At 39.5% G+C, this 288358-nt stretch overlaps 3 protein-coding genes across 10 annotated transcripts; 2 read left to right on the forward strand and 1 right to left on the reverse strand.

The window, feature by feature from the left end:
• The first annotated feature begins 1123 nt into the window (after positions 1-1123).
• Positions 1124-146582, forward strand: LRP2 (LDL receptor related protein 2). Of its 2 annotated transcripts, none has more exons than XM_039365425.1 (79): positions 1124-1381; positions 25825-25938; positions 26652-26774; positions 35389-35505; positions 42525-42635; positions 42737-42850; positions 43058-43174; positions 45347-45490; positions 46313-46432; positions 48935-49063; positions 51686-51855; positions 53371-53594; positions 54938-55144; positions 56233-56435; positions 57669-57809; positions 58661-58864; positions 59795-59987; positions 62318-62443; positions 63065-63195; positions 64097-64234; positions 65789-66070; positions 67435-67674; positions 67944-68063; positions 68733-68849; positions 70415-70792; positions 74261-74509; positions 75337-75548; positions 75960-76144; positions 76988-77216; positions 78122-78299; positions 80259-80387; positions 82599-82765; positions 83143-83286; positions 83432-83541; positions 84934-85111; positions 85962-86175; positions 87989-88228; positions 89499-89687; positions 90266-91186; positions 92015-92180; positions 95329-95487; positions 96095-96384; positions 97492-97695; positions 98725-98967; positions 100634-100759; positions 103617-103736; positions 104634-104765; positions 105217-105418; positions 106411-106706; positions 107145-107661; positions 109467-109619; positions 110024-110194; positions 111012-111235; positions 112158-112335; positions 113023-113219; positions 114928-115173; positions 116532-116660; positions 118945-119064; positions 119352-119468; positions 119631-119747; positions 121404-121541; positions 122667-122789; positions 122965-123093; positions 125093-125224; positions 125672-125803; positions 126883-127026; positions 128396-128561; positions 129602-129730; positions 129939-130159; positions 131054-131230; positions 133096-133215; positions 135479-135569; positions 139017-139084; positions 139240-139360; positions 140397-140526; positions 141992-142102; positions 142249-142356; positions 143350-143421; positions 145425-146582. In XM_039365425.1, exons 1-79 carry the CDS (start codon positions 1288-1290, stop codon positions 145584-145586), a joined length of 13983 nt encoding a protein of 4660 aa, XP_039221359.1. In that variant the 5' UTR covers positions 1124-1287; the 3' UTR covers positions 145587-146582. The 2 variants fall into 2 exon arrangements, with proteins under 2 accessions (XP_039221359.1, XP_039221361.1); XM_039365427.1 differs by having other exon boundaries at positions 139243-139360.
• A 14974-nt stretch (positions 146583-161556) lies between these two features.
• Positions 161557-174363, reverse strand: DHRS9 (dehydrogenase/reductase 9). Of its 4 annotated transcripts, XM_039365466.1 has the most exons (8): positions 174257-174363; positions 173049-173207; positions 170588-170754; positions 168458-168675; positions 166556-166901; positions 164547-164805; positions 163303-163466; positions 161557-161938 (listed from the first exon to the last, which is right to left on the reverse strand). In XM_039365466.1, the coding sequence occupies exons 4-8, from the start codon at positions 168464-168466 to the stop codon at positions 161712-161714; spliced, it is 1005 nt and encodes a 334-aa protein (XP_039221400.1). In that variant the 5' UTR covers positions 168467-168675; positions 170588-170754; positions 173049-173207; positions 174257-174363; the 3' UTR covers positions 161557-161711. The 4 variants fall into 4 exon arrangements, with proteins under 4 accessions (XP_039221400.1, XP_039221401.1, XP_039221402.1 ...); XM_039365467.1 differs by lacking the exon at positions 170588-170754; XM_039365468.1 differs by lacking the exons at positions 170588-170754; positions 173049-173207 and having other exon boundaries at positions 174257-174337.
• Positions 174364-188706: 14343 nt separating this feature from the next.
• ABCB11 (ATP binding cassette subfamily B member 11) lies at positions 188707-272882 on the forward strand. 4 transcript variants are annotated; one of them, XM_039365449.1, is made up of 30 exons: positions 188741-188889; positions 190963-191044; positions 195360-195454; positions 197019-197040; positions 197936-197989; positions 202124-202172; positions 202936-203177; positions 219540-219627; positions 221163-221296; positions 222963-223134; positions 224491-224615; positions 225792-225966; positions 227665-227778; positions 229326-229436; positions 229551-229676; positions 231700-231903; positions 234572-234742; positions 237584-237785; positions 240751-240814; positions 242353-242488; positions 247645-247812; positions 250291-250395; positions 250530-250691; positions 253680-253883; positions 258009-258250; positions 258613-258769; positions 263662-263859; positions 265253-265459; positions 266709-266855; positions 268470-272882. In XM_039365449.1, exons 3-30 carry the CDS (start codon positions 195379-195381, stop codon positions 268668-268670), a joined length of 4056 nt encoding a protein of 1351 aa, XP_039221383.1. In that variant the 5' UTR covers positions 188741-188889; positions 190963-191044; positions 195360-195378; the 3' UTR covers positions 268671-272882. The 4 variants fall into 4 exon arrangements, with proteins under 4 accessions (XP_039221384.1, XP_039221382.1, XP_039221385.1 ...); XM_039365450.1 differs by lacking the exons at positions 188741-188889; positions 190963-191044 and adding an exon at positions 188707-188731; XM_039365448.1 differs by lacking the exon at positions 190963-191044 and having other exon boundaries at positions 188739-188889.
• Positions 272883-288358: the final 15476 nt, after the last annotated feature.

Raw genomic sequence — 288358 nt, forward strand, 5'->3', positions numbered from 1 at the left:
CTAAGAATGGAGAGCTTCCCACAACGCTAGTTGTGATCCAAAGGCAATGGGATGCAAGCAGCCAAATAATTTGGCTGTTCAGGACTGCCCTGAAGTTGTAGTTATATTTCCTTCTTTGCCTGGCAACAGCATCTTCCTTACAGATGACACCAACCACCCTCCACAGCACTTTTCTACAAAACTACATGAGATAGGAGAAAAAAGCAGATAGATGGGATTTTCAAATGTTCATCAGGATTTAAATGTATGTCCATTAAATTACTACTATTGTTGTATAATTGGGAATTATTCTGAAAATCACCTAAAATGACCATTAAATCCAATTCCTTTTGTCCACCACAGACCTAAGCACAAGAGAGTAACTATTCTGCACAGAGTATTATAAAACTTTAATTACTGTATGCTATTTCATTCTTTGTTTAGTTACTCTCCCCTGAGGTGTTTTGTACTAATAATTTCCAGTTTGCCCAGGAAAGAACCAAGATTTTATCGTTTGAAAGGGCAGGGGAGAAGAGGTATAAATATTATGTTGCAGGGGGGCAGACATGAATAATAGATCTAGAATTGTGTAAGCCAGCTTGTGAGAATAAATTTTTTAACTGCGAGAACAAGCTAAATGGGAAAACATGCATTTGTATTCACATGCTAGATTCCCATATGCTATTGGATTTAAGAGTGTTCAAATATTTCAAGCACATAACTTTGGACAAAGTATTTTCCACAACAGTCCCATTTTTTTTAAAAAAAAATCTCTACAGGTTAACGCTGAAAAAGGAGGCCTTTCTTTAGTTTTCCTAAAATCTCTTCTAAAAGAGTGGGAAGCACTTGCCTTGAAATAACACATATATCAATTCAAAACATCCCCATTTGATTCTAACTTTTTACAGTAATTGTTTATTTTAAATCAAACCTCCTTGCATTCAGACTTAAGCTTGTTCAGCTCCTCTCCAAGGCAGCGGTGCGGCATGAAGTGGTTTAAGTTTTGTTTGCAAGTATCCTCCCCCCCGTCCCCCTCCCCGCTCCTTGCAAAGTGTAGAAGGAGTGGCAACTCTTGCCCCATCTACAAGGGTTTGGAACAATGCTTCATGCTAGTTCCGGGGCCGCCGGGTATAAAGAGCTTTATGCAATATCTGGAGGGTGGGAGAGTAGGGAAGACGCGATGTTTCAGCTGACGAGCACTCCTTACTTCTGCAACTAGCGGGACCTGGAAGGAGGGAAAAAAAGAGAAGCGCGCTTTCCTCAGCAAGGTCAGCCCAGCAAAAGTGCTGGGAGATCGGAGCATCTCAGATGGCAGCGCAGCAGCGCATGGACGGAGGACGAGCAGCTGCTTGCAAACTGCTCATCGTACTCGTTGCCTGCCTATTAAAAGCTAGCTGCCAAGGTAAGCCCCCAAACTCAGCTCCTGCTCCGGAACCCAGAAGAGAGGAACTGGGCTTTGTCCTGATTCAGAGCAAGCCTGAACGTCTTCCAGACGCTCTGGACTACAGCTCCCATGACTCCTAGTCCACAGGGCCCGTGCTGCCTGGGCTATGGGAATTGTATGGGGGCTCTAAGTTGGAAAAAGGCTGAGGGAGGAATGGGGGAAATCCAACGGAGCGAAGAACGGTAATACCCCAGACTTCTGCAGGTCTGCTGGGTAACTTCCACTGAATCCAACGAAGTTGAAATTTACAGGGTTACATCCTGAGAAAAGACTTTATTCCCAGACCGGACATGGAAAGGCTCAGAGGGAAAAAGGGCTCCGCTCTGCTATCTGCTTTAGGATACTGTCTGCTGTAGGATTTAAAAAGTGGTCCTTCGTTCAGATCAGTGCAGAGGGAGAGGAGGATTCAAGAGAAAGCGGCGGTGCAAAGGAAAGCCTTCCACTTTCCCATCCGACTCTCGACCGGCCCCTTTACCCGTTTTTAGAGCGGGCTGCTGAGTTTCTCCCAGTTCTTTTGACAGCCCGCCGCAACTTCCGAGGCTCGAGGAGCTTGCAAGCAGGCCGGCGGGATCGAGCTGGAGGCGCATCTTTAGTAGCCATTCATTGCCTTTGCTGTTCTCGCCCCACCCCGCCGTTTCCCGTTGGCTATTTAGGAATAGCCTCTGGTGCGCCTGACGGGTGGGGAAGATGTGTGTGTGTGTGTGTGTGTGTGTGTGTGTGTGCGCGTGTGTGGGGGGATGTTCATTTGCCGCAAGGTCCCCTAGCGAGGCTTCCTCAGGATAGCAGCCCGATGTGGACACGCACGTTTGGCTTGAAAGAGATGCTTCCCTATGGGCATAAGGCTAATGGGCGGCCCTGAGGGCTTTCAGAAGAACTCCTTTCGGATGACTCCCCGAGTTTGACCTCCTGCCCGGCCCTCTCCCCTAGATCAGGCTGAGGCAGATTCGAAGTGGAAGGCGAAAACTTTTTTCTCTTAGCTTTGCTGTTGCTAGGCAACGCGGGCACCATGTGACTGGCAGAGCAGGGTTCCGCTTGGTTTCTCCTCGTCGTCCGCCCGCCTTGGCACTAGTAATAGCCCTTACACTTGTATACCGCTTCATGGTGCTTTACAGCCCTCTGTAAGCGGTTTACAGAGTCAGCCATATTGCCCCCAACAATCTGAGGCCACAATCCTAGTTGTGGAGGATGGAGAAGCTGCGCCACTTATTTCCACCTTGTAATTCCTGCCCCCCCCCCCGCCGCCGCTCTTTCCCTTCTTGTCAAACCCAAACACAACAATAATTACCCACAGCGAATGAAAGCCCTATTGTTGGACCAGATTAGGAGAAAGCAAATTTCCTGGGGCATACATATAGGCCTGGGATGGGGGTAGTGCTGGTGTGTGTGGATGCATTCAAAAGGTTAATCTGCTTTCTTTGCTTCCAGTCTTGGCATAATCTCTTTAGGATTCTAGTAATTATATTGCAAGCCCCCCCTTTTCTGACCACAGAACTGAGTTAAGCAGGTACTGAAAGCTGAAATATATTAAGAGACCCTTCAAAATCTGGCTGAAAAGTTAGAAAACATTTTTTTTTTGCAGTTCCTGATTGTGTGCACATGCCCTGCTGTCAGTATGACTATTTTGTTTTGCCTTCATGTGCTGTGAGAATCCAATGAATCATAGCTTATTCAACTTGTGGTTCATAATCACAATAGTGTGTAAGGAATGGATGTGGATGTTATTTTCACTAGTGTATGAAATCAGGATTCAGATTCTTTTCACAATTGTTATTTACGGGAGATTGCCAGTTTTGGAATTCTTGGGGATCCTTGAAACAAGTTCCTAAAGGTGGTCATGTTAATAATTTGCAGCACATGCAAAACTTTGTGGCACTTGAAAAATTTAGGCTTTTCATGGATGTCTTTAGGATGGGGGAAGTGAGAGCCTATATACCATGGTACCATCATACAACTGATGCAGTATACTGTACATCAGGGGTGTCAAATTGCCGGCCCTCGGGCCGGATGCATCATAATGAAACCGTGCCCATCCCATTGCTGGCAATGGCAAAAAAAGTCACGATATGTCATGACACATCACGTGACGTTGCGAGTTTGACACCCCTGTATATACTTGTATCAGAAATCACTGTTCTGTAGTGAGTCATATATATAATAGTGATAATGTGCTTCCTTTTTATAGGTAGTCCTCGATTTATGACCAAAATTGAACCCAAACTCTGTTGCTAAGTGAGACATTTGTTAAGTGAGTTTTGCCCCCTTTTATGACCTTTCTTGCCACATTTGTTAAGTGAATCACTGCAGTTAAATTAGTAACATGGTTGTTAAATGAATCTGGCTTTCCCATTGACTTTGCTTGTTGGAAAGTCACAAAAGGTGATCATGTGATCCCAGGAAACTGCAACCGTCATAAATATGAGTCAGTTGCCAAGCATTTTGGCAATTTTGATCATATGATATGACCATGGGAGTGTTGCAATGGTTGTAAGTGTGAAAAATGATCATAAGTCACTTTTTTTAGTGCCATTGTAACTTCGAACGGTCACTAAATGAATTGTAATTTGAGGACTACCTGTAGTCATTTTTAAAAGTTGTTTCTCCACCAATACATTGCATGTCATTTACGGAAGAAGACAATCTTGCAAATGAGTCACACTGGGGAAGCAAGAGATGAAAGAACAGTGCTTTAAATTTTAAATTGAATTAGATGGTTTTCCGTATTGGTTCATCATCACTTCTCTATGGGCTTTTTTCTGAAAAGTTTGGATGCTGCCAGAGATGTTCAAATAGGAAAAGCAAGAGATATGGCCAAGAAGCAATGGATGAAAACTAATTAAGGAGAGAAGCAACTTAGAACTAAGGAGAAACTTCCTGACAGTTAGAACAATTAACCAATGGAACAACCTGCCTCCAGAAGCGGTGAATGCTCCAACACTGGAAGTTTTTAAGAAGAGACTGGACAGCCATCTGTCTGAAATGGTGTAGGATTTCCTGCCTGCCTGAGCAGGGGGTTGGACTCGATGACCTCCAAGGTCCCTTCCAACTTTATTATTATATTATATTATTGCTGTAGGCCTATCATAGATGGGCTGCAGAAATGCAGACTATCACTCTTTGGCAACAAAAAATATTTAAAAAATTGAGTATTGCTGCCATTCAGTATTTGTAAGGGTTTTTGTAGCACAGCTGATGTACTCCTAGTTCATCCTTTAATAAGAAATAAATTTAGTTATGCAGGGGCCCAACAGACCTTAGTAAAGAGTAGCATAGCAAGAAGGAGGGAGGAAGGAATACTACAGTTATGCCATCTCTTCAACCAGCAGATACTTTTCCATTATAACCTATTATTAAATCTTACATTAAATTGCTTTGGATAGTTATCTTTGTACCTTAGATTTGACTAGACCAGGGTTAGGCTATGCTGGCTCAGGAATTCTGGGAATTGAAGTCCATGAGTCATAAAAGAGCCAAGGTTGCCTACCCCTGGACTAGACTATTGCCATGTTCCAACAGGAATTTGACTAAGTTGCAGACTATGGTAATAGCCAGTGCCTTAATCTTAAGTAGCTTCATTTTTCCAAATTAATAGATATTTATGTGGAATAGTACCATTATCAGTTTATTTATCTGTTAAATTTATTTGCCACTTACCACACTGTGGGGCTATTCTAGGTGGCTTAGAACAATAAAAAGAAACAAATGAAAGAGTGAACAGAACAAAAGTAACAAAAGTAAGATAATAGAACAATAAAATAAACAATGAAAAAGAACATAATGAGAAATACAACTATATGATTCCAAAAAAAAATGTATAGAGAGCACAGAACGATGTGTGTGTGTGTGTGTGTGTGTGTGTGTGTGTGTGTGTAAGTGGAGTCTGTTTATAATGGTAAAAGGAATGGTATTATTAAAACTTTAGTCCATTCTTCCTGGAAAGAGCTTTCCTGCACTTTATACTCCCTAATAGATTGTAAAATAAATTAGATTGAGAAAAATTGTAATAAATAAGATGTTTGGATTGTATAAGCGGAATGAATGTGGATTGAATTTCAAAGCAAATATACAATAATTCAGAGGAAAGAGAAGACTGTGAAATTTGTATGGAGTTGATGAGATTTTCAAAACAAGCAAGAAATGTAAAGAACAGAGAGAGTATGGATTGGTTGATGAACCTGGTGGAAGCAAATGTGTTTATATGTATAGCTGAGTTCCCCAATTTTTCCGCATTTGCGGACCATTGGGGAGAAGGGATGGTTCCTTGCAAACGATGAACAAGCACACGTGTGTGCATCTCCATTTGTGCAAGTGATGGGCACATGCTCATCTGCTGAATTGTACATGCAGTTGCACACATGCTCGCCCGCCATATCCATGGCCCGGTTCCAAATGCCTCAAGGTCCTGGGGATCCCTGATGTTTAGAAAGATAGGAAGAAACATAGTGAATGGTGTGGATATAAACTGATCTTTTCTTTTGACTGTTTTTAATCTCTTACTTTTAATTTCTTCACTTTACTGTTTCTTATTCCTTTTCCGCACTCTGCATAACATCAATTACCTTAATATGGAGCATTGTTCAAAAGATCAGTATGGTGTGCATAGTTGAAGAAGATACAGTAGAACATTTTGAAGGTCTAATGAACTTTCTTCTTGAGAGTCCTGATGATTAATGCTGTTATATATTTCAGATAAAAACAAAGCCATGGAAGATAGAAGTTGAGGAAGCAAAAAATACTGAACATTTTGTGCACCCTGTGTGTACTCATCCTTACTCAGAATAATTTGTGAATGAAAACTAAGCAGAATGTTACACCCAGAGGTGCTCAGATGTTATCAGAGTCTAGTATTCTTGACTTATAGTCCCCATTATTGAAATTGTGTTCTCTGTAATGTAGTACAATAGACATCAGGAAATCAATAAGAGTTGTAAATAGAAACTACAATTACAGTCAGGTTCTATATTCCAATGCTTATTTGCATAGCAAGAAATTATCTCCCTCTATATTCAAGGAAATCAATATATTTTCTTGAATTTGGCTTTTCTACTTGTCATGGAAACACATTTATAACATATAGTAGTAAAAAGACAAGACCCAGTTTGGTGTAGCGTTTGAGGCATCAGGCTAGAAAGTGGGAGACCCTGACTTGTAGTCCTGCCTTGGACACAAAACCACCTGACTGATCTTGGGCCAGTCACTTTTTCTCAATCCTGGGAAGAAAGCAATGGCAAATCATTTCTGAAACCCTTGCCAAGAAAACTGACCAGGCATTCTCCTAGAATCAGACATGATTGAATGAAACAAAAAAATAAAATAAAAGGACACTGTTTCACATAGTGTTTGTAGGTTGTACCCTTTTTTCTTGGGAAAATTATATTTCAGTAACAGTGATTTTATTATAAGGTTTTAATAGGAAGGGTTTTAATCTTACATTTAAAGGGAAAACTATTAAACTTATCCTTTATTTTTACCACTAAAGGTATTTTTACCATTTTGTTTTTACTGTGATTGAAATTTTGCAGTTTCTTTATTCCAGTTTATATCAGTTTATAGCAATGTGTTCAATGATTTATATTAACGCTATAAATACTTTTGTTAGTAAATCTTTAATGTTTTAATTTGTATTTTTAGAATATTAATAGATCTTAATAACAGGCACAGATCCTTCTGGAACTAAGTAAAGGAAAGGGTTTTCATTATCTTCATTTTATTTTTGCAAGATTGAAGAAGCAAGTTAGACGTTTATAAGTGAACAATGAATTAAGTTTTAGTTAACAATACTTTTTTTTTTTTAAAAAAAAGATAAAACAGCACTTGATTTTTGTACCTTCCTTAATCTTCCTTTAATAATTTACCCCTTTTTATGTCCCAGGCAGTGAAGTATATTAGGAATTTGCTAAATAATCACCTAAAGTGGAGAATAGGACAAGAAGACAGTATTTCAGTTAATTGTTGAAAGCAGAAACTAGATGACACTAGATTAGACTTAAATTCCTCTTTACCAATGGTTACAGTGGCAGTGAATTATTAAACTAAAGACAAGCAGATTTGGGATATTTGTGGAGTGTTTGCAGCCCTTGACTTACTTACTTTGATACCTCATTGAACTCAATTGTGCATCTTTCTGAAAGGATTGCAGTGTTAATCTAGGGTAGATATGTGATCTAGTTAGAGCTTCAACTGCATTAATGAAAAAGGGTCGTGTTGTTTTATATTGAGCTACCTAGAAATCTGAGATACAAAATTTCACTTTAATCCAAATTTATCTTTCATGGTTTCTACATGAAATTGGAAAACAGTTATTTAAATGGAGAGGGTAAATGAAGAATGCTGGTTAAATTTTTATTTTTTCCTCCTTGCCCCCTGCCCTCTTCTGGCTTCTTAGGTTAATATTCTGTTGTTCTGAGAGACTTGTTACTGCAGTATCTTTTTCTTTTGTGTAACATAGGTCTAAACCTGCTAGTCTTTATCTTAGTTTAAAAACACACACACACACACACACACACACACACACACACACACACACACGTAGTGCTGACCCTTGCAGAATTCTCTCAGATGCAGTAGACTGAGGAAGAGTTTTCAGAATTTGACCCTTACTGATTTGGTTACCTCAGCTGACAGCTTCATGTAAGATTAACCAAAAGAGAATTTTAGAATTTTGAGTTTTTAAAATCAAGTTTAAAACTTTACATACAAATCTCATTCTTAGAACATAGTCTGAGGGCACAAAAGCTAAAGCAGATATTGCAGTGGTCCAACTTTGAGTTTTGTGAAGAAATGAAAGGCAAATATACAAGTTCCAGGATAATGTTGCAGGATCCAATCTGGGTCGGTCACTAGGATCAAAGGTTTAGTCTTCTGAGCTTTTTGGACTCATGCTAGAGCCCATCCTCAGGGAACTTCTCTCTCACCAGAATTGAGAGAGAGTTGAGATAGAACTTCTCAAAATTTGTGAAGCAAGTCTGCTATCTGTTTCATAATCATATGAAGGTGGACGAATGGAGAAAAATACTCAGCAACATTTTTTCTGCCATTAGAGTAATGAATTTATCAATTTCAGGTTTCAATATGATTAAAAGCTGATGATGGCCCAAGTTATTCCAGTTAACTCTCGGATGTTTTTTCTGAATAATATTAGAAAATTCACAGTAAATAATGTATAGGTTGTCCCTTTAATGAAAACCAGTTTATATCAGACATTTTAGTTACATTAAATCATACTCAGCCTGGTAATTCAGTGGTAAAAGACATATAATGCTTCAGAAGGTCTTTGACATATTGTACAGGTCAGCCTCTTTAATCAGACTTTTTCAAGGACTACCATGCAGGTGTGAATTTCTTAAATATGTGTGATATCCCATTGAATTAATTGACAAAGCAAATTCAGTACTATATTGGAAATAACAAATAGGTCATGAATAAATTAGGGCACCCATAATAACTACAAGGAGAGAGAGAGAGATTAACTTAAATACTAATTTAAAACCTTCATCAACTGAGAAATTTTAACGACTGGCTGAAAACATCACCATGTGATTAGACTACCAAGATGGGCTCTGAAAGCTGCAATCAGCTTCAACTTATTTCTCTGAATAAGTTGCCCATCTATGTGAATATCCAAGGAAGGATTGCTGAGGGTCCCTGGATCAGATTCTATAACTTGGCAATATGATCTTTGTCAGTATAATGTATTAAAATGTACAATTTAGCCCTAGAATTAAGCTCAATAGTATTCATTGGTGCTTATTTCCAGATTAGCATATAACATGAATTAGTTATAAAATAAACTAACATAAACTATGTTAAACCATGTGCACTTTGGAACATAATTTAAATACAAATGGTGGTTTTCTACTTCTAAATAGAAAAATAGAAGTTTTAAATACTATTTTTCTATTTTGAAATCTTAATAGCACTTTTTTGTTTCTTTACTTTTACTATATTTTCCCTAAGGATAAATAATTAAGCCTATATGTATTGGGAGAAAATAATGTTAAAATCTTTTCAGTTTTTAAATATTTTAAAAGAATATTTTTCATCCAAATACTTTTTATAACCTAAGCATTCTTTTTTCTATTCCAGTGATGTCAAAAATTGATACTTTACATACCAAAGCAAGCAGGATGCCTGCCTACTTGCTTTCCACTTTACTTACCTACTGGTGTTTTCTACTATTTCACTGAAAAATGAATCCAAGTATCATATTAAATGATTATATTTAATATAATCAGTATTATATTAATAAGAAATGTACAATTATATGCAACATGAATAGTACATCATCCAAATGGAAACATGATAATACTACCGTAACTGTGCTCACATATTTCTGAGGTAATTCAGAATCACTCTTTTGGTTTTGCTGTCCTTAAAATGGATTAGAGACTGAAAGATCAGTGCTATTCTGTATTCTTAAAAGTGATAAGAATTAGGGCAAGTCTTTTACAATGCTATCGAAGTGTTCAGAAAGCCATTTTTAATTAATTAAGGTATATCTTTTGTACAAGCACAGACAAGTTCAACTGTAAAGTCATTTTACTTAAATGAAAGTAACTTTCATAAATATATGTTGAAAGTCCTAGGGATAAATAGATATCACACTAAGAGAGCAATCATATCTGTTGTAGAAAACTCTAATGCTTGGAGGCCAGGCAAATCTGAAGACCTGACGTCTCAAACAATGCAGAATGGAAATAAGGAAAGAAGAGTAATTGTAATTGCTGCTTCTTTCTGGATTTACATTTGTGTGTTGTTGTTTTTTAAAAATAAATAATTTCCCTTTTAACTGTTTCAGTGGAATAGTGTTGCCCTACATGTGCTCCAGCACCACCTAGTTGTAGGGCATGCCTAAAATCAGAAGATGAACATTTCCATCACTTCAATAAATTCATAGGCAATATTTATCAACAACAGCTTTTTCTCTGGAGGGACCAACTTGAAAAGAATGCTTAATATCTGTAATCTCTTAATTATAAGAGATACAATAACGTACAGTCTTAATTAGTTTGCTGGTTAAGCAAACCAGTGGAAACAATGATGAAAGACGGTTATCTCTTTGTAAAAAAATGTGAGTTGAAATGTTTACTTCAATTCATGCAGTTGTTTACAATTAAATGTATTTGTTATTCTACTATGATATTAAACTAATTTAGTGACTTAGCAGACTATTTTTAAATGTGGGTGCATATTTTCACTAGCATTATGCATTAATCTGTGTGAGCCAATTCTTCAAACATCTTTTTTACAACCTGGTGGAACACAATTGCTTTTTAAACTATTGCATTCATTAGTGAAAAATAACTGTGTAGTTGTCTGAACATTACTGGCAGGACTTCCAGTATCATAGATATTGGTGCATTTCCCGTAAGCTATTCAGATATTGTGTTTGACTTTGCTTTCCACTTTCAGGTTAGCAACAAGGTGCTTTTTTATTATATCTGTTTCCGTAGTGAGATTGATAGATTGATCCTAACTACGGTATGTACAAAAGCATCAGTAACATTCTTTTCATTACTTTTTTTCTTTTGCTCTGAGGTGATTGATCAGAGTTGAGACGAATATGGATTGAACCCAGTCATATGTGCTTTAGAACTGAAAGCTCTTATTCCGGTTTCTCTTAAGGCAATTTTTACAGAAAACAAAAGTATTGACAATATACCATACTCAAATGCACTGTTCCTTCTATAAAAATCAGTTGAACCAGAATAAAGTCCATCCTGCTTGGATCTTAAAAGATAATCAAAATGGATAGATTCATTTTCACATACCATTAACAATTTACCAAGATTGCATTTTAGGAAATAGTCTGGATTTGCTTGAGAAAGACAAGATTATATTTCAGAATAGTCATTTTGCAATAAAATGGTGAATAGATAAGCTTTGGGCAAATACTCCTGCTGCCAATTGTACTTTGTATCTGTGGCTGATGCCTTGGGTTTTGAAGAGTATTCCAAGGAGGCAGTGAAGATTATTATCCTTTTCATTGCCAGCTAGTAAAACAAGCCATTTCCAGATGTCTACGGAGATTCTCATTCATCCAGGTCATGGTTGTCCCAGAGGTGCTTTCCCCACCATTCAGTCAGAGCTGAAGAAGCTTCTTGGATGAGAAGCAAAACATCTTCAAAGAAAAACAAGAAAGTCGAGTTGCCTCTGGAAAAGGCACCTTTGAAAGCCATTCCCAGTTTACCCTGTTGTTGTAATATACTTTACTTCGAATTGAGGACAGAAGATCTGTAAGCACGCAAAGAAGGATGGTAATATGAGAGTGTGATATTCATTCATTCATTACATTTATATGCCGCCCATCTCACTATCAAGTGACTTTGGATGACTTAGAGCAGTGGTTCTCAACCTGTGGGTCGGGACCCCATTTGGGGTTGAATGACCGTTTCATGGGGGTCGCCAAACAACGCAGTCCGCCATTTTTTTCCCCTTTTCCCTAGCTGTCCTACTCCCTCTTATTGGTGGTCACACCCACTTGGGGGTCACCACAACATGGGGAACTATATTATGGGGACATGGCATTAGAAGGGTTGAGAACCACTGACTTAGAGTAACAGGTTTGCTAATAGGATTGCTAAAGTACAAGCACTGGACATTGTAGCTACTCCTGCACTGGCTGAATAGGAGTTTAAGCTGGTAACTTCTTTGGAGGTTTTTGCTATCTGGATCCCTACCCTTTCTGTAGGTGACTGAGGAAGATGACTTTGATAGAAATACAAGTAGTCCTTGACTTATGACCACAATTGAGCCCAAGATTTCCATTGCTAAGCGAGACAGTTGTTAAGTGAATTTTGCCCCATTTTATGACTTTTCTTGCGACAGTTGTTAAGTGAATCACTGTGGTTGTTAAATTAGTGACACAGTGGTTAAGTGAATCTGGTTTCCCCATTGATTTTGTTTGTCAAAAGGTCGCAAAAGGTGATCACATGACCCTAGGGACGCTGCAACCGTCATAGATAGGAGTTAATTGCCAAGCGTCTGAATTTTGATCACGTGATCATGGGAATACTGCAGTGGTTGTAAGTGTGATAAATAGTCATAATTCACTTTTTTCAGTGCTGCTGTTACTTCAAACAGTCACCAAGTGAACTATTGTAAATCGAGGACTGCATGTGTGCAAGAGCTGTTATCTAGGCAAAGGGGGCTGAAACATTCTTCAAATCTTGGGAAGCAAAAAAAGGTTTGAAAGTACCTCCCTAATTCACTGGAGACAATCCGACAGAGACCTCCCTGATTCCCTGGAGTATAAGAAGGGTGGGAGACCTGCAGCATAATCAGATTTGCACAGTTCTGTAATTATAGCTAATCTCAATAAAGGTGTAGTTCTGGTCTTCCAGTGGAGTTGATTTCCTGGTCTGGTGTATCTAATGGGGCTGACTGTGTCAGGCTTGCAATAAGTGTTGATTGACAGAAAATGCTATCTGCCTTTAGGGGTAAAAGGTACAGAAGAGGTAGGGACTGTGATTGTGCTATTTCCGGAAGAAACAAATTAATTTGGTATAAAACATATAATCTGTAGTTTGCAGAAACAAGTCCAGTTCATGCCTAATGATTTTTATTTTTTAACCAAATACATTGTAGTGAAGATTAGTAACTGCACTGATAAACTAGCAAAATAATATGTGCATGTAATAAAAAAATCCTTGACTAATTTACGAATTCTTCCTCCTGGTCTTACAAGAAGAGGACAAAGAGGGTACAGGAGTATGGAGGGAGTCTAGGTTTCTGTCTCCTGTGATGAATCATGCTTTACCACACTTGACCACAGTTAGTAAATGTCCTTTGCAGTTTCTTTATCATTGATTTATTACCATCAGTGAACCAGGTGGATTCATAGAATTAGAGGGTAAGTAAAGCAGCTAAGTGAACTTAGTTGTCACCCTAATTTATGGCTGGTTTACAAGCTAGCAAAACGGTAATTAAAGAAAACAATTGTGGCTTGCCTGGTCAGTTGTTGGTTCATCTTCATCTTTGCTTTTAGTTACTTGTGCCGTGTATTGCTGTAGATTGGTCAGAGTAGAACTGCACATATGAAAGTTTTAGAACCGCCTTGAATTCCTTGACTGCAGCCCTTAGAGACCACCAAGTAGAACGACTATATTCTAATATTTAGTGTGACTAAAAATCACACACGATATAGTAATAAAAATATAATTAAAATGAAATTAATTACAGTTTGTTCTATCTATATTTTCTCCCCGTGCCCAGCTCTGGATATTTAATCATGATAGAGAAATTTATGAGCTGTAATTGACAGACTGATTTCAGCAATGTTCTTATTACAGTATATCATGGATTCTATTTCTGTCAGTCTTGGTAAACTATAGCCTTGCAATCTTTATATTGTTTGGGTATGTAGCATTTATTTTTATTACAGAATATAGCCAGCAAAATAATAGATGCATCAGTTTGCATGCCATGTACTATACAAGAATTTAAGTTGGGGCTTAGAAATATTTTGAATGAGTATAGAGAATGAAAACTTGATTATGAAGTATGACACAAATTTTGCCAAACATGTTTTTTCTACCTGTTTTCACAATTGTAGAAAATTCAGTTTTGAATTAGAATAGTAAACATTTGAGGACGGGAAAAGAAAGGAGAATTAGTTCTCAGAAAATAGCGTGTAAGTTTTTATTCTTTTTGTCCCTCTTGTTGCAAAAGCTCAGTCAAATACAACATGAGTAAATCAGTGTGTAGAATGAGAAAAGTGTGGTATCTATATTTGTAAATTTTCTTTACGGAATCTTGGAGCACATCACAGTAAATGAATACAATGAATAAATTTTACTTATTGAATGCTGATCCTCAAATATGGTACCAAGGTAACTTTAAATGATTGTTTGCCATCCTTTAAAAACAACCTCCAAACTCTATTATTATAGAAGTAGTTCTATTGGAACTTTGCTTTAAGGAGATACCTTTCTATTTTGGCATAATTGGTTATCTCAAATCTCCTCTGCAGCTGCACAGAAAAAGACAATGAAGGTCTGCAGATCCTTTTTCAGAAGGCTGCTTTGCAATTAAGGTGGAGAGTGGGAGGAAAAACATCTGAAGAACTATTAAAAAGATAAGGGAAGATCTTGTCACTTAACTTATCTTCTAGGGGAGATGTATATGGCACCAGTAAGTGATTGATAAAGTCAGTATGAGAGTAGGTTTAGTCTTAATGGTTGACCTGTTTGATGAAAAAGGTATGGGCCTTTAAAAAAAAGTCCTGCTATCGTTGTCATTCAGTGAAGGTGTGATTAGATAGAGTACAATCAAGATTCAGAATGACTTTTGCAAATACAGAGTTTGAAGATTTTGGGTCTGTGATGTTAGATTGTAATATTGTACACATACTTTTTATTTACAATTTAAAGCATATTTACCTTGAAGCAGGTAGAGTTCTGATTCTCAGTTTAGGCTACCGTAGTAGTATTAATCTTCAAAACAAAACACGGGGAGCTTTCAAACTGCTTGAAAAGGAGTTTTTTCAAATTGCCATAATACTAAAAGAATGCAAGAATTTGTTATTATCTGCTGGGCTTTTGCACTGTTGTCCTGCAGCTGGACCCTTTTATCAAAATGTCTCAAGAAATGTCTTCAATAGTGATGCAAGGTTAAACAATTCTGAAGATCCATAAAAAGAGCTGTAGTTCCTGATGCTCTTGACCTTGGATTCCTGATTAATGAGCCCGAACTATACTTGCTGAAGACCAAGACCAGCAGCTCCATTGCTTTAGTCAGTTGTAGGGGGAAGAAATAACGGTGTTGCACCACAGTGCAACCAGTCAAGTAAAAGGTAATATCCTTGGTGATTTAATTGAATCCATTTTTCTAGTCAAAAATGCAAAGCTGTATCTTCACCTCACTATTATTTAATTTATACATTAACAATATTGTTGAGATGTTTGAAAAGGCAGAATTCCATCCGTCATTTCTTGCTCACCTCCCTTTCTCTAATCTCTTTTATGCTAATGATGCAGCCATGCTGTGTATAACCCAAGTAGGTCTCTAAAGATGCCTTCAAACTCCATCTCTTTACTGCTTCAGAGAACTCCTTGAACCCTCTCCTTGCTTGCCTAGTGCAATCCATTCCTTAAAATAGAAACAAAATGGTTGCTAGGCAAACATATAACTGAGAGACTCTGCAAAGATCACTGATTGTGACAGTCTCATTTAGATAAATTTCTCTCTATAGTGTTCGGTACCTAGCTTATTCCCCCCCCCCATTTTTGCCCCTTCATAGGGCTGAGAGAATGCTTAAACAAACTATCTCTTCCTTAGCTGCTTTTCTCTACAGCACTTCCCTAAAAAGTGTTAATGGCAAGTTAACAACTTAAGCTCTGTGACCCTAGATGATTAGAATTCTCTGGCCAGCTTGTCCTGCTGCCTGAAACTGACCAGATCTTTATCAGTTTCATACTGAAAGCTTTTATTGTTAAGCACAAGAAATTTGGTTGTAAATATGCATGTTGATCAGAAAACGAAGGTTTTTTTAAAAAAATATTACTGTCATAATAGTCACTAAATAAGGATTGGTTGTACTCCAAAACAAAAGTACTGGGACTCCCTAGAAACAATTTAAGCCTCCAACTAGGGATCTCCAACCTATGGGCTGCAGCCCACTACCAGGCCACGGCCTCTTGGCCAGTGGGCCATGAAAATTGCTGGCCAGTGAGCGTATGCGTGCACTCCCCCCTCACGCTAGCGCTCGTGACCCTGTTTGCGCATGCACAGGGGCGCAAATGGGGCTGCTAGCGCTGGGCGGGTATGCACAGCCTGTTTGCTCATGCACAAATGGTGGTTAGCTGCCACAGGGGGTGCACAGCTCTTTGCGCATTTACACAGTGCCAGCACATGCCACTAGTGCCACACCGGTTCAAGCGGCCCCATTTACATCCGTGCGTGTACCAATTTGGAAGCTGCTCTCCTTCCCTCCAGGCCATGAGCCCAAAAAGGTTGGAGACCTCTGAACTAGATGGATGATCAATGGCAAATCACTGAACAGATAAAATCTTTTAAATACCGGTATCTAGGTCTTCTATATTCTGGTCTACTCAAATAAGAGAATTTCTAGTAAAAGACCCCCAAAACACCCCTTGTAATTGTTAAATTTGCAAGTCACATAGATAACAATTACGTCCCAGCAGCAATTAACTATTTAAAGCCAGAGTTTTTGGTTTGATGCTATATGGTGATCAGTTATGAATTGATAAGAAGGCTCCTGTCAGATGCAAGAAGTCAGGAGCCAGGACAAAGTTCAAAAGTACAAGTTTATTTCATACAACCTATACAGAAGAATCTGAACTACTAACGGTCAAGGCAAATTGGCGCCAGATAAGAGCTAACGGACTTCAAGGGGGTTGGACTTAGGTCTCTTATGGGAGTGTAGAGACCCCAAACTGATGATGTATTTGACCCCGGCCTCGGGCTCAGATTGGTCATCTCCTACATCTCCTAGAAGAAATGTAATCAAAATGCTTGAAAATCTTACTATGGGTTCCTTATTCAACTTCCAATGCTCTAATATGGTGACTAGAATTAAGCTGTATTTCCTTTGAGGCCTGCTTCAAACTTTATCATCTTGGAACTGACTTGAGACCAAGTCTATTGTGGCACTTCCTTAGTTCGTGTCACCTAGCTGGATAGGTTGTCTTCCAATCTAAGAAGACAAATTAATAGTGATTTGGCATATTGTGGTCTTGCCCCTCAACAGTACTTGGTTTGGGGCTTGATAAAATTGGCTGAACCAAAGCAGAGGATTTGGGATCTTGGTATTCAAAATGATAGTCTCTCATCCTTTTTATAAGGATGTGAGGAGTGACCATCATTTTATCCTAAGTCTAAATCACAACCAACATAGTTTCTAAAAGCAGTAATACTTAACTGAAAAAGACTTATTTGAACTTATAGTCATTGGGCAATTTAAATTATTTAGGATATTTAAGCTAAGGGAATTTAAGAGCTTTGTCTTAGCTTGTGGGGATGCATATTCAGTATATGTAGTATAACTAGAACAAAAATCCTTGGAGTGAGTGATAGTTGGTGCTGGGCCCCAGCAGATTGGAGGACCAAATAGATGGCTATAGTTCTTTGAAAAATAATGGAGGAGAGAGTTCAATTGCAGAGAGTTTAAACCTCGTAATCTCTGTAGATTATGGTGCAATAGCCAGGGCATCCATAGAAATGGCCATTGGCTTCAAAATGCAGTAAGCTGGGAGAGCAAAGCCCATCCCCTTTTTATTACGTAACACAAATGTGATTCTGTCTCAAGACAAAAGAAGCAACGCTTTGATTGCCCAATTGTCCTTGCCTTTTTGAAGGCAGTAACCATTGCTATGGCTTCCTGTAGGTATAAAAAATAAACAGACTTTTGAAAAATATGATGTGAGTGAGGCAGACTCATAAAAATATAAAAGAGCTTCATTTGGACCCTTTTAGGTTCCATTGTTTGTTGAAAACATCTGGAAAAATGCTCTTTTATTTAACATTATTTTTAGAATGTTGTAATTACCTTTCTACATATTCTACACTTCTTCACATTATAGAAGAGGTCTCCAACCTTCCGGGCTCACGGCCTGGAGGGAAGGAGAGCAGTTTCCAAATTGGTGCGCTCACACACAAATGGGGCCGCACGCATCTGCACGGCACTAGCGGCCCCATTTGTGCATGCGGCATGCGCTGGTGCCATGTGCATGCACAAACAGTTGCACACCCCCTGCAGCAACTAGTGGCCCCATTCATGCATGGGCAATTGGGCCGTGCACACCTGCCCCGGTGCTAGCTGCCCCGTTTGTGCCTACGTGCATACGCAAACGGGGCCGCGGGCACTAGTGCGAGGGGGGGCTAGTAGTAGTGGGCCATGGCTCATAGGTTGGGGACCCTTGCATTATAGAATGTACAGTACTTTGGAGAACAACAGAACCAGGCCTAGAATACAGTTCTATCTAGCTGTATGCTTGAATACACAAGGCTTGAAATGTGTATAAAGGACTGAGCCACAAATGCTGTAACTACTGCTTGTATTCAAGTATTCTGCCCTGAGTCCTCCCCATCCTTTTCATGACATCTGAGGAAAGGCTATTCTCATTCTCACTTTAACTTGATTACAGCTTATCTCATGATTCAAAAACATAATGAGGCAGAGTCATGGATTTTATAAAGTGAGTTGATTGGATATGTGACAGTGATGGAATAGAAGGAAAATGGGGAACAGGTCTTTATAGTATATGATTGCAAGTGCTCCAACACTCAGGCAAACATCTGAACACAGCTTATATATTTTTCAAATATTGAAGCACAAAAACTGGAAAGATATCTCTTTGCTCCTATCTAGTGGCTATCTGGTTTTTTGCAACCAAATATGATAGCTCTGAAAAGGAAGCCTTCCATCTTTTTGACAAAAAGCCCTGAATTCTCCTCTCCAGTACAACATTGGCTATTTTTAAACCCATCTAAGTAAAAGTATATCACCTTTAATAGTGCTGTATTGTTTATTTAAAACTTACCAGTAGTTTCCTCCAGGAACCCTGCTCACACAATTGTTTGCATGAAGGAACCACTGGGATTTATCAGTACCTGTCAAAATAAATCAGAATTTTCAGCAAAAATAGTGTGCCATTAGCATGTCATTTCTTGGCTCTCTTCAGCCGATTGTAGGACTTCCTTGCCATCTTTAAAAAAGGGCTGACTAAAAACGAAACGTTTCTTGTAAAACAACGTGAGCAGTAATCAGTCTTCCACTGAGCCCAGTTTTCTTTTGAGTGCGAACGTTGTTCATTGGCTCTGGCAAGCCAGCAATTCGTCCTGCTGTTCTTTGAAAGGCTCCTAGAATTATGTGAGTTTTAAAAGCCTGAACAATGCCTTGGATTGCTACTTAAATGTAGCTAAAACAAAAAGGTAATACTTAATACTTCCTTCAGCATGAGGTCAAGAAGATCAAAGGGAAGAAAAGGCAGCAGGCCCTGGAGGACCCATGCCACATTAATTAAAATCCCAGTGGAATGATCCTAGCAAGCAAAAACATTGTGAAAAATCCCCCCTCGCCCCCAGACTCCTACAAATGGCTCTGATAATCAACAGGGGTGGGGAAGGAGGTTCACATACCAAGTGGATTTGGCTAAGTTGGCATTCCATTTCACAGCTTAGATGAGAACAAATATTAGACCAATGTCTTGGATTGGATAGATCTATTTGCTTAGTTTTGTAGACTGCCCCATTCCAAAGGCTGAAGACAGAGAATAAACTAGAAAAAAAAGTCCAATGAAAATTGTTTTCTGAAAAGAGAGAGATAAATAATTACAATATAAAATCTTGGAGTGAAGTTGAGAATACCTTTTAAACAATAAACACTTGGCTCCATTCTACTACATCCCACTAGAGAACAAAATAGAACTGAAAAAAAAAAAACATTTTCTACAACTTCAAGGTTGCTAGATGCTGTGATGGTGGGAAATATAGGTCTATGATGTAATTTTGTGAATGGAGCCTCAGTTGTTCAGCTAATAATTTCTATTACAATCTAATAAAAAATGTCCATTTCTTCTTTAGCACGCTTTATGACCCATGTAGCTCAGTAAAAAACATAGTATGCAATGTTTCTTTTGGGGGACTGCTTTGGGGGATCTTTGCAATCTTTTACCAACTTCTTCTTCAAACTGCAAATACAGCATTTTTATTTGGCTACTTAAGCAGCTGCACTCTAAAAATATGAAAAAAAATCATATTGTATCAGTTAACAAACTGCAATGGACTTTTTAGCAATTTTGAGAAATACTATTCCTTGACTTCTGTTATTATGTTACGTATAGTCTCCTCTTGTTATGCTTATTCTTAAGACTTCTTCTAAGGATCAGGAAGTTACAATATACTCTCAGAAATGCAGGTGAGCTGGCTGACTTAGAAAGGTTGACTGTATATGTATAAACCATCTTTGCGACTCTATAATATTTGTTAGCCTACCTGCTTGCTTTTTGATATGAACTCTATATTATATATCTTGTAATTATGAGGAAATAGTTTGTTTTCTATTCCTCCCCTGAGATTTAGGTAAATAGTCAGATCTCTTGCATTTTGGCAAAGTCTGATTTGAAAAATATCCCTTTGTAAAGTTTGTTTTTGAATGTATTATACAGTACATGTACAATATACAATATAGGTCTGCGTATGTTCAGTTTTGTATCATTACAGCAATCCTAGGGAATGTCTGTATATTATACAGCTGGATGCTCTTGTTTATAGTTGAAATATAAATGGACTTAGGGCTCATTGTGACCTTTCAGAGGTTGCTTCCAGCAATTCCTGTACTCCTGGTCAGTGATGAAGGACATTGGAGAAATGCACAACTTCCCCACTTTTAATCCCTTTTACAACAATATCCTTGAATCTGTTGAGCAATACCTTGTGTTGCACAAGCACTGGAGGACTTTCCAACTCTTGGGCTCCCCTAAATCACTTTAGGGTCGGGAGTTCTCTAAATTCTCTGGAACAGGTTTTGAATATCCAAATAACTGAAAAGGCAGGACAATTCCCATGTTCCACTGATAGCTTTTCCAGGGGAGGTGTTAGTTGGTCTTTGTTTAGCATTCCAAAAGATCTTTTCCAGCTTTATTTTTTTTCCTTTGTGAATGGAAAGTATTGGGTTATTTTTTCTTTTGTATAAAATAATTTGAGAGTATGACCGATGCACAATTCAATCAATTATAATGGATTTTCTGAAGTATAGTAGGCATTGATACAGGACTCAGGATCTGACTTATAGAAAGATGGATCATTTTTAGTGTTAAAATGAAGATAAGTTCTGGCCTGTTAAGACTGGTGTACATACGCTACTTTTTCACTATATCTATATCAAACCGTAGGAATATACTTTAATAGAACTGTATAGCACATGTATATCCAAGTGCACCAGTTATTCCCATGCATGCTTAAAGAATTGCCATTAAGGTAATAAATGAACATAACGCTCACAGAGCTATTGCTTCTTAAATAACCAAAGAATTCGGTTTTCAAATATAAAACAGAATTCAGTCAAAGGAGTGCAAATTCCAGCTTGTGTTTGTTCATTCCTTCCGGGCATGTTTCAAGGGAGGTTATTGTGCTTTTAAAGGTGCTTGATAAGAGGGCTGCCTCACCAGTCCCAGATCTGCCCCACCAACCATCCTCACGCATTAGTTTCTAAGGTATTTAGTTGAACATGCTCCTGTACCACTCTGTACCACCATTTACCCAACTGAACTATCGGACCATTTGCAGGATACATTATAAATCAGGGTGTCACTACCAGACAATCAGGTTTGAACATCTCTTGCATAAAGCAGTTTGGCTACAGAATATCCCAAGGGAGGATATCACTGAATTGTGTTTGTGAGTTGCTGCTTTTCTACTCAGGCTCAGCTAACCTGTTGTTTCTGCCCATCTTTTTGTGTGATTGAGGAGTTAGTAACAGTCTTTTGCCTCTTATCATGTTGCTCGTTTTAGTTACGATAGGTAAAATGCAATAGGTAATTAATTTCTAACATTGGAATTGTAAGATATTAATTTGATAAACACAGAAGCTTTACCCTCTTTTGAGTGTGTGCTTTCAATCTTTGTAGTTTCTGAGGCTACGTGAAAAATAATTTGGTTGAATATATTTAATATTTATCCCATTACCCAAATTTTATCTGAAGGTCTTGGCATACGCTAAGAGTTATTCACATGAAGATGCATGCCCCTACAGTTCTTGGGGTTGGGAAAAAGTTAATGCATCAATCACAGACACCTATTAAGTCTCTTTATTAATTTGCTTTGTTGTTTTATTAAATTTTCCACCTATATTATTTTCTGTGTTTCTATGGATGGAATTTTAATTTATTTATTTATTTATATGTATTTATTAAATGTATATATTGCCCATCTCATCTGAACATGATCTTGGGTGGTTTACATACGTTAAAACCAGCTAACATTAAAAAAGATAAAACAATAATAATAGTCATAGTGATAATGCTACCTATAATACCACCAAACCTCTGCCTACTTCAGGTCCTTGGAAAGGACTTGATAGGACTTGATCTGTCTGGCATGACAGATCATGCCAGACAAATCTTATTGCATTCTTTGACCAAGTGACAAAATTAGTGGATCAGAGGAATGCTGTGGATATAATTTACTTGGACTTCAGTAAGGCATTTGATAAAGTAGGTCACAACCTACTACCCGATAAGATAGAAAAATGTGGGTTAGACAGCATCACCACCAGATGGATTCATAGCTGGCTGACTGGCCGTACTCAGCGTGTGGTCCTCAATGGAACTGCATCTACATGGAGGGAAGTATGTAGTGGGGTGCCCCAGGGCTGTTCTAGGCCCAGTGCTCTTCAACATCTTCATCAACAATTTGGACGAGGGGATAGATGGGGAACTCATCAAATTTGCAGATGACACCAAGCTGGCAGGAATAGCCAACCCTCCAGAAGACAGGCTTAGGATACAGGAGGATCTGGACAGACTTGAACACTGGGCACTAACTAACAAAATGAAATTCAATGGTGAAAAAAGTAAGGTTCTACATTTAGGCAAGAAAAACCAAATGTATAGGTATAGTATAGGGGGTACCTTGCTCAATAGTAGTAACTGTGAGAGGGATCTCGGAGTCCTAGTAGACAATCACTTAAATATAAGCCAGCAGTGTGCTGCAGCTGCCAAAAAAGCCAACACAGTGCTGGGCTGCATTAACAGAGGGATAGAATCAAGATCACGTGAAGTATTGATACCACTTTACAATGCCTTGGTAAGGCCACTCTTGGAATACTGCATCCAGTTTTGGTCATCACGATGTAAAAAAGATGCTGAGACTCTAGAAAGTGTACAGAGAAGAGCAACAAAGATGATTAGGGGACTGGAGGCTAAAACATAAGGAACGGTTGCTGGAATTGGGTATGTCTAGTTTAACGAAGAGAAGGACGAGGGGGGACATGATAGCAGTGTTCCAATATCTCAGGGGCTGCCACAAAGAAGAGGAAGTCAAGCTATTCTCCAAGATGCCTGAAGGCAGGACGAGAAGCAACGGATGGAAACTGATCAAGGAGAGAAGCAACTTAGAATTAAGGAGAAACTTCTGACAATTAGAACAATTAACCAGTGGAACAACCTGCCTCCAGAAGCGGTGAATGCTCCGACACTGGAAGTTTTTAAGAAGAGACTGGACAGCCATTTGTCTGAAATGGTGTAGGGTTCCTGCCTGAGCAGGGGGTTGGACTCGATGACCTCCAAGGTCTCTTCCAACTTTATTATTATTATTATTATAGGTAGACAAAAATGACAAATCCAGTCTGAACATCTGGCTGAAATTGTGACAAATCATAATGATAATTTTCATGTCAAATGAATCAAACATTTTAAAACATGCTATTAGATTACTTCAATTCTACTTGCATGAATGATATGAAGTTATTAATTAATAATCAACAAAAGGACAGATTCTTATAATTCTCCTGTAAAACAAATAATGGAGAGATTTGCATAGTAAAAGCAGTCCCCCAACATGACTCCTCCCTCTAAAGCAAATGACTAAGCCAGTGGTGGCGAACCTATGGCACGGGTGCCAGAGGCAGCACTCAGAGCCCTCTCTGTGGGCATGTGCGCCGTCGCCCCAGTCCTAGGCCTTCAGCTGGGTTTTATAAAATCTTTTTGCTTTAGGCCTCCACAGCCATGTACAAAAAAAAAAGGTTCAATCAATCAGTCAATTTCAACTTTTCGCGGAAAAAAAAAGATCTTGCAAATTTGGAATTGATTGATTAAACTTTTTAGTTCTACCCAGTCTGCCGTTACCACCGCAGCCACGCCCAGCCAATGGGCCACACCCAGCCAATGGGCCACACCCACCCGGCACCCGACAATGCATAAGTAGGTTTTGGGTTGCAGTTTAGGCACTCGGTCTCTAAAAGGTTCGCCATCAGTGGACTAAGCAAATGAGAGAGGATGTCTCTCATGTCATTTGTAACTGAGGTCCTGAATTGCTGGAGTCTTAAAAAAGTTAATGAGCTGGATTTTTTTCTTTTGTTTTAAATCTTGGCTTTAATTTAACAATTCTAGATTTTTGCTGTAATTTAATTCTTAATTCAGGCTCAACTCTTGATGACTTTATTGACACATCCATATGATTTTCTTAACAATACAGAAATAGCTTGCCATTGTCTTCTAGGATTTGGTTATGCTTTGCTTTTACTTCCCATTCCAATCTATCCTCTCGAGCTTCCTAATGGTTATTGTCCAAATACTATCTCAGTGTAATCCTACTTATCTTTTTCAGGTCAGTCAGGTTTGAAAAGGAGTTGGGGCACTGGGTTTGGACAATACATTAATCAACCCATTTCCTAATTTGTTTATTTGTCAATAAGACAAGCCAGTTAGGAATATATAGGTTGAGTGAACCAAAATTTGTATGCCTATTACTAATTATTATATGTCTTGGACAGGGGAATTCTGAAGTTATAGAGTGATTTAACCATTGCTTTTTTTCTTAAAAAAAAAAAAAAAAAGGTGCCGGAACTCACACACGTCATACAACCCATCTTGTCTACCCTACAAGGTTCTATCCAAAAGTGCTGGAAATCCGTTCTGGGCGTTCTATGAGAAAAAAAGCCCTGGATTTAACCAATACCTTTTGACCATACTAACAACATAAAAAGATGATTCCTATAAAGGAGTGAAGTATTCATTGTTTTTACCATCTCTTCACTTTTTAAAGTTGCTCTTATTTGATCTCTATGTGTGAGATATACCAACCCAGATCAGAACAAACCATAAAACCACAAATAACATGCCATTGGTTGCATGTCACATTAAATTATAGCTGCAATCGGTATACCAGTAGCAAACAAAGTTTCAAATTGATCACTTCTGTGAAGCTAAAATTGTTAATTCACTAACACAATTTACAAATCGCTTTAAGGCCAAAACAACCAAATCATATTCAACACTAAACAGAGTCCCATGCAATTTCTGTAAATGTTTACAGAAGTTTCTAGAAACAGAAAGCTTTCTGTTTTATCCTTAGGTTAATTAAAGACCTGTTTATTATGTATTGACAAGGGCATCAGAATGCAGAACACAGATATGTATACTATAAATTCATAAATTGTTTTTGTGAATAGGTCAAACAGTAGAGTGTTTGCTTTATCATGATGTTTTCTTTTCTCTTTAACACTCTGAGTCACATTTCAGAGTTCTGAATAGGTAGATAGTATTTTGTGTAGAGGTTTATGTGTCATGTACTGATTTAAATGTGACTTAACAATTATATTTTCTTCAGTTGCATTGACTTGCTGAGATAGTAATTTGCTGATCGGAAAACAATGTAGAATGTTGGTCCCAATATTAATCATTTCATAATAAAATAAAATAACAGCATGCTATTTTATGGCTTAGTTTCAGGATGTGAGCGAGGGCAATTTCGTTGTGGAAATGGGCGCTGCATTCCTGAGGACTGGAGATGTGATGGAGCAAGAGACTGTTCAGATGACACGGATGAAGCTGGCTGTCGTAAGTGGAATTAAGCTTATTTAATGCATTTGGTCTTTTCCAAACGTCAACATTAAGTATAATTTTCCTCATCCATTGCCAGTATGGGCAAGAAATGTCATAGAAATGAGACGTTTTGGACACTAAGTTAGGGAAAGGTGACCAAAACATAGCTGGGTTTTAGGAAGGTTGAGATGCCTTCATGATAAACAGATCTTTTAATGGCTATGAAGCATACTGATTAAACAACAACTAAGATACTGAGGACTGTGATATGGGAATGTTTGTGTTTATGTCTGTGTGGTGGTGTTGGAGAGGTGGATAGACAAGTAAAGTATTTGGTTAGAAACTGCACATGAACTTTTAGACTTTAGGTCTAGTCCAGCAAGACTGTTCTTTATCTGGTAGAGACATATGTTACTGGCTGGGATCACATACTGTTCATTTGCTGAATTAGTCACAATAGCTAGGTTTAAACATAGCACTAAGGCAAAAAAACAAACCAATTATGGCTCTGTAAGACCTTTGAACCCAACTGTCTGACATTCCTAACTTGTTGGTTTCTTAATCATGTGGCAAGGTGCCTAGTATTACATTTGTAGAGGTATGATTAGAATTTATTAGATTAGAGTTTTAATGCTTCAAGAACCATTTTGTATGACTACAAGTCGAGTACTTTATTCATACAGCATCTCAACCAGAACATTCAAATATGATTTGCTTGTCCATTTTAGCACATCCAAGCTGTGAAGGAAGTCAGTTTCAGTGTCACAGTGATGGAGAATGCATTCCTCAGGTATGGGTTTGTGATGATGAAGAAGACTGTGATGATGGCTCTGATGAACATCAGCAATGTCGTAAGTTATGACTTAGTAACGAGCTTCATAGATACTGGAATGGCACATGTTTTGCTTGGAGTTAGTCTACTCTAATTCAATCCCTGACATTTCCGGAACAGAATTGGAGAAGTTTCTTGTCTAAAATGAGAGAAAGCTGTTTTCATTTAGAATAGTTGTTCTGAAATTCATGGACCAATGGAGTGAGTTGATATAAAGTTACTTCTAATGCAGTGGTTCTCAACCTGTGGGTCGGAACCCCATTTGGGGTCGAACGACCATTTCACGGGGGTCGCCAAGCAATGCAGTCTGCCATTTTTTCCCCTTTTCCTTAGCTGTGCTACTCCCTTTTATTCTATTGGCTTTTGAAAGCCAATAGAATAGACTCTCTTGAATAGAATTAGAGTCTAATTCTATTGGCTTTCAAAAGCCAATAGGAATTGTCCAGGCTGTCTCTGCCCTGCTGAGCCCGCCAAAAGTCCCATTCTGCAAACGGTGCTGCACCAGTTGAGTAGTCCTCGACTTACGACCGGTTGAGTAGTCCTTGACTTACGACCGGTTGGGGGTCGTGGCATTAAAAAGGTTGAGAACCACTGTTCTAATGGGTCCTCCTTAAGTGCATCCTTTGTTTTCTCCAGTACAGGAGATGGAGAATCCACCAATGGGTTTTCTCTGTCTGCCTGCTCTTGAGACCAAGTAGCCAAACTTGACGTGCCCCCTCTTTCTAGGACACGGGTCGGCAACCCGCGGCTCCGGAGCCGCATGCGGCTCTTTGAGCCATCTCCTGCGGCTCCGGAGCCTCCTCCTCTCCCCCTCCTCCCCCCTTCTTCCTCCTGCTGCCCCCCCAGGCTTCAGTCCTGGCTGGGGCGGCAGGAACATCACTTCCTGGGCCGTTGAGCTGGCCACATGTCTGCCCGTGCCAGGCGGAAGTCCCGGCTGGAGCGGTGGCGGCGTCATCTCTCCCTGGGCTGTCCCCTGGCCACTGAGCTGGCTATGCGTCTTTCCAGGCCGGGCCGGGCAGCAGTCCAGGCTAGGGCGGTGGCAGGAGGGCATTGCTTCCTGGGCCGTCCCTGGGCAGCTGAGCTGGCCATGCATCTCCTTGGTCCGGGCTGAGCAGCAGTCCCGGCTGGGGGAGCGGCGGCGGGGGCATCGCTCCCTGGGCCGTCCCCAGGTCGCCGAGCCGACCACGTGTCTGCCCGGGCCAGGTGGCAGTCCTGGCTGGGGCGGCGGCAGAGGCATTGCTTTCTGGGCCATCTCCGCAGGGTGAGGACCAACCGGACTTCAATCTTTCAGAGGAGGAGGAACTCCCTCCTGAACCCTCTCTATCTGGAGGTCTATTCAATCCGGCCCTGTTTCTTCTCTTGCTTCGCAAGGCCACCTCAACAGCAAATATTGGGTTGGATCAGTTCCCTCAACCGCAGGCCACATTGGATTCCAGTCCAAATCCGATATTCTTTGAAATGGTGGCAGCCCAGTACCACGTTCCCTGTCCTTTTATATTTCTCAAGGGGATCAAAAAGCAATGGGTCTCCCCTTCCTCATTTCCTTCCGCAAGCGGGCCGGATAAGAAGATCTTTAGTACCTCTACAGACTTAAGTGAGGCCCTTGAGGTTCCCAAGGTAGATGAGGCCTGGACCACACTGGTATCCCAGACTGCAGGCACTGGGGATATGTCTGAGGCGCTTAAAGCGGACAACAAGAAGTGGGAACAGGCTTTCCATAAGACCCATCAACCAGCAGCATGGGCAATCAAAATGGCCACCTGTGCATCCTTTTTTGTCAGGACCACCCTCTTATGGCTGCGTCAACTACAGTCCAGAGTCCCTTCTGAGGACATTCAGACTCACCAGGACCTAAGTAAAATGGTGGCTGCAACTGAGTATGCCGCAGATGCAACTCTTCAGTCGGCCAACTTTGCTTCCAGGTCCCTAGCCTCCAACATCACAGCCAGAAGGATGCTATGGCTGAAACACTGGCAGGCCAATGCCAAAGCCAAATGGTGTCTCGCCACTGCCCCATATCTGGGCAACAATCTCTTTGGGGAGGCACTGAATTCGTACCTTGTCGAAAACAAGGATAAATGGAAGGTCATGGCACACCTTAATAAACGGTCCGACAAATGTGCCACTCCCTATTTCTTCAGGCAGTCCTTTCGGACAGCAGCAGGTTCAGCAGCCACCCAGCCCTCCCGTTCATACACACCCCGGCAGGACAGGCCATATGACCGTCCGTACGATAGACCGGGCTTTCGCCCCAGGCAGCAGAACCAATCTAAAAGGCCATTTCGAGGGGCAGGATGTCCCTTCAGGAAGTCCAAATGACTCTCACACCACACTCCCCATAGGGGGAAGACTTGCCCATTTCTTCCATCAGTGGGAACTCACATCCACGGATGCCTGGGTCTTACAACAATCCAGTTTGGCCTGTCCCTGGAATTTCTGGCCAGTCCCCCAGGTCGCTTCATCCCTTGTTCCACCTCTTGGGATCCGATAAAAAAGGGACTTATGCAGGAGGCCATTCAACATCTCCTAGAGATTCAGGCCATAGAACCAGTCCCGCCGGACCACATAGGCAGGGGATTCTACTCCATCCTCTTTGTGGTTCTGAAGATCTCGGGGGGATGGAGGGCAATTCTAGACCTCAAGGGTCTGAACTATTACATTGCATACAAAAAGTTCAAAATGCAATCCCTCCAATCCATTCTGGGAGGCATCAGACAAGGAGACTTCCTGGCGTCAATAGACCTCACCGAAGCCTATCTCCACATCCCCATCCATCCAGAACCCTGGTGGTTCCTCAGGTTCTGTTACAGGGGCTGCCACTTCTAGTACAAGGCCTTTCCGTTCGGCCTCTCCTCGGCACCCAGGGTGTTCACCAAGATTCTGGCTGTTCTGGCCACCCACTTGCGGAAGGTACTGGTACGCATCCAATGTTATCTGGACGACATTCTGATCCAAGCGTCCTCTTTCCGAGTGGCCCAGTCGGACCTGGAACTAACTATTCGGATCCTCTAGCAGCACAGGTTCTCGGTGAACTTCCAAAAGAGCCAGACGGTTCTCTCATCCAGGCTCCTGCACCTGGGAGCCATCATAGACACCACAAACTGCATAGTCTATCTCTGCCAGGAGCGGCTGGTCAGTATCAGGGATCTGGCTTGCCGAGATTACAAGGACCGCACCGCTCCACTGGTCTTACTCTCCCAGCTTCTGGGAAAGATTGTCTCCTGCATAGCCATTGTTCCCTGGGCCAGATTCCACCTGCGGGAGCTCCAATGTTTCCTTCTTCCATTCCAGTGGTTGAATGTCAGTGCATCCAACTGGCAGGTGAGGCTCCTGGTCCATACCCTCAGGTCTCTGCGCTGGTGGTTCTCACAAGCGGTAGCTGAGGGGTCTCCTTTCAAGGAGCCGGACTGCCTCATCATCACGACGGATACCAGCCTCTTTGGTTGGGGAGCCCACCTTCAGTCTCAGTTTGCGCAGGGCCGTTGGTCCCGCACAGACTTGAGACACAACATCAGTTGGCTGGAACTCAGGGCCATTCACTTGGCTCTCTGTCAATTCCGACACTGGATCAGGGGACGTCACATATTAATCCTCACGGACAATGTGGTATCCAAGGCCCACGTGAATCGGCAGGGGGGCACCAGGTCCAAGTCCTTTATGTCCGAGGCCCAGTTACTAGGATCCTGGGCAGAGTCCAACCTGGCCTCTCTCAAGGCCGAACACATCTCGGAGGTCAAGAACCAGTAGGCGGACTTTCTGAGTCACTCCACGATAGACCCCTCGAAATGGGGACTACATCCGGATCTTTTTTCCAAAATATCCCAGCAGGTTCGGCCATCCGGTCATCGACTTGTTTGCATCGTCGAGCAATGCCCCACTCCCCAGGTACTTCTCCCGTTATTATCTTCCGGGGGCAGAGGGGACGGATGCCCTGCGGACTCCGTGGCCACAGGGTCTTCTTTATGCCTTCCCTCCCCTTACACTCATTTCGGCGACCATCCGCAAACTGCTTCAGGAGCAGGCAGAAGTGATCCTCATGGCCCCATACTGGCCGCAGAGGCCCTGGTTTGCCGATCTAATGAATCTCTCCCGCTTTCCTCCGTGGAGGATTCCCCCACATCGCATATCCTTACACCAGGGGGTCCTCCAACATCTGGACCCTCAGTGGTTACAGTTAGCTACCTGGCGCTTGAGTGCAACATCATGACACAAGAGTTATTCTCTCCATGGGCAATAACCATAATTCAGGCCTCTCGTAGACTGGTGACCAATTGCATTTATGATTCCACATGGAACAATTTTTTGCCATTGGTGCAGAAGGCGGCAACTGGATGTACAATTTAACTATTCCCCAGATCGTAGACTATCTTCTTGACAGTCTGGACAGAGGCCTGGCCGCTGCGACCCTTCGTAGGCAGGTAGCGGCCCTATCGACATTGCTCACTTGTGCGGACTCAGTTCCTCTAGCTCATCATCCCAGGATATGCGCTTTCATCAAGGTTTGCGACACTAGACCTCCTGTGGTACACAGGTACCCTTCTTGGGAGCTGCCTTGTGTGCTTCACGCACTAACAAAACCGCCCTTTGAGCCCATAGCTACTATACCACTGTGGGCCTTATCTCTTAAAGTTACATTCTTGATCGCCATCACGTCAGCCAGCCGTATCTCAGAACTGGCTGCTCTCTCGATCAGGAATGATCTTTGCACCTTCCACCGAGACTGGGTGGTCCTTCAGTTGGATCCCCCCTTCGTGCCCAAGGTCAATTCACTTTTCCATAGGGCACAGGAAGTCATCTTGCCTGACTTTTGTCCTGATCCTTCCCATGACTTGGAGTGACAGTGGCACATGTTGGACGTCCGCAGGGCCCTGCGGTGTTACATTAAGCGCACAGAATCCTTTCGCAGATCTGAGGCCCTTTTTGTTTCCTTCCGTCCGGCTTCCCTGGGACAGAAGGTATCCGCTGGGACTATCGGCAGGTGGATCAGGTCCTGTATCGCGGAGGCGTACCAATCTTACTCCTTACCGACTCCAAGTCATATCACGACCCATTCCACTCACAGCACTGCGACATCTGCAGCATGGGCCACTCAGGCATCCATCAAAGAGATTTGCAGGGCTGCGACATGGTCATCGCCCTCCCCTTTTATACGTCATTATAGGATTGACTGCTTTGCTTCAGCGGACGCCTCCTTTGGTTGGAGGATCCTCCAGCAAGTGGTCTCTGAGGATGTAGATTCGGCCTTATCTGTTTCCCACCCATCGGACAGTGAGGTTTTGGCATGTCCCATTGGTGGATTCTCCATCTCCTGTACTGGAGAAGGGGCGTTGTCTTATCTGAACGCCTTTTCTCAGTACGGAGATGGAGAATCCACGCCCACCTATGGTCAGTTAGGCCGTTATTAGGGAATTGAGAGCCAGCACCTCGTCCTTGCATCAGCCACTTTCACCCTCATCAAGACTGGATCTCCTAGCAAGAGGGGGCGTGTCAAGTTTGACTACTTGGTCTCAAGAGCAGGCAGACAGAGAAAACCCATTGGTGGATTCTCCATCTCTGTACTGAGAAAAGGCGTTCAGGTAAGACAACGCCCCTTCTGATTTGAATTCCTTTATCTTTAGATTTACTGCAAAACTGCCATCTTTAACAATGTGTCTTTGAATGCTGTACTAAACAGCATTCCCCAGTAGTTCAGCTGAATATTGTGAATTCTGATTGTTCGGGTAAATAAAGTTGTGGTTCACTTGTTTTGCATTAGAATAGATCAGTCTGTTTCCAAACATTTTTTTACATTTTTTTTTTAAAAAAACTTTTTTTACCTTTTTTTTACTTTTACATTTTTCTATCCCACTTCTTTTTCAACTAAAACTGCCGTTTTAAAATCTGTAAGAAAGAATGTGCTTAAGGGGATTTAAATTTAAGCATATTTATTTACCACATGTTTTATTCCAGCTACATGTTTCTAAACATATTTTATCCTAAAATACACATTTGTACTTTGATATTTTTCTGCTGTGAATTCTACTGGAGAAGTACAAAATCTAAACGATAACTATATTGTGACCCAACGGATGTTGTCTAGTATAGTTCTTATTGAAATTTTCAAATATTGAATTCTTCAAGCATCCTAATTTTTTTTAATGTAAAATAGTTTTCAGTATATTCCGGCATATTTCCAAACTCCATATGCATTCATTACTGGAATTGGGACTTCCCAGAGGTCTAGGTCATATGAGTTTTGTATACACTACTTTGTAAACAATAGACTTCCTCACCTTTCGGATTTGTTTCAGGCAGAGGGAACATTCCAGATTGGATATGGAGTTCTTCTTAGTTTTAGAGTTTGAGTATGCTATAAATAGAATACTTTGGTTATGATAAAGTTCACCTTTTCCCCTTGCTCTGCAGTATTTTCTAGTCTTGCTAATCTGGGCTATATTTTGTTCACTTTCTGGGAAGTGGTTTCCCCGGTTGTTGTATAGATAGTTTTTTGAACTATTGACCCAAGATAATGCAAAGATTTTATTATAGTTCCAGCCCAAAGAGAGGCACAATTTCATCTTGTTTTTTGTCCTCTTTACCTTTTCAATAGAAGTTATAAATGCTAGCAGTTACATATTATCTATTGGGGAGGCAGTAAAGGGCAAAATCCAGTGATATTTGAAATCCAAATTTCAACTGACTTCTGACCTTTGTGCATATTAACAAAATTCCATTGTAAAATGGATTTATTGCAAAGCCTTTCACCTGTTTGGAATAAAGTTTAGGAAATCACATGATTTATTACCTTGGGATATTTGAATATATTCTTCAAATATTACTTTTTGTTCAGTTAAAAATGACTACATGTATACTGTTGCCTCTCTTCACCTACCGTATTTGTTGTGCATCTGTAAACCTTAGTGTATCCACCAAGATTTACAAATACAAAAAACCTTTATTTGTCTTCTGGTCACTAACCAAAAAAAAAAAAAAAAAAAAAAATCCAATGTCTTGTGTGTGTATTTAATTAGAAGGACGATCTACTTACCTCATTATTGGCCATACTGTGGTTTATTAGCATCTAGAAGGCAAGGATTTCCTATCTGATATAATGCAGCAGTTCAAAAAGATAATACAAGCAAAGTAGAAGAGTAATCCAGTGTATTAATGAATATATATCAAACAGAATATCTTGATTCCACAGGTAGTCTGGAGTCCTTCCTGCATATAGATTTCTCACAGACCAACATTTGGTTGCCTTGAGTCTTGCACAAATGTAATAAAAGCTTCAAAGAATTTATAATCTAAACACAAACACTTAACATACAGCTGAGGGGCACAAACAAACCAGGCTAGAAAGGGCAGTTAAAGATAGCTAAATTGCTGTAAGATTACATCTTCATTGGAGAATTCCTTCTTCTCATCAGCGAGTGCAACATTCCACTGAGATTTTTCCACTGATGGATGGTAAATTATGGCCATAGTGAGTTGCATATTATCTGGAATTAGTTCATGAAAAATAAATGATAATATATGGGGCACTCTAAAATTCTGAAACAGTAAACGTAACCTACCTACAGTTGGGTATATTCATTTGATCCTAAGTACTGGTTCAATCGCTTTTCAAAAGGCTAAATAAGTCAGTTAAGTAGTGGATTGGACCTGGTTTGGGTTATCTTCACTTAATGACTGCCCCGTTTAATGATAGTTCAAAATTATGACGATGTACTGAAAAAGTAACTTTATGACCAATCTTCATACTTAATACTGTTTCACTATCCCTGCGGTCATATGGTCAAGATTTCAAGTGCTTCACAACTGGTGGGCATATATGATTGTCACAACTGGTGGGCGTATATGATTGTCACAACTGGTGGGCGTATATGATTTGCATGTTTTGGTATCTGGCTTCTGACAAGCTGAGTTAATGAAGAAGCCAGCAGTAAAATGACAAGTCATGGTCATGTGATGTCTCACTTAAGGACCATATGTGAATTGCTAAACAACTGTGATCAAAATGAGTTTGTAAGCCTGTTGCAGTTATGTGAGGTTTCACTCAATGACTATATGGCACTTAGCAACAGAGTTGCTAAGAGATCCCAGCAGTGATAAGTGAAGATTATCTGCACTCATCAATTTTTACAGAAAGCTATAGTGGGTTTAGCCAACAAGTACTGAAATTGGCCTTATTTTGCATGATGTATCTGCTTTTTTCTACGCCTTTCCTTTCTTAGGTAAGCTTTACAGGAGTTATATTAATATATCTACATAGTTCATAAATAACATCAGGACATGAAAGCTTGATTTAGGAATGTGTAAAGGTTTACATTTGCATTTATCCATTTTGGCTTTTTTGTTTCTATTATCTTTGAAAACAGTTCTTTAGGGTGAATATCGTCATGGTTTCATGCTAATACTACAGTAATTATATTGATAGTATCGTTACATAGTTTAGATGAATTTTAATTTATTGTCCTGCATTCTGCAATGTGCTGTAAGCCACTTACAGTGAAACGATTGAAGTGGCGGAGAAGCATAGAACGCTTACTGTTCATTTGAAAAGTATACATTTTATAGGCATATCTTCAGAAACAGAGAAGGAGATGCATATGTGTGTGTAAATAAAGAATTTGTAAGCATAATGTTTCTTGCAGCTGGGCGAACGTGCTCCAGTCAGCAGTTTACCTGTTCCAATGGACAGTGCATCCCAAGTGGGTACAGGTGTGACCATGTCAGCGACTGCACAGACGGAACAGATGAAAGAAACTGCCGTGAGTGCTTTTAAATCTTTCGCAGTAGATTTGGTTTCAGCCCTTCTCTCGTTAGCTTGTTAATCAATTTGTAAGATTAAGAATTTGTTGATGGACAGAAATGAACACAATATTCTTCTTGTTATCAACATTTCAGCGCACAGATTCTTTCATGGATTACTGAGGATGTGCTCATAACGGTGACATTGTTCTGAGATTTAATAAACTATACAGTTGCTCTGTAATGGGCTAAAGCTAGGGAGAAACTCTCTCTTTTTCCTGATGTTAAAACAAATCAGAGTCCCAAATTACATAAGCAGTCTTGGGGGTGAGGGTTAGGAAATTAAAATATACTGGTTGGGCTTTGGGAGCTGGAGATGATGATGATGATGATCATGTTTCTATAACAGATATTGCAAGCAAGTGCATCCCTCCCCCAGATTTACTGTATGCATATATGCCTGGCAGAAATTAAAATTAAACACAATGATATTCTGTTTAGACTCTCTTTAGTCACCTTGGGTTGGAATGAGATGTCAAAAAACAAAACTTTTGATTTCTGATCCAGTACAGAAATTGACAGGGAGAAACCATTTGTCAAAGAATCAAAAAGAAGTAGGTTTAGGAAATGGCAAGCTAAGGCTTAGGAAGCTACACATCAGAGGGCCTTTGTACAGCAGCTGTGTTTGAGCTGCAGGAGAGATGGATGAAGGAGACAGAGATGTCTTAACTGATGGAAAGTAAGGGAATACAAGGCCCTCTTGTCTTCATCACGAATACCGAAGATGTCCAGATGGGGCACAGTGTTCAGACTTTTAATCACAAATTGAAAATGGGATAATCACCTTGGTTGTCTAGACATCCTTGAATATTAGTTTGTCTAGAAACAGCTCAAAAGAAACCTATAGTTCAGATAGTTCAGAATCAGACAAATATAATTAGACTTGGGGTAATAGAGACTTAATAACACCTGGGGAAATTAAGCTCTTTGAATGCATTGGAAAACAGAATTTGGATAGAATAAAAAAGCTTGAAACTATCTATTTCTTGGGCTTTTTCCAAAGAAAATAAGACAGATTGAGAAGGACAGGAGAATTAGAGAATGCAGGCAAGGAAAGCCAAAAGTGAGAGAATGCAGGTGTTTGTACTTGAGCTGAGACCCTGAAAATCCTGAGCACAAAGATTGAGCTTTTTCACCATAAAACAAGTAAATAAGCCATTAAACTAGGGGTCAGCAGTATTTCATTTTAAAATTCTTCTACAATATATTTTACAGAGTTTGACAATAAATTGATGATACCAGCCTCAGTGTGTAGGTTGAAATATTATTGTACAGTAAGCACAAAGTTAATAAGAAAAAAGAGCTATGAGCAAACATACTCTTTCATGTCAACCAGTTCATAGTAATTGAAGGTTTCCAGTTTTAATTATTAGCAGCTAACAGGCATAAGTAGGTTAGGATAGAAATGTTAAACAGAGAAGCATAAACATTATAGCAAGTCAGTTTCTGCCTCCCATTCCTGCGAACTGTGATATGACTAATATTCATGCATGTTGATGGCTCATTTCCAGCAAAGATAAGTAAGGATTGCTTGTCAGAAATGAAAGTTGGCTTATGAGCCATAATGTGGTCTTCACTCAGGAAGTGAAACCATCTGAATCCATTAATCAACTGATTCATAAATTAGTTGGGTAAGACATGGTTCCAGGCAAAGAGAGCAAGAGAAGAGCACGAGTTCTAAAGTTGGGAAGAGAAAACTTTAAAGAACATGCTAAGAGGAGTTAAAAAAAACTGAGCTTGGCCATCAAGTAGATGAACTATCCAGCAGATAGTTTGCTCATATTGAGCCCAAGAGCTAGTGACTCATTGCCCTAATTAATTGGGGAGTTATTGTTCCTAACATGAATGTTAAAAAGTGCCATTATTCTAAGTTGTACCCAAGATAGAGTAGCAGTTTCTTGGCTATATGACTGAATTAAAGCTACATGTTTAAGCCTTGCCAAATTATGATTGTGAAAGACATCCAGGTAAGAGGTATATGGAACAGAATACATTACAAAAGCTTCCTGTCAATAACTTGGCTGATCTGTTTTGGAATGAGATCACATTAGAACTGAAATGTGTTTCTAGTAAAAAATAAGTGTAGATTGAGTCAATTTAATGATAAATGTCATATGTTGCCTGGCATGGTCGGTGTGGCTTGGAAATCAGGAAGGCATTTTGTCCAAAGTCCCCAAATTTGGTTTAGCATAGTAGGACAAATGTTTTGTTAAGCGGTTGTAAATGCAGTGGAATCTCAACGCTACATTTATGGTTCTTTCATTTCCCGCAGCCTTTAGCCTTGGAGTTTTGCAGCCCTTTCCCCAACAAATATTTTCACAAAAGTACAAAAAAAAAAAAAAAAAAAGCCACAGGGATATGAGACACAAACTATATGAAGCCATTGTGGCAAAGCTTTGTTCAAATTGAAACCTACTTCCAATCAAGTCATCTAAGTGGCCTTTAAGATGATAAATGTTTTGCACATTACTTGGTAAACCGAGGGTTAATTCTTGGTTTTTGTTTAGTAATCTAGGACTCAATAAATCTTGGGATTATTACAGAATGACATATTCCGTTTTGGACAAAAAAATGCTATATATCTTTCAACAGCCATTAATTAGAGTATTGGTGTTGACAACCATCTTCAACAGAGGGATGCCTTTGACTGTAGGACATAAAACTAGGGTTATTGCACTGATTAAGGCTGCATATTAGAAATATGCTGGTGTAACAGAGGACCTATAATCTGAATAAATTTATCTAATGCTACTGTGGTTTGGACATCACCAGACGGTCAACATAGAAATCAGATTGACTATGTGCTCTGTAGCCAAAGATGGAGAAGCTCTATACAGTCAGTAAAAACAAGACCAGGAGCTGACTGTGGCTCAGATCATGAGCTTCTCGTTGCAAAATTTAGGCTTAAATTGAAAAAAGTAGGAAAAGCACTAGGCCACTCAGGTATGAACTAAATCATATTCCTGATGAATATACAGTAGAGGTGACAAATAGATTTAAGGAACTGGATCTGATAGACAGAGTGCCTGAATAACTATGGATGGAAGTTCGCAACATTGTACAAGAGGTAGCAACTAAAACCATCCCAAAGAAAAAGAAATGCAAGAAAGCAAAAGGGCTGTCTGAGGAAGCTTTGCAAATAGCTGAGGAAAGAAGGGAAGCGAAAGGCAAAGGAGAAAGAGAAAGATACACCCAACTGAATACAGAATTCCAGAGAATAGCTAGAAGAGATAAGAATACCTTCTTAAATGACAGTGCAAAGAAATAGAAGAAAACAACAGAATAGGGAGGACCAGAGATCTCTTCAAGAAAATTGGAGATATGAAGGGAACGTTTCATGCAAAAATGGGCATGATAAAGGACCAAAATTGCAGAGACCTAACAGAGGCAGAAGAGATTAAGAAGAGATGGCAAAACTACACAGAAGAACTATACAAGAATGAGCTTAACATCCCAGATAACCACAATGATATGGTCATTGACCTCGAACCAGACATCCTAGAATGTGAAGTGAAATGGGCCTTAGAAAATCTGAGCAACAACAAAGCTAGTGTAGGTGACAGTATTCCAGCTGAGCTATTCAAAATCTTAAAAGACGATGCAGTAAAAGTGCTACACTCAATTTGCCAGCAAATTTGGAAAACTCAACAGTGGCCACAGGATTGGAAAAGGTCAGTTTACATTCCAATTCCAAAGAAAGGCAATTCCAAAGAATGTTCAAACTATCGCACCATTGCACTCATTTCACATGCTAGTAAAGTTATGCTTAAAATCCTACAAGCTAGACTCCAGCAGTATGTTGATCGAGAACTACCAGAAGTACAGGCAGGATTTCGAAGAGGCAGAGGAACTAGAGATCAAATTGCCAACATACGCTGGATCATGGAGAAAGCTAGGGAGTTCCAGAAAAACATCTACTTCTGCTTCATTGACTATGCAAAAGCCTTTGATTGTGTGGATCACAATTGTGGCAAGTTCTTAAAGAGATGGGAGTACCAGACCATCTCATCTGTCTCTTGAGAAACCTATATGCAGGTCAAGAAGCAACAGTGAGAACCGAACACGGAACCACTGATTGGTTCAAAATTGGAAAAGGAGTCCGGCAAGGCTGTATACTATCACCCTGCCTATTTAACTTATATGCAGAGCACATCATGAGAAAGGCAGGGCTAGATGAATCAAAAGTTGGAATTAAGATTGCCGGGAGAAATATCAACAACCGAAGATATGCAGATGATACCACTCTAATGGCAGAAAGTGAAGAGGAACTAAAGAGCCTCTTGATGCGGGTGAAGAAGGAGAGTGCAAAAGTTGGCTTGAAACTCAACATTAAGAAAAACAAAATCATGGCATCCGGCCCTCTCAATTCCTGGCAAATAGATGGGGAAGAAATGGAGGTAGTGACAGATTTTATTTTCCTGGGCTCCAAGATCACCTCAGATGGGGACTGCAACCAAGAAATTAAAAGACGCTTGCGCCTGGGGAGGAAAGCTATGGCAAATCTAGACAGCATACTAAAAAGCAGAGACCTCACCCTGCCAACAAAAGTGCGTATAGTCCAGGCCATGGTTTTCCCAGTTGCAATGTATGGCTGTGAAAGTTGGACCATAAGAAAGGCTGAGCGCAAAAGAATTGAGGCCTTTGAACTATGGTGCTGGAGAAGACTCCTGCGAGTCACTTGGACTGCAAGGCGTTCAAACCGGTCAGTCCTAGAAGAGATCAACCCCAACTGCTCTTTAGAAGGCCAGATCCTGAAGTTGAAACTCAAGTACTTTGGCCACCTAATGAGAAGGAAGGATTCACTGGAGAAGAGCCTAATGCTGGGAAAGATTGAGGGCAATAGAAGAAGGGGACGACAGAGAATGAGATTGCTGGATGGAGTCACTGAAGCAGTAGGTGTGAATTTAAATGGACTCCAGAAGATGGTAGAGGACAGGAAGACCTGGAGGAACATTGTCCATGGGGTCGTGACGGGTCGGACACGACTTCGCAATTAACAACAACAACAACACTGTGGTTTTGACGTTATCACTTTTATACAGAGGATTTTTTTCATATGGCAATATTTTTGATGGTGGAAAGATTTGACAGTCCATATATTTATTGATATATTAATTTAACATAGCTCCTTTTTGCCATTGACTGGTGAAATGGCTCAGTTGAGAAAGCTGGTTTTACATGGAATTTTGCAATATATGTTCTTCTTAGAAGTCACCAGAAATGTGACTAGTTTGGTTCAGTTTATGTTATAATTACCATTGTGAAAGCCAAAGAGCTATTTCCAGCTGTAATAATCAGTACACATTTGAAGAAAGACTGAAGGAGCCATGAACCAAAATATGGTATTTTATTTATTTATTCATGAAAATTTGTATGGCCGCCTACTCATTCTCAGTAACTTTGGGTGGTTTGCAAAAACAAAAACCAATACAGAAGCAGTAAAAAACAATAACCCCCCTCCACCACTATTATGATGAGTATAATTTTTAGTACATTGTTAAGGTATCCTGCTGTTAAACCTGCTTTGAAAAGAAAGGCATATATAACATACAGTAATAAAGGAGAATATTTGTAGCTTAGGGTTGAAATGAGGACCACCAAGGACCCTTTAAAAACATAAATAATTTGGCAAATGGAAATTATGTTTGGTGGTTAAACAAGATCCAGAAAATTTTAAAAGAAAAAAAATAAAATTTATAATGTAAATTACAAAATTTACAACATTGTTAGCCCTTTCTGAGATGGGACTGATCTCCATACCTTGAAACAACTTGCAATCTTGGCCCTACTCTCATGACCTCAAGGTTGAATTGTTGCAACCTGGTCTATGTGGGACTGCTTTGAAGAACTTTACCAGAACTTTATCTGGTATAGCAGATTGCTTGCTTGCTGCACTTGAAAGACGTTTCAGTCATGCAACTTGTTTTATGGTACAGTACTGCATTTGTTTGCCGGTAGTTTCCCAAAGTGTTGGGATTAACATGGAAATAGCTTTGTATGGCTTTGGCTCCTGGATATTTTCTGGGCCATCTTCTCCAAACAGACTCTGCTCATCTTGTGTTTTCAAATTAAAAAGAGGTGTTTCAGAAGTAAGGGGTGACAGGAGCCCAAAATAAGGCCTTCCTAGTAACTATCCTGTAGAATGCTTGCCACCAAAGATCTGAACATTATTTTTGAGAAAGAAGGCGAAAATGCTTTTGTTCTAATAGACGTTTGGCATCTAAACTGTACTTTGTTGGGGGAGCTTACTGTTCTTGGTACATTTTAATGTTTAACCTATTTTTAATTAGAATCTTATTGGAATTTTAAAGTTGTTGGAGGTTTTCATGTTTAGAATTTATTGAAGTTAAGGCTGGTTATTTTTATATAAAATGCAAACTGTCCAAAGACTTATGAATGTGGGTGAGATATAAATTTCGCAGTAAATAAATACGCCTTAGGAGATTTAAATGGCCTATTTCTTCCTACCCTTTGTTGTCAATGAAAATATTTGACTCTTTCAGCAAGCATTTCTATCACACTGTTTTTGATTGCGAGAATTTTTGGTTTTGATGACGTGTTTGATGGTTTTTTTTTAACGATCCTTACCTATTCTGTTTAATAGTCAACATAATTTTAGTATAATAAACATATTAATAATATGTTGCTGCTGATAAATGTGCATTATTTTGCAGTTTCTGTGCTCTATGAAGCAAAGCAATATAATGCATTATTTATTTCTCCTCTGAAGGGAACAATTTTAAAATGGAAAATAATGGCAAAATGATTACAATGATTTCATTTACTCAGTGAAAATTAGATTTCCTGTGCTGCTATCTACCCAACACACAAAATATCTGGAAGAGTAGTCTTTCTCCAAGAAATTGAAAAAAGTCGCCTTTGGTACTGTAGGAGACAAGTCTGAATTCCATAGGAGACAAAGACTCCTATAGTTTGATTCCTTCTAAGACATTAAAATCAGACCTATTTCCCTTTGCAGAATACCCAACCTGCGATCAGCTGACTTGTTCTAATGGAGCCTGTTTTAATTCAAGTCAACACTGCGATGGCAAAGTGGATTGCAGGGATGCTTCTGATGAAACTAACTGTAGTAAGTATTCAGGGACACTCGAAGTACCTGGTTATAGTAAGCTTAATGCTACCTGGAATTTTCTAAGCCCTGTTCATCCTTTCTTCTTTTTTTTTTTCCAGCCCGTGGATGCCCCAATACTCAGTTTCAGTGTAGCAATGGGGATTGTATACCCCGAGCCTTTATTTGTGACCATGATGATGACTGTGGAGACAGCAGCGATGAAAACTCTTGCAGTATGTTGGTTTTCCCTATAGCTCCTTTCTCTCCAATTAGTATTTGTCCTTCGGAGTTGTAAGAGCTTTTACCTCAATATTGGGACTTGTCTGGATTTGGGGTTTTATGGTCTCAGTTATATTTTCATTGCATGTGTTTACGTTTAGTGCCAAGGGTGTTGTTTAAAACTACTTTGAGTCATTGTTCTTTGATGTTCTCTTCCTCAGCATATGCAACTTGCAAAGGGAATTTCTACACCTGCCCAAGTGGTCGCTGTATTCATCAGAGTTGGGTTTGTGATGGTGATGATGACTGCGAAGATAATGCGGATGAAGCTGGATGTGGTAAATGAGAATGTAACATAGCATTAGTGGTCCCATGTGAAAAAATGTTTTCTCTTACTCTTCTTACCGATGCATACAGGAGATCAGTGGCCAAAAGCCTTGCATTTCTTTTAAAATATGCTATTATTTTCTTAAAAAAACTTCAATAATCTGGCGATTTTTTGTATCTATTTTAGGATATAAATCAGTTTATTAGGACAGATTAGAATACAGATAGTCTTTGACTTATGACCACAATTGAGCCCAAGGTTTCTGTTGCTAAGTGAGACATTTGTTAAGTGAGTTTTGCCCCATTTTATGACTTTTCTTGCTACAGTTGTTAAGTGAATCACTGCAGTTAACAACAACAACAACAACAACAACAATAATAAGAAGAAGAAGTTGGAAGGGACCTTGGAGGTCATCTAGTCCAACCCCCTGCTCAGGCAGGAAACTCTATACCATTTCAGACAAATGGCTGTCCAATCTCTTCTTAAAAACTTCCAGTGTTGGAACATTCACCACTTCTGGAGGCAGGTTGTTCCACTGGTTAATTGTTCTAACTGTCAGGAAGTTTCTCCTTAGTTCTAGGTTGCTTTTCTCTTTGGTTCGTTTCCACCCGTTGCTTCTTGTCCTGCCTTCAGGCGCTTTGGAAAATAGCTTGACTCCCTCTTCTTTGTGGCAGCCCCTGAGATATTGGAACGCTGCTATCATGTCCCCCCTTGTCCTTCTCTTCATTAAACTAGACATACCCAATTCCAACAACCATTCCTTATATGTTTTAGCTTCCAGTCCCCTAATCTTCTTTGTTGCTCTTCTCTGTACTCTTTCTAGAGTTAATAAGTGAATCTAGCTTCCCCATTCACTTTGCTTGTGAAAAGGTTGCAAAAGGGGACCACATGATCCCAGGACACTGCAACCTGTCATAAATATGAATCAGTTGCCAAATGTCTCAGATTTGATCACATGACCACTGGGATGCTGCAATGGTCATAAGTACGAAAAATGGTCATCAGTCCCTTTTTTCAGTGCTGTTGTAACTTTGAACAGTCACTAAAAGAAATGTTGTAAGGTGTGGACTACTTGTATTAGGCTGCTGTTTGGTATTAAGAATTAAGTTAGCAAGACAGTAACCAAAGGTTCCCATGTTCAAGAGGAGTATTATGTCATACAGTTGCCTCCCATGACCTTGAAGAGTGACAAAATATTAATTGACTTGGAAAGGTGGAAGCATGGAGCTTGGGTTTTAAACTCTGGCATGCGAACTAATGAATACTTGATAACTGGAATTGCAAAAAGCAAATCTGTCAAATCTTCATTTGAGTCTGCAATACTCAATGTATTTGAGGTGAGTCTGTAAGTCAGTTCCTGAATAAGAACTCAGGGTCTGGAGGGCTGAGACTTCCAGCTATGCCTGACTTTCAGCAATCCTGAGCTGCATAATTTGCTTTTGCGACATAAACCATCATGTGTAATAGTAGACTAATACACATTAATATTAGACTTACAACATTTGGGACAAAATCCTCCACCTTAATAATGCTTAATATGTTACAGTAAAAATATTTTTTTGTATGGAAATCAAGAAAATGGTTTCCATGATTTTGATATATTTCTTCTTCAGGAGTCTCCAAAGTTGACAACTTTAAGACTTGTGGACTTCCAGAACTCTCCAGCCAACCATGGGAACTGGTGAATTCTGGGAGTTGAAGTCCATAAGTCTTAAAGATGCTACGGTAAGTTTGGAAACTTCTTTTCTACTTCATTGGGCCATTGGTCTTAACGAAGGACATAATGCTTAATTCTTAATTCCAAATTTCCATTGGCAAATAGTAGAAATACAAAAATTACTGAATGTTGAACATACCATATTTAAATCTGTTTGAATTCACACATTAATAATAATATTTGAATTCAGCCTGTATTCTTATGCTTATGTAGATTGAAGAAATTTACTTAGGATATGATACGCAAATACATTAATGCCCAAATATTACATCATACAGAGGTGCCCACTGGGGGCGACTGGAAATAATAAAAAAAGCTCCTTTGTTTTCTTATATAGTTTGAGAAAAATAGAAGACTGTCTTGTAGTATCTATCTTGCTTATGCGCTAGCTAGAAAAAGTCCTTGAAAATTGCTAAAATTCTGCAAGCAGAGAATGTACTGGTTTTTTTTTCTTTTGTGCTCTAGAGAGTGGCCACCGAGATTGTTATCCAGGTGAATGGGCCTGCCCTGATACTGGGCAGTGCATTCCCATTGACAAAGTTTGTGATGGAACTCCAGATTGCTCTGCCTGGGAAGATGAGACAAATGTAACAGCTGGCAGACATTGCAGTGAGTAATGGACATAAACATGTTCATAGGGGCAACTCTGACGTATCTCCAGTGCTTTTTTTCTTTAAAAAAAAAAGGTGCCGGAACTCACACACATCATACAACCCGCCTTGCCTACTCTACAAGGTTCCATCCCAAAAAGGTGCCGGAACTCCATTCTACGAGAAAAAAAGCCCTGCGTATCTCTGACACCTTAGCATTAAAAATAGGAAAGGTGTTTTAAAATAAATCATGTTGCGATTGTTGCAGCAGCAATTGCAATGTTATATTTGACTAACATCCATCGTTTCAACAATGGCTGAGATATTGTTCTGATTTTTTGTTGGTTCAAAGTGTTTCATGTTTGGGCAAACTCCAAATAGTGTAACATGACCTTGAGGTGAGCACTTCTGTGAAGTTATATATGTCATGCTCCCAAATAGTGCACCTTACTATTGATGTCTTTGACAATAGCTGTGACTACAATTGCTGGTTAAGTTGCATTGGAATTCCCATAGTAAAAATGGCTTGATTTTCCAAATGACATTTTGGATTTGGATATGCCAACTTTCCACAACCCAGTCATCCGTGGATGTGTTGGAATTGCAACCCTTAGAATTCAAAAGAGCAATATCGATGGGAAATTTTGGAAATTACAATCCCCAAATTTCTAGAAAGCTATATTTAGTGACATTGTATATGCAGTGATCTTCCTCGTTTTCTAGATTCATTTTAGTCATATATTTAAGCTTTTTTTCAACAATGCATCATTGTGATTCTATTTCTCAACTGAAGCAACTAATCATTTAATGCTATTTGTTAATTGGCTTTTGTTTTTGATAGATATATCTCAGTGTGCAACTTTAAGTTGCCAATATCGTTGTCACTCATCCCCCACTGGTGGAACATGCTATTGTCCTGCAGGATATGTTATCAGCAACAATGACAGTCGCACTTGCATAGGTAAGTGATGAAGGTAGAGATCCATGCATAGTCAGTCATTTCCCTTTCAAGGTGTCGAGAACTCTCAAGGGAAGAGTCAGTGTGACAGAATTGTTTGGCTGTAGAATTGACAAGAACTAAATTCAGATTTCTACTTCATTGGTGAAGCTCAGCAGGTGATTAGGGCCAACATAATGTCTTGACTTTTTTGTTGTTGTTGTTAATTGCGAAGTCGTATCCGACCCATCGCGACCCCATAGACAACGTTCCTCCAGGTCTTCCTGTCCTCTACCATCTTCTGGAGTCCATTTAAGTTCACACCTACTGCTTCAGTGACTCCATCCAGCCATCTCATTCTCTGTCGTCCCCTTCTTCTATTGCCCTCAATCTTTCCCAGCATTAGGCCCTTCTCCAGTGAGTCCTTCCTTCTCATTAGGTGGCCAAAGTATTTGAGTTTCAACTTCAGGATCTGGCCTTCTAAAGAGCAGTCAGGGTTGATCTCTTCTAGGACTGACCGGTTTGAACGCCTTGCAGTCCAAGGGACTCGCAGGAGTCTTCTCCAGCACTATAGTTCAACGGCCTCAATTCTTTGGCGCTCAGCCTTTCTTATGGTCCAACTTTCACAGCCATACATTGCAACTGAGAAAACCATGGCCTGGACTATACACACTTTTGTTGGCAGGGTGATGTCTCTGCTTTTTAGTATGCTGTCTAGATTTGCCATAGCTTTCCTTCCCAGGAGCAGGCGTCTTTTAATTTCTACCTCATAGAGTTGGTGAAGGCATAGATTTGAAAAGAGAGTACTAAAGACTGACGCCTGTCTTCAGCTTTTTGGGGAAAGATGGAATTCAAATGCAACTGATCAAAAAAAAACCTTCAAGGATTTTGAACCCTGCAGCATGAGGTGGATCAGTATGACTATTTGGTATGCTATATTCAGTTTGACAGATAGCATTTTATGCACAAATCAGCTGGTTGGGTTTGCCTTATTTGTATGAACTGTTGATGAGCAAACAAACAATAATCTCCACCCATTCAGGGTTTTGGGACTGGAGTTACGTTGCCTTTAGGAGCAGAGATTCAAGGAACCTTGTGATCCAAATTGAGGGAAAATTGAGGGAAATTGAGGGGAAAATGTGTATTGGCCCTTTCAGCCAGAGATTCATTTATGAAGACTGCTTAAGCTTGCTCCTCAAAGTGTGACAGTGTCAGTGATTTTCTTGCTTCCTTTTGTGTTTAGACCAAATTTTAGATGTGTGGGCCTGCTGTGAATAATGCACAAATGTATCAACTGAATACTGTAGCCCCGGGCCCTTTTTAAAGTTAAAAACTAGCACAGTAAAGACATATACTCCTTTCCTTTTATTAGGTCACTTCTTGACCTAATTTTCATTGAGGTAGTAAATATTTGTATCTTCTGATCTGCAGGTGCATGAATTCTCTGGCCTGCAAGGCATTTTCTTTACATAGAACACCAGATTGTAAAGACAAAGGCTGTCATTTTGTCTTATGCCTGAAATATTGATTTACTTGATAACTGTGTACGTATGTAGAGGAGTATTTAATACCTTCTGAAGGGCTCCGGGCCTAGTCTTGCTGGGAATTAGACCTTTATTATTGGCCCATTTTTTTGTGCTGCCTTATCAGACAATATCTGGGAAGCCATATACCTTAAAGTAATCCAGTTTCAGTTTTTACTTTTTTTTAAAGCAGAGAAGATTAAGCTTCTAATCCTAAAAGTGAGCAAAATTAGTGCTACTAATCTGATGCCTATTTATGGTTATAAATCTCATAGCATAATGAGAGAATAAAGCTGTCTGAGTTCATTCAGATAATCTGATCTATTCTGTTGATAAATTATTCTACTGATTGTTAGAAAAACGTGTATAATTAAAAAAATATTAGATGGGTCCCTTCAGATAAGTTAAATTTTAATGTCTGTTGGCTTAATTTTCTTTAAGATTTTGATAAAGCTACTCTTTACAGATTTTCTACTTAATTTTCTGATTTAACGTAAAGAAGCTGAATCAAATAGCAAACAGATTTGATGCTCCCACTCCAATTTATTAATTCTCTTCTAAGGAAATGAATATATTTGTGAAAATAAACACATTAAGAATTAATGTTTAGATGTTAGATGATTTTTAGATATCGAAATTAATAATACATGGAAAATTTTCTAACCCACGTTTGTTGTCGTTGACTTAAAAACATGAGAGATAGTGATTTAATGAGATCTCAGAATTGATCAGGGTTTTCAGTCAGGAAAATAATATGAGCATAAAAGATTAAACACGGATCACAGTCAGTTTTCCATATCGGCTATTAATTTCTACAAAACAAAGAGGAGACCACTGATTGCAAACTTACTGTCACTTTGACTGTAAGAATATACTTTTGAAGGAACAGCAGATTTGACATTTTCATTTTAGAAAAAGGGAAACCTACTGTATATTTGTTGTGGATAGCATTTTGCAAATAGAAGGAAAAACATGCCCATCCTGAATGTTAATTCTGTTACAGACTTTGATGACTGCAAAATGTGGGGCATTTGTGATCAGGAGTGTGAAGATCGTATTGGTCACCATCAGTGTCGGTGTGCTGAAGGGTATGTTCTGGAGCACCACCGTCATTGCCGAGCCAATACCTCATGTGAGTCAATACCTCTAAAAGCTGATATCCCCTCCTCTCTTGTACAGCTAATATTACCTTACTTTCTCACAGGTAAGAAAATCCAATTATAGGCCTGTCCTTGAGAATAATGCTGGCATGCTTTAAATATCATAGTCCCTTCCAACACAACATTGCCGCTATCTCTCCCATCTATTTACTGTTAGTGACTTGCTGATGAAAGACCAGGCAGTACATTTCTCTTACTTTCTTCATTGGGAGAGGAGAAGGTGGTAGTTCAGATGACATTTGAAAGCCTATTCTGGTTTTATCGATGGATGGATGGATGGATGGATGGATGGGATGCTTTGCAAAGTTATTAGCATGAAGGAAGCACTTCTCTTTGAAGGGATAAAGTAACTGCATCTTTGGGGAGGCTTATTCAGTTGTGTTCTGTTCCATAAAGCAACTGAGTGAGCTTTCCTGGGGATTCATCTATTTAATATGCTTTGAGAAGGTAAGGGGGGGGCAAGATTTGGTCACTCCACAGTTTTTTTGAGAAACTTTCCTTTCACACATTCTGTACAGTAATTATTCTTGTAACTATTCTCTATAGTCACAACGTTCTAGTAAAGAAAGATAATATATATGAAATTTAAACAAGGTTGTATTATGTATTGTAAAGTTGTATGTATTATAATTACAATATTTACACATAGACATGTCTGTATCTACATGTTAATATGCTTTCTTTAAAAGAGTAATTAACAATATCTCCTTGTTATTTTGAATATTCATGGACTGTTTCTCTTCTGCCAGGGATTGAGATCCAATTTATATCATGGATATAAGATATAAGATATATCCATATATCATGGAATAGGGCAGGAGTCTCAAACTGATGGCCCCTCCAGGTTATTCAGTTCTGCCTTTTCCTTACACCTATTGCAGAAGGGCAATAGTTTGAAGGAGTTGGGAACTTGCCAATCTCAGCCAGGTGCTATAGATTTTCTCTTAGAGAAGAAAAAAGCGAATCCATAGAAACCAAAGGGCAGCAACATGGAAGTGTCACAAAACTATCACAGTTTTCGATATGCTTGGACCAGAACCCATCTGCTACTGCTTTAGGGTGAAAAGCACAGAGCTGATGTGGCAGGCTGAGAAATGGATGCAGGCCTTAGGCTACGTTGAACTGCCATCGCTGCCTAGAATGAATAAAACCTACCAAGATCAGCAAGCTGTTTTTCTGCTTTGGGCAATCATTCTCTTGCTTTGTGTATGTGGCCCCAAATTTGGCAGCGTTCTCCTCTTCCATCCTTTCTTGTCTCGCTCAGTCACTCAAATTGTAACTCTAGATCTCTAAAGACACTCTTCGTTTTTCTTATCAACAAATCGTTTGGTTTTGGGGTTTTTTTTGGCAGATCAAAAGGACACCCTTATCTCTTCTCTCATTTTGCCAAATAGCAAAGACACCGAAACAATTTGTTGGCAAGAAATCATTGTAATCTCCACCCCAATATGAGAGAGTGCATTATTAGAGGTCTGAACTGTGATAAGTGGATTTGAAAGGAAAAAAATACTGGGTTAATTTGGAACCAAAATCTTAAGTTTAGGCTCCAATCTTAAACTTGATTTAGAACCCCAGAATTGCCATGTTTTTCCATTAATTGTAATTGGAAAACACAATTTTTCTATTTTCTATTAAGTTTACCTGAACGTGAGCTACTTTTGCAATAATATGAGAAGGTGACATTTGCTATATTGAAAGCAAAACATTATCTTCCCTTTTAAAAAGAATTGCCAATTTCATTTGTATTTCTTGTCAAAATTGGAAATAATTTTCAGAGATGTTGCTTCTTTTTCTGTTGTCATTTTGGTTAATCAGATGCACCAACAGATAATTGTTGAAAGGGAAATAGTGAAAAAGATGGCTCAATCTCATAGTAAAGTTTTTTTTAAAAAAATATTCTTCCTTTGCTTCCTTTTGTTTTGTCTCAAACTTTTCCAACTTCACCAATTGTCATGAGTGTGAAATTGTTGTTTTGGCCAGATCTTGTTTCTGAGTATTTTAGAAAGATGTTAAACTTGAAAAAGGTGTTTAGGAACAGAAATATATTCAGAAATACCCCATTTCAAGCACCAACACTTCCAAAATTGATACTACAACATGCATATATGTTTAAAACAATTAATACAGCTATAATAAATTGAATTAACCAGTTACCTAATCTTCCATACATATCTATTACACTGATACCTTGTTTTAAAAATGCTGTTCTCTTCTTTGTTACATGTAATGTTTTAAAGATCTTATATTGTATTCAATATTGAGCTGCTTTGGGGGCCACTTCAGTGGCACAGTTCCAACGTACCTTCTTTGCTATTCAATGCTAAGTTTATTACAAAATAAGGTGGGTAATATTTTGGTGGCTAGGAGCTATATTGGATGGCTGGGGACAACAGGTTTAAAAATAGACACTAAAGGGATGGGATTGCATTTTTCTTCTTAATTTTTTTCAAAAGACTCTTAAAAATGTTGCTTAGATTTATATTGCAACTTTCATGGGCCTCCCGTCTTGAAGGAGGCCCATATCTTCTATTTAAGTTGTGAACGTATATCCTTTCGAAAAATAATTGTTACAGCAATGTCTTCCATGTTTTCAGCTGGAGTTGCCTCTATCATTTTTTCCAACGGCCGTGATTTATTAATTGGAGACATTCATGGAAGAAGTTTTAGAACTCTGATACAATCCCGGAATCGTGGAGTGGCTGTTGGTGTAGATTTTCATTTTCATCTGCGTAGGATATTTTGGACTGATACGGTGCAAGATAAGGTAGTTTGTAATGTACAAATAGCTTTCTTGGAAGCAAAAGCATCCAAGAATAGTATGTGTTGATAACTTTTCATTTCTGTGAACAGATGCAGAGCCTTTCTTTGTTTTTTAACAAAAATGAACTTTTGAGATGGTTCTGTTGATAATTAACAACATTTCTTAGCTAAGCTTTTTACATGTAATATATCGAACAAAGCGTGCATTATGCTATGGCATCATCTTGAGCAGCTTGTAATATTATTGGAAAGAGAGTCCAAAAACCTAATTAAGAGAAATAGTACATTCTTTCAAAACTGGGTTTATTCTCTGTTGCAATTTCTTGAAACCTGATCATTTAAAGTGTAGAAGTGCTGTGTTTTCTGGGAAGATAGACATAAGATATTTCTCAAGGTTATTAGTATAATTGTGCTTTGGGCCACAAATATTGACAATTTATCATGCTGCAGGCCAATATTTTTACTCATTGCTTTTTTCATGACTTTGCTTTTTACTGGAGTGGTAACAAATAGTATAAAATATAAGTATGGTTTAATTATGTTTGGTAGTTTTAAAGCATCAGCGATGTGGATATAGAATAAAGAATTGGAAGGCTTTTCTTTTCTTTCTTTTTCAAGTGCATTGAAAGGCATGTTATCCTCAGATTCTTAAAAAAGCACAGTAAGGGGAGGTGAGAGGAATATTCTCCTAACATAAGTTTTTTTTCCTGCAGTTTTCTTTGTTTCCTTGAATTATATCAGGGTTCAATGACTTAATCTTTATCCTTCTGCTTACTATGGCATGTAATGGATTTGGATTTAGATCAGTGGTTCACAACCTTTTCTATACCCTGTACCCCTAGAACACTTCTGATATATTCTCGCACCCCTTACAAAAGTTCGAAATAACGGCAACAAATTATGATATACACTATAATTTTGAAAACCCAAGTTTTCGCACCCCCTGGAATATCATCTCGCACCCCTGGTTGGGAACCTCTGATTTAGATAAACATTTACTTCAGTTAAGCCATAAGGTAGTTTGCTTGTCATTGCTAATTATACAGGAACCAGGGCATATATACTATAACTAGATTTGTCCTTCATACCAAACTTTAGTGGATTTAGCTTTGCTTTGTGTATTTTTCTTTACTTTTAGTTTGCAGTTCAATATATGATGTAAATGCAGCTCATTGGATAAGCCTATGTGCATGAATTATACAATTCAGATTACTAGCTAGAGAGGGAAAATCCGCCCTCTTCAAAATCAAGCTGTTTGCAAACATTGGTTAAGAATGGAGATTATGATTATTGCCCATGCAGATGTAACAAGTTAAAAGAGGTGAGGTCACATCGAAGAGATTGAAACAAAAGGTTAAGAAATTGGGGACTTAATGCTGCATAGGATCAACATTTTCACAATTCCTTTTAAAATAAATGCATGCAAGATTTATTTTGTTTGGAAATTGTGCTAAATATGAAAGTGGCCCTGAAAACATACAGGATCCTAAGTCCTAAAGCACCATTACTTTCTTTTCAGGTTTTTTCTGTCAACCTTGATGGCTCAGATATCTTTGAAGTTTTAAATATTTCAGTTGACACACCAGAAAACCTAGCCGTAGACTGGATTAACAACAAGCTGTATATAGTGGAGACCAGTGTCAACAGAATTGATTTGGTAAATTTGGATGGAACCAACCGTGTAACTTTGATTGCAGAAAGTTTGGGGAATCCTAGAGGAATAGCTGTTGATCCTACTGTTGGGTAAGTGGTAACATTGATTAAAGGATATTTCCCTCCTTTGAAGAATTGTAGACTTGCTATTTTTTAAATGCATCAATTGCTCAATAAAATATTACTAGGAGTTGATGGAGGAATAGAGATTTGGTGCTCTTTACTACTTACGATTTCCCCGGGAACTCTTTTCCAGTCCTTACGTCCTATTTCCTTTGTTGATCTGGACATTATGCAGAAAAGAGCAAAGAAAGAGCTGCAATTCAGTTGTGTGTCATTGATGACAATGGTAGAGAAGTGCTGAACAGTTACAAGCACAGCATCTGGTAAAGAGGTTGCTGCACATAGACATATCTTTTTTTTTTTTTAATTCAAAAGGACTTTTCACAAAAGTCAAAGCTAAACTGTGTTTTACAAACAGTGAGTCATAAATTATGATTTATAGGTCACAATGACACCTACTTAGCTAAAAAATAGTTTGTATATAGTATCCATTAATCAGAAAAGAAATCTATTTAATTGTGTGTGTTAGGGGAATGGATACCTGATTCAATAATTGTCTGTTTTCTGCAAACTAAAATAGGAAATTGGATTTATTGTCAGTCATATTTCATATTCCTTAAACTGGACATAAAGATAATTAGTTTCATATAAAACATGATCTGGAATATAGTTTGAAATCTCTGTAATTTCTTTTTTGAGATCTCTTCAGAGTTTCCTCTTTGTAACAGACCACTGCTATCTTGTTATTTGCTTGGAGCATTATATCTTTCATCTATCTTCTTCAGTACTGATATTTGAATTTGGGATATTTATTTCTAAACCTGGGAATTTTAAGAACTGTTTTTAGTGCCTTCTTTTTGCTTCTGTTAATATTATCTAATTTTCTATTTACTATGATTTTTTGATTTACATGTCTCATAGAGAACTTTTAATATAATATATGTAGAATTTAGTTCAGTGAAATGTAAAGTGATCTGAAGATGTGGCTATCTCAGCATAAAACTTTGCATGATAATGGCTACAATTCTATAGGTCAGCTAGTAAGAATTCACTAAGTGTGTCTGCCAATAGGATGGTACTTTCTGCACCTACTGTAATGGATTTTTATGCATGAAAATGTAATGCCACAATAAGTGTTTCAGTCTATAAAGTGGCACCAAATTCTTCAGCTAGGTTCCCACTTGATGCTAAATAGTGATTTGTTTCAGCATAGCAAATTGTATAAACCACAGCTGTCTGGATTCACACTAAGCCTAATCCAGACAAACTATATTTCTGCTTACTGTTTTGTGTAAGCCAGGTCTTTGTATCATCTCTAAGGCTTGAAGGGATACTAAAATAGTTTTTTTTCTTTTCTCTTTCTTTTATAGATATTTGTTTTTCTCAGATTGGGATAATCTTTCAGGTGATCCTAAAGTAGAAAGAGCCTTTATGGATGGAACAAATCGTCTGGACTTGGTTAAAACAAAATTGGGATGGCCAGCTGGGATAACTTTAGATATTGTATCAAAGAGACTCTACTGGGTAGACAGCCGATATGATTATATTGAAACTGTGACTTATGATGGACTACAGAGGTAGGAGAAGACGCAAAGTGGGTCATTTACATTTACATTGTTTACATTTTTTAAATTAAATCAACTGCATCAGACTAAAAAGTACTCTTGTCATGAATTGCCTTTAAATATGCCTCCTTTAAACACTGTTAAGACTTGAAATTGAGATATCAATTTCTATCCTTCAGTTTCTGAATTTGGTCAGAAATAAGATAATTAGTGGGAAGGTGGGAAAGACACCCTGTTGCATGCACTGATCTCTGAGTCCAAATAAAGGAGAAGAGGGATGACTTTTCTATGTTGATCCTAAACGGATAGCCGCAGAAAAGAACATTATCATATTGTGTACAAAGATTTGCATACTGTTGATAAGGAAGGAGAAGAATTCCTGGACCTTAATACTCTCCCTACCCCAGTGTTTCTCAACCTTGACAATTTTAAGGCATGTGGACTTCAACTCCCAGAATTCCACAGCCAGCAATGCTGGCTGTGGAATTCTGGGAGTTGAAGTCCACATGCCTTAAAATTGTCAAGGTTGAGAAACACTGCTACCCTAATAGGCAGGCACAGAGAAGGACTCCCTATTGTAGACATTGTTTCTTCCATTGCACCATACCCTACACATTTTTTTTTGTTTGTAGCAGAAAACTGTTAAACCTTTTATTGCTATCTTTGTTTCCCTTTTTAATCTGCACTTTCCAAGGCCATTGCTGGCCTATAAGAAAAAGAATGCAAGTAGAATTGCCTTTCCTTAAGAGAAAATAACTTACATTGCATTTAGGCACAACGGTGTCTTTCCTTCCAGAAAACCAAAATAAGGTTCCTTTTGCTGATTTTTTTTTTTTTTTTAGTTTTCCATCTTTTTAAAAACAAAGCTGAGTGTTAAACCACCACATTTCCCCTCTGAACCTTTGTTTCTTACATCTTTGGTTACCATGATTCAAATATTTTTATTCATTATTTATTTTTCTTCTTGGTCGGATGTATCCTTTATTTATAATTTCTTAGGTCACTGCTATGACATTTGCGTAGGAGTAAAGCATGATGAAACAGTTGTATCCTGTAACGTACTACTTTCAGTATTTCTAAAAAGAATATACCTTTAACAGGAAAACTGTTGCTCATGGAGGGTCATTGATTCCACATCCCTATGGAATAAGTCTTTTTGAGCATTCTGTGTATTTTACGGATTGGACAAGAATGGCAGTGATGAAAGCCAATAGATTTACAGATTCTAACCCACAAGTGATTTTTCAATCTTCCTTGCGTCCCTATGGAGTGACAATTTATCATGCTTTCCGACAGCCACTTGGTAAGTCAGATGATATAGGATTGCCAAAAGAGATTTTACACTATTCTTATTATGACTTAACTGTTAGAAAGCATAGCAAAGATAACTGTGCTTCCAATCCATTAGTGAGGCTAGAAGGAAAAATATCAGGTGTTTTTCTGCTTTTTTCTTCTCTGTTGTGTTTTCTCCCTTCTCTTCCTCTCTCCTTGATACATGACCAGCAGATAGCTCTAACTATTGGTCTAACTGGATCCCTGCCTAGGGTTTTTGAAATTAGCCCAAGGTCAGAGATATCTCTAGGCTGCAGATAGTCCATCCCTGCCCAGTGTAAATTCATTTACTTCTATTGATTTATTCTCATTGAAAACAATGAGATTTCAATTACAGAATAGGCTAATTTGCAGTTAGGCTTCAGCCAACAGTGTACTCATGTGAAGCACAATTATTCTGATGAAACTACATTCCAAATAGAAAATAGTTCATTGGGAAAAATTGCAATTTTCTTCCACAAATGTCAACATATATTTCAAGGATCGACTGATATTTACAAAAAACTACTCTGATGCTGAGCACAAAGATTTCTTGAAACGATTGTCAGGGCTATCAATTTGAAAAAGAGAGACAGAATTGCTTAGAATTGGATTCCTAAGTAATCAAAGCAGTGAATAAGCAACAGCTGATTGTGGAGCAATTCCAGGACAGTATGGTCAAAATCCCAGATTGAGAAAATCTATTTAAGCAAATAGGCTGTATTTACAGTGGAGTGAGTATATATAACTATGCTTGGACTGATATGTATGGTTTTAATGGGAATTGCAGATATGAAATACATTTTAGCAGACCTTCAAAGATGGCTTAAAACATTCTTTTTCTATTCACCCATTCCTCATTTAGCAACCAAGTTCAGTTCCAGTGATAAGATCATTAAGGGGAATAATTGCTAAATGCACACATAACTGAGAGACAGATATCTTGTGAAAATCACTGGTTGCTGCCATTTTATTCAGATAAAATTCTATTGGTATGCCAATGTTACTGCCACTCCAGCATGCATTGTCAGGCACGCAAAATTTGGTTGTAAATGTACACATTGGTCAGAAAATGATTTTTTAAAATGACCATTTGTCACCATTGTATTTGCAAATGGCCACTGACTGAAGTAGTTGCTAATTAAGAAGTGGGTGTATACAAAATGTAAAATTTCACATAAATCTGATGCCATATGTTAAATGTATTAAATATATTGTTTTCCAGTAAGAAATCCTTGCGGTGTTAATAATGGTGGATGTGAACAGATTTGCGTTCTCAGTCACAGAACTGACAATGATGGTCTAGGCTACCGCTGCAAATGCACGTTGGGCTTTGACTTGCATGCTGATGGTCGACGCTGCATTGGTTAGTACAGCCATGGACACATGTTGCATAGAATCTCCATGGATAATCATATCAACTGCATTCTAGTGACAGATGGTGGTGAACTTGTCTAAACCTTTAGAGCAGTGATTCTCAACCTTTCTAATGCCGTGACCCCATAATACAGTTCCCCATGTTGTGGTGACCCCCAAGTGGGTGTGGCCACCAATAAGAGGGAGTAGGACAGCTAGGGAAAAGGGAAAAAAATGGCGGACAGCATGGTTTGGCGACCCCCGTGAAATGGTCATTCGACCCCAAATGGGGTCCCGACCCACAGGTTGAGAACCACTGCTTTAGAGTCTTCAAACTAGTGCCACGTGAATACTCACATGCTTTCTCAAATACCATTTTGCTTTCGAATTTGAAGGATGTATACATCTAATACTTGCCTCATTCATATCTTAATATCTCAGAAAAGCTAAAAGGAGATAATAAAGTCTTTAGGCATATTTTTCCTGGGATTTAATCTAATAAAGTTAGTTGATTGATTTCAGAGGTACTCCAGTGAGTATATGAGTCAGTGTGTAGTAACTAAGGTTTCATAACTGAATGTATCTTTTATTTTTTTTAATCACATGTATTTACCACCTTTCTTCCATTATGGAAGTTATAGTAAAGGTTATATAAAGAACCTTTATGTACTTAGTTACAATTGTCCTCTTCTTTCATTTTTAACTGATTTTTTTTCTTTCAGCATTATTCTTTCACACTAATAGTTGCTTTTTGTATTTTTATAATTTCCATGTAATTAAGTTTTTAAGGTTTCTTTTTTTAAAAAAAAATCTGTTTTAAGTTTGCTGTGATCTTAAAATAAAGACTCTTTTCTCTCACAGCTGTGCAGCAGTTCCTGCTCTTCTCCTCCCAGTTAGCCGTGCGTGGAATCCCATTCAATCTTTCCACTCAGGAAGATGTAATAATTCCTGTAACAGGAAGTTCTTCATACTTTGTTGGAATTGACTTCTGTGCCCAAGATGACACTATATTTTATTCAGATACTACTAAAGATATAATCTATAAACAAAAAATTGATGGCACAGGTAATATTTACTTCTCTTGGACAGAAACAATTAATAACAATGTCATTATACTTCACAATAGTTGAAAGTCCATTTCTATATTAAATCCATGGTTTAGCAGATCTTCTTGTTCTAAGAAGGGTTTTGCAGCGCTGATTACATTATATTTGCACATCACACTATGTCATGTTCTGGTCATCCTTATTTGGGTCCACACATGTCACTAATATGTAAGCCAGGAGTTACAATTTATAATGGCTGATTTTATACTTTATGCTAAGCTAGAGGAAGCAGAGTGTTTGTGGCTGGCATATTCTATGAATTAGTGCATGCAAAAGTTCCATGAAGGAATAACATTGAGTATAGGGTTGGAATTGAGTTGGAAAATAAGAAGTATTATGTATGTTCACCACCTTGAGTTATTTATAAAGTAAGAAATGCAGGATAAAAATCAATCAAACAAATAAATAAATAAATAAATACACCAGGAAATCCTTCCTGTTCTGGAAGTTTTATTTTCTAAAACCACTGGATCAACCTTGTAATGGCTACATAGGCATGGAAGAATACATGGAAAAGTTTCAGCATTCCAGAGACTGTTCCACTCTCTGAACTGTAAGTTAAAACCATTGAGATGAGTCAACATTGAACAAGATTGGCAAAAAAGGGGAAGGGGGAATTCAGTGATTTATCAAGGCAATTTTGAAAAGTGTTTCTTGATAGATTTGCTGTTTATAATTGGAATCAGCCTTATAGGGAACTCAATTATTGACCTGTCCAGTCCGTTTAATCTGTAGGTTGCAATTCTCTAGGATTTAATGCATGCAGATCCAGAGCTTTGCTCATTGAGATACAGTGCTTATAATTTATCCTATTAAATTTGACTTTAAAAATGAAAGCGGGGAAGCAGCTCCTTCCGGTTTTGATGCATTGCTCTTTCTTAAATATCAGGTAGGGAAATCCTTGCAGCCAACAGAGTGGACGGAGTTGAAGATTTGGCTTTTGACTGGATCTCAAAGAATATCTATTGGACAGACTCTCGGTATCGGAGTATTAGTGTTATGAGGCTGGCTGATAAATCAAGACGAGCTATTCTTCAAAATTTGAATAATCCTCGATCAATCGTAGTTCATCCAGTTATTGGGTAAGTCTCAAAACTGAATATACTGTTCAAAAATACAACACAATACAGTCTTTCTGTTATATTATCTCTTCTGAATGAAGGTGGTATAACATCTATCTGAAACTTCCCATTCAAAATCTCACTCTCTGAGTAATGCTTTTACTTAATGCATTAGTTTTTTTAAATGCAGTCTGTCCGAAAAAAAAGTGAATATTTGAACAAATTATTTTCTTCCCTGCATTCTGTAGTACAGAAAAGTGCAGCTTGTCATGGGGCCAAGAACAAGCAAAAGCAGAGTTAGTCAGGATCAAAGCTACATTGGATTTAATATGGAATTAAAATGCAGTTAATGTGACTATTTCCCATTTGTTTAGTAATACTCCTTTCTGTTACTTTCATTTATACACTTTGGAAGCAACATATGGCATGCTGTGAGAACCACAGTCAATGGTTTTGTCAAAACCATTATGTGGTGTATAGATGGTGCATTAGGACCCTTGAAGGTTCTCATGACTCATTTTCCAGCAGAATCTGTCAGATAATTAGAATAGAATAGAATAGAATAGAATAGAATAGAATAGAATAGAAGCTGGAAGGGACCTTGGAGGTCTTCTAGTCCAGCCCCCTGTTTGAGAGACATATACCATCTCAGACAAGTGACTGTCTAGCCTCTTCTTAAAAATCTCCAGTGATGGAGCGCTCACGATTTCTGGAGGCAAGCTGTCCCACTGGTTAATTGTCCTCATTGTCAGGAAGTTTCTCCTTAATTCCAGGTTGCTTCTCTCTTTGATCAGTTTCCAACCATTGTTTCTTGTCCTGCCCTCTGGTGCTTTGGAGAATAGTTTGACCCCCCCCTTCTTTGTGGCAGCCCCTCAAATACTGGAATACTGCTATCATGTCACCCCTATTTCTACTTTTCTTTAGACTAGTCAAACCCAAGTCCTGCAGCCATTTTTTGTATGTTTTAATCTCCAGGCCTTGGATCATCTTAGTTGCTCTTCTCTGAATTTTTTCCAAACTCTCAACATCTTTTTTGTAGTATGGTGACCAAAATTGGTTGCAGTATTCCAGGTGTGGATGATGTTGGTATTATAGATGATATTTTAGAATCTGTCAGCTGGCTTCTGCTTGTTGCCATGTGTTTTCTTGAAAACGTATTCCGTGTTTTCTGGATCTTCCTTAACATTCAAATTCAAGAGCCTCTCTTCTCCCTTTTTAAAAACCTCCTTCTGTTTATGCTCCTCTGTATCCCTCATCACCTGTTCTTCTGGCACCGATTCCATAATCCAGAGCAAAACACTAAGTGGTACAAAATCAGCACAAAGGGGGCTATTCAGCAGCTTTATCTGTAAAAACCAAGACATGTTTGTTCTGTGGTTTTATTCCTGGGTTGCAAAATAGCTTATTGCTTCAGAAGAGTTGCTGTTATCGCTGCCTTGTTATCAGCATAAATAGTTCCTACAGAAGAATATGAGTGTGCATTTCACTTACCTAAGCTCGGAGGCACAGTTTTGAGAGTGATTTCAGAAAGCAAAATCTCAGATTGGTTGGACAGGCAGACTTCATGAGAGACTTATTGTCTCCTAATATTAGTTACACGGCTCAGGGAAATTTTTTCTCATTCTGGGTTAGAAGACAGATGATTTTTTTTTAAATTGAAAGGGATTTTCTTTCTCCCTTTTTTCTGCTCTTTCTCATAAAGGAATGTAAATCGCTCCAACTGAAGACCAACTGTTTATTCTTGCTAATTGATGGGGCAGAGACACTCAAGCTTGCAGCAATAAACAGTGAAATTTACTTAATCAATAGCAAAAATATTAGAAGTAACTCTGAAGCGATGTTTCATGATTTTTTTTTAAATGTATCCATTCTGAATATAGTTGGTGTGTTCAGTAAGATGGTGATTGTTTCAGTTACATTTTAATAATTTTAACTATAGACATAAGAACGAAATAATTTCTTGCATGGGAACTTAAATACAAAACATACAAGCTAATTAAAAACATACGTTAAGTGGCTAAACTGTGTCTTGTTAAAAAAGTCTGACGGTAAAGAAGCTGTGCAAGCAAAACTAAAATGCAAATAGTGCTAGAGCCCGGGTGTCAAACTCGCTAAGTCACGTGACGTGTCACAACATATCATGACTTTTTTTGCATTGCCAGAGCTGAGGTGGGCACAGCCCCGTAGGATGCAACCAGCCTGTGGGCCGACAGTTTGACACCCCTGTGCTAGAGGATAGCTTTTGTTTTAGGGAACTGGGCAAATACACTGAAAATATTTTTTTTTCAGAAAGGATACCAATATTTGCAGTATTATGTGCAGCTCTAAATGCATTTCCTTTTCACTTTCAGATACATATTTTGGACAGATTGGTTCCGCCCTGCTAAGATCATGAGAGCCTGGAGCGATGGATCCCATGCCTCACCAATTGTAAACACGACACTAGGATGGCCTAATGGCTTAGCTATTGATTGGAGGTTCGGAAAAAAAAAATCAAATAAGCCTTTTTTGAGGAAATGTTCAATACTTGGACACTACAATAACAAATACAACTAGATTGTTATAGTTCTATTTGAAGGCAGCCAATTATTTTTGCGTACAATTGAAAATCTTAAAATGAGCAGGGAAGAATTTCAAAAATCCAATACTGCAAAATCAGATTATACTTTAGTTTAGCCCAGATTAAAAAAGAAGGGACATTTTAAATCAAGCTTTCGCTGATTGCAAAAAGCACGGTGTTGATCCAAAAAATGTAACCTTGGGGCATCATTGTCTATTCCAATTTTCTTGGCCTTACAGGAATCATGCTAATCTGCTCCCTGTGTGGGTGTGCTTCTCAGAAAAAAAAAATCCTTTAAACAAACAAAACAAAAACCCAGACCTCTCCAAATCAGCTAACTTGGCTACCAGACAGCAAGCTTTTGGAGAATAGAAAACAATGGTTTATGAAGAACATTTAATGCAACTTTGTTTCTGACTTTTTAAATATCTTCTTTAAGATTAACAAAGATTGGCTGGGAATGATTTTGGTGCATTAATCCTAAACCAGTTTGGCGAGACGTGGATGACATTTCAATAAATATTATCTTTTCTTCCAGTTCCTTAAGGCTTTATTGGGTGGATGCCTTCTTTGATAAAATTGAGCACAGTACTTTTGATGGGTTAAATAGAAGGTCACTTGAACGTATTAGTCAGATGACACATCCATTTGGTCTTACTATCTTTGGAGGTGAGTACGACATGAAAACAGGAAAACTTCTTATTTTTTTCACTGTGCAACAGTTTTCATGAGACTATAAATTGTAATACTTTAAAATGCAGATTCATTAATATCCATACAAGGAGCGGTTTGATTTGATTTGGAAGATATGCATGCAAATATTTGTTATATCCATTTTTTTTCTAGTTAAAAGAAACTGTATATATACAGAATTATTTTACATATAACCCTCTGTAATGTATGTATTTTTATGTATGTTAATATACATGATTGTTCACTGATACAAGCATATTTAATGCAGCAGTCCATAGGTAGGTAGGTAGGTAGGTAGGTAGGTAGGTAGACAGGCAGATTCTTAAATGTATATTCTTTAAAATGCAATTTCCTAAAAAGCATGCAGTTTGGGACAGATATTAGGAAAGTTCATACATTTATTTGTCTGTTTTGAGCCACTGTTTGGTTTTGATGCATCCTGTCCTTTCACTGAAAAAAGATCTGTCACCAAATTTCTTTTACGTCTCTAGCATAATGTAAAGAATACTTTCAAGTTTTCATTTCCTTGTGAAACTAATGGGAAGCCAAGTAAAGCCTTTCCTCTTCTCAGGTGCCAAAGGAGGATAATAACACTGGGTACAAAAAAAATCCCACTTCTAGGTGGATAAAATATTCCTATTTTTCCACCGCAGCCCAGGTGGCTGAAAAAAACAGTCTAAAGAAAAATCACCCTGGACATGCAGAAGTTGGCTATTCCTAGTTTTCCTTCCTTAAATAAATTGGTAATTCTGTCCTTCTAGCACATGGCTGGCTCAGGAATTCTGGGAGTTGAAGTCCATGAGTCATAAAAGAGCCAAGGTTACCTTCCCCTGTTCTAGCAGAATAGTAATAAGTTTTGTTTTGTTCTGGGTTGCAGGCTATGCCTACTTTACAGATTGGAGGCTTGGTGGAATAGTTCGAGTTCGAAAGTCTGATGGAGGAGAAATGGTGGTTATCAGGAGAGGAATCAATAATATCATGCATGTGAAAGCTTACAATGCTCACTCTCAAATAGGTAGGCTCATTTATTCACACAAAATAAATAAGTGTACATGTATACATCTGTCAGTATTAAAGTACAGGTAGTCCTCGACTTAGGACCACAATTGAGTCCAAAATCTATTTTGTTAAGTGAGACATTTGTTAAGTGAGCTTTGTCCCCTTTTACAGCTTTTCTTGCCACAGTTGTTAAGTGAATCATTGCAATTAACTCGGTTGTTAAGTGAATCTGGCTTCCTTATTGACTTTGCTTATCAGAAGGTCACAAAAGGGGATCGTATGACCTGGGAACATAGCAGTGGTCGTAAGTATGAATCAATTGCCAAGCATCTGAATTTTGATCACATGATCATGAGGATATTGCAAAGGCTGTAACTGTGAAAAATGGTCATAAGTCACTTTTTCCAGTGCCATTGTAATTTTGAATGGTCACTAAACAAACTCTTGTAAATTGAGGACGACCTGTATCCTTTTTGATAACATGATTGCATATTAAAGTTCATCTGTTTGCAAAATTAGGTTTGGGAGTATATAAGTTTTAGCTAAGTGTTCTTAATTCTGAGACAGTGAACCTTGCTACATTTTAACCTTGGTAAGACTTGGTATTTATTGCCATGGACAGTTGTTAATATTAATTTGTAAACAGTGAGCTCACCAGTAGAGCTATTAATAAAACAAAAAATCATATTCAATGATGACTATCCAATTTAGTACAGATGCTACTACTCAAAAATAGAACCAAACAAAGGCTAATAATATAGAGGAATGAAACATTAAAGCCAGATCTTGGGTTTTTTTTTTTAATTGTTGGAGAAATGATATGAATTTTGAGGGCCAATAGAGTTACTTCTTCTTGCTTCTAGGTCTAGAACCTAGAAGCAGAAAAGCAAAAAAAGCTTGATTTTATTTTAGCCATTACATTTATATCTTTAAGCATAAATAAATTATTGATTCCACAAAAAGGCTAATAATGAGTTTCTGTTTTAGTTTTTAACATGAGACCAGTAATTTCAATGGCAGAGAGTAAAACAATCTAACAGCCCATTAGAAAGTCTGACTATGTGTGGTGAAACTTTCTCTCCAATTAATGTACATAATAATACCGTACATAAGCGTGTGTAGCATAGCCTCCTTAAGAACGTATATCAACCTCTCTTTGAAATCAGTGAACCTCAAAGGCCTTTACTTTTGATTGGTTTGTACTTTCATTTTTTCCCATACACTGCTTACTTTATTCTCCAGTAAGAAATGTATGTATGCATGTGTGTATGTATGTATGTGTATGCAGGGCTTTTTTTCTCATAGAATGCCCAGAACGGAGTTCCGGCACCTTTTTTGGATGGAACCTTGTAGGATAAGCAAGGCAGGTTGTATGACATGAGTGAGTTCCGGCACCTTTTTTTTTTTTTTTTTTTTTAGAAAAAAAGCACTGTGTATGTGTGGGTTGGGTAGGGGGTATGTGTGTGTGTAGCTGAAAAAATAATTCATAATTTACCCATAGTCCATAACAAATAAATTGTTTCTCTGATCTTTCATATTTGGATATTTATTTTTCATGGTATTTTTGCAGGCTCCAACTACTGCAATAGAACAACAAACCCTAACGGGGACTGCAGCCACTTCTGTTTCCCAGTCCCCAATTTTCAGAGGGTTTGTGGCTGCCCTTATGGGATGAAGCTGAGTTCCAATCAGATCACCTGCGTGGAAGATCCATCCAACGAACCCCCCACTTTGCAATGTGGGTCTTACTCCTTTTCTTGTGGCAATGGACGATGTGTACCCAGGTTCTATCGGTGTGATGGTGTGGATGACTGCCATGACAATACTGATGAACAAAACTGTGGATCCTTAAGTAAGTGTCACTTATAGATCCAAAAATGATATTGTTCAAAAAATGTGATAAGGATCCATGTCTGAAAGCATTGATATTGTTGAGTATATAAACAAATGATGAAAACAATTGTTTATCAAATGCCCACTTCTAACATAGATGATGATGATGAGAATTATAAGGGTGCAAAGGTGAAAAATTGTGACAGATCTAACTCATGAATATATGCCATTTAACTACTTTGTCTCTAAGATTATTCTCTATTGTCTTCTGGATGGGCTGGACTTCAGCTGACATTATTTCCTGCTGAAACGGCATTTGGTCACACAGTAAGAAATTATGGAAGCTGCAATCCAACACATCTGGTCAGCCCAAGACTGGAGGAATATATTGTATGAAACATTCTAATGTGGATTCATAAAGTTACATTATATCAGAACTGATTTTCAGTTTCTTGGTTTTAATCTTCCTTTGAAAGTAAATATTTTGGTTACATAAAACTTAAAGTACAGAGAACTAGACACATGCAAAAATATTTGTAAATTGTTTTTAAGATTAAACTTTTCAGTTTAATGTGCTTGAATAGGATTTTACAGTCCTTTTAGTTCAGCTTTTGATGATGTTTGTTCTTAGAATTACAAAAATGCAGCTTTAAGAAAGTTTCAGAGCAAAGGTTCTGATAAGTAAGAATAATGAGAGGAGCTTGAACATGATGATAAATTTTGGGACTTATGTTTATAACCAGAGATTAATGTCTTATAGACATTTCTCAGTGATTTCACATTTGAAAACTATTGTATTTTATTGAATTAAATTTTAGCTTGATGTTACTTATAGTAAACATTTCTATCCTGCATTTCCTCATGTTTGTGCTATAAATTCTCAGTATTAGTCCACAAGCTTTAAAAGGGCATAATTGTTTGAAATACTTCTGAAATTCAAGTTTCTTCCAGTATAGACTCCTGGCTATTATATGTTCAGCAAAAATTTATGGATTCCAGATTCTTTTATCTCATAACATTACCAGATAATAATAATAATAATAACAACAACAACAACAACAACAATACCAGTTTTACACAGTTTAATGCATATGTTGAAACCCTTTGCATGCCAGGGATGTGTTTCATCACAAAAGTTGTAGTTTACAAAATGACACACACATAGATAATCCTGGTAATTTTGGGCAACACCATGACACATAGATATCTATAATCTTTACGTAGAAATTTGTGGTGGGCTTATGAAGTGGTCTTCATATAATCCAAGGAGATTTGATGGATTGTTTTCTTCTTTAATAATGGTGGAAATAATCATTAGCAGTTCTGTGTGGAAGTCAGAGCATATTGTAGAAAGCTCTCCATATTTTCTTTTTTTTTATTCAGATAATTCTTGTGCTACATCTGCCTTCACCTGTAGAAATGGCCAGTGCATTCCCATTCGGTGGCGATGTGATAAGCATAATGACTGCCTGGACAGGAGTGATGAACTTCAGTGCCCTACACAGGGCCCAACGTCATGTCCCACAACCTTGTTCACTTGTGATAACAGCAAATGCATTCCCAAAATCTGGCTTTGTGATACCGATAATGATTGTGGCGATGGGTCAGATGAAAAGAACTGCAGTAAGTATAAGAAAGAGGTGGACTCCATAAGCTGTAGCCTTGTGGATGTGTTTGCATTGTAAGTGTTAGAATTCTTAGCTATACTGTATGGCCTATGGCCAATGCTTTAAGGACTTAAACAAGTGGAGGACACAGTTTTCCTAATTTTTCTCTAGAACATTTGGGAAAAAACTGATAATTGGGTATATACTTGTGGGTGTCTGTGAGTGCATGCATGAAAGACATTGTATTAAATTGGACCTCTTTTTTTTTTTTAAATGTGTTTATAGCCTTCACAGATGCATGTGAATTTGGTCAGTTTCAGTGTCCTGATCACAGGTGCATTGATGCATCTTATGTTTGTGATGGAGATCAGGATTGTGTGGATGGAGCAGATGAACATGATTGCAGTTAAGTATCAGATCGGTTATACTTTATTATTTTTCAAGTTATGCTGATTCAGCATTATTGGTGTGAACAATAGACTTATAAGAAGCTAGCAGACAAAACTAAATGTTAAATAAGAAGAAATACTTGTTTAGACACTGGGACTTCTCCATGCTGTCCTCCCTTGACCCTGCAGTGTTTAGATATATTAAGTCTGCAATCTTAAAGGATATGCCAGCAACCATGGTTTTTATTGTTGCTGCAATGCTTTACTCTCCAAAGTCAGAAAATTTATTGTGTCCTTTTTTGATGTCATAAAGATTGAAAAGCGGTGCTCAGAGTTTTCCTAAGTTTTCCAATATATCTGAAACTGGATATAGTTCATTTCCCTCCAGTCTGGTTAAAAGATTTTGGGATCATTACATGCTTTGAAGATAAAGTTTGTACATTGTATGGTTAGATTGCTTTGACACTGTAATTATCCACAGAGTTTCTCAATATGTGTGAGTGCTCTTTAGAAACTCTTGAACTTCAGAGGCAGTGATCCAACTATGTAGCTTCTTCCTTCAGATACAAAGAAAGAGAGAGAGAGAGAGATTTCGTTGTGCTATTTCCTATTGTGTACTCACTCTGTAGTATGACTAATAACAACTTGCTTAAAATTCTTATGGCCCTTTTCTATTTTACTGTAGTCTACAACTGTAGTTCTACTGAGTTTAAGTGTACAAGTGGAAACCAATGTATTAGGAACTATTACCGGTGCGATGGTGTTTTTGACTGCAATGATCATTCTGATGAGGCTGGTTGTCGTAAGTATAAACAAATCCATTTCCATATTATTAATGAAGTGAACTTTAAGAAAAAGGGTTGTAAACACCTGCTCCAGCTAAGACGAAATATCGGCAATACCTGATATTTATGCACCCTAATGTAATCTTCTTAGTGACGGCATGACAAGGGATTAGTAGTTATGCATCTTCTGGGAAATATATTTATAGTTTTAGAAACGAGTATAATTCAGATATAATGCCTTGCTTATGTGAATTTCCCCCATCAATTTAAATGGCACACACATTAGATTCTAGGTCTAAAAATAAAGATTAACTCTATTGACAATAATGCCAATAGTAGAGAAATATAGTTGAGTAAAAATAATAAACTATTACAAAGCATAATCATTATCTCAATTTAGTAAAGAACCCTATTCTGCCCATGCGCATTTTAATATATGCAGGCATTACTTTTTTAAAACTGTAGTAAAAATATTAGGTTACATTTTCCCCAAAAGTATGTTATCTCTTGCTGCACATTGAACCCATATAAACTTCCTCAAGTAGAAATATCTTGTCTCTGAAGACTTGCCCTTCTGCACATGCATTTTCTTTAAAAAAAAAATCAGTAATTCATAAAAGAAATAATTAATGATCAAGTGCCATTCAAAGGAAACTCCTTGTTTATCTGCCCAGTAATTCTTTTAAGTCTTTTGGATATTGATTTCAGACACATACACATACACATGTGCAGATACACATACACACACAGCAAGAGAGTGAGAATGAGAGTAAGAGAGAGAGTGTGAGAGAGAGAGTGAGAGAAACCTACAAGCAACCAACACACACACACACACACACAGAGAGAGAGAGAGAGAGAGAGAGAGAGAGAGAGAGAGAGAGAGATCTACAAGCATAAAAACAATAAACTATATTTTGTCTTTTTCTCTAAAACCTCTTTGTATGGTCTCCACACCTGTTCAAAAGGGTTGAAAGATCCTTTCTTATCCAGTTGAATGCAGTTGAATGACTCTACAATTCAGTAAATTATTGGATAAGTTATATATTTAAAAACAGACTTAAGTTCTTTGGAGAGTTCTAGTTATACAAAGATTTTCTAAATGCTACTTGTTGAAATTAACCCCCCCCACACACACATATACATAATATTTTCTTCACAACATGTGCAAATGAGCCTTGCTGTTACTACTTCCAGGTAAACCACATTATTTGTTATTTGCTTTTTGCCTTGACGGGATCAATAGGCAGATCACTTTGTCAGCAGTATCGCTTTAGTGATTCTTAAAGATCAAGAATTATATTTATTCTTCTTCTTATTATTTATTATTTTATTTATGAGACTTATATACCGCTTTAAGTGCAAGCACTCTCTAAGCGGTGTACACCAGTAAGCAATGTATATATATATTTACATTGCCCCCAACAATCTGGGTCCTCATTTTACCTACCTCGAAAGGATGGAAGGCTGAGTCAATTCTTGATTGTCTGGTTACCTTTGACTTGTTTGCTGAGGATGAAGAGTGGTTGACTAATACTGTACAACAAGGAAAAAAAAATCTCTGCATCTTTAATGTGACTTCCAGCTACAAGACCTCCTGGAATGTGCCACCAGACTGAATTCCAGTGTCAATCAGATGGCAACTGTATCCCAGCTAATTGGGAATGTGATGGTCACCCAGATTGTGTGGATGGCTCTGATGAACACCACAGATGTGCGCCTAGGACCTGTCCTCCTTCTCTTTTCCGCTGTGATATTGGAAACTGCATCTTTCAAGCTTGGATCTGTGATGGTGACAATGATTGCCGGGATAGGAGTGATGAGAGGGATTGTCCAACCCCGCCTTTCCGGTGCCCCAGCTGGCAGTGGCAATGCCCAGGTCACAGTATATGTGTAAATCTCAGTAAAGTATGCGACAATCTTGCTGATTGCCCTAATGGAGCTGATGAATCACCCCTGTGCAGTAAGTATATTTTTACAGTTCAAAGAAAGCCTTCAAAAACCTATCTGACAAAGTCACTTAAATATCATTGCTTCATCTCATAGACTTATGGTAAAAATGCAAAAAACAAAACCAAACCCTATATCATATGCAGTTCTGACTTCTCAGAAGAGGACTGGGTTTATAATGATAAAAATGTTGAGGTCGTTCCTCATTTTTATTCTCACACTAAATGCATGAGGCAGGGGAAACTGAGAGAAAGGGACTGACCCAAAGACCTGCTGAATTGTATAGTTTAGTGGGGACTTGAATCCAGATTTCCCTGTTTTCAGCTCAACAGTCTTCATGACTACATCATGTTGAAATAAAAAATATTGCATATAGTTTTCTGATTGCTGGAAATAGCATTATTAGTGGCTATTTTGGGCTATCTATTAAGTTGCTAATTTGCTACAAATGAAAACATCCATGTTTGAGTTTTTATGAATGTGGTTTTTATTTAGGTGATTTTAAACTTTAATATGTTTCACTTCAGGCTTTACTATTCATTTCTTTAAAAATGCTATGTTTATAATTTAAGATTGGGACTTAATCAGTAGTTTCTTTTAATTTAAACTAAATTTAAACCAATCTTTAATATTTCCCTTAATATTTCTAACTTTTATCTGATTTTAATCTCGAAATTTGCAAGGGGCAGAAGTAGCATTGGTGCTGATTACTGACAATGTTGATTTAAACTTAATTCTAACTTCTTTCTTTCTTTCCTTCCTTCCTTTTTCTAACCAATCAATGCACAATCTCAGATGAGCCTCAGCCAGGTATGATACTAAATCATATTAGATTCACAGCTTGATAGATTCGGATTACATGTGTTACATGAAAAATTGTTTACAAAAACAGGAACATTTGCTATGATTGAGATTGTTTTTTCAGAATTGATATTTAAAGTGTAAGAACTCTACTAGATCAGAGCAACAGCTCCCCAAAGCGAGCTTTTTGTTTCTTCCTTGACCTATTAGATGCCCTTAAGAAAACCTCAAGCAAGACAGGAGCATAATAAAAGGGTTTACTTGTGTTCCCCACTCTCTATTATTTATTAGGTGGTTATTGCAGTGGGAAAGGACCCACTTCTTGTTCAGCCATAATATTCCTTATTAACCCAGCCAATCACCTTTTCAAGTAAAAGTCAACTCATCCTCCTTGTATGTCACCTTCTTTGGCATCTCCTTTCTTAAAGCACAGTTATTTATTAAGAAGAATGGGATGGCTTTCTAAGAATTCCAGCAACTGAATCATTTCCCATCTGCAATCAATATATTCCAAAGTACATTAGGATGGAATTTTCCTTATTTCCTCTGAGTGCCATTCTGTGAGCCAGTAAATTTGTGTGTCTTGCTGCTCTTGAAGAAGGAGCTTGCATATGGTCATTTATTAAACCACATATTGAAATTATCAGTCTGGGAGCCAAACATGCCTATGATCCAGAGATGCCTCTACAAATTTTAATCTATTTCTATTATTTATGTATAGGAAACCAGTTGTTTCATTCCAAATGTAGCTTGTTCTCATATGCCAAGCACCCCAATATTTGGAGGAAGTGGGAGGGGAGAGCATACGATCTTCTTTTCATTTAGGAGGCATCCCAGTATTAATGAATAGGGCTGTGGTTTTGAAGGTCTGTAAACAATATGGTCCCCGATTGTAAAAATGTTGCCTTTTCCTGAAAGAAAGAGTAGTCAGTCAACACTGCATGTCTGATAAGGACAGCTTCAATCAAATCTATCACTTAGAAGTCTCAAACCAGTTTTCTATCCCCAAACTGCAAAACTCGGCTATGAAGCTAGACTACCTTCTGCATTGGAAGGAGAAGCTTCCTCCATTTTCAAGCCCAAAGACTGAACTTCTCAGGTCATTTTATCTGAATGGCCTTAATCCATGGGTGCCCAGATATATCCCATGGCTTCTGTCAAGCTCTGTATGCCACTTTATATTTCTTGATTAAATTTAAATTCTTCTAAGTAAATGAGAAAACAGAGTGCTATTGAAGGTTGATGTCTGTGGAGGTTCTCAGTCATCCAGGTTATGGTTTTCCCAAAGGTGCTTTCAAAAAGGCAACTAGACTTCCTTGATTTTTCTTGAAGATGTTAATGACAGGCTGACTGCAAACAGTATAAATCCTTTCTATTCCTCACCAATTAGTTAGAGCTGAAGAAGTTTCTTGGGTGAGAAGTGAAAGGTTTCAAGAAAAATAAGGTCCAGTCGCCTTTTTGAAAGCACCTTTGGGGCTGTTGAAGGTCCCACTTTAAATAACATCTTCACTTGTGAGGCTTCATTATATCCCAAAGAGATTCTAAGAATATTACAAAGAGATATTATAAAGGGATTCTAGGAAATTACAGTTATAGGTAGTCCATGCTTTGTTGGGAAGGCTGTCTTTCGATCTCTCCTTCTTCTCCAACATGACCCCTGCCCAAAAAATAGGAAGCAAAAGTAAAGTACTCTGAAGAAATAGAAACTATTGCTAAAGGGAGTAGGAGACACAAGATACCAGTTTGCCTTATGCTCAATGCTCATTTTTGTGACTAATCCATAACGTGTCTTAAACATTCAAAAGATGCCCACTACTAAACAAGTCTGGGGACCCCACTTTCATGTAAAGTAGAGAATGCTGCAGCCCGCCCTTCCTATTCTAGCCATGGTCACATAAGCTAAGGGGAGGCAAAAGGGAGCTAAAATTATCCAAGGTTTCTTGGTATTCACTTCTGTTGTAGAATGACTTCTTGACTTTTGCTTTTAAAAACCCCAACCTTAAATGCTGTTTTCTTCTGGCGTATGTGGTTGTGTAATTAGGCCTAGAATTGGTGTAACCGCTAATTTTGTGATTAACTCATCTCCTTTTTGTATTAGAATGTGAGGGGAGAGTAACTTGCCTTCTCTGCTTAGAATGGTTTAAAAACTGTTTTGTTTTGCTGTTATTAAGGCCAAAGGGCATTAAATAGAGCTGAGCATCTTCTGACTATTCGTTGGGGAAAACACCAGCTATCAGTCACCTTGACTGTTTTTCCTTTGCCACATTGCGTTTTTGCAGTGAGGAAAAGAAAAAGAAAGCAAACAAAACAGAAAAAGACAGTCACTGTGCAGGGAAGTGGCAAAACAGCACCTTGGGTCGGTGGGATAAAGATATGGGTCATGGCAAGATACTGTATTACCTTGGCTATAGAGGGAAGAGAGGTTCCTACAAGGCAGGATAAAGTGGGAGCTCCCATCTAGCTCCAGCTCTAGAGAAAGGCTGCACAATTACCATTATAGAATGTTCTATTTACTAAAGGCTCACCCCTGTTTCATGATCACATGGGACGCAGTGTCAGTCTTAAATGTGTGCATCAGTAACATGTGGTGGGGGCCGTAGGATGGTGGTTTGAAAGACTCATCTCATGAATTACAGGTAGGTGACCTATCTTGATAGCGCTCTCTCCAATTGATTTACAGACCAGGAGACCTGCTTGGATAATAATGCAGGCTGCACACATGGATGCATTCAAGGCCCTTTTGGTGCTCAGTGTTCTTGCCCTTTTGGCTACCAGCTTGCCAACGATTCGAAAACCTGTGAAGACATTAATGAATGCGACTCTCCCGGATTTTGTAGCCAACACTGCCACAATGAAAGGGGATCATTTAGGTGTTACTGTGATGAAGGTTACATCTTAGAATCCAATGGGAAGACATGCAAAGTAACAGGTGAGAGATAACCTAATTATAAGGTGATAGGAACAGACACAAATGCATAATCATATCCTGGCTATTCTCTCACTAGATGAGAGGCTTAAATATTGTCCACTCTTTTGAATATTAGCTATTAGCATTAGCATATTCATGGCAGATTATAATTGCAGTTACCTTTACAAATCTGCTTACATCAGAAGTTATTACATGTTGAGTGCATGGATAATTATTTAAAGATATGTTTGAGATGTTGAGTCAGGGAATCATACGTACAATGGGACCTGAAGCCTTTTTGGCTCAGGTGGTATAGAACAATTGTTTAACTCAGGGGTCTTCAAACCTGGCCCTTTTATGACTTGTGGACTTCAACTCCCAGAATTCCTCAACTAGGCACGCTGGCTGAGGAATTCTGGGAGTTGAAGTCCACAAGTCATAAAAGGGCCAAGTTTGAAGACCCCTGGCTTAACTAAAGGAATGTCTGCACAATATAACCTCAATTTCTGTCATGAGCAAAACATTTACATAGTCTATTGTAGAACACAAGAGACTGACTAGACTCAGTTGGCCTATTAATCCATCTAGCTCAATCCAGTGATTGGCAGCTCTTTAGATTTCACAGCTCAGCTTGGAAGTGCCAGGATTAAACCTGAGAATATTGGCACGGAGACTGTGTATTTAGCCCTCCCTATACCATCATGAAATTATGCCTTTTCTAATACTGTGTATTAAATACTGTGTATTTAGTGCATATACTGTGTATTAAATGTGTATGTCTTTTTGAAATGGAATGCCCTCTAAATGTTGATAGTTAAAGGTTTGTTTTTAATTGCCTGTCTTTGCAGAATCTGGGAACCTTCTCTTGATGGTGGCAAGCCGTAACCAAATTGTCGTTAATAACATAACTTCCCAGTCTCAGCGCATTTTTTCCTTGATTCGAGATGGAAGGAACATTGTAGCTCTTGATTTTGATTCAGTCACTGAAAGAATCTTTTGGTCTGATGTCAGCCAGGACAAAATTTGGAGTGCTTACCAGAATGGAACAGACAGAAAAGTAGTAAGTCTCTTGCTGAATTAAGACAGTGATTGTATGTCCAAATTTTATGGAGCTCTATGTGCATCCAGGTTCTGATGCATATTCCTTTGTAAATAAATACATATAGGAGGATTAGAGCCAGTGAAGCACACACTTCAGAGGAGATAGGATTAGTAAGGGAACCCTGTTTCCTGAAATATGTTGATTTTGTTCATAAATGTTTATTTTAGAGTAAGAATTAATATTTTCTCCCCAGTGAATTGATAATTTTTAGAGAGATTAGAGAATTTCACATTAGTTAGTCTTCCTGTGGAGGAGGAGATAAATAATACATGTTCTCTTCTTTTATAAAATGTAAACTAACTTTAGTCCTTTTCAATAATAAAAGATTACAAGGATGCCAATAAAATGGTTTTCCATGGCTTTGTACAGGTATTTGACAGTGGTGTCACAGTTACAGAAAGCATCGCAGTGGATTGGATAGGCCGCAATCTTTACTGGACAGACTATGCCTTGGAAACAATTGAAGTCTCCAGACTTGATGGAAGCCATAGGACTGTTCTGATCAGTGAAAATGTGACAAACCCAAGAGGGCTAGTCTTAGATCCCAGAACTGAGTAAGTTTAAAAAAAAAAGTTGACTGTAATGTAAAGTTTTTTAAACATTGGCTTTAAGCATACATTATCTTCTAATTGTTGTCATATATTTTGTAGTGATGTGCAATAAGAAAGACTTTTTGGAGTCGGCATTATAGCAAATAATTATGAAACAAAAAAACTTAAGAATTAATATTATATTATTGTAGGCATTCATGTTGCCAAATCACTTGGTTGCATATCATAATTTCATGAAACATCTGAGTGCATTCGTATGCCACCAGTTGACTTTTGACTTGTAGCAAAACATAGCTCAATTAATGATAGCAAATTACAAAATCATATCTAATTTGAGAACTAGAAAGTCCATTTATACCACATGGCCACCTTAAATCTACTCCATTGTAAAGCAGTGTGTTATACAAAAAGAGAATGTTTCCCTGATTGTCAAGTTCTGTAGTCCAATCTGTTGCAGCAGCATTATTATTTCCATATTGCAGATAAAGTTTGGTCCAGTGGTTAAGACACCAAGTTAGAAAGCTGGAGACGCTGAGTTCTAGTCCCACCTTAGTCATGAAAGCCAGTTGGGTGACCTTGGGCCAGACCTTCTGATCCCAATTCACTTCACGGGGTCGTTGTGGTGGGAAAAATAGGTAGAGCAAGGGGTATTAGATCTTCAGTTGTTTGTAAAAATAATAAAGACAGGATATAAATAAAAAAAAAAGAAAACTAAAAAAAATCTGAGAAATAATGGCTTGCCTTATGCTGTGAACTGGCAGAGGTGAGATGTGAACCAGGAGCATCCAGATTTATAGTGCTAAGCATGTGAAGCTCTTTATACCATTAACCTGTTGTTTTCTGCAGTGGTCATGTGATGTTTTGGACAGACTGGGGTCAGAATCCCCGAATTGAAAGAGCAAGCATGGACGGCACATTACGAACTGCCATTGTCAGCAGTAAGATCTATTGGCCTAACGGACTCTCCATTGACTATCCCAACAAACTGTTATATTTTGCGGATGCCTATCTTGACTACATTGATTTCTGTGATTATAATGGAAACAACAGGCGGCAGGTGGTGGCAAGTGACTTGGTATGAAAAAAAATCAAATAAAAAAATAGGGAAATGGATGACCAGATTGTCCAAATGTTTATTATCTAATATCTGATTTTGTATATTCTATTGGCTGAAGCAGAAAATTTTCATGATTGAAAAGAACCGGAATCTTTGTCTTTCTGGGATAAATCCAGCAAGTTATCAAGTTTATTACTGCAGACTTTTGAGTGCTAGCATATAATCAGCATCTAAATTATATTATATGATTTAGGACCATGTATAGAAAAAGATCGCAGCTTGTTGGCTAAATATAATGATGCTGCAAAGCTGTTGTATATGTTGCAAGCCATCTGTTGTGCCATAAACTTTCCTTGAGCTTTATTTCAGCAAGGCTAGGAAGATGTCTAGAAACCTTTATTTTCATATTTATTTATAAAATTTATTGTCCGCCCATTTTACTATAGGGTAATTCTGGGTGGCTTACAGGCATAAAAATATGTCTATACATATACAATTAAAACATAAATCAAACATTAAAACCTAAGGACACATGGAGAGGGTGGGGGTGGAATGGGGAGAGATGGGATCTGTTCTAAGTCAATCAACCACTTCCATTGTGCTGTTCCCCCACTGGACCCCAAGCTGACTGGCAGAGCCATGTCTTTAGGCCCTTCTGAAAGGATAAGACAGTTAGGGCCAACCTCACATTGGGGACAAGAGGGTAGGAGCAACAACAGAGAAGGCCCTCCAGCCAGAATAACTGGGGCCAGCAGAATGCCTCCTTTGCCAGCAAGAATTGGACGGGCTAATCCCAGTGGGGTGAGATGGTCCCTCAAGTAACCTGGCCCCATCCCATATAATATGTTACTTCAGGATAACAATATCGAGGACATTGGATGGTAATGGAAACTTTTGCCCCCCCTTTTTTTAAAAAAAAATAGATATTGCGGCATCCTCATGCTCTCACTGTATTTGAGGATTTCATATATTGGACTGATCGATACACCCATCGAGTCATCCGAGCAAACAAATGGCATGGGAGAAATCAAACAGTAATGATCTATAATGTTCATCAGCCTCTAGGGATTGCAGCAGTTCATCGCATGAAACAGCCTCCTGGTAAGATTGGTCAGCAAAAACAGTAAACAGCTCAGTCTTAAAAAGCATTTTTTTAAAAAAACAAAAACAAAACATACTGCAATAACAAGCTCTGTGCTGCTTTATAACATGTTTTTTTCCCTTTTAAATATTAACAAGACTTGGATTTCTTCCAGTCTGTAATGTCTGCCAATAAGTTGAAGCTGCTGATTGATGAAAATTGCCTTCTGGGACAATAATAAATCCCTATACAGTATGTGAAAAGTTTTGTATCTGTGATGGTGGCAACAGCAGGTTGTTGAGTGTGTGGATTTGTGTAATAGATTGGTCCAAAACACTGGAAAGGAATGTTTCTCTGTAGATTTTGTGTGCGCGTATGTGTGTACGCACAGTTGACAACACTTTATTGTGTATTGAAAGTGAGCCATCTGCACCTGCACACAGAGCTGGAGAAAACCTTCTGAGAAACTGCTTGAGTCTTCCAAAGGACCTTGCTGCTTAATGCTTCAAAGGCAAGGAGTTAATTTGCACAATCCACCGTGAAGGCAATCCCTTTCCAATGGTTTGCTTTTCCTGATGTTTTTGTGTAACATCATTTGAATGAGGTGTTTTTTTCCTAAGAATTTCAATAACTGACAGTGTAGAACAGTGTTTCCCAAACTTGACAATTTTAAGGCATGAGGACTTCAACTCCCAGAATTCCACAGCCAGCGTTGCTGGCTGTGGAATTCTGGGAGTTGAAGTCCTCATGCCTTAAAATTGTCAAGTTTGGGAAACACTGGTGTAGAAGAACACTGTGACTCCTGTTAAATGACATAATTCTCCCTCCAAAACCTCCTAAAAGAATATGTACAGAAAACAGCAAAGAAACAGCAAGAAGTGTTGAATTAGTTAAACAGATAAAAGGACAAGGGAAAAAGGGAAGCAGTTGTTTTCAATTGCCCTGTTGACACATCAAAATCTCTATTTTTTTACATCTATCTATGTAAGAAAAAAGGCAGCTTGGAGAAGTGGTTAAGGCTCAGGCTGGAAACTGGGAGACCGTGAGTTCTAGTCCCATTTTAGGCACAAAGCCAGTTGGGTAACCTTGGATCAGTCACTTTCTCTAAGCCCTAGGAAGAAGGCAAGGCTAGATAACTGCTGACAAACTTTGCCAAGAAAATCACAGGGATTTGTCCAGTCAGTTTCTAGAAATTGGATATGATTGAATGGAAGGAGAAGAAAAAAATCTTAAGGAAAACCTTTCCTGAACTCCTGTGCTAAATCTCTATTACGTGCAAGAGGACATCCTCAATAGTTTAGAGCAGTGATGGTGAACCTTTTAGAGACCGAGTGCCCAAAAACTGGCCCCGCTCCTACCCCGCCCCACTCCACTCCCTGTCCCGCCCCTGCTCCGCCCCACCCTGCCTGTCAGCAGGGTCACGTACTGCCTCCAGGGCCTGCTGCAGATCGCCCGGGCAGCCCAGCAGTGCCATGGCAGCCACGCCCTCTGCCCGCGCCCCGCAGCATCAACTGTGCATGTTGGGGTATGAGGGCAGAGTCTTGTCTACACTGCCTGGCTGCCATGTCCTTGGCTGCACTGCTCCGTGTGGTCCATGCTCGGGGGTGACTCTCCTCCAGGGGGGCTGCTGGTGAGGAGGGGGTCATGGGCAGAGGCAAGGCTGGGGCAACGGCACGTGTGCCCACAGAGAGGGCTCCGAGTGCCGCCTCTGGCACCCGTGCCATAGGTTCACCATCACTGGTTTAGAGAAATAGTTAGATCCAAAGGGGAAAGAGATCTTAAATCTTGCTCATCTGAGCAGTTTTCTCCTAAAGAATCCACTCTTATCTCAAGAGAGCCATCCCTGATGCTCTAGACATGGTACAAAACATCAAGCTCAATACAGTGTGCAAAACTAAATGCCACCTCAGTAACCTTGTCAAACTCTCCATTTTTTACTTACGATTTGGGGTTCACAAGTGCTTTCATTTTTCTCCCAGGTATCAATTTCTGTGACCGATCTTCCTGTAGTCACCTCTGCTTGCTTTCTTCATCGGGTCCCCGGTTTTATTCCTGCGCCTGCCCTTCTGGATGGACTCTGTCCCCTGATAATGTGAACTGCATGAGAGGTGGGACCATAAGAGAGCTCTGTTTGGGAATAAAGGAAGAGAAATAATAATTTAAAAAAAATTGTGCTGGAGTGGGTTTCTCAAACTGCAGGATGTAGGGAGGGAAAACCACTTGCAGTTTGATCATAGATTTTGTACTTTATTTATTTATTTTTGCACTTGAGTCAGAAGCACTGAGGCGCTTGACAGGATTAGCTGGTGACATTATCGTTGCCCTGGACATGCCCAGTTGGGGGCTCCTTTCATGTCCCGGGCAGGAGCTGGAGTGAAGGACGAGAGTTCAACCCTCTCCACAGCCACTCTTGGGTCTCAAACACAGGCTTGCTAAGCTCCTGCCCAGTGTTCCAGCCACTTGAGCCACCGTGCTCCATCTTGTATGATGATGAAGGGGAATATCCCAAAGGTGCACTTTGTCCGTCTGGGATAAAGGCAACTGGACTTTCTTGTTTTCGCTTCTCATCCAAGAAGCTTCTTCAGCTCTGATTGGATGGTAGAGGAATGGAAAGAGTTATACTCCTGCAGACAGCTGTTCATTTGCATTCTTTTAGCAAGTCGAGTCGTTAAACTACCTGGAGACTTATCTGAGTAATGCAAATGGGTGTGGAGCCTTCTTGGAACTGTTGATAGTTGATAGTTATCTTTGGGATAATAGTGATCTGGATGACTGAGAATCTTCATAGACATGAAGAGGAAGAGAATTTTGCTGTTTTATGGAAGGAATGACATGAGCCAAACTTTTAAAAAGAAAGAATTAGAAAGAAAAATAAAGGGGGAAAAGAGGACATGGGATACTAATACACAATATGCGCTCTCAAAGAAAAATGCATTAAACAGCCACAACCAGTACTTCTACCTGGAAGAATGTTGTTTACATTTTACTACATAGTTGCTACTAAACAGTGATGGGATTGGAATACATTTACTCTACATTTAGAGCAGTTTTCAAAGCTTGTTGTTGTTGCAGTAATTCTGGAGCTAAGGAAAGATGTGTTTTAGTCAGTAAATAGGAAAGTCTACAACTAATTAAGCTGCCAAGCAAAACCAGTGGGTCTGTGACAGATATTTTATGCTGTAGCTCTTGGGCTTTTTTGGAATGATGTGGAAACTAAGGATGCAGTAGTTCCTCTTTTCAGTGAGTGCAGTTATCTAACCATGGACAGCTCCATCTGAATTTTACATAGATTATAATTTAAAGCAAGAGCTTGTTCTGTGATGGGAGGAACCATAGAAGAAGCCAGCACACTGTTCCTTTACTAGGATAGGATTTTTCATAAATTCTGGCTAGTCCTGTCATTCAGACTTGGTCTTACGTTCTCTGAAAATGTGCTGTGATAAAACCATATTATGATTCATAGCATGTGCTCAAACTCATCTAAATTCCTATGTGATGCCCTCACAAATTTGTGGGATTTCAGTGGGAATGAAACTTAAGCATCTTAACTGGAAAGAAGGATATTAATAGTTCCCTTCCTCTGACAGAAAGACTTACTTTGTTGGTTTCAACCCAATGGGATTTATTTGCAAGCAAACATTCAAGGACTGCTTGGCAAAAAATAGAGAAGAAATTATAAATAATATACTGTGATGCTGATGCTTTATGAAATACTATAGTTACCATTAATGATGTGGAAGGAAGGGGGACTTACCTTCTGGGATTGTTTATGACTCTTACATTATTTCACTTTCCTATTTTCTCTGCATTAACCTGGATTTATAATTGAGATTATGGGCCCTGTGGAACGAAAGAAATGTGTTTTTGGAACTTTCAGCATACTATATAAATATGCAGTTGTGATGCTTGTGTGTCAAGAATATACTGCTGAACCATGTGCAGAGTGATAGAAGATGTTTGTGTGCCTCCTGGAATGTTGATGTTCAGGAAGACTGACTGATTTTAAAGACATCGATACATTATGGAGAGAAGGAGAGGAAGGAATTATAATTCAAAGACAGAGCACAGGTTTTGCCTGTGGAGACTTCAGATTCTGTTTTTGCTAGACAAACTCAAAAGATCTCTATTTAGAGAGCCGCATCTAGTTACTGGTACAAGTTACCTTTCAATATTTAAGTGTGTTTGGGAAAACATCATGAAAACATGCGGTTCTTTGGATCTAATACATCTGGATTTTGGGAAACCACAGGATTTTGTTTTGTTACCTGCAGGAAATATGTAAGAATAACACTCGGCTTTTTTGTGCTGTTCCTTTACAGTGGAAAAGCCATTCCTTATAGCCGTAAGAGATAACATCATTTATGGTTTGTCTCTGAACCCTGAGGAGAAATCCAATGATGCCATGGTCCCAATAGCAGGAGTTCAGAATGGATACGATGTTGACTTTGATGATTCAGAACAGATGATCTACTGGGTTGAAAATCCAGTAAGTGTATTTGATTGTTTAGAACAGCAATTCATTGGAAAAACTCTGCCCTGATATTTTTGTTTGCTGTCCCATCTCTGTTTTGGATTAAGAACTAAAGAATAAAATCACACTGTACCTATGAATTCTTACCTTGAGAATAAGCGAATGGATGTTATGTCTGTATAGACTAAACCTACTTAAGATTGCATTGTATCTTCTTTATGAGTTTCATTAGATACTTTGGATTATTATAGTTCAAGTAACAAAAGCAAATACTCTTCTTTAGAACTCATGATAGTCAGTGATATTATCATGCTAGGGAAAGAAGGGCAATGATGTTTCACCCTAGCCTATTCTACATCATTGTGTTATATTCTCACTTTTTTTATCCCAAGGGTGAAATTCATAGGGTGAAGTCAGATGGCACAAACAGGACAATCTTTGCCCCTGCTGCTGTTATTGGTACTCCAATGGGCCTGGCTTTAGATTGGATATCTGGAAACCTGTATTATACTAACCCTTCGACACAATCCATTGAGGTAAGCCTTCCACTTCCAGAGAGGCATGCATTTATATTTAATCCCACAACATTCCCCCAGGCACCAAACAGCACAAGAATCATATAGCATAATTTTCCCTGCCTTCATTTCTGCTCCATGTAACCAGATCTCATGATTTCTAAAGGTATTGACGCTCCACAGAGAAACCATCTACCGAAAAACTTTGATTACCAATGATGGTACTCCTAAAGGATCTGGAAAACCACTTGGTTTAACTGTTGATCCTGCTCGTGGGTGAGTTTAATGCAGTTTCTGGAGCTGTTTAAAATGTATTTAAGTTATTATTCTTTAGCTTCTTGGCCCTACAGACCTTTTGTAAAATTAGATTCTGTGGTTCTGGGAAGATAAATAACAAATCTTCCAGTGGGAGGGGATAAACAATAAGTAGAGATACTCCTTTACTGGTGAGAAAGTCTGCTAATTGTGCTAGATTATTTCCTCTGCTGAGATGACTGATATATTTACAGACAGCTTCACAAGTGTCATAACCCTGCTATTGGTAGAATTTCTGTCACTACAACACATTGGCCCTGAGTCCCTCAAAAGGAGCCAGGATCAAGCTGTCTCTTTACTCCAGTTTCAAAGTGGCAGAACTTTCTTTCCTTTCAGTGGAACAATAAAAGGGAGGAGGGGTTTTGAAGCTTAAGCTGCTCCCGTGGCTGTATTTGTTTTATAGTGTTTAGAGTTGCCTCTAAAACTTGGGTTATTTCTATGTTTATGTTTACATTTATTTAAAAGGCCTAATGTTTATCTCTAGCGTAAAATTTATAATATCTTGCCTTATATTAGGACCATCAAGTTCTCAGAATTTAGTAATGTTTTCTTTCTGTAGTTTTCTATTAGACTAATAATAAATGACTGATATATTTTGATTTGATGAATGTTGGGTTGTTGTTTTTTTTCCATCATATGCTAACCGAACTTATGGATTGGTTCTACCAAATGTATGTTGCCTTTGCTTCTCTTGTAACAGTGGTGAGTGGAAGTTGCTTCTTCCATATTCTTTTGGTCAGACATCTCCTGGCGTTTGTGGTGATTTCAACTTAGCTGGCTTTCTTCACTCTTTGCTTTTCACAGTGATGAGTAGTCAGCAGAGCTTTTTTGTTCACCCAAACTAAAAAAGGAGAGTGAGCAGAGCCTTTGTGCCCTGGTTCTTTTCCAAGGACTTTGAGGAGAAAGAAGACTATTAAATCTTGGAAGATTGAATAAGGATTTCATGGCCTATAACTAGAATGTGATCCAGAGGTTCTCCACAAATATACCTAAACAATGGCTTATTGTTAATATCCACAGCAGCTACAATTCTGTTTTAGCTGTATGCCTATTTCTGGGTGATAAAATTAAGCAGCAATTGTGGTTTATATAAACTTGACTAAGGGAATCCTATTTCTTAGAGTGCAAATGTATGACCGCTTCCTCAGCGTAGGCTTGTCCATACAACCATTTGTATATTTACACTGATCCAAAAATAAGCCCTAGTGACTTCAGTAAATTTTACTGCTAAGTATGTAACAGCAGTCTTTGAATTAATTTTCCAATGCCTATGCATTTTGATTAATGAGAGGATTTTATATATATACACCATACCTTACCTGTTTTTTGATTGCTGAAATAAATGTGTTGCAGAAAATTGTATTGGACAGACCAAGGAACAGATAGTGGGATCCCAGCAAAGGTTGCCAGTGCAAACATGGATGGCTCTGATATCAGAACTCTCTTCACGGGTAATCTAGACCACATCGAGTTTATTACCATTGATATCAAGGAACAAAAGCTTTATTGGCCAGTCACAAGCAGTGGAGTGGTATGTATTCAGAAGTGTCCCTACACATCTTTGCCTGCCAGCAATCTGCAGCTTAAATATAGAGAGGCTACATGCCTTAAAACAGAAATGGTCAGAAGATGGATGTTAGGGAAAAGAATGGATCTGCTTACACACATTCAGAATGTACTCAGTGGAGTAGCCAGAATTTGAAACAACTTTAGGCAAGTTACTCTCAGCAGGTTGCCTAAACGTTTTTTGAGTTTCTTCTGGTACTAAATATTTCTGGTCATTACATTTTAAAACACATAAATCCAAAATCTACTTCAGATTTCCTGTTTCTTTGTACAAATAAATAGCGTCTATTTTCACTTCCCATAACATTAAAAAAGTAGGGAAAATAGCTTCATCAAGAAGAAATACAGATACGCATAAACAAGGATGTAAAAAAACCCCCTGACGTTTATTCAGCATGGCTGATAGGACGATGCAAATCCTTTGAAAATGGTATGTCAGAATATGCAGGATCCTATATCCAGGACCCTTCCCCCCCCCCAAATGGTTAAAGCAGTCATATATTTTTCCAGGCTCATGCATCTACTTCAGAAGGGGCTATACTTTCCGACTGACCTTTCAAAGGAATTGCATCACCTTAGTGCTAACTTGATCTGAAATGTTGCTTCCATTTATGCTTACTAATTCTTTAAGGAATGTGATGACGTGTGAGTGGTTTGGGGGGGGGGGGAAATGCTTAGTTTCTCAAGACAGGCAAGGGAAAAGATAAATAACTGTCAGACCTCAGGTCCGTCTTTAAGATATGAGTTTACGATTTACACTCATAAAGCGCCAGTTTTGCTTTCATTTGTAGTATTCAATTTTGATAATCTTCTAGATTGAACGAGGGAATGTGGATGGTACGAATCGGATGTCTTTGGTTGTTCACCTCTCTCACCCATGGGGACTGGCTGTCTATGGTTCTTTTCTCTACTACACTGACCGGGATTATGAAGTCATTGAGCGGGTTGACAAGTCAACTGGAGCAAACAAAGTGGTGTTGAGAGACAACATTTCAGGATTGAAATGTCTCCGAGTGTATTACCGAGATGGTAAGTATATAATAGGCCTTTGAAAGCTCTTTCACATGCTCAGTATTTTGAGCTGATTGTTTTGATCGTACATGTTACCTTTAAAAAAAAAGTATTTAAAAAAATCAAGAGGGAGTAATTTCACTTCATATTTTAGGAATCAAGTAGTAACATCTCTGCATTCAGGCTAGAGTAGCCACAATTTCATGTTTGCTTTTTTATTTCTTAAAAAAAAAACACCTTTATCCTCACAGATCAGCTTAGCTCATGGTACTTTACAATTTAAGGGGGGGGGGAAGCACACTTATAAAATGCAGTGTACATAATGCAGGTAGTCCTCAATTTATGATCACGATTGAGCCCTAAATTTATGTTGCTAAGTGAGAAATTTGCTGAGTTTTGCCCCATTTTACGACTTTGCTTGCCACATTTATTAAGTGAATCACTGCAGTTGTCAAGTTAATAACCCGGTTGTTAAGTGAATCTAGCTTCCCCATTGACTTTGCTTGTCAGAAGGTCACAAAAAATGATCACATGACCCAGGAAACTGCAACTATCATAGATATGAATCAGTTGTCAAGCATCCAAATGTAAATCCCATGACAATGGGGATGCTGCAATGGTCATAAGTATGAAAAATAGTCATAAGTCACTTTTTTCAGTGTTGTTATAACTTCAAACGGCTTTGTAAGTCAAGGATTATATGTAATATATTTACAATAAAAATTTAACTGAAGATATAGTCACATTAAACCACATTCTGTCAACCCACTGACCCTGGCAGTTTGAACTATGAAAAATGGGGAGGGAACATTTCAGGTGGATCTGCCTGGGAGGAAAAAAACATCTATAAGGACATCCCTAGAATATATTTTGAGAAATTGCTCCTGGATCTCTTTATAGGTCAGTGGTTCTCAACCTGTGGGTCGGGACCCCATTTGGGGTCGAACGACCATTTCACGGGGGTCGCCAAACAACGCAGTCCGCCATTTTTTCCCCCTTTTCCTTAGCTGTGCTACTCCCTTTTATTCTATTGGCTTTTGAAAGCCAATAGAATAGACTCTCTTGAATAGAGTCTAATTCTATTGGCTTTCAAAAGCCAATAGGAATTGTCCAGGCTGTCTCTGCCCTGCTGAGCCCACCAAGTCCCATTCTGCAAACGGTGCTGCACCAGTTGAGTAGTCCTCGACTTACGACCGGTTGGGGGTCGCGGCATTAAAAAGGTTGAGAACCACTGTTATAGGTAGTGGGAATGGAACTAAGTCATGAGGTTGTAAGGTGTGTGACATCATTGACAATGCTGACCTAGGATGGTAATTCCGGCAGTCCCAGTTGCTGTTGTTGGGTGAATCCTACATAGTCACAGCATCTTGCAGTCACATGATCAACCTTTGTGACTTCGTGCTGGCTTCCCCATTGATTTTGCTTGTAGGAAGCTGGCAGGGAAGGTTGCAAGTGATAACCATGTCAATTGCAAGCTGGTTGCTAAGTGCCCAAGTGACGGTGACATGACTGTGGGGACGCTGCAATTGCTCCAGCTGCAAGGATCCGTCGTCAATCTTCCTCATTTAGCACTTGTGGTAACTGTTATGATTGCTGAACAAGTGGCTGTTAAGTGAGGACTATCTGCATTGTGAATGATGTGATTCAAACATGTTAATTGGTAATGTGCATCTTCATATCGATTTTTCTAGCTACCAGTAGTTTGTGTCAGTATTTTCATTTATTTTACCAGGTGAGGATTTTCTTCTTTATAGAAATGCCTTTTTCATTTCCCCCCATCAAGAGTCTTCTGCTAAGACTCAACCGGCACTTTCGTCTCTCCCTGCTTTAGATTCTGGGGGTTCCTCCAATGGCTGCAGCAACCACGCTGGGACTTGTCAGCATTTCTGTCTGCCTGTGCCCGGGGGTCTCTTTTCTTGTGCCTGCGCTACTGGCTTTCAGCTCAATTCTGATAATAGGACCTGCTCTCCATACAGCTCCTTTGTCGTTGTTTCCATGCTGTCTGCAATTAAAGGATTTAGCTTAGAGACATCTGACCACTCTGAAGCAATGGTCTCCTTGGCAGGAAGAGGTGGGTAAACTTTTGAGGGGAGAGCTGCAACCTCTTAACTTTCTGACATAACCTCCCACTTACAGGTGGCTCATTTAGGGCACAGAGCTTGTAAAATGTGTCTCTGTGTGTGTATTTTTCACTGTGGCTGGAATTCTAGTAGCTCAAGACAACAAAGCAGAACGATGTAAATCTAGGCCAAAACCATTTCAACTAAGAATGTTAGTTAGGAGTAGGACTTAGTGACCAAAAGGCAAACATCGGCTTTTCATGAGGCGTTGAGGTTGGTGTTAAATGGCTTTAAGTATATTTTATTAAATTTCTACAAAAGATAAAATATAAAAAACAAACAAGGAATTAAGGGGAAAAAACAGGCAAGGGGGAAGGTACAGAAAGAAGAAAAGAAATGAAAAAGGGCAACTTCCAGCTTTCTTCAGTATAGTTACACATATAAGATATATTAACATTTTGACCTAAAATTCAATATTACACAGTATTTATATAATCATAAACAATTTGAATGGTCAAATCCCAAAATTAATATAACATTTCTTTAAACGTCTTTTTTGAACATTTGGACACTTTAAGAAAGAGAAACAATGAATTAGCGGAACTGCTTTTTTTTTTTCTTCAAATAGATCATCCAGTTTCAACTAGTGATTTTTTAAAAAAAATAGTGCAATCCTTTATGTGTCTACTTTAGAAGTAAAGTATTGGATTGTAGAGCAGGGGTCCTCAACCTGGCTGAGGAATTCTGGGAGTTGAAGTCCACAAGTCTTAAAGTTGCCAAGGTTGAGGACCTCTGTTGTAGAGTAAAGGAATTTCACTTTCCAGTCCAAGTTGAAAAATGGTTCCTAATCATAAAAATATCCTGTTGGGTTATTTTAGACACCAATATAAAGCTAATAGTGAGGGGATTACTTTTACCCAGTATTGTAAAGTCTGACTCAACAATATTTTTGCAACTACTGGTTGATATTTGTGGAGGTGGGCAGTTGAGAGACATAGAACTGTAACAGTGAATGGAGGTGGATCCAATTGGTCAATTTTTAATGTTGGGATGTGTGTATGTGATTTTTTTCACCATTAGTGTATATAGGACATTAATTATCACATTTTCAGTTCTCATCCCAAATCAAGGGACTGATGATTTCATGTTAAATTTTAGGAATGTTTTGGAGGATTTTAAGGGATGCTGAGCAAAGGGAATGTTTCATGGAAGTCCTACTACCACATATGTCTATTAGAATGCTGAAATAAACAACATGCTTCCTTAATCTTAATCTTGCAGGGAGAAATGCATTGCATGTAGATGTTCACATGCCTTCAGGTTTCATTTTTTGGTGTGACTTCAGCAGACAAATTCCATCCCTGAATGGAATTCGTAAAATCAAGCCAGATGGCTCCAATTTTATGGATGTTGTCGCAAACGGGATAGGATACAATGGTATCCGTGGCATTGCCATTGATTGGGTAGCAGGTCAGTACTATTCCCGCATTAAAAAAAATGGTTGGTGGAATTTGCCTTAAAATTGAACTTCATGAGATATTAAGACCATCTGTATTTACTATGAGTGAAATTTCACTGAAATCAATAGGATTTTTCTCCCAAATATTAAACTGAGGTTATGGATAGTACCCTGGTCCTAATTTTCAATGAGTTATCCAAATTATATGTAAAACCATGATGATGTGGAATAGCTTCTATCAGTTCTGTTGATCTTCTAGAATATCCTTATTTTTCCAGCTAGGGTAAGGCAGTGGGGAATTTATTTAATCATGGTCGAGAAAATATGTAAAGTTTAGCCATGTAAATCAAGCTTAGCAAGGCCACTTCAAACCATGTTAATTGTTTAGGCCTTTAGATATTATATTTGTTATTAAGTCAATTTAAAATATATTTATGTCTGCATAGAAGCTAAATTGCAGGATTTTTCTTAAAGTTTCTATCTTACAGATGATATGTGTTATTTTGTATAAAACTGTACTAAGTTCTGAAGCATGTATTATATATAACAACAGAATTTGGTGTTTTTCATTTTATTTTTCTGTATGCAGGAAACCTCTATTTTACCAATGCGTTCTTGATTGAAACATTTATTGAAGTTCTGCGTTTAAATACCTCTTATCGACGAGTGCTACTTAAAACCACAGTGGATATGCCAAGACATATAGTAGTCGATCCCAAGAACAGATACCTCTTTTGGGCAGACTATGGGCAAGATCGCAAAATAGAACGTGCGTTTCTTGACTGCAGCAACAGAACTGTGTTAGTGTCTGAAGGAATTGTTACGCCACGCGGTTTAGCAGTCGATCATAGCACTGGCTATATTTATTGGGTGGATGACTCCTTAGACATGATTGCAAGAATTTCTCATGATGGTGGTGAGCCTGAAATTATCCGCTATGGCAGCCGTTACCCAACACCATATGGCCTCACTATTTTTGAAAACTCTATAATTTGGGTGGATAGGAACTTGAAAAAAATCTTTCAAGCCAGTAAAGAGCCAGGAAATACCGAGCAGCCAATTGTGATAAGAGACAACATTGACTGGTTGAGAGATGTGACTATTTACAATAGCCATTACCAGTCACAGGCACCTGCTGATGTCAACTACAATCCATGCCTAGAGAATAACGGAGGCTGTGACCATTTGTGCTTTGCACTTCCTGATCTGCAAACACCAAAGTGTGGGTGTGCATTTGGATTGCTGGGAAGTGATGGGAAGAGGTGTTTTATCTCAACAGATAATTACTTGATCTTTGCTTTGGAGAATGCCCTTAGAAGTGTGCACCTGGATCCTGAAAATCATAGCCCTCCATTCCATACAATGACCGTATCAAGGACTGCAATAGCTCTGGACTATGACAGTGTGAACGGTTTAATATATTTTACTCAAAGTTCTCCACCTGGCCCAGGAAGAATCAGCTTTATCAGTATCTTTTCTGGAAGTAGTAATCCCACAGAAGTAGCATCAGGTAAATACAAGAATTCAGAACTTAGCTAAGATAACTTTTATGTGAATTTCTCACATAGCATATGCATTTTCTAAGGAAATAGAACTAAATGTTTACTCGGAAGAACACCCAAAGTGTATATTGGATTGTAACCTGCTTCTTGGAAGGTATTTTGCAGAAGTTATTGAAAGTATGACTACAAGGAAGGAAAATTCACTAAGTGTAATAATATTCAGTTAGTGGTGAACCTAAGCATGTTCATCTGAGTAAATGCCATTGAAACTCAAATTTATTTCATATATCTGGGCCCTACTGATTCATTTTCTGACAAACCAACAATTTATATTGCCTTTTGTTAAAACTTTAAACCTTTCCTCAGCCAGGACCTTACTCCAAAATGAGTTAAGAATTATGTAAAAACATCACAAACCTGTACTAACTTGGCATGGAATTAGGTCATTGCAGTTTCAGGCAAATGAGCCTTCTGCTAGACACAATGCTTTGAACTGCATTGCTTATTTGAGTATTGGCATTGGTAATATGTAGCCGCTATTCTTCAGTTTACTTGTGATGCTTTTTTAAAAAATGAAGTTTGCAAGGGCAATATACCCTTCAAAATACCAGAAGTGTGGAAGCTCTTAAGAAGACTGCTTCATCTTAATCCAGTGACACAGCTTCTTCTTTTTTTACTATGGGATTAAAAACCTTCCCATTTGATTCAGTGCAAATCCCCCCTGATAATAGTTGGAACTAGAACAGAAGAGGTATTTTGAAAAGTTTTCATTATTAGGATGATTTTCATACTCACATCTCTCTTGTTCTATATTGTCCTGTTTGATATGTCTAAAGATTTAGGAGCTCCAGATGGCATTGCCTTTGACTGGACCAACAACAGACTTTATTATAGTGACTATCGCAATCAGACCATCAGTTCAATGGCTGTGGATGGATCTAATCGTTCAGTGGTGGCTCGTGTCCCACGGCCAAGGGCCATTGTCTTGGATCCTTGCCAAGGGTAAGTTGCCTATTCTGCATTATGAAACTTCCCAACCATAATAGCTCAATTAATAATGAATGAATAATAAATGTTGCAATTAGTGATGAGAAATACTCTATTACAGAGGTCCCCAACCTTTTTGGGCACCGGAGACCGGTTCCATGGAGAGAGGTTTTCCCATGGATTGGAGAGTGCATGGTTTTGTGTGCTGCCTGCATCCTGCAGATGGGGCTTTGCTTGTTTGTGCAGACCGGTTGCTGGCATGCCACGCCCCAGTACTGGTCCACAGACTGGCGGTTGGGTACCCCTGCCCTATTATACCTTGTGTGCATGTACAGATTCTTTTTTGAGAATGCATTCTTAGGCAGAACATTCTTAGAGCCTTGAGTGGCTGGAAGGCAATCCTTCCTTTCCCCAGGGAACTAACTAGGTCTGTTGTCTGTCCTTCAGAGAAAAAAGCAGAACATAACTGCCATAGCAAAACAGCTTGCATTGTGTGTAGGAGCTGGGCAGTAGAATGAAGCTTATTCTCCCCATTGCCCAATGCTTCCTTTTAATGAAGGATTTTCCTCTGATCAGGAAGTATGGTCATAGACATAATTTGTACCGCTGTATTGTTTTCACAGTTTGTTAGTCCTACAGTGTCGACCAAACTTAAGAAACCAATGCCATATACTGTAGATAAAGACTACTTTTGTTGGAACAATAGTAATGGAATCTTGCAAGTCTGAGTGTACTTTCGTCCTCCCTCATTTTATCTTTGTATGAACTAAGGAAGGGTCTGTCTGAAACATTTGCTCAAATTCGTTTCATGGAACGGACACAATTCCTGCTTATCTGACCAATGGCTTGGTAGTGGCTCTTTCTCCTGTCCTTTAAGGCCACCTCTACACAATGGCAAAGGTGAAGGTCTCCATGAAGGCCTCTTTTTCAACTGACTACATCTTAAGAAGAATCAGAGGGAAATAAACAGAGCAGGACGTAGCAGGAAAATGAGATAAACAGAACAGTAGCTGGGCAACATAGATGATTTGACTCGGGGCCAGAATGCCAATTCATCATTATTTTCCAAATAAACAATACTGGGTTTTTCTGGTCACTGCACCTTCTAGTTTGTCATTCAGTTAGGACAAGGGTGTCAAACTGTCGGCCCGCGGACCAGATGCGTCGTGATTGAAACCGTACCCACCCCATTGCCGGCAATGGGGAAAAGCTCCGATATGTCACGCGACATCATGTGACGTCGCAAGTTTGATATGTCTGAGTTAGGAGAACTAAAATGCAGGGAATTTCAGACATTACCCTGTGTTAGTTTCAGACAATCTTTAAGAGGCTTTGCATAAAGCACATTGTGAATTTTTTCAATGTTGTAAAACAGTCATTTCTTTGTAGCTTGACTGTAATTTAATTTAGGGCAAAGGTGTCAATGTTTGTGATTGCTGGTATTAGTGGGTAGCCTGTTGTGAAGCCCTATTCTAGATTTACTTCCTGTTTGTAATATGGTTTAGGATCAGGTTGGGTATCTCCTGAGTTCTTCCAGTGAAGACATTGGAGAAACCAGTGAAGCCTCTTTGTCAGACATGTCAAACACAAGGCCCGGAGGCCGGATGCGGCCCGTGAAGTGGTTTCATGTGGCCCGCGAAGCCATCCTGGAAACAGTGAGGGAACGGCCCCCGCTGCCTTGGCCCTGGCCCAGGCCGGCCTGTAGCCAGTGTACAATTTTGTGGTGGTGCTGAAATGCATTCAGTCTTAGCTCCACAAGGCTGTCTGGAAACAGAGAGGAACCAGCCCCTACCATGTTGGCCCCACCCCCTGGGTGCATGCTGGGGAGGTGTCACCCTTTGTGAGGAATGAAGTAATGCACCATCGCTTGGAAGTGGCCAGCAAATAGCCCTCACCTACTTCACATAGCCAGCTTGATGGGCTCTGGGGGAGGGGTTTCAGCAGGCAGAGGGAGCTCTCCTCACAACTCCAAGAGCTGATCCGGATGGCGCAAATCTGATGAGAAGTGCAATGCTGCCTAGCCCCCAGCCTTCCCAGTTTCAGCAGGCAGCAAGGTACAAAGCTGACGAGCATTGCACCGCCTGGCTCAACCACTCGGCACTGTGAGGAGAGCTCCCGCTGCCTGTGGAAACTGGGCAGGCTGGGGGCTGGGCAGCATTGCACAGGTAATGTTGATTCTCACGCTGCTCGTGGCATCCCCTCCCCAAGAGTCCACCAAGCCAGATATGTGAAGTAGATGAGGGCCATGTGCTGGCCACTTCCAGGTGATGGTGCATTTCTTCATTCCTCACGAAGGGTGACACTTCCCCAGCTGCGTTTCTTGCCTGTTTTTCTCCCTCCCTCATCTCAAATATTTTCCCACCACTCTGTACTTAGGAGGGAAGGAAGGAAGGAAAGAAGGAAGGAAAGAAGGAGATGGAGGGACTGAGGGAAGTCCTGCCTTAGTCCTGCCCTGCTGCCCTTTCACCATCCCCTTGCCCTCTCCTCCTGGCCTATTCTGGGGTCTCCCATCCTATTGCTAAGGAAGCTTTGGATACAAAGCCGGGTCTCCTCCCATGGAGAGGGAATGGGCCTCCCTCTGACTTTGCCCTCATACCCATCATGAGCAAGCTAGCTAAGGAGAGCAAGCACAGCAGCAGCAACCTTGAGAAGGAAGTAAGTGCAGCTGGGTGCCCCCTTGGGGAAGTGAGGCTGGGCTTGGTGCCACAGGTGCTCGAGGGCCAGGCTGGGTGTTTGACCTCTGCTGCCCAGGGCTCCGGACAGCCCACACCACCATCCGGTCTCCCCCGCATGGCCTGAGAGGAACAGTGAGGCTCCTCCAGTGGACCATGCCTTGGCACTTGCTCTGGTCCCACCCCCTTCTGCCAGAGACCCTCAGATCTGTCCCATTCCTACCCACGCCCCCACAGGCACCTTTGACGCGAACGATGTAGAGCTGGCCATGCCCACCCAGTAGGCCACACCCACTCCATCCATGCCCACCCAGTAGGCCGCACCCAGCCTGGCCACATCCATCTGGCCCCCTGAGGGCAACCGCAATGCTGATGCGGCCCTCAATGAAATTGAGTTTGACACCCCTGCTCTTTGTTCTTCCTAGGTTTACTTATAGATGTAAATAGATTTCTTTGACTTAAGAAGCCTTGGGCAATTGTGTCATCACTAGGTACATGTACTGGACCGATTGGAGCTCCAATGCTAAGATAGAACGAGCAACACTTGGAGGTAACTTCAGGAGTGCTATTGTGAGCACCAACTTAGTATGGCCCAATGGTCTTACACTGGACTATGAGGAGCAGCGACTTTATTGGGCTGATGCAAGTTTGTATGTATTTGTTTACAGTTTCATTTGCGTACTGTTAAGCATTTTTCATCTAATGCACACATTTGGCCCTCCCATAACATATAATAATAATGTGGAAAAATCCATTCTAAATAAATATTAATGATTGAAAAATGAAGGGATGCCATTTGGTTGCCATGACTCATAGCTGATGGGGCAATGACGCAAAGTTGTCATTTACATGGAAAGGGATGGACTTAGATTTTATTGAGGGAGATAAAAACTTCCTTTAATTTTTTTTTTTTACAAAATTTAGCAGATCTCAGGATTTAAATTTTCATATGGTTCCCACCTTAAAATGATGAGATACCATGGAATTTATTTTCAGCCATAGTGAAACATCTAGAGGAGAATCCAGTGGCTGCAGAAAAGGGACTCAGCTTTCATATAAGGATCTGTTGCTGAAAGTTGTTCACCTGGATTTCAGAAATAATATTAAATAATGCGAATGTTCAGGGTGCAAGAGAGTCTTGAAATCAATGAAAAAATAAGGAACTGATCTACAGCATTTTCTCTGTGGAACTCAAGAAATGTTGGAAGCTTGTGTTTTTCTTTTTGTTCAAATGCTGATATTTCCTACTTGTTTTAGACAGAAGATTGAACGCAGCTCTCTATTGGGTGCAAACCGTGAGGTTGTCGTTAGCACTGCCCTGCATCCATTTGCAATGACCCTATTTGATCAACACATTTACTGGACAGACTGGAATACCCGAAGTGTTTATCGAGCCAACAAATACGATGGGTCAGATCAAATTGTGATGGTATCAAACCTGCCAAACAGACCAATGGACATTCACGTTTGGGCCAAAAGGAAACAACAGCAGTGCGCCAACCCTTGCAACCAATTTAATGGGGGTTGCAGTCACATCTGTGTGCCAGGTAAAATATTGTGCAATAGGGAATAATGAATTGATTGACATTCAGTTGTGTTAGAAAGATGGGCATGAGCAAAATATCTGAACAGCTGAATTATTTATTATTTTAAATCCTTGCACACTAGAAAATCAAGATATAGTACTTTGGCTGCATAGTATATACAGTACATACTAGTCCAGATAGCCCAGCCTTTCTTTTGTCAATTTCTCACACTGAAATATGAAGCTAAGTTGATTGGCCCTTTTGGCCTTTCAGTCCAATGAATGGCAGCAACATGCCACTTGATTTGTCTAACTCAGGCATGTCAAATTGCCGGCCCGCGGGCTGGATGCATCATACTGAAACCGCGCCCACCCCATTGCTGGCAATGGGGAAAAAGTCACGATATGTCGTGCAACGTTGCGTGACGTCGCGAGTTTGACATGCCTGGTCTAACTGGAGACATCAAGGATTTGTTTAACTGGAGACATCAAGGATTCATCTGGGGGACTACAAACCTGGGCCTCTGCCATATAATTATTTCTAGATTACACTGTCAGACCAATACTGCATGAACTGGACAAAACATTCATATAATATGCAAGCCCACGGTGATTTGCTCTGTTTGTCATTGGGGTTGGGTTTTAGACATGTTGATAGTCTAAGCATGCAAAAAAATGAATGGAATTACTGATGTTTTGCATGTTTAAAGAAACAACCCAAAAAAGTTTTCATTACTATTTGAAATATTTTAAAAACTGTATCCTTTTCTACTGTGTCATCCTCGTCCTATTTTGTTATGTTTGTTGAAATCAATATTAAGTTCCTGCTGATACAAAATACGGGAGAATACAATAGCCATCTATGTTTTGTCTTATTCCTTTTATAAATTAATCTTTCTTGTAATAATTACAGTTCTGAAAACTTCTTTCTGCAATAGCCCTCTTTACAAACAGAGCTCATTCAGATTCCTGTGGAGAATATTGTTTAAAGGATTAGTTGATGTGTTGTAGGACATTTTGGTAATTCTGGATAAATTTCTAGGCAGATTTACGATTAATATTGGGGAGAGATGTTATCTAACTATATTATTAACCCCGTCTTCTTTTGTGGTTAATGCAATGACTATAGGCCCAGGTGGTGCAGAGTGTCAATGTCCTGCCGAAGGACACTGGTATTTAGCCAATAACAACAAGCATTGTGTTGTGGACAATGGTACCAGGTGTGGAAGTAGCCAATTCACTTGTCTTAATGGCCGTTGCATCTCTGAACGCTGGAAGTGTGATAATGATAATGACTGTAGGGATGGCAGTGATGAATTGGAAAGTGTGTGCGGTAAGTACCTCCACAGTTAAAACAAAAGCTCTTGTCCAGTTGCAATTGTTTTTAGCAAAACCATTTTGGGGATAAAAACCAAATAAAGGAGATGACTACTACTGTCTGTTTGGTCCAGAGTCCAATGATCTGTTGACTATACAAAGCAGAATGAGTTGAAGATTTTATTGCTTTCATAAAAAAAGAAATTTAATGGTTCAAATTTTTCCTTGGATTAATGCAGGGGAGAGGGTATGAAATTTGGAGTTTCTTAAAAAAAATGGCTTTTTTTGAAGAATCAAATATTGAGCAAGAACAATAAACTGAGTATTTCTGATAGTTTCTTTTTTCTTCAATTGTAATTATGCTGCAAATATAATATTCTATCTTATTTTATACACATGTACCAAGTGAATAGTTTACCAAGACTTTACAGGACTGTTAACATGGGAGGAAATATCTGCGTGCAGAATTATGCCCAAAAGATGGGCATAAAACAAAGAATTTTGTTCCTTTCTATTAACACACATTGAAAATACCAAAGCAGACTCTTTTTCTTTTTTCTTTATCTGTACTGTTTTTAGTAGTTTTTCTTTCTTTTTCATTTTTCTATCTTCTCTTTTTATTTTCTTGCTGATCTTTTAATTATGTCAAAATTCTCAATAAAAATAAAAAGAAAATAACCAGAGCAGAATGTGAAGGAAGGTTATGTTTTCCACTGACTTTGTAAGGATCATAGTCTCTGATATGATAAGGCTGTAGTGACAGTTTAGCCTCTTTCCATTTCAACTTGTTTCCAATTCTCTTCATTAATTTTCATGAATGAGGAAACTTCATTTGTAGGGATTTGAAAATCCATAGAGCTGTCATTTGAATGCTAAAATAAAATTTTATCTTATATTTGTCTGACTTGCACGCTGTCCGTTTTGCAGCTGTATTTGCCTTGGCAGATAAAATCAATTCAGTATTGTATTTCTGGGGTGAATTTGTCAAAGCTCTTTGAGTCCCTTCTGTCAATGACATTTCTTTTGTCACATTCCTTTCCTTCAGCTTTTCATACCTGTCAGCCAACAGCTTTCACCTGCGGCAATGGGCGATGTGTACGCTACTCTTATCGTTGTGATCACTACAATGACTGTGGAGACAACAGTGATGAGGTGGGATGCTTGTTCCGAACTTGTGACCCCCAGACAGAATTTACTTGCAATAATGGAAGGTGTATCTCTCTTGCATCCGTCTGCAATGGTGTAAACAACTGTTACGATAATGGCACTTCAGATGAGAGAAATTGCCGTAAGTTGATTAAAACTACATATTGTCCCTTAGGCTCTGATTCTTCACACAACCAAAAAGTAAACTTTCTGAAAAGGAAGAAGGATGTGTTGCTTCACAGAAGCATGTGATTTATTTAGATTTATTATGTTTTCAGGAATCCTGAGAACAAACTAGATGTTCTTTGACTGTGTATTGCCTTTGAGAAATTTTCTCATTAATTTGTATAGTTGTTTCAAACAATAGGAACTGAATCGCAGAGTAGATCTTTAGGGTATTATTTGCTAATTACCCCAAGTGATTCCACTGACATTAACAAGAAACTTCATATTTCTTGTTATGAAATTACTAATATCTCCAAATGGACTAGTTAATACATTTTGCTAAGCAGGGATGCTGAAGAATCACGAGCAGGTTGATGATTATTCCTTTTTCTAGCTGTTCCTCACTTGACTCTTCCTGCCAGTGGAAGGAACTAAAGAAGCCAAGAAAGCTATTGTTCTGTGACTTGCTTATTGCTTTTCTAACAAGCCATAATCTGAAACCAAAAACATACCTGGTTTATGAGTGGTTTCTTAGGTGAGGAACAAATCAGGGAATCTACTTCGTATGTAACAGAAAAAAAGAATAGGGTGTCTTGATTTGTTCATTTGTGCTTGCAGTCAGGGGAACCAAGCGGGACCCTTCAAACAGCCTGGATTAGCATGCTTTTTGATTGTATGATATGCAAATTTGATCATTGAGCACTAACTGTGGGGGGTGGGGTGGAAGTGATTATTCTCATATAGTTGTTGGAGACAATAGTGAATAGCATCCCTATTCATTAGGCTGCTGACATATAAGACCTTTGGCAGTGTCTTCATTAGACCCTGGAAGAAAGACTCGCATAAGTCCCATCCCATTTAATACTTTCCAATTCTACTGGATGGATATGACACCATCAAGGAGCAGAGGGAGATACTGCTTTTCCATGTGCCACTAGCATTAAGCAAATTTTTTGAAATATTAAAGAAGGTCAGAAACAAATCGAAATTGAAACTGATAGCTGAATGATTATTTTATTTGAGTACGAAATGAAAGTAGATTAGCTTTTGTATTCATGCACAGATATGATCCAAGTGGCTCCACTCATGCTCTCAGAATTTCTGTTCTCCTCCACTTAGCTGCCATGTTCTGCTGTATCTAAGATTAGTCCCAGAGGATCTTTCAACCTCTTGATAATTAGAGGGGGAGAAGGTACAGGAGATAGGGGAATCTGATGGATCAGTATACTCTGTTACACTAATGCAGTGTTTCTCAACCTTGACAATTTTAAGGCGTGTGGACTTCAACTCCCAGAATTCCACAGCCAGCAATGCTGGCTGTGGAATTCTGGGAGTTGAAGTCCACACGCCTTAAAATTGTCAAGGTTGAGAAACACTGCACTAATGGAAGAGCATCATTAGATCCAATGAATCTGAAGAGGCATTTAAGTTACCACTCATATTCATTGTCATTCTTAGGATTAGTATTCCACCCCATCTATAAAAAGGCAGTATTATGCTGAACTAAATTGGATTTAACAATACATCAGATAATTCTAGTACCAAGTAATGTATTGCTGTACACTGCTGTTTGCAATTGTTTAAAAACACCCTGCCTTATGCTTTATGGGGAAGAAAAAGAATCCTTTCTTTTTGCCTTGAAGCTGAACGCACTTGTCAGTCTGGTTATACAAAATGTCAGAATACCAACATATGCATTCCTCGGACTTATCTTTGTGATGGGGATAATGACTGTGGCGACATGAGTGATGAGAGCCCCACTCACTGCGGTAAGCTAATGACTTCCAACAATTACCCTCCTTCACTTAATGCTTTCCTGTTGCAGTTTGGGTAAAGGGCCAAGCCTTCTTGTATGTTCTGTTTTTTTTTAGGAATGCAATTGAAAAGACACAACTAAAATGTATGGTGGGTGTGGGGAACACGTGTATGCGAGCAAGACTTAAGGAAATTGCTGATAATCTGGAATTTAAGTTGATAGACAGATTCTCAAAATGAAACAAAGAGGTTACTAAACTTGAAGTAAAAAAAATAAACAAAGGATTACCTCCTAGGTGGATTCCTATGACTCCTGGCATGTTTACATTTTTTAGATTTATATCCTCCTATTCTTCAGAAGCTCAGGTCACAGAGGGATTCAATGACAATGCTAAATACATATTAAAAGGACTTCCAAGAGTGATCATCCAAAGTGTGACAAGCTAAACTGAAATTTGGAATCTTGAGTCTCCAGTCCAGAACTTGTACAGTATAAGTGCACTGCTTCCCTTTTTATTTATTAATGAAACGTACCTCTTACCATAAAGCAACCATTTCAGTAACTCTCCATACATTTTATCACAATAACCCTCTGAAATAAATTAGATCTAAACAGCAGGAAACTGACTAAATAGTAAGCAAATGAGTTTTCTGACTAAGGGAAGATTTGAACATGGGTCCTGTCAGAACACTCTGACCACACCATCGGTTCTTATTTCATTGGAAAAGTATATCATGTTAATTTTATTTACTTGGTGCTCTTCTGGCTTTAGAATTTTGGGGCCTTGATTCCAGTGGTGGGATTCAAATACTTGAATAACCGGTTCTCTGCGTGGATGCCGCTTCCGGAAGTCCGTTCTGGGCCTGGGCCTCCGAAGCCCAGAACGGACTTCCAGAAATGGTGTTCACGCACTTCTGGTGGGCCAATCTGGGCCTGGGAAGCCTCCCACAGGCCTCCGAGGCTCAGAACGGACTTCTGGAAGTGGCGTCCATGCACTTCCAGGGTCCATTCTGGGCCTTGCAAAAAAGGGCTAAGGCTTCAGCCGGTTCGCCAAAGTCAACAAAAAAATAGCTACTGGTTCTGCTGAACCGGTGCAAACCAGCTGAATCCCACCACTGCTTGATTCCCAGTACCCTTCAGTGGAAATGCGCCTGTTCTGCATTCGTATTTTCACTTAAGGAAGTTGGGCATCAAGCCCCCCCTCCAAAATAATTATCTTAGGTTATTTGGACAAGCTATATAGGTGCAGAGGATTTCTGACTCAAATTTCCAACTTAAGCTAGATCCCTGTAAACCATAATTTAGGATTATTGTAATGCTACCTTAAAGGCAGGGCTGATTTTTGGTGTATTGATATTGCAGTTGGGATTAGGGGTCAGGATAGGAAGCATTTTGCTTCCATTCTCATCTGTACTTTCATATTAATATTATAATGTGTCATCGAATCTTTATTACAGATAATGACATATTCTTTTTGGAATCACAAATAATCAGCTTGACTCAATGAAGGAAACCTGAAACAGTTGGTTCAGGTTGTTTTGTATCTCCCTTCAATAGTTGGGAAAAGAGTTTCATTTTGCAAAGCAAGGAAAGCTTACAACAAAAGGAATAGTTCATTACAAATACTTCAAACTATTTTAGAAATTAATATCTTACTACTAAAACTATATTCTAACTATTTGCTTTGTGCCCTTTATCTACACTATAAAATGCAGTTTTAGTGCATCTTCATATTTTTCTATTCTACATCTCTAATATAATTTGTTTATTGCTGACATATTTCTTCTGTCATATATATGTTATCATGTTATGTTGTTATGTTGATATAAAATATAATAATGTAATACATTGTCATGTATATTTGTATTTTATATATATAGCCTTATATATTCCTATTATAATGTAGAATTCCTCCTTTCCAGCAGAGGTCAATAACACCTTTCATCTTGTTTAGTTTGTTTTCTATTCTTGTTCTGCCAAAGCATTGACATTTTCTTTGCTTTTTCTGCTTGTGTGTTCTTGGCTGGGCTTCTTGACTCTTCTTCCAAAACCTGGCTCCATCTGAGAGAAATGACTGGAAGATTTTTTTTTTCCATGTCAGGTCTGAGGGAAGGGAAAAACATCTTTCTCAGCAGGATTGTTTATCATTTAGTTTTATGCTTATCTTTACCCTTGTGCTTAGGCTGTGTTTGTTGATCTTATTCTTCATGAGATTTGTGGCTGCAGAACTCCCAGGTAGCAGAGCTTTCCGCTCCCCCTCCTGCCCAATGCTGCTGTTTGATTGGCAACTGCTACTTGATTGGCAACTGGGTCATCCCAATGCTGGCGGGGGGGGGGGCTGAGAAGAGAGGAGAGAGGGAGGATAGAAGTTCAGAATCTCCTTATACAGTCTGTTCTTATATAGTCTTTTCTATTTTCCCACTAATTTTCATCTAAAATGCTAATAGATGGCCAATGAGGAGGCTAATGAGCTCCATGTTTGGCTTGAGGTTTCCCACATCTGGCAAAGTGGAAATGGAAGCTGATGGGCCAATGGGTATCTTTTTGGAGGTCTTTCATGGAGAAATATTGTGAAGTAGTGACTTACAATCTGAGATATGAATGGGGTCCAGATCTCTTTTCCACAATGATTTTGTCCAATAGTTTTAGACCAGCGACTGATATCCTTCACCAGTTTCATTTTATATGTCTTATTATCCTGAGGCATTTAGGAAAATTGTAGCAAGAATTACTAAGCTAACCTAGTTGAAGCAATTTAACTACCAAAGAGCACAATACCCAGACTGAGGATTGAGTATAATCATTACAGAGTCCGGTGCATTTGCAAAGGAAACACACAGATCAAAGAAGAATTTTTTTTGCCTTTTCAGCCTCATTGACTTGTACCAGTACTGAGTTTCGCTGCACATCTGGACGTTGCATTCCTGCTCATTGGTACTGTGATTTAACAGCGGATTGTGCTGATGGCTCGGATGAGCCTGCCTCTTGTGGTAAGTGTGAGGTTAGGCACACTTGGAAGGGACTTGGAAAGGATTACTCGGACTATCAAAATTAAATGAGGGAAATTAAAACTTATAACCCACTAGTGACCAGCCTTATTGGAAAATGTGCCCTAGGCTACTTGATATGTTAAAGAACAAGGTGTATTTCTGTCAGACCCCCAAGAATGAAGTTTCCTCAACAGTCATTGATAAACCCATGAAAATATAGCATGCACCATGAAATTATAATAAAGTCACACTGCTAGTATTGACATAATTGTAAAAAAAAAAAAGAATGAGGGGAAGACATTCTGAAGAACTTCTCTTAATGACTCACTTTTCTGTTTTGAACAACACTTTAGTCATTCTGCAGGATGCTTTTTCATCTGAATGGCACAGTGCGTGCTTTGTATGAGAAAAGCATACTGTATCCATTAAAACCTCAATAAAAATCAAAACATGCATTTCCAGAAGCCAATGATATACATTTAACTTCTGTAGGAGCTGTGATAGTGCAGTGGTTAGAATGCAGTATTGCAGGCTGACTGTACCCATTGTCAGTAGTTTGATTCTCACTGGCTTAAGGTCGACTCAGCCTTCCATCCTTCCGAGGTGGATAAAATGAGGACCCAGATTGTTGGGGGGAATAGGCCAACTCTGTAAACCGCTTAGAGTTGTAAAGCACTATGTAAGTCTAAGTGCTATTGCTATTACTATTACTATTATAAAGGTTTTACTAGCTAGAGGTAAACATGTTCCATATCCTGTGGATTACCCAGTGACTTTCACAGTCCCTTGCCATTAGCTAAACTGAGAATTAAAACACAAATTGCCATATGTCTGTGGAAATGTAGGAAACAGGATGCGAAACATGCATAGTCTGTGAAATCTTATATTTCCTTTAAGTTTCTTCTGAACGGAGCTGTTCAAGTAGGCAGTTTAGATGTGATGGCGGCAGATGCATACCAGTTACATGGGTCTGTGATGGTGATAATGACTGTGGTGACATGAGTGATGAGGACCAAAGACACAATTGTGGTAAGTTCCGTGCAACACAAAGCTTCAAGGCTAAGCTGTTATTTTATTTAGTTACTCAAGGCCTAGATGAGCGGCATGGTGGCTTAGAGCTGGAGTTCTTGCCTCACAATCAAGAGGCTGGAGTTTAATCCTAGGTAGCAGCAGATATTTCTCTCTCTGGGCGCAGTGAGTAATTGTCTGCTGCAAACTCTGCATAGGTGTCAGGAAGGGCATCTGACCGGTAAATGCTCAGCTCCAATGAGTCGCCCCGATCCCACCCCGAAGCAAGGGATTGCAGGGTTGTTTAAAAAAAAACAACCCTGAAGACCTAAATTGCTTTCTGATAATTCACCTTTTGTTTGAAAGACTGCAAATGGTCAAGAAGACATTGGTTGAAGAGATGGTAGGCTGATTTAAATGGCATGAGTAATGTGTTTTGGACAAGTTGCTGAAATCTCGTGCTTTGTTCTAGCAAATCGCAGCTGTTTAGCCACTGAATTCACATGTGTGAACAATGTGCCCCCCTCAAGAAGATGTATACCTAGGGCTTGGGTCTGTGATGGGGATGCTGACTGTAGTGATGCTTACGATGAGCATCAGAACTGCACTAGAAGGCCATGCTTGGACAATGAATTCACATGTAGTAATGGACTGTGCATCCGTAACACTTACAGGTTTGTATGTCCTCTGCAAACTCTTTCAAGAATCACAGGCATATGCTAGAGCTAATATTTTAAAAGTGGATAACTTATAATTCTTTACAAACACTGAAATGCAGCACATATCATTCGTCAATCATTGGCCATGTAAGACCAGTGGGAATTTGAGACTCAGCTATGTTTTGCTTTTTGTTTATTCTTGTAATAATAGAATATGTAGCAATGATGGACATAGGCCTGCTTTTCAACTCCACTTTGCATAAATGCAGTAGGTGGACTAAGAGGATTATAACAAGGAATAAATTCCTTGTTACTAAGATTGTATCTGGTCAAAAATGAACTCAGCTTTATCTTCTTAATTCATTTTCCTCCTTCTTTTTTCTACTGGACTGCTGGTTAGGCCGGCACAGGAGTTTATGATGTCATATTGCTTATAATGATAAAAAGTTGGATCAAGACCAGTAGGAATAGTATTCATATTGTCACAAGCAAGAAAAGAATACAAATCTGAGCAATTATAATCTATACGGCAAAGACTTTAATTTGATGAGGATTAGGGTGGTGGTGATGGTAGAGAAATATGTGAAGGATTTCTGAGGACTAGAAGGAGACAAGAGCCTCAGGGTACTAAGGATACACTTTTTGTCACTTAATCTCTGTCTAGTTCAATCAATCTCTCTCTTTCCAGGATATCTGTCATCTGAAATTTTCCATGTTCGACATTTTTATGTAATGTCACGGATAGTTTGTCCATGATCTGCAGATCATGCATCTGTTCTCCCAAACCTTATGTTTTGCATGCAATACCTTTGGTGGAGAACACACACATAGATGTGAATGTTAGCAGAGGTCTTGCTATTTTATGTATGTATGTATGTATGTATATATGTACCGGTATGTATGTATGTATGTATGTATGTATGTATGTATGTATGTATGTATGTATTAAATTTATATGTTGCTCATCTCACAAATGAATGACCAACTTTTCTTATGGGCTTTTTCAGGTGTGACCGCCGAAATGATTGTGGGGATGGCAGTGATGAGAGGGCTTGCATCTATCAGCCATGCCAACAGCACCAGTTTACCTGTCAAAATGGCCGCTGCATCAACAAAGCTTATCTCTGTGATGGGGACAATGACTGTGGGGATGAGTCTGATGAGCTAGAACATCTTTGTGTTACACCAGAAGCAACTTGTGCTCCCCACTATTTTACATGTGACAATGGGAACTGCATTGAAATGGTCAAAGTCTGTAACCGGATAGATGACTGCCAAGATAATAGTGATGAGAAGGGATGTGGTATGTATGGAACTTAGATAAATCAGCACAAAAGCAACCTCGCACAATCTTTATACATATTCTTGGGTCCCCAGATGATGTTGGATTGCCACTCAAATTGTCCTCTGACATGGCAAATAGTCAGGTGTTGAGACAGTTACAGATCATCACTAGTTGAAGAAAGGCTGATTAGCTCTTACCAATTGCCTTTTGTAATTATAGCTTCAGAGAATTATCTCATTCTTCCCTATCTGGTGCACTTCAAATGTGTTTAATTATAGTTCCAATTTCTCAAGTTAGCATGCTGGTTGAGGAAGGTAACCTGGGAGTTATAGTCCAACACATGGACTACATGTTGGGGAAAACTAGATTTATGTAAGTAACAGTAAATGAACCATCAGAAACCAAGGCTACCTAATAAAAATGGAGTAACGTTTTGTTTCATTTGTTTTATTCTAGGCATTAATGAATGCAACAATCCTTCAATTAGCAACTGTGACCACATCTGCATAGACATCCAGACTAGTTTCTATTGTTCGTGTCATCCTGGGTACAGACTCATGTCCAACAAAAGGTCTTGTGATGACATAGATGAATGTAATGAAACACCGTCAATATGTAGCCAGATCTGTGAGAACACCGTTGGCAGCTACATCTGCAAGTGTGCCCCAGGTTACATTCGTGAACCTGATGGCAGAAGTTGCCGGCAGAACAGTAACATCTCACCTTATCTTATCTTTAGCAATCGATACTATCTGAGAAATCTCACCACAGATGGCCGGCTTTACTCTCTCATTTTGCAAGGACTCAGAAATGTGGTGGCTCTGGATTTTGACCGGGTGGAAAAAAGGCTGTACTGGATTGACGTAGGCAGGAAGGTCATAGAAAGAATGTTTTTCAATGGGACAAACAAAGAAACAATCATTAGTGATGGTGTGCCCAATGGTGAAGGCATTGCTGTTGACTGGGTTGGAAGGTATGCCTCTTGCTATTTTTCAAAAAGTTGCACTGCTCAGTTTGTGTCCTCGAGATGATAGATTAATGAAATTTTCTTCTGCCTGGCCATTTTCAGATATGATGACAATGCAGTTTCTAGTCCTTGGCCATGATGATTGGCTGGAAGGTGGGGAACTGCTGCCCCCCCAGATCTGGGTGGCACTAGGTTGGGAAAGCTGGATTGATAGCAAATTGCCAGCCATTTCCTTTAGCAATAGCAATAGTGCTTATACTTACGTACCGCTTTATAGTGCTTTATATCCCTCTCTAAGCAGTTTACAGAGTCAGCATCTTGCCCCCAACAATCTGGGCCTTCAATTTACCAACCTTGGAAGGATGGAAGGCTGAGTCAACCTTGAGCCAGTGAGATTTGAACTGCTGGCAGTCGGCAGAATTAGCCTGCAATACTGCATTCTAACCACTAAGCCACCATGGCTCAAAAAGCAATTATCTTTTTAAAAGCAATTATCACAAATAATAGTGGAAATTATATTTTTTGTGTATTGCTTCATATTCTTGATTATCCTTATACCAAGTATTGTTATCATACTTCAGTGCTGCCTTTCCATGGAGAAACATGGACTATAATGGATAATTATCATCTTAATAGATCTTTTAGGAGATAGAAAATGGGTAGAAAATTATTCCAGCATTAAGGTGCTAGCATAGCAGTGTTAGGGCTTCCAACATTGTCAACAAATATAAATAGTGAATGTTGATTCCATCTATGTTTTCGTATTTTGTATTGGTATACTAAAAACTACAGATCATAACACTGTAGTGGTAACAGCTTCTCACAATTCAAAAACTGATTTGGAGGAAGGAAATGTTTCAGCTGTTGCAAGGCCACATGACTCTCTGATATTTTCAGGGTTCTGCTTCAAAGATGCCACTGCGTTAAGAGTTTTAAGGAGTGGACTTAAAGCAGCTGCATCTTTTTTTCAGGCTGCTGCAGAACCCTAAAAAATTTAAGAAAGATCAAGGAGGTGCCCTGCTTGTGCTTGAGTGAAATCTAAAGCAATTCTTCAGAATAATTTTTCAGGTGTGCACAGCCTTAAAAGGATAGCTCAAAGTCTGCTTCAGGTGTGCACAGCCTTAAAAGGATAGCTCAAAGTCTGCTTCATGAATCAATGTAATTCAATGCATATTAATATATTGTTCAGTAATTATATTCTAACAGAAGTGGACAATCCAAAGCCGCAAGGTCACATCCTATCCCTAAATTGTAATATTGGTTATTAAAAGCCCTGGCTATTTTACTCAGTCAACAGTGGGTAAACCAAGCCAGCAAACATAATTCTTACTGGAATTCTACATAGTGACAAATGCTGCTCTGCAGAAGGAAACTTAGGAACCTGGGACAATGTAGTGGTAGGTGAGAAAGACCTTGGGAGATGGGATGAAGAGATGCTGCCTAGGGACCGGTCAGCTGAGACACAGCATAGCCCACAGCCTACATCTTTGGCAGAGCAAGAGATTCAGAAGAAACCTTCCCTACGTTCTCAGCCTGTAAAAGTGACTGTGGGAGAATTGTACTTTATGACTTGCAAGATTCAGTTAATACAGCTTTGCAATAGAGTAGAATTAATTTATCTTGTGATGTTTTCTTTCTGGTCTGCCAGGGAACATTGACAGATAACTACCCCAAGTTGCAATGTTCTAGCACTGAGCTAGCTTTCCTTTGCTTTCTTTTTCTGCCTTTCCGACCTATGTTGGTAATTAAGAGAAAATAAGGTATTTGTGAAGAAGTAGTTGGTGTAATATGCCTTTTGTCAAATATTTCAGAAAACTGTACTGGGTAGATGCCAATAAAGATTGCCTCTCTGTAGCTGAGCTTGATGGCCGATTCCGGAAAAAACTAATTGATCGGTGCCTGGATCCTAACAACATCTTCTGTTTTCAGTACCCTAGAGGGATTGTTGTTCATCCTAAATATGGGTAAGAGGGTTCAGTATTTTCTTTAATGCCTCTATTTGTAAAACATTTGTGTGCGTGTCTGTGTGTGCACATGCACGTGCATGTAGCTGTCTGAGCCTCTATCAACTTTAATCCAATCCTTTTATATGAAATAATTTATATCAATCCTCAGTAAATACTAGATTAAAATTCTTCTACTGGGGCCTTTCACAGCAGCAATATATTTTAAAGATTAAAAATCTCACCTTGCTGTCTGGAGGTTGCTGTGATAAATTTCCTCTTTTGCTGTTTGTTTGCTTATTTAGCAGGGTGTTTTCCTTTTTCACCTTTTCGTCCTTTTGTCCAGGGAAATGTATCTATTTTTGTATTGCCATTATCTCCTCTGGCAAATTATGGATTAGTTTCTGTTGTGTTTATTAAAATAGGCAAGTCTTCTGGACAGACTGGGCAGAGAGGCCATACATCGGGCGCGTGGGAATGGACGGCAAGAATAAGACGGTGATTATCTCTGCCAAGTTAGAGTGGCCTAATGGACTTACCATAGATTACACCAACGACAAGCTCTACTGGGCAGACGCCCATCTAAACTACATTGAGTACGTACATAGAGAAGAATAAAGCAACTGGGTAACTCTTCCTATCAGATTTTGAGGGTTATCAAATTAGCTTTTGCTTCTAGTAGCAGCTTTAATTCAGTTAAAATGCACATGCTCTATAGCGGGGTGTCAGACTCACCATGTCACGTGACATGTCGTGACATATCGTGACTTTTTTCCCATTGCCAGCAATGGGGTGGGCATGGTTTCAGCATGACACATCCAGCCCGCGGGCTGGCAGTTTGACACTCCTGCTCTATAATTACCAAGTAGAAAACTATTTGCTGTGTGATTTCAATACAACAATTAGCAGTCGATAATGATAAAAGAATTCCAGATCGTCCTAATGTGGAGTTTTGTAAGGCATAATAATGCATATATTGCTCTGCTTTTTTCTTGCTGAATTGTCTTCTATTCTAACCACATTTTTTTTAAAAAAATTAATGTTCTTAATGGTAATTCAACAAATAGGTATCTTAGTGCTAGGGTAAGGACTGCTCTGATTGGTAGAATTAATCTAGTTAATCTCACTTACTAGAGCTAAATTTGGCCTAGTGATATATTTTGCTTGCCTTGAAATTTATTTCACTTTCAGGATGAGCTAAGTCAGAGTGAATGGCAATTGTACATCAGCACGCTTACTTATGAAATAAGATATAGAAATCTTAAAGAATCCCAAAGTAGTATTTTGTATGACTGTGGTCATAATTATAACTACTATTTAGTTTCCATTTGTTCAGAAACAAGCAGAATGTTGATTATGGATTTTGTTGCCTTTTTCCTCTTCACTGTTATATGTTATGTTTTCTTCTTATAGGTACTCAGATCTCAATGGTCAGCATCGTCATACTGTGTATGATGGGGTGTTACCTCATCCATTTGCAATTACAATTTTTGAGGATACTATCTATTGGACTGACTGGAACACAAGAACCATCGAAAAGGGAAATAAATATAATGGAACAGGCAGAACGGTTCTAGCGAACACCACTCACAGACCCTTTGATATTCATGTCTATCACCCATACAGACAACCAGTAGGTGAGAAACTTAGGAAGTAGAAAGTCACGGAGAGTTTACAAAAGTGTCCTTCTGTTTTGTCTGTTGCTTGAATCAGTTTATCATGTGCTATTATCATTAGTTTAAATTTATGCTTGGTAATGATTTGGATGATCAGTTCCTTCTGCTGAACATTTTGAAGTAGTTTTGACTTGCTCAGATTTTCAATCCATATCTGTCCCATATGCCAAATCTCAAGCTGATCTGCCATTTCTCATGGGCTTAGCAAAAGATGGAAGGAAAAACTGAACACAATCAGTTTACATACTCCATGTAACCTGTCCCTAATTTCTATTTAATAAGTCAGGGGACTTTTCTAGGATGTTAAGTGGGCTGAATACAGGTAGTCCTCGACTTACAACCACAATGGAACCCAAAATTTCTGTTGTTAAGTGAGACATTTGTTAAGTGCCATTTTATGACATTTCTTAGCACAGTTGTTAAGTGAATCACTGCAGCTGTTACATGAGTAACACAATTGTTAAATGAATCTGGCTTCCCCAATGATTTTGCTTGTCAGTAGGTTGCAAAAGGTGATCACATGACCCTGGGAGACAGCAGTGGTCATAAGTATGAACTAGTTGCCAAACATTTGAATTTTGATCCCATGATCATAGGGATGCTACAAAGATTGTAAGTGTGAAAAATGGTCATAAGTAACTTTTTTCAGTACCTGTATTCCATTTAAACATTTTCACATAGAGCCAACATAGGGAATAGTTCAAATATTGTCTTTGGGTCCAACTTATCCTGATCCAGGTCTGTAGATTAAAATGCAGACATTGGGTTGCTGGATCAGAGCAAAGATTGGAGCATTCTTTACCATTTTATTACCAATAATTTCATTTGTGGCATTTTGTTGATGGGGAATAATTAGATATTTCTCACCTCATTTTTTTACTAGTAAGTAATCCTTGTGGGACCAACAACGGTGGCTGTTCTCATCTGTGCCTAATAAAAAATGGTGGCTCTGGTTATTCCTGTGAATGTCCTGATAACTTTATGGTAGTACATTTGGGCAGCACAGCTCACTGCCTCCCAATGTGCTCCAGCACTCAATTCCTGTGCGCTGACACTGAAAGGTAGGCATATGCAGTGACATAATTGCTTTGTTTGTTGTATTTTATGTCCTTATACTTCAAGGGTACTTTCACTTAGGATGCTGTATGTTGCCTCATGACTCTCATTTAATCAGTAAGAAAAAAAAGTTGTCCACACTCAATGAACTTTATGTAGAATAAAGATTTGAATCTGAAATCCTCCGTTTTAGTCTGACCTTCTACTCACTATCCCAGCCTTCCCTCACTGGTGCTTCTAGAACACGGGTGTCGAACTCGCCACGTCACGTGATGTGTCGTGACGTATCGCGACTCTTTTTGCATTGCCGGCAACGGGGAGGGTGCGGCTTTGGTATGATGAAACTGGCCCGTGGGCCGGCAGTTTGACACCCCTGTTCTAGAAGGTTGGACTACAATTCCCAGGATTTCCAGCCAGCAACTTCAAGAGTTGCTGGCCTTTGGAGGGCCCAGCAGCATAGGATTCTTCATTTCCACTTCTTCCGTAGCATTGCCTATGGTCACTTTGCAACCAGAGAGGCCACGGTGCTATTAAAATGAGCAGATTGGACTAAAGTTATACGTCTGTGCCATGCTTTGGGTTGAAAAGGGGGAAAGACTCTTTTTCATTTGCAGTATCTGCTACAAGCTATATGCACTTGTACTTCGTATTTACGAACTCCTACAAAGAAACCCATTTTCTGTTTCCTGTAGATGCATTCCTATCTGGTGGAAATGCGATGGTCAAAGAGATTGTCGGGATGGGTCCGATGAGTCTCCCACATGTCCGGTTAGGTACTGCCGCGTCGGGCAATTCCAGTGCAATGATGGCAACTGTACTAGTTCCCACTACTTGTGCAATTCTGTCCCAGAGTGTCCTGATGGATCCGATGAAGATCATGTGCTTTGTGGTATGTGGTCTCGAGATCTCCAATCTATTCATAAATACCACCCAGGCGTTTATCATGAGCATAAACAGGTCTAGACTGTTCTATTTCTAGGAGTAGGAAATAGACAAATCTCAACAAAATAGCCATGAAGACCTTCCCAAAGACCAGAGCTGCTTTGAGTTTTTAGTACAGGTAGGCTTACGACCACAATTGAGCCCCAAATTTATGTTGCTAAGTGAGAAATTTGTTAAGTGAGTTTTGCTCCATTTTACGATTTTTCTTGCCACATTTGTTGAGGGAATCGCTGCAGTTGTTAAATTAGTAACAACGGTTGTTAAGTGAATCTGGCTTTCCCATTGACTTTGCTTGCCAGAAGATCACAAAAACTGATCATATGACCCTGGGACACTGCAACTGTCATAAATATGAACCAGTTGTCGAGCATCTGAATGTAAATCACGTGACAATGGGGATGCTGCAACAATCATAAATGCGAAAAATTGTCAAGTCACTTTTTTCAGTGTTGTTGGAATGGAATGGGATAGGATAGGATAGGATAGGATAGGATAGGGCTGGAAGGGACATTGGAGGTGTTCTAGTCCAGGGCTTTTCAACCTTTTCACCCATTGTACCACTTTTAGGATATGGCAATATCCGAGTACCACCAGTCGCCTAGCAAGGTGTCAAAAACTTGATGACCAAGAAAAAAAAAAAGGAAAAAAGTGATAAAGTACAGGTAGTCCTCGACTTACAACATTTCGCTTAGTGACTGTTCGAAGTTACAATGGCACTGAAAAAAGTGCCCCCCAAGCCACAGCCGAACAAGACACCTGCCTGCCCACTCGGCAGTGCTCTTCCTCCTGTCCGAGATTTTTATTGTTGTGAGCATTTCTATTGAGGATTGGCAGTGGGGGTGGGGTGGGGGGTGTTTGGTTTTTATTCTCCCCATCTGCTGGGTGGTTGCAGCAGGTTTTGGTCACTTCACATGACCCTGGGACACTGTGACCGTCATAAATATGAATCAGTTGCCAAGCATCTGACTGTAAATCATAAGACCCTGGAGATGCTGCAACATTCCGGCTGATCGGTGCTTCTTCTGGGCTCAGCAGAAGCGCCAGGATCAGTGCTGCTTTCCAGCTGATTGGTGCTTCTTCTGGGCTCAACAGAAATGCCAGGATCAGCGCCGAGCTCCAGCTGGAGCCTGGCACTGATCCTGGCACTTCCACTGAGCCCTGACAGTCCCGAAGAAGCGCCGATCAGCTGGAAAGCAGCACTGATCCTGGCGCTTCCGCTGAGCCCTGACAGCCCTGCAGCTCCAGCCATCTCTTGCTCAGGCTTGTGCGGTGCTGCCACCGGTTCAGCTCATTCCCCTCCCCCGCTATCACTTTTCTAGGATGGTCGCGTACCACCTGCCAGATGCCAATGTACCACAGGTGGTACCCGTACCACTAGTTGAAAAGCCCTGTTCTAGTCCAGCCCTCCAAAGTTGTAACTTTGAACGGTTACTAAACGAACTGTTGTAAGTTGAGGACTGTCTGTGTAACCGTCAGATTCACTACTTGGAGACTCTCTAGATTTCCATGCTGTCAGGATTTTCTGAGAGTTGAAATTCCATTGCATCTGGAAGGCACCTGGGCTGGAAAAAGCAGCTCCATATTGATGTTTCTCTGTAGAAAGTGCTTCCATCTGTCTGCATGTCAGGGTTTTCAAAAATTCTGGTTTCTTTTAGCCAACCACCAATGTGAATCTCACCAGTGGCAATGTGCTAACAAACGGTGCATCCCGGAAACCTGGCAGTGTGATCGAGAAGATGACTGTGGCGATAATTCAGATGAGGAGAGCGCTCATTGTGCCAGCAGAACTTGTCCTCCAGGCCAGTTTAAATGTAACAATGGCCGATGCATCCCCCAGACCTGGAAATGTGATGTGGATGATGATTGCGGCGATAACTCAGATGAACCATTTCATGAATGCAGTAAGCAAAACACAACTTGAGCTACTTTATCATTGCTGTACCAGTTAAGAGGCACTGTTTGGCTTTACTCTTAACAGTAACTGCCAAACAATGTGAAAAGCAGGAGAATGAGCGTGCAGGGGAATAACTCTCCGAGGTGCATCTTTCCTTTGACGCATATTGCAGTGCATGAAATAAGAACAGTCACATTGCTTCCAGTTGAAGAAACACCTGATTCTTTAGGCATGAATATTAATCTTGACTAAACTAATAGTTACTTCCATGTTGAAAGGGATGGAAGAACATGCCTTTATTTGTCTGTAGTCACTTTAAGGAGTTCACTTTGGACTTCGATGTGAAAGACTTCAAGGAAAAACCTACTAATAGTTTGGAACTGTTCCACTGCTTTTCCTGCCCCATTTCCCCTAAATAAAGGACCCCTTTCTTTTGGAAACCAAATTGGGAAAGAGGCAGGTGCCTGCCTTCCTTCTTGATTTGAAATAGTTAATCCTTTAGAGTGCCATCTGGTATCTATATACAGTACCTAGGTTAAGCCCTATCAAACTCATTGAGTTTATTTCTGAACTGATGCATAGAACTTCAGACTTAAATGCCAATCTAATCACATATAATATGCCATCTGTAAAGGATGTGGAAATGTAATGTAACATCCATCCAAGCAATTTTATATGAAATCAACAAAGAAGTCTGTTGAATCCCTGTATCACATCAGGAAAAGATGTAGTCTGAGATTGAGGATATCTCTGAACCTCAAATTGTTTAAAGAATTGAGTACAGTACATATGAAAGTTATTGGGCCCAGATTTTGGTTTTGTTGAACCAAATTATCTGGGCCCAACAACTTTGGTATACAATGAATACTTATTGACAAAATCTTATACTAAGGGGAGAGAATTAGGCCAGTACAATTATAAGGTTATAAAACAGTTAGGAAGAACTGGAGTTAGCTATTATTTAATTCCATCATAATTAAAGGGCTCACTTCTGATAAGGGACTTATCAAGGAAGAATAGAATATTTAAAGTTAATTTTCCCCTACTGGTACAATCCAGATATGTTGGGCCTCAATTCCCAATTACTGGGTTTAGGAAGTTGCTATTTAAGGAGCCTATTTTATTTATTTATTTATCTACATCTACATAGTACACATTTTTTTTAAAAAAATACAGTCACTGTACCACTTGTTGAGCACCTTTATGTGGAAAACACTTAATTGAATTGAAAAATGAATATATATTAGTGATTATGGTTTATTCACTATTGCATTTTTGAAAATCACCTTGGAGTGATGCTTATTATCTTCTCTAATAAAGAATTTGATCAAAAAGTCATGTCATTTTTTTTCTTTTTTCTTTTAGTGGGTCCTGCCTATCGATGCGATAATCATACAGAATTCAGCTGTAGGACCAATTATCGCTGTGTCCCTCTCTGGTCTGTCTGCAATGGTTACGATGACTGCAGAGACAACAGTGATGAACAAGGCTGTGGTAGGTCTAGGAGCTGCAAAATTGATGCCTTGTAAAAAAAACTGAAAGCCCCATATTTGCTCTCATGCTACTTGCAAGCAACACCTCTAGGAGAATGTTGGTAGCAGAATGTCACAGTAATGGCTGCTTTTCATTTGATAAGACCTGGGAGGTTATTAACAACACTTGAAATTAAAGACCGCAGAGATAATTTATTTACTGCAATTGAAATTGTGATTTCTCTTGATACTTGCTCTTGTGAAGGTCCAAATTATCTGAAACGATCGCCTAGTTATTACTGTCTACATTCAATTGCTGCTGTCTCCACTCAAGGTGCAGCATAATTTGTGCTTATTTGCTGTGAATTAGAACATAGATTTATGGGTACCTTTTCCTCTGGGCATATTTTTGTAATTGGGAAGAATAACCAGTAGTGGTTAAGGCAGCAGAATAGAAACCAGGACGCTGTGAGTTTTAGTCTCACATGAAAGCTGTCCGGGTGACTTTCAGCTACTCTTGTTCTCTCAGCCCAACTCACCTCACAAGGTTGTTGTTGTCAGGAAAATAAGAGGAGGAAGGAGTATTAGTATGTTTGCCACCTTGAGTTTATTTATAAACAAAAATAAAGGCTAGATATAAATAAGTATATATTATTTATATATACCTTTAATTTTTTTTTGAATATTTGACAAATCCCCAAAGACTGTTAAATTAAGTGTGTTTGAAACTAAAAGAAAACCAAAGTGTTCTGTTGCTAGGAGAAAATGGTAAGTTGGTAATGAGTGACAGTGAGAGGGTGGGACTTCTTTATTTATGTTTTGTGTCTGCCTTCTCTCAGAAAGTACATAGAGCCAGTGGTGGGATTCAGCCAGTTTGCACCATTTCAGCAGAACCGTTAGCTAATTTTTTTGTTGCCCGGGCCCAGAATGGACTTCTGGAAGTGGCATCCACACAGAGAACTGATTGTTCACATATTTGAATCCCACCACTGCATAGAGCCCTAGCTGGTGATCATTATGCCACTGGGGAATGACAGAATTTCAACTTAGGACAGACAAGGAGAGGATAAGAGAGAACTAAGTTAAATGAATACGTGTATCCAAGATGACAGGGATTACATTCCAAGGTACTGAAGCAGAAATGATTCTTGGTAATCTTAGAGAAATCCTGAAAGTGAGGTTCTGAAAGATTGGAGGGAAGCAAATCTCATAATACTCCACTTAATAAAATTGCAAAATAGAGCTGTAGATGCTACTCCTGCTATAGATGGACTCATAGTTAACCAAAAGAATACTCAATATCTCCACTTCAGCTAGGAGGAACTATAAAGTGGTATTGTTCAACACTTTTATCAGTGATTTGGTTCAAGAGGTTGGGGGTGGGGTAGGGGGAACTTAACATAGTTTTCAGATGTACAAAGCTGAGAGAAACTGGCTAACATTTAAATGAAATAAGAATTTAAAAGATATACTGTAGACCAGAGTTCCCCAACCTTTCTGGGTTGACGGTCTGGAGGGGAAAGGAGGGGAAGGGAAATGTACGTGTGTGCACGTGCAAAACGGGCACATGCACAGTGGTGGCACTAGTGCTTTGTGCATGCACAAGCAGGCTACGCACACCCATGGCGGTGCTGGTGCTGACACCCATGTGCATGTGCAAATGGGGCGCTAGCACCCCACACACATGGAAACAGGGCTGCTAGCACCTGTGTGGTAGCACTAGCGTGAATGGGGAGGTGTGTGCACACATATGCACACACTTGCCAGCCATTGCGGTAGCCCAGTGACCAAGAAGCCATGGACCAGTACTGGGCCATGGCCCACAGGTTGGGGACCCCTACTGTAGACAAGTGTGAGCACTGGGCTGAAATGAACAGGATGGGATCTAACAAATGCATTAGTCTTTTCAGGAAAAATGTAAGGCATGAGTACAAAATAGAGGCAAGCTTGCCTGGCAGGAGTTAAATTTCCTTTGCTTTATAGACCTGTGAAGGTTATAAATGTGAGAATCGGTTGCAAAGTTACATTTTCATCACCATCATAACTGCAATTGATCATTGTACAAGGCAGTCGCTAAATGAGGACTACCTGTATTTCTTTTTCAAAGTATACCCTTCAAGGAGTCACTTTACAACAAAGTCTTTTACAGTTTAATTTTCTGCTGTTGCCATCCCTGTACCAACCTTATTTGTACATCTCTTCTTTCCAAATTGCGTTGGAGAAGGGCATGTTAATTGTTGCTGTCAACTGATTTCTCTCTATCTTGTGTGTGTGTGTGTGTGTGTGTGTGTGTGTGTGTTCTGCAGAATCCCTGACTTGTGATCCTTTGGGAGATTTCCGCTGTGATAATCACCGGTGTATTCCACTGCGATGGAAGTGTGATGGAAATGACGACTGTGGCGATGATTCCGACGAACAAAATTGCAGTACGTGCTTTCCTTTCTTACCCAAAATTGCAGTATGGGTTGCTTTGTATTAAAATATTTTTTACATTTACTTGCTAGAATTTTATCTGTAACTGGTAAGTTGATGTCTTGATTGGGAGGGGCGGGTTGCAGGGGGATCTGTCCCTTTCAAACTGCGTAATTTCAAATCTTTTTAATGAAAAATTTAGCAAGTAAGCAAAATTGTTTTCGACAGATTTAGGTATTCTGTTTCAGAGTGAGTTTGCAAATGTTCACACCATGTTTGGATGATTCTCTCTTATTGCAAGGTCCTCGTGAATGCACAGAAAGTGAGTATCAGTGTGCAAACCTGCACTGCATTCCTTCTCGGTGGTTGTGTGACCATGACAATGACTGTGAAGACAACTCAGATGAAGTGGACTGCGGTATGTATTGCAGTTTGAATTTGTCGTTCCCTTGACACACACACTCTCTGTCTCTGTCTCTCTGTCTCTCCCCGTCCTTTCCCCCCTCCCTCCCCAACCAAACCATCCAACTCATGACTTTTAAAGAAAATTTTTTTAGTAGTCATTTACTCTTCTTTTTAGAACTAAGGACCTGCCACCCAGGTTTTTTCCAGTGCAACAGTGGCCACTGTATTGGAGAACGATTCCAGTGTGATGGCAGTGCAGATTGCCTGGATTTCTCTGACGAAGCATCTTGTCGTGAGTTCTCAGATTTGTGGCGGAAATTTGATGCCAGTTCTTTATAATATCATGTCTTTTTCTTTTGTGAGGTGGGGGAAATAAGTGGTTACATTTCTTTTCTACGAATTTCAAGAAATACTGAATGCTACCAGGATGGGCAGATATGATAATAAGAGAATTCCAGCGTCATTCTCCCCCTTGCCCCACTGCAGCCTCCTGTACAGTCTCCCAGGTCCCTAAAATCCGCTCTATATTCCTCAACTCTAAGGTGTCGGAAACAAGAGAAATCAGATACAGGTAGTCCTCGAATCATGACCATAGTTGACACCAGAATTTCTATTGCTAAGCAAGGCAGTTGTTAAGTGAATCACACTGTCTTGGTTCCCACAGATGAAACTCTTCAAAGAACTTCGAGGCATTGTTTACCTTAAAGAATCTTTATTGGAGTAGCATAACTTCGGCACTAACATAGTTGAAGCCAAAATCTGGATTCCCCTCCCCTTAGCACACAGTATCAAAGACAATTCCCTCCTCTAATTAACTGTCATAAATCACATTCTCCAATTAGTTTGAAATGCAGGCTTTTCCTCCTGTTCTTCAATCTGCTATTCCTTATCATCTCTTATTTCAAAAAGCCCTGAATTCACACACTTTTACAATATTGTTATGTCTAACTAACTCCCATCATATTCCTTCTCCTTCCCCAGTATCATCTAATTCTAAGAGTAAAGCATAAGAAAGAAAAAGGTTGCATCTCCATATGTTGTCAAAGCAAGAACATCCAATGTTAGCAGCGTTGACACACACACAATTTTATGACCTTTTGTAACATGGTTGTTAAACAAATTACTTGCAGTTGCTAAGTTAATAACACAGTTGTTAAGCGAATCTGGTTTTCCCCCATTGACTTTGTTGGAAGCCAGCTGGGAAAGTCGCAAATAGCAAACATGTGACCCTGGGACACTGCAGCGGTCATAAGTACATGCCAATTGCCAATTGCCCAAAGCTTGATCATATGACCAGGCCGATGCTACGACGGTTGTAAACACATGTACCAGTTTTAAGTCAGTTTTTCCAGTGCTGTTGTAACTTTGAACAGTCGCTAAATGACTGGCTGTGGGTCAAGGACTGCCTGTACACACTTTATTCTGCCTGATTATTTTTTTTTAAAAAAAAAACAAAATTCTTCACTGTTTTGACTCCATATTATATGTTCTGCACAATCTCAGTACAGCAGTCGTAGTCAATCTTACCGGCTCCACAGACCAGCATTGGTGGCATTGGCGGGCAGGGAAGAGATGGTTTTATCTGTGCAAATGGAGCTTTGTGTGCCTGCCCACCACTTTCCAACAACTGTGGTTCCCAACAGCCTGCGGATCGGGACCGGTCCACAGACCGGGGGTTGGGGACTCCTGTAGTACAGGATAAACCAATGGTGTTTTTTTTAAAAAAACAACAAAAATACCTCTTATTAAAGTTGTACTGTGTTGCTATTACTAAACCCCTGTAAAAGTCAGGACTCAATGAATCAGTAATTAGGAATACCTTAGTAATGGGGAAAACATCAATTTACTAAAATATATAAAATGAGATTATGTGTGAAGAAAAAGATTAAGAAATGCTTGCATGGTATTACAAGGTCCATGGTATTAAATCTGAATGTCTTTTTATTAGCCACTCGCTATCCAAATGGTTCTTACTGTCCCCGTTCAATGTTTGAGTGCAAGAACCACGTCTGTATTCATCCCCGTTGGAAATGTGATGGTGATGACGACTGTGGAGACGGGACAGATGAAGAACTTCAGTTCTGCTGTAAGCTGAAGATTTATTTATTTTTTCAAGCCCATTTTTAAGTCCATCTTTCTTTGGACCATCTGTCTTTGAAATGCCAGAAAATAAGAACTGATAAATTGATTTTATATTTGGATGATAGATTGGCAATCACATACTTAACTTCCCATATCTTAATCTTTTCTTGGGTCAAGATCAGGTTTTTCTATAATATTGAGAGGGTGCTTTTTGAAAACACACAGATGCTTAGACCTAGTTGCATAGCCTTTTTGATTTGGGCATATGCATTTTTATAGATAACGGAATTGATATAATGCATAATGCAAAAAATGAAATACAGAGATTACTAAAAGCATATAGAGAAGCCTGAGGGGGAGTTAGAAAATTAATCAGGCAGTTGGATATTTTTCATGTCAACCTGAAAATAATCTCAAAAAGTTTCTCAGATCTATTTGTGATAAACTCAGAGATCAACATAGGAACTTTTTTTTCAGATAAAATAAATTTATAAATAAATAAGGGTGCATAGAACTCTGTTTGACAACAGAGTTCTACTCTCCAAAAACAGAACAGAACAGAACTAAATTTGCCATGGAGGAAAGCCAATAAAAAAAGATTGACTTCAAAGCTTCCTTCCAGGATCAGAATGGAACTGCTGTTGAGGGATTGGGAAAGAAATTCAGAAACCAGGTTCTGCCTGAAATTAACTAGAATTAATATTGGCCATAAGTTAACTTCAGATAATAGGATGGAATATCTCTGATTATATAGGATTAGTGAGTCCCTGAATGTATACCTCTCTCTGATTATGATTAATTTAGGCTACATGCTTGCACTAAATATATGAGTTCTACTATTAATTTAATGCTGGGAAAAATTGAAGGCAATAGAAGAATGGGACGATAGAGAGTGAGGTGGCTGGATGGAATCACTGAAGCAGTAGGCGTGAGCTTAAATGGACTCCAGAAGATGGTAGAGGACAGGAAGGCCTGGAGGAACGTTGTCCATGGGGTCGCAATGGGTCGGACACAACTTCGCAACTAACAACAACAACATTAATTTAGCACTACTGTCTAACATTCAGGAATTATTCTAATCAATGACCCAGAAACAATATTTGAACTCTTGTGATCTCTCTGATTTCAGTGGACATTGTCTGTGAGCAGCCCTACCGCTTTCGTTGTGAGAATAATCGCTGCATCTACAGGCAGGAGTTGTGTAACCAGGAGGATGACTGTGGAGATGGAAGTGATGAGAAAGAAGAGCACTGTAGGTTTATCCACTTATCTGAACTACAGGAATTAATAGATTAATTTGCTGTCTGTTATCTTCATTTCAGGTGTTCATACCTGTTTACCTTCTTATATTGTCCATATAGTTTGCAGAATAATAATGTACCAGTTATTACACAGTAATGCAAAGTCCATGTGTCCTTTTTATTCAGGCAAAGAACCTACTCCTAAACCTTGCACTCCTGAAGAATTCAAGTGTGGTAATGGAAATTGTATCCCATTGCATTATGTCTGTGATAATTATGATGACTGTGGAAACCACTTTGATGAGCTCGGCTGCAGTGAGTATTGTTGTGGTGGCATGGAAATTATGTATTTTTTTGTTTTCTTTCAGGATTTCTCAGATCGGGTGAGGTGGAAACTTTATGATTCAGGGCGATTGAAAATTGTGGGGAAATCCACTAAAGTAAAACAATCCCCCCAAAAGAAAATGCCTCTCATCTGATTTGTCACACTGAATATGATGTCTCTCTTCCTTTCTTAACTGCCCCCCATTTCCTTTATTTTGGTAGCACCATTGAAACTCGAATGCAGATTTTTATCCTTGTGACGCAATTTAAAGCATCATTAAGCAACCTGGTGCTCCCCAAATATCTTAGGCTACATATCCCATAATTCTTTGGCCATGCCATTTGGGAATCTATGGATGCTGAAAATTGGCCCATTGAGAAGAAACTGAGTTTAGAATAGAATAGAGCTGGAAGGGACCTCAAGCAGGAGAACTTATACCATCTCAGACAAGTGACTGTCCAGTTCTTCTTAAAAACCTCCAGTGATGGAGCGCTTTCTATTTCTGAAGGCAAGCTGTTCCACTGGTTAATTTTCCTCACTGTTAGGAACTTTCTCCTTTATTCCAGGTTGCTTCTCTCTTTGATCAGTTTCCAACCATTGTTTCTAGTCCTGCCCTTGGAAAATAATTTGACCCCCTCTTCTTTGTGGCAGCCTCTCAAATATTGGAATACTGCGATCATGTCACCCCTATTTCTTCTTTTCTTTAGACTAGCCAAATCCAAATCCTGCAGCCGTTCTTCATATGTTTTAGTCTCCAGGCCTTGGATCATCTTAGCTGCTCTTCCCTGAACTTTTTCCAAGGTCTCAGCATCTTTTTTGTAGTATGGTGACCAAAATTGGTTGCAGTATTCCAGGTGTGGTCTCACTAGGATTTTATAAAGTAGTACTAATATTTTGCGTGATCTTGATTTTATGCCTCTGTTTATACAACCCATATATTAGCTTTTTTGGCTGCTTCTGCACATTGCTGGCTCATAGTCAAGTGAGTTATGAAAGACTGCCTCAAATTATAGTGAACTATGCTCGCTCCGTATCAACCTGTTTATCCTTTCAGCACATTTATTCAAAGCAAACTAGGAAAGAAAAGAATCTTTACTCTGCCAGTGATTTTAAATATGCTGTTTCTTTTGATCAACACTTTTGAGTGCAATTAATAGGGATTAGCAAAATATATAGTCATGGTTGTGTGTGTATAAATTAAGAAAAAAGATATCTCTCCAACAGAAACAGTAAAAGAGTGTGCTGTATAACAAAGATTTCAAAGATTTTTCTTCCATTGACATTAATAGAGTGAACACAACCTTTTTTTTTAGAGCCTTAGATCTTTGAGGCATAATAGTAAAGCCCAGCTACCAGGAGTGGCCTTATAATAATGGGATATTTTATGGTGGTTTTATGGATTTGATATTTTTGCAAACTGCTGTGAATGTTGATGTTGTTGGTCTATAATCATGGTAAATAAAAATGGAAGAAATGAGAAGAGAAAAATATATTGCTGGCAAAAAGAGAAACCAAAGTGGTAGGACTTTACAGTCTGCTCCTCATCAACACATGTTTTTGGTGTGTTGTTTTGGTGATGGCAATTTAACCAAAGTTCATTAAAATGCAATTTGAATCTCCCTCTTCTTTTCAGCATCCTCGGGTATGAAGCAGCTTGGTACTATATATGAGTTAACTCTAAAATGGATCAGATCATAGCTGTTTTGAAAAGGATTCGCTGTTAATTAATGGATGACTTCTTTGTAAATCATAATTATGAGTGGTTCTTAAAATAGCCATAATTGCTTTCTGCCCCCCTCCCCAAGTATAACAATCACCCACAAAGCTACTACCTTAGTAATAATGGTATTTTCAGTCAAACTTGCTTTGTGATTTTGATTATTTTCTTTAAGAATAGAAGAGGGTAAAGACAAAGGGAAATTGAGGGAAAACACTATGAATTGTAATTCTTTGATCCTTTCTGATCAAAGCTATGTCTTTTTCTTTAAGATCCTGGAACAAGCAGAACATGTGCTGAAAATATCTGTGAACACAATTGCACCAACCTAAATGAAGGAGGCTTTATATGTACCTGCAGGCCTGGATATCACCCAAGTGACCTGGACAGGAATACCTGTGATGGTAAAATTTTCATCTATACTTCATTTTCCACTTTGGAAATGCTCAGCAACCAGTTACCTTGAGCCCTCAAAATAACAATATATTGTGTTTTTCCTCCAAACTTATTTTATTCGCTTCTGTTTTTCTTTTTGTAGTGCCAAATCCTATGTCATAGAATGTTTTAGATCACTGTTGGAAATTGTTGCTGTGTTGTTGTTGTTGTTGTTATTGTTGTTGTTATTCTTTAAAAAAAACCCACACAAATTGATATGATTATTGAAGGGCAGATGGGGAAGAGATTCTGCTGTCAATGCAAACCTAATATCATTTGTCTGACTTAGAGTTAAAATGAAATCAAAATGAGCAAAACATTGCAACCGTCAGAGTAGAAAATAGCATCTCAACAAAGGCATTATTTTCTATTCTAAACAAAAAAAAAATGAAAACTCTATTTATCATTGATTTCAGATGTCAACGAATGTGAATTCTTCGGTACTTGTCCACAGCTTTGTAAGAATTCTAAAGGAAGTTATGAATGCTTTTGTGCTGAGGGATTTCGATCTGTTGGGGATCAACTGGGAAGACAATGTGCAGCCAATGGTAAAAGCAGCCAGAATTTCCCTGGAAATTATTTATTTTGTAGGTGGGGCTACAGCCAGCATATCTTACAGGAGGGATACAGATCACAGAGCTGACCAGAGAGAGGATAACCACAGGTGTAACCTAATTGGCTGGAGAGATCTTCTCCAGTCCTACTCAACCCAAGGGTAGTGGTCTCCATCCAAAGTGTTATTTCCATTGAGGTGCTAAAGCTGAGGGTAGTGCATTGGGCATTGATATATCCCTTCATTGAAAGGGAGAGATGTTCTGGTGAGAATATACAGTATTACAACAAAGGTCTTCATCAACAATCAGGATGGGACAATATCAAATAACTTCTAACAGGATTTTAACTACAGAGAGACGAAGAGGGATCTTTCTCTCTGTAGACAAAGCTCGGTAATAGAAAACCAGATTACTGCTGCTTGTGAAAGTTGATGCCCTAATAAATTATATTGTCTTGAAAGTACTACAAGTCTCTGTGTTTAGTTTATTATACAGTATAAGTTAACACAATTCTTTTCCCAGCTATCTCTATTTAAAATACGAATTCCTGAGATGGAAATTATTTTAGTCCAGAGCCAGGCTTCAAATCTCCATTATTAATACTGATGCATGTTATATCCCTGTTTCTCAAGCACTTATTCTCCTGACTAAGTGATAACGGGACATTGAAATGGAGGCCAATTTTAAAGTTGTTTATTAGGTGGCATAGGAATGTCCTGTTCAAAGAGACAACGTGAAACACTTCACTTACAACTTTCACCATCCTTCCCTATCAGTCCGGCTAGGTGGGACACATTCAAGGTGTCAGTCAACATCTGGTATGCCATTGATTCGACAGCTCTAATTATAAAAATGTTCCAAAAAGCTTGTCTACGGATAACAAGAAGGCTACAATGTGGAAAACATTTTAACAGAATAAGTATTATCAAAAACAGCCTCTGAATTTTATAGCTAATGTGCTACATTTTATAAACCAAACTACGTTATAGAAAGTAAATTACAGGCAGATGCTTTAAAAAAAATCCCTTTTGTGTTTGAATTGCTGAGTTCCAACAATAAAATGTTTTTTTTAGGTAACCCACCAATCTTACTTCTGCCTGATAATGTCCGTATTCGGAGATACAACATGTCATCTGAGCAATATTCAGACTATATTGAAAATGAGGAACACATTCAAGCAGTAGACTATCATTGGGATCCTGAAGGAATTGACCTAAGTATGTTTTCATTTTTAACTATTAGAACAGAAGTTTCTTTTCAAGGGTGTAGCCATGGGGGAGGGAGGATCTTACTCAAGCAGAGAAATAACTTCTTCAGAATTTGTTTTCCATGGACTCATTATATAGGTTATGGGCGTGTAATGATATAAGTTCCTTATCTATAAAGTAGACAGGATTGCAGCTTGTAAGAACTTTGTGAAATGTAGTGTTATGAATCACTTTGCAAATTAGATTTAAATATTTGTTAAAAAATTTTTGCCACCCATCTCTCTATAAGGACTCCCTCTCTCTCCCCCCCCATCATAAACCTGCTCTAAACCAGTGTTTCTCCACCTTTTCAGCTTGAAGATGGTTGTACTTCAACTCCCAGAATTCCCAGCCAGCTATGTTGGCTGGGGAATTCTGGGAGTTGGAAGTCCATCCATCTTCAAGTTGCCAAGATTGAGAAACACTGCTCTAAACTATAATCTCTATGTAGCAAACTTGCTGCAGGAAGTAGAGAAGAATCATGTTGTCAGCTTCTACCATTTCTGGTTTACCAATATATAATACCCAAAGAAACCATTTAGTAGGTACCAAAGAGAGGTGTTCCTTTCCCTTGCAAATGTCATTTAGGGAGCCATGATTTTAGCACCAGATGCAGCCGTGGCTATTTGGTTAAGATTTTGCTAAAGCAGCATTAGGATAAAATATCAAGAAGTGGACTTATAGTCATCTAGTAAGCTAACTTCCAGAGGACCAAATACTAATTCAGAATACTGTATTAAAAATTAGGAACCTGCCAGCCTAGTTACCCATTTATAAAGAGAAGTTTTCCAGTTTGTTAATTTTTATACAATGTCTGTTGCAATTCTCCTTGCTGTTCCAAGATAGCATACCTCTTTGAAGCAGTTCCAAGAGTTTCTGCATATGGACACTAAATTTCTCATGTTCAGCAGTGCTGTTCTTTGGTTCATATGGTTTTAAACTATGACCTGCCCTGCCCAGTGTTTCCTAAATACAACAGAAATGGGTGAATGATATACCGGTACATATCCATTGCTACAATTTAAGTTTCAGAATATTTTGCAAATAGTCAGCAAGTTGGAGGTTTAACAAAAGGCATTCAGTTGGGTCAATTCTGTTTAGCCCAACAAAATTTGTGATCTGATTCAAAATAATGTTAAGCCAGAATTATTAAAGTGTAATCCATTGAACAAGTCATGCTGTATCAGAGTTAAACCAATTTATGCATTTGTGCAATGTGTGAACTGAGTTACTGCATGCTTCTATCAATCTCATATTTGAAATGTTAGACACCCAGTATTGTCCTACTAAACAATGTTCTTTCGAGTGAAAATATAAAGAGAGATCTGAACTCTTCTAGGTGTTGTATACTACAGCATTCTTGGACGTGGATCACAATTTGGTTCCATCAAACGTGCATATATCCCCACATTTGAAAGCAGTGGAAATAACCCCGTGAAAGAAGTTGACCTGAACCTTAAATACTTGGTCAGTCCTGTTGGTTTAGCGGTGGATTGGGTTGGCAAGTAAGTGCAAAATCTAGATAAAAGTGCTTCAGAAACACATACACACACACACATACACACACACACACACACTTCAAAATCACTGACTTATTTTTTCCTGTGCAAAATGCTTCTTGAATGCAAATTGGCATAATTTCTTGGGTCATGGATGAGGTGGGTCAACTTTTGTGGGTCTGTATTTGGCCACCTAATGCAGGGGTAGGCAACCTTGGCTCTTTTATGACTCGTGGACTTCAACTCCCAGAATTCCTGAGCCAGCCATGCTGAGGGAAAAGGGAGAGGTTTCCAAGCTGAACCATGCTGGCTCAGGAATTCTGGAAGTTGAAGTCCACAAGTCATAAAAGAGCCAAGGTTGCCTACCCCTGACCTAATGAGAAGGAAGGACTCACTGGAGAAGAGCCTAATGCTGGAAAAGATTGAGGATAATAGAAGAAAGGGATGACAGAGAATGAGGTGGCTGGATGGAGTCACTGAAACAGTAGGTGTGAACTTAAATGGACTCCAGAAGATGGTAGAGGACAGGAAGGCCTGGAGGAATGTTGTCCATGGGGTCGCGATGGGTCGAACATGACTTCGCAACTAATAACATCAACAATTTGATATTTTCACTGTTAAAGTTGTTACTATTATTGCCTCTGAAGGCTGTCATGGACAAGCTACTGATGTTATGATATAATAAGATCAGAATCTTGCTTCTGGCCATTTTTCGTGCTCAGTGGACATTTGAAATGTTCTTATTTAATGAGCCTATTAAACCTATTAGAAGTTAAGGACACTTTTTTGTTTATTTTCAAGAAAAAAAATTCACAAGAAATTGTGCTGGCATAACCTTGTGAAATTTTAGCAGTGCAATTTGGGGGTTTTAGAGCAGGGGAATCTTGTTGCATAGATTCTGATTTGAAAACTGCCTGATTCAGGCCAATTGAGTTAAATATAAGGAAGATGAAACAAAGATAAATATAAGGAAGATTAACAAACAAACATTTAGGCATCTAATGTTAAACATGACTCAAGAGTTATGTGTTTTGTTTCTTAATTAGGCACCTTTATTGGACTGATTCTGGAACAAATAGAATAGAGGTGGCAAAACTTGATGGGAGGTATCGGAAATGGTTAATCTATTCTCTGCTGGATCAGCCAGCAGCCATAGCGGTCAACCCTAAGCTTGGGTGAGTATTTTCAACTCAGGAGCTTCTTGATGCTTCTGACTTGAGTTCAAAATAATAACGATAATAATTGTAACTATAAGCAATATGAAATAATGCATAACAATTCCTAACGATTTTTGGGGTCAAGATTTCTTTCTCTTTCTTCTGGTCTAGATGGCTTTGAAAATGTGTGACAAATAATTAATAGTTACTCGTTTGGCTTTTTCAGGTTAATGTATTGGACTGATTGGGGAAGGCAACCCAAAATCGAAAGTGCCTGGATGGATGGACAGCAGAGGAATACGCTGGTTTCTGAAAACCTTGGCTGGCCAACTGGCCTTTCTATTGATTATTTGAACAGTGACAGGATCTACTGGAGTGATGAGAAGGAAAATCTAATTGAGTCTATGAAGTTTGATGGAACAGATAGAAAGGTCATTTTACATGGAGGTATGTAGCATCCAGCCGAATTTAACTGACTGCAGAAAAGCTGAGCAAATCAGACTTGGTTAATGTGATGGTATGTGAGAATGACCTTGAGAGAAAGGAAGAAGAGCTGCAGAGAGTAGACATTGGTTAAAAAAAAAAAAAAAAAAAGAGGCAGCCTAGCAATGGGGAAATGGTGAACATCTCAGAAGGGATCCTTCCTAGTTTCTTGGATTGTAAAGATAAGCAGGGAGAGATACACTTTAAGATTTCCAAGATGCTGTTAAGATAAAGTTAAAGCTAGTATTTCTGGGTGTGTTTCTTGTTCAGACTACTTCATAAGGTTAACAGGATTGGTTAGGAAACAGCCAAGAAATCAGGATTTTAAACTATGCTGGGAAATTTTTAAAAAGAATCAACACAGACATATTTTGAAAGCTAGATGGACATATCCATGAAATCACCAAAAATGGAATTCAGATCCATTCTAATGTATTAAAGTTATCACAGAGCGAGCTGATTTTTCAAAATATTTCCCAAGAATCTGGATCCTGTTCAAAGGAAAATTTTATGGTGACTAATGGGAGAAGTTTTGATATTGTTCTGAGGATTAATAGATTTGTTCATTAATTTCAAATAGCAAAGCCAGAATGAGTAGCATATTATCTCCTTTACCTCCATCTTAAGCAGAGATTGTTTATGAAGAAAACTCTGATATGCATTTAAACAAGCTTTTAGTTCTTGCAAAGTTCCACAGAAGATTCAAGATATTTTAATTTCCAGAATCTGTTAATATCCACCAATGTAGATGCACAGAAAAACGCTAAGAGTATAATGCTATTGTTTCTGCAATAATAATTAGAATAACAGTGTTGTTGGCCTTTGCTGTTAATTTATCTGTTTTACTTAACCTTGAAGTCAGCAGCCCGTATAGCCTTGATGTCTTTGAAGGCCATCTATATTGGACATCTAAAGAAAGAGGAGAAGTCTGGAAAAAAGACAAGTTTGGAAATGGAGAAAAAGTCAAACTGTTGACTATAAACCCATGGCTCACTCAAGTCCGGGTCTATCACCAATACAGATGCAACCAGTCAGGTAATGACCACTTTTTGAGAGAGGGAGGGAGGAAGGAAGGAAGTTCTCAAAAGTTCTATTCAAGAAGAGAATTTGGGAAAAAAATTATGAGTGGAATTAGATATTTTTGTAGTTACTGATTACAGGGTGGACAATAGACTGAAGTGTATGTGAATAACCTTTTCACTCAAGAACTTCCTAGACTGCTCACACTTCCACTATATCTAAGTAAGGTCATCAAAGCTGACTTTCTGTTCTTTTTTTACCCTGGGAAGAATAAGCAGGTAGGAAGGTTTCAGAAGAATGGAAATTTATATAACAGAAACAAAATCGGCAACTTCAGGACATTTCATTACTTTCAACTATACAATAAGTTCAAAACACCACCCAAAAAATTTGAATGAATTCTCAAGCATGTTAAAAATATGATAGAAGAATGGAAGCATCTTTTGTTGGGAATGAAAACCTATAGAAATTGAAGGGCAAATTATGGCATAATATCAATTTTTTATTGTGTCCTATCATTTATTTATATTTTATTTATTATTTTAACTTTTACTTCAATTTATACTGCTGCTCATCTCATGTTCATGACTAGCAATGGTAAAAAAAACCCAAAACCATGAAACAAGAAATGGCCAAACACCAATAAAGATCAGCCAAAGCAAAATCAAATTCATCAATTAAAAAAAATCAACACAGCCATTGTATGGGCTAAGTCTCACCTCCTGATCCCCAGAGCTAATGATGGAACCAGGTATTTTAAGGCCTACAAAAGATCCACAGAGCTGGGGCCATGTAAACAACATTGGGAGGAGGGGATGATGGGCAGGCACCAGAACAGAAAAGGCTCTCTTCCTGGACTCTGTAATTGCACTCTGTAATAAATGGTACTTAGAATACAGCTTTTCTGTTGGATAGGTAGAATAATCAGAGACAGACAGTCTCTCAAATCATCAATTTGTAGTTACAATTACCCAATTAGTGCCTGAGGTTACTTCCTGAGGAGCATTTGGCATCCACAGCCTACTACTTTATCCATGTCAGTGTCTCTTATTGCAGTCATTAGGAAAAAAGTTAAAAGGAAAAAAAAAGCATTGGGTATCTCAAATCATCCAAGGAAGCATCTCGCATTTATTTTATGACTGTCCTACGCCTCCGGCTCATCATATTTTTCTCGCGGCACAGACAGGAATGAGATCATTTCTTGCCTTCACCACCACCAATTTTGCCTTTTGATGCTTTGTAGGGCAAGGCAAGCTTGCTTAGGAGGTAGGAATTGGAATATATGTTAACATATAGTTCAAATAACTGGTAATTCATCTTGAGTTAAATAAAATAGAAAATGGGGTAAGAGACAACGTTGCTCGCAGGACTGGAACTTCTCCTGCTCTCACGCCACCAGTTTAGTGCAGGCATGGTGATGATGCTCACTTATCTAACTAGGGAATATTTGGCACGAATGTCTGCTTCCTCCACTTCTCACCTTTTTTTAAGCCTTGTGCCAATGGGAAGCTTTGGGTTTTGTAATTTCCCATAACCTGACAGGTTACGGGGCGGTATTTTTAACAATGATATTTAGCAAAGCTTTTTTTTCTCAGTCATGCGCACCTTGGGTTAAAATAGTGAAAATACCAATGCAGAAGTAATATAAACGATAAGAATGTCCACAACTGGAAAGGAAGGAGAGAGGAACCAGGGAGAAAAAGAAAAGCGGAAAGGGAATACAATCCCAAAGAACAATTCTGAGCTTTGAACCAAGTTCAGGAGACCAAGGAGCGTTCTATCTGTTCTGAGGTTTATCTCGATGCTCCCCTGTTTCCAATCTGATTGGCACATTGAGCCTTACAAAAGGCATTCTGATGCCTCTTCTGTTGTCTCTGCAGTGTCCAATCCATGCAAAGATGTCTGCAGTCACCTCTGCTTGTTGAGACCTGGGGGATATACCTGTGCTTGTCCACAAGGGGCTCGTTTTGTGGAAGGCAGCTCAGTAGAATGTGACGCAGGTAAGGAGAGTTACTGGGCGTCCTCTTTTTTCACAAGAGACAGAGCGTAATTGAGTAAAATCTGATGCACGTACAGAACCAAGGTAATGCGTAAATAGTATTTTAGTTTTCAAGAACAAGAAACTTGCGTCTTAGACCATACCTCCAAATAAGGAACTCTCTGCAGTCAAAAGCCAGGAGATCAAACAGAAACATATTAGTTCACATATTTTGCATTGCAATAATTTTCTATTTATAAGGATTTTTCCCCACAGGGAGCATTCAGAAACATGATGATGCCTTACATTGCCCAGATATACATTATAAGGTAGCAGTGCAGTTTTCCACTATTCTAAGTGGGGAAAATATATATATATAAGCCCTAAAATAGGTTGGACACGGTTTTTAAAAAGAAAGAAAATGTTCTACTCTTACCCTTATCAAAAACCAATAATAGAAGTGTCCTCCCATATTTGTATTTCAATCCACTCACCGTTCCTTAGAAGCTGCTCAGTGAGATCTTGCCTTCTCAAGAGACATTAAATGTGGCCTCATAGCGAACAAAGAACTAGTCACTACTACTATGCAATGCTTATAACTAAAATAGCAACATGTATTTCTCCCAGTTATTTCTGCCTCTATTCCTTGGTGTGAATATCCTCAGAATATATAAAAGGTAAAGGAGTCCCTGTGGATTTTACTCCACTAGTCCTTGCCGATTAGGGGTTAGTGCTCATCTCTGTTTCAAGGCCATTGAGGCAGCATTATCATTTCCATGGTCATGTGGCCAGCATGACGTCACGGAATGCTGTTACTTTCCCACCTCAGTGATACCTATTTATCTACTCACATTTACATGCTTTCGAACTACTAGGTTGGCAGGAGCTGGGGCGAGGACAGGAGCTCACCCCATCATGTGGTGCTTGGGTCTCGAACCTGGGCTGCTGGCTTTCCAGCCGACAAGCCCAATGTCTTAACTGCTGAGTCATTGTGCCACCCACCTCAGAGTATATACCTTCTCATATATATAAGGTATATAATGCAATGTATATGTTTCCACTGTGTACAATTGTGTACTTAGAGTTAAGAGGACATTTCTCACAAAAGCTAGTGAACATTTCATTTCTTACATTAATCACTTGTCACGTTCTCTTAAGCATTTCCAGGGTGTTTTCTGACTGGTACATAGCACTAATGATTGCATTTTTGTACAAGTATCAGAAGATTAATTCTTCATAACAAACAGCAACAACCAAAAACATTTATAGACAGTAGTGATCAAATAGTTTATTTAGTTTTAATGACTTACTGATCTATTTTATTTGTATGCTGGCAGAAGATGTTCTTGAAGTAAGTCTTCTTTTAAATAAATACTTTTTTAAAAAAATGCAATTAAACATGGCAGTCTTTTGTTGTCAGAACGGAAGAAGTATAGCTTGTCTCCCCAGCACACTGTAAATGTGCTCTGAAAAGATGAGGGACACCTTAGGGAAGTGAAGCTGGGGATAGTCAAGGGAAGGAAAATGGGTGGAAATCACTTTCTCAAACACAAGACTCTCTACCAATGGGAGCAGCACGAAGAGACATCCCTTGGGGATGCTCTTCTCACTAGCTGAAGAAAACAGTGGATTCAAGGCTATTTTGTTGGTTAGTTTCTCTGTCAGCTGGCCTCAGAGACTGATGTTTCGTTATTATATTTTACTAATATGCACGTGGTAAGGTAGAGATATGTCTACATAAGGTATTGTTTATCCCTCTGAACCTCGCATAAGAGAAAATGGTATGTGATCAACATAGACAGAAATTAGAAGCTTGTACTAGGCAAAAGAAAATTCCTGATTCTTCAGAGTTATTGGCAGTGGATAAACCATCATGATTTACAGCAGTGCTTCTCAACGTTTGTGTGACGGCGACCCCCGTCACACAAACGTTCTGCGCATGCGCGGGGCTGCATGCATGGGGGTGGGGCCCCATGCACGGTGCGCATGCGTGGCGGCGCCCCATGCGCGGCGCGCGTGCGCGGCGCCACCCCCATGCACGGTGCGCGTGCGCGGCGCCACCCCCACGCGTGATGCGCATGCGCGGTGCCCCCCATGCGCGGTGCGTGTGCACGGTGCCGCCCCCATGCGCGGCGCGCATGCACGGCGCCGCAAAAAATGGCGGATCGCCGCCTTTGGCGACCCCCGAAAAATGGGCGATCGACCCCAAATGGGGTCGCGACCCATAGGTTGAGAACCGCTGATTTACAGGATCTGTATAATGCATGTCTTTTCATTTTTCTTAGCTATTGAATCTCCACCAACAATGCCCCCAGCTTGCAGATGTCTGTATGGAGGAACATGCTATTTTGATGAAAGCGAGCTTCCTAAATGCAAGTATGTCTTTGTGGATGGAGCAAGAAAGACTTTAACAAGCCAAATAACATGCGGGGATGGCATTGTCTGTGTGGTGGGGAAGGGCCGGCTGGATGACAAAAGCCGCATTGCGATGTCATGACACGAGCATGGCTTCTTTCGGACATGCATTGTGGCACGGTGTGTATGACCCAAAGCACTGGAGCTTAGGGCACAATGCTGTGATATGTCTTCATTCTGATGTAGGCCGCAAGCTTTGATGGATGCTCCTATATAAAAATGCTGCAAAAATTCATAGTAGGCTTTAGCCCAGGAGGAGGCATTTGTTTCTTACATAAATGTCTTTTTCTAGAGAGAAGTTCAGAGACAAAATGCAAGTAGCAACAAAAATTACGGGTCGTCCTCAATTTATGACCACAACTGAGCCCCAAATTTTTGTTGCTAAGCAAGATAGTTGTTAAGTGAATTTTGCTCCCATTTTCTGGCCATGTTTGTTAAGTGAATCGCTGCAGTTGTTAAGTGAGTCTGGCTTCCCCATTGGCGTTGCTCGTCAGAAGGTCGCAAAAGGTGATCATGTGACCCTCGGGACACTGCAGCCGTCATAAATAAAAAACAACGGCCAAGCATCCAAATTTTGGTCACTTGACCATGCGGAGGCTGCAAGAGTCATGAATGTGAAAAATGGTTGTAAGTCACCTTTTTCAGTGCTGTTGTAACTTCAAACGGTCACTTAAATGAACCGTTGTAAGTCAAGGACTACCTTTAGTAGCATTTTAACATGAAAGACCCAGTTAAAAAAACAATCTGTTTCTACTACTACTACTACTACTTCTACTACTAACTAGATCAGTGGTTCTCAACATTTGTGTGACAGCGACCCCCGTCACACAAACGTTCTGCGCATGCGTGGCGCCGCCCCCTGAGGGGAGAAAATGGCGGATCGCCGCCTTTGGCGACCCCCGAAAAATGGTCAATTGACCCCAAATGGGGTCGCGACCCATAGGTTGAGAACCGCTGAACTAGATAATATTACAATATTTCATAGAGATGGGGTGATTGCAGAATTTTTCATCAATTATTCCTGGCCGAGGACTAGTAACTATGATCCCTAAGCAGCTCCTACAGCATGGCTGGCTAGGGAATTCTGGGAGTTGAAGTCCACATATCTTAAAATGGCTAAGGTTGAGAAACACTGTCCTACAGTATTGTGTTTCTTGCTCATCCAAAAGCAGACCTCTGTGGGTAGTCTTCCATAAACTGAGCTCCTTGAGGAGGAAAGGATGTCCTTCATCATGCCTTCATGTTTCATGTCAAACAAGGAGACGGGTATGGTGGGTTGTCTGAAACTGTCACATTGGGAAAAGGGCATGAGGACTAGTTAATGAAATTGGGGCTGGGGCAAAGAGTGGAAAGAGAATGTTCCTTCTGCACAGGAGGCTAAGAGAAGATCTTCTGGAACTGCTCACCTGCTTGTTTCTTTGGTGGCAGAAGGATTCAGAGCAGTGGTTCTCAACCTTTTTAATGCCATGACCCCCCAACTGGTCATAAGTCGAGGACTACTCAACCGGTCGTAAGTCGAGGACTACTCAACTGGTGCAGCACCGTTTGCAGAATGGGACTTTTGGCGGGCTCAGCAGGGCAGAGACAGCCTGGACAATTCCTATTGGCTTTTGAAAGCCAATAGAATTAGACTCTATTCAAGAGAGTCTATTCTATTGGCTTTCAAAAGCCAATAGAATAAAAGGGAGTAGCACAGCTAAGGAAAAGGGGGAAAAAATGGCGGACTGTGTTTGGCGAGCCCCGTGAAATGGTCGTTCGACCCCAAATGGGGTCCCGACCCACAGGTTGCGAACCACTGATTCAGAGGATTGGGGCTATTCGCATGCCCCCAGTAATCATACACACACACTAGGCCTAGTGGGTTTGATATTCTTTGCCCAGTCTAGCTAATTGCACTTTCTAACTTCAGGGGCCTTTTCCAAACTTCATGTTTCCGATTGCCTCTGTCACGCCAAACTATATAGAAAGGTTAAAGCAGAAGACCGAAGTGTTGTAGCTTTCTGAAAAACAAAATCAGCCGTCGCCAGACAGTAAGAGGAAATGGTTCAGAGGTGGCAGATGGTCTAGGCTTTGTTTTGTTGTTTGGATGGCTTGCGATTATTTTGTACTTATTTTTGTACTTTTATACTCACTCGATTCTTTGTATTTTGTTGCTTTGATGTTATTCCTATTGTTGCGAGCTATATAAATGCGATACAGGCAGCAGTTCTTTTGTGCACTGAATGTCTGAAAGAAATGTCAAGAAAATGACAGCACTTAAATACCAGTTTATGGGCCAGCCACATCTGCAACTGATGTGTGATCAGTGGCATTCTGAAAGGTACCTCATAAAACATAAACGTAAAAGTCCTCCTTAGGATGCCCTTCTGTCTCGTATTTAGGGTGAGTCTAATCATACATTGCCTGAAGGGCCTGGCCACTGTATTTATCTATGCCTTGCTGTTTTAAAATCTCTCCTTCGTAACAGAAGCCTCATGCTGCTATATTCTTTTATAGGCCTGTCTACTTCAAATTAGGAGGGGGGAGGCAAATAGAACACTTACTGTATCTAAATACTTGCATAATAAAATAGTATGCCAAAGGAAAGAGATTGTTCTAAATAGATTTAGCTTAGATGCATTCTAATATGCACCCATCCCTACCCTGGTAAAATGATATAAATCAAAGCAAAGACTCTTCCAAGTGTTTTCACAAATATATCTGTCTCGTTTTCTGAAAAGATAGTTTTGCCATTTTCATTTTCTAGGAGTCAAGCCTAGCCCTCAGCCTTGGAATTTCCTGTTGATCTCCCATCCAAATATTAACCAGATCCAATCTTGCTTAGCTTTTCAAGATGAGTCTATCTTAGCTAAGGGCAGTGAAATAGTATTGTTTGGGAAGTAACAGCCCACATAAATGGAACTTTCATTCATCTATTACATTTTTAAATACATCATTCTTAAAAAGAATCTGGAGTGATGAATGGGCAGGTCCTATCACAAATCAAGAACGGTTCCCAAATACGGGAATTGGAAATCCAATGACTTTTTTAAAAAAAGTAATCTGCAAAAAAGCAGATTACTCAGATTCAAAGAAAACCTAGACAATCAAAGCATTTTTTTTACCCTCAGCAGAACCTGTAGGGGGCACTGGGGCTCTGTTGAAATCAAATCCCCTTTATTATTATTTTTTTAAAAAAACCAAGTTCCATCAGTTGTGACTCAACATTCCAGCATACACATTTCTAAGGAAATAGCAAGCTGTTTTGTGACTTGATATGCATGTTTATGTGTCTGTGCTTCCAATGGAACATATAATTACCAAGATATTGCTTTTAAAAAAAAAAAAAAATCTTCCTAAGATTGTTAATAAATACAACGAACTTTTCTACTGTCAGTTCCAGTCAAGCATCTCGCTTTCATTTTCCAGGTGCTCCTCGGGCTACACTGGAAATTTCTGCGAAGTGGGCCTGTCAAAAGGGATTCCTCCTGGGACAAGTAAGCTTTGAAATGTGTTTTCCTGCTAAACCATCGCTCAGTGGCCTGAAATCTTTTAAATAAGTTTCCAGTTGCTTAAGCAACTGAGTTTCAGCTGCAGCTTCCCTATTAGTCACTTGTTCACTTATGCTTTTTTTTTTTTTCTTTTCCAATAGCAGCAGTGGCTGCCTTATTAACTGTCATTCTGATCATCATCATCATCGCACTGGGCGTGGGTGCCTTTTTTAATTACAGACGGACAGGATCCCTGCTACCTGCCCTTCCCAAACTTCCGAGGTAGGTATTGCTTGGAATTACCAGACTTATATGGTCTCAGGAAAAAGTATTTCCCAAAGCCTGGGATTCCTGGCAGGATTAAGTGTGGTTCATGATGATTTCCGTGGTCAGCAAGAAAAGCATTCATACTTTGTTGAACACACACACACACACACACTTTTTCCCTTTCAAATGCTTTGCAGTGCAATCCAATACATACTAATTCAGAACAAAGCCCCACAGTATTCAGGGCTTGGTGCATATGCATTGAAACTAGCTGTTCTTTTAAAGTAAGGGTAGATAACATTGAATCCTGCAGTTGTGTTTGAGAACTTTGTGACCAATGGTGGGGGTGGGGGAATGAAGGTAGCAATCCAACAAAATCCAGAGAGTTACTCGTTACCCACTCTTGTAGCAAAGGAGAGCGCGCTCTTCTGAGAGTTTTGATTTTGCCTTTTGTGAACCGTAAACCCACAACACATACTGTTGCTTAAGAGAAGATGGCTTGAATTGCTCTTACTGAAGTCTTCATCAAAAAAACTAACTGCTCCTGAACGTTTCTTCCTTAAGAGTATTTTGGGCTATCCTATTTGTTTCTTTAATTTAGCACAGTCTTATTTGTCTTGTCATTTTTATTCAAGCTTGCTTGAACAAAACTTCCCCTCTAATGGAAGGCACCGAGGTTCATATCCTCTGAGGAACCAAGAACACTTCATACACCAGGGATGTGCACTATTTTTTAATCAGCAGTTCAACATTCAGTTGATCAAGCACAATAGTAGAAATATTTAGTAGTATTTTGCTTTATATACAGCTAATTCGAGCATTCTTTATACCCAGAGACAGTTGACCAGCAACAGAGGTCATCTCAACTAAGGCTTCAATGGAGGCTTCTGAATATGGTGCCTGTTCGTTTAAAAAGAAATAGATGAGCTTTAATGTTTGCGTTTTATGGATAACTGTTTCTGTATCTGCTTCAAAGAATGATGTATTAACAATATATTAAAACTTGTATTAAAATGTCTTCTCGCTCTTAAAAATAAATTTATCTTTGAAGTTTAAGTAGTCTTGTGAAATCCACGGAAAATGGCAATGGAGTAACTTTCCGACCTGGGGCTGATGTGACAATGGACATTAATGTATCTGGTTTTGGAGCTGAATCTTCGATTGACAGAGCAATGCCAATGGTAAGACTGTGGTTTTTTAAAACCTTCTTTAAATGAAGCTCTCGTAAATCTTGCCTCTTAGGAGGTGAGAGAGCCTCTTATCTCCAGTCCTCATAGAAGCTTGCTTTCTAATAAATGGTTTTCCAATTGGCCATCTGCCGTGGTAGCATTTTGTGAGAGTGCTTATAATGGGTCTCAAAATTCTAAGTGTGTAATTTTTGGCATCTGCCAAAGAAACTGGAAGATCCTTAGCTTGCGGTACTGTTTTTCCAATGCAAGGGGGACCCAGACCAACTCAAATTTTTATCACACACATATAGTTTCATGCTTTGTGGTTTTCTGCTTTTCCTTCCTTGCCATTTAAAGAAGAAACATCAGTCTTGCTCAATCCTCCAAATCAAGGGCTTGATCTTGGAAGTGGCAACACTAATTCCTCTTCGGTCTTCCTCATTAGTATTGTTAACATTGTTTCGGTTACATCTAATTAAAGGAGCTGATTTTTAAAAGATATCTTTGTTCTTCTTTGCCAATTTAGGGTATCTAGTTTCCCAAGTCCACCGGAAGCTGGATGTGCATCCTATGCTACTTACTGTCTATTTCAGTGGTTCTCAACCTGTGGGTTGGGACCCCATTTGGGGTCGAACGACCATTTCACGGGGGTCGCCAAACAACGCAGTCCGCCATTTTTTTCCCCTTTTCCTTAGCTGTGCTACTCCCTTTTATTCTATTGGCTTTTGAAAGCCAATAGAATAGACTCTCTTGAATAGAGTCTAATTCTATTGGCTTTCAAAAGCCAATAGGAATTGTCCAGGCTGTCTCTGCCCTGCTGAGCCCGCCAAAAGTCCCATTCTGCAAACGGTGCTGCACCAGTTGAGTAGTCCTCGACTTACAACCGGTTGGGGGTTGCGGCATTAAAAAGGTTGAGAACCACTGGTCTATTTGTTTCCTCATTGAGCAGAAAAAAGGGTCATAATATAAAACAATATTGAACTCCCCTGCCCATCTCTATACACTTAATGTAACTCTTTTTCTTCCATGTGATCTAAACAGTTTTACATCTCTGGTTCATTTGCCAATTACTTTGAAGTCTGGTGAGGTACCTATTGAAATGAAATGAAATTGCTTTGGCTCTTTTATTGCCAATTATTTGTTTTTAAAAGACCTTGCTTCCTTTGGCAGAGTATGTTTCTGTGGCTGAGGAGGAAATACATTTATTTTTTCCATAACAAATGATTTATGAAGTAGTCAGCTTGCAGTTACTCAGGAACAGTGATTTGATTTGATAATCTTGCCTAATTTTATTTAATAATGGCAAAGTGCCTGCTACATTAGCCAAAAGAATCACCTTTAAAAAAAAAAAGCTGAAAGGTTAATCCATGTAAGATTAATATGCCCACAGCATCTGTGTATTTTATTATGAGTTTCATTAAAGAACTACAAATTGTAATTTCAACCTTTGACTAATCTATATAGCTATTGTTTTCAGAATGAAAACTTTGCTTTGGAAACTGGGAAGCAGCCAATTACATTTGAGAATCCTATGTACGCAACAAAAGACACCAGAGGTGATGATGTGATCGTAGCATCTCCAACAAAAGTAAGAAGAGGATTTTTTTTTTTAAAAAAATTCCCTCACCCCTACCTTAGGATCCATTTACATGTCATTTCCCCAATCCCCTTTCCTTTTAAGCATTCTGTAGTTTGCCTGTTCTTCAGTCCTGTCAAAACTATCTTTGACAATAGGTAACTGCTTCCAATAGTGAAGGAAACGATAACTTTGAGAATCCGGTATATGCCACACCTGTATCTGCTGATGCAGCTCAGCCTTCTGCAAGTACAGAAACTATTCAGGTAACAGAAAGTGATGATACAAGGTGTGGCAGAATCAGAGGGGAAGAATGGGGAATGGCTTGTGGGAATGGAAGGGATTGTGCTTTATATTTTCCGCAGGTGGAAAATTTTATATCTTACTATGCTTATGTGTCAAGAATATGCACATTTTCCAAGTGCTGAATATCATTTCAGCAAATGATGTAGATTGTTTTCTAATAATGATGATGATGATGATGATAAAGTTGGAAGGGACCTTGGAGGTCATCTAGTCCAACCCCCTACTCAGGCAAGAAACCCTATACCATTTTGGACAAATGGCTATCCAGTTTCTTCTTAAAAACTTCCAGTGTTGGAGCATTCACCACTTCTGGAGGCAGGTTGTTCCATTGTTCTCACTGTCAGGAAGTTTCTCCTTAGTTAGTTTCCACCCATTGCTTCTTGTCCTGCCTTCAGGTGCTTTGGAGAATAGCTCGACTCCCTCTTCTTTGTGGCAACTTAGAAAGAAAGGTGCTAAATCTTAAATACATTCATCTTTTTTTAATCTGATTATTTCTCCCTTTATCCTTTTTTGCTTTCTGGGTTTCATAATACTGAGCCTGATCTTACCCAAAACAAACAACCTAGTTTTTGGTTTAATTTTTGCTTCGAAAAGAAGCCAAGTGCCTCTTCTAGCAGTTTAACATTACATCCCAATTGGAAAGCTGTGGCTTAATTCTATTGTAATTAGTAAGATATGGATGGTACATGGCCTTGCTTTATCTTACACGACATCTTTATCTGAGCCCCACCTACTAGGAAACTTTTTCCCCCTGGTTATTGTGTGTTTATTCATTGAAAGTTAAACTGTTTCATTTCCTTGCTCCAAAATATAATACAGGCAGGGATAAGAACAAATAAATTTCTTATCTCCATTAAAAAAAAAGGAAGTTGTAAAGAAACAGTTGCAAATTACTGATTCATCAATACCAAATCAATTACTAGTTTCACATGATTTTTTAAAAAATATTTCAGGAATCAAAATGGAGCTTCTTTAAAAGAAGAATGAAACAAAGTACTAACTTTGAAAATCCCATCTATTCAGAGGTAAGGTCATATAGCTTCAAATTCCTACTTAGCCAAACAATATTAATTTTTAAACTGTTGATACTTCACGATATTCTATCCTTGATGATGAGCAATGTCAATGAGCAATGTATTAATCCCTACAAAAGGGGAAAAACAAAAGGAGATGCTTTTTTTTTCTTTTTCCTATATTCTTTCTCCTTGCTGTGTTGCAAATTTCTCTGGGTTTCATTTTTTTTTTTTTTTGCTTTTTTTAAAAAAGAAAATGAGAGAAAAATTCCCTAAGGCAACTCCTGGAATTGGTGTCATTTTCCTTCTATTCCAGGAGCACATCTCTCTCTCTCCCTCTCTCTCTCTCTCTCTCTCTCTCTCTCTCTCTCTCTTTCTTTCTCTCTCTCTCTCTTTTTTTTTGCTTTGCCCTCTATTAGAGCAGAGGGACATATTACCTTTAATTCTGGAAATAAAAACTGCCATTATGCCCAGAATTGCTATGCACCAAGTCATGGCACAGTTTTATTTAGTTGGCTATACCATCCCCAGGCCCCAAATTGGCCAGAATAATCAGTTCTGCATTATTGAGCAGAATATCAGACATTCCAAGCATGAGACTAACACAAAGATTTAGTTCTTTCTTACGTATGAAAGGAGAGCTAGGTTGTTCTTGTTGTTAAGGCACTTGAATAGGAGTAGGGAGACCTGAGTTCTAGTCCTGAATTAGGCACCTGGGTGACTTTAGACCAGTCACTGTTTCTCAGCCAAGGAAGAAGGTAATAGCAAACCACCTCCAAAAATATTGCTTAGAACAGAGGTCCCCGACTGGTTCCGTGGAGAGAGGTTTTTCCACAGACTGGAGGGTGCGTGGTTTTGCGTGTTGCGTGCATCCCAAGGATGGGACTTGTTTGTGAGGACCGGTTGCTGGCATGCCATGGCTTGGTACTGGTCCATGGATCAGGGGTTGGGGACCCCTGGTCTAGAAAACTTCATGAATTTTTCCCTGTGGTCATCAGGAGTCAAGTTTGACTCCGAGGCAAAAGAGATTATTATTTAGGATAGATACTCTCTTTTGATATTTATAGGCAACCATTCATAGAACAGAGGTCTTCTCTCAAGGCATGATGAGTTTTTTTTCAGAGGTCAAACTTGGTGGTACACCTTGGGACTCAAAAGTCTTTCCTGGTATTGGTCAAATTAGATCTCTCGGGCCTCGTCCAACTGCTTTTTATATAATTGGTGTTTTGTAACATTCAGCAAATTCTTTTGCTTACAAAGAACAGAGATTTCAGTGTTCCTATTACCTCCTTGGCAGCCTAGATTCTTCCTATCAGTTCTGATGTTCAGCTTTCCCACTGACCTCATTTTTTTTTCACGAAGTCCCTTTGTTTACAACATTTTTATCGCAATCTTGTGTCTTCTGCAAAAATTTCCTACTTCATGCTCTAAAATGTTTACATTGCATTTGCGTTATTACTGTAGATGTTAAAGTAATAGTAATGGTTAAATATCTCTGCAATTAACAAAATACAGGTAGTCCTCAACTTACAACAGTTCATTTAGTGACTGTTCAAAGTTGCAACGGCACTGAAAAAAGTGACTTACGGTCATTTTTCACACTTATGACCGTGGCAGCATCCCCCATGGTCATGTGATTTACATTTGGATGCTTATCAACTGGTTCATATTTGTGACAGTAGCAGTGTCCTGGGGTCATGGGGTCATCTTTTGCAACCTTTTGACAAGCAAAGGCCATGGGGAAGCCAGATTCACTTAACAACCATGTTACCAATTTAATGATTCACTTAACAAATGTGGCTAGAAAAGTCGTAAAATGGGACAAAACTCAGTTAACAAATTTTTCACTTAACAACATACATTTTGGGCTCAATTGTGGTTGTAAGTTGAGGACTACCTGTAATCCGAACACAGTAGCTGCAGAAACACAAGTATTGTGTGGCTGACTGACCACATTACAAAGAGTAATAAGCACTGATAGCTCTACTCTACCATTTATTTATTTAATATTTCAGATGGAGAAAGAACAGCAAGCAGAAGCTGAAAGTGCCCCTTCCTGCTCTCCATCGCTGCCCCAGAAGATTATTTTGAAAAGAGACCCACCGTTAGCCTATTCAGCGACTGAAGATTCATTTAAAGACACTGTCAATCTAGTCAAAGAGGATTCTATTGTATAACCAATTCAATTAGGGAATCTCTAGACACTACCATTTGCACATACATTTTTTTTGTAAACAGAAGGATGAAAAATGGTTCATATTTCTGTGAAGAAATATGTTTAGCCTTAGGTGGAAACATGTGTCAAAACCATGTCTCGTTCTCTTCTTTTTCTTTTTTTTTTACACACGCCAATGCCTATTTTTATGAGTAATTATCACAGTGTACTATATGTATATCTTTGCACTGACACTCTGAAAGTAATATTATAAATATGCTGTACATTTGTAAATTTCTAAAAGATTATCAGGTTGTTGATGTCGATATTCTAAAATCGTATCACCAGGGATAAATCCTCTATATAATATCATTATACTAAATAATATAGAGGAGAGCATAGTGACCGTCTATTGAATTGCCAGGACTTTTGGAACTATATTTATAGGCAGACTTTGCTAAATATGCACTAGTGTTACTGTGCATCTCTCCTCTGTTTTATATGCAAGAGTCCATGAAAAAAATGGCCCTCTTTTTATATCATATAGAAGATGATATCTAATTGTTCCAAGGAGCAAAACAAAACAAAATGCCACAAATTTTATTTTATATTAAAAGTTTGTCTTTTGATTGGAGAGCCTCCTGATTATCAGAGAAATAATTCCATTCTAGAGTAAAGTCTGTGTAAGTCTTTCATATTTTATTAAACTGGCTATCCAAAATGCTTGATTAAAGAATTCCTTTAGAAAGCATCATTTGATCCCTTTATGGAAAATCTGTGCACCACTCCAGGAATATTTAACCTGTTGTTTTGTTTTATATTCCTGGTCTAACTGTTAATGTCTAAGTCCAGGCTAATAAATTTATAATGTATGAGACTTCTGCTCTTTGAATATATATTAATTTTCAAAGTGAAATGCTGTCCCTGTTTTTATGTTTTTGTTGCCTGGGTAGGTACTGTGATTAGAAAAAGAAAACTGGAATATGCTGCTGCTGAATAAATCTAAAGTATTTTATCATTTCTTGCCTTTTTTCTTAATTTGATTAGAATCAGGACTGCAGAGAGGTAGGAACTAGACCCTGGCATATGAATGGTGCCTTGAATTTAAAGGACCTGAAACCTACTTTTTTCTCTCTCCTCTGAAATCATGCAGTAATGCTGGTTCAAGTTGCTTTTCTCGTTTCCCTTGGCTATACTGAGAAGTAACAACTTTACACAGGATAAAGAAACAATGGATAGTAATCTTAATTTCTGGCTTACTGTCTGACAAACTCATACAGTTTATCAGAGTATGGGAAAGAATTTAATGCTGTAACCCAGAAGCTGTAAAATGGCCTGTGGAAGAATGTAAAACATAAACAGCCTAACAGTACTGTGGTAAAACTACATACAAACCAGTAAAGACAGTCTTTTTTAAAAATAAAAGCAAAGATAAAAAGCATTCAAATTGGAGTTGGCAGTTAGCCAAAGAACATCTTTTAAACTGATATGCTTAACAAATTAAATTTACTTATTTCAGTACATTTTTATTTTAGTAGCTGGGAAATGATTAAAATGAATTGCAAAAAGAAATTAAAGGAAGGGAAAAGAAATCAAAACTAGTTGTCATTCACTAGGCTTCTGTGTCTTTCTGCTCTTTTTTTTTTGCCACCACATCCATATATCGCATCATATTTTGGATGTTCTCACTAAATAAGGTTCAGAAATAAATCTAATAAATGATACAGCTTAAATCTGATTTATCTTTCAATTTACAATATGCAGCCAAATGTTTCCTGGCTGGTAGTGATTTCTTTAGGAACAATTTTCAATTTTGAATTGGCACTAAGGCTGAAATTTATACCCCAAAGGGAAGTTCAAAAGAAGATAAAAGGTGGCAATCTGCTGAATTTATTTTCCATTGCCTGGCTGTTCCCTGTTGATGTTACACAACCTTCCATTTCAGTGCCAATCAAAATGGGGGAAAAAAGAGTATGCCCACAAAAATAATTCCCATTCAGGAAATCACAGAGCAGCTTCATCATATCAAACATCATATAGTTTAAAGGCAGAGCTACATAAGTATATCATAAAACCAAATGATGGCCAATACATTCCTTTTGCACTGAACAGACTTTCTAATGTTGCTATGTTCTGTCGGCAATTACATTTGGCAGGAACATTGCAGAATAGTCCCTGCAGTGGGATGGTGAGGATAATGCTTCCTTTTCTCATTTGCAAATGGGTAACATTTTACTTCAAGTCACAAACTACTCCCAAAATAACTGCTTGAAATCTCCTCACGCATTTCCTAATATTTACTGTGGAGAAGCAGCCCATTCTTAAGTCCAATTTAAGTTTAGCTTTCTACGTTGTCCAGATTCACTGGAGTTGGATGGCCAATAAACTTAAATAAATACATTTAATAAATAATAAATAAAACTGTCTTCTACTGTACAGTCTTGATGGAACTTACTTCTCCTTTTTTGTTAGCAATTTAGACTAAAATTGAGACCTGATGTGGGGTGATGGTTATAGCAAGGGGCTGTCACCTTCACATGCCCACATTCCAGGTTGACTGGGTGGGCCTTGGGCCGATCCCTCTTTCAGCACAACCTACTCCACAGGGTTGTAGGGAAAAATGGGGGGAGGGGGAGGAAGAAGCATCATGTATCACATCTTGAGCACTTGAAAGAAAAAGCAGGACAGAAAATTTACCAATATACATCTCTTCCATTGATTGATACAGTGGGAGGCAAACTGTCAGCTCCAGACCTCCAGATTAGATATGTTGCTAAGAGGATTGCATTTCCTGCCAAGGTGGGGATGCCACGCAGACGTTTCTGTGATCAAAATTTCGGCTTAAGAGAACCTGTCCTCATACTTACTCCATTTCACTAACAAAGTGGTCCTCAACTTTTGCAGCTTGGCAGCCCAGTGGGCGGGAGAAAGGAACTGGGCTGCACAAGCAATAGGCCAGCAGGCACGCACAGCTCAAATTAATATGAGCGGTAGGCTGGCACACATGCACATGTGCACGCAGCTCAACAAGCGCATATTGAACTATGTACCAGCCCGCACCTCATGGGGCCCAGCTCAAAATAGGCCATGGCGTGGTAATGTGCAGGGGCCCGGGGGTTGGGGACCCCTGTCCTAATGTTAAAAAGCATTACATTCACATTTTACTGCATCCTGAAACTCTTTTTTTGATTAAAGTGCATTTCCCCTTGGAAGTTACATCTAAACACAATTCTCTGTGCAGTGCTTGTTTGTAAAGAGATGCTCTGGGTAACAAAATACAGCCTTTGGAAGCCACACTTACAAATCAATTTATCCAGACCAGTGTTTTTCAATCTTGGCAACTTGAAGATGCTGGCTGGGGAATTCTGGGAATTGAAGTCCACACATCTTCAAGTTGCCAGGGTTGAAAAACACTGGTTCAGTGTCTTGCCAAGCCAAAGGCCTTCTGTCTCAAGAGATCCTCTCAAAGGCCAATTCCATCTCTCAAAAAGCTGTTAAGGACCCCTTCAGCTAATAGCATGGCTTTTCATGGACAGGAAAGGCAGGCCAGCCATTGCAAAATCCTTTCTGGCTAAGGGATCGAAGCAGCAATTTCCTCTTTTAGCTTTTCTCTTTTCCCTTGAAGAACCAGCATGTAATGATCTGAATTTGTCTGAAATGGTGTAGGGTTTCCTGCCTGAGCAGGGGGCTGAACTAGATGACCTCCAAGGTCCCTTCCAACTTTACTACTATTATTATTATTATCTGAGGAAGGCAAAGCCACATTTCCTATCCAATCTCTATCAAATTCCATCTGAAGCAAATTAAACGAGAGGCACTTCAGAATTTCAGAATGCAGACTTGGCTTTCTTCCACCTGAGTCTTCCAAAGAGGATTTGTTTCTAATTTCAGATGTATTTGGTGTTCTTGGGTGCCAAGGTCCCAGGGAAACTGGCTATCTTCAATTGTTTTTCTGAACTTCCGAAGAGAGTGAGTTAGTCACAAAAACCAGCGGGAGCTTCAATTGTACCATAACAGCCTCCATCTTGACTTTTTTGACCATTCCCTGAGGACAACCCTGGACTCATAGTAGCACTTTCACTCAAAAATAAAAACTAACAGATACAGTGTTTTTTCAGAAAGATACTAGACCCATGCTTATGAGCAGCCCAAGGGACAGGACAGCTGTCTATTTACTGTGCCAGTCATCCATTCTTTGGGCCAGTGGTCCCCATCCTTTGTGGCTGAGAGGCCAGGCTGAGGGTGGAAGAGGGGAACTGGGCCAAACGAGCAGCAGGCTGGTGTGCACGGGCAGCTTGACTTGTGTGAACGGTGGACTGGTGCGCACATGCATGCGCGCACAGCTCACTGGCGCAAGTTGAGCTGCATGTGCATGAGCACATGTGCCATCCCGCCACATGGGCAAGTCAAGCTGCGCATGCACACATGCACACCAACCTGTCCCTCACACGGCCCAATTCCGAATAGGCCACGGTCCAGTGGTTGGCCATGGCCTGGGGGTTGGGGACCCCTGCTTTGGGCACTTTGAAAGGAAGTTAAAAATTTTGCCCAGCTCTCACTCCAAATGCCTCAAGCTCAGCCTGCCACAAACCCAGGACAAACGACAAGGGCTGTTGGGTGGACTTTCCTGCTGGTAAATGATGGGAGGGGGAGGAAAAGCAGCCAGGGGGAGTGAATTATCAATCATTGCCCTTAAATTGTCCCACATTAAAATGGTAAGAACAACACTAATTTCCAGTGCAGCCACTGAATCCAGCCACTTCCCAGAATGGCTCAGCTGAGGAAGCTTGCATTATACTGATTGGTAAGGGAAGAAAAATTTTCTGCAGGGCTTCTAGCATAAAGACTACATATTACTTCTTGGATTAAATTTGGTCTGCCTTTTTCTGGTTGATCACAAGGTGAGTGCTGACAATAGGCTTGTAAACTGTAGCCCAAAAGCTGGGAAGCATTTCAGAACTGGGCACCTCACAGCATCCAGCAAATCCAGCAGCCAGTGAAGAAGGCTTGCTAGGCCTCTGAGAGCCCACCTAGCGTTTCAAAGTTTTATTCTTTTTTTGGTCTTTTTTATTTTATTTTTAGTATTTCAGTTTTGCTAAATATCTTTTGTTTTGGTCATTTAGTCTTCCCTTATCAACATGTATATTAAAAACACATATATTCGTGCATATATCCATGCAAACACACAAATACAAATACGCACACACCAAGTAATAAACACAATGGAGACTTTAATATAATTTAGCTTAAGACAGGAACCCTTATTATAAAACCTTGATGTATGCTATTCCTCTATTTCTCATTAATTTCCAGTGTTATGTGTAATTTAAACAAAAGGTTAAATAATCATGTTTGTAACATTAATATCCAAAAATGTAACTAATATTGTTGTTGTTAGTTGCGAAGTCGTGTCCGACCCATCACGACCCCATGGATAACGTTCCTCCAGGTCTTCCTGTCCTCTACCATCTTCTGGAGTCCATTTAAATTCACACCTACTGCTTCAGTGACTCCATCCAGCCATCTCATTCTCTGTCGTCCCCTTCTTCTATTGCCCTCAAACTTTCCCAGCATTAGGCCCTTCTCCAGTGAGTCCTTCCTTCTCATTAGGTGGCCAAAGTAACTAATACTGATATTACTCAAAGGCATCTAAATAACAGAATCTAAGTATTTACTGTATATAAATATAATCGTACTGTATATATATACTGTATTAAAACTGTGGAGCAATAGATGGTCCATATGTCAAAGGACTGAACTAATTCTATATTACTTTATGGTTATATCTTTAGTTTCTTCAAATGTCACTCATTTAATTACTGGCTTGCATATTCTTGTTTTATTATATTAGCAATGTTATATTCTTGGTTTACTTCATCATATGTTCTATTTATTTTACTTACCAATAAAATATTTAAATGGTAAAAAGAAAAGGGAAACTCCACTCAGGACAACACTCCAGATATAAGCTATGACCTTAAGTTAGGGCCATTCCATTGCAAAGACCACTAGAGGGCAGCATGGTCATATAGAAAACCTGACTTCTTTGCTGCCCTCTAGCTAGGAGTCTTTTAGAGCAGAGGTCCTCAACCTTTGGGGCATCGGAGACCAGTTCAATGGAGAGAGTTTTTTCCACAGACCGGAGGGGGTGTGGTTTCACGTGCTGCCTGCATCCCGCGGATGGGGACTTCACTTGTTTGCATGGACTGGTTTCTGGCATACTGCGGACTGGTGCTGGTCCACAGGCCGGGGGTTGGATTGGTTGGTGTAAGGATTCAGGCACCAGGCTTAAAACCAGGAAAACAGGAGCTCTAGTTCACTATAGATACAAAGCCAGTTAGGTGACTTTGGATCGGTCACTCTCTCTCCTTCCTAGGAAGAAGGCAGTGAGAAATCAGTTCCAAATGTTGGCCAAGAAAACCTGTCTAGGAAGTTGCAAAGAACTCAAGACATACACATACATGCATAAATAGTCATTTGAATTGTGACGAACCAGATCAGGTGGTTCTAATTAAGCTTCTTTGGTGCAACTTTCATCATGTCAGATAGGCTGCAGTTACTGGTAGTTCAGTGGGTCATAAATTGAACCAAACTGATTTAAGGACAGAAAAATATCTCAGAAAGAACATGCACCCCCCATCAATAGTACTATAGATAGTTTTCAATCCTATACACACTCTTCCTTCTGACTAAATCTCATTTCAGTGACCTATTGGGAACCAGCTCAGCTAAAGACTGGTCAGCAGTAAGAACACCTGGCTATAAAGACAGGAGCCCAGACAGTCCCTGCTCAGTGGCCTGTGGTCTGCTCAGTAGACTACCTTACCTTTGAAGATACCAGCCACAATTGCCAGCAACACATCAGGAGACTGGTTCTCTAAACCGCAATCACTAAACACCGTAGCCCAACACTAGTTAAATAAACATTACCTTCATCTCGTTTTACAAATTAAAATTAAAATATTAATATGACAATTAAATATATGCAAGGTAATTGCAATGCACACATGGTGTAGCCTACAACTGAACGGTCTTGCCTTTCCAGAACATGGATCATTTTTTCAAAAGCAGATGAATCTACTTTCCAATGAGGAATTGCTCTTCAGCACCATAAGATCAGAACTGCCACCTCTCAAATCATGCCAGCTTCATAATGAAACTAGCTAAAATGTGACACTATGACACAAGTTTTTGTTTTTTTTGGGAAACATCTTGTACTGTTGCTCAAGTTCACTGTCAACAGATGCTAATCAACATAATGATTACATCTTATTACAAAATGGAAGGAAAGATAATTTCAGAATTCTCTGGAAGACCCCATCCTGTAAATCAGGGTCCTCAGATTGTGAGACGGTCCTCCCTTGGGAAGGTGTACACGGAGTCCAGGGGAGGGGTGTGTGTGAAGAACCTTTTTTTAGTTGTACATTGTTACAATAAATCCAACTTCCCCAAAATTTCATCGTACTGTTTTCATTGTTTATTCGTGTTCATTTTGGTGTCCATTTCAGGTTTAGCTTTAGGAGAGTTTGAGGGCAACAGTTAACATAAGGAGCAGAAAATTCTTCTGCCACACCTCCAACAGTGCCACATGCCTCTTATGCTGTATATAACATCTTAACAAATTTAACCACATTTTTAAATGAATGAAATTGTATACTCTGTGAGTGTGGGTTTTGCAAAAGCTTCATTCTCTGAAAGGATAGTGTAGCTTGCTGTCCCAGAGATAGCAAATAGGTTTCCTCAGAGTTCAGCGTGCAAAAGGACTAAAACCACCCCAACAAATGTTGTTTAAGTAAGAGCAGAAATTGCTGAAGCAGAAGTGAGAGTTGATGTTGCAAGGGTCAGAGCAATGCAGTTCTTGAAAAGTCCATCTTTGCCACCAGTTGTGTAACATTAGAACTATAGAATACTTTCTTATTTAAGTTGCGCTGAGGGCTTTATATTATAATTAAGGTCAAATGAAAGGCATAAAATAGCAAGGAATATAACTACATGGCACATAGTGTGGAAGTGCCCCAACTCTCTTCCCTTAACCTATGCATCATTCATTCAATGGCTTACTTAAAGCATTTTTTGGGCTCTGTTGCAAATATTAAACCATTTAATGGCTTAATAAATTACCTTTTTTCCTGATGTGATGATACTGCTAAACGTTCTGGCAAAGTGCATCTGATTTAATTGCCATTATTTTTGTTATTATTTTGTTATTGTTATTTATTGATTGGTTCCAAATTCAAAAGTAAAAAATGTATTACTTGCCACTTTTAATACATAAACTTCAGTTTAGAAGGACCTCAGATATACAGCATTTACTTTTACGGCAGACTGAAATACAAAATAAATGAAACAGACTGACAGAGAAGAAATATAGAATTTAAAGCCTATTTTGAATGCCAGAAGTAGCTTGAACGTATTATAAGGTTTCCACATAGGGTTAGCACACATCTGGCAAAAGGAAAATATATCCTTCTTTTTATTCTCATATCCTTTGCCTGGCAGGTACAACCTTAACAATCAAATATTGCCTGGCCTTTTGAGTATCTCTCCCTGAGCAGCCTTTCTCTGAGGTGCTGGACTTCCCTAAAAAGGGCTAAGTCAAATTAACAAGCTCAGCTCTTTAACCTTACAGTCCTCATTTAACAACCACTCATTCAGCAGTTACTCATACTTGCGGCACCACGGACTGGTCCTAGTTACGACTGGTCCTCAAAGTTCAGGTGATCACGATGCCCTCATGGTCATATGATCCCAGCTTGGGTTCTTGGCAACTGGGCCAGATTGACTGTCACAGAGTCCTATGGTCACACAATTGTGATTTGCAACCTTCTGTGTCAGCTTCCCACAAGCAAAGGCAAGCTTTGGATGCTGGCAGAAAGTCAGATGTCATGATCGTGTGAAGTCATCACTTAACAAAGGTACCCAGAGACTGCAAGAACTTCTGGCACTAAGCAGCACGGTCTCGTGCTCTATGACTACATTCTTTAGCAATGGAAATTCTGGTCCCAATTATCTAGTTAAGTAAGGATTACCAGTAATTAGTTGATTACTACCCTCCTGCCAGTTGGTCTGAAACTGACAAGATCTTAATCAGTTAAATGTCTATGGAGATTCTCAGTCATCCAGGTCCCAGTTATCCCAAAGGTGCTTTTTCACAAGGCAACTGGATTTTCTTGTTTTTCTTTGAAGATGTTTCACTTCTCATCCAAGAAGCTTCTTCAGCTCTTCAAAGAAAAACAAGAAAGTCCAGTTGCCTTGTGAAAAAGCACCTTTGGGGTCTTAGTTACACTCTGAAGACTCCTTTTGCCTCTTAAGAGGCTCTAGCAAATTCCTGCCATTGAAAAATCAGTCTTTCACCTGTATGAAGTTTTTCACTGTAACTTTTGTTGCGGATGCCAAGCCAGTTAAACCTTTAGTACGGTATGTCTTTCTTTCCCTCCATTTGTCTTCATTTCCAATTTTCTGTGTCTTCTGCCTGTTCAGATATCTGGTAGCCCTACTTCCAGCTAAATAATATCATTCCTGGTCAATCCTTTTGTATTTTTAACAGTATGGTTTTTGGCAGAAAGATCGTATAGAGAGTAAGAAAACTTTGTAGATTACTAGGGATGTAGAAATGGATTCTGATCTACCCAACCTAGGGTTAACTTTGTCTCGCTGATCAGTCTGATATTAGCAGGCTTTCCATAGCATACACATGAGCTGTAGCACATCTCCTATTTTCTCTTTCTCTTAAAAATTACAGTTTCTCATCTTTTAATTTGCTTTGATTAAAGAGAGCTACACCTGTAAATAGATCTATGGGAGATTCCTATATCTGGTAGGAGCCCAGGGTTAATGATCACTAGATCATGTTTATTGGCTGGAGTTCTTAAAACTGAAGACTTTACAATAGCTAATGTAATCATATACCAGCTGTTGTACAAGATACTACTTTGCTACTTAGGCAAGGTAATGGAATACAAAAAAGAGACATCTGAGTTACTTATCATGAAAAATACAACTGCAGGATCAATTTCTGAATTCTCCCCCCCTCACAAAAGTAGCAAACAACCTCCACAATGTTTGCATGTACACACAATGAAAGCAATGTGAAATGATTCATCATTTCATGTTAAAAATGTTACAGATGCTCATTCTATGCCTCTCTATATTTTTCCTTATCTGTAGGCCATCCAGTAAATATACTACTTTAACGGAATACTGTATTTGTATGCTTCCTCAACTATAGATTGTAAAGATAAAGAAAAGTTGTTATTTTCACTAAACTCAAATGGGTCAGGACTTAAGTTCTCCGAGGCCAGGAAAATTAACCAATAGCACAAAGGTTATAAAATAAAGCTATGGTTACTTCATACTTCTTCAACTGGCTGAAACAAAATTACAAAACCAATCCAATGTTATCTTGCTAATTCACAGCAAAAACTTCTTTCATCATCATAACTACAAAGAGGAAATGTATTATTTCTAAAGAGAAGAATATATTCTTGGCACAGAGAGAAAAATGTTTAGGGATGATATTTGGATTTTTAGGGAAGATTGATACAGATTTGTTTATTAATCTGTTCATTAATATCATGTGCTTTTTACTTCTTAACTACATCTCCTGAAGAAGTAATTACACATAACTATCAGAGTTAAAAACATAATTAGTCTCTTTGTACATTGTGTCTCCATTAATCTGTAAGATCTCAGCATGTCCATCCTTTTCAGAAATATATTTTAATATGATTCATAAAATTTGACTGTTCACATTATCTAGAACAGGGGTAGGTAACCTTGGCTCTTTTATGACTCGTGGACTTCAACTCCCAGAATTCCTGAGCCAGCATGGCTGGCTCAGGAATTCTGGGAGTTGAGGTCCACGAGTCATAAAAGAGCCAAGGTTGCCTACCCCTGATCTAGAATGTGATTACAAAAGAAAGAATATGATCAGCTTGAAAACAATGTGTGATTGATAAAGAGAATATACAGTATTTGTCTGATACATATGTGTGGTAACTAAAGACATTTAACTGTGGGAAATGATCTGTAATTTACCTGATTGCAGGCAATTATTTTTAATAGTATCAAATGTTTGGGTTAATAAATGAAGATAATGCTATTTTTCCTATACTGTAGTATAAATAGGCTTGATTTGAGTATCATTCTCCTTTCCAATGAATTAGTGAATTTTCCCAGATTTTTTTTTCACATTCATAGTATCCCCATTTTCACTCTACAGCTTATTTCAGGGAACAAATAACTCATTCCCCCTGTAAACTATGTACCTGATACAACTTCAAAAAGAAAATCACTCTCTTAATAACTTCCTCTATGACTAAATCTATTGTCACAGTTTCATATCAATTATAGAAATACTCACGGAATAGTCATCAATAGTATAATAACCTCACCAATATCCATAAACCTTTCATTCCCTTCATCCAGAAGTTGTATTTTTGGCCCCAGTTCAGGGGAAGGGAGTGTATGAATAATGGAATTAAATGGGTGGGTAAAATAGATGAGGAGATACACTGATTTCATCTTCTCTCGATGCTTTGGATTGTGGAAAAGGTGTAACCCGCATTTAGGATTTGTATCGATCGACCCTAGATTTATCAGATTCCATTCCAGCTAATAATTCACTTTAATCAAACACAATGTAAGATATTTAAAAATCATCAGTAAAAATTATTTTAAAACCCAGTGTGAGTAATGTAGATGCCTTAGGCATTTTTTCATGAACACTGGGTTGGACAGAGAGCAAGCAGAAACAGAGTAAGATGGGAGCGCCTAATAACAAAATCAGGTAATAGAAGCTTCAGATAAGCCGAAGTGAGATTTTGTCCATGCACGATGAAGCATATTTTACTCACAACCACTTCCTTAGCTTGCAGAAAAACAAATTAGAGAAACTGAAAGCAAGAACTGGTCTTCGGAAAGTGCTAAAATTTACTATTTGAGCCTTTTAAGACATTCATCCCTATGAATATTAAATTCAAATAGGTATGTCAGTATTTTTTGTCTATATATCTATTCAATTTATAATATCAACTTTCGTATCTGATCTTTAACTTACAGCAATAGATGGAGTTCCTCCACCAATTCTTACAAATAATTCAACCACATTAGTACATGGATTTCCTCAAGCCAAATTTAACTCGTATCTTCATAGGGCCATACAGATCATTTTCTTGACAACAAAAACAAATTGATTAGCCACTGCCTTTTTCCAGAAATTTTTTTTTTACATTTTTCCATAAAAGTACTAACCAAATTGAACCCTTGATAACTGGTTGAAGATCAGTTAGATTTGGGTAGGGGCTACCATATGTTGCAAGACTTGTATTTGGAACATAGTTTTAAAAAGTATTGCTTGAAAGATAGTTATTGCACCCAAATAATTTTAGAAATGTGTAGAAGGTAATCTCACAATTAAAATAGAAGCATTTCTTTCATGAGTCTTTAGATGTACATACAATGTGAGTACAAAAAGGCCTCATGTCACACAATTACAGTTGTTCTCTTAAATCATGTTTTGGTTCTGTGTATAATTGGCAGAAATCAAAAACTGAAGTCTAAATGTAAATATGGGTAAGATGGTATCTTTGGCAAAAAGGGCACATTTATTTGAAACATTTTGACTCCTCTGTCCAACTTGCAAATATTTACTTCCAAAATATTCGAAATAGTAATGGAAACAAAGTGAACAATCTATTAAGTAGAAAAATCTTTATCAATAACTGAAAATAAATATAGCACAAATCTAATGCCTTTGCCATACAGATTTAGAAATATGAATAGCAAGATTTGGTTTTCTTTTGTTCAATCATGTCTGATCCTTGGACACCACCTGGACAGGTCCCTGCAGTTTTTTTGGCAAGGTTTTTCAAAAGTAGTTGCCACTGCTCCTTCCTAGGGCTGAAAGGGTGCCTGGCATCCAAGGTAGGACTAGAACTCACAGTCTCCTGGTTTTTAGCCTAATGCCTTAACCACTGCAAGAAACTGACTCTCAATAGTGAGATAAGCAAGTCAGCCTCTTAGAGGTCTCACCCTCAGCTTGTCACATTTGAAACTCATCCTGGATATCAAGTCTGAAATGATTCTAGATTCAGGGTGAAAAAGGCTGCACACACAGGAAGTAAATGGATAATCACCAAGAATAAAGGTTATTGCTCTTTGATCAAATGTTAACAATAAATACAACGGACAACAAACACTATTGAAATGCGTATGACAGAATGTGCACAATAAAGGAATCATGCATGAAAATCATGTACAATATTGTAAGGAAATGCTGGTGCAATCACAATGTGGACTTCTTCCCAGGAAAAAAGACACTTCCTGGAACTCAGGTGGAGTTTAAGAAAGGATCCCTTTTCCTCAGGATCCTATCCTTCTCCAGAACTTCATCTCTCTCTTTCAGCTGCCTTGTGCAAATTAAAACCCAGCTCTTAAATACTTTCTGGAGTACTAACAGGTGACTAGGTGCAATGTGCAAAATGACCCTATATGGAATTTCACCACTACTAAATCCATGTACCTTTGATCAACCAGTTAAATTCAATAAAAGGTCCTAAGTAGTATGTCCTTGTGGAATGTTATATATTTTTTTTCTTTTGATGGATATTCTTATTATGTGGACAGGAAAGATAAATGGGTAATTCAAGCTGCAACCTATTCACCTTCTACATAAGAAATAGATAGCTGTGTTAGATTAAGGATGTTGGTCCATCTATCCACTGAGCACTATCAGCTGACCACCTTTTGTTGACCATGTTGAGGCATGAGTCAAGAGTATCCTTGTGTAAAATTAACTTTTAAAAAACTCACTGGGAGAACCAAATGGCAATGGCAGTGCCTTCCTTGCTTTCAAAATCCTGCAGGAGTAGGTCTCATTCAGCTCTTATTTAGGGAGAATACTGATTCCAGTGGCTGTTCTTTCTGACATTTTGATTCACAGATGTGATGCAGAGGTGAGCAGCGAGCTTATGCCACTGCTCTTGTGATGTGTTTGCGAAGCTTCCTGAAAAGGGCTTGAAGGGATTCAAGAAATAGGAAATGCTAAATCATGGCTTATTTTAACCACAATCTTTTGCGTATGCCACAACTAGTTAAGATCATGCCATATGCTAAATTAAAAACAGATCACATTACAGTTTAGGGTAATAGAGAAATGCAGTCCCTATCATCACTGAGCTATAGAACTAGCTTGACTGTTTTTATTCAAAGAAGCCTGACCAGAATCTTATTTACTTTTCCAGCTCAAAACCAAAGAGTGCAAAAAATAAAAAATCCAAATTCAAATAGTTTTTGCTATTTGGACACATGCAGTTACTGTATCATAGGAAGGGCTTTGCAGCATGCCAAATTGTTTGCAAAATCCAGTATTGCCCACCCCAACTGACATTGCGTCTCTGACCCCTGAACTGGAAAGGTGCAAGGCTAAGTCTGAGATTTTTCAGCATGTGTTCAGTCAGGGCTCTGAGCTCATCCACTGTGGGCTCTCCAGATTTCACTTGAACTTCCATTCCCAACCACTTCAGCGAGTGGGCCAGTAATCCGGAGTGGCTGGCATCCATATATCCAGTTTCTGTTTTACAAAATGCATGAGGCTGAATCAAGCCAGCATTCCACCGAACGGCTTCCTGACGTCTCAGAACGTGCTTCATCTTAACCAGTGCAGTGGGGGAGGGGGGGATAGTCCTAACTACTGAGGCTGAACTAAGACAGAAAGGACATAGGAAGCAAGAAATTTGAAGGAAAAGTTTCTTCACTAAAGAGAGGCATTCCCTACATGTTCATGGACGTTACAGGTAGTCCTCAACTTACAACAGTTCATTTAGTGACTATTCAGAGTTACAACAGCAGTGAAAAAAGGGACTTAGGACCATTTTTCACAATTATAACTCGCTGCATCCCCATGATCATGTGAACAAAATTCAGATGCTGGTTTATATTTATGACAGCTGCTGTGTCCCGGGGTCATGTGATCACCTTTTGTGATCTTCTGACAAGAAAAGTCAATAGGGAAACCAAATTCGCTTAACAACCAGCTTACCACTTCAACAACTGCAGCGATTCACTTAACAATGGTGGCAAGAAATGTCATCAAATGGGTCAAAACCCTCTTAACAAATATCTGACTTAACAACAGAAATTTTGGGCTCAATTGTGATAATAAGTCGAGGACTACCTGTATAGCAGTGGTTCTCAACCTTTTTAATGCTGCGACCCCCAACCGGTCATAAGTCGAGGACTACTCAACCGGTCGTAAGTCGAGGACTACTCAACTGGTGAAGCACCGTTTGCAGAATGGGACTTTTGGCGGGCTCAGCAGGGCAGAGACAGCCTGGACAATTCCTATTGGCTTTTGAAAGCCAATAGAATTAGACTCTATTCAAGAGAGGGAGTAGCACAGCTAAGGAAAAGGGGGAAAAAATGGCGGACTGCGTTGTTTGGCGACCCCCGTGAAATGGTCGTTCGACCCCCAAATGGGGTCCCGACCCACAGGTTGAGAACCACTGCTGTATAGCTTTCAATTATTCCTTTGGTTAGTCTCTTGACCTCTGAGAAAATTCCAATAATCCAAGAACTGAATCCTCTACAAAGGGCTTAAATTGCCACTGTGTGGCACACTCTCTCCCTCTCTTTCTCTCTCTCTCTCTCCCTCTTTTTCCCTCTCCTCTCCCTCTCTCTCACACACACAAAGGTGAGCAAAGATTTTGTTTTGCCTCTGTTGAGCTCTTGCACATCACCACTTTTTGCAAAGCACGTAGTTAGTACTTTTAACTGCCTTTGTGTTTTGTTTCTTTCCAATGAGTTCTTAAAATACACAATTAATTTCACTGTCCTGTCATAATAGGGTTTTCCAAGTTTTGACTGATTGATTGCCTAAGGCGTATTTTTGTCAGCAACTGCTAGTTCAGCCTTAACAACCAACAGACAATATAGACCATATTATTGTCTTAATGCCAGCAAGAAATGGGATCACCCACACTACTGGATGCTTATTTGCCTGAACATTGGAGTGTTTATCTTCATTATTTAAGCAAGCACAACTTTCGAAGCAGGTACGTGAACGGGTAGTTTGAACTGGGTAACAAACAATGGCCACAGCACAGTCAGTTCTTCCCCTGGAAACTCCAAGTAAACAAAGGAGGAGATCTTATTCTGAGTTTGGATTAAATAGCCCAACTTTGTTCTTCATGAGCACATAGTCCTGGATACAGGTGGGCATCTTTGAGAGAGGAATCCAAAAGTATTTAGCATCTGTGCCTGCGCTGTAATAAGTCTTTGGATATTTGCTCATTATGGCATGTTCCATGCACCTCACAACCAGCGACAGGTCTGAATTCTGGCACAGCTTGACTAATTTTTCTTTCTTTATTGCGTCTAGGGAAAGAACAAAAGGGAGAGGAGAATATTTTCAGTAACGGGATTCAAGGCTCTTGATTAAGTAGTCTGGTGTACTTATGATTATGATTCTAAAATATGAAGCAGTAAAGATAAATTGTATTGCATGGTTACATTAAGTACATACAGATATATACAGTACTAATAGAGCTAACAAGATCTGACAGATTAACACATGGTTTTGTTCTTGTAATCTACAAAGAATACCGATAGTATGATTGGACAAGAGGGACAAAGAGTATTTTACACGTCATACACACATACATAAATCGGCGCATACCTTGCAGCTGAGCAAAATCATTGATGCCATATTTAGACGGGGTCCTTACTAATGATTTATAGAATTTTCTGGCAACTTCCAATGATAGCTGTGCTGATACTACAGTAATAAGATTTGGAGTATAGCAAGGCGATGATTATAGGGGATAGTAGAAGATGTTGTGAATTATTATAAGAAGTGGCAGCTAAGGAAAGGCAGTGAGCACCTAGATCCGTGGTGGTGAACCTATGGCACATGTGCCACAGGTGGCACGCAGAGCCTTCTCTATGGGCACACGGGCCGTCGCCCCAGTCCTAAGCCTTCAGCTGGGTTTTATAAAAACTTTTCGCTTTAGGCCTCTGCCGCCGTGTGCAAAAAAAAAAAAAGGTTCAATCAATCAATCAATTTCAACTTCTTGCAGGAAAAAAAAAGATCTCGCACAGTTGGAATTGATTGACTGAACTTTTTAGCCCCACCCAGTCTTCCGTTACCACTGCACCCTAGCCCACCCAATTGGCCATACCCACCCAATGGGCCATGCCCACCCAGCACCCGATGATACATAAGTGGGTTTTGGGTTGCAGTTTGGGCACTCGGTCTCTAAAAGGTTCGCCATCACTGACCTAGATAATTTTAGAACCTGGAATTCACAGAGTTGAAATCCACAGTTCTGAAGTCACTAAAAAAACTGAGAAAGCAAATAAAGAATAGGTACCTGTGACAATAACTATCTACATGACCAGCCTGCTACTCAGAATGTAAACAATTTTTAAAAATAAAAATAGCTTGCCATGAATAGCATCAACCTAGTTGCTAGTGATGATCCTTCTACTGCTCCCTCCATGAAGGTGGACTGTGGGGCTCTGGAACTTGGGAAATGTTAGGATAGTGTTATGAGGGTTAACAAGGGTGGAGAGATGGGGAGGCCATGGCAAATGGGATTTCCTCATGGATGAAATGGAAAAGAGGGCATTTAAATGCTCAGCGCATCAAAGGCACCTGCTGATCCGAGATGGGACAAATTCCCCTGACATCTGACAGCTCCAAAGTTTCTTTAGACCCTTGAAATCATTTCATAGCTTACCTTCCTTGAGGTAATGTTCACCATACTGCCGTTGGATGGGGGGAGGAAGGCTATTCCAAATGGCCACTTTTTCTTTTATGACCCGGACTCTGTCAGAGAGCTCTGTTTTGAACAAGCCAGGTTGAATACAGGACACTTTCACTCCAAAGGGCTTCATGTCCTGTCTGCAAAACAAGAAAAGAGGTCAACAGCAATTCAGTAACTTATTACACTAGAAGGACTTTTCAGAGAGAGAGAGAAAGTATTGCTGAATGTGGTAGCTCCTGCTGCGACTAACAAATGTGATTAAATAGCTACTAAAAGTCATGACCTTTCACGGTTTGATGATGGGAGATTGGATGATGGCAGCAGCAGTTTGTGAAAACCTATGCTTTTTACTAATATTTGCTTGTCAAAAAATGTGCTACAAGATTCTAGATTTGCACAATCTAGATCAGCATAGTCTAATACAGAGGTCCCCAACCTTTTGGGCACCAGGGACCGGTTTCATGGAGAGAGGTTTTTCCACGGACCAGAGAGAGTATAGGTTTGCATGCTGCTTGCATCCTGCAGATGGGGCGTCACTGATGTGCATGGACTGGTTGCTGGCATGCCGCGGACCGGTACCGGTCCACGGACCGGGGGTTGGGGACCCCTGGTCTAATACATAGTGTCCTCCTTTAGCGGCTACTGCTGAATCTATATCTGCACATTGTACTGGACCCCCAAAGGTGCTCCTTCACAAGGCAACGGGACTTTCTTGTTTTTCTTTGAAGATGTTTCACTTCTTATCCGAGAAGCTTCTTCAGCTCTGAGCTGAAGAAGCTTCTTGGCTGAGAAGTGAAACGTCTTCAAACAATAAAGTCCAGCTACCTTGTGAAGGAGCACCTTTGGGATTACTGTGACCTAGATGACTGACAATCTCCATAGACATTGTACTGGACTGCACTAAGGCAGGCTGGATTATTTCTTAATATTTAAAACTTTCACTTCCTCCTTGGGATAGCCATTTTCTTTCCATTTTCTTTTCCAACAGATTTTGGAAAAACAGTCCTCTCCCCAAGCCAGACTTTTCCTGTCCTCATTCTTCCTTTTGTCACTACTTTATAAGTAAGAGAAGATTTAATGTATGTTAAAGGCTTGACCCACTTACGCTGAACCATGTATAGATGAGTCATTCATAAAGCCGAATGACTGGATAGGATGCTGACATTACAGCAACCCAGACTGGGTTGAATCTTAGGCACGATGAACTTCTGTCTTACCTTAAATTGTTGGTAAATGCTTCTGCTCCGTATTTGGATGGACAATAACCACCTGAACATATTGCCAGAAGGCCACCAACGCTGGTTACGTTTACTATTCTTCCTTTGGCTTTCTTCACCAATGGGAGTATGTTTAATGTAACGTTTATGAGGCCAAGCAGGTTGATTTCAATGGGTGCTCTATAGTGCTCAATCCTCAGCCAATCGGTGGGTGCTGATGGTCCCATCACACCAGCATTATTGATAAGGCCCCAGAGACCTGCAAAGGAACAAAGCCCACAAAAATTATTATATCTGAATATATTAAATAATGTTGCAGGCATTATGAAAAGCATTAAGAAAGTGGGCGCACACACAAATACACACACACACACACACACACACACACAATGTTGCAACAATCATAATCCAGGAATATAAATTGTTTTCACAACACATAATCTGTTTAATCCTGAAAAGGATTAAAAGGACGTAAATGAACTAGAAAACTGAAAATCAAGTTCTACTCTGAAGAGCACTGCAGAAAGCTGCCATAGTAAATGATGCTTTGGGTCCGTACAGCCAGGTATCACTTGCATTAATTGGCAGTGGCTTGCCACAATTTTTTATAGCCCTTCCTGGAGATGTCAGGATTGATTCCAGAGGCAAAGCAAAGTCTCTGTCACTACTGTTTATCCTGAACGAGAGATTAGGGGAAGATGCCCAAGACTGAAAAGCTGTTAGGCTGAGGAGAGAGATTTTTTTCTCTCCTAGAAATAAGACACGGAAGAGGGAGAGAAGCTAGCTAAATGTTAGGAGGAGCTGCCCAAGGATGCAGGTTGCTCGGCAGTAAAAATATTGATTCTTTCTTGCCAGCACAATTCCCAAAGGGCTTTCTGGACAAAATTTAAGGCAGTGTTTCTTTACCTCAGCAACTTTAAGATGGGTGGACTTCAATCCCAGAATTCCCCAGCCAGAGAGAGAAACACTGATTTAAGATATTGGTGTTAACCTTTAAACATCCCCTAACAGCTTAAAATCTAAACATAAGAGAGATCACCTATGTGATTTTTAACTTTCCCAGATATTATATATAGGACAGGTTTTTTTTGAAGATGCAACATTTACTGGTCATATGCTCTATTAGCCTTCAGCAGATAAGAACAGTTAAGATATTTTACTGGGTTTTTTATTTTTTCATTTTTTTAAATTTTATTTTACATCTTTATTGTTCCAAATGTTCCATAAATGGAAAAACAGGATAGACTGAATAAAATACTCAGAAGTAAGTTCCGCTATGTTCACACACCATATTACCACTGAATTAATTAATCAATTTATATGGCTGCCCACACTGCAACAGCAACTCTGGGTGACTAAGAAAGGGTTAAAACTCCAATATAATTAAACAATAATAAATATACATAATTGATATGTTAACCTTTTTCTGTAATCTTTTAAAGCATGAAGCTTGAAGAGAGGGAGGAATAATTATTTCTTTAATATAAGGCGATAGATATAAAATACAGTGGATTTGTTGGCAACATGTAAGTCTTTATTCTTATGCCCATTTTACAGAATCCCATTTCAATTAAATGGGATTTTGCTTAACAGAGTTTCAATTGGCCTGCCATGGCTGAAACTTAGCAAAATACAGAAACATATCCCAGAGGCATCTTGTTTATAGAAGAGGATAGTTTTAAAATTCCCTATGTTAGGACAGGATAGTTGCTGCTGCCACATATTGTCATAAAACTGGCCAACAACAGCCCTACTCCAGCCTTTTGGAATGCCCTGGGGGAAAGTCCAACGAAAGCAGCAGAATAAATTCCTTCAGCTTATTCCTTCCTGTGCTCCAGTTCCTATCATTCCCAACCAGCATGGACTCTGACATAACTGGGGTGGAGCAAAATTTCTCTCGTGTTTACAACCCCATTGGTATGCATCCCATAAAAGTGCTGACGCTCACTTCTCATCTCTGTATTTAGTAGGCAGAGAGAAACATACCGGAAAAGGATTGAATTGCTTACCACGTTGTCCTACTTCCTTTTTAACTTGTTCTGCTACTTGCTTGATATTGTCTGAGTTTGTCACATCCAGCTGCACTGTCTGGAGGTTAGCTGAGGACTCCTCTTTCAGCTCCTTTGCTCCCTTTTCAGTTAGGCAAGCAGCGATCACTTGAAATCCTCGCCTATCAAAGGTCATAGCTGCCAGTTTCCCAAATCCAGAGTCACAACCAGTGATGAATATGTACTTCCCTTCGGGATCCACTTCATCTAAATTCTCTCCATCTCTCCATTTCCACCATATAAAGATGACGATTAACCATAGTACCAAATGGTACCACATACTAAAATTGTACTCATCACTTTCCTCCTGAAATAAATATGAAAATAGAATTGCCACAGCCATTAGCTTCATGTCTTTCCCTTGACCCTGCACTTCCATAAATGAATAAATATGAAGAGAGGACCATGTCTGAGAGGCAGTAACTTCTTGTGTAAAAACCACAATTAGCTAATACCTTTATTATGATTATTTAAAATGAGACCACAGGTCTCACACACAAGGATTTCTTTACCAGGCGAATAAAAAACAGCAAGTGGGAAAAAAAGTCAGTAAATCTGAAAAAGTACGCTGGATGATATAGTGATGAGTTACATTAAACAAATCAACATAATAATCTGAATGTTATTCATGATAAGGGGAGGAATGTAATTTTGACCCAGCTTATGTTGATCCACTCTGCTCATCTGCTCTATTAGCTATATTAATATTTCTACTTTGTGGTTCAATTCAGGCCTACAGATTTTTCTCCAATGATTTTCCAAACACATTGCACTATGCTGTAACATGGACCGTTGGCTTGTGGCATGAACACAGAAAATGTCATTTAGAATGTCATCAAATCTCAGCTAAGTCTGGCTTATTCAGTACATCATCTTTAAGCAAAGCAGACCTTAGCATAATATGCAAACATACATTAGATCTATTCTGTACTTCTAATCCATGTCCTGGGACTAATCCACCTCTAGTATATTTGAAGGCACAAAGTCATTGTCAGTCATTATCTAATTCGCGCACAGCACTCTGTGAGAGAGATATTCCAAATAAAAAGCCAAGCTAGAATTTCTTATGCAGTGTTTCCTGAGGATTTCGCAAAGGAACTTTGATTCAATGATTCACCTATCAATATCCAAGGCCGTAGTTCTACATAGTTCCTAGGCAACTGTTAATCTGGACTTTGTTCTTCTCATTTGACCCTGATTTCATAACAATCGTAAATATAGACTTACTAGAAAACTAAATAATGATGTATTTCAATAACCCACCCTGCCCAGGAATTTTTACTCTATAGGTAAAAAGGTAGGTAAACACCTATGAGACATCTTTCATCACTAGTGCTTAAAGCAGTGGTTCTCAACCTTTTTAATGCCGCGACCCCCAACCGGTCATAAGTCGAGGACTACTCAACTGGTGCAGCACCCTTTGCAGAATGGGACTTTTGGCGGGTTCAGCAGGGCAGAGACAATTCCTATTGGCTTTTGAAAGCCAATAGAATTAGACTCTATTCAAAAGAGTCTATTCTATTGGCTTTCAAAAGCCAATAGAATAAAAGGGAGTAGCACAGCTAAGGAAAAGGGGGAAAAAATGGCAGACTACGTTGTTTGGCGACCCCCGTGAAATGGTCGTTCGACCCCAAATAGGGTCCCGACCCACAGGTTGAGAACCACTGGCTTAAAGCCAACCCAACAGCACCTGAGAAGACAGCCCAAGACTTCCCTTTTTCTCTTTGTAAACAGAATAAACTATGAGCATTGTCTACCCTTTCATGGCACCCAAAAATCATCCCCCTCAAAGGATTCTCAGGATCAGATGGGAGAGAAGAACAAAAAAGATGAAAAGAAAAAGATTCATCTTTTAACACTTACCCCAGCCATGTTGAGCTGTGATTTAGATAACGGAGTGTCTATTTAGTATGCTTTGTCTAAACGAAGACTTCTCTTATCAGTTTACTTCCTATTCTTTGAAGAACCCATCTTAAAAGCAGGACATTGCAGTCACAGTGTTGCAGAACAGAACTGGTGAATATGTTTGTCTTCAATTCTTTAGTAACTCTCTTCACAAGGATGTTGTTGAACCGGTTAACCTAAGGGTGCATTAGTAACAGAATACATATTATTTGTTTGGTAAGTTCACACAAAAGCTGTAAATCACACGGAAGCCAAATTTTATTTAAAAACTTTATACGTCATTTTTTTATTCTAAAAAACAGGAAATTGGTATTAAGATATATTACCTTCTACTTTAAATAAAGAAATAAATATTCTACCCATTTTTTTCCACACTAATGCATCACAGATTATACAAATGGTTTACGTACCACATTTCTACACAGCCTTGTAACATTGGGAACATTTTTTAAATTAAATTTCTGCAATAAAATTACGATTTAAAAATAAAACTGAGAATCATTTTGAACACAAAACAATAGTTAAAGTGCATCCTTGATTAGTTTCCTTTGAGCATACTTGGTTACAGATTCACCATAGCAAATATGTTCTTTCCCCATGTTAACTTAGGGTGGTGAAAGTTACTGAAGGTATCTAGAATAGGTTTTAGGCTGATGAAGGCCAGCACTAAAAAAACTCCCTTTTTACAGCCCTGTAATCCCTTAATTAGGGGTAGAGTTGGGGTGACTGGATGGAACTGAGCATTTATTGGCCAGATGTTCTTCCTGACGCCACACGGAGTTTGCAGCAAATATTTTTTTCTTTGCCCTTAGGAGAGAAATATCTGCTGCTACCTAGGATTGAACTTTCAACCTACCGAGTGGGAGGTAAGCATTTTTACCACTAGATCCCCATGGCGCTCTGACAAAGGCTAGCATATAGAACTTAAATAATTAAGGCAAGTTTCTTGGCTTCATTACATCATCACGTTTGAAGGGGCAGTTTTCTAAATACAGTACAACAGACTTTGCCTTTCTTTTCTCTTAGAGAGGAAGAGAAGAAATATAGGAGTGGGAGGAATTACAATAAAACACACCATAGCACTCCTACACTCTGGTGCCATAACATTTCTAAAATAAAAGAAATAAACAACAACAGCATTTTTTTTTTCTGAAAACAACTACAGGAGCTTGTTCTACTGAGTTCCTGTTCCCGTGTGTGCCTCGGGGAGTTTCATTTTCCTATCAACAGGAAGTTCATTAAACTCCTTTTACTCCCAAAATTCCTCAAAAGGAATAATTTCGTATTTAATGATGTTCAGGTTTTGCATTCCTCTATTAATTTATGAAAGTGCACCCAGATGTCTTGAAGAAATGCCTTCAGTTTGAAAGCATTGTGGGCAGCAAAGAGATTTGCAAATACATTTTTAAATACTTTAAGAATAATTGAACAGGAGGATTTCTTTCTTTCTTCAGGTGGTTTCATTTTGTAGAAATGGTATACTACCACTGGCTTGCTACACTCTTGCTCTCTCTCTAAGAATGCTCACAAGTCCTAGATGTTGTGACACTAATATCAGGTGAAAATCAAATGCCCTCCCTTTGTGTTTTAAGGGACAACTTTACATGCTTATTCAGATTTTTGGAAAGGGCTGAACTGCTGAGATCTGTAATTCCTTCAGATTATCACGAGTTCTCTGTATTCTCTGTACGGTATCACTGCATTAATGTAGCCAGGTTAACAAGTTACAAGTCTTTATACAAGAGTATCAATATGTCTGGGGAATGTGGAAATAAATTCAGGAAACCCAATTACATTCAGATTTAATAAAGGAGAATATTTGTAGCTCAGGATTGACATGAGGGGTCCTTGGTGGTGCTCTCTGAGCTTGCTTGTTTTCTTGCAGACATTTCCTTGCCCAAAGTAGGTAACATCATAAATGTTGAGGTTACCTAGTTTGGGTAATAAAAATGTCTGCAAGAAAACAAGCAAGCTCAGAGAGCATCAAGGACCCCACATTCAGATTTTGTTGATTTAGTTTCCAGAGAAAAATCAGGAGCGAGCAGGACATGAATTCTCATGGGGAAAAAAAAATGGAAATCAGTTTACCTTCATGGCTATTTCATCTGTTGCTACTTGCAACTGCAAGGATTCCTATCAATTGACTTTTTGGTCCTCCAGGGTAATGGAAAACCAAGAGTAAGCTGTAGTTGCACAAGCATGCTTTCCCATCTTAGGAGAACAATCCCAAATGTACAACCTTTGGCAAAGGGCACCTATATAAAGACATACATTTATGTTCTTTAGACAGTGGGGCAGTTCTCCTAATTTTGCCAATCTGGCTAAGGGGACTCACAGAAAAACACTGAAAACAAACAGAGAACCTTAAGTTACACTGTGAGCAAACTTTGGCCTGATATGGAAGGGGGGCAAAATTCCCAAAGCTAATGTTGGCCCAAATGATTCAATTGTCCAGGCTGATTGTATTAACTACATCCAGGCTCTAGTCATTAAGTTTTCATCCTACCATCAAGAGCTTCCTGCCATTCTCAGCTTGTCTCAGTCCTGATTTAAGGAAGGAAGGAAGGCTAAGTGTCCAAGGAAGAGCTGAGTTTTTCTGAACATGGGGATAAAATGACAGCAAGTCCTTCTACTAATTAATATCCTCCGGTGATTACATTAACTCCCATGATTCTTGATTTGCTGTGCTGTAGAGGTTCTCCTGGATTTCAGAAGCCGGAGACTCTAAGCAGAGTTTAGTGATGACACGAATCATGGCTTAGTGATGTCACAAACCACATACATTCTTAGAAAGCACCACAGAGATCAGAAAGCTCAAGGAAATCAACCAATTTTATTCCTAGAAACACTTATACAGGCAATCCCATACATAGCAACCTTCTTCCTCCAAACACCAAAATCTATTTCCTTCTAACATACTTCATCCAGAGTCACTCCCAAATAATGTAGCACACTCTCTCAGAAATTGTGTCTGGTTACTAATCTCTCCTTTAGGAAAGGGTTTCAGATTTGGCTTTCTGACTTGTTTTAGTGATGCTTTGTGTGTGTGTGTGTGTGTGTGTGTATGTGTGTGTGTGTGTGTGTTATTTAATTATCTCAAAGTTGTTTTTCCCTTGAGGAAGATGTTTCGCTTCTCATCCAAGAAGCTTCATTGATTCTGACAGGATGGGGGGGGCTTGAAAGGATCGTGTTTCTGGTAACCAGATGACTGCAAAGAAATATGAATACTTCCAGTCCCATCCCCCCCCAATCCCGTCAGAACTAATTCTTCCATCACCCTCACCATCCTGCGAGAACCGATGAAGCTTCTTGGATGAGAAGCGAAACATCTTCCTTAAGGAAAAAACAGTCCAGCTGCCTTTTGGAAAAAGCACTTTTGAGAAAATTATGACCTGGATAACTGATAATTTTCACATACATTGTGTATGTTTTCAATTCGGTTCTTTAACATTTCTGTATCTTATAGTGCTGTTAGATGCTATGAATATTTTTGTTGGGTGGAAACATGGGATGCAAATTACTATTACCATTCAATTCCTTTTTTTCCTTGTCTCTATTTTTCTCATTATGATCTATGTATTTTTTGATGTCCCCCAAATATTAACTTATCCACTTATCCAGACAAAATATAAATACATATTGTTGTTTAGGTGGAGAGGAATGCCATACATTTTATCCACCATTGCGGGCAATTACTTTGGAAAGGATCTGAACTGTGACAGTACAAAAAAATAGAGAATGAGGCTGCTTAAATTACACACAAAAGAAAGCCAATAGCATGGGAGTAAAATTGAGATTATAGTGACATTTTACATAAGGAATGATTACAATTATGTTATATATGTATATAAAACAAAGGAAATAAGATCTTAAATCAGCTGCTTGTATCTCAAGACACAAGCAGCTTCTCCTCCCCTACCCCCCCACGATTCCTTCATAAGCCTGAAGGTACATTTATTGAGTTGTATTAAAACACAATATCAAGAAGGATAAAACATTTAAAAACACAACAAGACGATCTTGTTCCATTCTCAACATCTCACTTGCTCATTCTTGCTCACTCGCATCGTGACATAAAAGGGGGCACCATGGCTCAGTGGTTAAAGACCCTGAGCTTGTCAGCTGGGAAACTGACGATCTGGGTTCAAGACCCGAGCGCCACATGATGGAGTGAGCTCCTGTTCCTTGCCCCAGTTCCTGCCCACCTAGCAGTTCAAAAGGATGCGAATACAGGTAGATGAATAGGCACCACTTCAGTGGGAAGGTAATGGTGTTCTGCGTTGCCTCAGCATATAGCCATGCTGGCCACATGACTGTGGAAAATGTCTTTGGACAATTCTGGCTCCCTCGGCTAAGACATGGAGATGAGCACCGCCCCTTAGTGTCAGACATGACTGGACAGGGGAAACCTGTACCTTCACCTTATCTTGATTCACACCAGGGGAGTGAGTCCCCACTTGACTTAGCAAACTACACCATTCTGCTATGCCAGGTTCACAGTCAGCATTACAATCTGGAGCCTCACTGGCTAAAGCTGAACAGCCAATACCTGAAGCAGGAGACCTAAGGTGGATAAGTGCTTTATCCCTCTCCTTTCCTTTGCTTGTCTTGCTGCTGGTGCTTCTGCTGCTGTACTCCACACCTCCTTCTCTTCTAGCACAATCAAGAAAGTGTAGGGGAGGCAGAGTTTGTGGCGGAAAGGTGTCCTCTGTTTTAAAATATAAGGGAAGCACAATGTGTGAAGTCTAAAGTAGTGTCTTTAAGAGAGCACCGTCTAAACACTGATGTGGTTGCTCACACCATCTGCACACATCTTGAGTCTTTCAAGCTCTTGAAGAAGCTAAGAGCAGAGATTGGCAAGTCTATCTGAATCCCAAGGAATATATTTTGGCAGGGGAAGGCAAGGGAACAGCTCCAATGCTTTGTAATCGGTTTGTAGTTATTATTTCACCTTCTTTTAACAGCTGACTTAAAGCCAGACCTACGAATTTAGAAGATTGTTGTCCAGGGCTGGTCTCATCAATTGATATACTGAGGCACCCTCCTTAGATAACAAATATCAGATGCTTTCTCCTGAGAATGGCCTAATTTCGGTCCAATTCTGAAATGTTCTAACATCATATAGCAACATCTAAACACAGATGCATTGATCAGATCTTTATCTTTGTACAGAGGAGTGGGGAGAAAAAGACTGACCATGGTCACCCAATTGGCTTTGTGCTTGAGATGGAAATTAGAACTCCTTGTATTTCAGTTTACTTGCCTGATGCCTCTTAACCACTACACCAAACTAGTATTTTAAAGGAGGAGATAATGCATTGATGGAAAGACCAATGCAACAAAAACAGCTAAGCAACACTCTCCAATCATTTCAGGATACTTCTATTTTGAAGCTACTTGTCTTCCTTTTATTTGGCATGGTAAATAACGGCAATAGGGCTATCATTCCCATTGATTTTCTATTTTTGAAGAAGTAGTAAAAAACACAACAGTATTTCTAGTGATTACAAAATGGGGATACCACTCTACCAGGTCCATCACTTATTCCTTAATTTTTGTATTCTGTGAAATGCATTATAAGGTATATTTTAATAAATTTAAACTTTTCAAAAGGAGCATTTTTAGTTAGTTTGTGATAAAGGAATTTTAAAGGTCCCAAACAAATCATATATGGCCGTTTGACCCACAAGTTGGCCAATAATTAGCTCGCACAGGCCCTGATTAAATTTTTATTATCAGAAATAAAATTGGTCTTACCTTATTAAACAAAATACTGTGGGCATGTGCCGTAAATGGAAAAGCTCTTGAAGTCACAACTTGTTTAGAAGAGTGTCCTCACTCCTCTAGATTGGAAACATTAAAACATGAATTATGGTATCACAAGAATTATTATATAACCCATGGATTATTATGAGTCACAAAATAAATATTAGCAGCATGTGTCAGAAGCAGTAGTCTACGTGACTAAGGCTCTTCAAGAAAGTTTTTTTTTTCCCAGTAATCTTAAATAGTAGTTGCACCTTTATTACACATCGGACGGCCTTTTGCTCATGACACTATTCTTTAAATAGTCTAGGGAGTTTCCTTGTGAAGATGGAATCCCAATAAAATAATAAATCCGAAAGTATTTCAATGTATTTAGTAAACAAGGAAGGTGCCGTAATAGTGACCTTTTCTCAGAATTTCACTTTCCTTTCAGAGAAACCATTTCTACATTCTTTCTAAATTCTTTTGCCATATGTTGCAGGAATGAACTCAAAGCTAACCTTTCCAGAAACACAAATGATAATCAAACACATTTAAAAAATATTTACAAATATTTTTTCTTTAGTAGGTGTGTGCTGTATCTCAGGCACAGCTAAATGCCTTCAAATTCCCCGCCATAAGGCTGCCATAAACAATTGGCAATGGGGAGTTTTGGAAAAAAATTAAAAAAGATTTTAGCTTCTAAGGGCCAAAGCAGAGACATTTTAAGAGGGAAGGAGGAGGGAACACGTTTAGCTGTTTGCTGTAGTTGTTTAAGAAAAGTTAGATGTATAAAACCTAGCATAGGTATTATACAAATATAGTATATTATTTGAGGTGGGGGTAGGGGGGTTAATGAAAAAGTATATTGCCACCGAAACTTAGTGCATGATTTGAAAAGCTTTAAGGAGATATAAAAACAGGGCCTAGGAATATTAAAAAAATAAAACCAGTTGAATATTGGTTAATCCTGCTGTGAGACAAACTCTGATCTAGGCTGACAATAAAAGCGTTACTGGTTAACCCCCTTCATAAGCTGGTCAGGTTTTCAAGGCCTCCCGCACAGGTGAAAGCTAAGACCTTTTTTATTTGTCCAGAAAAGAGATAATTCTGCAATAGTGAAACCAATAGGCCAGTGGTTCTCAACCTGTGGGTCGGGACCCCATTTGGGGGTCGAACGACCATTTCACGGGGGTCGCCAAACAATGCAGTCCGCCATTTTTTCCCCTTTTCCTTAGCTGTGCTACTCCCTTTTATTCTATTGGCTTTTGAAAGCCAATAGAAATAGACTCTCTTGAATAGAGTCTAATTCTATTGGCTTTCAAAAGCCAATAGGAATTGTCCAGGCTGTCTCTGCCCTGCTGAGCCCGCCAAAAGTCCCATTCTGCAAACGGTGCTGTACCAGTTGAGTAGTCCTCAACTTACGACCGGTTGAGTAGTCCTCGACTTACGACCGGTTGGGGGGTCGCAGCATTAAAAAGGTTGAGAACCACTGCAATAGACAAAGCAATTAGATGCTTCCTCCTCACGTAAGTACCAGCAGTTATGAAAAGATCTCCCACACAATGTGGAAGAGCCAATCAACTACTTTAGAGCTCATAGGTGACCCATATGAAACTCAATGACAGTAAAGGAAGGATTTTCTGTCCCTATACTAAGGGCTTTAGATCCGTAGGCCCTGCTCGCTCACATGTTGGGAAGGAAAATTTACCTGTATTGATTTATTGGGTTCAGAAGCACTGTGTTTTTGCCTTCTCAGAGCCACACAGTTCATAAATTAGCTATGGGCTAACTGAAGCTTTGGGACAGATTAAGTAACAAGAAATGGGCACTCGACACTACACAACCTTAGACAGTTCTTCATAACAGGGCAGAGAACCTGGAACCAAGACTTTGGTGGCCTACCATTTTAAGACAGAATGAGGTAACCAACTCAGGTCGGGACACAGCCAAAGTCTGAACCTTCTGGAAGTTGTTGTCCAAGAGCAGCTATTGGCTAACAGACACATGACTGATTGCTAAAAATCTGCCTCAAGTGCCCTAAATCCTTGCATGTTGCTACCAATGAAGTCATGGTGCCAATATCTCTCATTCTAAATATAACATGAAGTTGTGTGGTTTACTTGGGTCCTAATGCAATCCAATAATCAGAATCAGAATCTCTCCCCTCCCTCCCTCGAATCTGGAAACAGCATGTTCACATTTTTCCCTTCTTTTGCTCAGAGGAACTGTTGTGCAAAGAAAAATTAACATTCTGGCAGAAGTTAGCTGCCTAATTTCAGCTTGTTACATTTCTGCTTCTTACTCAGCAGCAATACTGCAAATAGGGATGCGGGTTTAATACTTAGAACATTGGGTGGGTGATTTTGACACATAATATTTGTTTCTTCTTGTACATGAGCTAAACATGTAATCTATTTTTACTAGAATACCATTTCTTTATCAAAAGAAATACCTTCAATGGACATAACATCTTAGATACCCCCACACACACAAAAAAACATGTCCAGGATATCTAGGTAGCAAATGTTTGGTTTTTTTTTTTTAAAAAAATCCTGGTTTCCAATATGATGAGTTATAGGTTCTGCAGATGAAGAAGGCAAGGGAAAGATAGATGATGAAATGAGCTTTGCAACATTATGATATCAGTGATGGGATCTACATACCTGCATGTAACATCAAGACTCAAACACAGAAATCTGGGGTGTACTTGATCATACCCCAACAAAGACATTTAGCATTTTGCACCACCACAATTTGTACTGTACACCAAAGTTGTGTAACTGCACTAATCTAGTTTTGGTTTTCCCATATCTGTTATGGAGAACCATTTTGGGGTAGTGGTTAAGGCACCAGGCTAGAAAACTGAAACACCAGGAGTTATACTGCTGTTCTGGGCACAAAGGGGCGGTGCTGTGGCTCAGTGGTTAAGACACTGGGCTTGTCAGTTGGAAAGCTAGCTGCCCAGGTTGGAGACCTGAGCACCATGCAATGGGATGAGCTCCCGTCCTCACCTCAGCTCCTGCCAACCTGGCAGTTTGAAAGCATGCAAATACGAGTAGATAAATAGGTACCACTTTGCTGGGGAGGTAACATCGCTCCACAATGTCATGCTGGCCTCATGACCATGGAAATGTCTTTGGCCAGTGCTGGCTCGATGGCCTTGAAACAGAGATGAGCACAGCTCCCTATAGTTGACAACGACTAGCACAGTAAAATCCACAGGGACTCCTTTACCTTTTTACTTTTGAGGCACAAAGCCAGCTGGGTGACCTTAGGCCAGTCACTTTCTCAATGAGCCCTAGAAAGCAGGCAAGGGCAAACCGCTTCTGAAATCTTGTCAGGAAAACCACAGGGACTTGTTCAGGCAGCCACTAAGAGTCAACATTGACTTGAAGGCATCAAAGAAAAAAAAATCTGTTAAGCATTGTCACTAGTATCCATAGGAGATGACATGAGTATAGGGAATTGCACAGCATTAGGTGCCAGACTATAGGCTGTTTTCATACAAAACACACGTATCCAGACAGACAGCTTGTTTAATGTGCTTTCCACAGCCCATGAAGTGGCACAAGAGCATGGCAGCATAATTTGTTCTGCTCCACTGCCTCAATAACAAGGATGGACAGTGATGCCGTCTTAGCAATTTACTACTGGACAACTTAAGGGGGAGAGGTTGATGATTTTCCCGCCTCCGTGAAAACCCTGAATTGTTCTTCCTCACATGAACTGTGGGTGAGGCCAGTACAGCAAATAGGGAGAACAATGGTTTTAGGCCTCTGTTGGAGTTGCACATTATAGACCTTCGAATAAATAAGAATGTTTAAATGTAAATCTTGCTCCAGCAATCTCACTGCAATTAACCTGTCAAGATCGGTGGAGAAAGCAGCAAACCTGGGCTTTTCTAAGAATTCTGAGCAACAGAGGAGCATCAGCCAATTTTCATTCCCAGGTAGAAACAGCAACCCCAAGATTAGCCATAGCAATAGCACTTAGACGTATATACCACTTCACAGTGCTTTACAGCCCCCTCTAAGCAGAGTCAGTGCATTGACTCCAACAATCTGGGTTCTCATTTTACCGACCTCAGAAGGATGGAAGGCTGAGTCAACCTTCAGCCCCGTCAAGGTTGAACTCCAGGTTGTTGGCACAGTTAGTCAGCAATACTGCATTGTAACCATGGCTCTTAGCAGAGAAAGTGGCAGAAAATGCAGACACTTTAAAGCGGTCCTGGCCTAGTGGCCCTCAAGACCCCCTACTGTGCTTTCCTTCTGCTGCAGCTCCTCTTTCAGGGAATAATCAATCCAGCGATGGCATCCATGGAGGAAAGCTGGCAGTGACCAGAGAAGAGAGCTATCTACAGTAGCTGAAAGCAACTCATAGAAACTGAGTCAGTCCCAGTTCCTGATGAATCATTAGTCACCAAAGTGGCATATGGGTACTCTTTGCTTAAATGATGGCCATTCGTTCAGCAACAGAGCTCCACAAATGGTACTTATAGTTGATCCTCAAAGTTACAGCATTTACAGCACTCCTCCACTCCTCCTGCCCACATTTATAACCACTGGTTGTTTCCTCCATAATCTAATCACCCCATCTTTGCCCTTTTGGCTTCCCTGTGTTCGTCTGCCTCTCACCGCCCAGCATTTTGTCTTGCATCATAATGAGCCATGGTTGCGCAGTGGTTAGAATGCAGTATTGCAGGCTAATTCTGCCGACTGTCAGCAGTTCGATTCTTCCCAGCTCAAGGTTAACTCAGCCTTCCATCCTTCCGAGGTTGGTAAAATGAGGCGCCAGATTGTTGGGGGCCATAGGCTGACTCTGTAAATCGCTTAGAGAGGGCTGCAAAAGAAGTGTGAAGTGGTGTATAAATCTGCTTATTGCTATTGCCATCTCTGCTACCTACACTCCACCTCTCCTGCCACCCTACATTTCACCTTGCACTTTGCTGCCTCTGCCACTCTGCCTATACCTTGCACTCCTCCCCCATTCACTCCACTGCCCTTGCTGTCCCCAGCTGCCTCTTGCTCTCTTCCTCCTCCTGCTGTTGATGAAAGGTGCCCAGCCTGCCCTTTGCAATTGGGTGTGCAAGGCCTTCCCGAGAACAGCAAGGATGGTGGATGCAAGACATGGAGGTGCAAAGTGCAGTGCAGGACAGCCAAATGAGCAGAGATGGGGGAGGGGAGATAGGTGGGTGGGGGCAGCTGAAGTGCAGGTGAGCATAGCAGTCACATGAAACTGCTTCATTTAATGACAGAAATTACAATTCCAATAAGAGTTGTGAAGCAAGGACTATCTATATATAGGGCATATAGCAAGACTGGTGGAGGGAGAAGATGCAGGACACGACCTTCATATCAAGCTGGAAAAAACCAATTAGTTGGCCTTGGCTGTGAGCTAGGAATGAAGGGAAGGCTGGATATGACCTTAAAGCAGGGGTCTCCAAACTTGGCCCTTTTATGACTTGTGGACTTCAACTCCAGAATTCCTCAGCCAGGCATGCTAGCTGAGGAATTCTGGGAGTTGAAGTCCACAAGTCATAAAAGGGCCAAGTTTGAAGACCCCTGCCTTAAAGAATTACAAGCCAGGCATCTTCCAACTGAAGTGGAAAGAGGGATCAGATTAACAGAAGTCCTAATTTAACTAATCTACCCATATAATATACTGTACTGAATTTATTTAGAATTCATTTTGGTTTGTTTCCTTGGTGGCTTAACATGCTGTGTGCACCCAATTAATTTGGTCAGCTTATAAAGTACTGTGTCATCTTGGAAAAAGGATTAATTCAATAACCTAGTTAAAGAGCTTGTTAATTTAGGGCTTTAGTATATCATGAAGACCAGAAAAGTGTAGAGTGAAGTATAGATATGGGTATTGTGAGAATAAAAATGCAAAAAAGATGCACAAACACAGTACCCAAATAATTAAAAGAATATTATTTTTCAGACTAGTGTGTAATAAATGAAGGTGGTAAAAAGTGGGAGAAAAGATGGAAGCCCAAACAAATGAAGTTAATTTTAGAAATTATTTTGTGGTCTTCCACAATACAACATCACTAGGAAAAAATCAGATTCTAATAGAAGAGAATATAGGTACGTCAGGTTTGAAGTATGGAGTCCTTGGTGCTCTCTCAGCTTGGCTATCACTTGTATACTTGTCCCTTTCAGACTAGGTAACATCTTCAGAACAGGTTACCTAGTGCACTAAAAAAACCCTTTGCGAGTAAATAACCAAGGTCAGAGAGTACCAAGGACTCCATAAATTAGGTCAGGGCTCTTCAAATTTGGCCCTTTTATGACTTGAAACTTCAACTCCCAGAATGCCTCAGCCAGGCACTCTGGCTGAGGAATTCTGGGAGTTGAAGTCCACAAGTCATAAAAGGGCCAAGTTTGAAAACCCCTGAATTAGGTTCTCAAACTGTCTTTTCAGAGTGCAGGCTTATATTTGCACGATGATAATTTGGCACTGAGAAAGTTGTCCTTTCAAAACTACCCACTTTCCAGCTACCGTTTCTTCAATGTCCGATTCAGATACTTGCAAAAGCCCTCGGGACTGACATCCCTTTGGGATAGATCCGGGGACAGGAGGGATGACAACAATCTTTTCACGCATTCAGAGAGGCAGAACTGTCGCTGGGACACGCGTTGTCCCTCCGTTGTTTCTCAGACTAAGTTACTTGGTTACGGAAATGACCTGTCCTCGGGGCTTGCTAAGGCTCTCTGATCCTAATTAAGATACGGAGAAGGGAGGGAATGGGCTTACCTGCTCCGTTCGTTCCTCTCCATTCATCTCAAGACCTCTGGCTCTTTTTAGAGCAGGTTTTTTTCTAATCTAGAGGAAGAATAGAATATTCTTCTTTTCATGTAAATGAAAAAGCTTCATTTACAGCGAGAGGTCACGTGGAGAAGCGGGTGGGCGTGGGCCGCCTTACCCAAACCTCAAAGAAAGGAAAAAGGAAGTCATCCTTGCAAATCTTGACATAACCACCGTTACAACTGCCTTTTTTTAGTAGTAGTAAGTTTCCCTGTTGCTCTAGTTGTCCTTCACAATTTCCTTTGCAGCCTTTCCCATGAAAATAAATTGGACAGTTTCTTCTTCTGTCAGGAAAAGGGTTAATCCGTGATGTTTGTTAATTGATAACAAAAATAAAAATGCTTGAACAGTGTAGTTGGGCATAAATAGGCAACCTGTCATCTCCACTGCATAGAACAAACCAAGAAGTCAATTTCCCAGAAAGGATAAAAGTATTTTTTTCAATAATTGTATTGAATTATACAATAATAATTCAACAATTCAAGTTTTATTGATATTCAATAATACTAATAAAACTAACACAGAAACCTAATATAAAGAAACATTTTAAAAAGAATAAAAATATTTTAAATATGCAGAAAAAAGTCCCCTCGTAAAAAAGAGACTTTTCCATCCCCAGCAAGTATATTCAACATTAACAATTCATCATTGTCTCTTAAAATACAACCAAATGCATCTTCGTTCCATAGCTCACCCCATTTTATACAGACCCATTTCTACATTCTCAGCTCTCCTTATTAACCAGCAAAAGTCCATTAAAAGTTAACAGACACAATTAACAACATTAGTCCCCATTTCCATTTTTTTAAAAATCCCCTTAATTCCTCTCTTAATAATCAAAATCTAATCTCAAGTAACAATTAAAAATTATAAAAAAATACAAACTGTTAAGCATTACCAGAAGTAATAACCTCTTGTTTATAAATCAAAAGTCCTAATTCTAAAAAGAATTAACCAGTCAAGACAACCAATAAACTTCACCAGATACAACAATCTATTATTTAACCATTAAATCAATCAATTTTGGATTTTTATTTTTCATCACCAAGAGCCTTAGCTCTTAGCAAAGTTTCTAATATCTGCTTTCTTCTATTATCCTCATCTCTTCTCCCAAATCTCTTGTCGTCTTTATCAAACTCCATTTGTTATTTCAATAAAGTAAATTCAGTAGAACTTTTATACAGGTAGTCCTCGTCTTACATCATTTCATTTAGTGACCGTTCAAAGTTTCAACAGCCTTGAAAAAAGGTGATTTATGACTGGTTTTCACCCCTATGATTGTTGCAGCATCCCCATGGTCATGTGATCAAAATTCAGACGCTTGGCAACTGGCTCATATTTATGACGGTTGCAGTGTCCCGGGGTCATGCCATCACCTGACCTTCTGACAGGTAAAATCAATGGGGAAGCTAGACTCACTTAACAGCTGTGTAACTAACTTAATAATTGCAATGATTCACTTAACAACTATGGCAAGAAAGGTCATAAAATGGAGCAAAACTCACTTAACAAGTGTCTTGCTGAGCAACAGAAATTTTGGGCTCCATTGAAGTCAAGAACTACCTGTATTCCAAATTAAACATGTCATCCACATCACCTCTTTTGATACATTATTTGCATATCTTTTTTATTTTTAAATAATCATCCATTGTAAATCCAATTCTTCCATCTCTTTTTTGTGGGTTATAATTTTTAATTCCACTTTAAAGTCCATTTCAGTTTTATTCTAAGTGTCTTGTTCCTGTTTTGGGTTCTAATGGCTAAAATTACTTTTATTGGCTGGGAATAATACTAATGTGAGGACCAAAAGATGGAATTAATCTAGAGGCCTACTTATTACCTTAAAAAGAAAAGAAAGCTGGGTATCTGAAGAATGTAGCTTGTTGGGGAACATCCTAACTGCAATATGAACATATGGTATTTACTTATGATCCAAAGGCTGATTCATATAACTGAAAACAAAATATCCATGAGCAACAAGAGAATTCTTATTTTTCTATCTGATGTTCTTCTAACAATGTTGGCTAATAGTTACGGATGTTAAGATCCATTCCTTCTGAAGAGCACAATGTTGGAGAAGACATAAATATCCTATTAGAAGAGATTGATGAACAATAAATTAAAAAGTTACACAATTGACTTGTGTGTGGCATTACTCATATCACGTGACCTAATATATGGTGTAATTGTTGTCTTTTGTGTCTATCTGTGTCAGCTGAGTAAACCACTGAGAATCTGGTGACTGGATCCAATGAACCTATTTTTAGTTTAGGTAGCAGAACATTCATCGTGCATTGATTGTTCATAGAGTTAATGAATAGAAGCCAAACAGGGTTGGGTACAGGAATCCCATGTGATGATTTCAGTATCTATACACACCTTTTATCCACACAAGCTGTAAAATTTGGTGGAATGGCCTTTGACCTTTCAAAGGCAATGTCCCAAATCTTATATAAAGCCCTCTATGTACAAACTTATTTATTTGTATCCCACCTTTATTATTTTTACAAATAACTCAAAGCAGAAAACATGTCTAATAGTCGTTCTTCTTTCTATTTTCCCCACAATAACAACTCTGTGAGGTGGGTTGGGAGAGAGAAGTTGACTTGCCCAAGGTCACCCAGACAACTTTTGTGGCTAAGGTGGGACTAAAACTAATGGTCTCCAGCTTTCTAGCCTTAACCACTAGATCCATGGTGGCGAACCTATGGCACGGGTGCCAGAGGCGGCACTCAGAGCCTTCTCTGTGGGCACGTGCGCCGTTTCCCCAGTCCTAGACCTTCAGCTGGGCTTTATAAAACCTTTTCGCTTTAGGCCTCCGCCGCCATGTGCCAAAAAAAAAAAAATTCAATCAATCAATCAATCAATTTCAACTTCTCGCAGGAAAAAAAAAAGATCTTGCAAAGTTGGAATTTATTGATTTAACTTTTTAGTCCCACCCAGTCTGCCATTACCACCACAGCCACACCCACCCAATGGGCCATGCCCACCCAATGGGCCACATCTACCCAATAGACCACACCCACCCGGCATCCAACGATATATAAGTGGATTTTGGGTTGCAGTTTGGGCACTTGGTCTCTAAAAGGTTCGCCATCACTGCACTAGATCAAACTAACATAGAATGTATATATGCACAGAAAGTATATGTAAGTTTTGCAACTGTAGTAACACTTAGAGAATAATCTCCATCCTATGATTTCTAAGCATTCATTCCAAGCTCTGAAAAAGCCACTAGAACATTGGCTATGCGGGATCCTCTATCCCAGTGATGGCAAACCTTTTAGAGACTGAGTGCCCAAAAACTGGCCCCGTCCCCACTCCACCTCCCTGCTCCGCCCCTGATCTGCCCCCCATCCCCCGCCCCACCTCCTCACAGGACCACTCACTACCTCCAGGGCCCGCTGCAGATTGCCCAGGCAGCTCAGCAGCGCTATAGCGGCCACACCCTCTGCCTGCATCTTGCAGTATCAACTGCATGATGGGGTGTGAGGGCAGAGTCTTGTCTACGCTGCCTGACTGCCATGTCCTTGGCTGTGCTGCTCCATGTGGGCCATGCTCGGGGGCAAATCTCCTCCAGGGGGGCTGCTGGAGAGAAGGGGGTCGCAGGGGGAGGCAAGGCTGGGGCAATGGCATGTGTGCCCACAGAGAGGGCTCCGAGGGCCACTTCTGGCACCTGTGCCATAGGTTCGCCACCACCTCTCTATCCTGTTCATGTATGGATACAGTACATACACAACTTCCCTACACATCACAGCATAGGAATGGGATTAGATATATAGTCAAAGGCAAATAGATCAATGGATGGTCTTAGAAAGAAGGAACGACAGCATCTGCTAGAAAAGCTAGAAAACTAAACACAAAAGAGGAGCGCAGGATCTCAAAGGCTTACTAGAAACAAATAATTTACCGATGATTGGCTAACTCACCTTGCTTTCAGCACACAACATTTTAAAATGTTGTTATTATTATTGATCATCGCACAGTCAGCCAGATGTTTAGACTGGATTTGGCATTTTGTCTACCTATCGAGTCCTTACCCAGGACCTGGGATAGGCAGATGTGGATGTTTGATGGTATTACAGATATTGTCGCAGGATGGAAGCAGTTCCTAGTAAGGCCGCCTTTTGCAATTGACTAATAGCGAATTTGTCCATGCCAATGGTGTTCAAGTGGTGCTCCAGTTGTTTTGGGATTGCACCCAAGGAGCCTATGATTATTGGTACTACCCTTGCTTGCTTTTGCCACAGTCTTTCTATTTCTATTTGTAGGTCTTTGTATTTTGTTATCTTCTCCAGTTCTTTCTCTTCTATTCTGCTGTCTCCAGGCACTGCCACGTCCACTATTCAGACTTTTTTGTCTTTCTTATCCACAATTGTTAAGTCTGGGGTATTATGTTGCAGGTGCTTCTCTGTTTGAATTCTGAAGTCCCAGAGCAGTTTAATTTTATCATTTTCTATGACTTTCTCTATTTTATGATCCCACCAGTTTTTGCTTACAGGCAAATGATATTTTTTGCAGATCTTCCAATGCACCACTGTTGCTACTTTGTCATGCCGCTGCTTGTAATCAGTCTGTGCAATCTTCTTGCAACAGCTTACCAAGTGGTCCACTGTTTCTTCAGCTTCTTTGCATAGGCGGCACTTACTGTCTGTTGCTGTCTTCTCAATTTTGACTTTGTAGGCATTTGTCCTTAAGGCTTGGTCTTGTGCAGCCAGAATTAGTCCCTCGGTCTCTTTCTTCAATTTTCCTGCTCTTAGACATTGCCAGGTTTTATTATTATCTGCTTTCCCAGCTATTTTTTTCATGTATTGGCCATGTAGTGCTTTGTCTTCCATGCCTCTATTCTGTTCTTCATTTGGTCTTTCTTGTAGGCCAGTTTGGTCTCTCCAGTAGTTAGTAAGCCTTCCTGATATACTAATTTCAGTGCATCTTCATCATTGTTCTTCAGATATTCTTCCAAAGCCATTTTTTCTTCTTCAACCATCTGATGTAATTATTATTATTATTATTATTATTATTATTATTATTATTATTATTATTATTTATTATCAAGTAGAGATAAATGTGTGAATGTGGAGGGAAAGCGGGTGATGTTGTAGTGGATATTGGTGATCTAACCATTATTCTTTGGGACTGTATTTTGTAAACTTGCTACTGAGATGGGCTATCACTGCAGGACACTTTGGAAGGAGCAACTCTAAAGAGGATTTGCTGGTTTGGTTGTGGTGATTTAAGGGATTAGGTTTGTCCAAGCCTAGCGGTCTCTCCTTCCCCTCTCCCTTTCCTTCCCCCTCCTCCTCCCCCGCCTCTGAATAACTGTTTTCAACTCCATCAGATGGGTATTGGCACAAGGCATCTCAGAGTTCGAAAAAAAGTCAGAGAAAGTGACTTTTCACTTATTTCAGGATATAGTAGTGTGCGGGTTACCTGGAAGCAAATTGCAACTCATTGTAATGGAACTGAGCATTGAGTAAACATAGCTAGGGTCTATGGGTCAGATGCTTATCCAGATGATAAGCAACTTTTGTCCCTATCTAAATAAGTTCTAAGAAATCCCAAATTAATCTATAAAGTGGCATGTATCATTTCTGCCCATTTCAAAAGATGCTAGCATGACTAAATGTGAGCTGCAGAAATACAGATGGTCATAAGATGGCAGCAAAAAGTTAATTCTTTTTGGATTTCTATGCTGCCATCTAGGGGTTGTTCTAATTCTTACACCCCGGAACTGGTAGCTCTGAATAAGCATTCATTGCCCATTGTTTTCTTGGCATAATTAAGATGTTGTTTTGAACCCTATAATATGGTTTTAATCCTAACTGGACAATAGGATGTCCTGAGGGGTTCCTTTCAGAGATGCCCTTGCTTTTGGAGGGATGTTTATCAATATATGGGAAAAGGTGATTTCTCCAGGGATTTGTTTGATTCCCTCAGGTTAAAAAAGTATGAACACACCCATCTGCAGTAAAATGTTTTGAGTTGCTTTAAGATGATCATTATATCAGTGCTGCTTCTGTTATCTTTTAAATTATTATTGTTGTGTTAATTTCTTGCTTTCATCCTATTTTCCTGGATTGGCTAGCTATTTTCAGTGTGCAGCTTAGAGCAAACAGTGGGCTGTAGATTAAATGTAACCAAATCAATAACGTTAGGAAGCCATGGTGCGCAGTGGTTAGAACGCAGTGTTGCAGGTGGACTCTGTCACCTGCCGGGAGTTCGATCCTGACCCGCTCAAGGTTGACTCAGCCTTCCATCCTTCCAAGGTCGGTAAAATGAAGATCCAGATTGTTGAGGGCAATATGCTGACTCTGTAAACTGTCTAGAGAGGGCTGTAAAGCCTTATGAAGTGGTATGTAAGTCTAAGTGCTGCTGCTATTAAAGGAGAAAGATTAATCCCTGCATTCAATTATTCCTGTCTGATTCTGAAAGCCAGTGATGAAGTGGCAGGACAGCTGAAAGAGTATAAAAATAACCGGAGAAATCAAGGGATGTGACTGAATCCTTTCTGTGTTTGCTGTCATGAGATGTTTGGATGAATGGCACACTAAAGGAAGCTTACACAGCCCAGAGGACATATTGAATTCCAGAGGGAGTAAATTCACTCTCCTAGGGGAGAATATGACTTCTGAAACTCTTTTTTTGAGGGGGGGGGGCGGGAGAGGTAAATCCCCAAAAGATTTTAAAAGAAGATGGAGCTTTGCAGTAAAATAAATTGGCAGGTTAATTGTTCAAATGCCAAATGAAAAACATGAGAATGGATATGCTAATTTCTCCAACGGAACTGTGTTTTTTAACCTTAGTTTTCAATATAACCTAGTGCAGGGATAGGCAACCTTGGCTCTTTTATGACTCATGACTTCAACTCCCAGAATTCCTGAGCCAGCCATACTGGCTCAGGAATTCTGGGAGTTGAAGTCCACGAGTTATAAAAGAGCCAAGGTTGCCTACCCCTGGCCTAGTGGAATATAGGTAGTCCTCAACTTACAACTGCAATTGAGCCCAAAATTTATGTTATGCTAAGCGAGAGATTTGTTCAATGAGTTTTCCCCCATTTTACGACCTTTCTTGCCACAGTTGTTAAGTGGATCACTGTAGTTGTTAAATTGGTAACACGGTTGTAAAGTGAATCTGGCTTCCCCATTGACTTTGGTTGCCAGAAGGTCACAAAAAGTGACCCCATGACCCCGGGGACGCTGCCACTGTCATAAATATGAGTCAGTTGCCAAGCATTTAAATGTTGATCATGTGACCATGGCAATGCTGCAACTTTCACAAGTGTGAAAAATGGTCATAAGTCCCTTTTTTTCAGTGCAGTTGTAACTTTGAACAGTCACTAAATGAACTGATATAAGTCGAGGACTACTTTTAATTTTCAGAGGACAAGAGGAAACTGAGATAAATGTCAGCCTCCTAACTTCATTTTTATTTTGTCCTACAATTGTGGAGCAGTAGCCTAGCAGGCAATGTGATGTAATAGTTGCTGGAGTAGAACAGTAGAAAATTCATATTTTTTTTCTTCCCCAGCTTGAGAATAAACATTTCAATACACCTGCTTATATAGCCCCCACCTCCATCCCTAATTGGCTATCAGCTATGTGATGCAGCAGTCAAGTTAAACTTCTACATGGGATGTCAATGAACTTGGAGGACTTTGCGGCTACTGACCTATAGGTAAATAATTGTGGACAACGTGGAGGCTTAATTTCTGATCACTAAGTTGCTATGCAAAAGTTGGTGGGCATTGAAAATGTACAGATGCATTATTGGCTAATGTGAAGGCATTGGAATATTTGATACATATTTCTTTTTGTTTTTCAAAACCTCATTTGGTGAGTATTTTTTTTTTACTATTTTAGATTTAGGGAAAAATAATGTTAAAAATAGCACACCTTGAACAAGCTGAAGGAAATTGTTTTAAAATTATTGTGACCAGATTCTTATACTCTTACTGTAATTTGAAGGTGCTTGCTCCATTAATAGTATAAAGTTCAACTTTAAAAAAAAAAAGTATGATTTTTTTGGGGTTTGGATTAATACAGGAACATACAGTAAGGTATAAGAATGGAATTACAATATTTAGTTTTGTATTGAAAAGCCATTGACCTCTCCATTTTAGACAATATTAAAACAGAATTATATATGATGTAGGAAACTGAGGATCTGATTTTTGATATTTTAGATATATGTATGTGCTTAAGGGTGAGGGTCTGAATTAAATGGAGAGGTTGAGAGGTTAATTAAACTTCTAATGTGCTACCATTTGTTGTTGATTGGTTCTTATCATCAGTTGCCACTTTATATTTTTATATTGTTGTTTATTCTGTATTTGGAATTGTTATGTTGAATTAACTGCTCAGAACTGCTTTTGTGAGATGGGCAGCCATATAAATTGAATAAATACATAAATAAACAAGACAGATTGGGTGGTGAAGATCCCCTTGCATTATTTCCCACATCTAACCCATCCTTTTATGTTCATTCCTGAAAGGGAAAATAAGTCATAATCTTCACAGTGAGATATTTTAAAGAAATCAATGTAGTGTCTTGGATACTGCATTTCTATTATTATGTTATTATAAATTTCAAGAGCCCAAGGAATAACAGTTCAGACCAAAGCATCAAGCACATTTATTTGACAATTTAAATGGTTCTTTTGTCATGTTTACATTCAATGTATGTAAGTATGTGTGTGTGTGTGTATGTGTGTGTATACACACATATGCAGTGAAAACATTCCCACTGCTTATCTTGTTCTGAGTTCATACATTATACATACTGAGGTTTATATCTCTGTTGGATTTATTACATGCTATGAGGTTGGTGTCAACTTTTAGAGATTATGCAGACAGAACTTGTCCAGGACAATAATTTATCAACCTGGCCCTTCAGATCTTTCAACATTACACCCATTGTTGTGGGACTCAAATCCAACTATCTTGCTGTTGGTCATCATCTTTCTTTCTATCTACTTTTTGCAACATTACGGATTGGCAAAGAGAGGCAGGTCTTTGCATAATGTGTCCAAAATATGATGATAAAAAGAAGACCGCTTGCATTAAATGCCATGATGGTGAGTGGGAATAAGGGAATTGGCTTTAGGATTTGATAGATCAGAGCACCATTCATTGCCCTAATCATAGTGTCTTGAATAAGATGTGAGAATGTGTCAGGCATACATTCACATCAGTCAACATGTTGTTTCAGTGTTACTGATCCCTTGTCCTGACTGGCTGTGCCACTCTGTCACGCTATGTTGACTCAATTAACTTTGATTGATCTATTGTTTTTTAATGTATCAACAGTGCTGATGGACTGACTTGCTTGTTTTGGCTCCCATCCATGGCCTTCCCTTCCCGACATATTTCTCTATTCATTTATTTTGCTTTAAACACAGGGTTCTTTCCCCACTGTATTATGTAGCCTTCTCTCATTCATGCACTAGATCCCTCCAGCAGCGTCCACAGAATCCTGCTATTTGTGACAGAGTGACTGAAACAGGGCTATCCCTTTCTGTTGCAAACCCCACCAACTTCTGGGTGTGCATGAAACTTCATGATGCATCTAGAAAACAGGCAGGGTGTGTATCAATATACCATGATGCCATTTTCATCGATTTGACTTCCTTGTCTCTCCTGTGGACATCATTGTAGCCTTCCCTCTTTTTGTTCATTCTTTTAAACAGCTTCTAGTTTGTTTTTAAAGTTGACATTGTTGCTAGTGTACGTTGTTACCATAGGTCAGTATGTATGCCTTCTGAGGTGTATTAGGCAGCATCGCACACTTCTTTTGGTTCCCTTGCCAGGCCAGCATCCAGTAAGAGGCTGAGCAATGGAGGCAGCTTATGTATGTCCCAATTTGCTAGATGCCAGTCATTCCTATCTGAATACTGTTCTCTGTCTTAGGTTCCCTTTGTCCAGAGATAGTCAAAATGGGGCTTTAGAAATAAAACTTGGATTTAAGCAAGATCTTCTTTTCAGCCAGCAGGTATGTTGTGACTGAGCAAGTACAACCCAATCACTGTGATATTGCTTTATTTCACTGCACAGTTTCTACATGGATAAGCTGTAGCAAATCATGGAAATAGAAAGGGTTCCAGGTAGACAAGTGTGGATTCAAGGATGGCCTGTAGGGAAGCATCTTCAATTCTAAGGCCTCCATCTATTATTCTTTTCCCAGTTCTTAGAAGCCGTTTTGAGTTCTTGAGTTGTCTCTTGCAAGACTCATTTAAACCTGTTTAAAAAAATAAGAAGAAAAAGCATGAAACACATTGGAAAAAATTGAGGGCACTGCATTATCTTCTGTTGTCTAACTGATTGAGGTTTTGTTATCAGCAATTGGACTCATTTGTGTGTTAAACATTTAAGGGGAATTGGTATATTTCTGAAAGGACTGGAGTCTTAGTGGACAATCACTTGATTATGAGCTAGCAGTGTGCATCAGTAGCCAAAAAAGCTAATACAATCCTGGGTTGCATAAACAGAGGCATAGAATCAAGATCACGCAAAGTATTAGTACCGCTTTATAAAACCCTAGTGAGACCACACCTGGAATACTGCAACCAATTTTGGTCACCATGCTACAAAAAGAAGTTGAGACTTTGAAAAAAGTTCAGAGAAGAGCAACTAAAATGATCAAGGGCCTGGAGATTAAAACGGCTGCAGGACTTGGGTTTGGCTAGTCTAAAGAAGAAACAGGGGTGACATGATAGCAGTATTCCAGTATTTGAGGGGTTGCTAACAAAGAAGAGGCCATCAAACTATTCTCCAAAGCACCAGAGGACAGGGCAAGAAACAATGGTTGGAAACTGACCAAAGAGAGAAGCAACCTGGAATTAAGGAGAAACTTCCTAACAGTGAGGACAATTAACCAGTGGAACAGCTTGCCTTCAGAAATCATAGGTGCTCCATCACTGGAGGTTTTTAAGAAGAGACTGAAATGGTATAAGTTCTCCTGCTTGAGAAGGGGGCTGGATTAGAAGACCTCCAAGTTCCAGTTCTATTCTATTCTATTCTATTCTATTCTATTCTATTCTATTCTATTCTATTCTAGTCTAGTCTAGTCTAGTCTAGTCTAGTCTAGTCTAGTCTAGTCTAGTCTAGTCTAGTCTATGATTAAAAAGAAACTCAAATAACATAGAAATGGCAAAAATGGAGAGGAGGGGGTTAAAAAAATAACATAACTTTGCAATAATATAGCTTTTTGGTAATCAGTATGGAACTGACATTCTATGTCAATTCCATACTCTGGTTCCATACTCTGTTTTTTCATTGTATAAAAAACATTGTAAATGTATCTATTGGGCAATGAAGGGCTGGCTGGACATATGTAGGAAAGCCAAGCCATAGGAATGTCTTAGTCAAATGAAGAATACAAAGGATTATTCGATAATCCTTTATTGGATTATTGAAAATAAGGTAGAAGCCTTCTGAACAAATGCTTGTAGAATCTGTAGCTTAAAAACAGAAATTAGTATTTTGGGAGGCCTGAGACTATTCCAGCTGGACTCAAATTAGGGATTTTACTCCATCTTGGGTGAAATTTGAGTCACTATTACCAAAAGAGAGGACCAGAATAGTTCCAGTGTAACACTGTTAGGAGGGACAATATTTTCAACAATAATCTGCTAGAGAAATTATATCCATTGAGCCTACTTAAAATTATAAAAACTTTTTTTAAAAGAAAGGAGAAGTGGCTTAAGGTCCTATGACTGGGATACTAAGATATATTCTCCTTGCCAAATGGAAACTGTAGGTAACGTCTCTTGAAGGGTGATGACTCTCTCTTGAAGGGTGATGACTGTTAGGGGAGGATAAAATTATTTTGTTTCCAATTGAAACTGTATCATCATTTTAAGAGTGGGAGGATAAGCAGAAAGCCTTTGGGACACAAATTATTCTTGTTTTCCACCTTGAAAAAGTTTCCCATGTCACGAAATCAGCTCTTTTGCAGCCAGATTTCAAGAGCACTATCTTGGAATGCTGGGAGTTTTACTCCTCTTTGCACAATGTGTCTCCCACCAAACACTGCAATCTCCAGTTTTCCTTGAAATTGCACACATTGGAAATCATAAATCATTCCAGTGTGCTCTGTTTTTCCAAATCATACTCCAGAAATTGAAGAATTAATTTGATCAGCCTGCTTTGAGAGCTCTGCTTTGGACAGTCTCCAAGGCATTCCTTCACTTGTTTTGAAAAGCTAAGCCTCTAGAAAGCCAATTTTATGGGATAAAGAACAAGCCTCCACTTTTCTTTCTAGCTGAATAATCCAGCAGTTGAATAAACCAAGCATGTCGAGGGACTCTGGAATACTGGCTGAAAAAGTGGAACAGCTTGCCCTCAGAAATCGTGGGCACTCCATCACTGGAGGTTTTTAAGAAGAGACTGGACAGACATTTGTCTGAGATGGTATAGGTTCTCCTGCTTGAGCAAGGGATTGGACTAGAAGACCTCCAAGGTCCCCTCCAGCTCTATTCTATTCAAAGAAAAAGGAGAACCAGCAAAAACAGAATGGAAACCAGTCTTTAAATTTGGATTGAGTCTTACTCTAATTAGCATCTGCTCTCAGAGACAGAGGTGCTTTCTCTTGCCAAAACAGTTTTACAGAAAAACAAACAAACAAACAAACAAACAAAACGTCAGCATCAGGACAGGGTGACCTATAGAATGGAGCTGATAGGAACACCTTGGACAAAAAGATGGTCAGTTCACCTGTTTAACAAAGCCCTTGTGTCGCGTTGGGTTGATTTAATACAACATCTGGCATTTGTATTGTGGGTAAATCTTACCACTGTGCATAAAACAGGCCGGTCCTAAAATACAAAGTGTTATGTCCTGAGCCTGTGAAGGCAGGCTTGGGGCATTGCAACGGTCCCGGGCAGGTGCAAGCTGCCCGGGACCAGACTGGCTGTCGCCAGCACTTGCGCGCATGCGCGAGTGCAAGCGCGCCAAAATGTTGCAGTTTGGCCCGGGAATCGCCTATAAAAAGGGCAGGGAGATTTGGGCGTTTTCGGCGTCTTGTAACCAGTATGCTGAACAGAAATAAAGAGGTTCCTGAGAACTACAACTGCTTCTCGTGTCATTGCCATTTCGCGAAGGACTTAACACAAAGTAAATAGCAGGGAAAAATAGGATATTATAGCAATATGTTGGTGAACTATTGGTTCAATTCTATTAAGGCAGGGATAGGTAACTTGGTCTGTTCCAGATGTTTTGAATTATAGTTCCCATGAACCTGGTCATGATGACAAACAGCAAGGGTTTGTGGGAGTTGTAATAATAATAATAATTATTATTTAATAAATAAATGGCTGACATGGCAGTAAGAAACCTATTAGGGTTACTCAAGCTGGCAGGAATAGCCAACACTCCAGAAGATAGGCTTAAGATACAGGAGGATCTGAACAAACTGGAATACTGGGTGCTATCTAACAAAATGAAAGTCACGCTGAAAAAAGTAAAGTTCTACATTTAGGCAAGAAAAACCAAATGTACAGGTATAGTATAGGGGGTACCTTGCTCAATAGTAGCAACTGTGAGAGGGATCTCGGAGTCCTAGTGGACAATCACTTAAATATGAGCCAGCAGTGTGCTGCAGCTGCCAAAAAAGCCAACACAGTGCTAGGCTGCATTAACAGAGGGATAGAATCAAGGTCACGTGAAGTATCAATACCACTTTACAATGTGGTAAGGCCACACTTGGAATACTGCATACAGTTTTGTTATCACAATGTAAAAAAGATGTTGAGACTCTAGAAAGAGTATAGAGAAGAGCAACAAAGATGATTAGGGGACTGGAGGCTAAAATATATAAGGAATGGTTGCTGGAATTGGGTATGTCTAGTTTAATGAAGAGAAGGACGAGGGGTGACATGATAGCAGTGTTCCAATATCTCAGGGGTTGCCACAAAGAAGAGGGAGTCAAGCTATTCTCCAAAGCACCTGAAGGCAGGACAAGAAGCAACGGATGGAAACTGAACAAGGAGAGAAGCAACCTAGAACCAAGGAGAAACTTCCAGACCGTTAGAACAATTAACCAGTGGAACAACCTGCCTCCAGAAGCAGTGAATGCTCCAAAATGGGAAGTTTTTAAGAAGAGACTGGACAGCCATTTATCTGTAATGGTATAGGGTTTCCTGCCTGAACAGGGGGTTGGACTAAATGACCTCCAAGGTCCCTTCCAACATTATTATTATTATTAAGATCATTATATGGTTTGATGTTAGCCCACAACAGAATCACAATTGAGGGTGAAGGTTTGTTTTCCGTGCTTGTGGAATCACAATTTATTGGATTTTTTTTAGGAATTGAAAGGAGTGGATCATGCCTGAACCAGTTACTTTATGCAGTATTAAGAGAATTGGAGAAGACAATTTGGCCTTTGAATCAAATGAGTCACGTAAGCATTTGTACTTGGAATACTTCTTGACTTCATAGATTAAATTAGTAAACATAATTTGTTCATATCATTACTTGGTCATGGTTTATTATGTGGTCATTTTTTAATTATAAAAAACTGATCCACTAATTTTACTAAAACCTAAAAAAAAAACCTCTCAGTAGCTTTTTAAAGTTGTGTCTTCTCCCAAAAGGGCAATTCCATGTCTTGCATGAAAAGTCCATGCCTTTTGAAGCATATTTTCCCCTTTAAATCCAAAGTCTTGCACATTTTCATATATTCACATAAATGTATACATGTAAATTGCAGTAGCCATTTAATTGCTGTGCAGAATATATTCAGTGACATGGAGTATAATGACTGATTTTTTTTAAAAGTGCCATTATCTTTATCAAACATCTAGCCTTAAAGGTGCGAGTATTATCTTTAAAGCTCTTAATGAGTTGGAATCCAGCTATTCATTATCTACCTGCTTGGTTACCTTGGGAGAGTTTCTGATGATGTTGTGGTAACACGGGTGCAGGGGAATGAAGCTCCGTTCCCCAAGCCCGATTTCTACCAGCTGGGGGGGTCCAATAGGACCAAAAGTCTCCCTGTAAAGGTGACTGACCAAAGGGTGAAACTTCGTAGCTGACCCACTTGATCCAAAGTAGCCCTTGAAACCGGCAGGAAGAAAGGCTGACCGCACCCATGCAGTCAGAAAAGGCCTTTTTGAGGACTCTCATCTCTACCGCCAAAACCCTTCCTGCCTGTTATACTAGAAGGGGCCTTCTCCTGAGAAGTTCTCAGGTGGAAGGACACACTCCCTGGGAAGCTGTGTTTGGCCCAATATCCAGGAAGATAGAAAAAAGACATCTCTTCTACCAAACTTTTAATAGTTAATGCATTTTAACATTTAATTTCAACTCCAATTTTAACTGTATTAATGTTCTCATTTTTTTCTACTCACTGTTAAGTCAGCATGATTATTTTTTTAAAAAATGCAGAAAAGCAGAGTGGAAATCTAAAATTTAAAATGAATGCTTTATAAAATGGGCAGAGTTAGATGTTTGAGTAGGTAATGGCAAGATAACTGAAAGCATAAGGGGTGTGAGGAGGTGTCAGGCAAGGATTTTTGAATTAGTTAAATGTAGAAAACTAGTTTTCCTCCTATTTCAAAAGTGCTTGTTCAAAAGGCAACTGGGCTGTTTTTTTTTCCTTGAGCAAGAAATAGTTTTCCTCCTACTTGAGGAAGAAAAAGTAGTTTTCCTCCTACTTCTCTTAAAAAGACAAAGATCAAAACTAAAATCTTTGTTATTCTTCATCATGCATAAGGAACCAGTTTAGAGAAACAGAACCAAAACTGAAGATGTTTCAGTTTGGTCTATTTTGAATTTCTATAAAAGTTATGAACTCAAAGTCAGCGGAATCCTTAATCAAGCATTGCATTGCGTAATTAAAACATCAATGTAGTGAAAAAAGGAAAAAGCAAATATATGGATATAGCAATTGGTAGGAGGAAGAAAAATATCTTGCTAAAGATTTAACTTTCACATTAACTCCCATGTGTTTTTTTTTTCAACAGATAATGACATCAGCAAAGCAAAGTAAGTCAGACCTCTAGAAGTGAGGCCTGTAAAATATGTTGGATGTGGAGCTTCTGTTCTTCCAGATGGCATCTACTCTGGCTATTTCTTAGGACTCCCCAGCTCATTTTCTCTGCCTCCCCTCCCTTCTTATCCCCTCATTACATCCCCTGGTTGCTGAGCACGCTCACCTCTCAACATTTTTATTCTAAGCTATTTTGCTCTCTCTGCCGGACTCTTGGCTCTTCTGAGCATACTGGGTTCCACACCTTGTGAGGAATTCAGTGAGGCATTTTGTGGAATGCAAAGGGCCTATTCTAGTACTTCCCTTAGCTAGAAATGGCCTATTCTAGTACTTCCCTTAGCTAGAAATGGCCTATTCTAGTACTTCCGTTAGCTAGAAATACCCTTCTATATGTGTATGTCCTTGCTTCAATCCACTGTCTCCAATGAAGCAGCTATTCTGCTCTGCTGTTTAAAAGCAGGAGCCCTGTTGCTCAGCTTTAAAGGGGTGCTTTGACTGAAACTTCACCAAAGCAAAGTATCCTTTTAGAGATTTATACAACCCCTCACTTCTTTCCCACTCCTGCCGGTTTTTCTACTGTGCTCAACTTCCATCAATAATCAGCATGCCATGTATGCTAAGCCTGGTTCTGAATACCACTCTCTTTTGAAAAAAAACATACCGAAACAAGCTTTTGATTAAATGTAAAGCTTGTTCTGAATAAAACCCACCTTGTTTTTATATTTCACGGCTTTTCAAATAGTTCTCTTAAAGATAATACTCTTATTGAAATCTAACACATACAAAAAACTGCAGACTATATTTGGAAGAATATTATTGGTGGGATGGACTCTGAACAGAACTGGACAGTTAATCTTGCTCCCAGTGATAAAAATGTATTGCTTTTTGCAGGAGTTTTGGTGGGAAAAATGAAGCCTCTTCAAAGAACAATGCAAAAGCAGACAAGTAAGATAAATGTTCTTCTTGTCTAGTAGTGCATTTGTTGATTTCATTCATTCCATTAAGCTTTTTGGGGGGAGGAGGCAGGATGGAATAATACCAAGAGAATAAAACATTTTTATATGGTAATGCAAAAAAAAATTAAATAGTCCTCAATATAGATGCCTGAACAGGTTGGCTTCTGCTTAAAATATCAACCAGTTCTTAAAAAATACTCTTATCTTTTGAATTATAGCCTTTGGACTAATTATCTACCACATTTTCCTCTTTCCCTGGAAACAGTTGCCTGTGTGTCCTTATGTAACCAGTACGTCAATCATTTCCCTTATCTACTTCAGGATGAGGCTTACAAAATCAAAATCAGAAGACCTCTTTGTTAGCTCACTGAGTCCAATCATTGGTTTCGTGTGCAAAAGCCAGAACAATAGCTTGAGCAAACAAGAGTACCCTCCTCTGAATAATTGTTCATTTCCTAAAGTGCTCTTATCATCAAGAAGTTTCTTCCAATATACAAAATCTGTCCTCCTGTAACTTAAAAATCTAGTCCTGCAGAAAAATCACAGTGTCCTTTTCTATAAAATAGTTTTCCAGAACTCAAAGAGTGCTATCATGTCCCTCCTCAGACTTTTTCCCCCAGATCCTTATTAGAACTTGTCTTCTATTCCTATTCCGTTGTCTTCTTCTGACCCAGTTCTAGTCTGTATTCAGGTTTTTTTTAAAATACCTGGAGTCCAGATTTAGCATATTAGATACTGTCTACTTTTGATATAACGTGGGACAATTATTCCCCACAATTTGGAAATCAAGGCTATACTAATGCTTCCTAAAGTTCTAGTATTTATCTAGCTCTTTCAAATTTGCTCAAATGCAAGGCAATCACTAGGGTTGGCAATAAGTCCCTGGAGCAGCTAATATGGGCAAAGTTCTAAAAGTAAGGAAGCTGAATAAGAATGAAAAGATATGAATTGGTGATGTCAGTTGTGAGCTACTGATTCAACCTTTTCAGAAAATACAAACTAATCTCTTCAGATTTCCCCAATCTGTTGTTTGTTTCCCAATTATCTGATACTGCAACTCCCATAATTGCCAGCCTATGCAGCCATTAGCAAAATTCCCCTTTGTTTTTAACGTGCATCAACAAAGTACTTCCTTCTAAGAAGTTACAGATATCAGACTAAGCGTGTTTGTAACACTTTCATATATTGCTGCAAATGGTTGATTGTTCCATCAATTAACTGATGAGATCTGGGCACCTGTGAAAACTGAATCTGTACAACGATGCTTAGGCATTTTATTTATGAAGCATATTTCGATGCTGCTGCAATCAAAATGACTTTCAGCAGATTACAAAAAAAAGATAGATTTAGAATGTGCACAGTGCAACATAATACAATAAGCACATGATAGTACATAAAACTAAAGATAACAATGTCAGTCTTAACTCAGGGAACAGCTCTCTGGAACAGTTCAGGCTTTAAAATTTCCTAAAAAGCAGTAGAGAGGGTCTCTCATCTTCATGGGAAAGCCATTTCACAACAGAAATGGCCTCCATCAGGACTGCAACAGAAAAACAGCACCTCCTATCTAACCTTATAACATTTGTGAGGCTGTACTTTATATATATATTTTCTGAGGTTTTCGCGGGTGTGTGTATGTAGGTCTTTGGTTGTTCGGGTTTTCTCCCGCGTAAAATTGGAAGTGTCTTGGCGACGTTTCGACGAAGTCCCATTCGTCATCTTCTGGCTGGTGTTTTCAGCTTTGTGCTTCGAGGAGCAATGTGTGGTCTTAGCTGTTTCTTCCTTTTAACTGCCAGTGGGGGTATGAACTGATTGGGTGGGAGCTTGGCTGTGTTCTGATTGGGTGGAGGTGTGTTCTGATTGGTTAGGGGCTTGGCTGTGCTCTGATTGGCTGGGGGGTTGACTGTGCTCTGATTGGCTGGGGGGTTGGCTGTGCTCTGATTGGCTGGGGGAGTGTTCTGTTTGGTTGTGCTCAGGTTAGTCTGAGTTGCAGGGGCGTTTAAGATTTTGGGCTGCCTTGCTATTTTTTGGCTTCGCGTTCGTGGTCGTGCCTCATCTTCATGGAGGGTGTCAGTTTGCTTCATGTATGGATTGGAGGGGTTTAAAGTGGCTAATGATGCAGCTGTGGTCCGGCTTCTGGTTTGTGGTTGTGCCTCATCATCGGTGTGGCTTTGGGTTTGCTTTTTGCAAACACACACAAACCGCTATCTGCACACTCTCTCACACCACCACCCAGCACAGATCAACTCCGTACCCAAGACACTCATCTCCAGAACAAAACGCATAGCTGACGAACAACACCTAAAAACCGAACTACACACTCTCACCAATGTACTAACATCCAATGGATTCCAAAGAAATAAGATTACAAACCTAATCCAAAAAGAAACCCCCACTAAAATCCAAGACAAAGAACAAGAAAACGGCAAAGCCCTCCTCCCATACATAAAAGGCACCACAGACAGAATCAGTAAGATCCTCCATAAACACAACATCAAAACAGCATTCTGCACAAACAGAAAAATATCCACCATCCTTAGAAACCCCAAAGATAAAATTGAATTAGAAAATCAAGGAGTATACGAAATCCCATGCACCACTTGTCCCACCACATACATCGGACAAACCAACAGAAGAATAAGTGCACGCATTGAAGAACATAAGAACTCAGTCAAAAAGAGGAACCAACATCTTCCCTGGTCCAACACCTTAAAGCCACAGGACATGAAATTGACTTTAAAAATACCAGAACCATTGCCAAAAGTGAACATTTTAATAACAGAATAATCAGAGAAGCCATCGGGATAGAAAAACGCCCACACAGCATGAACAAGCGAGATGATACCTCCCACCTACCAGCCATTTGGAAACCCACCCTTATTGACAAACGACTCCCTAACACAAAAAATGATACCAGACACACTCACAAAAACCACACAGGATGTCACCACCACACATCCATGCAAAAAGCAAACCCAAAGCCACAAATAGCAAGGCAGCCCAAAATCTTAAACGCCCCTGCAACTCAGACTAACCTGAGCACAACCAAACAGAACACTCCCCCAGCCAATCAGAGCACAGCCAACCCCCCAGCCAATCAGAGCACAGCCAACCCCCAGCCAATCAGAGCACAGCCAAGCCCCTAACCAATCAGAACACACCTCCACCCAATCAGAACACAGCCAAGCTCCCACCCAATCAGTTCATACCCCCACTGGCAGTTAAAAGGAAGAAACAGCTAAGACCACACATTGCTCCTCGAAGCACGAAGCTGAAAACACCAGCCTGAAGATGACGAATGGGACTTCGTCGAAACGTCACCAAGACACTTCCAATTTTACGCGGGAGAAAACCCGAACAACCAAAGACCTACATATGTGTGTGTGTGTGTGTGTGTGTGTGTGTAGGTCTTTGGTTATTTGGGTTTTCTCCCAAGTAAAATTGGAAGTGTCTTGGCGACGTTTCGACGAAGTCTCATTCGTCATCTTCAGGCTGGTGCTTTCGGCTTCGTGCTTCTAGGAGAAGAGTATACTCCAGTTATTTATTGTTAAAACAACATTTAAAACAATAAATGTTTTATATATTATATATTATAAAATTTGGATTGCTAACAAAGAATTAAGGGAGAATGGGATAGCTATTTCGAGTTTCTTAACTCTCTTCAGCCAAACTTACCCTTCTGAGATTTGAGCCTGGGCTATGTGCATGTTAGGCAGCTGTATTAACCTCTAGGCCACAGGCTCCTTCTCACTTTGTCAGCTGTATCAGGGAGGGAAGAGACAGGGGGAGGAGATTTACCTTGAGTGTTTCTTGATGCACCCTGTCGACCAAAATATGGGAGAAAGAAATCTTCTTTCTTTTTCTTTTTTCTTTTTTTTTCTTTTGCTATATATATAACTATCTTCTGTGGGCTATAAGATATGAAGCAAAAAAGCAGGGAGCTTCTCCAACTCCTAGAAATATTTTATCTGCTGGATTGATTTGAAGGGGGTCATCTGTGAGGCAAATCTGCTAGTAGGAAGATGCTGTCTTCCATCTTGGGATGTTTGAAGGAGGTCCTGGAAGATCTACTAGAAGGAGAGAAGCTACATGTATAATGCCCCATGTTTTTCTTTCTTTGAAGGATACCACACAAGAAAAAAGATGGCATTCGAATTGGATTCTTTCAGCTGGTAATAGCATACCTGCTTTTCATTATTTTGTCCAGGCAATCTCTGACAATCAGATACAATTGAACAGAAAGATACGTGTATGCATGTATGCACATTCTGCACATTCTGTTAAGACTGTGTATCTAACCTGCATTCCTGTATCATCAGTTGTGAACTATGGTATCAAATCAAGGGGGTGGGGGAAGAGAAGGGAACAGTTGTTCACTTACTGAAAGCTCAATGTTTACAGACTGAAGCCAGATGCAAAATGGCTGAACAGAAGTTCAGCCTGGAAAGTGGCTTTCAGAATCAAGTGTGAAGTCCCGGTCATTTCACTACACAAAATCAAGCCTTTTTTCTTCCCTAGATATTCTACCGGTAGTCCTCATTTAACAACTGCCTCCTTTAGCAACTCTTCACAGTTAGAACAGTGATGAAAAAGTAACTTTGCAATCAATGTTCACATTTACAATCTTCACAGGTCTCTAAAGCAAAAGAAATCTGAAGATTGTAAGCACAGTTGTGATTTCACTTAACAACCACTTTGCTTAATGACCATGTTGCTGGACCCAGTTGTGGTAACTAAATGAGAATTATCTTTACAGTTATCTGTGCTGGAGGATTTAATTGAGAAGGTCCTCTGTTACTAGCTGAAGTTAGGAAGAGGAAGAGGGACATGAAAGAATGCAATGCTATGCCATTAATAAAAATAATGGACTAGTAATATAAAAGCAAATGATGTGAAAACTACTGATGAACAAACCCTGCTTCTTATTCTTTATAGTTCAGGTTTGCTTCTTCGGCTGAGATACTGATGATGCTTTTGGGAAGTATCTGTGCCATTCTTCATGGAGCAGCCCAGCCAGCCATGCTGATTGTTTTTGGGATCATGACAGACACATTTATTCAATATGACATTGAAAAACAAGAGCTGGAAGACCCAAACAAAGTGTGCATGAATAACACAATAGTTTGGATTAACAACTCTCACCATCAGAATGTCAGTAACACATCAATAAGTTGTGGGTGAGTGAGCACAAAACATTTTCAATTTTATCAAATGGCATTGGCTCAGTTCTTTGGGAGTTAATCCAGTGGGTTATCTAAATCAGCAAACGATTGGCCTATTTTGGCAGATAATTATTCCATTAAACTGAGTGCTGGATTTGCAGCCTCTGTTATTAGAGAAGTTAATGTATTAAAAATGATAGTGTCTGACCACATTCCACCTCATTTAGGTTTCAAACATATCTTGATACTTCCCCAAAGATAGGAGATATTGCAGCATACTCAAGAGTTGATAAGCGCTTGTGTTAATAATCTACTGCCATCTACACAGGCGCTAAAACTTAGAAGAACTATCGACTTTAACAGATTTCAAAATGTTGCATTGTGCAATCACTTTTTTTTCCCAAGATTTTGTGATTATCCTGAAATAAAGAGGAAAATCTACGTTGTTCTGTCACCTTTTCCCCTCCCTTCAGTTTCTATTATCTTGCAGGGGAACCAAGACTAATACATCTAGTGCATTAAGCTTCTGAGTCTATCTTTTTAGGCTTCAAATTCTAAAGCCAGAGTGTAGAAACTGATCATCGCAGAACACTTGGGTCAAGATCCAAAAAACAGACTAAATGTGAGGTGCACTTTGTAATACAAAACTTCAGTGGTGTAATTGAACCATCACATCAAAGCAGTTTGCAAACCAAAGGGTGGCTTTGCAGATTTCTATGCTGCTGTGGTTGTTATAGAAGCTATGCATGTTGCAATTTCAATTCCATAAGTGGAGAAGCTGAGGAAGGATTGACTAGTAGAATCTAGATTTCTTCTGTGTTGTGGCCACCACAGGTCTTCACTTTCCTTTTGTTTGTGTGGATCAGATGTCAGAGTGGTCCTGCTTGTTCTGTCCAATTAGCTGTTGGCACTCTGCATATGGGCTCAAGACTGATTAGTACATATTTTGTCCACAACTGTGAAATCAAAACCTTGCCCCTTTTTAATGGGTTCGTTACAAATGCAAAAGAAAAGACGGGGCTTCAATTATGCCTAATGTCTTGGGTTTTTTTTCATCCACTCCCTGTGGATGCCCCTGTTTTTAGATCAGATTTTCAGTAGGGCAGTTTCAGTCTTTGGAAACTGAAAGAATAGCAAGCTAAAACTGAACAGGTTTGCCCTGGAATCTTTTATTGCAAATTTAAATGAAAACACAGCATTTTTTGAATCTCTGATCTTCCATGTGAACTGAATTAAGCTGATTTGCATGGAGCTACAGTAGTCAAGATGGGGTGTTAGGAGAAGACTTGTTCCCTCTCTACAAGTATTGAAGAATGGAAAATCATTTGGTTGATTTGTTGTCTGAGATAATAGCTGAGAAGTCAAGGTGGGGTTTGGGGAGAAAAAGTTTTTGATTTCTGTCTGTTTTCTGTTTTTCTTTCTATAAAGACCCATGGATTACATTCGAATTGGTCCCAAGAGTTGACTTTAGTTTTGCTCTGAGAAAAAGCAGATGCGTGTGATATTTTCATCCTAATTTCCCCAAAAATAAGATTGAAGTAGCTTCAGGCAGTTCAGTCCTCCCTATTTTAGCCTAGGAACCTCTCTGCATTTTGTCAAATTCAAGTAACTTGAACTGGAATTGGAATCTCTCTGAATTGCAATTATGGAAAGTTTCATTCAGAGTTTTGATTGCAGTCAAATCTTGAGTCATTCTCATACATTTAATCAGAGTGAGGTTTTGTTAACCTCCCCTATGTGCAAATGCTCATTTGCATATACAGGAGGAAGAGGAAGAGGTTGCTGGGAAGATGCTTTGGTTCCTCTTGCCTGAAAAAAGAACTGGAAAAATATGAAGGTGGAATTTTTAAAGAAAATTCTTATTTTTTTCCCATCATGTCTCTTGTAGAATGGCAAGGAATATACCTGGAGCTCTATAGCAATAGCAATAGTACTTAGACATATATACAGCTTCTCAGTGCTTTACAGCCCTCTCTGAGCAGTTTACAGAGTCAGCATATTGTCCCTAACAATCTGAGTCCTCATTTTACTTACTTGATCCCACCTCAGGATCGAACTGCCCAACTGCTGGCAATCAGCAGAATTAGCCTGCAATACTGCATTCTAACCACTGCACCGCCATGGCTCATTATGCATGTTGTTTCACACATTGGAAAAATGCTACAAGAATTTTTCTATAGCCTGAAAGAATGACTAGGAAGGTATCAAGGCTCACCTCTGGAATACTTGTAGTATTTTTCCCAATGGGTGAAACTACATGCATTAAAAAGGTTCAATGGCAATAGTTTATTATGCAACAAATAAGAAAGTAGATGTTTATGTATAGCTTTATATAATATATGAGCTTAAAAATGCTTTTTCCAGTTTTATTTCTTTTGCATAAGGGTATTCTTTATGCTAAAGTTGTTTGTAGCTTTTGTTTTGATTTTTGGGAAGTATAGTGTTTGGTAAGATTAGATCCTGATGCTTTTGTCATGGTTCCGACAAATGAAACCCTTCAAAAGAACTTCGAGGCATTGTTTTCTTTAAAGAATTTTTTATTCGGGAAACAAAGTATCAGCATTACATAATTGAACCCAAAAACTAAATTCCCCTCCCCTGGATACAAAGTAACAAAGTACAATTCCCACCCCCAATTAACAGTCATAAAGCACATTCCCTAATTAGCGTGAAGCGCAGGCTTTCTACCCAGCTCTCCTGCCCGCCAAAACGTTATCAGGTCTGGACCCAGTTTGTTCTTGGATTCCCACCGAAGAGTTATTATTATTATGACTAACTGAACTCTCATCCCAATCCCCCCTCCCAGAACTAACTAATTCTAACAGCACAGAGAAAATGGCTGCATTTTCATCTGTTGTCAAAGCAAGAACATCCAATGTTAGCAGCGTTGACAGCTTTATTTTATTGTTTTGGGAATAATAAATAAATGTCAGACTTTATATTGGCTTGAAATATAATACAGATAGTCCCCTACTTACAGCCATTCATTTAGTGACCCATTTGAAGTTACAACAGCACTGAAAAAAAGTGACATAACTGTTTATCACACTTATAACTGTTGTAGCATTCCCATCATCACATGATCCAAATGAGGGATGCAAGGCAGCTGGCATGTATTTATGATGGTTGCAGTGTCCTGGGGTCATGTGATTATCTTTTGCGACATGACAAAGTCAATGGGGGAAGCAAGATTCATTTAACAACCATGTTACTAACTTAACTGTAGTAATTCACTTAACAATTGTAGCAAGAAAGGTCATAAAATAGGGCAAAACTCACTCAACAACTATCTTGGGCTCAGTTGCGGTTTTAAGTCAAGGACTACTTGCATTTAGTGAATCAATTTGCTCTGGTAGTTAGAGGCACCAGGCTAGAAACCATAAAACCAATGTAAGTTCTAACCTTGTCTTAGGCATGAAGCTGGCTTCATGGCTATAGCCCAGTCCTTCTCTCTCAGTCCCAGAAATGGTAAACCACTTCCAAAATCTTTTCAAAGAAACTGCAGGGATTTGATTTGACTTGATTTGAGGGCAAGACAGACTTGAAGGATTTTTTTTAAAAAAGCAGCTTCTATATGGAAAAAGGGGCCCACATCTACCATTAAACTAATCCCCAAATATTTGCTGTTCCTGTTGTGAAAATAAGGGGGAAAAGCTAAGATTATTCTGATCAGGCCCCTTTGTTTGTTTCATTCTTTCTCTGATGTTGTCTGGAGCAGCTGAAGCCATTTTGATGCTCTTCTATGGGATTTGTTTACCCTTGAATCACAAACACAAATAGAAACCTGCTGTATTTGGATTTGGGATCTCCAATTGAATCTCCTTGTATTTGCATAGGCTAATGAGTCTGGGGGTTGGGGCAAACTGTTAACCTCCAAATGCAAGTGACTTCCTCCTCCTCCAAATGCAAGTGACCAGCCTATTGCACCTGTTGTAGAATTTGTTAGAACAGTGGTTCTCAACCTGTGGGTCGGGACCCCATCTGGGGTCGAACAACCATTTCACGGGGGTCGCCAAACAACGCAGTCCGCCAATTTTTTCCCCTTTTCCTTAGCTGTGCTACTCCCTTTTATTCTATTGGCTTTTGAAAGCCAATAGAATAGACTCTCTTGAATAGAGTCTAATTCTATTGGCTTTCAAAAGCCAATAGGAATTGTCCAAGCTGTCTCTGCCCTGCTGAGCCCGCCAAAAGTCCCATTCTGCAAACGGTGCTGCAAGTTGTCTGCAGTGAAGGCGAGCTGTCTGGAAGTTTCCACCCCTCCCTGCTGAGCAACTACTAAAAATGTAAGTAAAAGAGGGCCAGGGGTGGGAGGTGGGAGGCCGGCGGGTTCAGGGAGGATTGCTGGCGCGCGTGGGGCTCGGCAGGTGCCTTACCTCCCTTGGGCTGGGCCAGCTGGTGGGGGGAGGTTTAGAAGTATTTCTAGCAGGACTACCCGATTCTGTAATAGCTTTGTTCCCTATGCCATCTGTCTGGCAAACTTGCAAGATACGTTTTTCTCACCATGCACATGTATACAGTACATAACCCAAACTAGTCTGTTGTCTCTCTGTGTCATATAATATATGTGGGTATGTGCATAATTCTGTATTTATTTATTTTTGTCATATTTATGTAGTGTATATTTCATTTTAATGTATGCCGATTAGTGTATATTCAAAGTGACAATAAAGTTATTATGTTATTCTATTCTTCAGAGTTTAATGGTTCAGGGGTTTTTTGAGCACTGTATGCATGGCACTTTTGGCGGCGGGGGGGGGGGGAGGAATTGCCATAACTGTTCCAGAGTTCATTTAAATTTAAGCTTTTTTTTTTAAAGGACTAGCCTTGTCTCTTTTAAATCTTTGATGCATTAATACGCTGTGACTAAAATTATAATAAGTTGCTTAAGTGTGAGTTGCAATAGGGCAAGCCTTATCAGTTGATTGTGAAAGGAAGATCAATGACAATATTACACAAGGTTCTACAGTTTTGTTTTGCTATGTTTGGTAAGAGGGCATGGCTTAACTAGGTCAAGCCTCATAAATTAGTTGTATTCCTTGTGGAAATAAGGACACACGGCTAATGTAAGAACAAGCTCTTTGGCTTTCCTGCTTCTGGAAATAAGGACTGTGACTAATTTTCAACCCACGCACCCAGAACCTGAGACAACAGTAGGCGTATTGATAGTTTTATTCATCCCAACATAAGAGAACAATGAAAAGAAATTATTAAAAGTAAGGAGTCTGTCTGACATTGAGATAGCTGTCCAGAACAGAGCCAGATTCAGTTTGCCATGGGGAGAAGCTGGTAAAAGGAATATTGGAGCCAGATCTAGCCAGGCTGTTGTGGGGGAAAAAAAAATAATCCCAGCACATTCTTATAGCAATAGCACTTGTATACTTATATACCACTCCATAATGCTTTACAGCACACGCTGTGCGGTTTAGAATGTCAGCATATTGCCCTCAACTATCTGGGTCCTCATTTTACTGACCTTGGAAGGATGGAAGGTCCAGTCCACCTTGAGCGGGTCAGGATTGAGCTGCTGACAGTGAGCAGATTTACCTGCAATATTGCTTTCTAACCACAGCTCCTTATGGGAGAAGCCTGGGAGCAGCAGCTTGGAATATTGCCAGCTCCTCTGTTCTAAGCCCCTCCCTGTTCCTTTGGGTCATGTGACCTACAGAGGAGCATCTATTAAGGGAAGGGGGAACTTACCCTGTTTTCTTTTAGTTAAATATCAAACCACTAAAAAAATTGGTTAGCCCTCGACTCTTGTATTATATATAGACATTGAGATAATAATAATATAATAATAGTAGTAAAGTTGGAAGGGACCTTGGAGGTCATCTAGTCCAACCCTCTGCTCGGGCAGGAAACCCTACACCATTTCGGACAAGTGACTGTCCAGTCTCTTCTTAAAAACTTCCAGTGTTGGAGCATTTACTGCTTCTGGAGGCAAGCTGTTCCACTGATTAATTATTTTCACTGTCAGGAAGTTTCTCCTTAGTTCTAGGTTGCTTCTCTCCTTGATTAGTTTCCACCCGTTGCTTCTTGTCCTGCCTTCCGGTGCTTTGGAAAATAGCTTAATTCCCTCTTCTTTATGGCAGCCCCTGAGATATTGGAATACTGCTATCATGTCCCCCTTGTCCTTCTCTTCGTTAAACTAGACATACCCAATTCTCGCAACCGTTCCTTATATGTTTTAGCCTCCAGTCCCCTAATCATCTTTGTTGCTCTTCTCTGTACTCTTTCTAGAGTCTCAACATCTTTTTTACATCGTGGTGACCAAAACTGTATGCAGTATTCCAAGTGTGGCCTTACCAAGGCATTGAAGAGTGGTCTTAATACTTCACGTGATCTTGATTCTATCCCTCTGTTAATGCAGCCTAGCACTGTGTTGGCCTTTTTGGCAGCTGCAGCACACTGCTGGCTCATATTTAAGTGATTGTCTACTAGGACTCCGAGGTCCCTCTCACAGTTACTACTATTGAGCATGGTGCCACCTATGCTGTACTTGTGCATTTGGTTTTTCTTGCCTAACTGTAGAACCTTGCTTTTTTCACCATTGAATTTCATTTTGTTAGTTAGTGCCCAGTGTTCAAGTCTGTCCAGATCCTTCTGTATCTTAAGCCTGTCTTCTGGAGTGTTGGCTATTCCTGCCAGCTTGGTGTCGTCTGCAAATTTGATGAGTTCCACATCTATCCCTTCATCCAAATCGTTGATGAAGATGTTGAAGAGTACTGGGCCCAGAACAGAGCCCTGGGGCACCCCACTACACACTTCCCTCCATATAGATGCAGTTCCATTGAGGACCACTCGCTGAGTACGGCCGGTCAGCCAGCTACGGATCCATCTGGTGTTGGTTCTGTCTACCCCACATTTATCTATCTTGTCAAGTAGTAGGTTGTGATCTACTTTATCAAATGCCTTACTGAAGTCCAAGTAAATTATGTCCACAGCATTCCTCTGATGCACTAATTTTGTCACTTGGTCAAAGAATGCAATAAGATTTGTCTGGCATGATCTATTTTTGACAAACCCATGTTGGCTTTTAGTAATGACTTTGTTTGCCTCTAGGTGTTCGTTGATTCGTTGTTTGATTATCTTTTCCAGGATCTTCCCAGGTATTGAGGTCAGGCTGATAGGTCTGTAATTTCCTGGATCCATTTTTTTTCCTTTTTTGAGGATGGGAACTACATCATCTCTTTTCCAGTCCTCTGGTAGTTCCCCTGTGTTCCAGGATCTTTGAAAAATATAGTTCAGTGGCTCCGATATCACATCTGCCAGTTCCTTGAGAACTCTGGGATGTAATCCATCTGGTCCTGGCGATTTGAACTCATCTAGGCTTGACAGGTGCTCACTAACCATTTTCTTGCCTATCTTAATTTGTGTTTCTGTTTTGTTTTTTATGGCACTATTTTTGATAGGTTGGTCTGTTTTTTCCCTTTGTGTAAAGACAGATGCAAAAAATGAGTTAAATAGTTCTGCTTTCTCACTGTTGCTTGTCACCTTCTTGCCACTTCCACCCACTAATGGACCAATCATTTCCTTCACTTTTTTCTTGTTTTTTACAGGTTGAAAGAAGCTTTTTTTGTTATTTTTGACTTTGGTCGCAAGCCTTAGTTCATTTTGAGCCTTGGCTTTCTTCACTTCATCTTTGCAGGCTCGGGCTATTTGCTGATATTCTGACTTAGTTATGTTCCCCTCTTTCCACTTTCTATACTTGTTATTTCCTCTTCAGTTTGAGTTAAATCTAATTTGATTTGCATTGGCCTATCAAGACATGGTTTGGGCAGAAGAATATGATCTCTATGTTCCTCTCTATGCAAATGACCATCCTCTTTTAGCTGCTGCCTGTTGCCCAAGAAAAGGGGATGGAAAAGAAGCAAGATGGGGCTTTGATGAAAAAAATTGAGCTGTCACCACCTGTATTAGTACAATTTGCCACATTCAGCTCTTGCAGAAGTGTAATGGCCACCGTAAATTGAAAGACTCTCTAGGATTATCAAAAGAGAGAGGAACATTTTTTAAAAAAAATGTATAAATGATTAGTTTGTTCTTAAAGAAACTCTGGAAGATGCTGGCCTTAGAATTAGGTGAAAGAAGGTTGAAGAGTAGAAACAATTGCTCCAAAGATGCTTTACCAAAAGGCCACTGGTCTTTCTTGTTGTTTTTTTTCTTTGACAACGTTTTGCTTCTTGGATGAGAAATGAAATGTTTTCAAAGAAAAAAACCCAAGAAAGACCAGTGGCCTTTTGGAAAAGCACCTGTGGGACTAGCATGACCTGGATAATTGAGAATCTCCATAGACAACAATTGTTTAAACAGTTCTTGGAACAGCAAACTGTGACTAGGTACTAGGCATGTCAAATGTTCCCTTTTGAAGAAAATACCATAGGTCAGGCAGTTAATGTTTATTTTATTCTTACACCAAAATTTGCTGTATTCCTTTGAGTAATAATAGGGCAGAGGTCTTATTAAATCTGACAGCAGAAATGGAGACTGAGTGTCCCTCATCTTATAATTTCTCTGCTCTCTTGCCAGCCCTTTCTGGTCTCATTGGCTCTGCTCCCTCCATGCCAGCCGCTCCTCTCTGCCAACATCTGCCTGCCAAGTCTGGTTCCCTTCTGATACAGTGCTCAGTTTCCAATCAAAAGGCCTTTTCTTTCTGCCAGACAGGTCACCATCCTGCTCCATATTGGCACAATCTTTCGTCCCTGAACCAAACATACCTTTTCCTTTATGCCCCAAGTTGGCATGGTCTTTGAACTCTGATCCAGGAGTATTTTTCCTGCATGTTAGCTCTCTACCAAAATGGGCCCCACTTTGGCAGATTCTCATATCTCTGGGATGTTGGCATTTGTGTCAGGCAACCCAGTTCTGGTTACAGACGGAGAAAACCCTCTCCAAGGGCATCCATTTAAATCACAGAAATAGAACAAATCCAGAGGCGATTGAGGTTCTGTCCTTTGGTACATGCGCGGGGCACTAATGCAGGTACAAAGGGGCGGGGTTTTGGTTGCACATTTGCTGCGGCCATCTTGGGCATCCCAGGCTCTTCTGGTTTTTGCCATTTTGTCACAGAATGCAAACAATGCAGTGCTGGCTTAATCAGCTTGCCAATGGCACTGTGAGCCCTCTTGGGTCATGTTTCATTTTTAAGATCTGCAGGATGGGAAGAAGTTGAACTGAACTCTCTTACTGGTGAGGCTATGGCTGCCCAGTAACAGCAGCTTCAAACACTTCCTGCTTTTTAAAATGGGGTATGGCAAGACTTGAAGAATGTTTTTTTTCTCTGTGGCTTGCACATTTAATCTTATAATTTATTCATTTCCTGCCATTATTTTTTTATAAATAACTCAAGACAGGGAACATATTAAAACTCTTTTCTCCTCCTACTTTCCCCACAACAACCATGTAAGATGAGTTGGGCTGAAAGCAAGTGACTGGTTCAAGATCACCCAGTTAGCTTTCATGCCTAAGGCAGGACTACAACTCACAGTCTCCTGGCTTCTAGCTTGGTGCTTTCACCATTAGATCAAACTGGCCCTCTGGCATCGTATGTCACTGGGCCACCATTTCTGCTTTCTTTGCCATGTACCACATTGCCAGTTATGCAGATCATCTTGACACCCCTCAAAGATTCAGTGACGAGGCACAGGAAATCTTCAGCGCCCAACAAGCAGCTTATATGGCTGTTCTGTTTAGAAGCTGCTCAGTCTGGCAGTCCATCAAAGCTTGTGAGAAGGGACGGAGGGTGGCAGACTTGCCAACATGCTACACCAACCTTCTTGGTGCCTCAGAAGCGGATGACTGAAGATTGTGCAGCAGGGATCAGATCAAACCTAGTATCCTAACAGAGCAAGACAGTTTTGGAAAACTTTCAGCTTAATTTTTTTTACAGTCAAAAGCCCAAAGTTTTGGAAAACCTATATTTTAAAATTGGAGATGTCCCTCTTTGGGGCGGGGGGGGGGTTCCAACCAGCTTCACTATAGCTAGGCCATGGGGAAGCTGTTTGTTTCTCTTTTCTTGTGAAATCAAGAAGGTATAGTATTTCCAAAAAACGATAGTGATAAAACCATTGAATGCATCCGGCTGAAATTTGCCACGGTTGATGTCCATTAAAGAGGCTTTAATGTTTGCTATTTTCAGCCTATTCTGCCCCCCCAAAAGCAATTTCAGTTACTTTGAATTTCCCCCTAAGAGCCTGTGGACAAATATGGAGAAAAATCTTGATGAGTCTCTCTTCCATATGCAAATGAGCAATCTGTTTCAGAGGTGGGAGAGAAATGCTACACTCACTGTAGCCGAAAAGATGTCAGAGGAAGCTGGTATAAGTTGATATAAGTTAAATTATCTTTTTCCACTTTATCATACAATGTTAAATGATCTGGTGGTTAACAACAGGATAATAATAAGAGTTAGAATACATATAGTCAAATTTGTTTTTGTTATTATTGGGTGGGCTAAATCTTATAGGTATGGTTTATTATGTGGGGAGAATAAGTAAGATTGTATTAGATGCAAGTTAGTTTTATTTCTTTTGTAAGTAAGAACTTACAAAAGACGTTGAGATGTTGAAAACCGATGTTGAGACTCTAGAAAGAGTACAGAGAAGAGCAACAAACATGATTAGGGGACTGGAGGCTAAAATATATAAGGAACAGTTGCTAGAATTGGGTATGTCTAGTTTAACGAAGAGAAGGACAAGGGGGGGACATGATAGCAGTATTCCAATATCTCAGGGGCTGCCATAAAGAAGAGGGAATCTCTTCTTTATTTTCCAAAGCACCTGAAGGCAGAACAAGAAGCAATGGGTGGAAACTAATCAAGGAGAGAAGCAACCTAGAACTATGGAGAAACTTCCTGACAGTGAGAACAATTAATCAGTGGAACAACCTGCCTCCAGAAGCAGTAAATGCTCCAACACTGGAAGTTTTTAAGAAGAGACTGGATAGCCATTTGTCCAAAATGGTGTAGGGTTTCCTGCCTGAGCAGGGGGTTGGACTAGATGACCTCCAAGGTCCCTTCCAACTTTACTATTATTATTATTAAGCTTTATTTTTTCTGAGGGATAATCAGTACTATTCAGACTAGACCCTTCGAATTCATTTTTCTCCTTGAGAACATGAACTCATGGTTTAACATTAGAGCAGGTCAAAATTGATTGTCCCTCTGGGAATACGGCTAACATCATCTCATGCTGCCAAAAACTGAAGCAGCCATTAGGATGCTTTCTTGTTAGATTATACATGATTTTCTGGAACTAAAATCTTGAATAAAATCCTTTTGCCGTCAAACCTCAAGACTGAAAATATGCCGCCTCCTCCTCCTCCTCCTCCTCCTCCTCCTCCTCCTCCTCCTCCTCCTCCTCCTCCTCCTTCAAATTTCCTGTCTTCAAACTGAAATGTGTCATGGGTGATTTCTGCAAGGCGGGCCCTATCAAGAGGGGGTTTGAGGGAACCATATCTTTCCCATGCATGCAAATGAGTGGCTTGTTGCATCTCCAGGAGGGGTTGCTGGGAAGATGCTTGGGTCCCTGTTGCCAGCAAGAAGGAGAGGCCAAAAACCAAGATGGAGCTTTGGAAAACATATGTATCTTTTCCTCTTCTTTTTATTTTATGGTTTTGTCTCTTTTACAAACAGTAAGACAGTTGCTTGACTCCCCGTAGCTTGAAACAATGGTTAGGAATAAATCAGGGTGGGATCCCTGGATAATTGAGTGGTTTCTTTAAGAGCTTTTGTTGAGGAATTAGTATATAGTACTTGCTTTTTTGCTTATTAAGTTCATTGTGTACTTCTTCAGAAGTAGTTTTATGCTTGTGATGGGATAGTTGTTTGTTTTCTTGAGTTATAAATGAAATACAATTTTTGTAATATATGAGTAATTTATTTGTTTCTGCATAAAAAGTTGGCCTGAAATCCTTTTCCAGACATAATTAAATATTCTTGGAGTTTCCGCAGGAAGTCCGGACTGGGAAAAAGTTGACATTTGTTTAACTCTATTTGGGAACAAGAGTCTGTGTGTATATCATTTTCAGCCAATTTTGTTCAGAGGGTCTTTCTGGGGGAAAATGTTATCAGTATGAATAAAGGTTGTCAGTATGATTAAGGTGGACTTCATCGGTTTACTTTATAAGCAATCTTATAAAGTAATTTAGTGGCATTTTCAGTTAGAATGGGGATGAAAAAGTATCTTTACAACTCCTCACATTTATGACCTTCACAAATCCATAAAGCAAACAAAAGCTGAAGTAAGATTAAAAACACAGTTGCGGTTTCACTTAGTGACTGTTTGCTTAATGACTAAGTTGCCAGTCCAAATTTTGGTCACTAAACAACAACTGGCTATACTACCTCTGAGGATAATATAGTGTATTGAATGGGAAACGTTTGTCCAGTCTCAAATATTTAGCGAAGCAACAGAGGCTTTAATAAACCTGGAACTTTGAGAAGCCAATATTAAGCCCTACTTCATTTATATGCAAATCATCAACCTATTGCAGTAGTTAGTGCTGAGAAAATACCAAAGCCAGTGTTGTCTGAAAGAAGAGCTGGAAAGAAAGTTGATTTTAAAGAAGAGATCTCTTTTCTTCATCCATTATACTAAGGTGACCAACTTTTTTACAATGAAAAGGAGGACACAAATAAATTGAAGAAAAAATATCGTAAATAAAAGAAACATTTTATTCATTGCAACAATAATACAGAATACACTATAATATGATAAATGCATAATAAAAACATTTGTAACAATAACATTTTATATTGTAATTATGCTTACATGCCTATTAATTATTATTTAAATGAGTACTTTTCCATTGAATGAATATTTTTTGTCAATGTATCATCTTCTAACAATATATTGGAAATATCTGAACATATTGAATTCATATTGAATTTTACGGCAAGTGCTGCAGCTAGAGTATCAACATTCAATCTCGATTTCTCACTTTTCCAAAAATCATTAGCAATTGAAAAAACCCTTTCAACTGCTGCATTAGTTCCAGGACAGCAGAACATAAATTGAACAAGAATATATAAATTTTCACATGGAATATTTTCATTTTTGAAAAGGCTGAATATTTCCACCCATCTTTTATCAATTTCAATGTGTTTATTTTCCCATTGTATTAATTTAAAAATACATTCAGTCTTCTAATTTCTTCAAAGAGACAATTGTCTGTTTTAATGTCTGGCATTTCTTTAGATAAAAACTCAACACAAGATTCAATATCTGTCCAATATACTTGCGATGAAATAAAAAAACACCATTGAAAACTGTTATTTCCTGTGATGTTTGTTTCAGACCATTCTTCGATATATTGAAAACATGTTTGGTAAAAATTCTGCACTTCTTTGATAAACTTTTCCGTTATGCCCAGATTTGATTCCTCTAAGTCTGACAATTTTCTTTTTATAACTAAAGGAAGAAATTTTTCTTCAAATTGAGTTTTATATTGAAGGATAAAATCATTCAAAATAAGACTAACTTCTGTAGCTGAAATGTGTTCACCTTCAATCTTTTGAATCGTTTTGTGAAAAATAGATGCTTGATTATGTACAAAATACATTAATATCTCAGATATTTCATTATTGAAAAACGATTCCAGGATTTTAGGACATTTGTCTAAACTTAAAAAATATGAACGGAGAGGCTCAAATAATTGTAGAACACGCTCTATAGCAGGTGTTAAAGCAAGCCATCTAACTTTTGAATATCCTAAAAGTTTTTTGTATTGAACATTCGCTTCTTCACAAAATTGTTTTAAAGTAGCCACACGAACGGTAAAATGACTAAAATACAAATAAATTGTAGTTATTATTACTTCTACATCAATTGGCATGGCACATGATGCCATGTTGATTGCATTTGACAAAATATGTGCAGTACAACCTATTCCTAGTATTTTCTTTTGGAGTAAATCTTGTAATTTTACATACACATTATTCACCCCTTTGCGTCTTCGCCCACCAAAATGTGTGTTTGTATTATCAGCTGTTAGTGCAATAACTTTGGATTTCAAATTGTTTTAATTTATTACTCTGTATTGATGGTTTGACAAAATTTCAGCAATTTCGCCCTCAATGGATTCTAAATTTAAAATTTTTACTTGAATGCCCTTGGTAACATTAAAATATCTTATTAGTATTGGATACAATTTAGTTTCATTATGATTGGATGCATCAGATAAAACCGTTACAAATGCTGCAGTTTCCAAGTCTTCTGTAAATATTTTGTCACAGTAATTTTAAAATACTGATTTAATAATAGCCTCACATTTTGTCCTGGCGCATGAAAATTTAGCATCGTGAAACTTTTTCAATAATTTAGTTGTACAATCAATACTACGAAAACTTTGATTGTGAATTATGGTATGGTATGGAATGCAAATGTTCCCTCCATTGCAGCTAACTGTTTTTCATCTTCAGAATACTTTGAAGTTTTAAAAAAACTGGAAGCAAATGCATCTGATGACTGCTTATGTTTCTTGGTGTTCAAGTGTTTCGTAATAGCTACTCTGCCCCCAGCTGCAATATAAAATTCTCCACTGCAAATATTGCAGAAAACAATGTTATCCTTCTTTGATGTGATGAATGGAAATTCCTTATTCAATTTATTGTTGAAAGGACATTTCTTCTTTTTTGATTTTTCCATCCCTAAATGGAAGTTAGTCTCCTCCAGGTATCTTTGGGCCTAACTAGGGGATGGTGTAGTTGAGTAGCAGGGAGAAGTGCAAAGTTCCTGCCAATTCGCCTTCGCTGCAGACAACTTGCATGTGCAAAGTTTGCCGGCCAGGTGTTTTGGTGCACTCAGTAGCAATTCCTATTGGCTTTCGAAAGCCAATAGGGAGAGTAGCACAGCTCATGCAAAAGTTGAAAAAAAAACCATCAAAAAAAGGTGCCAGAATGCCGTTCTGAGCATTCTATGAGAAAAAAAAAAAGCCCTGCAGATTAGTCTCCAAATATTGAAAGGAGGACATGAAGGAGGACACTTTTCGAGGGAGGACAGAACTTACAAAAGGAGGACTGTCCTCCCTAAAGGAGGACGGTTGGTCACCTTAATTATACTTAAATATTCCACTGTTCGAATAGATGGCAGATTATTTTTTTTTTGTCTCTGAACCCTAAAAGAAAGGTGGAGAAAGTATCAATAAGGGATGCTGGAAAAAGAAGAGAATCAGTTGTTTTCTGCTTTGGAATCATATCTTAAATAGGGGTGGAGTTATTGCTGTTTGGAACATGCTAGACTGTTGGTTATATACATAGAGTGGATTCTTGAAGATGCTTTGATTTCTGTAAGACTAAAATTGTGAAGCAAAGTGTAATAATAGGTAAGGGCAGGATAGGCAGCAAAAGAAATGCAGAGCTATATTTTCTTCATGACTCACGTGTTCATCTTATCCTGACAAAAATTGAAATAGCTGTAGGTGGTATGATGTTTCCTTAATTATAGTCAATTGACTATTTTTTGAATGGACTCTTGAAGCAGGTTGATCACAGTTTGGAACAGAGCCATACCCTTTCAAATCACACATTTTTAATGCAAATCTAATTACAACAAATTTAAAATGAATTTGAACTGGATGCATTAATTAACTGCATATTGATCTTCAAGTTCTCATATCACCGTACTTACTCTGAGACATCTCTCCTTGATGCCCATAGGAAAGAGCACTGTAAAATCAGCCTTATGCAAATGCTGGCCTTTAATTTGTTGGGGAAATCAGAACAGTTTTAATTCCTAAAACTATAACTGCTTAAAACAGTGTGACTCTTACTGTCATCATCCATGAAGATCAGAAATTCAAGAGCATATAAATTTTCTGTAGCCTTAGGAAAGTGTCTGCTTTTACAATGCAATCAGTGGCATATGGTAATGTATATAGGTAATGCATGTTATTGGATATTTGGCATTAAAAAGCATCCTTGTCAGTGTTGCTGTTTGAAATTAGACCACTTTTTTGGTTTAAAAAATTGATTATTTTACCTGCTTTACTCTTTCTGAATACGTCATCTTTTAATGCCGGTGTGGAGTTATAGAAATACAGTTGCTGGATCCATTTTGTCACACTGCCTGACAACAGATGTCATATTATGTTTTCAGTCTACACTTGTGCTATGAATTATTCTGCCCTCTGTGGATTCATGACTGATCTTTAGCAATCAATGCAGCTACTGTAGTTGATTGTAAGACAATTCCAGTTGCTGTGCTATTCGCTCAGCCAATTTAGCCCACACATTTAAATTGATTCACTGAAATGACAAACCTTAGGATTCCAAAATTATATCCTTCATTTATATTTAATTAACCTAAAATAAAATGGGCTTTTCGTGGGACTTGGCTCTTGAGATGTTTCAGTCCTGATTAATTTTTCTTCTTTTCTTCATAGGTTGCTGGATATTGAAAGTCAAATGATCTATTTTGCAAGTTCCTATGGAGGAATGGGCTGTGCTGTTCTAGTGCTTGGATACCTCCAAGTCAGTATTTACTTCTAGTCCTTCATTTTCCTCCCCAATCCAGAAGGGAAAAGAAGTCAGCTATTTAGCAGCTGAGGTTCATGACAATTCAAGACCCTATTAACATAATTGATTTGGAAATCAGTAACACTTTCTGTATCATATAAGCCATTTTTCTACCATAGGCTTCTGAAACGGGCAATTCCTATGTCACTGTTAATTTACATAAATATTAAATAAGTAATATTAATTCAAGTTGAGTCATGCAAAGTACTGTGCATTAATACATAGCCTTCCTTTTTTCTCACTTCTTACATGCATGGACATCTCTGTGGACAAAATGATAGACCGTTATGGAAATAGGACAAATTTTTGATCAGAAACAAATATCAGCTTTGGGACTGGGGTGACTGAATAGACATCCATTTACTTATAAAACACAGGGATCCATTTGCAAGCCAAAACAAGTCCTTCAACACAAATTAATCTACAAAACCAAGCTTTCGTCGGCCACACTACCGACATCGTCAGGGTATAAAATGCTGAGTCCGTTTTTATGTGGCCGGCTGTCTCTGCGCTTTGACCCTGGATCGGGTCATAGGTCTGCCCATTAGCATCAGCTGGGTAGTTCTTAAAGGGGCCATTTCTAAAGTTGTCCTCTCCTCTCCAATTGCTGTTGTTTTCTTTGTGCGTGTGTGGGTGCCTGGAGATCCGCTGTTCATCCACTCCCAGTCATCCCTCCCCACCCCCTCATTCAACTTAATTTGCCTCTGTATTGCTGTCTAGCGTGTGTGCTTCAAGCTCTGTTCTTCTGTTTGCCAGACCTGCTGCTTTCTTTGCCCGTGTGTAAACTCCTGGGGGTTGGTTGTCTCATTGTTCCTGTTTCTTGTCGCCCCCTCTCTCTCTCATTGATGGGTGAGCTCCTGTGTGTGTTAATGGGTTGCTAACCAGGTGTGTCTTTGGGATAACTCCACTACTTGTTGCCCTTATTGCCCCCTCGGTACATATACGGGAGCGCAGGAGATACCCATCCCGTTTGCGCTCACTATTACTCGCCTGTTCTCCCATTGATCGGGGCCGTAATTCTATTGCCAAGTCATTCACAAGGCACACCTCCGGAGCATTTCCCCCATTCTTAACTTCTATTGCCTCTCCTCGCTAATGGGCGGACCTATGACCCGATCCAGGGTCAAAGCACAGAGGCAGCCGGCCACATAAAAACGGACTCCCGGATCCAGCATTTTATACCCTGACGATGTCAGTAGTGTGGCCAACACGATGTCAGTAGTGTGGCCGACGAAAGCTTGGTTTTGTAGATTAAACATTTATGTTTATGAGTATATATATATATATATACTCATATATATATATATATATATATATATATATATAGCAAGATAATGGTAGCAGAAAGCATAAAATCAATGCTAGGAATATTGAGATCGTTTTCCATTTAGCTCACTGCGCCATCAGTTGGGCATTGTGTTTTTGTAATCAAGGAAAAGTTGTCTATCTTCTAATAATGTTTCTCCATTCCACCCGACCCTTTTTGTTAGATCTGCTTATGGGTAACATCAGCTGCTCGCCAGACCCAAAAGATCCGAAAAGCCTATTTCAGGAAAATCATGAGGATGAACATAGGCTGGTTTGATTGTACATCCGTGGGGGAACTCAATACACGAATTTCTGAGTGAGTAACTTGTGATAGCTACTGATGGGACTACATATCAATTGACAGACTCTGGAAAGTCAGTGAATGTTTAAAAAGTTATTTCTACCAGCTTGATTCTCAGCTGTGCCAACTTGTCCACTGGACTGGCACAACTGTTTATCCATAGCAAGCCTGCAAATGGCTTTATGAAGTTGCTGTTGACAGGGCCAGCCCTGCCATTACCACCTGCCTGATAGGCCCTGTTTCTTGCCTTGTGAGAGCCAATGTTTTGTGAGAGTGTTGAGATGTCAATATAGGAATAATGATAGCGGCAACTCTAGACTGAGCAGAGAGTGGTTGAATCACATGGAGCTAATAAGAGAAAAATGGCACTTTTCTAGATCAGAGTTCCCCAATCTTTCCGGTTTTGGGTACTGGCGGGGGGGGGGAGAGGGGATAGTTCTATGTGAGTGGTTCAGCTTCCACGGCTTGGTTCCAAACAGCTCACAGTCCAGTAGTGGGCCATTGCCTGGGGATTGGGAACTCCTATTCTAGTCTCCGGACGCAATTCAAGGTGTTGGTCATCACCTTCAAAGCCCTTCATGGCATAGGGCCAGGTTACTTACAGGACCGCATTCTGCCGCACAGCTCCCAGAGACCGGTGAGGTCCCATAGATTGGGCCTCCTTCAGGTCCCGTCGGCTAGACAATGTCGGCTGGCTGGCCCTCGGGGAAGGGCCTTTTCTGTGGTGGCTCCGACCTGGTGGAATCAACTTCCCCCCGAGGTTCGAACTACTCCCACCCTGCCAGCCTTTAAGAAAGCCGTTAAAACTCTCCTGTTCCGGCAGGCCTGGGGCTGATGTCCTCGGCGGGCCGGGATATGATCGGACTCGCGGTATGACTGGATTACTTTATTTTATTGTTTTATTACTGTTTTTAATTTTGTACGCCGCCCTGAGTCCTTTGGGATTGGGCGGCATATAAATATTTGTAAATAAAAAAATAAATAAATAAATAGATGGATAAAAATATCTGAGGAAAGTCCATCTGGCCAGATGACTGCAAAGAAATATGATCCTTCAACACTCCCCCCCCACATCCAATCAGAACTAATCCTTCTATTGCCGCCACCATCCCGCCAGAACCAATGAAGCTTCTTGGATGAGAAGAGAAACATTTTCCTCAAGAAAAAACAGTCCAGTCGCCTTTTGAAAAGGCACCTTTGAGACAACTATGACCTGGATGACTGAGAATCTCCACAGATGTCCATCTGGTCAGGCATTCTTCAGAAGCTGTTAGTGCTTTATGAGCATCTGTGCAAATTTTATTTTCCCCATCTTGGCCTTGTTAAGCAGAATCTCTGCAGACGGTCCAACCAATTGTCAGCTACTGGGGTGGGGGTGGGAGGGAAGGATGAAAAATAGAAGCTTACATTTGATAACATGTAGAATCTTGGTGGGAATACTCCAGCAGGGCAAAATACTTGGAAATATAAGACCTTCTGCCTGCACCAAGTTTAAGGTTAATCTTACATACGGGAAATAAACTCCCCAGATAAAAGAATGATCAGATGAATAATTACCACGATAAATCATTCTCACCCACATTTCCCCAGTGTAGAAAGGAGTGATATCTTTTCATGTGCGTTGGGAATTGTAATGAAAGCAAAATGTATCCGCTGCTTCAACTTTTCTTGTTCTCCACAGTGACATTAATAAAATAAATGATGCTATTGCTGATCAAGTAGCAATCTTTATCCAGCGCTTCACCACCTTTGTTTGTGGATTCCTGCTAGGATTTGTCAGAGGCTGGAAGTTGACCTTGGTTATTATCGCAGTCAGTCCCCTAATTGGGATCGGAGCTGGCATAATTGGCCTGGTACGGAAGTATGTCCTATCTGTTGAAGGGGAGTTCCTGAGGTTATTTAGAGGGAATTGGGGGAAATTGGAGAGGGGGGAGAGATTCCTCCAATTGGGGGAAATTGGGGAAAGAATTTCAAGTTATTGACCATTTTGATGCCTTGGTAACCCTCCATCAAACCATTTACTGTTGCCTTTTCTTTTTGAAAAAATTAGCAGCCATTTATTTGGCACAATTTCCCAGCAGTAGTTTCTGTTGTTCTTTATAAGAACTGATTGGTGGGGCACCTCAAGGAATCATTGGTTTGCCATTGCTTTCTTCCTACGGGTGAGATGGAGGAACTGGCCCAAAATCATTTAGTGGGCTTCATGCCTAGGGTGTGACTAGAACTCACAGTCTCCTAGTTTCTAGTCTAGTTCCTGAACCACTACCCCATGCTGGCTTCCATATGCATATACACACCAACATTTTTTTGTTTCATGCAATTGAAGAGCCATGGTAGCACAGTGGTTAGAATGTAGTACTGCGGGCTAATTCTGCTGACTGCCGGCTGCCAGCAGTTTGGCAGTTCAATTCTCACTGGGTTCAAGGTTGACTCAGCCTTCCATCCTTCCGAGGTCGGTAAAATGAGGATCCTGATGGTTGGTGGGCAATATGCTGGCTCTGTAAACCGCTTAGAGAGGGAGGGCTGTAAAGCACTGTGAAGTACTATATAAATCTAAGTGACGTTGCTATCAGAAGGAGAGAGCTCCGATGTATGACAGCTTATACTACAGAGCATGGAGTCACCTTTAAAGCATCTTGCTACTCTTTGCTGCTTCATAAGTCAATGCTAAGTTCCTTGTTTAATCAAGATGGCCATCTCCTTGGATTTTATAACTGTAAAGCAGGGGTGTCAAACTGCCAGCCCACAGGCCGGATGCGTCATGCTGAAACTGCACCCACCCCATTGCCGGCAATGGAAAAAAAGTTCCTATACGTCACGACATGTCACATGACATTGTGAGTTTGACACCCCTGCTGTAAAGGCAAGCCTTTAATTCACCTCAGCTGTACCTACATAAAAGTCCTCTGCGTAACCAGAAGGTTGAGAAAGCCTTCCTAACAAACAGGTTCCCCAAAGGCACAAAATATTGTGTTGACCTGCTCCTGAGTCTGATTTCATTAACTAAGTAACTTAATTAGATCGGCAGTTGTTTTTTTTTTAACTTGGCCACTTAAAAACTTCCAGAACGGGAGTGGAAGTTCATACATTTTATAGTAGCAAAATTTAAAAAAACACTGAGTTCAATTTTGGCCTATATAGCATCAACCTTTAAATAGCACCTTTGTGCCACATTTGTTCTTCTGACTTTTGTTTCTGTTGTATTGAAGTCTGTGGCAAAGTTGACGGGTCTAGAGTTAAAGGCTTATGCAAAAGCTGGAGCCATTGCTGATGAAGTGCTCTCATCGATCCGAACTGTGGCTGCTTTTGGAGGAGAAAGAAAAGAAGTTGAAAGGTTGGTTATATACCAAGGCTGCTTCTGAGCACTAAATAAGCTGACTGAATCAAAACAGATTCAGTCTGTTTTGCTTAAGTGTTAAAGATGAATATTAACATATCATGACAATGAAAAACAAGCTCTTTCTTGAAGAATAAACTTAAGCTGTGTCCAGGAATATCTAGCTTGTCCCAGATGCATAAAATGGGAAGGGTGTCCTAAGAGCTTCCTCGGATTTAGCTGCTTTAATTACACCAGCAATATTGTAGAGTTGGCCATGTATTAGCTAGGTGAGCATGTGCTGCCTGTCACACAGCCTTCTCTTTAATTAGACTAGCATCAGATATGATGGTGATCCCTCTTTTGTTGCCAATATCAAAATCTTTTTTCGTTCACCTGGAGTCATCAGAAAGCCATTTTGTGCTTTGCCTCTGGGATCAAAATGGCTTCCTGTGGCATTTTCAGTATTAATTCAAAGCAAGAACTGGACATGTGTGATGGGGACTTAGAAAGCAGCTTTAATCTAAATCAGTCTCCTTAATTCACTGTTTTGCAAAGTGGATGGCTTCATCCATTATGCTTTTGTAAAAACACAGAGTTAGTCTTGAATAATGCAACCACCATTAGAGAAACATCTACTTAGCCCCAAAAGACAGGAGGGGTTATAGAAGAAACTCAAGTTTCTTCTGTCTTGACTTTCTATTGTTATAAGTGGGAAGGTGAGAGAATCTCTCTCAGACTTACTTTACTGTTATAGAATATAACAACAGAAAGTAGAGTGGTAGGCCTAGTAGAAAGTAGGCCTGATGGTGTCTGATTCCTACCTGGCCTACTTTGGGTGATAGTGCTAGGCAATGGGTATTTAACCATAGTTTCTTGATTAATATATGCAACAAATAAGGTTGTAAACCAAAGGTTAGTAACCACAATGGCTGAGCTCATGCAACAAACCAAAATTAAACAGATCATAATATAGCTTAGCCTCATATGCGAACCCAGTCACTGATAGGCCAGCAAATAATCAAAGTTTAGGCAAGGGTCTTTTCCAGTCTTTCTTGGGAATGCAAAGAATGGGCTGTGACACCACATGACAAGGAATTTTCCTATAAAGCATCCCAGTCCTTTTTTTTTCAGCACTGAAAGCTGCAAAACGATCCTTTTAAATGTGCTCTTTCCAATTTTTTCTTTCCTCAGATATGACAAAAATCTGGTGTTTGCTCAAACCTGGGGGATCAGAAAGGGAATCATAATGGGATTCTTCACAGGCTACATTTGGTGCATCATTTTCCTGTGTTATTCGCTGGCCTTCTGGTATGGCTCAAAACTTGTCCTTGATGACAAGGAATATTCTGCTGGGACCCTTTTGCAGGCAAGTGCTATCTAAAACCTTTCCTCCTTTGAACACAGTCATTTAGATATGGGGAGAGTCAGTGACACCCAGCAGCCCTTCACTTTCTACCCAACTGCTTGGATAGACCCTGGAGTGATTATTTTATAAACCTAACTATTTAAAAAAAATTGGTTGACCTCTGTAGATAGCACTGAGGTAGCTATCTGCTCGGAACCTGCAAAATACAATTAGAAAAGCCATCCATTTGGGTTTTCCCATTTCTTTTGTCCTGCCACAGCATCCAGTGCTTCCAAAAAAGATTGGTGACAAGCCCAAATGAAGTGAAATTTTCAGCGCACAAACATGAAAGGGCGAGTGGCAGAACCTTTTTGCTGACTCCAGGGGCTGGGTTGGATTTAAGCCCTGAGGAAGCCAAGTCAGTTTCACACTTTAGAAGGTGGTTCTGGTAGGGATGATTCTCTGCAGCAAAATGTTACAGTGCAACATGCTACTGTTGGCGGACTCTTTCCAGGAGCTTCCATTTTAATGCTGTGCAAATCACTAAAGGTGCTGCTTTCTTTGGGGACAGAAACGAGGCATCTCTTTTCCAGCTGTAAAAGCAGCTGTGCCTTTCACAAAGTCCAAGCAGCTGCTTCAGAAGTGATTTTCAGCTGCTCTCATGCAGAACCAGTTGATTTCAAGCAACTACTTTGCCTAGCCTTGCTCAATTCCATGTCCTTTCTGCCATATGTTCTTCTCATCCCTGCTGTTCAGTGTTGCAGCCCAGTGGCCTTGCATTCTTGCTAAGCATGTCTGCTTTTAAATAGATCTGTTTTGGGGAGTTAGGGAGCTGTTTCTTTCTTTTTCTGAAGGTGAGTTGAATTTCTGTAGGCCATGCAATTGAAGCTGGTTAATGTTTCCCTATTCTGTAGGGGTGGTGCCATAAGACTCGGTGATTAGTTTATTAGAATAACAGAGTTGGATGGGGCCTTGGAGGTCTTCTAGTTCAATTCCCTGCTCAAGCAGGAGACCCGTACAATTTCAGACAGATGGTTGTCCAATCTCTTCTAAAAGGGCCTTTTCTGTGGTGGCTCCAACCTGGTGGAATTAACTCCCCTCCCCCCGAGGTTCAAACTACTCCCACCCTGCCAGCCTTTAAGAAAGCCATTAAAACTCTCCTGTTCCGACAGGCCTGGGGCTGATGTCCCCGGGGGGGGGCGGGATATGATCGGACACGCTGTATGAATGTATTCCTTTTATTGTTTTATTGTCAGATTATTGTTTTAGTTTTGTACGCCGCCCTGAGTCCCTTGGGATTGGGCAGCATATAAATTTTAGAAATAAATAAATAAATAAAAACCTCCAGTGATGGAGCACCCACAACTTCTGGAAGCAAGTCGTTCCAAGGATTAATTACTCTAACTTTCGGGGGATTTTTCCTTAGTTGTAGATTGGTTCTGTCTTAGTACATACCATGTATTTACCTCTAAAACATGCTTTGAATTAAGGGGCCAGCCCCAGACTTGGAAACTGAAATAGTTTCCCTAAGTTAAAGTCCCTTTAATTCTATTCCTGCCTTCTAACAGAGAAGAAGAGCATCTTTGATGTTATTTCTCAAAAGAACAAAGTATTTTATCTGCCTTCCAGAAATACCATTTTGGGCCATATATAGCTTCTGATTGTAATTTAGTATTAGCATGTAGAAACTAATATTTTTTTTCCCTTTACCCTTCTCAGGTTTTTCTTGGTGTCCTAGTAGGTGCCTTAAATCTTGGACAAGCAGCCCCTTGTTTGGAAGCCTTTGCAACAGGCCGTGGGGCTGCCACAAATATATTTGAGACAATAAATGAAGTAAGTAATCGCTGCTTGCTTTGGAAGGGATGAGGAGAGTTTCAAGGAATGTAAAGTGAGCTTCTGCCATGAGTGCAAATTAGAAATATTATAGTGATTAGAAGAAACTGATTGCAAGTTAAAGCAAACCAGTATCCTGCCTTACAAAGAGTGCATTCATCCAAATGACATTCCTAAGTGATTTTCTTATGAATATTCAGCTCCTCACTGAGCCCCACTCTGTCTGTCAAAGAGGGCTATACTTTATAAGGTACCTGATCATCAAGAAAGGCAGTGAGGCAATTTGCCAATTAAGTGGTTTCAGGAACTAAGTCATTCTGGCCCCTCAGGCATGTGATTATAAGAAGAAAAAAAAAAAAAGGAGGCCAGAAGCTCCAAGAATGAAATTAATATGTATAGCACTGCCAATGCTTCAGAATTTTGCAAGGAAACAAACACCACTCATTAAATCTTTCCTACAATAATTCTGTGGATACCAACAAGCTATGGCTGTAGAAGTCAATGATATTCTATCAGTTTTATTTTTTGCTTTGCCAAAAATAAGTGAAATGCATATAAATAGGCAAGTCTATGTACACTGAACAAAGCCACTGTGGATGTGTGGTTAAGGCATCAGGCTAGAAGTTAGGAGTCATGTCTGAGAGCCAAAGCCAGCTGGGTGACACTTGGACTGCTCATTCTTGCTCAGCTCTAGGAAAAAAGCCAGGGCAAATCATTTCCAAAAAAATCTTGCCAAGAAAACTGCAGGGATTAGACCAGGCAGTCACCAGGAATCAGACACTGACTTGAAGGCATCAAAACAAATCAATATAAAAACATATACTGAATTGTTTATTTAAGTAAGTCTTTTCTGCACTGGAGCACACAACCCAACTTCTGGTCCGCCTTAAGCATGGAACCTGCCTGATGACTTTGGGCTTGTCACTCACTCTCAGTTCAACCTATCTCATAGAATTATTGTGGGTGAAAATAGGAGGAGTGATTCCTGTGTGTGCCATCTTTTGTTCCTGAATATAAACTAGCAAGCCAATCACTTGTAGGGTCTAAATCAGGGGTTCTCAACCTTGGCAACTTTAAGACTTGTGGACTTCAACTCCCAGAATTCCTCAGCCAGCTTTGCTGGCTGAGGAATTCTGGGAGTTGAAGTCCACAAGTCTTAAAAGTTGCCAAGGTTGAGAACCCCTGGTCTAAATGCTCTGGGTGCCATGAATGGGTGATATAAATCAGTGTTTCCCAACCTCGGCCACTTGAAGATGTGTGGACTTCAGATCCCATAATTCCCCAGCTAGGGTTTCAAGAATCTGACACATTCTCTAGCTAGAAACTAAGCGATTTACCAAGACATTCATGGAAATGTTAAGTACTGAGTTGGGAGTGGAAATCAATAAGAGATGGAATCGCCACAAGGGCATTTCTGAAGGTCTGTTGAAGGTCTAAGGGAGGAAAGATAAATCCTTCAGATGGAGATGTAAAACTAGCTACTCTGTACTGAAAGAAAGCTTCTTGAGAAAAAGGCAAATTGAGTGATCTGATTACTTCTGCCCCAGAAACCTAAAATTGACTGCATGTCAGAAGATGGCTACAAACTGGACAAAGTCCGGGGTGAAATTGAATTCCATAATGTAACCTTCCATTACCCATCCAGGCCGGATGTTAAGGTAAGAACTCAAAAGGTTCTAGTTTGCAGCATTGCCATAATTTCCAGATTTATTCTGAGTACCTAACCGGGCCTTTCCAAATACAGTGCCATTTTCTTTCTTCTTTAACTCCAGATTTTAGATAACCTCAGCATGATTATCGAGCCAGGCGAAACCACAGCCTTTGTTGGCCCAAGCGGAGCAGGGAAAAGTACCACAATTCAGCTGATCCAGCGCTTCTATGACCCTACAGAAGGCATGGTGAGGCTTTGACCTAACTCTGTCATCTTTCTTTCATTGAAAAAATCCTGAAGCTTGAGCCATTCTTGCTGTGTAATTATGTTTGCAATTTACTGTAGCGTCATGCTCTTAGCCTCCTCTAATCAACTGGTCTTTGAACTCAAAGAGCAACATAACATTTATTTATTTACCAAACTCAAATGGCTACCTGTCTCATATGATGATCCTAGCCAGCCCATAATAATCAATACAAACAGAGATAGAAATAGAACCATCTTTCCTACCAGGTGCCAGACCAAACAGCCTCCCAGCTCAACCTCCATCCAAGCCCAACACTTGGAGGAAGAGTCATCTCTTCATGGCCTTCTAAATGCTAAAAGGGTAGGGAACCTTTGAATCTCATAGAGGAGGCTATTCCAAAGGACAGGGGCAGCTGCTGAGACAGTGTGCCTCTAAGGTACCATCAGATAACAACATTTAAGGAAGGGGACTGGAATGTACCCACCTAGCAAACCTAGTAGGATGGGCAAATCACCTCAGGGACTCCAAACATGTCAAAGAGGAATGAGGCCATATCCATATTTATATGAGAGATGCCTGGGTTTCAAAACTGGAAATGGAAAACTTTGTTGACCCTTGTGATTCCCACCCCCACCCCATGTGCACATCTTTGACTACATGGAAAGGCATCGTGTCATTGGCATGCAAAATGAATGGAGATGTTTTTCATTGTGTAATACATGAATAGAATACATTCTATGAATGGGATATTTGTGCAAATGGAAAATGTATCTTGGCAAGCAGTTCTCTCAGGACTCAGATCAGTTAATTTTCATACTTTGTGGTAAGCTTCATGAACCCTCATAAAGTCAGAGTTTTCTTAACTCCAATTTTGTTGAGGAAGTTAGCTGGCTACACATATTTCATTAGGACAAAATGAAGAAAAAAATCCATTATGATGTGCACAATCCATCCGTATAAAAATATTTTTGAATTCTTTTCATGGTCTTTTAATATCCAATCCACCTAGATAAATGAAATTATTAAGTAATATTATCTCACAGGCTTGCATCTGAATTAAAATGTCCAACAAAAAGAATATTAATCTCTGGAAAATTCAGAATTGGTTTGCACAGCCATCCTAAATACTGGTACCTAGAATTGTATCATTGCTTGTTTCATTTCATTGCTAACCAACTCTTACATATTTTACTAAGGAATTAAGTATATTGTTTGTTGTATTAACAACAATTCCTGGGGTTCTTCCATAGGATACATCTGCAGAGGCATATCAATACAATGATCAGAATTCAAAGAATTGTGAAGCTAATGCCGTGTGTCCAGAGAGACCTTGTGTTATTCTTACTTCCCCCTCCCTGCAAAGGATGCTCAGATGCTGTAGAGCAGGGGGTCTTCAAACTTGGCCCTTTTATGACTTGTGGACTTCAACTCCCAGAATTCCTCAGCCAGGGATGCTAGCTGAGGAATTCTGGGAGTTGAAGTCCACAGGTCATAAAAGAGCCAAGTTTGAAGACCCCCTGCTGTAGAACAGGTTATGTTTGAAACCAAGAGACATTTGTTTTTCTTTCCATGTATATGTATACATCTGAACTAGACTGTGTTGTTTCTCTGGGCCACATAGGTATGTGTATGTGGTTATATGCATAATTTTATGTATTTGTTTATTTTGTCATTTTTATGCAGTGTATATTGGGGGTGGTTACCCTTTGAGAGCTGAATGCAATGAAATCTCATTTTAACGTATGTTGATTAGCGTACATTTAAAGAGACAATAAAGTTTATTCTATTCTATTCTATTCTATTTATGTCTGGCTTGAGATTAAGGGAAAGTTGTGGAAAATTAATAGGCTAGACTTAGCCTCAGTAGCTGTACTTCCAGGTATTGTATGTAGGAATTAGAAACAAAACTGGAAGTAGTGGAGTATAATGCTGCTGTTTTAAGAAGTTTCATGTTAAGAGAGGAAGATGTGGACTTGAAGGTGTAAGTGACCATAGTCTTTACCTACAAACTGTTATTGTGCAGGTTACCCTAGATGGACATGACATTCGTTCCCTTAATATTCAGTGGCTGCGTTCTTTGATGGGTATCGTGGAACAAGAACCCGTCTTGTTTGCCACCACAATAGCAGAAAACATCCGCTATGGTCAGGAAAATGCCACTATGGAAGACATCATCAGAGCAGCCAAAGAAGCCAACGCCTACAACTTTATCATGGATCTGCCTCTGGTAAAAGGAACTTCATCTTATCCCTTCTCGGTCCTCTACCAAGATTGCCTCTTACACCACATCTGCATAGTTTGAAATCACTAAGTCAGGGATTGACAACATGTTGTCCTCTAGTTCCAAAGCAACCATGACACTCAATATTAATTTGGTTAAATGATCGCTTCTAAGAAATGACCAGCATATCTAGACCTTCTTAAAGCTTTAGAACTCTTGCACACAATCTCATGATGAGATTGTCCGTACGCCGAGAACCACCTGTACCTAGCTAGTGGTTAGCAGTACTCATTGGAATGATCCATCTAAGGATTATTTGTGTATCTAGTGAAACTTTTCAGACCATTTCTATTTAATAGCTTTGCATAGTACAACATACAGTGTGCTTCATCTTACCCCTGCTGAAGCCACTTGCACCTGGGGTAAAGGACGGTAGAAAACACATTGCTTCTGGTGAAGGAATAGAGGTGAACCAGTCTTTTTCCCCCTAAGATTTTTCCTTTAAAAGCTCTTAAAGGAGATTAAAACAAACAGAACAGCTGCAGAAAAAAACCCTCTTGAAATCATAATCTATATGTGGATATGCACATGGAGTTATTATGCTTTATCATGCATGCATAGTTATATGTGAGTTAGAGTTATTGTTATTTTCTTCCCCATGGAAATGGAGGATATATATTTTCAATTTATACATATATGTATGTATGTATGTATGTATGTATGTATATATGTATGTATGTAGGTCTTTGGTTATTCGGGTTTTCTCCCGTGTAAAATTGGAAGTGTCTTGGTGACGTTTCGACGAAGTCCCATTCGTCATCTTCAGGCTGGTGTTTTTGGCTTCGTGCTTCTAGGAGCAATGTGTGATTGTAGCTGTTTCTTCCTTTTAACTGCCAGTGGGGGTATGAACTGATTGGTTAGGGGCTTGGCTGTGCTCTGATTGGATGGGGGGTTGGTTGTGCTCTGATTGGGGGAGTGCTCAGGTTAGTCTGAGTTGTAGGGGGATTTGAGATGGCGAGCTGCATTGCTGTTGTTTGGCTTTGTGTTCGTGGTCGTGCCTCATCTCATGGTAGGTGTCAGTTTGTTTCATGTATGGATTGGAGGGGTTTAAAGTGGCTAATAATGCAGCTGTGGTCTGGCTTCTGGTTTGTGGTCATGCCTCATCATCGGTGTGGGTTTGGGTTTGCTTTTTGCGTGGATGTGTGGTGGTGACATCCTGTGTGGTTTTCGTGAGTGTGGGTCTGGTATCATTCTTTGTGTTAGGGACTCGTTTGTCAATAAGGGCGGGTTTCCAAATGGCTGGTAGGCGGGAGGTATCATCTTGTTTATTCATGCTGTGTGGGCATTTCTCTATCTCGATGGCCTCTCTGATTATTCTGTTATTAAAGTGTTCAGTTTTGGCAATAGGTTCTGGTCTTTTTAAAGTCAATTTAAATGAAATTGACTTTAAAAAGACCAGAACTATTGCCAAAACTGAACACTAAAACTTCCAATCATTGCAGCATCCCTGTAGTCACGCCATCAAAATTCAGATGCTTGGCAACTGGTGTGTATTTGTGATGGTTGCAGTGTCCCTGGGGTCACGTGATCACCTTTTTGTGACCTTCTGACAAACAAAGTCAATGGGGAAGCCAGAATGACTTTACAACCATGTTACTAACTTAACAATCCCCATTATTCATTTAACAACTGTGGCAAGAAAGGTCGTAAATTGGGGCAAAGCTCACTTAACAACTATCTCACTTAGCAACATGAATTTTGAGCTCAGTTATGATTGTAAGTCGAGGACTACCTATATTGGACTTCAGTTCCAATATAGTTCCTAGGACAGTGAGCATAATAGTGAGGGATTATGGGAGCTGAAGCCCAATCTATCTAGATAGTGGCAGTTGGGGAAGTCCTTTTCCTCTTATATCCGAGAGTTGTACAATTGTGGCCCAACAACATATTTTTATTTCCTGCCTTGAGCCCAAATCTTGCTTTCCCCTTGTCTGTCCCCAGGCCTGAAGTGAGCTTAATCATCTGTACTCTAGCATTTTTTCCTCCATCCTGGCCCCATCCAAGCAGCAGGTGGCATCAATTAGGCTTGTAAAGCAGGCCTCAGTCTGGCCATGGCTTGAAGCAGAGGCAGGGTAGGGATTAGAAAATCACAGGCCAGGATAGTTTTCTGCCAGATCAAAGATTTGCAGAGCAGCACCAGCTCAGCAGTGAGGAGAGCCCTTAGGACTTCTGTTTTCCCATTCTGCAAGTGTTGTTACAGGATTGGCAGACCCCTCCCTTGTTGCGTTTCTCCCTTCCCTTGTTGCGTTTCTCTTCTCGGGCAAAGCTTCCTGCAACATCCTTGCTTCATGAGCAGGTGGACCTTCCCTCTGGAGCAAAGATAAGCTTCTTTGTTTCACCACATCTTTCGCCAGAAGGCCAAAGTCCCAGTTATTCCATGGCTGCTTCTCTGTCTTATCTCATTCAACATAATATTTTTGATTGACTTAAGGCAGGGGTGGGGAACAATGGCCCTTTTATGATTTGTGGACTTCAACTCTCCTCAGGATGGCTGGCTCAGGAATTCTGGGAGTTGAAGTCCATGATTCATAAAGGGGCCATCGTTCCCCACCTCTAACCTAAGAGGACTGAGATGAAAGCACTTTTTAACCTTTTGCTCTTTCCACTATTTCAGCAATTTGACACCCTTGTTGGAGAAGGTGGTGGCCAAATGAGCGGCGGCCAGAAGCAGCGAATTGCCATTGCTCGGGCTTTAGTTCGAAAACCCAAAATCCTGTTGCTGGACATGGCTACATCAGCACTGGACAATGAAAGCGAGGCTACTGTGCAGAAGACACTTTCCAAGGTTATTATACTATTTCAGTTCATTGGGGTTAGGAATCCTTTGCTTTTTCAGTCTCTTAAGCATGGCCTCTTTATCAATAGAGGTGCTTCTTTTCCCTGGTTTTAACAACAGCTCTGGGATATAACATTATGGTTAACATGATAAACTGGAGTCTCAGACGAGGAGTAGGAATTTTTTTTTGACTTTTCCATCCACCACTTAGGCAGATGTTGGCCGATTTCATACAGGGTATTACTAAACGTGTGGTTTGCCTAGCTTTGGCTTTGCATACGGTGTGAGTCCAGACACTGTGCTTTGTAAATATGGTTTAGGGCAGGGGTAGGCAACCTTGGCTCTTTTGTGACTCGTGGACTTCAACTCCCAGAATTCCTAAGCCAGCATGGCTCAGCTTGGAAACTTCTCCCTTTCCTCTCAGCATGGTTGGCTCAGGAATTCTGGGAGTTGAAGTCCACGAGTCATAAAAGAGCGGAGGTTGCCTACCCCTGGTTTAGGGCTTAGTTAAGTTTGTGAGGCAACTACTCTGCTTTATTTGATTTAGATTATGGTTTAGCCTAATCAATGAATTTGAGCATTGTTTTAACTGTGGAGAGGGTAAACCTTGAGCGGGGAAGGGAGGCAGCTACAGTATTTCATCTAAAAACTTTTGGGAACAACAAATGATCGATTTTATTTAGATTTTGCATCTTTCTCCAATGCACACAAGAGCTGTTGCTTGCTGCAGTCTTCCTTTGAAATGAACAAGACAGCTTTTGTGAATGGAAAGGCCTGTGTGTGCACTGGAACTCCATAAAGGTTTGTTTAAAAAATAGTGACCGAGATGTATTTCAAAACATTTAAACCTCACAAGCATTCGTTGTCCATCGGATGGGCTGGCAGTTTCCAGAGAATTAGGTTTCAGTAAGAATGGGTTGGAGATGCTGGCAAAAAGAATGTAGGGATATGCAGATCAATTCACTTGATGGTTCTTTTCACTCTCTGGATTACCAGGGCAGCATTCTGGTCCATTCAGATTTTGTAATCAGATTTTTCTCTAAAATCTTTCTTCTATTTTCACCTGCAGTTTTGCTTAAGATACAGAACTTTGTGCAGTTTCCTACCATGTACATATTGTTGTAGATTTGCAAGAAAATTGAGTGCTGCTCTCTAAGAACTACTGTACCTTTGATCTCCTGAAGAGTCTGCAAGCATCATTTTCAAAAGAGGATTGAGAGAGAGAGACAAAAGGAGGGTATCCTTATAGGGAAGGAAGTAGTTCTCTACTTCCACTACAGCTTTTGCATTTAAAGTTTTTGTAATTTTAAAAAAGGACAGATGAGAGATGTTTGCTTCTTTTGTCTGTTGGGGTTCAATCATATTGCTCTCTAAGTTATTTTTTGGAAATACTATAGTATTATTGTTTAAAATATATTTTAAAAATGGATGCATAAATGCTGCACGCGACAAATGTATGTTTCATGCCCACAACAAATCCTGTTTTTCAAAAGCATTCTTAGCTCGAAGTAAATATGAGGCAGTGCTTTAGAAATGCAATCACCCAGAAACAGCTGTGTTATTAAGAAAGAGGGGTGGAATACTCCATGGGGATTTAATTGGGGTTTCAGTAACACCACTTATTTTATTTTTTAAAATATGATTTATTCATTTGGATCCACACAGATGGCTTTCTCTGTTAATGAATAGGAATGAGAAATTTTGCAACTTCATGAAAACTTAAATTCTGAAAACAGACATAGAGGAAAATTAGATTGAAATAAGCAGGGGAAAATATGTGATTGCTTTATCTTCTTGCAAAGCAATGTAGAGGAAGATTTGGCAATAACCACTTCTGTAATCTCCAACCTCCAAAGATTGTACTGTCAAAAGTCATTTTTTGCACTGTCATCTTCCTTCCTAGACTAAAATATGCATTGCCATGCCTTCCGCAGATCACAGAGCCTTTAAATGATACAAAAAACTGTGCCCTGGCAACCCAGGAAAGTGCCCATCTTGGCACTGAGTATTGCAGGATTCCTCAACATAGTATCTGTGGGGACGAACGTCCTTCTTCACACCTCCCTTGGAATCCTATTTGAATACTAGCCACATTGTAGCTATTTTATGAGTGAGCATGGATGCAACATGGTTGTGATGGCAAGTGTCATCTGCAGTGGTGGGATTCAAATACCTGAACAACCGGTTCTCTTATTAGATGCAGGCCTGGTCCTCTGAGGCCTAGAACGGACTTCCGGAAGTGGCATCTACACACTTCTGATGGGCCGTTCTAGGCCTGAGAGGCCTCCAGGCCTCCAAAGCCTAGACTGGACTTCCAGAAGCAGTGTGCATTCAGCTGGTTCTCTGAACTCAGCAAAATTTAGCTACTGGTTCTGCTGAACCAGTGCGAACTGGCTGAATCCCACCACTGGTCATCTGGTACATTAGCCAATGTATTCTGCACAAATTGAAGCTTCTGGATAGTGCCCCATTTGGTCTATCTCTCATGAAACAGGAGCTGTGAATCCAGCAAATCCTGCTCTTTCGGGGGAAATGCCTCCATCCCCGCACCACCAGAAAATGACTGTCATAGCCATGAATGAACAAACAATGTCTGTCAATGCTAAAACAATTCAGGCATTCAGGTTGCACAGGTTTATTAAGGTTATTTTGCTATTAAGTTACATGACACATCAGCCCCCATATTAATTTAAGGAATCTTTTGACATTTATACACAGCATCCATATTTGTAGAGAGAAATCAGCTGATTAAGGTTCATTCCATCCTCTGGGATGACAGAAGTACAGACCTGACTATTCTAGCTGTCATGAATGGTTGCACCTCCAAAGATCATTCTTTCATTGTTGTAGGCTCGTTCTGGGCGCACTGCGATCTCCATAGCTCATCGCCTGTCCACAGTGAAATCTGCTGACATCATTATTGGGTTTGAGCATGGAAGAGCTGTGGAAAGAGGGAAACACGAAGAGCTGATAGAACGGAAAGGAGTGTATTTCACGCTGGTGACGTTGCAAAGCCAAGGCGACAAGGCACTCATGGAAACATCAATGCAAAGCAAGTGCCTGATTCTGTATTTTTAATGCTCCTAACTCAAATAATTAACTTCCTGTTAATGAAGCCTGAGTTTTTTTTTTTGTTTTGTTTTGTTTTTTTGGTTCCACAGAGAATTAGACTTTGCATATTTCATACCAAAGGGAGCTGTCCACTTTAGGATCAAATGATTTCTTCTTGCATTGTATTAAAGATAGCTCAGATATTATTTACTCTGATATTAGCTCTCTCAAGGTACCGTAAAAGCCTCCCATTTCTTTGAATTGAATATGCCTAGGGCTGAACCTTGAGCTTTGTGGAGGCAACACATGGCTCTACTGCTAGCAGGCTCTACTGCTACCAGGCAATAAAGAGTTGATGCAGTCATTTGTGGAAACATACAGATACCTTCAGCCAGAGTTTTCTAAAGCATTTTTTTTTTTTGTCTTCACCTAATGTTCTGAAAAGTGCTTCCCTTCCCAATAGCAGTAGCACTTAGACTTATATACTGCTTCACAGTGCTTCACAGCCCTCTCGAAGCAATTTACAGTGTATTGACCCCAACAATCTGGGTCCTCATTTTACTGACCTCAGAGGGATGGAAGGCTGAGTCAATCTTGAGCCAGTCAGGATCGAACTCCTGGCAGTGAGCAGTGAGTTAGCCTACAATACTGCACTCTAATCACTGTGTCACCACAGCTCCTTTATCCAATGATAACTCATCTCCAACTACTTACATTTGTAATGCAGGATCTGGTTGGTTCAGAGGCGTACGAGGAAGAGTCTCTGCTGCCAACAATCATCTCTTTTTCCCCCCAAATTTTATTTATAATACAATTAAAAAACATTGGATGTAACGTGACATTCCAGTATATACATTCTTATCAAGTTGTTCTACATTTTACAATCGATTCTTCATCTCTAATTATACATCTAAGTTTTATATACAGTACTTATTCTAAAACAGTGGTTCTCAACCTGTGGGTCGGGACCCCATTTGGGATCAAATGACCATTTCACGGGGGTTGCCAAACAACGCAGTCCGCCATTTTTTTCCCCTTTTCCTTAGCTGTGCTACTCTCTTTTATTCTATTGGCTTTTGAAAGCCAATAGAATAGACTATCTTGAATAGAGTCTAATTCTATTTGCTTTCAAAAGCCAATAGGAATTGTCCATGCTGTCTCTGCCCTGCTGAGCCCGCCAAAAGTCCCATTCTGCAAACGGTGCTGCACCAGTTGAGTAGTCCTCAACTTACGACCGGTTGAGTAGTCCTCGACTTATGACCAGTTGGGGGTCATGGCATTAAAAAGGTTGAGAACCACTGTTCTAAAATAACATATATTTCTATCTTAACGCTAACCTTTAATCCCAACCGTCCTCCTCGAATCCCTCCAGCGGTAAATTTTTTCCCAGGTTTCGAAATAAACTGATCCATATTTGTCTTTCAATACCATTGTGAGCCTGTCCATTTCCGCACATGCTAATATTTTATATAGTGACTCTTCCTCTGTGGGAATTTCTTTGCTCTTCCATTTTTGCGCAAACGCAAGCCTAGCTGCAGTCAAGATGTGTAACAGCAAATAGATGCCAACAATCATCTCTTGACTAGCATCACTAGCAGTACCTTAGCACCATCTGCTCAGGGTTCCTCCTCATCTATTAGCAAATCTAATAGATGCTAATCTATTTGCAAATATCTCAGTGGAAAGGGCCTTTATTTTAACTCTATCAAAGAAAACAAGCCAACCTTGTGCTGTGCTGTTCCATTTTAGAATGAGGGAAGAAAAACTTTCTCCATATAAAACATATTTGGTTCCAGAGTAAGTGGTCCTAAATCAGGGGTCTTCAAACTTGGCCCTTTTATGACTTGTGGACTTCAACTCCCAGAATTCCTCAGCCAGGCACACTGGCTGAGGAATTCTGGGAGTTGAAGTCCACAAATCATAAAAGGGCCAAGTTTGAAGACCCCTACCTTAGATTAACTTTTCTCTTGACTTTCTTGTAGTGAGTTTGTAATGATAGCCCGATAAAGGGAAGGGCTCAAATACACCCAGTTGACTACTTGAAACATGAAATGATACGACCATGAACAGCATCTTCTTGCACCTTTACTCCTGGTGAGGAGCTAGATGAGGGGCTCTCGGGTTTCACACAACTATAAGTGCAAGGGGTAACTGGTCTTCTTAAAACTCCTGGGCAAAATCCACTGCTACTGTAAGTTATGAAAATGCCCTTATGGAAAAGAGATGGCAGCTTGTTTGCCAAATGAGCAGAGCTAAGAAGGTGCTTTATCCTCTGTTTAAATGATCAGAGAAGAATGGCAAGGCTTGAGAGGCAAGTGTTAAGTACCATACAGAAATTTTCAGTCTTATAGTAGATTTGCTTGATGTTAATGCTACCAAGGTACACCCACGTGTCATCTATCCTCCACGAGCTGCACTGGCTTCCTGTGGGTCTCCCGACGCAATTCAAGGTGTTGGTTGTCACCTTTAAAGCCCTTCATGGCTTAGGACCAGGTTACTTACAGGACCGCATACTGCCGCATAGTTCCCAGAGACCGGTGAGGTCCCACAGATTGGGCCTCCTTCAGGTCCTGTCGGCCAGACAATGTCGGCTGGCGGGCCCTCAGGGAAGGGCCTTTTCTGTGGTGGCTCCAACGTGGTGGAATCAACTTCCCTCCGAGATTCGAACTACTCCCACCTTGCCGGGCTTCAAGAAAGCTATTAAAACTCTCCTATTCTGGCAGGCCTGGGGTTGATGTCCCCGGGGGGGGCAGGATTCGATTGGGACATGCTGTGTGAATGTATTCATTTTTAATTGTTATACTTGTTGTTTTAATTTTGTATGCCGCCCTGAGTCCCTAGGGATTGAGCGGCATATAAATTTTATTAATAAATAAATAAATAAATACTTGACTAGATCCTTTTTTTTCTCTTGGATTCTCTTACCTTTGATTGTTGTCATGAATCTTCTATTATTGTATTTACAGCATCTGACCCCAAACTTGAAAAAACGCAGCCTTTCATCAGGGGAAGCTATCAGGCAAGCTTACGGTAAGCTGGATGGATCCAAAATAAATTTAGAATTTAAACAAAAACATATGGCAAAAAGTTTGATAATATCTACCCGCGCGATAGTTCAAACCTTAAGAGAAGGCATTACGAGCGTACCTATGGAAGTAAAAGGGAAAGTTTTGCATCATACTTTCCATAACAGCTTCTAGAAAAGAAAATAGGCCCACACCCATGGCTATAAATAATGTAGTGTTGAAATTCTCTTTGCTCTTTACAAGTACAGAATCAGAAGCTTCTGGTTCTGAATAAAGATAATATTGGTAATAATGGATCCACCCCCTCCCATTTTATAATATTGTTGAAGGGGATGTCAGATGTGGAGTTCAGTCTTATTTTGCAGAAAATATTATCCTAAGAAAATGCCTGGTTTTCTCTTAACTACTGCATTTCCTTTTAATTCTTCTTGGAAATATTGGGGGGGGGGGAAGGAAAGGAATTGGAAAGATACTAGATCTAGGACACACAAAGGATGATGTATGATAGCATATAACCTGTATACTGGCATTGCCTTGAAAGCAAACAAACAAAAATATTGCAGATCAGAAATCCTTTTAGACTTTCAAAAACCCAAATAACTCAAATTATATGACTTTTAGGCAGCTAAAATTTAAAGATCTTTTTTTTTGAAGTTAATTTACTTGGGGGATCTGAAAGTTTTATTTGGGGATGATAAGAGTCCTCTTCCAAGAAAAGGTAAAGAGTGTGGTATCTTCTCTCCCTGGAAATGGTAACCTGATCTTCCCAGTTTCTCTGCACAGTTAGATTTAGATTTTAAAAAGTTTTTTTTTAAATCCTCTCTTAAGCTGCAGATGTGTGAGAGATAGTACAGAACTACCATATTTTCCGGCGTATAAGACGACTTTCTAAACCATGAAAATCTTCTCAAAAGTCGGGGGTCGTCTTATACGCCCAGTCGTCTTATACACCGTAAAATACCATATTTTCCGGCATATAAGACAACTCTAAACCATGAAATTCTTCTCAAAAGTCGGGGGTCGTCTTATACGCCCAGTCGTCTTATACGCCAGAAAATACGGTATGTGGATATGGAATTAAAAAATTCATTTACGCCAGCTATCATGAATTGAGGCTACAAATATTAAGGCTGTGTGCACCATGTATAATTAATACTGGGAGGGGGTGTTTGGATCTTATGTAGATACAGTACCTCCCTATTTTTTTTAGGAAAGGTCCCTTACCTTATCCAGGTTTCTGCGCAAAGCTGGGGGAAAAAAGGGACTGCTGCTGTAGCAGATGGATTCCTTTTTTTTGCTGGTCTTGAGGAAATTTTGTCACTCGGGTGACAATGAGGCACATGACATTTTTCCCTGGGTCTCTGGATGACTTAAACTGAACCATGATTCTCAAATATCAGATGCAATAAGAATAACAGGGGCATCAGAATAAAGCTCATCGTGGCATTTTATATTAGATAATACAATTATTTAATAAATGCATTATTTCCTGAACTCCTGAGACAGACAAGAGTGTGACTGGACTTTTCTCTGCTTCTCTAGAGCATCTCTGCGACAGCGTTCCAGATCTCAATTGTCAAATATAGTCCCTGACCATCCAGTATCAATGGTAGGATCCTATTCGGAGCGCAACTGTAGCATTTCTCAATATGAAGAAGATGGAAGACCATTTATCAAGGTCAGTCAGAATCACTGCAAGACCAAAAGAAGCTTCTTTTATTTTCCTTTGTCTCTTCCCACCACATGACACCAGGCCTGGCCTCAGGGATACTTGTGTTGGAATTAAATGATTGCAAGTTACTCTCCTGGAGGCCTCCAATGAAGAATCTTTGGAAAACACAATTGGTTCAAACATAGCAATGGCAAGGTTAGTGAGGATTACAGGTAGGGATGCAGTATTACACTGGTCCTGTAAGAGAAGCAATGACTACTAATTTGACTGCAAGCAAATTAAAGCAGGGGTCCCCAACTCCTGGGCTGCAGCACATTCAGAAATAATAATAATAATAATAATAATAATAATAATAATAATAATAATGATGATGATGATGATGATGATGATGATGATGGAGGCACTACCTTGACCCCCAGTGAGGCACTACCTTGACATGGTTGTGGGGCTTGTGTACTCTAAGGAAGATGAGAGCTATGCCAGAGGTTCAACCATACTGGACAGGTCTCATCAGAGGAGTCAGACAAAGAGTGTCTCTCCCATAAAAAATATGGTGAGACGTAAATTGCAGAATGCCATACCGGCTCGGACGTCGCCCGGGTTAACAAGGTCCGCACTAGATATTGGAGTTCCTGGATATATGGTGAAAAATGGGTTACAGGACTCAGGACTGTTGGCTGAGCAACCAGGGCCAGCAGCTGCAGAACTACTGGAAGAAAAGGTGTTTACCCGTCGCAGATACACAGTGATGGAAAACAAAGAAATAATGATCTGTTACTACAGATCAAGTCCAACAAGAAGAGGATATCTAAAACGAATGCACCAGTTCTGGAAAGAACAACATCCAGAATCAGAAATAACAGAACAGAGACTAGCAGATCAACGCCGATTTATAACACAAAATAAAGTATTCACAGAAACAGAATTGGACGAACTGCAAAGGTTTACCCAGGGCAAAGAAATCAAAGCCTTACCAGAAGTAATTCAGAATGTAGAGGCAAACCAGGGGGAGTTGGCAGTGAAGGAATCCAGCAGAGATATACAACTGTTCTCATTTGGAAACCAGGCACCTCTTCCTCAGGAAGAACAAAACCCTCTAACTAAAGAAATAAAAGAATTGAAACAAAGAATAACTGAGCATCTAGAACAGCACAAAAACAACAGAATAAGGCTACCTGCATTGAAGCTTGTTCCAAAGAAACAGCTAGCACAAGCATTAAAAGATGCAAATACTGCAATATCAAGTATAAGCACCAATTCACTGCAAGAAACAAACCAACTAATGTACAGCACAGCTGCAGTTATAACAGAATACCTGGGATGCAAAATCAACAAAGAAGAAAAACAAACAAACAGTGCACCAGAAAAATGGAAGGTTAGACTAGAAAATAAGATCAGCAAGTTAAGATCACATGCAAGCAAGCTAGAACAGATGAAAGAAAAGAAGCTGAAGAACAAGAAGACCAAAGAATACCTAATCAAGAAATACCACTTAGAAACAAGGAAGATCAAGGAAGCACTGGAAATAATAAAGCAACAAATAACAGCTATAGCCAGGAAAATCAGTAGATATGAAGCTCGAATTGCAAACTATAGGCAGAACCTCCAATTTCAATCCAATCAGAAACATTTCTACCAATCCATCAATGGAGAAACTGCAAGGAATCAGTCAGTACCTGACAAGGAAGAAACAGTGCAGTTCTGGAAGCAGATATGGGATAACCCAAAGAAATACAACAAGGATGCGGCTTGGTTAAAAGAGGTGGATGCAAATAAAACAGAAGTTGAAATGAAAGAACTAGTAATAACAACAAAAATGGTAGAAAAAAGAGCAAAGAAAATCAAAAATTGGTCAGCACCAGGTGAAGATGAACTGCATGGGTTTTGGTTGAAACATCTAACTGTTATACACCCACTCATTGCCAAGCAGTTCAACAATATACTACAAGGAGGAGAAATTGAAAAGTGGCTAACAACTGGGAAAACCTACCTAATAATGAAAAATCCAGCAAAAGGGGCAACACCAGGTAACTACAGGCCAATTACCTGCTTACCAACAACTTTCAAATTACTAACTGGTGTGGTAGCTGATGCAGTGCAACAGCATCTAGTTGAAAACAATCTCTTTCCACCTGAGCAGAAAGGAAACCGCCCCAATAGCAGAGGAACAAAAGATCAACTCCTAATAGACAAAATGATCTTGGAAAACTGCAAGAGAAGGAAGACCAACCTGAATGTGGCATGGATTGACTACAAAAAGGCATTTGACTCTCTGCCACATGATTGGATAATAAAGTGCCTAGAAATAACAGGAGTCAGTAGAAACATCAGAAAATTTGTGCAAAGATCGATGGCACAATGGAAGACACAGTTGCAGATCAATGGTGAGAGGCTGGGAGAGGTTAATATCAAGAGAGGAATATTTCAAGGAGATTCATTATCACCATTACTATTTGTTATTGCACTGTTTCCTCTGTCAACAATACTGAATAACTCAGGACATGGCTATCAAACATCAAAAACATCTGCCAGACTATCCCACCTCCTTTATATGGATGATCTGAAGCTGTATGGAAAAACATCATCTGAAATAGAATCGCTGCTCAACACTGTCCGTATATATAGCCAAGATATTGTAATGGAGTTTGGCTTGGACAAATGTGCCACACTTACTATCAAACAAGGAAAAATAGTGAAAACTGAAGGAATCAAGATGCCCCACGAAAATAACATTAAGAGTCTGGATGAGGAAGAGTACTACAAATACTTGGGTATCTTTCAAGCTGACAACATCAAGCACACTGAAGTCAAGAAAAAGATTAGAGGTGAATACATCAAGAGAGTGAAGAAGATCTTAAAGTCCAAACTCAATGGAGGAAATACCATAAAGGCAATCAACACCTGGGCAATCCCAGTCATTAGGTACACAGCTGGAATAGTGGACTGGACTCAAGCAGAACTAAAAGCAATGGATAGGCAGACCAGAAAAATAATGACAATGAATCATGCCCTTCATCCACGCAGTGACATTGATAGACTTTATCTACCAAGGCAAATAGGTGGGCGTGGAATGCTACAAGTACATCAGATGGTTGAAGAAGAAAAAATGGCTTTGGAAGAATATCTGAAGAACAATGATGAAGATGCACTGAAATTAGTATATCAGGAAGGCTTACTGACTACTGGAGAGACCAAACTGGCCTACAAGAAAGACCAAATGAAGAACAGAATAGAGGCATGGGAAGACAAAGCACTACATGGCCAATACATGAAAAAAATAGCTGGGAAAGCAGATAATAATAAAACCTGGCAATGGCTAAGAGCAGGAAAATTGAAGAAAGAGACCGAGGGACTAATTCTGGCTGCACAAGACCAAACCTTAAGGACAAATGCATACAAAGTCAAAATTGAGAAGACAGCAACAGACAGTAAGTGCCGCCTATGCAAAGAAGCTGAAGAAACAGTGGACCACTTGGTAAGCTGTTGCAAGAAGATTGCACAAACTGATTACAAGCAGCGGCATGACAAAGTAGCAACAATGGTGCATTGGAAGATCTGCAAAAAATATCATTTGCCTGTAAGCAAAAACTGGTGGGATCATAAAATAGAGAAAGTCATAGAAAATGATAAAATTAAACTGCTCTGGGACTTCAGAATTCAAACAGACAAGCACCTGCAACATAATACCCCAGACTTAACAATTGTCGATAAGAAAGACAAAAAAGTCTGGCTAGTGGACGTGGCAGTGCCTGGAGACAGCAGAATAGAAGAGAAAGAACTGGAGAAGATAACAAAATACAAAGACCTACAAATAAAAATAGAAAGACTGTGGCAAAAGCAAACAAGGGTAGTACCAATAGTCATAGGCTCCTTGGGTGCACTCCCAAAACAACTGGAGCACCACTTGAACAGAATTGGCATTGACAAATTCGCTATTAGTCAATTGCAAAAGGCGGTCTTATTAGGAACTGCTTCCATCCTGCGACGATATCTGTAATACCGTCAAACATCCACATCTGCCTGCCCCAGGTCCTGGGTAAGGACTCGATAGGTAGACAAAATGCCAAATCCAGTCTGAACATCTGGCTGACTGTGCGATGATCCATAATAATAATAATATAACAACAACAATAATAATAATAATAATAAAAGTTGGAAGGGATCTTGGAGGTCATCTAGTCCAACCCCCTGCTCAGGCAGGAAACCCTACACCATTTCGGACAAATGGCTGTCCAGTCTCTTCTTAAAAACTTCCAGTGTTGGAGCATTTACTGCTTCTGGAGGCAGGCTGTTCCACTGATTAATTGTTCTCACTCTCAGGAAGTTTCTCCTTAGTTCTAGGTTGCTTCTCTCCTTGGTTAGTTTCCATCCGTTGCTTCTTGTCCTGGCCTCAGGCACTTTGGAGAATAGCTGACTCTCTCTTTCCTGTGGCAGCCCCTGAGATATTGGAACACTGCTGTCATGTCATACGCAACTGGGCTGTGCGAAGGCTAGTGTGTGCATGCACACAGCTACATTTACACGAGCAGTGCATGTGTGTACTTGCACTCCATTTGTGTGCATGGCGGGTGCATGCCTGCTGCTTGCACGGAACCTTCCCCTTTCCCCCCTAACAGTCCGCCAAGCTGGAAAGGTTGGGGACTACTGTCTTAAAGGCCTAAGTGGTGTAGGTCCAGATCAATTTGGGAAACAGCTTGCTCACAGCCTAAGATCCTATAGAGAGGCCCTTTCCTATGCCCCAGGTGAGTCAGAGGTTGGATGGTTGGTTGCACTTAAACAGAGGAATCCTCCTGTAAAAAGCCACCTTGACAACTTCACCTTGTTAGTAACACTGCAAAATGATTCCCTCGAAATCTAAAGACTTATAATGAGGCAGAGAGGTCTGCTGGTCCTGTGGCTTTCATAAAAATGATGAAAATAGCATTGTGCTGCTATATCACATTCTCACCCTTTTATGCAGTGCGTGGGATATCACCCCACATGTAGAAAAGAGGCAAAGATTTTGCATCATAATGTTGCAAACTGCCTTTCTCAGTTCCCTTCTCCTTTTGATTCTTCCTGCAGAAAAATGGCAAAGGGGGAGTGGTAGAGAGCTGTTTGCTTTTGTCCTCTGGGAGCAACTTTCTTGAATGCCAATATTTCTCTCTTTCCTTTTTTAAAAGGAAAGGATTCATGAAAAGGATGAGGAAGATGTCATACCTGCTAACGTGACCAGGATTTTGAAGTACAACGCTCCCGAATGGCCCTATATGGTGCTTGGATCTCTTGGCGCAGCTGCCAATGGGGCAGTCAACCCTCTCTATGCCTTGCTCTTCAGTCAAATTCTTGGAGTAGGTCCTATGTCCAATGTTGTTTGCCTTGTAATAAATGATAGTGAGCATCCTATGTGGTGCAGGAAATGGTGCGCAATGCTGACATAACAATTTCCTTTCTTTTATTTTGAATTGCTCTCTCTCTCTCTCTCTCTCTCTCTCTCTCTCTCTCTCTCTCCCTCTCCCTCTCCCTCTCCCTCCCTCCCTCTCCCCTCCCCCTCTTCCCCTCTCCTTCTCTTTAAGATTTCAGAAAATCTTCACAAGCCATTACTGGATGAATTCACACATCACTCTAAGCTATAAAGTGGTTTCTTCGGTTTGTCCTGCAGTTTGTAAATTGTGGCCCAGAGCTTAGGATGAAGCTGGCATCTTGCCTATCTTGCTTATCTAAGAAGCCACCATTTTAAACATTACTTTGATGCAATAGGAAAATCTAACCACTGTGTTTGCATATAATCAAAGACATGTTCCGAAGACAAGTTTAAGACTGGTTCTCCAAGCAAGCCCTGTTATCCTACCAGCAGTATTCTAGAGAAAGAAGGAAAGGAAGATGTGACCGTTTCATTAATGAGCTCAAGATCAGAAGAAGTCTTTGGAATGTAGCTGGCAATTCAAAATTCTGTGGAAAAGCCAATTGTGTATTCCTATCCGAAGGCTAGTTTTCCTGTCTGTTTTGCTTTCAGCACACAAGGAAATGATCCTACCTCTGATCTCAACATGATTTAGCGCTTTTTTAAAAAAATCTCTCTGCACAAGGATGCTAGTTTTGGGGAGAGGCAAGGCATGCATGTGGCAACACTTGTGTGATTATTGCTCCTAGCACTTCCTTTTTCCTTTAAAGCATTTGAAAGGGGGTATTAGACATGGATATTTATTTATTTTATTTCCCCAGTGAGTAAATGGGCAAGTGGGGAGTAAACGGAGAGTTAGGAGCACCGGTGGTGCAGTGGTTAGAATGCTGTATTGCAGGTTGACTCTGGCCACAGCCTGGAGTTTGATCCTGACTGGCTCAAGATTGACTCAGCCTTCCATCTGTCCAAGGTCAATAAAATGAGGACCCAGATTGTTGGGGACAAAATGCTGACTCGGTAAACCGCTTAGAGAGTGGTATATAAGTCTATTACTTTTGCCCAATGTCTCCACTTAATTTGATGTGGATTCAGGGACATATGGTTGCCAAAGAAAATATGGGGGGAAATAGGAAAATTGACCTACTCGTCCTACTGGGTGTTTCTTTGAAGAATCATTAATGGGTGTGAGATTTTTAAAAGACTTATGACTTTTTGATTCTCTCTTTTTATTGCTACTGCTCTTTCTTACTCCTCTTCGGAGCTGGATTGCTTTATCTGACCCATCATTACTTTCTTTGCACTTACCTAGATTGCTGCCTTCTCAACACATGCATATTTCTTCTGATGTATTTCATAAGGAGTGGGGAGGTGCAGTGTTAGGTTTCCTGGAACTATACCACTAGTACAGTAAACTTTCACTTTTACAACTGGGTATTAAATGGGATAATACACTTTAAGAAAGGTGCCAACAAACTGGGAAGGTATCAGAGAGGGGCAACCAAGATAGTTACCAGCATGGAAGGAGAATGGTGACTCATGTGGTTAGGATGCTGGGTTGGAGGTTAGCAAGCTCACGTTCGAGACCCAGGTGCTGGCCTGGATCAGGGTGAGCTCCCAACCTTTCCTCCAGCTCCTGCCAGGGACATGGAAGGAGCCCCCAACTGGGCATCCCCCAGCAACGTTGATATCAACGGCTAATCTTTTCAACACGGAAGTAGTAGTAGTAGTAGTAAGAAGTTGGAAGGGGCCTTGGAGGTCATCTAGTCCAACCCCCTGCTCAGGCAGGAAACCCTATATCATTTCAGATTAATGGCTGTCCAGTCTCTTCTTAAAAACTTCCAGTGTTGGAGCATTCACCACTTCTGGAGGCAGGTTGTTCCACTGGTTAATTGTTCTAACCGTTAGGAAGTTTCTCCTTAGTGCTAGGTTGCTTCTCCTTAATTAGTTTCCATCCATTGCTTCTTGTCCTGCCTTCAGGCACTTTGGAGAATAGCTTGATTCCCTCTTCTTTGTGGCAGCCCCTGAGATATTGGATATCGTGTCCCCCCTCATCCTTCTCTTCATTAAAGTAGACATACCCAGTTCCATCAACCGTTCCTTATATGTTTTAGCCTCCAGTCCCCTAATCATTTTTGCTGCTCTCGGTGCCTTGGTGCTTCCAATGTGAGTGCGATGCGACTAGCATGGAAAACGCTAATATGCAGATTCTACTGTCTGATATTCATTCTTTACCCCTGATGTGAACAGCCCTGTTATGAACCATTTGAAATGCCACACTGACATAAACATGGATTCGCCTATACAAGCACGTGTTTTCCTGTACCCTTTGGCCTAAACACTCAACAAAAACTCATAGTGTGCTTTCAGTTACCTTGTGCAAAAAGATTATGTTTAATCTTACAGCATTTCCTTTCCTTTCCCCAAGACCTTTTCTGTGCCTGATGAAGAAGAGCGAAGATCTCAGATCAACGGTGTCTGCTTGCTCTTCGTGGTTATTGGACTCGCCTCGTTCTTCACCCAGTTCTTGCAGGTGATGACAACCAAATACTGTAGGCTTTTCAGCATGAGGGTGCCATTCCCTTGCTACTCTCTCCCCCCCCCCCCCGTGTTTTTGGTACACGTGGTCAGATGCTCAGATTTAAGCTTGTTAACAATCTCTTGCAGGGGTATACTTTTGCAAAAGCTGGAGAATTGCTTACACGACGGTTAAGGAAAATTGGCTTCCAGGCTATGTTAGGCCAAGAAATTGGTTGGTTTGATGACCATAGAAACAGCCCAGGGGCCTTGACTACAAGACTAGCGACGGATGCCTCTCAAGTTCAAGGGGTAAGAGTTTTTAATTAATAGCCATTTCACAAATCATCCAATATGATTTGCTTCAAAATGAAGCAAAATAACAATTGCTACTGGCAAGTGTACAGTATATTTCAGTAATCTGATAAAGGAAGAGTATACAATTTGAGTCCCTCCTGGGGCCGTGGACACAACCTCCAGCGTGGGTGCGAAATTCCCAATGATTTATAATTATTAATGTAATAAAACAAGAAACTTACAAGGTATTATTAATACATGGTATGCAGATATCTGAAGCATCTAAGGCCGACTTCTCATTGCAGTTGTAAATCTGTATCTTCATTATAGTCTTTTCATCAGCCAGTGGAAGGCTGGCATGATGTATTCTGGCTTATTTTATTAAACCTTTCTCTCTTGCTCTTCTGTTGCAAACGCCACTGCTCAAAGCAGCTTTATAACATTTAAAATTATGATTTCATCAAAACAATCATGTAAAGCAATGAGAGGAGACAAGGCTAGTCATTAAAACCCAGTTGTAAAATTATTATCTGCACATCCAAGGGCACAAAGCAGTCTTCAAGAACTGGTGATAAAATGGATGAGGAAAAAAAGATCGGCTGCAATTTTTGGAGCAATACTTTCTATAATATAAGGCCTTTATAATAATAATAATAATAATAATAATAGTAAAGTTGGAAGGGACCTTGGAGGTCATCTAGTCCAACCCCCTGCTCGGGCAGGAAACCCTACACCATTTCGGACAAATGGCTGTCCAGTCTCTTCTTAAAAACTTCCAGTGTTGGAGCATTTACTGCTTCTGGAGGCAAGCTGTTCCACTGATTAATTGTTCTCACTGTCAGGAAGTTTCTCCTTAGCTCTAGGTTGCTTCTCTCCTTGATTAGTTTCCACCCGTTGCTTCTTGTCCTGCCTTCAGGTGCTTTGGAAAATAGCTTGATTCTCTCTTCTTTATGGCATCCCCTGAGATATTGGAATACTGCTATCATGTCCCCCCTTGTCCTTCTCTTCGTTAAACTAGACATACCCAATTCTAGCAACCGTTCCTTATATGTTTTAGCCTCCAGTCCCCTAATCATCTTTGTTGCTCTTCTCTGTACTCTTTCTAGAGTCTCAACATCTTTGTCTTCGCCCATTCATTCATGCCCAGCTCCCTAAACCAGGGGTCCTCAGCCTTGGCAACTTTAAGACTTGTGGACTTCAACTCCCACTGGCTGAGGAATTCTGGGAGTTGAAGTCCACAAGTCTTAAGGTTGCCAAGGTTGAGGACTCCTGCCCTAAAAAATCTGTCTATTGCAGTGTTTCTCAAACTTGGCAACTTGAAGGTGTGTGGACTTCAGCTCTATTGAGGTCTACTGGAACTCGACAAGAGAACTTTACACACTATGCAGAAAAAACACACACTTTCCCTAGTCATCTATAGCACACACATAGGGAAGATCACATTTTCTCCTTTGAAGCTCCATTTCTCTTGGGAGCAAGACATTCTGTTTACATCAGTAATTGTGAGACGCAAGGAACCAGAACAATTCTGCGAGTAGACCAAAGTAGTTTCTTTATTGTTGACCACTTATTTATTTACAAGAGTCTTGCCAGACTAACTGTATTGTCTTGGGAATAGGCAGATAAAGGCTTCAAGAATCTGGCCTCTGCCGCTTCCAAGCTAGATGACCTTTTTACTCTAGCTGATGATTCCACCATTGTAAAAGTGACTTTGGACCAATTTTGTCTTTGCTACCCCTCTCGTCAGGTTACCACAAGTTGAGAAACCAAGAATAAAACAGACAAAGAATAAAAGTAGCAGTGACTAAGTTGTGGCCGATGGGCCTATTCTGCAATTAGAAATATCAGAGATGGTCTGATATATGTAAGAAAATAAAAAGAGCTGGCCATAGGTTGGATGGAAGTCATGAACTTTCGTTCTTCCACAGTTTTCTGCTGATGGTGCCTCCATGCTCTTTGTGAGAGAATAAAGCTAGCGCAGGGGTAGGCAACCTTGGGTCTTTTATGACTCGTGGACTTCAACTCCTAGAATTCCTGAGCCAGCCATGCTGAATCTTAAGCCAGTCCCAAAGATAATATAGACTAATTCCAACCGCGTTAAAGCAATAGAAGTCAACTGAGGGACTGCATTTAATTTTTTAATAATTTTGATTGGATGATTTCTAAGCTTGGGATTCCTTATAGATACACATCTCAACCCCATACAGCATCATGTCCTGGACTTTATCTTTAAATAATTTCATGACGGATGGGACATCAACAGTCACAAGTGATGCTTTGAAGATTCTTATAAGCTGCTCACTATCTTTCTCTTTAATTCACCAATTGGTAGAAAATTGAAACTGAATTTTTCACTGGATCTGTCCTGCAAAAAATCTTGATCTTTGAAAGGCAGCAAAGCACCAAGAGAAACAATGGTTGGAAACTAACCTGGGAGAGAAACAACCTAGAACTAAGGAGAAATTTCCTAATGGTGAGAGCATTAGCTTTCCTCCAGAAGTTGTTGGTGCTTCATGACTAGAGGCTTTCAAAAAGACAGACGGGATAACCATTTGTCTGAAACAGAATAGGGTCTCCTGCTCAAGCAGTGGGTTGGACTAGAACAGGGGTAGGCAACCTTGGCTCTTTTCATGGACTTCAACTCCCAGAATTCCTGAGCCAGCATGGCTCAGCTTGGAAACTTCTCCCTTTCCCCTCAGCATGGCTGCCTCAGGAATTCTGGGAGTTGAAGTCCACAAGTCATAAAAGACCCAAGGTTGCCTACCCCTACACTAACCTAAGATACTCCGAGGCCCGAGAGGGCTGCCAAAATGGCTCACTCCTTTCCATGTAAAGAAATGGAATGACTTTCAACACGGAGTAAGGCTGATGCTGGGATGTACTGTATACACACCTCTCCTGAAATATTGTGTTGCCTCTCTGAGCTCTCCAGGATCTGCTGCATGGAGCCAGCTTCATTGGCGATTGACTGATTGATCTCCCTTCCCTCTCCTCCTTTCCTAGGCAACCGGCACCCAGATAGGAATGATTGTGAACTCCTTCACCAATATCGGAGTTTCCATCATCATCGCATTCTACTTCAGCTGGAAACTCAGCTTAGTCATCACTTGCTTCTTGCCTTTCTTGGCTTTGTCGGGAATGGTGCAGTCTCGAATGATGACCGGCTTTGCATCTCAGGACAAGAAAGCAATGGAAGCTACGGGAAGGGTAAAGGGCTTTATTTCTGTTTTAGACTTAAGACTGACCGAGATGATGACTAATTGCTCAAGCAATTGCCTTTGTTGGGTAATTATATCTGTATCTATCTCTCTGTATATACACATGCACAGAGCTTAAGCAGCAGAAACTTCCCAGCTGTTCCCATTTCTAGTGTTCGAAAGACAGCTCGCTCCTTAGAGAATCTATGGCTTCAAAGTGTCCACTTCTAAACCTGAAAAGCACTTTTATTGTCAGGTGGGACAGATGTAAATGGCAGCTAGAAACTGGATTCAAGAGTGGACCCTCCCAAATCTTGTCATACGGGCTCTCCCCCACCTACCCAATGTCTGCTGGAAATATGGGATGTTCACTGGTTTTAATTTCTGAATTTTAATTTCTGAAGGTATAGATACAAGTGGTCCTGGACTTAACGATCACAGTTGAGCCCAAAATCTCCTTTGCTAAGCGAGACAGTTGTTAAAGTGAGCTTTGCCCCATTTTACAACCTTCCTTGCCAAAATGGAGTCCCTGCAAATTTTATTCGACTGGTTGTTGCCAACTATAAGGGGTGGGGGCTCATTTCTGTATGAAAGACATTAAGCCAGCACCGTCTGAAGATATTTCTGTGTTCACGTGGCCAGCATGGTATCATGGAGTGCTGTCACCTTCCCACCAAAGTGATACCTATTGCAATTCTGGGAAAATAGGTTACGTAGCTGCCATAGGACTCTCACTTTCTCAAGGGGTTTCTTGTGCAAATGCATGTTGTTCGTTTTTCCTCTTTCTAGAGGAGGCTAAAGGGCTAAGAGTTTCTTGTCCAGGATTTTGCTTCTTTTCTTTTAATACTGCATTAGATTGGTTCCAATAAGTCTGCAACATCTGAGCAATAAAAGCAGACAGAAAAAGAGGGTCACTAAATTGGGCAAAAAGCTGTCTTTCCACTCATCCATTTTTTATTCATTTTTAATAGCATTACAATTAACATTTATTGAGAAATCAGTTATTCATTGTAATGTTATATATAAATGAGATAGTTTTATAACGATATAATTTCCCACTTGTCCCTGATGTGTTCTGATAAAGATGATCTCCACACCAGTGTACAATATTAGCAACAGAGGTAAAACGGATTTCTGAACTGGACAGCTTTTAAAGCTTTTGAAATTTAAGGGCTAATCTATTAATTTTTAATTTTATTTATTTATTATGTTTAGAAACCATCTATCTCCCTTACAGAGAGACTCTGGGTGGGGTACAAACATTAAAAACATAAAAACTGAATGCAACAATTTAAAATAGGGCAAGAATAGTTAAGGAGGTGGTTTATAAATTCAGACTAGTTTGAGACACTTTGCTGCCAAAGTCCCCATCTAGGAACTCCTGAGAAATATGGTGATTTTGTTGCAAATTGTGCCACTAGATAACTTCATTCATGCACTCCTCGTGCTGGAAAGCAATAGCAATAGCATTTAGACTTATATACCGCTTCACAGTGCTTTCCAGCCCTCTCTAAGCAGTTTACAGAGTCAGCATATGCCCCCTCCCAACAATCTGGATCCTCATTTTACTGACCTTGGAAGGATGGAAAGCTGAGTCAACTTTGAGCTGGTGAGAATCGAACTGCCAAATCGCTGACAGCCGGCAGTCAGCAGAAGTAGCCTGTAGTACTGCCTTCTAACCACTGCGCCACCAAAGCTCTAGCAGTTGGGAATAATCCCATGTTGTTAAGAAAGGCAGAGAATAGAATTATTTTCAAACTACAGGTGACCCTTGACTTATAACCATTTGTTTATTGATCATTTGAAGTTACGAGGGCACTGAAAAAAGAAACTTGCAGTTGGTTTTCACACTTATGACTGTTTGTAGCATCCCCAGGGTCACGTGATCCAATTCAAGGCCTTGGCAACTGGCGCTTTTTACTGTCATAGAATCACAAACTGTAACCTTCCCAGCTGTCAACGGGGGAAGCCAGGTTTGCTTAACTCTTGTGGAAAAATAAAGCCTTAAAAAAAATAAAGGGCCTTTACGAAATTCCATGGGTGAAAGAGAGATCTTTATTTTTGCGCAAAAAGGTTCAGAAGTGACTTAACAATCAACAAATTTCTGAACGAGGGGGAGGGTCTAAACTAAAGCTTTATAGGTTTCTTTTTCTCAGGAACAAAGGAAGCATAGATGGAATATTACATTGTATATGGAATCTACTTTGTGTTATTCCATTTCTCATAGGAATAACAATGAAGGCAGTTTTTACTTTTATACAATGTTTCTAAATATGCATTAGGTCATTCACATACTGTTAATACAGCTTTTGGCTAACACAGCTTTCTTTCAGAGATTATGCAGACACATGATTTTTGCTTTTAGTGATTTTTCATTATTATTATTATTATTATTTTACTTTATTCTTCTTTATTCTATGTTATTCTATTTCTTTCCCACATTATAACGATCGCTTGATTCCCTTAAAAACTGCACTGATTTGCTTAATAACTGTGACAAAAAGGTCATAAAATGGGTCCAAACTCACTTAGCCGCTGCCCTGCTTAGTTGTCGTGAGTGAATTGAGGACTACCTATACAGGTATATTCCTAGATGCAGGAACACTAACCATCACTCAGCTTCATAAGGATGCAAAAAGAAAAAAGAAATCTTGACTACCATAAGATCTGAATGTAATTTCATTTCCGTCCCCGCTCCTTCCTCCTGTTAACTCTGTGATGGGATACAATTTTAAAAACTGTATTCTGAAATCCGAAGGATATATTTGTTCTCAGACAAATTCAGTACCAGCCAGACTTCTGGGAAATGGCTGCTTAACTTGCATTCAGTTTATTGAACTTCAGCATAATGAGACAAAGAAGGAAAGGGGTTTGCAGAGCCCCTTTATGAGCCTGGTTCCTCGCTGAGAGGTTCTGAAAATGCAAATGATATAAAAACAACACCTTCGTGATCCTGAGAGAGCAGGCACACTCCTGGCTAATGCTAACAACCTGAGCACAGAACAAATAGGGCGAGTCAGCCACAGCTTGACAGGGTTGTTCAGGGATAAACAAGGTATACCTGTAATGCGGGACAGCCTGAACCTTACCCAGATGAAATAATTCATGCCACATACCATCAATTACAATAATAGTCTTGCCCCAGACAGGACAACTCATCTCTAAAATAATTATAGTTCTTGGATTAACACCGTGTTAAGCCTTAATTCAGTTCTGGCTACAGCTGGAAAGTAGGTCAGGTCTCTCCTTAGGAGGCCAACCAATGAAGGGCAGAGGATCAGAATCAGAAATCAGGGTTAAGGAGAAGCAGAGCATTTAGGGCAAAGTCAGCCCAAGCCATCCCCATGTCTATTCAGTTAAGATAGTTCCTCAATCTGAGGAAATGACAAGTGTGTTGGAATCCCAACAAACGTGTTATGGAGAATATTCTCCTGAACGGTAATATAATTTAAATGTGAGTTTGGCTGAAGTTAAATAAAGGGTTTCCCCACCCCTGAGCTTGTCCACTAATTTGACCTAAGGTTACCTACTTTTTAGAGTGATCCTCACACATTATTAGGAAGGAAGGAAGGAAGGAAGGAAGGAAGGAAGGAAGGAAGGAAGGAAGGAAGGAAGGAAGGAAAAGAAAGAGAAGGAAGGAAGGAAGGAAGAGAGAGATAAAGAAAGAAAGAAGAAAGAAAGAAAGAAAGAAAGAAAGAAAGAAAGAAAAAGAAAGAAAGGAAAGAAAGAAAGAAAAAGAAAGAAAGAAAGAAAGAAAGAAAGAAAGAAAGAAAGAAAGAAAGAAAGAAAGAAAGAAAGAAAGAAGAAAGAATCTCCATTATCCTTTGAGGTTAGCAGGCATCATAAACAATCAGGGCTTATTCTTCCAGAGTTGTTAAGAGGCAGATTCTTGATGACAAAGGAACAATAAATTAATCAGTATTTAGTCTAGTGTTCTATAGAAACCATCTCATCCTATTGTGCATGATTTGCTGTCTGCTTTGGATTTGCCAATTCCTACTTCAGATGTCATGGAACCCCCGCTTTAATATGTGAGAATCACAAGTCTGTAGTTCTCTAAAGTGAAATGTCTGTACAATAATTCATAAACCTTTGTATAATCCTTAACAGATTTTTCTTTTTCTTTGGGAATCAGATTTCCAATGAAGCCCTTGCAAATATTAGGACCATTGCTGGAATTGGAAAGGAGAAAGTTTTTATCGATGCTTATGAGAAACAGCTAGAAGTCCCTTACAAAGCAACTATTAAAAAAGCAAATGTTTACGGAGTTTGTTTTGGCTTTGCACAGTGTGTTTTGTTCGTAGCCAATTCTGTCTCTTACCGATACGGAGGATTTTTAGTTGAAAAGGAAGGACTTCACTACAGTTACGTATTTAGGTAAGAACACCCCTACATAGATGTCATTTCTTTAAATACCACGGAATCTATGAATTCTCAACAGGCAAATATCTGACTGTGAAAGCTAAACAATGCTCAAAAGGATGCAGAGGGGAAGGTTATAAAATATTGTGATAACTAAATAATTTCCCTCACAATATTAAGTACATGCTTTAAAATCAAATTCTGGAGACTAGGCAGAAATAAGGGGCTCTGATCTTTATACCTGGCTTGCCAGCTTCTCAAGCCCAATTTGCTGATCCTGGATGGAAACCCAACCGGAGATTTTCCAACTGATTCAACAAAGCTTTTTTTTTTTTTAAAGTGCCCTGCAAACCAAAACATGTCTTTTCCAATTTCAGAGTGATTTCCTGCATTGTTACTAGTGGAACCGCTTTGGGAAGAGCATCTTCTTATACTCCAAATTATGCCAAGGCTAAAATAGCAGCCGCCCGTTTTTTTCAGCTGGTGGATCGGATTCCCCGAATCAGTACGTACAGTGACGTTGGAGAAAAATGGGTAAGAAAACAATGGCTGTTATTTGAATCACATAATTGTAGGCTTGGAAAGATCCAAAGGTCAGACAGTCCTCTGCCGCTCTCAAGCAAACTAGATTACAGTGTGCGGCATGCCAGGAAACTAAGGGAAAAGATCAAAAGTGTCCTGGTATTCGGGTGGGCACAATGTGAGCTCAGTGTTGAGCAAATAATACATATTTAAGACAATAGGAAAGCACTCTGGTGCCAATGCTGGAAGATGTAATATTTGCTCTTAAACACTGTGATTGTGGCTTGACTCTTTTTGTCCTGTTCTTTATATCCCAAAAGATATACAGTAATATCCATAGAGAACTGCTTGATGTAGTACCATGTTTCCCTCAAAATAAGACTGGGTCTTATATTAATTTTTGTTCTAAAAGACGCATTAGAGCTTATTTTCCAGTTAGGTCTTATATTCAGGGAAACACGGTACTAAATGCGTCCGTCTGGCTGATGATCTTAACTGGGGCTTATTTTGGGGGTGGGGCTTATATTATGAGCTTCCTGAAACATCATGCTAGGGCTTATTTTCCTGTAGGGTCTTATTTTGGGGGAGAACAGGTAGCTAAGATGCTAGATTGGGAGCAGGAAGAGTCAACTTCTAATCTACCCTTGGGCACAGAAACCAGCTGGGTGATCCTGGGGCAGGCATTGTGTCTCAAACCTGAATGGAGAAGTCAAAAAACATCTATCCATCAATTTGCATTGGAAAAGTATGGTAGATTACGGTCCATAACTTTGATTCGTGGGCTGATAATAATAGCCATGGTGACTGATAATGTTTTTCAAGTTCTGGATTATGTTTGCCTGTCTGGTCCCTTATCAAGCAGTCCCCAATTTTATTCTAGTCCTCCAGTTAGAGAACTTCTTTAAGTCACTTTTAGATGGAATTGTTCTCAAAATATCTAATGAATTCATGCCACAATTATAGTCAACAAGGAAACCAACCTACCAATGTTGTGCACAACAAATAAAACTAGAATTGAGGTACAGGTAGTCCTCAGTTAATAACCGTTCCATTTAGTGACCATTCAAACTTAACAATCATGCTGGAAAAAGCTTTATGATCAGTCCTTGAACTACGACTGTTGCAGCATCCCTGTGGTCATGTGATCAAAATTCAGGCGCTTCCCAATTGGTGCACATTTATGATGGTTACAGCATCCCACAGTTACATGATCACTGTTTGCAACCTTCACAGCCGGCTTCTGACAAGCAAAGTCATTGTGGAAGTCAGGCGGGAAGTCACAAGCGGTGGTCACATGACGTTAAATGAGTCGCTTAACAGCTGCATCAGAACTGATCTTGTAAATTGAGCACGGTCATGTGATATTTCACTTAATGATTGAATTGCTTGGTGATGGAGTTGCTCGTCCCAACTGCAGTCATTAAATTAGGATGGCTTGTACCAAAAATAGCAAATAAACCTAAATATATACTGTACAAGCTTCCTTGTTTTGTAAGCCAGGATTATAGATTTCCTTTCAGTTACTCTTCATCAGTAGAGAAAGAAGGGGTAGCTATGCTTCCACTAACCCTTGTAATCCAGTAAGTCTGCCAGAAACAAAGTTGTTGTCCTTGTGCCTTTGCCTGGGAGTACTTGCAGAGTTAGCCTCCCAGTTCAGTTGCCCCATCAGCAAAATAGGGAAAAATCTAAGGGCAGAAACAGTTATTTCCCTCTATTAACCCCCCACTCACCATTAAAGCAGTCTCAGGGGATGAAAGTTTCTCTGCGCCCCACTTTCAAAGTACACATTTCCTTTTCTAACACTGAAAGTTTTTAAGAAGAGATTGGACAATCATTTGTCTGAAATGGTATAGGGTTTCCTGTCTGAGCAGGGGGCTGGACTAGAAGATCTCCAAGATCCCTTCCAACTCAGCTATTCTATTCTATTCTATTCTATTCTATTCTATTCTATTCTATTCTATTCTATTCTATTCTATTCTATTGTTCCACTCCATTCTACTCTACTCTGCTCTACTCGTTACATTGCCTTGAATGCCCTGGGTTTGAGCACTTCAGTCAGTTACAAGCTAATCCCAGCAGTTCATTGTGTATTTCACAGCAGAAGGACACCCCTCAACACACACACACACACACACACACACTTCAGCTGAACCAATGCTTACCATGCTCCATAGACCATTTTCACAGCTGCCTCTTTTATTGTAAACATTATAATGAATGCCAGCAATGATGATTCCTGTAAGGGTTAGGGCAGTGGTTCTCAACCTTTTTAATGCTACGACCCCAACCGGTCGTAAGTCAAGGGCTACCCAACCGGTCGTAAGTTGAGGACTTTCCCTGCCCGGGAGTGCCGTGCATGCGTGGTGCCGCTCCCTGCGCTGGCTGAGGCGTAGCTGGCAAGCAGCAAAGATGGTGCAGGCCGACCACCGGCTGGCCCAGCCCAAGGAAGGTAAGGCACCTGCCGGGCCCCACGCGTGCCAGCAACCCTCCCTGCGCCCGCTGGCCTCCCACCTCCCACCCCTGGCCCTCTTTTACTTACATTTTTAGTAGTTGCTCAGCAGGGAGGGGTGGAAACTTCCAGACAGCTCGCCTTCGCTGCAGACACCTTGCAGCACCGTTTGCAGAATGGGACTTTTGGCGGGCTCAGCAGGGCAGAGACAGCCTGGACAATTCCTATTGGCTTTTGAAAGCCAATAGAATTAGACTCTATTCAAGAGAGTCTATTCTATTGGCTTTCAAAAGCCAATAGAATAAGAGGGAGTAGCACAGCTAAGGAAAAGGGGAAAAATGCCGGACTGCATTGTTTGGCGACCCCTGTGAAATGGTCATTCGATCCCAAATGGGGTCCCGACCCACAGGTTGAGAACCACTGGGTTAGGGTTTCCTAAACTGTGAAATGCACCTCCCTTGGGTTGTACAGTGCTACAATAAATTCACATTTCCCAAAGTTTCATGGTCTTATTTTCTTAGTTCAATTGTGCTCATTTGGGGTTTGAATTAAGATGACACTAAAGGGAGGTGTGGTAGCAAAACATTTAGGAAACACTGCTCTAAAAGACAATGAAAACAAGGCAGCAAGCATTTTATTAAAAAGTGTTTTGTTGTGTCTCCAAGTATAACATTTTGATGCTTTAACACACACACACACATTCATACATGTATATATAACTTGCACATTTACATCCACCTATATTGAGCCATGATAAACATATTATCAAGAAGATTTCTGCATAGGAAGGAAACTGATTGGCCGTGGTTCTCCAGAAACCAAAAGGTGGGAGGGTCCAGCAGTAGTAAATTGACCAATAGGAAGTAACATAGTCTATCTTGTGAATTTTTGCCAGAATATATCAGTCAAGACAGAATATGCTTAAATTGGCTTTGATTCAAGGCAGCATGAGACCAGGAAAAGAGCAATTTAAATATTAAAATGCAGATACGCAGTATAACTCACTGTACATTGGAGAATCCTCTGTTTAAAGACATTGGCCGATGGGATTTATTCTGTTCCAGGCAGAACAGATTGCTTCCCAGTTCAATCTAGTACAGATAGATGTTGTTGTTGTTGTTAATTGCGAAGTCGTGTCCGACCCATCGCGACCCCATGGACAACGTTCCTCCAGGTCTTCCTGTCCTCTACCATTTTCTGGAGTCCATTTAAGTTCACACCTACTGCTTCAGTGACTCCATCCAGCCATCTCATTCTCTGTCGGCCCCTTCTTCTATTGCCCTCAATCTTTCCCAGCATTAGGCCCTTCTCCAGTGAGTCCTTCCTTCTCATTAGGTGGCCAAAGTATTTGAGTTTCAACTTCAAGATCTGGCCTTCTAAAGAGCAGTCGGGGTTGATCTCTTCTAGGACTGACCGGTTTGAACGCCTTGCAGTCCAAGGGATAACTCAATAGAAATGATTATAAAACAGATAAATGTTTATTAAGAGGAATACTTGCTTTTACGTTGTTGCTTCTGTATATTACATCTCTCTGTTCATTTCCATAGGTAAATTGATAATGGATTTTCCCCTCTTCTTCTGCATAAGCATCACATGTTGGCATAAGCATAAGATCTCCGAGCCGTATGGCTAGGGGCCATGAGGCTGGATGAACAAAGGCATTCCCCTCAGGCTTGTGTCCAGGAAGTCTCCCAATGCCCTTTAGAAATTCCTCCCACTGACCCATCAACAAAACTAGCATTTAACCCAATAACTGCCAGATATTCTAACATACTGATACATGCTCTCTAGGTAGGGTTACATAGAGCTATACGAGGTTACATAGAGCTATACGGTCTAGAACAGGATTTGTTAGAAATGTTTTGACCTCAGGTAAAAAGATAAACTTCAAAATTCTAGTGCAAATCCTAATATTATACTGTGGATTCATTCAGCTGTTGCAGCTGTTAGACAGTTGTAAATGAAGCATTCATTTAATGTTTATATACTTTCAATACTGATTAGTGATTCTATGCTTTTAGTATTGTCTACAAAAGGAAAAAGACAGTTGCAAATGGTGACAAAATATATATTTTTTAATTTAAATCTCATGCATTATACTGGTTGGCCCTGAATCTGCTCATCTCTTGCCCTTTCGTTGAAGTTGTTCAACTTTTAACTTTCTTTGAAGGTTTGTTAGAGTAGCAAGAAATACAGCAAAGTGCAAATCAGATTAAAATATTATTGTCCTTTTTTTCTTCTCTTCTTTTCACAAAATATTAACTTTTTACAAATGAAAATGAAATAGGAGAACTTTGCCCTGTACTGAACGCAAATAGATTTCAGTTTTATCCACTTCCAGTTGATTGATTTAAAGAGAGATCTGTGACAGCTTCGGGAACTACAGAAATAATAATCATTAGCTTCCATTTGCAAATTCTGAAGCATGATTTTCTTTTTGCTGTTGTATAATCAGGATAATTTCCATGGCAGAATTGAATTTCTCAACTGTAAGTTCACATATCCATCTCGTCCTGATACCCAAGTATTAAATGGCCTCACAGTATCTGTAAAATCTGGGCAGACCCTTGCCTTTGTTGGAAGCAGCGGATGTGGAAAAAGCACCTGTGTTCAACTTTTGGAGAGGTTTTATGATGCCGATGAAGGAAAAGTGGTAAATAGCTTTTGTTGCTTTGATAACATAAAAGTATTAATAACTAAATTTGCAATTTGGTCTTCATATATCAGTGTTTTTCAACCTTGGCAACTCTAAGACATGTGGACTTCAGCTCCCAGAGTTCCCCAGCCAGCTTGGGAATTCCGGGAGTTGAAGTCCACATGTCTTAAAAGTTGCCAAGGTTGAGAAACACCACTCTTCAGATTTAACAGCCCCCCCTTTTTTTAAAAAGACATCTTTGAAATCAAACTTAATTCCTTGTAAATACACATTCCCATCAATCAACTTCTCAGTCCAGCTTTCTTTGTGACAATACAGGCGTGTAAATAAATTTATAAATAATAAATGAATAATTTATCTTTCATATAGATGCCTATTTCATTTTTAGTGATTCTAGGCAGCTTGCAGTAAAACAAATAAAATACATAAAATACACAGTATAAAAAAGCAAATAAAAATAAACCGTGTAGTAACCAGGTGTAAAATAAGCGAAGAAAGGAGTACTATGTATGTTCAACTCCTTGAGTTACTTATAAAATAATAAAGGCATGATAAAAATCAAATCAATAAAAAAAATAGAACCAATCACCCACACAATCAGGAAATTGTGGGTCTGTGCCATGCCCTGGGCCCCAGACTTAGGCACAAAGCCACATTTTCAAGGCCTTACAATAAGCCAACAGAGACGGACCCAATCTAATCTCTTTCCTTCTGGGCTCTGCCATCCAGCACTCCCCTAGCACATGGTACCCAAAGCATATCCTTTGTGTCAGATTGGGTGGACACAATTGGGGAGAGAGGGTCCCATAAGTAACCCAGTTCTTGTTTTGTTTTGTTTTCTGTTTTGCTTTTGTTTTTTTCAACTTCTCACTATGCAATCCTGATATTTCCCAATGATGTTCGATCCAAGCACTAAGTAGGTCTAATCCAGTTTAACTCTTTGAAGTCAGACAAGATCAGACAGGATGGCCGAGATTTGGTGTGGGAAGGTGGACTGCATAGAATAGATTTCACATGTCAATATTTTGCTGCAGGTTTTGCTTGTTCCACATATATCATGGAGGTAAATTCAGCTGAGGCCTTCAAATCTTTAATTCCAGAATTAGACCTGGGTATCTGCAGGGGGCAAACTGTAAAACATATGTATGCATGCATGCAAAGGGTAGTGTTGTGTCACGTCGCTCATTTTATCGTTCTGACAAAATCCTGAGATTCTGCAGAACTCTTAGCTTGCAAATGTATTTTTTACCGATAACACCCATGCAATTATCCACACAAATTGTGGTACTTAAATTTCACATGTATCAGCAAATACAAGCAAAGGTTTGAAGAAGAAATTTTAATTTTGTACCAAAGACGTTCTGTATGTTTTTGTGTTTTTGATATACAGCTGATAGATGGCCGTGACACCCGGCAAATAAACATCCACTTTCTAAGATCTAGAATAGGAATAGTTTCTCAGGAACCTGTGCTGTTTGACTGTAGTATTAGCGACAACATTAAATATGGTGATAACAGCAGAGAAATATCTATGGATGAAGTGATAACAGCTGCCAAGAAAGCCCAATTACATGAATTTGTGATGTCACTCCCCCAAGTGAGTACCATTTTTAAAATGCTATGTTATAGAAAGAAGAACTGGTCTGAACATTCTCTTCACTGCTGATTTAACATATTCTCAATACTTCTGCGTCACAATAATGTTTTGAGTAGTTAGCCCTCTGCTTTCATTCCTTCTTTTGTGAATTGTTTGGCTTTCTCACCTTTGATAGATTTATGATAGTCTAATTTACAGTTCCGATTTGTTTTGCTCACTTCTTCAGGAAATCTCTTGAGAATACAGTGTCTGCAGGATCTCTTGCTTGTTTCCTAATTGATCCAACACTGGAAAGATGACTGAAAAAGAAAATTCCAGGCACTGAATCACAAGTTCCAAAAATGTATTCTCAGAACTATTAAAGAGTTGTTACATTCCAACTGCATTCCTTAATCATCAGTCTTTTGAAGTGTGTTCATGAAGAGTAGGAAGCCACACTCTTAGTTTAATCTCTCACAGGGTTGTTGTGAGGGTAATATGGGAATTGAAATCCTGTCTCCTGCCTGTTGTGATTGGTGGGATAAAAATGTCATGTTAATAAAGCAAAGGAGCCCTCTGGCTGGCCAGAATCTACAGCTATGTGCCTTTGTGATGGTTTCCCATTGAAGTATTAACCAGGAAAAACTCTGCTTAGCTTTGGACCTCAGTCAAGGCCAAGTTGTGAATAGTTCAGTCTATTGTAAGCCCTGGAGTCTCCTGGTGGTCTCCCATCCAAGCAGTAACCAGACCTGACTTGCTTCACTGTTTCCAAAATCAGCTAGCTGTTGTCACTGGCTGTGACGAGCCGGTTTCATCATACTGGAGCCACGCCCACCCCATTGCCGGCAATAGCGAAAAAGCTCCGATACGTTGCATGATGTCACATGATGTCGTGAGTTTGACATGTCTGCTATAGAGCCTTTTGGACAATTTTTACCCTGATTAAGCTAAAGCTCATTCTACCTAATAATATAAGTTCATTCATTTTCTAAAAATCACTCGGTAACTTTCCATGGCTTACTTATAAAGCATTCAACTAAAAATGGCCATTTTCAATACAAAAATTAACACAGACTTACGGTAATAATAACATACGGTATTTTTCCAGTTTGCTTCTTAATTGAAGGTCCCCCCCACCCATAAAATAAAAGAATGTTAGAATAAAAGCAACGAAGTAGCTTCATTTTCTCACCACACTAATTGTATTTTTGTTCTTATGGTAAACAAAGTCAGTGAGCCAATAAATATTGGAGGGTATTTTTTTTTGCAGAAATATGAAACCAATGTTGGGGCTCAGGGGTCTCTCCTGTCCCGAGGGCAAAAGCAGCGCATTGCCATTGCGCGCGCAATCGTTCGAGACCCTAAGATCTTATTACTGGATGAAGCAACTTCTGCACTGGATACAGAAAGTGAACAGGTAAACAGCAATGAATAAACAATAAACAGCATTTATTCATTAGATTTTTTTTAAAATGTCCACCTTTATAAGTAACTCAAGCTGGAGAACATATATAATATACTCCTTCCTCCTCTGTGAGGTGGGTGGGCTGAGAGGGACTGGCCCAAAGTCTGGATTTCATGCCTAAGGTGGGACTAGAACTCACCGTCTCCTGATTTCTAGGCTAGCACTTCTTCCATTCACCACTATACCAAACTGGCTCTAAAATAATGTTATGCTTTCAGATATCAGATAATTAAAAGAAAACATATTTGATGGAGCATTGAGAATATACATTAAATGCAATCACTTGGTGTTGAGTTCAAAAGGAACTTAGTCTCAAATAAGTGAATATAAAAGCTCAGCCTTAAAGGAGGGAAAGAAAGGATGTACTCAGTTCAGTGTTATTTGGAGGCCAGTGTGGGATATAACAATTTAAAAGGGCTATAAATTGTAACTGAGTCTGAATGCACCTGTGCAGTGGGTAAAGTATAGTACAATACACTCATTGTACAGAGTCACTGCTGGAAAGGTAGTTGAAGCAAAGTAAAAAAAGCACACATACCAACAGGGCCCTCTGCTGTTACAGATAGCGTTGAATTCGAGAAATTCCCCCAACTGCAAACTTAGGCTGCCTTCATACGACACACTGAATGGCCAATCACTTTTAGCCACCGTATAACTAGCTCACTTTCTGCGTAGCATAGTGAGAATTCAATGTGTGGAACCAACACAGCAGTATGTTAGGTGGCTTCTTCCAAATCCATCAGAGCTGGCTTTGCCCTTTGATGACAGTAGCAATAAATGATTGTCTACCTCTCTGGAAAAAAAAAATAGTACAGATGGGACCCTTGCAGGCTTCCACTACTGTAAAGAAGGCAAGTGCCAAAGGCCGTGTTTCCAGAGTCATATTGCAACTATATCGTGAAATTATTCAAGCATAACTTTTATTAGTTGCCTGGATGAAGACCTTATTGATGGATTTGCCCTTGGAATATATTGCAGTTTGTTGCATCTCTGCCAGGTTGCTCCATCTTAGCCATATTTTGATCCATCTGATGACACTTAAGTATCTCTGCTGTTACCCATATTCCCAAATATAATGGCCTCTGAATGCCTTTTAGTCTACCAAGAAGCTAAGGGGACTGTTGAGATCCAGGGAAGATTTGAGAAATGATAGGACAGCAGCTTACCACTCCATATCCTGTTTTCCCAACTTTTCTGAACTGCTGGGAGTATTACAGCTTTTAGGAGCAGAGTTCACTGATACTTGTCCCTGGCAACTTGCACACTGCATTCATGGAAGGGGACGCAGGTTTGCCATGCTTGTGAGTTACTGCTTAACCCCGCAGAGCCCAAAGATCCATGGAGATTGGAGTTGTGGACCATAGGAGCTCTTCTGTTCTCCTCCTCCTCTTTGAATTCACTGAATGTTTGAGGAGGGTTTTCGACACAACTAAATTTTGTTGATCAATGCCTTTCCCAAAACAAAGTGTCCTAAAGAGGCCAACTGGCTATGTTCGTATTAATATAACTTGTCATGATGACCCTGTAAAGAATCCTTCTTTTTCTCTTTCCCTCTTCTCCCTTCAGACTGTGCAGGCTGCCCTGGACAAAGCTCGAGAAGGCAGGACCTGCATCGTCATTGCGCACCGCTTGTCCACCATTCAGAATTCTGACATCATCGCTGTCATGTCTCAGGGAGTCATCATTGAGAAGGGCTCTCACCACCAACTGATGGCCCAGGAGGGGGCATACTATAAACTGGTCACCACTGGGGCACCCATTAGCTGAGCTTCTACCTTCCCTGTGGGGGTTGTGTTCACCTTCTTAAGGGATGTGCTAAAACCATTATGAACATATCAACCAGCCTTGTGTGGCAAAAGACGACGATGCACCTATGTTGGCAAAACCACTTTAACTGAGAAAGGGAAGCCCAGCTTTTGACTGAGGTCAGCTTTTGACTGAGCTGTTCTCTCAAACCACTGCAACTGTGGTTTTCTGAAGAAAATGGCAGCCATCTACTGCAGAAGGAAGATTATGCAGGAAGAGTGCTCAGAAACCTTTTCAATAATTAAGTGTCCATAGATTATTTTTATATCTATTTCTGTTGCTCCTGAATTGGCAATATTAAAAAAGCCTAATGAACTTCATTGTGGATCCAGAGGGAGGCTCCAATCAGCATTCAATGCAAATGGTTGCATTGAGCTTTATTGTCTACTGCCCCATCATCATCATCATCCTCTTCATCTTCATCATCATCATCATCATCTTCTTCTTCAATTTAACTTATATACTGCTTGACTCTCAGTGATTCTGGGTGGCTCATAACAATGAATGAAATCACAATGAAATCAATAAAAATGACAAAATTAAGATAAAAGATGGCAAGAGTGATGAAGTGAGGGATCTCACTCTCACTTGCCAAAGGCCTGGGTGAAAAGCCTGGTCTTCCCACCTTCTAAACAACAGTAGAGTTGGGGGGGGGCACCCATCTCTTGGGGAACCCTCATTTTAGAGGGCAGGTACTGCAACAGAGAAGGATGTATTCAGCATTATGATGGGGAAATACCAGACACAGATTCTTACATCCATAAAAAAGCAATATTGAAACCTGCCTCTGCGTATCTCTAGAGACTCCTTTATGTGTACAATGTCTTCTCTGTATAATGGTTCTCTATGCAGTGTTAAAAGCACTTTGGCCAGATTACAAAATACAATTATTCTATTCACTGCTAGTGAGACTATTAGCCATTGCAATTTCCCAAAGGGTCGTCATTTCTTTTGCACGAAAAAAAATGAGCTCTTTACAAAATAATACATTTATTAATGTGTATTCCTGTCCACTAACCCAGCACCTACAGTAAATCGACTGAATGCATCTGGCAGATGAGTGTCCCATTAAAGGATATTTGATAGAGAAGGCCTGATTACTATGCATAGGACAGAAACAAACAATAGCAGGAAAAGGAATAAAAACTCAGAGAATTAAACAGCAATGCAGTCCTACTACTTTTAACTTACACACAGCAATTCAGCAGGAGATTAAATCATGCTTGAGAAATAGTGTAAGCAGGTGGTAAAGGCTGTTATTAAATCAAGCAATTGTACTTTATTGAATCCTTTTATCTAAAGCAGCTGAATCTACTTTGTCAGTGGATTCCTAAGGGGCCTTTTGCAGCCTTGCTTTCTTACATCCTTCAACAGGAGATCCTTATGAATCAGACCAGAACCATTTACACAAAGAACTTTCATTCTACTGCTGGGAGCTCATTCTGTAGTGGTTGGAGCTTCTTTGTCAAAGTCCCCTTATCTCAAAGCAGAACGGGACCACTCACCATGGCTAACTTGCCATGGGACAACTCAATGCGGGTCAATTCAATTTATAATTATTTAAAATAATTTTAAAAATATTTTAATTTTTGTCATTCACATTTCATTTTGTTCCTTCTTTTGCATCCTTTCTTTAATGGTTCTGTGCCAGAGAGAGAGAGAGAGAGAGAGAGAGAGAAAAGCAGGGAAGACTAATTAAAGGCAAATACTCCTTGGAGGTGAGGAAGGTGGCTTGTTCATGGAATGCCTAAAAGTTAAACAATAAAATAAGCAGTGGCTCAAGCTATTGAAATCTAACATTCAGGAGATGTTGTGATATGAGGACAGAGAGGCAAAGACACAACCAAGGTCAAGGAAAGCATCTTTTTCAATTGACCATTTATCTAACTGGCTAATTTCGGTTTTGATTTAAACAGGCAATGTTACAGTTCCCACCTTTGTATCTTCCTCCAGCTATGAGCCTTTTAGCACCAAGTGCTGCTGTTTTTTGTTTGATTGTTCCTTGTAGAGCTGCCCTATGGATATTTTTGTCCCAAAGTCTTCCTGTTCCCCCTTTTGCTGCCCTGGCCAAATGACTAGATATTAGAGCAAAATGTCAGACCATGGTCATCCAATTGTTTGATGGAACTTTATTCTCCTGGTAACCAGTGTGTAAAGTGTATGTTTGTGTATATGTTTTTATGTCAGTGTTTGATTTCTGGCATCTGCCTGGACAACTCTCTGCAGTTTGCTTGGCAAGGTTTCACAAGTTGTTTGTCATTGCCTCCTTCCCAGAGCACAGAGGGAGGGACTGGCTCAAGATTACCTAGATGGTTTCATGTCTAAAGCAGGACTGGAACTCACGATCTCCCTGTTCCTAGCCTGGTGCCTTAACTACTACTCTAAACTAGCCCCCCTATAAAAGTATATTGCCTCTGAATCTGGTGCTTCAGTTTGCTATCAAATCTAACACTTGTTGCTTTTATCATAACAATCCCTTTGTTAAAGCCATTTAAGCCATTTAAATGACCATATCTTGGGGGCAAGAATCCTATAAATTACTAATGAAAGTTTTGACTGACTCTTTTGCTAAGTGTAATATGGTGAAAGTTAGTTTCTTCAGATCATTTATAACTTTAACAGCTCATTACCCAATTATGAATCTGTTCACATATGGAAGAGTAATTCAACATATTATCATTTTGGTTTCCTTATTCTGTACTCTGTTATGCTGTTGTTTTCCAGATAATGCTGAACCATCAAATTATGTTAATGCTTGATGATAATGGTTACTTTTCTGCATCATGCATCATGTTATTCCAGGGCACCTTCTTTTATTGTTCATTCATTCCCTTCGGAGCCCTGCATGGTCCCATTTATTTTGGTCATTTGTGCCATTTCTATTCTTGACCAGCTCATTGTTCTAGAGCAGCATTTCTCAACCTTGGCAACTTTAAGATGTGTGGACTTATTTGCATTTTAGTGACTAAGGCCATTCCTTAGGCAGAGCAAAACCAAGCTTCTCCAGCTTTTTTTGTAAAGTTTCTGAAGGCTAAGCCAATCTAAGCAAAGCAACGGTGCTAATCTTGAGCAGTTGTTACACCTGGATGATGTCTTTGAAACAAACATTAATTATAGGGATTATAATACATTAACATGTACTCCTTTAAACATTACTTGGCAATCTCCCAAATCTTAAAACCTGTGGGAATTATTTGTGTAGCCAAAAAAAAAGGGATATTAAAAACTAGAATCCCCTTGGGTGGCTATTAGCCATTTATAGAGAGAACCACTAATGGGGGAAAATAATTGGGATTGCAACTTGCATGAGTCAACAGCAGTTCCTCAATCCCTTGCTCCGAGTTAAAACTCTCCATGCATTGCAAATTAGGTTCACAAGGTGACATTCTGCCACTTGTAAAGTGGGTTGTTTCCTCCTTTGCTTCAGGCAGCGAAATAGCAGGGGCTGGTTTTGTCTCCCGCCCATTGAATGTTCTGCATCCCGTAGCTATCTTGTTTAAAAAGATGGGCTGATAATTTCAGCTATCCCTGCAAATCTACTTGCAGATGAATTAAATACAGAAAGATGGTAGGCACCATTGTTTCGGGTTGTTTGGCCTTTGTATTCCTTTAATATTGATTCAGCTGCATTCAGGAGCTGAACACTGCTAAACTATGGCATTCGAAATGTGAGGCTATTTAAGAAATATTTAATATATAAACTCCATTTCTATTTTCCATTGTACAGTGGGGAAAAGCCAGGGGAGAACAGTGAAACACAAGTAGGATTTTAAAAGGAAAAAAATAGCTGCAGAATATGGGCCATTAGAATAGGCCTGAAAAATCAGGAAGTGTAATTCTTAAAGAAGCAATTACTTTTGTTCACACAGTCAGAAAAATCTGAAGATTATGTTTATAGTCACAGCTGGGATAAATCACTTTGTTTTCCTACCAATATAGATGGCATCCATTTTTCAGCAGTCATAAAGTGGCTGCTGTATGTCATTTTTATTAATTCCACTTTGATGACAGTCATTTTTTTGGTAAAAACAAAATGCTTTTTTAAAATATATATATGTAGAAATCAACATTCTAAAAAATCTGAACTTAGCACAGCCCCATTCTATGTTATACGAGGTTTCCAAAAGATTCAGAAATTTGCTTTACTAGTTAAATAAAAGATGCACTTACTGATCATTCTCATCCATATCATTTTTGTCTCAGCCACTTAAGATGGGACCAGGAAGGAAATCTGAAACAGTTATTCCAAATCTTTTAATACCTGATAATAATTGTAGACAAGTCTTGTAAAGTATGCAGTCTTTCTGAAAATTCTAAATTATGATCACTCCATAGCCGACACAGATCCACCTGAAATGGATAAAAAAATTACTAAGATTGAGTACCTCAGATAAGTTCCATTTCCTTTGCTCTACTGAATTAGTAGAACTAAAAGCCTGAATCAGAAGTTCTTGAAACAACACTTTGTGCATTTATATCCTTGGTAACAGATTTATTGCAAAGGGCTTTTAAGTTTAAGAAATAAAGAGTGCATTTTCTTGTTGGTTGGTGATGTCACCAGATGAGAGGCAAGAGTCAAGGTGTCTTGCCCTTCTTTGCTGCCATCTACTGCTCGCTTAGAGCTTTGCAGCCAGATTTTTGCAGCCTGATTTTCACCCAAGATCCAATACTTCTAATTAATTAATTCTAATCTGGACTCTTCTAATTAATTTCACCTGCTGCTATAAAGGCTGGGAGAAATACATTAATAATTAATTGCTCCCAGCAGAAATCATTAAAGCTTTGCATTTTATTTCAAATTAAAAATTGCCAATGTGACCACATTCATCACTTAGTTCAACAATGCCTTTAAAGTGTGAGTGCCAACAGTAAGAATATATAAGCAGTAAATAAGAGATTTGAAGCTGGTGGTTCCCAGATATTATTTGCTTGGCACAAGACATTATTCCAAACATTTATTTGCCACTTCCCACTAAAAAAATGTTGCAGAAATTTAAAAAAGAAATAAATTCAAATAATGAAATCAGTAGGTTAAAATACTGGGAAAGAATAAAATGATTAAAATATTCTAGAAAATACATAAGCAATGAAATAAGAAAGAGTCCAGGATAATGTAAAAATGGCAATAACAACTGTTTATCAGTGTGTGAGTCACCCAGAGTCATATATATGAGATGGCAACTATATCAGCTGAATGAATGAATAAATACACTTTATCAAAAGCCAGGGGTGGAAAAAAAAAGGGTCTTTGCTTACTTCTAAGAAGATAATGAGGAGCATGTCTTTGTGAGGAGGACATTCCAAATCTGAGGGAATTCTACTGAAAAGGCTTGCTCTTGGCTAGCCATTTGCTCAGTATGAGAGGATAAATGGAACAGCCTGAATACACTGTATGATTCTTCTAATCAAGGCTTGCTCATACACGGTCATACAGAAAAGAGCTGGAAGGGATCTTGGAGGTCTTCCAGTCAAACCCGCTGCTCAAGCAGGAGACCCTATACCATTTCAGACAAGTGGTTGTCCAGTCTCTTCTTAAAAGCCTCCAGTGATGAAGCACCCACAACTTCTGAAGACAAGCTGTTCCACTGGTTAATTGTTCACAGGAACTACAGAGATGAATCATAGAGTAACAATGTGACACAGGAAACAAATACAATAGAGATGAATGATAAAACTGCATATAAGGTAAACATAACACCTGTAACAATTAATTTCCATCCATTGTTTCTTGTCCTGCCTTCAGGTGCTTTGGAAAATAGATTGACCCCTCTTCTTTATGGCAGTCCCTCAAATATTGGCACACTGCTATCATGTCACCCTAGTCCTTCTTTTCTCTAGACCAGTGGTTCTCAACCTGTGGGTCGGGACCCCATTTGGGGTCGAACGACCATTTCACAGGGGTTGCCAAACAATGCAGTCTGCCATTTTTTTCCCCCTTTTCCTTAGCTGTGCTACTCCCTTTTATTCTATTGGCTTTTGAAAGCCAATAGAATAGACTCTCTTGAATAGAGTCTAATTCTATTGGCTTTCAAAAGCCAATAGGAATTGTCCAGGCTGTCTCTGCCCTGCTGAGCCCGCCAAAAGTCCCATTCTGCAAACGGTGCTGCACCAGTTGAGTAGTCCTCGACTTACGACCGGTTGAGTAGTCCTCGACTTACGACCGGTTGGGGGTCGCGGCATTAAAAAGGTTGAGAACCACTGCTCTAGACTAGCTATACCCAATTCCTGCAACTGTTGTTCATATGTTTAAGTCTCTAGGTCCTTAATCATCTTAGTTGCTCTTTTCTGCACTTTTCCAAAGTCTCGACATTTTTTTTTATAATGTGATGACCCAAACTGGATGCTAATCAAGTTTTGATTGTTCCCTCTCTTCTTCGGGGCCTAATGCAGTGTTTCTCAAGCTTAGCAACTTCAAGATAAATGAATGTCAACTTCCAGAATTCTGACAGTTGAAGTCCGCCTATCTTTAAACTGCTATGGTTGAGAAAGATTGGCCTGGAGCAGGGGTGTCAAACTCGTGACATCATGTGATGTGTTACGACGTATCGTGACTTTTTTTCCATTGCCAGCAATGGGGTGGGTGCGGTTTTGCCATGACACATCTGGCCCACGGGCTGGCAGTTTGACATCCCTGGCCTCTGTTCTCACAGAGGCTTTTCTGCAATGTTGTGGTGTGAGAGGCAAAAAACATAAGTTTTGGTGGGTTCATTTCTTTGCTATCGTTAATTACTGAGCTCACACAAAGTGATAAGCCTGTTTGGTAATCAACTAGGTTCACTCCTCCTTGGCTCCGCTTGCAAGCAGAAGTGGCTACAGAAACCAGGAATTTGTAGCCATGGAGAGCATTAGGTCTGGTTTGTCTCTTGCTTGGCAAGCTGAGATTTGGAATTCTTGGCTTAAAAATCTTGTTAGAGGGAATGAAATGCCAAGAGGTTTTCCTCATGATATCACAGTTGAGATCTTTGTTCCTGGAAACACTTGCACTTATAGGCCCATTTAGGAAAGCCCATTTACTCACAATTGAAATGCCAAGCAGCTCAAAAATCTAGAGTTATTCCCTAGTGCAAATGCAGCTATTATTAGACAAAAAAAGAGATAGAATAAGTGTATTTTCTATTATTTTCATGTAAGTATATCCCTAACATCTTGCAGAATACAAGAATTATATATTTTTATTAAAAAAAATTATATAAGACAAGAGCATGAAGGAAAAGAAGAATTTGAACAATAACCAAAAAACAGCAATAGTCCTTAAGAAGATAGTCCTCCTTTGGGCTCTGAATTCAGAATGTCCTTTTGTTGGCATTAATTTGTTTTTTTTTTTCAGGGCCAATTACAACTACCTCTATTTTTCTAGGTCCCTTAGAGAGAGTTTTGAATTGCTGAAATGAAGTTTAATTTGCAATACACAGTTTCGTTTTTACTTGCTTGCTTTATGTTTGTTCACCTATTTAACTTTTACAATTATTGTTTTGCTTCTTTAACTTTACAAACGCAGATTGCTCTGGAATTGCATTTGACAAAGAAACAGTGGAGAAATATTTATAATATGAGTGACAGTGGAGATGAAAAGTGGTTGATGGTAACAACACAGATAATTGTTTAATAGGAGCATAGAAAGCTACGTAAAGCACTTTTTTCATAAATAACCTCCTTTATTGCTTCTCTGCTTTTAAAGAGATAAATGGGTTGAAGATTTTGCACACATTCAGCTTTAGCCTGTATACTATTCTTAGTGTTCAGGGTTTAAAAAGGGTTTCTGTTACCTAATTAAGAATATCCTGGTTACTACAGTTGTCTCTTTCTTCCATGCTTCTCTAGATCTATTGTTCATTGGTTATTTCTATGGTATTTTATGACACAGAGTTATATTTTAGTTTATTCATTCAGGAAATAAGTGACCTGAAATATTCAGCAATTGTTTTAAAAGCAACTAAAACTAGTTGGATAATATTTTCTTAATATACAGGGAGTAAAATGCTTTTAAGGAAACCATTTACTGTCCTAATTTGCTTAAAGTATTTGCTATTTTACTTGCTAGGTTTCAATTCCATTTTCAAAACCCTCAAAAGGGATTATATGTTTGCTGATTTTAAATATATATTTTAATTATTAAATATATTTTTAAATTATAATTTTATATATATATATATATATATATATATATATATATATATATATATATATATATATATATATATGCTGATTTTAAAAGTTCCACCAGATGGCAGCACCTTGATTGATCCCCAAAACATAGGCAGGGTGGCATCTGATTCTCTCTTTGAGATGCTTGGGTCTGGGATCCTGCCCAGTGCATTGAGACAGGCATCACCTTGACTAACTCACATCAGCAGCACTCCATCTGCAGCTTTCAGAACTGATTAAATCCCCATTATGCCTATTAGCTTAATGTAACCCACCTTGTCAAATCAGCATAAACCTCAAAGTGATTTTTCAACCCACCTCACAGGGTTGTTGTTTGGAGAAAATAAGAGGAGGAAGGTGTGTTGATGTGTTTGCCTCCTCGAGTTATTTGTAAAAATAATAAAGATAGAATGCAAGTAAGTAAAAAACAAAAACAAATAAATGATGCATAGTTGTTTGCAGACAAAACAAGCCCATGTTTTTGCAGATCTGTCTCCTGCAGAATGCAGGAATCAAGCCCTGTGAGGCCTGTCAAGGAAATCAGGGGATCCAGGCAATTCAAATGAACATAAAGGTTTATTGTAAACTTAAGCTGTCTACAAGAATCTGAACTACTATCTGAACAGTCCAGGCAAATTGGTGGTAAAAAAAAGAGTCAATGGAATTCAAAATGGTCAACCTGGTCATCTCCTACAATGAACCTATTGGCCCCAAGATTTAAATCAAGACTTTTCCTCCCATCCTTTCAACTCCATGGCTTTCTGGGTGTTCTTGTCCCAACCTCAAATACACTCACACCATATTTACACAGTCCTGTAGACAGTCTAAACAATGTTGGTTCCCCTCTTGTCAGTTTTCAGCCCACACACACACACACACACACATACACACACAATGCAAGAGCAAAATAACTTGATAGTGCAGGCTGAAAAATGTAGAATTCTGTTTCTAACCTAAGACGTTCTTTTTGATGTTCAGTATTGCCCATCCATTGACACTGACTTGCTGGCCAGCAAATCCCACCTGTATGGAAATGGCTTCAGTGATCAGGCAGGTTGTGTTGCACTCACAGAGATACATACACCATCTCCAATGAGTTCAGTAATGATTTCCCGTAAAGGGTCTCGTGCTGCCCTGCTTGGATAAATTAAATATCCCAGCAGTGCTCCTGACTCATTCCAGAGCTTTGTAAATGTGCAATGCTTGGTGGGGAAGAATGGAAGAAGGCATGCTCCACTGAACTTTAAGCCAAAGTGGCATTTTTGCTTTTCTCTGCTGATTTCTTATTTAAATCACTTAACTCTGGATTTGGGTCACAGCTGCACTCTGAGCACAGCAGTTCCTGGAGTTGTCCATAATGTGCCTGAGAGCTGGTCTTTGCATGAATATGGCTAATTTAAAACTAATTAAACCAGCATATGCATCGCTCTACATTTTCTCCCCCTCTGATGCATATTCATTTGCATTTGCAAATAGTGAATTTTATCCTTCATGTACCTTGTTCATTTCTTGGGGGTGGTCCCTTCGCTCACCTTAATAATTTCCTCTAGACTTGTATAATTAAACTTTGTCCAATTATATCTTTTGCCACTTCACTGTTGACTTTCTTTTAAGAGTTGAACTACACTCCTCAAGTTACTCTCAGTGGGATGGGATAGGATAGGATATTATTAAATCCTTCTGTATCAAAACGAAAAACATCAACATCTGGGCCACACATTTGGAGGTGAGCGGTGGGCAAGCAAGTGAAAGAGAAATCACCCCCCCCCACAATCCATGGAAAAATTATCTTTCATGAAACCGGTCCCTGGTGCCAAAAAGGTTGGGGACTGCTGGGGCTTAGAGAAATGAAATTGGGAATGAAAGAACAACAAATAATTATTTTATTCATGAGTATTTTATTTTGTCTGCTAGAAAGGGGAGAAGCATATATGTGATTTACTTGCCAGCATGACTTGGTCGATCTCATATGTTTTGATTTTGACAATCTATTTATTGTAGAACTTGGCTACCAAAATGTATTGAATTAGTGCTGGGTACCCCATCTCCTTCCTAACCTCAGCCTCGGTGATGGCAAAAGAAATTCCAGAAGTTTCGCTGACATTTCAAAGACTAACACATTTATCACCATTTCCTTTTTTGTGTGAATATCTCCACCTTGTCAAATGAATGGAATGAATTCCTGACTGTTAGATTTCTATGGGTACCTACTGTTACAGGGAGATAAAAGAAAGTGGAGGAAAGGGAAGTGTTGAAAATAGACAACATTCTGCTAAAAAGCTGAGAAACAAAGAAACAAAATTACAGTGATAATGCTCATCAATAAAATATTGATTTCTTCCGCAGTGATCATTTGATGGTGATCAAATATAAAAGCATTCGCTTTCTGTCTCTTTTTTGCTTCGGATCTAATTTAGAACCAATATATCCAATAATTTCCCTCTGTCTGAATATCTGATTTTTTTTTAAAAAAACAATAAATTATGTCAATAAACACATTTTCCATAGTTGTATGCCTATAATAGGCTTTAGTTTTTATTTAAAAGTTCAGTTGATCAATGGTGTTTTCTACATTGAAGGAAATGTGAACCTTAAAAGCTGATGAAACTTTTATTTTTATATAAAATATCAATTGCTAATTGCTGAATTCATTACATATACTTTTTAAAGGACCAATACCTTTAAAGGTGCTACCAATTCAGATTTCGTACTAATAGTTTCATTGTTCGCAAGATCTACCAAAATCAATTAAACACAGCGCTGTTTCAGTTTCAGAGATGTTTTATTGTCTGGTTTGGTATCAAAGATACTTACCATTAAGCTTGTTAAATCCTACTTTATGGGACTCAAACAGAAGCACCTTGAAATGTTGCCACTGTTTCTGATTGAAGGAAAAGCATTTTGTGTTATAGCTAGAATCAGCTCATCACTTGGGCTTTTGATACTTAGACTAGAACATGTTGTCATTTGTGCTGGTCAGTTAAGTTGTTAAGAGAACTGAATGACATCTGGGATTTGATTCCACAAGGAGGTTTTGACACATGCAGGCATGCAGATAATACCTGCCTGCACTCTTTAAAGCAGCCGCATTTTCCCTCAGGAATAGGGCCCTCAAACAGATGCTCCTGCTTTCTCCATTTTTGGGGTATTTTTTTAGATAGTAATTTTATTAAAAATTACCATTACAGTGATAATGGAAATTTAGAAAATAAAATTCTTTAAAAATCATTGGTTTCTGGAGGCATGCACTTTCTCCTGATATGTGCAAGACGTTTGTCATGATTTTCTAATTTTAAAACCAAGAAAATGTAGTAGACATCTGGCAATCTGATATTTTTTTAGCTAATATAGTGAGTCATTCTCAGTATATTAAAATTTTCCTCACATTCTGCTATGCTAATTAATAAAAGCTCATGATTACAAAAATCAGTGGTAACTTATTTTATTAAAGCCTTTATATTAAACTTACACATATGAGAAAAAGAAAAAAAACCAGAATGTTCATTGTTGAAGATTCATCTCCAGGTCTGTTAGAGGGAAGAGTGGAAATTCTTCTGCCTCTGGCTATTGATAATTATTTCATCTCCAGCTTGGAACCAGGATTTAAAAAATTGAATGGAACAATCTGAGCCTGATTGTTGTGACTCACATTACACAACTAATTGAGGATGTGGGTGTCCAGGTTAAATGGCCCTCATTCTATAAGCCAAAGCCAAGTAGGCAAATTTAAAACAGTTTTCTGCAGCACCAGTAAAAAATAAGCTCACCTATATAAAACATGTCCCCTTCCCACACTCAGCTTAAGTCAATTCAGCAGTCTAAAGTCTGATGATTTAGAGTGTCAAATGGAAATTTTTTCTCCAGTGATACAACCCAAACCTGCTAGCAGTATTTCAAACCATTCTAAGGCTGCCCCCCTTTTAATGGAAGCATGTCACAATTCAGGGATTCGTGTGGAGAGGACAATAATATATTAAAACAAAAGATCAGTTCAGAGATCATCGATCCAAAAGCTGGGCATCGTGAGCAATTACTCTACATTCAAAGGATCCCTTGTTAGTCTCTATTTTACTTAGCTCAAGAGTTCCTGGACACGTTTGGAACTGTCATAATATACAATACCATCACATTTCTTTGAGGACATGTATCTCTGCAGGATGTTAAATGCACAGTGTTTATCTTTAAATCATTCTCTGAGGGGGGGAAAAGGCTTCACTTAACTAAAGCAAAAAAACTGTTATATATTAAAATAGGCAGATTTAGGGGGGAAAACATTTGAAGGGTAATTCAGCACGATGCAACATTCACACAGCATGAAGTAACTAAGCAATTTCTTTATGAAGGCTCGTGAAGTAATTGCCTCACAGCCTATCTGAGCCTTAAGATCCAACTGAGCTGATTCTTTTTGTCTCAAAGATATTTATCAGTACAGTATATATTTATGCAAGATAGATGAATATAGCTGAAATTCATGCACAAGCCTGAAATTTTGTTTTGTGAAGTTCATGAATGGTGGTGATGGGCCAACTCACCTCTCATTTATAATCTTCCACTGAGGAGCTCAGATGCTCAAGCTGAGAGATTCCAGGGTTGCCCATAGTTCACTTTGAGAGTTATTGAAAGCAAAAGAGGACATGCCTGTGATTATAGGAAACTTAAATTTCAAAGTACACATCTCCTGGCTGCATTAATTAGAGGGACAGAATCAAGATCATGTGAAATATTAATACCACTTTATAATGCCTTGGTAAGGCCACACATGGAATATTGGATCCAGTTTTGGTTGCCACAATATAAAAAAGATGTTGAGACTTTAAAAAGGATGCAGACAAGAGCAACAAAAGATTATTAGGGGACTGAAAACTAAAACATATGAAGAATATTTGGAGGAATTGGGTATGTCTAGCCCAGTGAAAAGAAAGATTAGGGATGACATGATAGCAGTGTTGCAATATCTCAGGGGTTGCCACAAAGATGAGGGAGTCAACCTATTCTCCAAACATCTGAAGGCAGAACAAGAATCTATGGATGGAAAGTAGTCAAGGAGAGAACCAATATATATATATATTTTATATATATAATATATATATTATATATAATATATATATAAATATATATATAATATATATTCTCTAAACTCGCTGAATTAATCAGCAGAATGATTTGCCTCCAGAAGCTGTGAATGCTCCAACACTGGAGGTTTTTAAGAAGCGATCGGACAACCATTTGAGCAGGGTGTTGGACTAGAAAACATCCAATATTTTGAGGGCAGGTATTGCCTAGGGCAGCTGTTTGTGAAAAGGAAAAGCCAATCTGTTGTTTCTATAGCAGCCTGAATTTCACTTAATGTTAGTATGGTATGTCTTTGTGTTAACACATCAGGCACACTGAATAACATGAACTTTAGATAGCACAATTTTGCAGAGGCTAGATTTCCTCTCCCTTCTCTAGGAAGTAATTCTTGGACTACAATCAGTAGAATCACTCAGGAGGTTAAGGGCATTTTCAAAAGATGCTGAAATTCTTTTAAAAATCATTATCATATAGATTCTAAACTCACTGAATTTTGTTCAAAAATGTATGTAGGTTTAAAGTTAATGCATGGGAAAGTGTTAAAATGATGTAACATAACCCTGGAAATCTATGAGGGGCATGACCTCTGCATCCCAAAGTTCAGTTTTTAGTTGAATTTGAGTTATGTCTTCATGCCAATATTTTATACACCATTTACATTGTCATGTCATCCCACAGTTGTTAGTACTTTATGTAAACCCAGCCATGATAAACCATGTTTTGGGCTTTGTAAGAACAAAACCAATTCTTTGTTCAATAAACCATGAATAAGAAAATTGTACGAGTTTTGTTACATAATTTCACCTCCAGTACTGCTACACCATTGATCCAAAATATAGGCAAAATTCCAAAGGCCATATTATCTGTTAAAAACAGAGTTCCTTGTAAGCCTCCCATACAACACTAGTAGCCTTAATCTCAGGCTCCACCTGATGTTATTTTTACACCTATTCCTTCTCCTGTGACTGCTCACAGAATGTGAACCAAGAAAGTGTCTGTTTGTTAAGGTCAATTAAAGGTACAGGAACTGGACCAATAAATACCTAATTTCTCATTTTCTATGTTCACAGACTACCTGCTTTCTGCATTCACCTAAAATAACATGGCTCCTTATGAGGTTTTTGCATGGTTTTGGAAAATATCCAATCAGCAAGATTCTGCAGTAGAGAAAGAGGATATTATATCAACTAAAACTGAGGTCCATTCATTTTGGAAGCTATCCGAATGGACAGATTGTTTTTACCTAGAACGTTCTTGCATAAATCAAGCAAGCAAACTACTATTTTATTTCTGCATTCCAATTATCCGAAAGCTTGCGTGTTTTACCCAAGCATTGGAAATAGATTCAGGATAACAACATTCAGAATAACAGGGAGAGGGGGAGGGGGAGAGAGAAAGAGAAAAAAAAGAGATTTTTAACTTCTCTGATCAAGTAGCCTCAGGAGAGGACTGATGTACCCTGAATCATTTTGGGACCAGATATCAGTTTTCATGACTACAGAATATTCCCTCATTCTAATGAATTGTACCAAAATGAAAGTTCCTGACTTGAACAAGAAGCTTTGCTTCCCCCACCCTCCCCTTTTTTGTTAGTATAAGTTATAATTGTGTTCACATGACACAGACTAAGCTGAAATGTGGCAATAGGTATCCTGGCTTTACAGAATACAGGCTTTACAATCGTGTTTGTAATTTCTTGATTTAAAATTTCAGTTTTTCCACAAACTGGATTAAATAGCTCTGATTAAAGAGCTTCCTAGCTGCAAGTACATGGTAACCACTATGTACTTGCAAGTCTTTCTAACTTAGCAACAGGCAATTACAGCTTTTGTCTAATGTAAGTTTTTATAGCCTGAAAACTTATCCAGGTTTTTTTTTTTTTTTTTTGTAGACTTGAGCTGATCTAATAAAGATCTTGCCTTAAACTAAAAGATGACTTTTCCCTTATGGCTTTGCTCTTTGGCCTTTTCTATCCATCTTTTTCTGGTTAGACAAACAATTGCAGAATGTTGATTTCTTTTGACCAGTAGATTGGCCTGGAAGGAAATTGAGAGTGCGACCCTCCATTTGCAAAACAGATTTGCTGCAGAAAGGGCATCTTCTCAAATTCACTCCATTTGAGAAAATGCCCTTTCTGCAGCAAATCTATTGTGTAAATGGAGGATTGCACTCCCAATCTCCAGGCAAGCCAACTCTACCAGTCAACTGAGTTTCCTCATGTTTTATTAAAATCTGCTGTATTTTTACTTGCTGTCATGCCACCAAGCGCAAATGTGAACGTGCCTTTACTGTACCCAATGGGGGAAAATGATTGTGGGCTTAAATATAGGTTAGCATTATAGAAAATTGTAACTGTTTAGTAACTACCAGTTACCAACGGGGGCATGAAAGAACTCCCATTTTATTAGGAATCTTCAAAATGTTTGCACTTTTTTTTTCCCATTAACTATTTAATAAGACTTGCTATGACATGGCACAAAACTGGATTTCTACATAGAAGCCTTTATAGTCAAAGAATACACTGTTTATTCAGGTAGTCCTCAACGTACGACCCCAATTGAGCCCAAAATTTATGTTGCTAAGTGAGACATTTGTTAAGTGATTTTTGCCCCATCTTATGACCTGATTTGCCACAATTGTTAAGTGAATCACTACAGTTGTTCAGTTAGTAACACGGTTGCTAAGTGAATCTAGCTTCTCCATTGACTTTGCTTGTCAGAAATTCTCAGATGGTGGTCTCATGATCCCAGGACACTACAATTCTCGTAAATATGAACCAGTGGCCAAGCATTCGAATTTTGATCATGTAACCAGAGGGATGCTGCAACGGTTGTAAATGTGAAAAATGGTGATAGGTCACTTTTTCAGTGCTGTTGTAACTTTGAACAGTCATTAAATGAACTGTTGTAAGTCAAGGACTACCTGTAATTGAAAACAGTTTAGAATAAATATAATGTTCAATCTCAAAGCTTTCACGTTTCAAATTACAAAAAAGTGAAAGTTGTGCAATGAAAGGATTTCAGCTGCTTCATAAATTTGAACACCAAGAATCCTACTTCCCTATGAACAATCAATATTTAGTTAGCCTCTGAGACCACCCATAACAGCTTAAAGAGCTGTTTGAATGTTATTAGGGAAGGATAAAATATGACTGCAAAATTCCAGGCCTTCTATAGAGCTAATGTGGGTCTGTATTCACTTAAGAAATCAATTTACAGAAAATCTAGAACCAGTTTATATATAATCTTGTTAATACAGCCGTGTATTAGCAGAAAACCCCTAAGACTTGCAATTGCCGAAATGCTTTTGCCCCTCCCCTGCAGAATGCTTCATCAGCCCCCCCCCCAAACATTCTCTCAGCAGCCAGATAGTCAGGTAGTCCTCAACTTATAATTCATTTAATGACTGTTCAAAGTAACCCTGACTAGAGCATGTAGATCTGTATGTTAGAATGCTTGGCATTTATTGGGTTAAGCGCTGTCTTCTTAAGAAATGCCTTATGGGTAATGTAGTTTTAGCTAGTTAGCTATCCCATTGTTAACAAGTCTGTAGGAGGAGCCACTCAAAGTTCATCACAGAATATCCTGGCTACGGGCCAGCTCGTGTTTAATTGTCTTTGTGCAAACTAACCATGCAGCACGCATGGACATTGAATGTAATCAGGCAAAGTGAATATGGAGAGATTATTGATTTTACCGATGTAAATGGACAAACTGGACGCATCTTCAGAAATTGTAAGTTTCTATTAAGGATTCCCAGAATAAATATTTGTTTAAATCCATTTTGTTGCGTTATCTATCTGGGTCTGTATTGGAAGGCAACTCAGTTCAAGATCCAGAATAGGCACTGAAAAAAGTGACATGACCATTTTTTACACTTATGACCGTTGTAGCATCCCCATGGTCATGTGATGAAAATTCAGATGCCTGGCAACTGGTTCATATTTATGATGGTTTCAGTGTCCCGGGGTCACATGATCAACTTTTGCAACCTTCTGACGAGTAAAATCAATGGGGAAGCCAGTTTCACTTAACAATTGCAGCAAGAAAAATCATAAAATGGGGCAAAACTCACTTAACAAATGTCTCACTTAGCAACATACACTTTGGACTCAATTGTGGTTGTAAGCCGAAGACTACCTATATTAGAAATTGCACTTTAGTGCATTGTATGATTGTTATTACTTGGAAGTAGCACTTAATGAGAAGATGTGGAGATGAAAGTGACTTTGCTGTGTGTTCAGGTGGGCTGTCTACTCCCAATGTAACTTGCAACAGGTAGCTAGTTGCCTATTGGCTTTTTCTTTATTTTTAATTTCTCTGTTGTGGTAACAAACATAACATGGTCTCAGAGGTGGACTGAGAGCTTTTGATGGTGCCAGTATAGCAAGGGAACAGGTGCAGATAGCAATAGCACTTAGATTTATATCCTGCTTCATAGTGCTTTACAGTGCTTTACAAACTAAGCAGTTTGCAGAGTCAGCATATTGCCCCCAACAATCTGGGTTCTCATTTTACTGCCCTCAGAAGGATGAAAGGCTGAGTCAACCTTGAGCCGGTGAGACTCGAACAGCCAAACTGCAGGCAGCTGGCAGTCAGCAGAGGTAGCCTGCAGTACTGCCTTCCAACCATTGTGCCACCATATTAAATTGAAAGTGTGGCAGGGAACTGGAATAGATGCTAACAAAGGTTTGAGCTGTGCTGCGTATTGAGTCATGCTGACAAAAAGATATAAGTAGCAATGTATTGTGAAAACCCACTGGTATCTTTTTTATTTCCTGTGTTTGTTGTGGTAAGAAAGGGAATGGCAGATTCTGGCTGTGCATCCCCCTCCTCCAGCTTCAGTACTGGTGCCTTTTCCTGCTCCATCATTTCTCCCTTTCCCGGATGGACTTTTGGGTTGCAAGCCTGGAGGTTAGTGAGTCTCTGTTTCCTGTTGTTTTAACTGATCTTCTGTAAGCCACTGACTAGAAGAGCATTCTCTTCTGAAGCACAAAGTAAATGTGCCATGAGCAAACATAGCACCAGCTTCCTGGCCTCATCAAAGTCGTGTCTGCAGTTTGAGATGGGCATAATAGCTTCCCAAGCATGTCCCCACAAATGTTTGCTCTGATCCTGTTGAAAATGAAAATACACAAAGCAGAGAAGACACACAAAGGCTTTAGAGACCAAAGCATTTCCTGACTTTCGTGATCCCCATACGCCGAAACTATAAAATAACACAAAATATCAATTTGTGAATTGGTCATTCTTTTACTAGACGACAAAGTATTACCTCATGAATATACTGGAGCTTTTCTAATGTAGTGTCTTGAAACATTTTAAAAATGATTGACATTTAAGATCCAGATGGATGCTTGGCACAAATAATAGGTCAGCTTGCAATGCATCTTAAAATGCATTACCTGTGAACATCCCCAGAGTAGGGGAGGTACATGATGCCATGTGTGCAATGACCTCATTAGGCATATGTCATGGCTCACATACATGCATATCTAGGACACATGTAGCGTTGCTAGTCTATGATCCAGAGTGTCAAAGTAGTGATTCTAAGACTGCATTTCCCATCAAAGCCTTGGATGAAGGCACCAGAGGCTTTCCAGAAATTGCCACCTAATTTTAAGTTTGATAAAGCAAAGGAAAATGATTAAATACTTGGCAATAATCACTTATCCTGTGTGTGTGGTCCTGGAGTGCTAATTAAAGATCAAAAGAGGCTTCTTTCATTTAGGAAAATGCAGATTTTTATTCCACTGCAACTTGGTAATATATACAAGGCTATAATACCCTGTTTTCCTGAAAATAAGATCTGTCCCGAAAATAAACCCTAGCTTGATTTTTACGTGTAAGTCTCATATAAGCCCTACCTCCAAAATAAGCCACAGTTAAGAGCCTGTGCAGCTGGACACCCACCCATTCCATCTGGTTGTTCGTGGTGCCACCACGAGGTAAGGTGAGGCAGGGGAGGAGGGGGAGGAGCTGCCCCACGTGCCTGCACCTGCTTACCTCAGGACCCCCGAAGCCAGGTCTCCCACGCCCTGACACCTGCCGTGCCTCACGGCAGCAGCAACAACAACCTCATCCAGCTGGAGCCCGTGTGGCCACTGGCAGCTCACTTCTTCTGCAGCCACTTGCCACCGCTTGCGTGCGTTGCCCCCAGCCTCTGTTTTGCTGGCAGAGGCCTTCAGGAAAGGCCTCTGCAGCTGAGAACGGAGCCCCGATTGACCCATGTGTCACCCCCCACAGCCTCTGTTTCGCCGGCAGAGGCGTTCAGGAAAGGCAAAACGGAGGCCAGGTGATGATGCGCAAGTCAACCTGGCGCTCCGTTCTCAGTTGCAGAGGCCTTTCTTGAAGGCCTCTGCCAGCGAAACAGAGGCTGGGGATGATGCACGTGAGCCATGGCGAGTGGCCACAGAAGTGGGCCAGTGGTGG

Source organism: Crotalus tigris, unplaced genomic scaffold, assembly GCF_016545835.1.
Source record: "Crotalus tigris isolate CLP2741 ecotype Arizona unplaced genomic scaffold, ASM1654583v1 scf7180000020074.1721668, whole genome shotgun sequence".
NCBI classification, from domain to species: domain Eukaryota; kingdom Metazoa; phylum Chordata; class Lepidosauria; order Squamata; family Viperidae; genus Crotalus; species Crotalus tigris.

Bases quoted from the DNA above. Each gene is read 5' to 3' on its own strand.
- LRP2 (XM_039365425.1), top strand. From the start codon at position 1,288: ATGGCAGCGCAGCAGCGCATGGACGGAGGACGAGCAGCTGCTTGCAAA. The intron at 68,064-68,732 runs GTTAAGTATCAG...ATTTTACTGTAG, and splicing joins AGCAGATGAACATGATTGCA to TCTACAACTGTAGTTCTACT. The intron at 119,469-119,630 runs GTATGTATTGCA...TCTTCTTTTTAG, and splicing joins CTCAGATGAAGTGGACTGCG to AACTAAGGACCTGCCACCCA.
- DHRS9 (XM_039365467.1), bottom strand. The intron at 164,806-166,555 runs GTAAGCAATTCA...GTTCCTTTGCAG, and splicing joins AAAGGAAGTAGGACAACGTG to GTCTCTGGGGCCTTATCAAT. The intron at 161,939-163,302 runs GTAAGCTATGAA...TTCTTTCCCTAG, and splicing joins TGAACATTACCTCAAGGAAG to ACGCAATAAAGAAAGAAAAA.
- ABCB11 (XM_039365450.1), top strand. From the start codon at position 195,379: ATGCCTGAACCAGTTACTTTATGCAGTATTAAGAGAATTGGAGAAGAC. The intron at 242,489-247,644 runs GTCAGTCAGAAT...CTTTTTTAAAAG, and splicing joins ATGGAAGACCATTTATCAAG to GAAAGGATTCATGAAAAGGA. The intron at 250,396-250,529 runs GTGATGACAACC...AATCTCTTGCAG, and splicing joins TCTTCACCCAGTTCTTGCAG to GGGTATACTTTTGCAAAAGC.